The sequence below is a fragment of the Ictidomys tridecemlineatus genome, chromosome 3 (assembly GCF_052094955.1).
Source record: "Ictidomys tridecemlineatus isolate mIctTri1 chromosome 3, mIctTri1.hap1, whole genome shotgun sequence".
Classification (NCBI taxonomy): domain Eukaryota; kingdom Metazoa; phylum Chordata; class Mammalia; order Rodentia; family Sciuridae; genus Ictidomys; species Ictidomys tridecemlineatus.
In genome coordinates, this window is record NC_135479.1 from 62,452,306 (window position 1) to 62,738,181 (window position 285,876).

At 45.2% G+C, this 285,876-nt stretch overlaps 9 protein-coding genes and 1 pseudogene across 18 annotated transcripts in view; 3 read left to right on the forward strand and 7 right to left on the reverse strand.

Annotated features, from left to right (window-relative positions):
* Nucleotides 1–47,317: 47,317 nt before the first annotated feature.
* On the reverse strand, nt 47,318–84,405 carry LOC144376199 (uncharacterized). The gene is made up of 6 exons (XM_078043002.1): nt 84,266–84,405; nt 75,104–75,273; nt 68,557–68,612; nt 48,412–48,533; nt 48,101–48,195; nt 47,318–47,851 (listed from the first exon to the last, which is right to left on the reverse strand). The coding sequence occupies exons 2-6, from the start codon at nt 75,117–75,119 to the stop codon at nt 47,607–47,609; spliced, it is 534 nt and encodes a 177-aa protein (XP_077899128.1). The 5' UTR covers nt 75,120–75,273; nt 84,266–84,405; the 3' UTR covers nt 47,318–47,606.
* On the reverse strand, nt 78,202–79,312 carry LOC101968871 (RING finger protein 141 pseudogene; annotated as a pseudogene).
* A 23,558-nt stretch (nt 84,406–107,963) lies between the features above and the next one.
* On the reverse strand, nt 107,964–159,061 carry Smcr8 (SMCR8-C9orf72 complex subunit). Of its 2 annotated transcripts, XM_078043008.1 has the most exons (3): nt 156,089–159,061; nt 153,706–153,997; nt 107,964–110,895 (listed from the first exon to the last, which is right to left on the reverse strand). In XM_078043008.1, the coding sequence occupies exons 1-3, from the start codon at nt 158,446–158,448 to the stop codon at nt 110,854–110,856; spliced, it is 2,694 nt and encodes an 897-aa protein (XP_077899134.1). In that variant the 5' UTR covers nt 158,449–159,061; the 3' UTR covers nt 107,964–110,853. The 2 variants fall into 2 exon arrangements, with proteins under 2 accessions (XP_077899134.1, XP_005339525.2); XM_005339468.4 differs by lacking the exon at nt 107,964–110,895 and having other exon boundaries at nt 149,190–153,997; nt 156,089–159,059.
* On the forward strand, nt 120,126–149,376 carry Shmt1 (serine hydroxymethyltransferase 1). 2 transcript variants are annotated; one of them, XM_005339470.5, is made up of 12 exons: nt 120,126–120,222; nt 125,925–126,039; nt 129,146–129,291; nt 131,695–131,810; nt 132,140–132,300; nt 139,473–139,554; nt 140,042–140,254; nt 141,844–141,960; nt 143,553–143,675; nt 146,409–146,525; nt 147,697–147,807; nt 148,151–149,376. In XM_005339470.5, exons 2-12 carry the CDS (start codon nt 125,944–125,946, stop codon nt 148,321–148,323), a joined length of 1,455 nt encoding a protein of 484 aa, XP_005339527.1. In that variant the 5' UTR covers nt 120,126–120,222; nt 125,925–125,943; the 3' UTR covers nt 148,324–149,376. The 2 variants fall into 2 exon arrangements, with proteins under 2 accessions (XP_005339527.1, XP_005339526.1); XM_005339469.5 differs by having other exon boundaries at nt 120,150–120,306.
* Top3a (DNA topoisomerase III alpha) lies at nt 158,986–188,393 on the forward strand. 2 transcript variants are annotated; one of them, XM_005339466.5, is made up of 19 exons: nt 158,986–159,617; nt 161,710–161,769; nt 162,969–163,042; nt 163,619–163,694; nt 164,521–164,629; nt 166,454–166,597; nt 166,711–166,881; nt 167,670–167,770; nt 169,413–169,487; nt 170,965–171,047; nt 171,522–171,729; nt 174,739–174,924; nt 175,047–175,176; nt 177,762–177,875; nt 177,982–178,147; nt 181,550–181,693; nt 184,299–184,421; nt 185,451–186,163; nt 187,678–188,393. In XM_005339466.5, exons 1-19 carry the CDS (start codon nt 159,438–159,440, stop codon nt 187,854–187,856), a joined length of 3,036 nt encoding a protein of 1,011 aa, XP_005339523.1. In that variant the 5' UTR covers nt 158,986–159,437; the 3' UTR covers nt 187,857–188,393. The 2 variants fall into 2 exon arrangements, with proteins under 2 accessions (XP_005339523.1, XP_077899133.1); XM_078043007.1 differs by lacking the exon at nt 161,710–161,769.
* Nucleotides 188,394–194,380: 5,987 nt separating this feature from the next.
* Mief2 (mitochondrial elongation factor 2) lies at nt 194,381–199,654 on the reverse strand. 5 transcript variants are annotated; one of them, XM_013364816.4, is made up of 5 exons: nt 199,515–199,651; nt 198,052–198,132; nt 197,639–197,792; nt 197,293–197,455; nt 194,381–196,518 (listed from the first exon to the last, which is right to left on the reverse strand). In XM_013364816.4, exons 3-5 carry the CDS (start codon nt 197,783–197,785, stop codon nt 195,464–195,466), a joined length of 1,365 nt encoding a protein of 454 aa, XP_013220270.2. In that variant the 5' UTR covers nt 197,786–197,792; nt 198,052–198,132; nt 199,515–199,651; the 3' UTR covers nt 194,381–195,463. The 5 variants fall into 5 exon arrangements, with proteins under 5 accessions (XP_013220270.2, XP_040125567.2, XP_005339522.2 ...); XM_040269633.2 differs by lacking the exon at nt 199,515–199,651 and adding an exon at nt 198,934–199,063 and having other exon boundaries at nt 198,052–198,251; XM_005339465.5 differs by lacking the exon at nt 199,515–199,651 and adding an exon at nt 198,934–198,986.
* Nucleotides 199,655–200,018: 364 nt separating this feature from the next.
* Nucleotides 200,019–212,682, forward strand: Flii (FLII actin remodeling protein). Its single transcript, XM_078043003.1, has 30 exons — nt 200,019–200,158; nt 201,672–201,782; nt 202,090–202,161; nt 202,703–202,783; nt 203,118–203,203; nt 203,296–203,457; nt 203,704–203,807; nt 204,222–204,397; nt 204,482–204,639; nt 205,056–205,140; nt 205,416–205,563; nt 205,673–205,809; nt 206,531–206,743; nt 206,912–207,091; nt 207,789–207,871; nt 207,990–208,064; nt 208,324–208,407; nt 208,496–208,667; nt 209,592–209,696; nt 209,775–209,966; nt 210,217–210,405; nt 210,499–210,638; nt 210,724–210,964; nt 211,100–211,254; nt 211,334–211,394; nt 211,481–211,609; nt 211,690–211,796; nt 211,878–211,983; nt 212,119–212,184; nt 212,264–212,682. The coding sequence occupies exons 1-30, from the start codon at nt 200,096–200,098 to the stop codon at nt 212,396–212,398; spliced, it is 3,816 nt and encodes a 1,271-aa protein (XP_077899129.1). The 5' UTR covers nt 200,019–200,095; the 3' UTR covers nt 212,399–212,682.
* Llgl1 (LLGL scribble cell polarity complex component 1) lies at nt 212,642–230,816 on the reverse strand. Of its 3 annotated transcripts, none has more exons than XM_078043005.1 (22): nt 230,640–230,815; nt 226,669–226,766; nt 224,483–224,564; nt 224,255–224,385; nt 223,109–223,267; nt 222,871–223,033; nt 222,656–222,791; nt 222,399–222,453; nt 222,107–222,261; nt 221,812–222,035; nt 221,568–221,635; nt 220,361–220,514; nt 220,186–220,290; nt 218,879–219,171; nt 218,430–218,577; nt 218,074–218,227; nt 215,907–216,199; nt 215,173–215,437; nt 214,893–215,007; nt 214,629–214,732; nt 214,274–214,394; nt 212,642–214,188 (listed from the first exon to the last, which is right to left on the reverse strand). In XM_078043005.1, exons 1-22 carry the CDS (start codon nt 230,718–230,720, stop codon nt 214,113–214,115), a joined length of 3,180 nt encoding a protein of 1,059 aa, XP_077899131.1. In that variant the 5' UTR covers nt 230,721–230,815; the 3' UTR covers nt 212,642–214,112. The 3 variants fall into 3 exon arrangements, with proteins under 3 accessions (XP_077899131.1, XP_077899130.1, XP_077899132.1); XM_078043004.1 differs by having other exon boundaries at nt 215,907–216,202; XM_078043006.1 differs by lacking the exon at nt 214,274–214,394 and having other exon boundaries at nt 212,642–214,247; nt 215,907–216,202; nt 230,640–230,816.
* An 11,962-nt stretch (nt 230,817–242,778) lies between these two features.
* Alkbh5 (alkB homolog 5, RNA demethylase) lies at nt 242,779–267,867 on the reverse strand. The gene is made up of 4 exons (XM_005339463.5): nt 266,221–267,867; nt 257,249–257,329; nt 245,331–245,486; nt 242,779–244,481 (listed from the first exon to the last, which is right to left on the reverse strand). The coding sequence occupies exons 1-4, from the start codon at nt 266,988–266,990 to the stop codon at nt 244,304–244,306; spliced, it is 1,185 nt and encodes a 394-aa protein (XP_005339520.1). The 5' UTR covers nt 266,991–267,867; the 3' UTR covers nt 242,779–244,303.
* Nucleotides 267,868–271,950: 4,083 nt separating this feature from the next.
* The window catches only part of Myo15a (myosin XVA), a 55,876-nt gene continuing 41,950 nt past the window's right edge, over nt 271,951–285,876 (reverse strand). Inside the window, exons 56-64 of the mRNA XM_078041105.1 lie at nt 285,852–285,876; nt 285,512–285,589; nt 284,804–284,900; nt 282,644–282,804; nt 281,908–282,041; nt 280,408–280,541; nt 279,678–279,811; nt 277,268–277,408; nt 271,951–273,629 (exon numbers count right to left, since the gene is read on the reverse strand). The exon at nt 285,852–285,876 is cut by the window's right edge and continues 70 nt beyond it. Of these exons, the coding sequence (XP_077897231.1) occupies nt 273,528–273,629; nt 277,268–277,408; nt 279,678–279,811; nt 280,408–280,541; nt 281,908–282,041; nt 282,644–282,804; nt 284,804–284,900; nt 285,512–285,589; nt 285,852–285,876 (1,006 nt within the window). The 3' untranslated portion in view covers nt 271,951–273,527. The remainder of the gene's footprint in view (nt 273,630–277,267; nt 277,409–279,677; nt 279,812–280,407; nt 280,542–281,907; nt 282,042–282,643; nt 282,805–284,803; nt 284,901–285,511; nt 285,590–285,851) is intronic.

Here is a 285,876-nt window from a genome sequence, read left to right on the forward strand (position 1 = left end):
ACATCCTCCTGGTTCCTTCTGGATCACTGTCCAGCAGCAGAGTCAACAGCCAGGTCCCCATGCCAGGCCCACATGAGCAACACGGAGGCCACTGATTCCCACATCTGCTGGAGTATCTAGAAACCACTGAGGCAGAGCCCGAAGGTGAGGAAGATGGGGGCCTGAGACTGGGTGATGGACTAGACCTGGCCAACTAGTGCAGACCCTCCAGAAGCTAGTGCCAGTTTCTGAGCTGTATCTTGAACCTGCTCCCATCTCACAGTGACCCTTCCCCTCCCTTGACATTTTATTCCTTTTCCTTTTTATTTGACTAGTTTCTTTTCATTTTATCATTAATTTTTTTAAAAAATTTAACATTTTACTCACTTTGAAATGCTTAGTTCAGTGCCATGAAGTCCATTTTCAATGTCAAGCAGCCATCACCCCTGTCTAGGTCCACAGCCATTTACTCATCCTCTACCCATAAGCAGTCCCTCTCCCTTCCCCTCCTCTGGTCCTGGGTGATCATTCATCCTTCTGTCCCTGTGAGATGCCTATTCTGAATTTTTCACATCAGTGCACTAAGATTTCTATTGGCCACATACTATTGAGGAATTGGGTACATTTTTGTTCTGTTAGAAGTGGAAAAACCAGATATGTCAAAGTTATATAAAAAGTAAAGCCCTACAGTAAATGCTTTGATAACATTGGGGGGGAACTGCCTTTCTGTGACATAAGTGTCATATGCCACAAAGGAAATGACTACTGCTCCTAGGGATACCCAAACCTCCTGAGTCAATTTTCCTTCTAGGACAAAACACAAACTCCTGCAATTCAAAACAAAATCACCACATTGGTTAGAAAATGTCAGAGACATTCAATCTCCCAGTGAACCCATACAAAATACATGATACTGAGGTGGCATTTGCCTCCTTCAGACTGACTTGTTGAAGACCAGAACTAGTGAAAATTTGGAGGCAGAAATTCTGGTAGATTCCCTGGGAGATGTGGCCATGGACACAGAACTCTTTGTCAACAACCATCAAAATTCTAAAAGTGTGTACCTTTGCCTAGCATGGCTAATGCCAGGGACTAATTCCACCCATGGAGCTGTAGCATTTTCCAAAATGTGTTTGAAAGACTCCTTCATAGCACAGTTGGAACAGCAAGAAATTGGAGTCCTCACTAACATCCATGTGGAGGCTTTTGGTGGAAAAATCTGCTGCAGAGATGCTGTGCACCTGCTGAGGTGGTTCTGTCTGTGCCCACAGGAAAAGGAGTCAAGGAATCTGTTACCTGGAAAAAAAAAAAGATGCATTCATGATGTCTGTACCTAGGTCACCATTTTTCTATGGTGTAAACAGCCACAGAAACATATGTAAATGCACCTGTGCAGGAAAATGTGAGACAGACTGAAAGGGCCACAGAGAGACTCATGACAGGGACCCTGAGTGATCTGCCCAGTCATCAATGATGCTCTCATGGGCAAAAAGTGGGGAATTTTTTATTTCTTAATAAATTGATAAATAATTTTATAATAAAATAATATTTAATTATATAAAACTCCATTCATTAAATTTTATCTCTTTCCAGTCACACGCATAGTAAGTTCTGAGGTTTCATTGTTAAGGGCATTTACTCAAAAAACAGTAACATTTTTTAGGAGTAAACTGCAGGTCTGTATTGGTGTTGCACACCTGTGATCCCAACACTACAAAGGCTGAGGCAGGAGGATAGTTGGCTCAGGACCAGCCCCAGCACAGTAGCTAGTCCAAAAGCAACTCAGTGAGACCCTGACTCAAAATTACAAAGAAAATGTGCTGGCAATTTGGCTTTTGGTACAGTACTCCTGGGTTAAATCAGCACCAAAAAACAAAATAATACAAAACAAACTAAAAATGTGCAGAATTCAACATGCATTAAGAATATGAAAGACAGTCTTCTTATCATGAAACAATGCACTCCCCATGAAATATTCATCCTTCCTATCCTCTTCATCCTATGCAGGTCTGTACATCCTTTATTATTATAAAAATAACAATAACATGACAATATATAACATTATAATGTTATAATAGTAGTAAATTGTACATGTTTTAGTATATCGGCCACAGTCTTCACACCTGAAGTCTCTCTGTGGAGTTGAAGACTTCATGGGGAAGGCAGGGCTGGCAGCACCAAAGGGCACTAAGCTAAGAGTAGATCATGTAGTATTGGAGGCCATCATGGTCACTGGCAAGAAACCAAGGGACAGGGAATGACTGGACCAGCCCCCTTGAGGAAGCACTTCCAAACTCATTTTATGAGCAAGGAATTATGAGATGCCAAAGCATCTTAAAATTTCATGCAAGGGCTGGGGATGTGGCTCAAATGGTAGCGCACTCACCTGGCATGCGCGAGGCACTGGGTTCGATCCTCTGCACCACATAAAAATTATGTCCACCTAAAAAAAACAAAAAATAAATATTAAAAAATAGTCTTTAAAAAATTTCATGCAAACTGAAAAAAATATGCCAAAAATATTTTGTATGCTTACATCTACATGAAATCCTCAGAATATGTCAATTGAAAGAGATAGAAAGTAGATGAAAATTTGCCTATGCATTGGAATTTGAGGATAGGGATTAATAGGTAAAAGGTGTCTTTTAGACACACCTACCATGACTGAATCATGAAAAAAAGAGAACAGGTGTAAAGACTAATAATGAACAAAGACAATTAATAAACAAAAACCTCTCCAAAAAGAAAAGTCCAGAATCAGACAGGTTTACTAATGAATTCTATCAAGCACTTAAGGAAGAATTAATAACAATACTTTTTTAAACCTTAGAGAAATTGAACTGGAGTAAGCACTTCCAAACTCATTTTATGAGCAATGAATTATAAGATGCTAAAGCCAAATGCAGATAGTATAAAACAATAGCAATACCTACATGCCAATATCTGTCATCTCCTTAGACATAAATATACTTAACAAAATACAAGGAAACCAATTCACAGCACATTCAAAGAATCACACACTAGGATTGTGTGGGATTTACACCAGGGATGCAAGAATGATTCAAAACACACAAATAATTCATGTGATAAACCATGCTGAGAAGATAAAAGATAAAATCATAAAATCATATTATCTCAATAGGTGTAGAAAAATGATTCTGAAAAGATTCAACATTCTTGCATGATGGATGTCCTCCAAAAATTTGGCAAAAATGAAATGGACTACAAGGCAACAAAGGTCATATGGCACCTACCATATCAAACAAGTGAAAAATGAAAGAAGTACCTACAGATCAGGGCCAAGGTGAGGGTGCCTACACTTCAGCAACTTCTTCTCCAAATAGTGCTGGATGTCCCAGCAGGAGGAGTCAGTCAGAAAAAAAGAAATGACAGGCATCCAAATCAAAAAGAAGAAGGAAGAGTTGTCTCTGTTGGCAGATGATAATTCCTATTCATAGAAAATGCTACCGTCTCCACTAAAAACTGTTAGGACTAATTTACAAGTGTAGTCAAGGTTCAGGAGACAGAATTCACCTTCAAAAATCACATCAATCTTAACATCAGCTAAATTTACAATAGCCAAGCTATGGAACCAACCTAGCTGCCCCTCAACAGATGAACGGATAAAGAAAATGTGGTCTTAAACACAGTAGATATTCCTCAGCCATAAAGAGGAATGAATTATGGCAACTGCTGGTAAGTGGATGGAACTAAAGAATGTTTCATGAAGTGAAATAAGTCAATCCCAAAAAATCAAGGCCAAATGTTCTCTCTGATATTTAGATGCTAAGCCACATGGAGTGGGGCAGATAAGAAGAACGAAGTTCATTCAATTAGACAAAAGGGAAGAAAGGGAAAGGAAGAAAAATGGAAATAGGAAAGCCAGTGCAATGAAGTAGGCATAACTTTCCTCTCCTTATACACGAACACACACCAGTGTAGCTCCACATCATGTACAACCAAGAGGAAAGAATCCTAATTAGAATAAGTTATGCTTCGTGTATGTATGATATCTCAAAATATACTCTACTGTCATTTATACCTAAAAAGAACAAATTTCTTAAAAAACTAAGGGCAGCCCACTGGGGCAGAAAGCAGGGAGTAGGCAATGCCAGAACTGTCCCAGGAAGGTCGGCCTGCTGGGAAGGGTGTGGCAAAGTGCACACCGCCATGAGTTAGGCACCAGCCACCAGGCAGCAGGAATGCCCAGCCCACCTAACCCAGGCAAATCCCACCTGAGGTGCTGCCTGGCCCCATCCAGCTGGAGACCCCTCCACCCGCTAGCCTATGCTCCTGTGTTGGGCAGAGCCAAACAGGCCAGAACATACCAGGACGTGCTTTAGTTAACACTGCTGATCAGCCTGGGTTTGATCAGTAGTTGAAAATGCTGATCTGCCTAGGTTTGAGCAGCCCCATCCTGAATAACAAAAAACAAGTACACCCTCATAACTCAAGAAATATGCACTCAAAAAAATGGAAACATTTCTTTCTTTGCCACAATCGCCTAGATGTCAATTAGCACAGAAGCAGAAAATCATACACATTTTAGCTTAGGCATTTGTCACACTTAGCTAATGTGCTCCTTTCTTAACACACCAGCATCTCATGAATATTCCTCTGTGTGTCCTGATGTTTTTCTAACATATGTATGACATACAAAAAAATGAGTAGAAACATACACAACACATTGCGGCTTGTCATGGTTCTGAAAAGGGGTCTAGTAGGTGATGTCTTCTCCTCATGGTGGTCTGTGGATGCCACTATGGACAGTGCCAAGGTTACAATAAGTGTCCCCAAAGGCCCAAGGGTTTTAACCCTATCAGCCTGAGGTATTATCTGGACTTGGTGGAATCACTACCAGGGAGTCCTTACTGGAAACAAATCAGTAGAAGTGTTCAAAAGAAGGGAATATTGTGACTCCTGCCTTTCTCTTTTGCTTCCTGGCTATCATTACGTCAGCAGCTTCCTCTGTCCTTGTTCCTGCCATGATGGACTACAAAATCCTCAGGGCCAACTGAACATGGACTGAGACCTCTGAAATCATGAATCAAAACAACTTTATTTCTTGGTAAAGAGACGTATCTCAGGTATTTCTAACAGTCATGAAAAACTGACAAACAAAGCCAATAATACCAATGGCTCAGCAGATTCGGGGGGGGGGGGCAAAACAAATGGGGCATTATCACACTTTTCTGAATCTTCTGTTCCCACTCAAGGGTGAGGGGGACAATCCCTCCAACACAGCTCCTCAGTCAACTCCATTCCATCTCCTAACTGATATCAACGTTAATAATGTGCAACAGGCATGTGACCACAATGTTCCTTGCTCATACAACAATGTGCTGCCAGTTTTTGACACAATGTCATAAATACCCTTGAACTTACTGTTGTTTTTATTTCTATCTAAGAGTTTCTGGGATACTTGCATTTTTCATTTTCCTGATGCTGCCACATGGCTTTCCACCAAGGGTGGTCCTATCAGCCTGTCCTGGGTACACATGGCCTGATGGGTGCACGGTACTGTCTGGCATGTCTTTAATCACCCTCTTGCCCATGCACGCTCTGGATCTGTACTTAGGTCTCCTTTCTCATGTGTCATCTCCTATGTGTCCGTGACTTCCCTCTTCCTTTATAAGGAAAGTGCAACTAGTGAAGAGATCGAGTTTTTGCTATTTAAGATAACCCATGGTGGAATTGCTCACCTTTCTTCCATAATTGTAAATATACACACATCTTGGTTTCCCAGCTCAATAATTTGTTTAGGTCTTTATCAGTTACTTCCTCCCAGTTTCCTTTGGTACTTAAACATGTAGGTCCAGCTATTTTGTCTTGCTATTTCAATATGGAATTTACATGGGTTTAATTTCTCCACTAATTACAGTTTTGTTATGTCCCAAGAGTTTGAAAATGAAGGGCTTTTCTTTTCAGAGCTTTCACAACAGATTTCAAAACTGCCTAGTCAGTCCTCTTTAATCCAAGTGTATTTAAAACATGTATTTCTTGAATTCTAAATGATAACTTACTGGTCATGTTATTATTTATTACTAATCTTATCAGACCTTGATAAAAATATGTCTTTTTCCACTATTCTGTGTATTGGTTAAGGTTTTTCTTGTGGTCAAATACATAATTAACTTTTGCAGTGATTCCATGGACATACAAATAACATATTGTTTTCTATTTATATGAGCAACAACCTACATACTAAATCCAAGATATTATTCTCTTTACTTCATCTAATTTTGATAGAGACATATTGAAGCCACTCCCTGTCAATGTGTTTTTATTGAGCTGCCTGCCATTTCTAGCAGCGTTGGCTTTGGGAATTTGGCCATCATCTGGCTTACTCCAGGCAGGCTCCTCGCTGCTTTATTTCTGCTGCAACTTTGCTTTCCATCACGGTATCACACCACATGTTGGACCTGTAGAGTCCACCTGTCTGATGGTAATATTGCCCATCCTGCCTTGATTTAATTTATAACTCTCTGCAAACTTAATTACTGCCAGCCCTACTTCACCATGACGGTTCATGTGCATTTTTTGTAAAAGAAACTATAGCGAGCATTTTTTTAATATTTATTTTTTAGGTGTAGATGGACACAACACAATACCTTTATTTTTATGTGGTGCTGAGGATCGAACCCGGGCCCAGCCCATGCTAGGCGAGTTCTCCACTTCTGAGCCACAATCCCAGCCCTGAGCATTTGTTTTTACATAGCAAAGGAAGATATTCTTTCCATTTTCCTTTTGCTTAATGGCACCTCACACTCACTTTGGGGATCCACTCCTCCCCTGACATCCATGCAGTGAAGAGAGGCTAATTACACTTTCTGACTCTGGGGAGATGAGACAAAAGGATCTCACATTTGAAGAAGGATGGGAGACCCAGCATGTGGTGTGTGGCACTGTCTCCATGCCTGTGCCAATGGTAGCACATACATGCTAGGAACACAAGGCCAGGCTGCACCAAGCAGGGCACTCCTGCACTTACCCTGGGAAGACGGTAACATGGGACCATGAAGCACTGCCCTGCCCAACCCTGCCCAGATTGGGGAACTATGCAGTATATACCAGAAGGGCCTGTGTTAGTTCCCCTCTGACCCTTCAGTGGACATCTGGGAAATTGAGGCCCAGTGTCATGCAGGGACTGGCCCAGAGAACAGGACCAGGACAGACTCCAGAGGAAAAGGAAGGGTCCTGACTTCCAAGATCAGGACACAGTCATCTCCCATGGGGTTTAGAAAAAGAACTTCCATGATCCTGGGGACACCTACCTGTCTTTGCCATGAGACAGTATTTCTTTTCAGCCTCCCAACAGGTACAAACACAGAGATGCATACACGAGGAGATCCTGGGCCTAGTCATTTACCAGGAAGGAGAAAGATAAGAGGGAAAGGAAGGAGAACAAAGGAAGGCTAGGACATATTAAAAGGGCAAAATACCTAGCCTCTTGGTTTACCAGGATACCAGCTATGGCCCACTTCCCCCTCCGGAGAGAAGTCTATGTTACCCCTTTTTAAATAGACCCTGCTTCATATGTTTGCCTCAGCTTGCTTCTCTAATGTTCAAACTTCAACATGTGGGGAAGTAAGACTCATCACCAATAACCAGCAGTATCACTTCCATACAGAATAAGGAGAGAATTTTAAAAGCCACAGAAGAAAGAAATTAGATCACATATAGGGGGAACCAATTAGGATCTCTGCAGATTTTTCAACTCAGACCCTCAAAGCCAGGAGATTCTGGAACATATACTAAGCTCTGAAAGAAAATGGATGCCAACAAAGAATCTTATATCTAGCAAAATTAAGCTTTAGACTTGATGACAAAATAAAAACCTTCCATGATAAGCAAAAGATAAAAGAACTTACAACTAGAAAGCCTGCACTACAGAACATCCTCAGCAAAATATTCCAAGAGGAGGAAACAAAAAACAACAATGAAAATCAGCAAAGGGAGGTATTACACTAAAGGAAATACTAATCAAAGGAGAAATAAAGTCAGGGCTGGGGTTATGGCTCAGCAGTAGAGCACTCGCCTCGCCATGTGCAAGGCCCTGGGTTCAATCCTCAGCACCACATAAAAATAAATGAAAGTTACTGTGTACAACTACAAAAAAATAAATATTTTTTTAAAAAGGAGAAACAAAGTCTAGTTAAATACCAAAAATAAACAAATATGACTAGGAATACTAATCATGTCTCAATAATAACCCGGAATGTTAATGTATTAAACTCACCAATCAAAAGACATAGGCTGGCAGATCAGATTTTTAAAAAAGACCCTACAACATGCTGCCTTCAAGAGACTCATTTCATAGGAAAAGACATCCACAGACTGAAAGTAAAATATTGGGAAAAAAACATATCACTCACATGGACTGCAGAAACAAGCAAGGGTTTCCATCCTCATATCAAATAAAGTAGACTGTAAGCCAAAGTTAATCAAAGGGATAAAGAAGGACATTTCATATTGCTTAAGGAACCATACACCAAGGCATAACAATTACAAATATATATGTCCCAAACAATGGAGCATCTTCGCTCATCAAACAAACTCTTCTCAAATTCAAGAGTCAAAAAGACCACAACACAATAATCCTGGGTGACTTTAACACACCTCTTTCACCACTGGATAGATCTTCCAAACAATGCTAAACAAAGAAACTAAACTACTCAATAATACAATCAATAACTAGACTTAACAGATACATATAGAATATTTTATCCATCAATGAGAGAATACACTTTCTTCTCAGCAGCACATGGATCCTTTTTAAAACAGACCATATATTATGCCACAAAGCAACTCTGACTAAACACAAACAAATAGATACTACCCTGCATTCTATCAGATCATAATGGAATGAAATTAGAAATCAATGATAAAATCAAGAATAAAAGCTATTCCAACACCTGGAGACTAAATAATATACTACTGAATTAACAATGGGTTGCAAAAGACATCAAAGAGGAGATTAAAAGATTCTTAGAAGTAAATGAGAACACTAATACAACATATCAAAATCTCTGGAACACTATGAAGGCAGTACTAAGAGAAAATTTCATTGCATTGAGTTCATTCCTTAAAAGAAGAAAAAGTCAACAAATAAATGACCTAATAGTACATCTCAAAGCCTTAGAAAGAGAAGAACAAATTAACACACCAAAAGTAGTAAAAGATAGGAAATAATTAAAATCTAAGATGAAATTAAAACAAAAGAAACAACTAAAAAAATTGACAAAACAAAGTTGGTTCTTTGAAAAAAAATAAATAAAATTGATAAACCCTTAGCCATGCTAATGAAGAGAAGGAGAGAGAAAAACCCAAATTACTAATATCCATGATGAAAAAGGAAATATCACAATGAACACTACAGAAATTCAGAAGATAATTAAAAATTATTTTGAAAATTTGTACTCCAATAAAATAGATAATACTGAATGTATCAATAATTTTCTTGTGTCATATATTAGTCAGGATGAGCTACACAAGTTAAACAGATCAGTTTCAAGCAATGAAATAGAAGATGCCATCAGAAGCCTACCAACTAAGAAAAGCCCATGACCAGATGGATACACAGCAGAGTTCTTCAAGAACTTCAGAGAAGAAATAATACCAATATTGCTCAAAATATTTCATGAAATAAAAAAGAGGGAATACTTCCAATCTCGTTCTATGAGACCAATATCACCTTGATACAAAAACCAGGCAAAGACACAACAAAGAAAGAAAACTTCAGACCAATGTCTCTAATGAATATAGATGCAAAAAGTCTCAATAAAATTCTGGCAAAACAAAGACAGAAACATATCAAAAGATAGTGCACCACGATCAATTGGACTTCATCCCAGGGATACAAGGTTGGTTCAACAAACAGAAATCAATAAATTCATCACATCAATAGACTTAAAGATAAGAATCATATGATCATCTCATTGGATGCAGAAAAAGCATTTGACAAAATACAGAACCCTTTCATGTTCAAAACACTAGAAAAACTAGGGATAACAGGAACATATCTCAACATCATAAAAGCTATCTAGGCTAGGCCTAAGGTCAACATCATTCTATATGGAGAAAAATTGAAGGCATTCACTCTAAAAACTGGAACAAGACAGGGATGCCCTCTTTCACCACTTTTATTTAACACAGTTCCTGAAACTCTAACCAGAGCAAATAGACAAATGAAAGAAATTAAAGGGATACAGATAGGAAAAGAAGAACTCAAGTTATCACTATTTGCCGACAATATGATTCTATACCTTAGGAGATCCAAAAAACTCCACCAGAAAACTTCTAGAACTAATAAATGAATTCAGTAAAGTAGCAGGATATAAAATCAACACCCATAAATCAAAGGCATTTCTGTACATCACTGACAAATCCTCTGAAAGGGAAACAAGAAAAACTAGCACATTTACAATAGTCTCAAAAAATTTAAAATGCTTGGGAATCAACCTAACAAAATAGGTGAAAGATCTATACAATGAAAATTACAGGACACTAAAGAAAGAAATTAAATAAGACCTTAGAAGATGAAAAGATCTACCCTGTCCTTGGATAGGCAGAATTAACATTGTCAAAAGGTAGCGCGCTCGTCTGGCATGCGTGCGGCCCGGGTTCAATCCTCAGCACCACATACAAACAAAGATGTTGTGTCCGCCGAAAACTGAAAAATAAATATTAAAAAAAATTCTTCCCCCCCTCTCTCTCAAAAAAAAAATGACCAAGCTACAAAAAGCCCTATACAGATTTAATACAATTCCAATCAAAATCCCAATGACATTCCTCATAGAAACAGAAAAAGCAATCATGAAATTCATCTGGAAAAATAAGAGACCCAGAATAGCCAAAGCAATCCTTAGCAGAAGAGTGAAGCAGGTGGCATCACTATACCAGACCTTAAACTATAGTACAGAGCAATAGTAACAAAAACAGCATGATTTTGGCACCAAAATAAACTTGTTGACCAATGGTACAGAATAGAGGACACAGAGATAAACCACATGAATATAGTTATCTCATGTTAGACAAATGTGCCAAAAACATATTTTGGAGAAAGGATAGCCTCTTCAACAAATGGTGCTGGAAAAACTGGAAATCCATATGCAACAAATGAAATTAAGCCTCTATCTCTCACCGTACACAAAAATCAACTAAAAATGAATCAAGAATCTAGGAATTAAGCCAGAAATCCTGTATCTAATAGAAGAAACAGTAGGCCCTAATCTCCATCATGTCTAATTGGGCCCCAACTTCCTTAATAAGACTCCTATAGTGCAAGAATTAAAATCAAGAACCAATAAATGGGATGAATTCAAACTAAAAAGTTTCTTCTCAGCAAAAGAAACAATCAGTGAGGTGAATAGAGAGCCTACAGAATGGGAGAAAATTTTCACCCTTCACACTTCAGATAGAGCACTAATCTCTAGGGTATATAAAGAACTCAGAAAGCTAAACACCGAAAAAAACAAATAACCCAATCAATAAATGGGCCAAGGACCTGAACAGACACTTCTCAGAAGAGGATATACAATCAATCAACAAATATATGGAAAAATGTTCATCATCTCTAGCAATTAGAGAAATGCAAATCAAAACTACTCTAAAGATTTCACCTCACTCCAGTCAGAATGGCAATTATCAAGAATACAAGCAACAAGATGTGGGGGAAAAGGCACACTCATACACTGCTGGTGGGACTGCAAAATGGTGCAGCCAATATGGAAAGCAGTATGGAGATTCCTTGGAAAACTGGGAATGGAACCACCATTTGACCCAGCTATCCCACTTTGGTCTATACCCAAAGGAATTAAAATATACTACGGAGGCCTGGGGATGTGGCTCAAGCGGTAGCGTGCTCACCTGGAATGCTCAGGGCACTGGGTTCGATCCTCAGCACCACATAAAAATAAAAAAATAAATAAACATGTTGAGTCCACTGAAAACTAAAAAATAAATATAAAAAATCTCCCTCCCTCCCTCCCTCCCTCCCTCCCTCCCTCTCTCTCTCTCTCTCTCTCTCTCTCTCTCTCTCTCTCTCTCTCTCTTTAAAAAAAACATACTACAGAAACACAGTCATATCAATGTTTATAGCAGCACAATTCACAATAGCTAAATTGTGGAGCCAACTTAGATGTCCTTCAGTAGATGAATGGATTAAAAAAAAAGTTTCTATATACACAATGGAACATATACACCATAAAAGAGAATAGAGCCATGGCATTTGCAGGTAAATGGATGGAGTTAAAGAAGATAATGCTAAGTGAAGTTAACCAATCCTAAAAAACCAAATGCCGAATGTTTTCTCTAATATAAGGAGGCTGATTCATAGTGGGGTAGGGAGGGGGAGCATGGGAGGAATAGAAGAACTCTAGATAGAGCAAAGGGATGAGAGAGAAGGGAAGCAGTCTGGGGTTAGAAATGAGATGGACATCATTATCCAAAGTACATATATGAAAATATGAAAGATGTGAATATATTTTGTATATAACTAGAGATATGAAAAACTATGCTCTATATGTGTAACATGAATTGTAATGAATTCCACTGTCATATATAACAAATTAAAATTTAAAAAAAAAATTTTAAGTGTCAGCATCATATCCCTATGTTATAATCTATGGAAATTGGAACTATTACAAAACCCACCAGGCTTTAGAAGCTACCCCAGATAATAAACAGAATGCTATTAATTGTACTTTTTAAACAGGCTCGGCTACATGACAGCCTTAAGTGGGAGTTACCTTTCTGACTTGAAACAAGTAAATCAGCCTTTACACTTGAACAGTAAGAGCTGTGCTAGGCTCAGCATAGGACCTGTACAGGAAATGACACATTCATTCATTTGACCCAAACAACTCAGAACTCAGGAACAAAATGTATGTACACTATAATAGAAAAGAGAAATGAGATCTAGTATCAAAACATTTGTGATCAGCTGCAAGGGAATAATTGGATAAATCTCTATAAGACAACTTCTTCATCAGACAATGTCACAGGAAGAAATAAAGAAAACATGAGGGGACTATTTTAGATTAGAAGAGACTAAAGATATATAAAACACATCACTTAAACTAAGAGTCCTGATGTGTGGTGGGTATGACAGCTGTTTGGGATGGTGGTGTAGCTCAGTGGTAGAGAACATGCTAGCAGATATGAGACCCTGAGCTCCATCCCCAGCACCAGATTCTTTAGGAAAACTGTGGAAATCTGAATATAGAATGATATTACATGATTAAAGGATTACCGTTAATTTCTTAAATGTGACAAAGATATTGTATTTATACAGGAGAAAGAATTTATTCTCAGGAGATTTGTAGTCACAAATCTAGCACCAAGTGTCTCAATGTCTACAATTTACCTTCAAATGATTCCACAAGTACATATTCAGATGGCAAAATGTTAACTGTTGACTCTATGTTGTAGATATACATATGGGTGGGTACTTAGGGTACCATCTTTTTCAACGTTCATGATACAAAAAATGGTACCCTAACACATGTTTATGTGTTTGAAATTTTTTATTAAAAATGTTGGAAAAGGAAAAAAAATGTTGAAAACGGCTGGGGTGTAAGTCAGTGATAGTGTACTTGCCTGGCATATGTGAGGTCCTAGGGTTTATCCCCAGCACTGCATCAAATAAATAAATATCAGAATTTAATTTAGAAATGGGGAAGTTTAGAGATGAAAAACCTTACTCAAGGCTACATGGCTTCTCAGTAGCAGGCAGAACTTGATCTTGGGCTGATTTTTAGGAGTTGTTAGTATACAGTACTAGCTGCACAAACTGCCTCAACTTACACAGAAAATGACTTGCCACCCTGCTTTATTCCACATATGGTCAGCAGGACTAGACAAATATCCTGATTTGGAAAAATGTCTATTGCAAAGACTCCTTGTTTAGAAAACAATTCATATCGAGTGCTAAAGAAAGAATCCTTATTTCAACTCTTAGAATTTACCCCAAGGAAAGAAGGACAAAACTTTACGCTTAATGAGGGAAACTGCAAGATTTTTTTTTTTAAAGAGCAGAAATTCCGGCCATATGCAAGGGTTCCTCAGTTGGGTAATCAAGTACAATTGAGACTATACATTCGATAAAATAAATGTTCAATACTAAATATTTTTTAATGCTTAGGAATAAGGCAGAACTGAATAATAAAGGTACATACCAGGGGAGAGAATGAATGTGGACAAGAAAGGTATTGGGGGAATCAATAATATGGGTAAATTATTCAATTAATTAGTTTTAATTAGGTATATATGACAGCAGAATGCATTTTAATTCATTGTATACAACTGTTGCAAACCTCTTTATTTCTCTGATTGCATTTGCGTATTTAAATTCTTAAAAAAATAATTAGAGATCATACTTCCTATTGCCCCAAAGTCCCTCTCCACATTTCCATATGCCTTACACACCTTAATCACCCAACTTGAGCCAACATTAAAAGTAGAAAACTAAATATACAATATCGGGGATAAAACATTTTAAAGTAGAAGAGTAGTTTGGAAAGCTCATCTCGGTGCTCCCTCAACCTCCGCGGGGTTGAAGACGGAGTGGAATAAAACCACGTCCACGACTAGCAAGGCCAAGCAAATTAAAACTCAGGGCTGCGGGTACATTAGGGATGGGAGATGAGATCCCCTGCTGGCTGGGGACCTGCTCTCTGAAGGGCTCTGCCTCAGGTCTCACAATCAGAAATCGCCCCCCACAAGGCGCCTAGAGGGGGCGGGGGACCCCGGGGCCACGCGGTAGGTCCTGTCCCCGCCAGCCCACTCGAGAAGGAAGGAGGGAGAGAGTGCGGGGCTCTCTGGAGGCGCGAGGCTGGAGTCTCCCTCGGTACCTGCAGCCTCCCCCGCGGGTCCCGGACCCTTCAAGCCGCGGCGCTCCCCGCCCCGTGCACCTGCCGGTAACGCCAGAGCCCGCCAACCCGCACCGCCACTCGACGCTGGCTCCCGCCCGCCTACCAGCCCCCGACTCCAGTCCCGACCCCAACTCACCCTCCGTTGTGGAAAGAAGAAGAAATAGCGGCTCTCCGGGGGCGGCGTCTCTAGGAGCAAAACCACGGATCCGCGCTCAAAAACCGCAACCACAGCGCCTGAGAGGCCAGGATGGCGCGGGGCGGGGCCAGAGGACGCACGTGGCTCGGGCTTGGGGCGTGGCCTACCCCGAGGGAGGAGGATCTTAGGGTCATAGGGGTGGGACCAGGGGGCGGGGATCAAGAACTACGATCTGGAGCTGGGACCAATGAGATGGCTGGCTTGATTTTGTGGGCGTGGCCCTCCCAAGGGAGAAGAGGCAGTGGGCGTGGCCAGAGTGGAGGGGCGTGGCGAAAGACAGGGCTATGCCTGTTTGACCCTGGGAGAAAGTTTCTCAAAGATTATGTGGGAAGTGAGAGTGGGGCTTGGAGTTATAGGTGTCTGAGTTCAAGTCTTTACTGCCCTGCAACCTCAAGCAAGCCACTTCATCTCTCTGACCCTCAGTTTCCTTCTGTGAAAAGCAGATGATCACAGGGCTAGGGATATAACTGAGTTGGTAGAGTGCTTGCCTTGCATGCTCAAGGCCCTGGGTTCAATCCCCAGCACTACAAAAAAAAAAAAAAGAGAGAGAGAAAGAAAAAAACAGATGATCTTATGATCTCATTTCATGGGATTGTTTAGAGGAATGAGATACTGGCAGAGCTCTCAGCAAGGTTCCTGGCATATCATAAATGCTAAGTTATTATCATTATTATTATTTGCTTTGCTGCCCTTTTCTTATTATTAAGAATCCATTGGGAATCCATTGCTTCAATTCTTTATAACTCAAGTATGTTTATTCTTTATCATATGTATATAAAAGAATCATAACAAATATATACATAGCACTTACCAGGTCCTCTTTAAAGGTTTTGCATATATTTGCAGCAATTTCTTCATGATTAAAGTGTCTGGTAACTGAGACACTGACATTATTTACTTTTCCAATAACAGAGTAATGGATGAATTTTAACTCCAGAGGCCCTGTAAAACTTCTGCATGTAGCTAATCCCCACACAACATTACCTCTCCAATTCTACTTTGAATTTTTCACAACAGTATGACATGAAATCATTCATTGTAGGTAGCACGGGCAACTGGAGGTAGCTGGTCTTTATAATCCAACATCTTATTTTACAGACAAAGGATACAAGTATCTCAAATTATGGATTATAAATTCCGTGACAATTCATGGAATGTAGTTGTTTCAGATGTTTCCTTTGTCTGACTTTACTGAGACATGCCTCTTTGCAAGGTCTCTGAGCCCACTGATATATCTTCATGGCAAAACTGATTCTCTTTCAGAGAACCTTTGTTAGGCTTTCTTATTTTCTGTGCTCTGACAGAATTCTCTACACAGCCCTACCATCTGCAACAGGTGGTGTTGACTCCATCCTTCGCATGTTGACCTGTGATCAGAACTGGCCAATCAGAGAAGGTCTTCCTTCTACACTCACTATGTGTTCTCTCTCTCTCTCTCTCTCTCTCTCTCTCTCTCTCTCTCTCTCTCTCTCTCTCTCTCTCTCTCTCTCTCTCTCCTATTGGTTCTGCTGCTGTTGCCACCATTGTTGCTATTCTGTCAGGAAGAAAACTACCCAAAGAAGGTACTAAAGGAAAGCAGGCGATATAGGCCAGAACCAATGAGTTTTAGCTGAATCCTGAAGTCAATCAGTCCCTGGACTATTTAGTGATGGAATCCACCAAATCCCTCCCTTGCCTCCTCTGAAAGCAGTGTAGATTGGGTTTCTGCCATTTACAGAGTCTTTTTGACGTTCTTTCTTTGCTGACTCCAATGCTTGTCCTGCATCTTCCATTAACTCTGACTTCAACTTTATATCTCAGCCAACTATGTCTGCCAAGCCTTCTTTAAACCCACCCCTCACCAAATAAAACTATTTCTTCCTTGAACTTATCACAGTTGCTAATTAAGCTTTTACATTTTGAGTATCCCTTATCAGAAATATTTGGGATCAGAAGTGTTTTGGATTTCTGATTTTTTTCTTGGATTTTGGAATATTCACATGTATATAATTAAATATCTTGGATATGGGACAACTATAAACATAAAATGTGTTTGTTCCACATACACCTTATACACATATCCTGAAGATAATTTTACAAAACATTTAAAATATTTTTTGTACCAGGGATTAAACCCAGGAGTGCTTTACCATTGAGCCACACTCCAGCCCTTTTCATGTTTTGTTTTGAGACAGGGTCTCCCTAAGTTGTTTAGGGCTTAGCTAACATTTTAAACAATTCTGTGCATAAAGCAAATATCATTCCTAAAGATAATGGGGACAGTAAAACACCATGTTACTGAATATCTTCTCTCTGTTCCCCAAACCCTAGCCAAGTTAAGGGAATGATGAAAGCAAGCCCGGGCAGTAGATTATCTTGAAGGAAATTGGCTTTGTCTTGTGAACACCGGCAACTGGGGCAAGTTACTGTTATCTGTCAAAAGATATTTCTTGCATACATTCCAGAACAGTTGCTACTTGAACTGCTGCTTATACAGGTAATCAAAGTAAGCTAATTCTGGTGTCATTGCTTCTGCAGCCTAACACATAAAACTTCTCTCTATGTGGGGACTGGTACAGAACTGAAGTCACTGTGGAAAGTGTGTCACTCATCCGGCCAGTTTCCACTGGACAAAATGCTGTGAGGGAGAGGAGGCACTACTTGGTGAAGCACCTTGAGGGATGGAGGTGCTATTGGTCTGTCACTCCTGAACTCTTCTTGGAGCAGTTACTGATCTCTTGCAAGCTTTTGTCCATAAACCACGTCTCCCATGCCATTTCTTGGCACTTTCTTTGTCTTTGCTGCAACCTACTCCACTGCCCTTGCACAACTGGGCTGTGGATGAGACACAGGTGTGGAATATTCCACTCATGGCATTATGTCAGTGGCAAAACATTTCAGATTTTGGAGCAATTTGGGTTTCAGATTTTTGAATTAGGAATGTTCAACCTACATTTGGGCAATGATTTGGTAAATATCCCTAACCCAACCCTTAAAGACTGTAAGCACCACAATGGCAGGCTTTTTGCTTCTCTTGCTGTTTGATGGTACCCAGCAGTGTGCCTGGCACAAGTATGGTACTCAGGAAATGTCTGTTAAGTGAGTGCTCTTTGCTTGGTGGAAAGGAGATGAGCAGCAGCAAAGAATGATGCTGAGCTGGCTGCAGGTTATCACTGCTCAAAGGGGTCCACGGTGACGTGGCTTTTTTCTCATTGGTTCCTCTCCATGAAAGCACTAAGATGGTATTGTTTCCATTGATCTGTTATACCACATACGACTTCTTTATATTGCTTTCAATTCTCCAAAATTTCTGGAAATCTTTCATAGACTGATGTCAAATCTCCCTCCTCTTTATTCTTGGGATATAAGCCATAGGAGTGAGCCAAGAGGGATGTCCAGCCCAGATGACCCACAGGATGACTGCAACAGTGTGGGCCCTAAACAAGATCAGGTAAGTCCAGTCAAAGCCAAGAAAATTGAGAGGTAATTATAAAATTTTGTATTAAGGCACTGTTTGGGGGTTTTCTTTGTTATGTAAGAGGTAATAAGCAGGAAAGGAACAAGACCCCAATTTAAAGCCTGTGGGCAGTTGCATGCTGAAGCTATCTTTGGTTAATTTGTTGTTAATCTTGTTAATCCTTTGCCCAGTTGAGGGTTTGCAATGGGCTTATGCATAGAATGGAAATGCCCAGCCTGCCAGTGCACATCACTATCCACATTCAAGGGCAAATTGCTGCCTATAAAATATGAATCAAGATGCCCAAGTCAAAGACACTTTCCTTCAAGTCAAGAAGAAAGCAGGGCATGTTGTGCATGCCTATAATCCCACCTAGTCAAGAAGCTGAGGCAGTATTGGAGGTTTGAGCCCAGCCTGAGCAACACAGCCAAACACTATCTGAAAAACTAAACATAATAAAAATAATAAAGGGCTGAGTTATACGGCTTGGTGGTATAGCAGTTGCCTAGCCAGTAAGAAGCCCTGCGTTCAATCCCAGGTACTTGGGGAGGGGGCTGGTGGAAGGAAAAAAATCTTTGCTATAGTTTTTTTTTTATTTGTTCTAATTAGTTACACATAATAGTAGAATGCATATTTACACACACACACACACACACACACATATATATGGAGTATAACTTCTCTTTCCTCTGGTTGTATTGAATGTGGTGTAGAATCCCATGGGTCATGTAATCATATATGTACATAGGGTAATAAGGTCCAATTCATTCTACTATCCTTACTACACCTTTACCCCCTCCACTCCCTTCATTCCCTTCTGCCTAATCCACAGTACCTCTATTCTTCCCTAGCTCTGCCCCCTTATTGTAAATTACCATCCACTTATCAGAGAAAACAATTGGCCTTTGGTGTGGGAGGCCGTCATGTCATGTGACCAGCATTTTCCCCTCCTGATTGGTTGAGCACAGTCGGTCATCACCCCCCCCACACACACCCCATGATCTGGCTTCTCTTAAGTTGCTGAAGACAGTGGGTAGTAAAAATGCAGCCAAATGTGTCTTCATGCATCGGTATTGTGCCTTCATGCAGCCCCTTGGGTCAAGCTACGCTCACCTGTTCCTTTGTAATATAACCCCTTTGCCCTGTTTGGGATAGAATGTTCCATGGAAATGCCCTTTGTGTGTCCCCTTCTCTTACTCTGTCCTTGGGTGTGGCCTTCCTAGATGTCAGTCAACCTGCTGACAACAGACACCATGAATCTAGACTCAGCCCCTTGAAACCTGACCCCTTGCCTCATTTGAATGGCTTCTCCTCAATAAAAGGAGTCAGCGTGCTCCCCCACACACTCTCTCTCTCTCATTCTTCGGACCCTTAAGGTCAGAGGAGCCTTCACAACATCCCACAAAGAAAAAGGTATTTCTGTCTCTTGTGTGGTTATTTTGCACAACCCAGTTCCCCTGGAGTGACCCTGAGTGTTTTAGTCGCAAGCAATGCAGCACTTTGGTTTTTTTGGAATTGGTTTATTTTGCCTACCATGATATTCTCCAGCCCATCCATTTACCTGCTAATGCAATAATTTCATTTATCTTTAAGGCTGAGTAATACTCCATTGTGTTTAAATACTACATTTTCTTTATCTATTCCTCTGTTGAAGGGCATCTACGTTGGTTCCAAGTTTAGTTGTTGTGAATTGAGCTGCTTATAAACATTGATGTGGCTGTATCACTATAGTATGCTGATTTTAAGTCCTTTGGGTATAAACGGAGGAGGGATAGCTGGGTCAAATGGTGGTTCCATTCCAGGTTTTTTGAGGAATCCCCTTACTGCTTTCAATAGTGATTGCACCAATTTGCAGTCCCACCAGCAATGTATGAGTGTACCTTTTCCCCCACATCCTCGATAACACTTACTGTTGCTTGTATTCTTGATAATTGCCAATCTGGAGTGAGAAAAAAATCTTAGAGAAGTTTTGATTTGCATTTTTCTAATAGTTAGAGATGAACATTTTTTCAAATGTTTGTGGCTCAATTGTATTTCTTCTTCTGTGAAGTGTCTGTTCAGTTGTTTAGCCCATTTATTGATGGGTTTATTTGGGTTTTTTGGTGTTTTTGAGTTCTTTTATATCCTGGAGATTAGTGCTCTATCTGAGGTAAGTGGTAAAGATTTTCTCCCATTCTGTAGGCTCTCTCTTCACATTATTGATTGTTTCATTTGCTGAGAAGAAGCTTTTTAGTTTGATTCTATCCCATTTATTGATTTTTGATTGTACTACTTAGGCTTTAGGAATCTGGTTAAGGAAATCAGTTCCGAAGCCGACAATGGTGGAGATTTGTGGCTTAGGTAGTTTAAGTCCTGAGATGCCTTGATACACATTCCAGTGGAACCATCAAGCACCTGTGGGCCTTTGAGATCCAAGTTCAGAGGTGCATGGCTGGGGGTAGGAATGTGAGTGTCACCAACATTTACAAAGTCATAAAATCAGAAGAGAAGCTCAAGGGATGAGAGGAGACAGGAAAAGACAAATGAAAGTCTTAGGTGGAAGTCGGGCAAAGGGAAACCAGCAGAAGAAACAAGGAAGGCATGGGGAGGCCAGAGAAGGGTGTCCTGGAAGTGGTGTGCATTAAGTGTCTGAAGGGACAGGGGTGACCAGCTGCAGCAGATGCTGCTGAGGAGCCAAGAAATAGGACTGAGTGTTGACTGGTGCATTTAACTACTTAGAGCCCATCGACCCTGGTGAGAACAGTTTTGGGGTTGTTTGGGGGACCAGAGCTTCTTTGGAATGTGTTTGGGAGAGAATAAGAATGTCTGAGTCAGAGACAGTGAGGGTAGAGAACTATCCTGAGATGTTCAAAGGGTTGGGGCTTCAGAGAAGGTGGTTATGAGTTATCATATTTTTTTAAAAGAGAGAGAGAGAGAGAGAAAATTTATTTATTTATTTATTTATTAAATTTTTTTTTAGTTATCGGCGGACACAACATCTTTGTTTGTATGTGGTGTTGAGGATCGAACCCAAGCCGCTCGCATGCCAGGCGAGCACGCTACCGCGTGAGCCATATCCCCAGTCCATGAGTTGTCATTTTTAACGGAAGAAGGAGCTGAATATTTGCAAGCTGATAAGTATGAGCCAAAGGAGTATCACGGATGACAGTGTAAGCAGGGAGGGAGGATTGCTGGAACTGAGTCTTCTAAAAGGCAGGAGTGGGTGGGGAATTAGTGTGTAAGAGAGTTATGAGAAATCTCTTAGACCAGTTCTCGGTGAGAAGACGGCTTCCATGGAATCCTACCACCAGGTGCACCTGCACCCGGCATTCGGGCTATGCTCAGCCATTATTCAGAGAGGAACTTTGCACACCTGAAATACTCCAAAATTGACTCTAATCCCCATTGCCTCTTTCTTGCTGACAACACTGGTCTCAGTGAAAAAGAAACTAAAGTCATCAGTTGAGAGGAAATGTGGGAAGGACTCATGGAGATATGAGAAGAGAAGACATCACTGGTTTCTGCATCTTGCACCTTAAGTCTTGAAACATGGAGACAATAATGTTATTGTCTTGGTGTTGGGGATAGAACCCAGGGCCTCAAGCATGTGAAGCATGCTCTATTAGTGAGCTACACCCCCAGATCAGGAAGGAAATCTTTAGTCTCACACCCCTCAATGGGATTTTCTGTGCCTGGGTTACAGGGATGTGAACACCTCCATCGTGGAGCTCCTGATTATGGTGTACGCATGTAAGACCTCTTGTGCCAAGAGCATCATCGGCGTGATCCCCTACTTTCCTTACAGCAAACAGTGCAAGATGAGGAAGAGGCTCCATCATCTAAATTCTTGGCCTCCATGATGTGCAAAGCTGGTAAGAAAGGCAGATCCTTGACAACTGACTGGGAGCCTGGGGGGCTTATTTTTACAGAAATCATTTCAAAGCATTCTCTTAAGCAAATGAGAATGCTGAACAGAGGGAAAACAGTGATGCTGCTTTTAAACCCCGCTAGTTTGTGCAGTCCATCCTTCTCCACAAGAGAGATGTGCACGACCCCCAGTGATACCTGAAACAGTGAGTGCTAGTAAACTCTGTAGGTGCACTGCAGTACTGGGGCAGCAGATCTCACAACTGAGATGGCTACTAAGTGACTTCAGGCGGATAATATACGTAGCATAGATACACTGGATAATGGGATGATGTACCTCCTACATAGGACACAGCAGGGTATCATGAGATTTCATAGTGCTACTCAGAATGATGTGCACTTTAAAATTTATTAATTGTTTATTGGAATTTTCCATATAATCTTTTTGGACCATGGGTAACTAAAATGACACAAAGCAAGCTACAGGGAAGGGATAGAATTGGGGGACTAGTAAAATGAGAAATTCTGCAGAGAATTCTGTTTCCAACTCCCTAACCATGGAGGTAATGAGAATGACTTTTGTTTTCATTTTTTCCTAAACACTTTGTTAAAATTTATATTGAAATGACATTTTACTATCACATTAAAGTTGTTTTGAAGTCATTCTGAACCTGCTAGTAGAACCATCCCAGTAGTTACATCTGTTCACATGATCTGCCTCCATCCCATACCACTGCCTCCTTCCATGCAGGGAACTACTGTCGACCTACTGTCTTGGATCTCCTGTCCTTTTTCCTTTAATTTCCTTTTTAGGTACATTCAATTCATATATTTAATGCTCAATTATATATGTGTGTTTACATTTTTAACTTGCCAAGGAAAAAACTGTGATCTTTTGAGTGTTTCACTTGGTGTTATATAGTAAGAAGTATGTACAAAATATATTTCTATGTTTTTCTCCTTTATTAATTCTAATTTTGTGTGTGTGTGAGAGCGCGCGCGCGCGCACGCATGTTTTTTTGCTGGGAATCCCTTTATTTTGTTAATGTACTGGGTAAATCTGACTTGTATAATTTTATTAGTCACATTTGTTATTCTTTGAGCACTTTTGTGGCTTTTAATTTAAGAAGACTTTTAAATTTTGGTTTATATTGTACTTAGCTATTTTGTTTTAGGAACTATTTGTTTTGCATGAATTATTTCTCACTTAGTAACTTTTCCAAATAACTGCCATTTACTATACTTAAAAGACAACAGTTTACAGATCTCAGGAGCTTTTTTCTGGTAAGAATTGAGGGCCTCCCTACACTCCAAGTTATCCAAGCTGGTCATGATCCTCCTACCTCTATCAGTTTAGGCACTTTGTAGTGAAAATGACTCAAGAACTTTGGAAAGAGAAAAATCTACAGTATCTGCTTATGTAATTTCATGTGATACACATAAAAAATTAAAATGCCAATTCAGAAGATAATATAATATCTTTTTCTTTCTGTTTCCTCCATTTTTAATTATTTGTTTATTTATTGGAAGAAAGGATCTTGCTATGTTGCCCAGGTTGGTCTCCAACCCTGAGCTCAAACAAGTAATCTTTCTCATCCTCCTGGGTAACTGTGACCACAGGTGTGCACCACCATCCTTGGCTATGACTTTTCTGTTTTTTGCTTTCTTTCTTTTGCAGCCTTATATATAACATACTCAGAAAACGCCTGGGCTTAGTCATCTCAGGTTTTTTTCTTACGCTGGTTTATTACTATCATTTAACCAGCTACTGAGTTTCTCATTTAGACCATAATGACTTCTTCCTCCTAAATTTCTTGTTCTTTTTCATTACAACTGTTCCTCCTTTATCTGCATGATTTCCTTTCATAACCTCAGAAGAGAGTGTACCACTGTGTACCACACTAATTTGATTAGAGTCCTTTTATTTGTTTTATTTATTATTTCTTTGGTTGTCATATCTTACTGGGGTGGGTTTTTGCTATTTGATAATGTTTGATGAGACAAGGAAATACATGAGACCGTTTCAAAAGAATTTCGTAAAAATAAAGAAGTGTCTAAATGAAAATATGTTCTGCTGCCTTCCTGCTTAGGAGCACCGGATGAGGTAGGCTTTCCTGTTTTTCCGTGTATCCTTCTTTGAATCAGTTTTTTGTTTGTTTGCAAAGTTTCTCATATAGTAGGCATCATACATTGTGCTAGGTATTAGTTCTATTGATATTAAAATTGATGGGTGTAATTGTGAGGAAAAACAACAGTGGAAGCCAGGCACGGTGTGTTACCTGCTGTAATCCCAGCAACTTCGGAGACAGAGATAGGAGGATCACAAATTCATGACCAGCATGGGTAACTTAGTGAGACCCTGTCTCAAAATTAAAAATGAATAGCGCTGGGATTAACTCAATGGTAAAACTCCTCTGAGTTCAATCTCCAGTATTATTTTTTTTAAAGTGGGGGGAATATGCTTGAAGGAAATAACATAATATAATGAAATGATTAAATTTTAAGAATGTAATTTAACAATTCTGTCAAGTTTAAGTCAGAAACAAATTTCAGCTCAGCTTCAAAATAGTTTATCTTCCATGTGCTCAGACCTTGAAAGTGGGTACATCTTTGACTCTAATCATCACTAGCACTTATTACTTCAGTTTTCAACATTAAAAGATTCTAGGTCGGGTACCATGATACATGCCCGTAAACCCAGCAATTTGGGAGACTGAGGCAGGAGGATTCCAAGTTCTAGTTCATCTTGGTGACTTAGTGAGAACTGTTTCAAAATACAAAATTGAAAAAGTGGCTGGGGACAGATCAGTGGTACAGCACTCAGGAACCCTTACCCTCTCTCCTCCAAAGAAAACGATTCCAAAGCAGCAGCTGATACTTTAATTGGATGTGTTTGTTTGCTTTTTATTTTAGGGCTTTTATAAAAGTAGTACAAGGATGATTGCCCTTTCAGAAATTTGTTTCTTTAGCATGTGGAAGCCACAACATGTTGAAATAGTCATTTGTGTACCATACTAATTTGGAATTTGACAGTTAACTTGGATTTGAATTGGGTGACTCTCCTCATTATACTGTGAAATTGCATGTAACTGGAATCATGAGAGGATTTTCTGTTGACTTTGTAGAACCATCTTTGTATCAGTTATTTGTTCACATTAGAGATGTGAGCTAATCACTGATTATCCTATTTTTTTCTTAAAAGGAATTTGTGTGTCTCACACCTTAGTAATACTTTCTTCCTAGTTAAGCATTCCTTCCATTTCCAAAGGAGACTTTTGTTTTGAACTTCTCTTTTTGCAAAACTTCCAAGGAATCAGAGGACAGTTCTGAGTCTTGGAGCATTCCTCTTCACTGACTGTCAGCAGGACCTTTTAGAGACATGGTGGTAATCCTCCACCTCTTGTCTATCACATACCCCAGATCATAGGGATGCAGTCATTGTGGCCAAGTCTCCATCCCCAGCTAAGAGGTAGGTGGGATCTCATACCTGTCCTTGGTCCTGCTTCTGAGGATAGTTCTGATCAAGTCCCAGGAGTTCCCAGTCAGATGTTGGTGGTACCCCTGGAATCCCTTCTTGCTCTTCCATGTACTGATTTTAAGATTGTCCTGCCAACTCTTATTTATTTTCAGTTTATTTCCCCTCCCCTCCTCATTGCAGCCAGTGACTGCCAGTCATATTTCTTTAGAAAAGCCATCCATATCTGGGGAATATTAATTAGCACCTCCTTCCCTGCCAGATGGGCAAGCACTTGTGGGTCTTTAAATCTGCCAGTTAAAATACTGGTGAAGGGGCTGAGGATGTGGCTCAAGCTGCAGGCGCTCGCCTGGCATGTGTGCGGCCCGGGTTCAATCCTCAACATCACATACAAACAGAGATGCTGTGTCCACCGATAACCAAAAAATAAATATTAAAATTCTCTCTCTCCCTCTCTCACTCTCTCTTTAAAAATAAAATAAAATAAAATACCGGTGAATATACCTTGTGGTTGTTTGCTGCCTCTTATTCAAAGAACTAAGTCACTTATTAACAGAAATGTATCCAGTTGTACATATTAAAAGGTAACATTTTAAGAAACTGAAGCTCCCTGAGCCATACAAAGAGGGCAGCTCCGAGTCTGTACAGTGAGTTACGTTTAGCGTGAATTAACTGCTGAGTCAGGGATAGAGTACTTCAAATTGGACTTTGGATGACAGAATTTCATATGGCATTGTTTTCTATAGAAGCCAGTCCATTGGAGAGAGAAGGAACAAAAGCACAGGTAGGAAAAAAGGCTTTTTTTCCTTAAAAATAGGTCTTCTAAAATGATTTTTCAGTTGTTTACCTTATCTCTGTGGATCATTTTTTAAAATATTTTTATTTTTTTAATAGTTACTGGACACAATACCTTTTATTTATTTATTTTTATGTGGTGCTGAGGATCAAACCCAGGGCCTCGAACATGCTAGGCAAGTGCTTTACTGCTGAGTCACAACCCCCTCCCCTCTGTGGATCATTTTCAAGTCCTGTGATATGAAAAAAAGCATAAAGTACCTCCACACTGGACCCAGGTTCTATTAATATCGAAGAATGAGGGCAATGGCCTATAGTGAGATATGATTTTATAAATCTTGCAAATAAGTTGTTGGATATTATCAATTAAACCTGACAATGTGTATGCTTAGTATATTAAGTACAATAAGTTGGTCTTGGGACAGGTGCCCTGGAAGCCTTCCCTGGGCTTTCTCTAACTGCTTTCTTCTCATAGAGGTTGTCACTATCCTGAAAAGTGTCCATTTTTGTCCTCACTATTCTTTACAGTCTGTGGTGAGAATGTATTTCCTAGTGCTTTATTTTTGTTTGGCTTATTTGTGATATTACCATAAATGATTTCTCTGTGTACTCTTGTTCAGCAGTGTTATTGAGATTAACCTGCTAAATGACATGATGCTGGATGTTATTATTTTTCACTGTTGTATGAGTTTCCCTGGTGTAACTGTTATGCATCTCATTTATCTGTTCTCAGGCATTGAATATAGAGGGTTTTTTTTAAAAAAAAATTCCAAATAACACTGCTTTAAGCAAGGTGATTGTAGGTTTGAGGGAAACCCTAACAACTCAAGAGACATCCTCAGGAACTGACAAGACCCTATCTCAAAATTCAAAAGGAAAATGATGAGGGGTATAGTTCAGTGGTAAAGTGCCTTGGGTTCAACCATCAGTATCTAAACAATAAAAATTTAAAAAATAAAAAACTTAGATCTGTGTGGCATTTACTTTATTAAGGAAATTTCCAAAATTATGTGACCTAAGAGAAAAGAGACTGCACTGATTTGAAAAATGCAGACTAGGCATATCACAGGGCTGGAATGATCAGGGGTTGCTGGGGACTAAGGGACCAGGGGAGAGGGAGTGGTTATGAATACTTAATTCAGGAAAATGTTCTGGAACAACATAGTGGTGACTAGTGCAGAGTTTTGAGAATATACTCAATGCCAATAAACTGAATCTTTTAAAAATGAATGAATTTTTTTCCAAAAAGCTAAATTTAACAAAATATATACATAAAATAAGAAGAAGCAAAGAAGCAATGGCAGGGCAGGGTAAGGGCAGCTCTGGGGTGGGAACAGTTATAAAGGTGTGCTTCACGGGTGTTGCTGGCTGACGGGGGCCTCTAGGAGCTGTTGGTCCATTACCTCCATGTGCAGCCAGTTTGATGAGAGTCTTGAGAAACCAGGAGACATGGAAATCAGGGGCTGCCTGCATCCCAGATGTTTGTAATGTGAGTTTTATATATATATATAAAATCATGGCATATGCAAACAGGGGATAATTAGATCTCTTCCTTTTCTATTTGGACACCATTTCTTTTATTCTCACCTCTTTGTGTGACCAATACTTCTAATAGTATATTGAACAACAGTGTTGTCTTGTTTCCTGATCTTACAGGAAATGATTTCAGCTCTTCTCCATTCAGTGTGATGTTGTTTGAGGTCTGTCACCCATTGCCTTAATTTTGTTGAGGCACATTTCTTCGGTTTCTAATTTTTGAAGGTTTTCATTATAAAGGGATATAGAATTTTACCCAATGGTTTTTCTGTAATGATTTAAATGGAGTTGTGATTTTTAGTTTGGATTCCTTTACTGCAGCAAATACCTTTATGTACTTACACACATTGAAACATCGTTGCCTCCTTAGGATGAATCTCATTTGATGGTGGTGAATGATCTCTTTGGTGTGCTATTGGATTAGGTTCGGTAGCATTTTGTTGAATAATTATGCATCTGTGCTCATCAAGTATATTAGGTCTGTTATAATTTTGTTTTGTTTTGTTTTGTTTTTGCTTTTGTAGTGACTCTGCATGCCTATGGCATCAGAATAGTTCTGTGCTCATGGGTTTGGAAGGATTCCCTCTTCAGTATTTTAGAAGAATTTGAGAAGAATTGGTAAATTGGTGCTCTTTGTTTCAGTTTTCTGGGGTTTTTGCACAAAGCAAAGGTAGTTATTCACAGTAGGAGAAAGACAAAGTCTTCAATTTGACCCTCAGACTTCCACAGAGAACTTCAGGGGCATCTCAGGATAGAATGACAGTTCATTCTCCAAGGGTGACCCTTCTTTTTCTGTGTCCATTGGAATAGAAATGCTAAAATTCACCAAGATCATGTCTTACTCTGTACTTTCTTTGTCTGATAATGACTGTAAAAAACAAACAACAGATGGCCAAGTGTGGTGATGCATGCCTGTAATCCCAACAATTTAGGAGGCTGAAGCAGGAGGATCTCAAGTTCCAGTCCAATTTGGACAATTTAGTGAGTCTCTGTCTCAAAATAAAAAATAAAGGGCTTGGGCTGTAACTCAGTGGTAGAATATCCCTGGGTGCAATTTCCACTACCACAAACCACCCCTCCAAAACAAAAATGAAGCTAGACATGGTGACACTGCCTATAGTCCCAGCACTTGAGAGGTTGAGGAAGGAGGATCACTCCAGTCCAGCAACATAGAAAGATCCGATCTATATAGAGAGATACATATTATATATGTATATACCTATGTCTGTATGTATGTATGAACACACACACATATATATGGCTTACACTGCTTCAAAAGAGTTGAGAAAAGTAATCACTGCACATGTAAATCCAGCATTTATAACAATAAATTTCCCATACGGGTGGAGCATCTCTAACTTAAAATATGAAACCCAAATGTCCCAGATCTGAAGCTTCTTGTGTACCAACATGACATCCAAAAAGTTTCCAAGGTCTCACCATATGATGCCCAGCACTGCTCTAGGACTCTGCACTGTCCCCACTAGAAAGAAGGCACTATCAGAGGCAGTTCCTAGACCTTGGACTTCCTAAAATCCCAAACTATAAAAATAAGTTGCTCTATTTACAAATACTCAGTCTTAGCAATTCAGCTATACAAACAGAAAACAGACAAAGAAAGTTGGAGATAGAAGAAGTAAAGTAGATGGCCAATAGACAAAAGGCAACTCATGTCCCTTATATCAGCAACATAGGAATAATCAGAATTTAAAATAAAAAAAAATACGTACCATTTATAATAGCACCTCCAAAACTGAAGTACTTAAACACAAATCTAATAATTTATGCATCCAGATTAAATGGTTGACAGAAAACACAAGAAACATTTTTTAAAAAGTTTCAAAGGGACTGGGGATATAGTTCATTGGTAGAGCCTAGAATGCATTAGGACCTGCCTTCCAACCCAGCATCACCAAAAAAAAAAAAAAAAAAAAAATTCAAATACTGAACCAGTAAAGTCTATGCAATATTCCAAAATCTGAAAAAAAAAAACTCTGAAATCTGAAACACTTTGGGTCCCAAGAATTTCATATGAGACACTCAGCCTGCACCACAAGTTCCCTTTCACTTCTCAGCCACTCTGATACAGATCATAGCCACAGTCATCTTCTGTGGCAAGCCTCAAAGGACGCTGATCTTAGTCAGGGTTGGATGATACTCCTTATTAGCCTGGCCTGCTGTTCTAGAAGCTCCCGAAGACTGTTAAATGCAACCCTGAATATACCTGCTCCAGGAACAGCAGTGGTATCACAGGCTAGAAATCATACAAGAGCTATGCAGGAGGGCAGGAGTGGAAGAGCACAGACTCCACAATTGGGAAGCCTGTTTTCTTTCTTTCTTTCTTTCTTTCTTTCTTTCTTTCTTTCTTTCCTTCCTTCCTTCCTTCCTTCCTTCTTTCCTTCTTTCCTTCCTTCCTTCCTTCCTTCCTTCCTTCGTTCCTTCCTTCCTTCCTTCCTTCTTTCTTTCTTTCACCAGGGATTGAACCCAAGGGTGCTTAACCACCAAGCCACATCCCCAGCCCATTTTTATATTTTATTAGAGACAGGGTCTATATGAGTTTCTTAGGGCCTCACAAAGTTGCTGAGGCTGGGTTTGAACTTGCAGTCCTCCTGCCTCAGCCTCCTGAGTCACTGGGATTACAGGTGTGTGCCACTCCATCCAGCTGGGAAGCCATTTTATGAAGTTTACATGTTGTTTAGATTCTACACCGATTCAGTACTTCACATCACTATGTCAGAAACAGGACTTGGAAGACACTTACCTCTGTCTGGCCTGGGTACCCCTCAGAGTATTTGTTATTTAAGCAAGAGCCCAGGGCCTCTAAAACTGCTCGGCTGGCGAAATTCTCCAAGGCGATCAGCTCCAATCCAAACCTCTGCCAATTACTTTCCTTCTAAATGATGTTGTAAACCTTATGAAAAGAAAACAGATGCTGGACACTTGGACATTTTGGTTTAAAATTTTGCTCTGATCAAAGTCTTAATCTCCTAAAGAGAAAAGATACTATTATAGATTCATATTTTCTCAGAAGTCAACTATAACCCAAATAAGCAAATTATGAAGACTCCTGTAACAATTTAAGGGATAGAACCAATCTTCCTTAAAGGCTTTAGCATCATCTGGGAAAGGATTAATAATAAAATGAATGAAGAAAACAAAATGATTTAGGAGAAACTTATCTTTACATACCCTACCTAATTTTTAGTTCTACGCCATCCTGTTATTTTTATCCCTACATTTCACCAAGTTTCTCCCTCCCTGAACTTCATTCTTGTCTCCTCTTCCTTAAAGGAAAAGATGTTTCAGCAACTGACTGCATTCTATTAAGCTGTGAAACTGTAGTTAAGTGCACTAATTCTTCCACCAGTTCAACTGTACTATTTCTTTGTCTTTTTTTTTTTTCCTTCCAGTACCAAGGATTGGAGTAGGGGCACTAAACCACTTAACCACACCCCCAGTCCTATTTTGCATTTTATTTAGAGACAGAGCCTCCCTGAGTTGCTTAGTGCCTCACTGTTGCTGAGGCTGTCTTTGAACTCTTGATCCTCCTGCTTCAGACTCCCAAGCATCTGGGATTACAGGCATGTGCCATTGCATGCAGCTCAACTGTACTATTGAACCCCATCAATGAGTTTTTCATCTCAGCTATTATACTTTTTAAGTCCAGAATTTCTACTTGGTTCTTTCTAATGATTTATCTCTCTTTGACAAATTATCTTTATTTGATGTAAAACAATAACTAGGATTTAAGAAAATAAGAAATAGTTTACTCTGAGCCAAATGTGAGTGGCTAAGATCTGGGAACATAGGTTCAAGTTATTTTAATAAGCTACTCTAAAATGGAAGAAGTTACATGAACTATTTTTACACTGCTGGGGATCAAACCCAGGACTTTGCACATGCCAAGCAAGTACTCTACTACTGAGCTACACCCCTAGACCTCACGTGAACTTTTAAAGCACCAAAGAAAGAAATCAATACATCCAACAAATATATTGGTGTGAGTATTAAATAGGTAGGAAAATCTATAGGTTTCAGATGCTATAGCATCCTTAGCTTTAGGGTTGGTGGAAGGTAGAGATCTGTTAAGCTAAACAATACATTATGAGTTGTTAAAAAAGTAAGTAGACATTTTTCTAAAGATAGATTAAGATAACTTTGACTCCAGACCTGCAGCTTCCATGTTTCCACCATCAGAATTTTCTACCCTACTGAGATCAGGCAGTGGGGTCTTTAATATAAATGTGGCTTCTTGAGAGAACTTCAACTTCACATTTTATTAATGATCTTTATGTGATGAACCATTATTCTATGCTTTCCTTTACACGTTTAATCATGGCTTTCTTAAGTTCTTTAATCATTTATTTATTTTTATTTTTTAGGTGTTGATGAACTTTTTAAAAATAATTTATTTATACATGCAGTGCTGAGAATCGAACCCAGGGCCTCGCACATGTTAAGCAAGTGCTCTACCACTGAGCCACAACCCCAGCCCTAAACATATTTATAAAACCTTTGAAATTCTGACCTATGAAATTTGACATCTGGTCCTCTGAGACAATTTCTGTTGCCCAGTTGCCTTCAGTGTTTGGGTTATTCTTTCCTGCTTCTTTGCATGGCTTGGAATTTGGGGGGTTTTTTGTGGTTTTTTTTTTTTTTTTTGGAAAATAGACATTATGTGTAATACACTGAAGTAACCCTAGGTACTGGTCACCTATCCTCTTGCAGGGCTTACTATTGTTGGCCATTTTTTAAAATTATTTAGTGAATGATGGATTATTTTAGGGAAGTCTGTTCCCCATCATCCCCTTGCAGTGTGAAGCCACTGATGCTGATTCTTGGGATGGGGGTGGAAGACTTCCTTATAGTTGCCTTGGGAGTGGTTTTGGAAGATTGCTCTCTGGTCTCTTTCCCTGAGCAGTTATAGAAATGGAGCTCAACCAATTGCTGGCTTATTGCTCTGTTGTTTTCAACAATGGACTGTGGCATATATTGTTTCACTCTCTGATCCAATCAAATTTAAAGGGCTAACTCTTATGGTAAGCACTTGAGGTTTGTTCTGCCCAGGAGTGATCCTCTTAGATGTCTCTTCCAGCTATGTAGCAGTCCTTCAATTTATCTATATCTCCAATAAATCTGTCAATCTCTTCCCAATTGACTTTCACCACAACCTTCACTGTTTTTTGAGATTATATTTGAATCTCTCTCCATTGCAAATGAAGGTAGATCCTTTGGAGAAAGATTTGGACCTCTGTCTTCTATAGCTTGCCTCTTTCCATGGGCAAAATCCCTGATTCCCAGCTGTCCTGGGGGCAGAGACAATGGGTATTACTGACTGAGTGACACTTCCACTTTAAGAGTTTAGTGCTGGGTGGAGGGGAACACAGCCCTGGGTCTCCTCCCCTCTGCCAGCATGGAAACACAGCTCCAGGAGCCAAGACAAGGTCAGTCAGGCCCAGTACTCTCAGTGGTGCTGTGCCTAAGGTAGAGCTTTGCTCTCACCAGTGGGGACTGGGTGGAGGAAAGGAGGCCCTACCTACTGCACTCAGCCACAACTTAGCCTCAGAAACTGGTAGTTGAAGACATGATGAGAAATTCAGAATTTCTGCTTTTCTGAGAAGACAGCCCTCTGACTGGGAGGTGGGGGAAAGAGAGTCAGTCCTGTGTTCTTGGTTGTGCCAGCCTGGGGTTCAAGGGCTTAGGAAAATATTACAGATCTTCCCCGTCCACATGTCTGTGTGACCTTCAGGCACCCTTGATGGGACATCTAAAGAATGCTGACTTCTTGGTGGGTTTGATTCACTCATGAGAACTCAGAATCATTCACTCAAGACTATCACTCTCAAGGGATCTGGCCTGTCCTTGAGGGGATCTAGGTCAGCAGGCTGTTAGAATGAACCTTTGTCCTAACTTGTATTTAAGGAAGAGCTCACCAGGAATAAGACTTTGGACTCTCCCCCATAAACAGGAGGCTCTGCCTGGGACTTCCCTGTGGGGACCCTGAAAAGCTGCCCTGGGACTCCCCAGCTCGTGACTTCAGGTGCTGGTGTTTTCTCTGGTAATTGATGTATTTTCTTCTCTTTCTCTCCCACCTTTCACTTTTGCTTTTGCTTTCATGTGACTACTAAAACAAACACTATCTTATATAAGAGAGTCTCTTTATCGTCTATCAGAACCGACCTGCCAAATTCAGCAGCTGCACTCATATGTCACATCTTAATGTTACTGGGGTCAAATTTCTGTCTCTCTGAGCTGCCAAGAGGGAGTGTTACTGAGTCCTGGGGCAAAAGCCCTGGCTCTAGGGGTCCCAACAGATCAGCCCCAATCCCCTATTTCAATATACCTAGCAAAGAAATGAGCAGTGCAGGAGGGCAAGAAAGGAGCTTTAATTAACGTGGTCATCATACTGGGAAGCACAACAATAGGGGTACAGTGACCAAAGACCCTTCTTCAAGGGGCTGATAGAAACTTTAAAAGTTTTGTAGAAAAAAAGATAAGCTTGCATGGCTGGGGAGTTTGCAAAGCTGGCAGAGTAGGACATCTGGTCAAGCCATGGTCTTGTTGGTCATTATGTCAGGGCTCCTTCTGTGGAGCTCTGGGAAGGTCATCATTTCATAAGGAGGCAATTTGGTTCCCACGTGAGATGGTTGCTCCTGCTTACAGGGTCAACTTCAGTCCCATCAGGAGGGGATTGCACCTTGTTAGAGCCGGTAATCTTGTCATGGGATGTTTTGCAAGACTCACTGTTGACACTGGACATGGGAATATTGACTTAGTGACTGTAGAAATGAAAACAGGTGAATGATCACACGGGCAAGGCTCTTATTATGGCTTCTGTTTGTGAAGGGAGACAGAGCATGGACCATTCTGGCTCCCAGAATAAAGGGAGGGAGTCCCTTTGATTCATGTAAAAGGGCTTTTTGCAAGAGGGCTAAGCTTTAGGAATGCTAATTGCTTTCAAAGGTGTGTTTTCTTTAACTCTGAGGAAAGCTGGTCATCCTCGAGCCAAATGTCAATTTTTCATATTGATGCCACAACCTGGATAAATATTTATCTCTGCCTTCTGACAACAATGAACTGCTGTAGCTGTTAAGATCACACATGGAAGAGATCAAAAATCATAGCAAGTAGCAAATCAAGAGCCCTGGGAATGTGTCCTTTTGGTGGCTCCTTAACAGTTTTTATCCTTGATGTTGTTTGTCCTTGGGGAGTCATGGCAAGAACATCCTGGCCCCAGTGATGCCCAGGGCTCTGAAGCTGATACGGTTGTTTGTGGAAATGGATAAGGCACATACCAAGCTTTCAATAACTAACAAGCCACAAGTTAATGAAGGAGAGAAAAACTCACACTATCTTTTTTTATATGTTGATGGACCTTTATTTTATTCCTTTATTTATATGTGGTGCTGAGAATTGAACCCAGTGCCTCACACATGCTAGGCAAGTGCTGAGCCCCAGCCCCAGCCCCTACACTCTCTTTTAATGGCTGTTGAGCCTTGAGTTAAGGTCCAGGAGTGCATTTGTCCCTACAGTGGTCTCTGTCTTACTGTTCTTTGAGTGTAGTTTCAGTTCCTTGTCATGAAGATGCTTATCAATTGGACCTGTGGTTTCTAGAATCCAATGCAACTGCAGAAGAAAGAGGCTCAGGAGTAAAAACACTAAAGAGTCAAATGGAATCAGAGAGGGACAAAATGGAGCTGGTTAGGTCACTGTCTGGGCCCTCTTCTGGAGGAGGACACGTTTTGGATCAAATATCGCAAACTCTCATTTTTCTTGCTGTATTTAGTGGATTTTCTTGAATAAATATTTTTTCATTTGCTGCATGCCTTTAGGATCATGTTCAGGGACTAATTTCTTCACAAAACCATTTTCACCAGTTTCCTTTGGGAGCAGATCCCCTGAGCTATTCAGATGGTCACGTCAGAAGTAGAACACAGGGCAGAAGAGTCTTAGATGCATTCCTTTGTGTGAAAGGGAGTTGGACACAAAATGTTGTATTCAAAATGTTAAATCTGGATGGCATACTCAAAAAAGCAAAACCATGGAGATTAAAAAAAAACAATAAGTAGGTACCAGGAACTGGGAGTGGGAAAAGGGTTTGACTATGAAGGGGCAGCAGGAGGGAATTCTGGGGTTGCTGGAACTTTTCTGCATGGCACTTCAGTGTGAGGAGAGGACTCCATAATTTTGCTATGGACTGAAATGTGTCCCCCACAATTCATATGTTGAAGCCCCAACTTCTAATGTGAGTGTATTTGGAGATAGGGTCTATAAGGTAATTGACATTAAATGAGGTTATGAGGGGAGACCCTAATCCTATAGGACTAGTGTTCTCCTAAGAAGAGGAAGAAGCACCAAAGTGCTCTCTCCATGTGTATTGAACACATGGGAACTGAGAGAAGGCAACTGGCTAAACTTAAACCAGGATGAGGGTCCTCACCAGAAACCAACCCTGATGGCACATTGATAATGGACTTCTGGACCCTGGGGTTGTGACAAAATAAATTTCTGTTATTTAACCTACCCAGTGTGTGTGTGGAATTGTACTATAACACCTGAGCAGACCAATACACATTTATCAAAACCCACAGAACTGTGCATGACAAAGAGCAAACTTCATGAATGCAAATTTTAAACTACTGGCCAGGCTGTGGGGCAATGCAAAATAAATTTTTGTATTTATTTTTTTAGTTGTAGTTGGACACAATATCTTTATTTTATTTATTTTTATGTGGTGCTGAGGATCGAACTCAGGGCCTCACATATGCTAGGCGAGCGCTCTACCGCTGAGCCACAATCCCAGCCCCGCAAAATACAATTTAGATGGTGACAAACAAACATATCTATATTTCAAATGAATCACACAATCAAGGTGAAAGGAATGAAAGTTATAACTTCATTAAGTTATTTTGTTAAAAGAATATGTAATTTCCTAATTAAATTGGAAAATAAAGAATTGCTAATGTTTGCAAAAAGAACTATGTTAATGCAGTACTCTGTTGGTAAATTTGTTTCTCACAGGGTCATAGGTCAGGAATTTCAAAACTGTTTTAGATGTGTCCCAGGGTTGAGCAAATTGACTGTAGAGAGTCAGAGCCAGACTCGTCACTGTTACAGAGGGAAGACTAGAATGAACCCTATGGTGCTTAAAACCCAGGTGTGTGTGTGTGTGTGTGTGTGTGTGTGTGTGTGTGTGTGTGTGTGTGTGTGTACATACACAGGGAGTAAACACAGATATATTCCTTATCACTGACAACTGACGGGAGAGATGCTCCAGCAGCGATGAGTACACCTGGTGCCCACACCCTGCGTCCTTGGATCTGAATCAGGTAAAATACAAACTGATTTTGGTGTTCCAAAAGTAAGGAAGTTTTATATATATATATATATATAAAAGGGTATGTATAAAGGCTAGAACTCAAACTGAAAGAGTTCGGAACAATTAGAGCAATGAAACAATGGCAGAATTGGTTTATAACCCAGAGAGTAGAATAAATGCCCTTGAGTCTCTGGTGATATAACAAAATAACTTAATGAAGTTATAACTCTCCCTTTAGGAAGAATTCCAATTAATGAATAAAGAAGGAATAAAGAAAATAGAAATACCACTGTTATGGTTTGGATATAAGGTGTCCCCCCAAAGTCTTCCGAGTTAATGCAGGAATGCTCAGAGTTGTAGTGACTGGATTGTGAGAGCTGAAAACTGACCGGTCCATCCTAGTTTGAACGGACTGACCAGGGGGTCACTGGAGCCAGGTGGAACACAGCTGGAGGAAGTGGGTCACTGGGGATGTGCCCTGGCAAGGGTTCATTTTCCCTGTGGCCCCTCTTCTCTCTCTCTGGGGTCTCCCTTGAAGAAAATGAAAAGACTAACAATAGAATGAGAGAAAATATTTTCAATACCTAATCTAATAAATGAGTTGTATCTTAGAAGACTTAAAGATCTTCTATAACTCAAAAACAAGAAAGGAAAAACAATTCAATAAGAAAACAGGCCTGGGGCTGGGCAGTGGCTCAGTGCAGAGCATTGCCTAGCATGTGTGAGGCACAAATAAAGGTCCACTGACAACTAAAAAATAAAAAATGTTTAAAAAAAAGAAAATAGGCAAATGAGTTAAGAAGTCATTTCTCCAAATAATGGATAGAAATAGCCAAAAGCACATGAAAAGAAGCTCAGCATCATTGGTCATCATGATACTGAGTTTGGTCTTTCTTCCTGGTGCCAATACAGACAATGAGAAGGTTTTGTTTTTTTTGAGGGGGGGGATACCAAGGATTGAACTCGGGGGCACTCGACCCCTGAGCAACATCCCCAGCCCTGTTTTGTATTTTATTTAGAGGCAGGGTCTCACTGAGTTGCTTAGCGCCTCACCTTTGCCGAGGCTGGCTTTGGACTTGCAATCCCAGTGGCTCGAGAAGCTGAGACAGGTGATTTCCTTGGAATACATACTCAGATGGGGAAATTCTAGGACAAAGAAAAGGAACAGTGATACAACTCTTGTTAAATAATATCAGTTGCTCTAGAAATGATGACCTGACTAACCATCCCTTCTATAATATTTCTTTTCTTTTCTGTCTGCCGACAACTGATATATTTTTAATTTTTTCATGCCTACTCATCTAGTAGGTGCCAAATGTCTTTTTCTGCTATTCCTTAGTGCATCTCTTCAAAGTGAGTATTTTGATTTGCAGATGAAGAACATCAGAAAGTTCAAAGCTCTTGAAGTCACAGGGCCAAAAGGCAGATGACAGCTAAGTGGCAGACCATTCCTTCAGTTTCTATGAGCCCAGGGGCTTGCAAACTGTGATTACTTGTATCATTTCAGGAATTAAAACAAAAAGCAAAAAACCATAGATCCAAATTAAACCCCAGAGGCAAGGAGTCCTGGATGATGGTGGCAGTGGTTGTACTGCACTTGAATATCCCTGGATTCTATCACAAAAACATGGAGAGAGCCAGGCAAGGTGTGTGCATCTGTAGTCCCAGCTACTCAAGAGGTTGAGGTGGGAGCATTGCTTGAGCCCAGCAGTTTGAGACCAGCCTAATTAACATAATGAGACTCCCTAAACAAACAAACAAAAAACCCATCCACCCATCCATTCATCCATCCATCCCAGAAAATGCAATTAGGGTAGCATACCGTCTCCCACAGACTAGATCTACAAGGAAACCAGATGGCAAGGACCCAAGTATGTAAAGCTCAAGAATGCAGTGGTGTCCCTGTGAGCGTTTCCTGAGAAATCTACCAGAATCTTTTCCAAGGATTAAATATGGCCCCAATTTTTTTGAAATTGCTCCCATCCAGTAGTTATGCTATCTTTTCTTAAATCTTGGTGGGCCCCTTAGAAGACCAAGGAAGTGATAACGAGCCCATTTCTAAGAACAGCGTTAAACACCTTGCGGTTTTCAGTATCTTTTACAAAGCTCATTCTGAAAAAAAGATAACTACCAAGGTCAGGTGTCAGGCCACCCTCAAAAAGCCCAAGCTGGTCACCTGGAAAGGCTGTATGGACATAGATCTAGGCTTGACCATCTCCAGTAGTTTCAGCCATCCCAGGCCAGGAGTGCCAAGGTAAGCCAAGTCAGGTAGCCACAGCCAGCATCTGATGGCAATTGCACTGGAGGACCCGCAGGAGAGCCACCCAGCTGCGTTCAGTCAACTCACAGCACCATGACACTAAGTCATGGCTTGTGCCTATAAATTGGCATGTCCACTCCCAACCTGGTGCTGGGGACTGGACCCAGGGCCTAATGACTGCTAGGAAAGTGTGTCACTGAGCTACACACCCAGCCCCTGCCTCCAAGTTTGGAAAGGCTTGTTACATAGCAGTAGGTAACCAGATCCACCTTGCTGCAGGAAGTGTGGTGTTAGAATTGGCAGCATCAGCATCACCTGGGAGACTGTTAGAAATTCACATGCTCAGGGCCTGGGCTGGATCTTCAGAATCAGAATGCACACTACAATTTGACCCTCAAGTCATTGTTCTAGGAAATATGCTCAGATAATGAAAATGATAGGGACACTTTGGCGGTAGGTCTGGTGACAGTCCCAACAAAGAGGAGAGGACGGGGCCCTGCTCCCTGTGTGCCTCGTGTTCTTCTATGTCTCCCATATGCCTTAAATACAACAAGCACTCTGTCCCTTATACCTCTGCACCCTCTTCTGGGAGTATTCTTCCCCCCAATATCCCAGGGTCTCATCTTTGTCAAATCTGTGTTTAAAATGAACAATCTCCCTGAGGTCTCCCCTATTTAAAAATTCACTAGAACACAGAAAGCGCCCAATAAATATTGTTTCACATTAATTTTATTATTATAGTTGGTTTTGTTGAAGGCACTCTATTGTTTGGCACCTGAGTACTTCCTGGTTGCTACATTTGGGTTGACAGATTTTGTTATTTTAAAAATTGAGATATAACTCATACATCACAATTTGAAAGCATATAATTCAATGAATTTTATTAGAGTCATCCCTTGGTATCCACAAGGGATGGGTTTTGCCCCATGTATACCAAAGTCCAAGAATGCTCAAGTTCTTTATATAAGTTGGTGTTTTTTCTACACACATTGTCCAGTATACTTTAAACCACCTTTAGAATACTTATAATACCTAATATAGTATAAATGATGTATAAATATTTCTTATACTGTATTGTGTAAGGAATAATGACAAGAAAAAGGTCTATACATATTTAGTGCAGATACCACCATGAAAGGCCTACTATATGGTACACATCAGCAAAAATATAACCTTTTTCCCAAATATTTTTGATACAGGGTTGGTTGAAATGGTGAATGTGAAAACTATGGAAACAGAGGGATGATTGTAATTTGTTATAGCAGCCAAAGGAAATTAATAGAAGTGGCTTAAGCAAGACAGAAATTTATATCGTTTTCACATAAAAATGTGAATGTGGGTAGTCCTGGTCTTCTCTGATATTTCCATAGACAGCCAGGATTCAGAATAAATTCACTTTTTTTTTGGTAGGGGGTACTGGGAATTGAACTCAGGGGCAGTCAACCACTGAGCCACATCCCCAGCCCTATTTTGTATTTTATTTAGAGACAGGGTCTCACTGAGTTGCTTAGCACCTCACTTTTGCTGAGGCTGGCTTTGAACTCAAGATCCTCTTACCTCAGCCTACCAAGCCTCTGGGATTCCAGACGTGCACCACCGTGGTGGCTTAATTTCACTTTTTTCCTCTCTCCTATCTGTAGGGTGTGGCCCTGCTCTCCTGCTCCAACACAGCATCCCATTTATAAGTAACAGAATGAACAAAAAGGAAGAAAGGACAAAGGATATTTGTGAGCTCTCTCTAGAGTCATTGCCTAGAAATTGTCATTTGACACTTTTCTTTAATCCTACCTGGTCGCCTCTTCACAAGGGAAACTGGGAATTGGACATTATTATAGTCTCTATCCAGGTGCCCACATGACTTGCTAAAAATCAGAGGATTCAAGATGGAGAGAATGGATTATCAGGGTTATTATTAATATTATTATATATAAATATTATAAATATAATATTATTATATTTTCTTCTTATAATACACCGGTGTATATATTTGGATGGACCTGCGCATGGAAGAGGGCCCAGACTGCCAGCATCTTATACAATTCCCCCTCTTCCTCTTGTAAAGTTTTTCGTATGAGAGTTTTTATTTGATTTATTCCTGTGTAAACACATCTGCATGAGCAGATCACCACACAAAGCACTGCACACAGTTAAAGCCTACAATTTGGCAAGCATTCACCTGTGTGCACACCTGTAAGATCATCACCACCATCAGGACAGTGAATGCTATAATTTGAATCTGAAATGTTCCCCAAAGCGCCATTTAGAGGCTTGGTTCCCACCTATGGCACAATTAGGTGGTGGGACCTTTAGGAATTGGAGCCTAGGGGCAAATGGTTTGATCTCCTAACTCCTCTTGCCAGGATAAGCTGCCTCACCACAGCCCTAAAAGCAAAGGGTCCACTCAGCTATGGATTGAAACCTCCACACCTGCAAGCCACAATAAACTTTTCCTCTTTATATGTTGATTATCTCAGGTAGTTTGCTGCAGTAATGGAAAGCTGACCATCAAAGTGAACATATGCATTCATCATCTTGACATGTACTGGTCCTCTGCAGTCACTTTCTGCCTGCTATTCCTACTCCCTCTAACCCAAGCAATAACTCATCTGCTTTCTGTCTCTATCTTAATTAGTTTGCATTCTCTACAGTTTTTTAAAAAATAGATGTTACTATAAGGTATATACTCTTTTGTGTCTAGCCTCTTTCAACATAATAATTTTCAGATTTGTCTATGGTATTCTTGTGTCCACCGTTCATCCTCGCATGGCAGTGTATAGATACTTTATGGTTTGTTCCAACCTTCATCTGCTAATGGACATCTGCATTGTTTCCAAGTCTTCTGGAATTATTAGAAACACATTCATATGTACATTCCTCCAAAAGTCACTTTATGGACTTACAGTTTTACTGAACTTGGTTTAGATTATGTGATAGCTTATATCCAAATTAAAAAAAAAAAAACAGTGCTGGGGATTGAATTCAGGACTTGTGTGGGTGTGAGGAAATTGCTCCACCACTGAGCTACATCCCCACCCCGGTATCTTTCCCTGTATATCCAACTTGTAAAGACATTTTCATTCTGTTTTCCAAAGTGGTCAAATCACTTTACACTCTCACCTGTAAAGTTTTTATTTCATAATGTGTGAGATTTCTAGTTTCTCCAGTTGGGATTTCTACTTTCTGCTCTTAGGTTTTCAGCCTTTTATTTGTTTTTGTAAAATCATAATAAATAAAGGCTGTTTGCATTACATAAAACTAATGAAGCTTGCACTGATCTTTTAAAATGTGAAATAAAAGCTTAAAATCACCTATAATCATATCACCCAAGTTATTTTTTTCAGAAAATATCAGACATGTGCACAAAACTGCAAACACCTGACTTTAGGAGATACCATTAAAAACAAATACTCTACTGTTGGGCCAATGGGTGCTGGGGGTGGAACCCACGGCCTTATGTGTGCTAAGCAAGTGCTCTCCCACAGTCACACCCCCAGTCCCTGGGTTGTTTCTGTTTTTAAATAAACATTTTCATTTATAAGCATAAAAATAACAGATCCTGTGTACCTTTTACTCATTTTTGCCCAGAGGTAATAGCTTGAAAAATTATAGTTCAATATTACCAAGGATGACACTGATAGTCAGGATACAGAGCATCTTCATCTCTGCAGACAGCCCACACCTTGTCCTTTAAAGCCACACCATGTTTTTATCCTGTCCCCACCCTCCATTTCTCCCATTTCTATGATTTTATCATTTTATGAATTTTACATAGATCAAATAGACCCTCCAGTATGTATTCTTTTGTGATTGTTTTTTTTTTAATTCATTCAGGACAATTTTCCTTAGACTCATACAGGTCATTGCATGTATCTGCTTTTATTCCTCTTTACTGCTGAACGGTTTTCCGTGTTATGGATGTAGCACAGTTTGGGTGTACAGTCATCTAGAAATGGACATTTGGGTTGATTCCAGTTTGGGCTCTTACAAATAACAAAGCTAGAAAAGATTGAATATAAGGGTATTTTTGAGAGGTGTGAATATTAATATCCTCATGGCTCTGCATAAATTCTCAGACATACACTTGATTCATCAAATAATATTTTGTTTTTTAAAAAGGCTACTATCCTGTTTTCCACAGTGGCTATGCTATTTCAAATTCCTACCAGCAACATGTGAGTGAACCAGCTTCTCTGCCTCTTTACAGCTTTTGGTGTGGTGACTATTTTTTATGTTAATAGCTGTGCAGTGATATTTCATTGTGGTTTAAGTTGAACTCTGTGTGTTGTCTTCAAGGCAACTGTCTGTTGACTTAATTTATTTTCCATACCTTAATTTACATGTTAACAGCCTAGAAAAATAATTATGATCTAAACCCAAGTTAAATGAAGGAAGGAAATAACACAGATTAAAGATGAGGATAAGTGAGAGAACAAAAAATACTGTAGATAGAATTTCCATAAAATCTAAAGTTGTTTCTTTGAAAAGATCATCAAAACTAACAAAACATCACCTAGAGAGATCAAGAAAAAAAAAAGGAAGATTCTTGGTTTTAATTCTTGTGCTATAGGACTCTTATTAAGGATGTTGGGGCCTAATCCCACGTGATGGAATTAGGGCCTACTTTTTCCCTTTATTTTTTTAAAAATTATTTTTTTAGTTGTAGTTGGACACAATATCTTTATTTTATCTATTTATTTTTATGTTGTGCTGAGGATCAAACCCAGGGCCTCACACGCACTAGGCAAGTGCTCTACTGCTGAGCCAAACCCCAGCTCCCCTATTTTTTCTTCTGTTAGAGGCAGAGTCTCTGGTTTTTTTAGTCCTAGGTTCTTGATCCACTTTGAGTTGAGTTTTTTGTATGGTGAAAGATAGGAGTTTAATTTCATTTTGTTGCATATGGATTTCTAGTTTTCCCAGCACCATTTGTTGAAGAGGCTATCTTTTTTCCAATGCATGTTTTTGGCAACTTTGTCTAATATAATTGTAATTTTGTGGGTTACTCTCTGTGTCCTCTATTTGTACCATTGGTCTGCCAGTCTGTTTTGATGTCAATACCATTCTGGTTTTGTTACTGTAGTATAGTTTTAAGGTCTGGTATGCCACCTGCTTCACTCTTCCTGCTAAGGATTGCTTTAGCTATTCTGGGTCTTTTATTTTTCCAGATGAATTTCATGATTGCTTTTTCTATTATGAGGAATGCCATTGGGATTTTGATTGGAATTGCATTAAATTTGTAAAGGGCCTTTGGTAGTATGGTCATTTTGACAATATTAATTCTGTGTATCCAAGAGCAAGGTAGATCTTTCCATCTCCTAAAGTCTTCTTTGATTTCTTTCTTTAGGGTTCTTTAGTTTTCATTGTATAGATCTTTCACCTCTTTTGTTAAATTGATTCCCAAGTTTTGTTTTTTTTTAGGATATTGAAAATGGGGTAGTTTTTCTCAATTCCCTCTCAGAGGATTTGGCACTGATATACAGAAATGCCTTTGATTTATGGGTGTTGATTTTATATCCTGCTATTTTCCTGAATTCATTTACTAGTTCTAGAAGTTTTCTGGTGGAATTTTTTGGTAAAAAGAATCAATAAATGGGATGGATTCAAACTAACAAGTTTCTTCTCAGCAAAAGAAACAATCTGTGAGGTGAACAGACAGCCTACATGCTGGGAGCAAATCTTTTCCCCTCACACATCAGATAGAGCACTAATCTCTAGGGTATATAAAGAACTCAAAAAGCTAAGCACCGAAAAAACCAAATAACCCAATCAGTAAATGGGCCAAGGACCTGAACAAACACTTCTCAGGAGAGGACAAATATATGAAAAAAATGTTAATCTTTCATGTCTAGCAATTAGAGAAATGCAAATCAAAACTATTTCATCTCACTCCAGTCAGAATGGCAATTATCAAGAATACAAGCAACAATATAGACTCCAAAGGCACAGCCCCCACTGACCCACCTCCTCCATTCACACCTTACCAGTCCATAGTGTCCCTAGGTTTAACCCCCATCATACACACACACACACACACACACACACACCTGACAGGTGACTAATTTACTAATTGGGTTAAGGCAATCTTAACCCCATCAGTTTACCTCTAAACCTTCTTGCATTGTCTCACACATGAGCTTTTGGGGGAACACCTAATAACAAATATTTTATCCGTCTAGGCTTTGTTGTTGTTTTTTTCAGCCTGGGTTTTAAAGGAACACTTTGCCGGTTATGGTTGGTCTTTATAAGTATCTATCTTCTTTTTGGTTTTCCACTAGAAGCCAGTATTTCCTTTGTGACTTCTGACTCTTCAGTCACAGAAAAACATTTTCAACTTCAATGTAATGAAAGTATTTTCTAAGGAGCTTTACTTTTTTACATATAAACATAGGCCTGCTGCAGGTAGTGCATACTTGTATCCCAGTGACTCGGGAGAATGAGGCAGGACAATTGCCAATTGGAGGCTGGTTTCCCCAACTTAGGGAGAGCCTCAACAACTTGGTGAGAGTTCATATAAAAATTAGAAAGAAAAAGGACAGGGGATGTGGTTCAGTGGTAAAGCACCCCTGGGTTCAATCCCTAGTACAAATAAATAAATAAATAAACAAAAAATCAAATAATGAAAAATAAAACCTTTTAGACCAATATGGAATCTACCATTCAAAGAAAATTCAAACTTAAACAGTCCCTTCCAATATTATGTGGCCAAACAGAAGTCACCCTGCACTGATGTGAAAAAAACCCAGTAGAGGCAAATCAAAGGGAGAGAATAATGAGTGTTCCTTGGAGACTAGCAGGAGAAAGAGGGGGAAGGAGTGGGTGTAGGTACCAGATACAGGACAATGGGATGCACTTGAAGCCAATAAGCTGAATGTTTTTAAAAAAACAACCTTAAATTATGAAATAAATTAGTTGTAAAAAAAATAAATACATAAAATGAAAAGGAGAAAAAAAGAGAAGGGGGAAAGGGAGCTCTGGGGTGGGAGCAGGTGCATTGGGCCCTCAGTGGGTGGCGCTGGCTGTGGGGCCACTAGGAGCCACAGGCCTGAAGCTGCTGTTGAAGGTCTTTCTGACCCTGGTGCTCTCTCAGGTGGCAGAGGTGGTAATGGAAGTTGAGCTGGGGTTTCTTACCTTTTCCTGTATCTTAACTTACATATCCTTACAATCTAGTCTGAGTATGTATGTTTCTATGTGCTTTATTAATTTGTTTGACTTGTTGTTGATATTACATAAATGACATCTCTGCATACTCTTTTGTTCAGCACTGGGTGGAGATTTACTTGCCTAATGACAAGGAGGTAGACATTGTTGTATTCCCTGCTGGATGGCATTGCCTGGTGCAGCTGTTACACAGATGATTTATTTGTTCTCCAAGCTTTGAACATATAGGTTTTTTTCTATTTCCAAATTACACTGCCTTGAGCAAAAGGGTTCAAGTTTGAGGCCAGCCTCAGTAATTGAGGAGACCCTGTCTCAAAATGAAAAAGGAAAATGACTATGGATGTAGCTCATTGGTAAAGTACTCCTGGGTTCAACCCCCAGCATACACACACACAAAAAAAAAAAAAGAAAAGAAAAGAAAAGAAAGAAAGAAAACTTAGACCTGTATGGCATTTACCGTTCTAAAGAAACTTTATTAAATAGTCTCTTTCCACATTATGTGCCCCAGGAGAAATGAGACTGCGCTGGTTTGAAAAATGCAGACTAGGCATATCACGGGACTAGAAAGCTGAAGGGTTGTTGGAGACTAGCAGGAGGGTGGGGAGGGAGTGGTTCGATATCCACCAAATTCAGGAAAATGTTCTGGAACGACATAGTGGTGACTAGTGCACAGTTTAGAGAATACCCTTAATGCCAATTAACTGAATCTTTTCAAAAACAAATAGAATGTTTCATTTTAAAAGAAGCAAAGCATACATAAAACATAAAAACATAAAATAAAAAGAAGGAAGAAAAGAAAAGCAGGGGCAAGGAATGGAGGCTCTGGATTGGTCTTGGTAAGAGGTGCTGCCTGAGGGTCCAGCAGGAGTTCTTGGCCAGGATCTGCCATTGCAGGCCTTTCCAGGTCCAGCTCTCTCTCAGGTGGTGGAGGTGGTGGAATTTGAGCTGAAGTGTCCCCAAGCACCGGAGGTGGCCCTGCAGCTGCAAGAGGAATAAAGGTCAAGAAACTGTCCATGTTCCTTCCAAGGGACAAAATATTTCCCACTGCCTTTCACACGGTTCCACACACAAACCCAACCCTGGCAGTGTCCCCAGAATGCATGCAGACAGTGACAGCTCTGCTTCTCATTGTGCCTGCCTCACCCCACCCCAGTTTCTGGAAGGAAAGCTCTGCATCTCAAGCCCCATCCCACTCCTACATACTCATACCCCCACCTCAGTCCTCCTCACCTTCAGCCTCTTCCTCCATGGGCTCTGGGTTTTCTGTCAAGTCTGGGACATGGTGGCCTTGGTCCTCCATTTCAGCACCTGTGACCATGACCTGGCTGTGGACATTACCAAGTGGGCAGTGAAGCAAATGAGGGAGTGAGGAGACCACCCAGGAAGGAAGGGGGCAGCAGTATGAGAGGCCTGGCCTTTCCTCCATGAGGTCAGTGTTCTTGGCACCCCACAGTTCAGAGGAGAGGGCTGAGACTGAGAGGCACAGGGTCAGTATCAGGACTCACAGCTATATGTGACCCTGTCACCCTGGGTGGGCTTACCTTTCTGACATTAGGTCCATCTCCTGTTGGATGGAAAAACTGGAGATAGTAGACAGGGAAGCGGGGGTATCAGAGATGAAGGCTGTCTCCAGGGTCTCCACCAGGCTCCTCGGGGAATGTGCCTGGAACACACATAACATGCTAGTGTCATCCACCTCTGAAACCACCTGTGCCTCAGGGATATCGACAAAATAGACATCTGAGGTTCTTGTGGTGGTAAACATGCTGGCACCCGTGCCCCAGGCCCTGCCCAAAATAGGTGCAGCCACGGAGTACCAAACCTGGAGCCTCCCCTGCAGCAGGCAGCTGGCCAGCAGCGGTGGCGGCAGCACAGGGCCCGGCTACCGCGGTGGCGCAGCTGTAGGGACCGCGTCACCAGGCATCTCCTGGGGTCAGCAGCGGGTGTCCGCAGTCACGTGGTCCGGGGTGGCGGTATCTTCTGTGGCTGCAGCAAGTGGTTGCTGGGTGGGGGGTGGAAGATCCAGGATGCGACATCAGAGTGGAGCAGAGGGCGCAGCACGCAGCCGGGTGCTGATTGGACAGGAGGTCTCGGCTCCTCGGCGCAGTCACCGCGGAGGTACTGGAGGTTTCCATGGCCGGGAGACCTCTGGGCACCGGCAGCGGCGTCTGTGCCGAGTCCTCTATTTCTGTTCTGATATTTCGTCTAGTTGTTCCACAAGTTTTTTTTTTCCACTCTTTTTTTTTTAAACTAACAATTTGTCATGTATGATAGCAGAATGAGTACGGTTCACATCTCTGGTTGTGGAGAAGGTAGGGTCACACCTTGTGTCTTCATGCTGTTTCACCAATCATTGAGAGCTGGGGTATTCACGACTCCAGCCCTTATTTTAGAAGGGTCTTAAGTCAACAATTTAACTTTACACATTAAGGAACTCAAAAAGAGAAAGTAAACTAAACCCAAAACCAGGAGGAAGAATGAATGTAGTGAAAGTTAAAGCAGAGGTAAAACAATTAGAGAATTAAAACTCCTGTCAGTAGGATCAAAAGTTGACAAGGTGTTTGCTAGCCTGTTAGGAGAAAGAGTGAGCATTACTCCCAACCTTACCAATATAGAAAGGGTGATAAGACCAAACTGTGAATGGTGTGCAAGAAATTAGAGAACCTAGGTGAAACAGACGAGAATGTGAGGAGACAACCTACAGTATGGGTGAAAATACTGCAAATCATATTTCTCAGGGTCTAGTATTCGGAGACATTGAAAACTCATAACAAGAGACAAATAACTAAAAGTGGAAAACGACTGTAGTGGTCATTTTGGAAACAAGATATACAATGGCCAACAACACATGAAAGGATGTTCAGTAACATAAGTTAGTATAGAAATGCTCATCAAATCACAATGAAATATCACCTCTCACCCAATAAGATGAATGTAATTTTAAAAAATAAAAACCATAAGATAACTAGTGTTGGCATGGATGTGGAGAAATCAGAACCCTCATACATTAGCTAGGAGAGTTGTAAAACGCTGTGTGTGTGTGTGTGTGTATGTGTGTGTGTGTGTGTATAATATATATACTGCTCATTCAGCAATAAAAGAGAATAAAATCATGGCATTTTCAGGTAAATGAATGGCATTCAAAAGATAATGCTAGGTGAAGTTAGCCAATCAAAAAAAAAAATGCCGAATGTTTTCTCTGCTATAAGGAGGCTGACTCATAGTGGGGTAAGAAGGGGGAGCATAGCAGCACTAAAAAAATAACAAGATCATGGCATTTGCAGAGAAATGGATGGCATTAGAGCAGATTATGCTAAGTTAAGTTAGCCAATCCCTAAAAAACAAATGCTGACTGTCTTCTCTGTTATAAGGAGGGGGGGGCGTGACTCAAAATGGGATATGGAGGAAGAGCATGAGAAGATTACCTCTAGATAGGGAAGAGAGGTGGGAGGGAAAGGGAGAAGGAGAATTGCACGGAAGATGGAAGGAGACCCTCATCATTATACAGAATACATGTAGGATGATGTGAGGGGGGAAAAAAAGAAAAAAGAAATGTGTCACATTAGATTGGGTAGAGAGAAGTTATGGGAGGGGAGGGGAGGAGAAGGGGGGATAGGAAGGGCAGCAGAATAAAACAGACACTAGTATTGCTGTATGTATATAGGTAACTATATGACCAATGTGATTCTGCAACCTGTACAATCAGAAAAATTAAAAATTATACCCCATTTGATTCAAATGTATGATATGTCAAGGTCATTGTATTGTCATGTTTAACTAATTAAAAAATCAAATAAAAATAAAAAAGAAGGGGGAACATGGGAGGAATAGATGAATTCTAGATAAGGAAGATGGGTAGGAGGGGAAGGGAGGAGGCAGGGAATTAGCAAGGATGGTAGAATGTGATGGACATCATTATCCAAAGTATATGTATGAAGACACTAATTGGGTGTCAACCTACTTTATATACAGAGATATTACAAGAATTGTAATGCATCCCGCTGTTGTATATTTTAAAAAAATAAAATCAATTAAATAAATAAAATACATGTTTGTTTTTTTTAAAAAAAAAAAAAAAGCTGCTCAGACAATCTTGCATGAATTTTCCTGGCAACACTTTTCACAATAGCCGAAAGATGGAAACACTGCAGATCACCATAAATTGATGAATGGTTGAACTAAACATTTACACAATGGAATATTATTCAGCTCAATAAGGAAGACATTCGTATAGATGCTACAAAATGGATGAACCCAGAAAACATTATGTTCAGAAAACAGAAGCCAGACAAAAAAGACCATATATCGACTGATTTCATTTATATGAAATATTGAGAATAGGCAAATCCATAGAAAGAGAAACAAGACTAGTGAGTATCAGAGGCTGGGCATGGGGAGTGGAATGACAGGTTTTGGGGTGTGTGTGTTTTTTTTTTTTTTTTGATGGTTTGTTTGGTACAAGGGATTGAACCCAGGGGCGCTTAACCCCTGCACCATATCCCTAACGCTTTTTTAATATTTTATTTTGCGACAGAGTTTTTCTCAGTTGCTTAGGGCCTTGCTAAGTTCTTGAGGCTGGCTTGGAACTCATAATCCTCCTGCCTCAGTCTCCCAAGCCACTGGGATTAAAGGCACACACCCAGCTGGGAATGACAAATAATAGGCACAAGGATTCCATTTGGGGTGGCAAGAATGTTCTTGACTAGATGATGGTGATGGTTTTATAATTCAATGATGCCATTGAATTGTAAACATTAAAATGGACAGATAGTAGGATATATAAAGAACTCAAAAAAAAACCTAACACCAAAAGAAAAAAAAAACAATCAATAAATGGACTAAGGAGCTGAAAAGATACTTCTCAGAAGAAGAAATAGAATTGATCAACAAATATATGAAAAACTATCCAACATCTCTGGCTGTTAGAGAAATGCAAATCAAAATGACTCTTAAGATTTCATCTCACTCCAGTCATGAGAGGATGGCCTTAGACCTGAGCCTAAGCAACTCATTTTAAAAACTCCAGTTTGAAACCTGCAGTCACACCAGGCAACACCCACAGAGCCCTCCAGTATGGCCTCAGACAAGTTACTTCCCCTCACCCTGATAAACAGGGTGAAGCCCCTGGCAGGCTGAAGATCAGGGTGGAGACCAGACCAGGTGTTTCTGACCCCAGGGTAAATGATGTCATGAAGAAATCCAGTGATAGCTGATAAGGATTAAAAGGGGGATTTAAAGCCCCCAAAATTTAGTATAAATAATTAAGCAAATGAATAGGGATTCAGCCAGCCAAAACAAGAATACACTTGAGCCAGAGAGCCTGATGAAGGCCTGACATCCTATCACTTGTCATCATTTCCTGAGCCTCTGGGTGATCCTCATTGCTCTCAAACTCTACCGCCTCGTCTGGACCTTGTTGAGAGCTGCAACTTCTCCCTACGACCCTCTCCTCAACGGGTTGTCCACTCCACATCAGGAAAAGCCTGCCTTGGTTCCAGATCTGATCACTGTGGTCTGAGTGAGTGCACATGTGTTGAACATAAGGCCTAAGGCTTAAGACTTTTGAACTTAGCATGCAGAGGGAATGTCTGTCATTAGCCTGTCATGATTAAGTGTGTTTTGCAGTGTTTAGAATTAATCTAGAATTATTTGCTGTGAATTAATTAATCTAGAATTGTTTGCTGTGAATTGATTATGTCTATTGCAGTGCCTAGCATTAAGGATTGTTGTTTTCTTGATTAAGAGCTACAGAGTGAAACTGTATTGAGTAATTTGAGTGAGTAAAGCATTGAAAGGGGCAAAAGCATGTAGACATTCTTTATTTCTCCCCTCGACTGCATATGTTGCAATTTTGCCCCCTCATGACAAGTCAGAATGGCAGTTATCAATAATACAAGCAACAATAAGTGTTGGTGAGGCTGTGGGGAAAAGGGCACACTCATACATTGCTGATGGGACTGCAAATTGGTACAACCAATCTGGAAAGCAGTTTGGAAATTCCTTAGAAAACTTGTAATGGAACCACCATTTGACCTAGCTATCCCACTCCTCAGTCTATATCCTAAAGACTTAAAAACAGCATCTACAGTGCCACAGCCACTTCAGTGTTTACAGCAACACAATTCACAATTGCTCAACTGTGAAAGCAACCTAGATACCCTTCAATAGATGAATGGATAAAGAAACTGGTACATATACACAATGGAATATTACTCAGCATTAAAAGAGAATAAAATTTGCAGGTAAATGGATAGAGTTGGAGACTATCATGCTAAGTGAATTAAGCCAATCCCAAAAGACCAAAGGCCGAATTTTCTCTCTGATAAGTGGATGCTGACCCAAAAAGGGGGATTGGGGGGCATGGGGAGAATGGAGGAACATTTGGGCAAAGGGGGGTGGAAGAAAGGCAAGAGGACATGGGGGTAAGGAAAGATGGTAGAATGAGATGAATATCATTACCCAAGGTACAATATGGCGGCACATGTGGTGCGACTCTACATCATGTACAACCAGAAAAAAAGAAAAGTTGTGCTCCATTTGTGTACAGTGAATCGAAATGCATTCTGCTCTCATGTGTAACTAATTAGAACAAATTTTTAAAAATGGACAGATAGTGAAGTCTACATGTGCTTTTTACATTAATAAATCTAAGACCTGAAGGTGAGGAATCCTCAGGCATGAGGGGGTCTCTGAAGATCCCACCTCAGTCCCAAAGAGTGGAACTGCGGATGACAGCACTGAGAACCACTGTGGTGCTGGGGGCCTCCTGTCCTCTGGTGTAAGCCACTTTGGAGTTTGTTTTGAGCTCTGGCCCCCAATCCTCCTGGTGAGTCACATTTTGCCCAATGACTCTGTCTCCCCATTGTCTGGCACCAGGAGGGAGAGCTGTCCATAGAGGTGGATGACCCCCACATACACTCTGTGTGGTACAGGCAGGCATAATGGAGAACCTGAGGGACGCCCTGGAGCCTGATGTTCTGAGTGGCCACTCCTACCCCTACCAAAACCCCTCCTTCACCAGCACCCACTGGACTTTCACCTTCACACAACAGGCCCTCATGTTCAAAACATGAGCCCCACTTTCCAGGCACAGTGTGACATGGCCACCTACACTCTGGGTCCTGGGAATGTCCCTGCACCTCTCGAATCCTCAGTCTGCTCTCTGAACATGGGGTGCCTAGATGGTCAATTCTCAGGGTTGTTGAGGACTTAGTGTGATTTCCATGGAAAGTGCTTACCAGGTCTTGACCCCATGGGAAGATCTGCTGGAGGGGCTGTGCCTGTTCCCCTTATTGTCCTCCCCCATCAGGGAACCTTTTCCCTTACCCCTCACTCACCCCCTTATTGGGTTAAGCTGCTTTCTTCATTGTAAAGGACGTTCAAGGTTCACTCTATGAGCTTCTCAGTGTACCCCAAACTGGATTCCCTGGGGGCTGGCAGAGGGATTCAGGACCACTCAAGACATCTCAGAAGTAGGTGATGGCATCCCAACCTTTAAAGAATACACGTAAAGCCACACTATGTGCAGACACTTTTGGAGGCACTGACCATGATCCAATGAAGAGAACAGGGAGTGACCCTGCCCTCTTAGACTACTCCAGGTCACACAGTCACACCAAATATCAGGGTAAAGTTTAGACATTAGAGCAGCTGCGATGTCCTCCTCTGGATAGTCATGCACATCAGTGGGACAAACTGACCCAGATGAGGTAAAGAGAGAACTGGACGGCATGTTGGTATAAGCTCTTTAGCTTAGGGAAGGCTGGCAAGATGGACTCCCATCCTTCCTTCCTCTATTAGATTTTACTGGAGCACCAGCCCTGTGACAGTGAGTGCAATGCACGCAGTGGATACCACCTCACTCTCATCATGGAGTTGACAAGCCACTGGGGAGGGAGCAGAGAGAAAGTGTATCAATGCTCCCTGAAAAAGAGTCAGATGGTCAGTGTTGATCAAAGACTCTCCCATTGGGATTTCTGCCCATTCTTGGTTACCAGAGCTGTCTGTGGACCAGGGGTGCCATACTGGGGTGGACACAGGGTGGGACTGGCCTCTAAAAGGCTCGGGCCAGAGGCCCAGAATTGCAGCCATGCAGGGCTGCCTGGCAGGGCAGTGTGGAGGAAAGGCCGGGCCTCTCATGCTGCTGCCACCCACGTTCCCCTAGGCTCATGTCCATACAACAGGACATCAGCCAAAAAAGTGTCCAAGGTACATCCTGGGCACCCAGTGTCATTTCCTGTCCTCTCAGGGTAGAATCCTGTGACACAGGGTTTGTATGAGGTCGGGGGAGCAGAAGGTCACAAGGGGAAGAAACACCCTGAATGGAGGATAGCAGGGGCTGGGGCTCCCGGCCAGCTAAAAGGCACTGTCTCCCATCTGTGGGGACTCCTGGAATAAGCAAAACCCAAGAGGGGACATTTTTAAGGATTGTCATTCCTCATATTTGGCTCATGGAGTACCTTTCCAAGAAGTTTGTATAACAAAGAAAAAATGATATTCAAAGGTGAGGTACAGCATAATGTGAACCACTCTGTTCCTGTCAGATGGGGCTTGGGGGATTAGGTCTCGTCTGTTTTTGTTTCATTCTAAAATGCAGGATGAGTCTGTGAAGCCTTGGGCAGGGCCATGGCCTATCTTGGGCTTTACCCTGATTCAGCCTCGCGTGTACCTTGGCCAGATTTCCAAAGTGTGTTCACCACATTCTTTTCTCCAAGTCCCGTTTCTAGAGGTCAGTAGCAGGTGAGCCACAGATCACAGCGGTGAGCACGCAATGCCCTCCCCACCAAAATTTCACTTTCTCTTCTGTCCACACCATGTGCACAGGTGCCATGGCTCCACTGAGGCAGCAGCCACGACCTTCAGGCTGGGGCTTTCTATGGGGAACCCCATTGCCAAGGGGTTCTGTTCTCACGTTAATAGCAAAGGAGGCCAGGACCAGTGAGCAGTGCCAAAAACCTCCCCCTTGAGGTCACCTGGAAGCCTCTTCCTCTGCTGTTTAACAGATATTTGCTGGGCATCTGCTCTGTGCCACACCATGGGGCACCGTATCCGGTTACTTTCCACCTTCCACTACACCACAGACTCTGGGCCTCCTGCTACTTGATGTTTCCTGACAGCCCTGCCCACTTGCAGGCTGGAATTTGGGTGTCCTGGTCTCTCACTTACTGAGAGGAAGAAACAAGGTCCCCATCATAGCCTACAAACTTCTGAGGACATGTTCTGCCCTCTCCCTCCCTCCACCTGGATCAGCCTGCAGCATATACCCCTGCAGGTGGTTCTGCTCAATGTCATGGCACATGATGCCACCCTGATCACTGTTTCCTTTTTTTTAATATGTATTTTTTAGTTGTAGTTGGACACAATACCTTTATTTTGTGTATTTGTTTTTATGTGGTGCTGAGGATTGAACCCAGGGCCTCGCACATGCTAGGCGAGTGCTCTAACCGCTGAGCCACATCCCAGCCCCTCCTTTTTCTTTATCCCTCTGAGGTGCTATTCATCTACAGTGATATCATATGACAACAATCCACATGATAGTGGTTCCACAACATTATAATGTGGTTGAGAAATTCCTGCCACCTGGCGACAACGTGGCAGTTGTAACATTATAGTACAATACCTTACTCAAATGTCTGTGATGCTGCTGGTGTAAGCAGTTGTCTGAAGTTTTGTTGTATGTGTACAAACCTGCAACTATGTGCAATGAATGATACTTGATGATGGTAATGGCTATGTTACTCTGCATGTACTTACAGTATTTTATCAGCATTTTAGAGTGAATTACTTCCACTTGTATACTTTCCTGTGAAGAGCATGTGTGTGACAGCAGCTGCCACTTCATACATCATGTGTTTACTGTGTCTTTTGATCATATCATTTGTCCTTATGAGGACTTAACCATCATTGCTTCACTCACTGTGGCCCTGGGAACAGTAGGCCATACCATGTGTGGACCACACAGTGCAGGCATGTAGTGGATGAGACCACCTGGTTAGTGTGAGTGTGTTCTATGGTGCTCACATGATGATGGAACTGCCTAAGGATGGCTCTCAGAACACATGGTGTTATTAAATGACACATGGTTGTACTTATTTTGTTTGCTACCTAACTTCCCATTGCTGGTCCCCACCAACTAGAATGTGATTTGTTCACTGCTAGAACTCCTAGCACCTGGAATAAGGTTGGCACACAGCAGGTACTCAATAAATATTTATTAAATGGTGCAACAAACAAAAAAATTCAAAATAGAGTGAAAACTGTAGTGATAGGGGTATACGTGGGATATAGAGTGACTCAGAAGAGGGTCCTGTGTGATGCACATCTGAGATGAGACAGAAGAATTCAGTCAAGTGACAGCAAGAGGCTTTAAAATAGAAACAGAAACAGAGTAGGCATCCACAATGAATAGATTGTCATTCTAGAATTAACTCTTTCCATTCTATTTAAAGACAGGAAGGCAGGAGAGACTTGGAAAAGGCAGGACTACTTGGTAGGCAGTCACAGAGGTGGCAGCCCAGGCCTCATTCCTGATCTGAGGCAGCCAGGCCAGCTGCAAGAGTCTGGCTTGGAGCTCAGGTCACTGGCACGAGAATCAGGAGTCAGAAGGAGATTCAGGTACCAAGCTGCACTGAGGCTGAACAGACAGTCCTAACTTAACAACGGTTCCAAAGAGGATGATGTGGGCTTTAGGATGATGTAAAAGAGATACACACATTCAATTTGGAGCTTGTCCTGGGCTGGTGAAATGTGGTAAGATTATTGCTGTCTCCATACTGGGCAGTGTCAGTGAGCCATAGCTCCCAGTCAGCCATGATCCTGAGAAAAGACAACCTTCACTCTGCAGTGTACTGTGTTGCTGAGCTGGGATATGTGGGAGGTTAGGGGTGTTCAATAAATTTCTGACTCAAAATGTTTTCATTTCATTGTTCTTTTGTCTTTTTATTTTAAAATTATTTGTTTATTCTAATTTGTTGTACATGACAGAAGGATGCATTTCAATTCATAGTACACATATAGAGCACAATTTTGCATGTCTCTGGTTGTACACAAAGTAGAGTCACACCATTCGTGTCTTCATACATGTACTTAGGATAACGATGTCCATCTCACTCCATCATCTTTCCTACCCTCTTATCCCTTCTCTTTCCCCCCTCCCCTTTGCTCTATCAAAAGTTCCTCCATTCCTCCCATGCTCTGCCCCCCCTCCATTACGGATTAGCATCCACATATAGAGAAAACATTCAGCCTTTGGATTTTTGGGATTGGTTTACTTCATTTAGCATGATATTCTCCAACTCCATCCATTTACTTGAAGATGTCATGATTTTATTCTCTTTTAATGCTGAGTAATATTCCATTGTGTATATATACCAGTTTCTTTAGCCATTCATCTATTGAAGGGCATCTAGGTTGTTTTCCACATTCTTGTGCTGCTAAATCGGGGCCTAATCCAACTTAATGAAGACTTGGGCCTACTTTTTCTTATGTTAGGTGCAGAGTCTCTGGTCTAATTCATAGGTCCTTGATCCACTTTGAGTTTTGGGACCCTGGCTGCACCCAGGCCTGTCAAGGGATGTGGGGCCAGTGTTGGGATTGGCTGTGTACACACATAAAAAGTCACGGGGCTAGGGGAGAGCCAACAGAGGGACAAACGTGGGCTTATCTGGAGGACAGGTTAGACCAGGGGCCCCAAGAAATAGCCTCCCTTCCTTGAGGATCCAAATAGAACTTGGAATCCATTAACCAGGCACCCACATTCCAGCAACAGCCTCCTCATTTGGTGAAATATTTTGGATGTGAAAGCGTGTTTTTTTGCTTCCCCTGTGGAGGCTGAGTCTTTAGAAGGCTATGCCACCAGAGCTCTCCCTATGGCTGCATGGCCCCTTCCCTAGGCCCCATATACACTGGTCACCCTGAGAAAGGAACTTTTGGAAACGACTGCAATGTTGCTTCAGATTCTGCTCCCTGTCCCCCGCTGGTGGTACTCCTCCAAGTGGCCCTCCTGCAAGTGGGAGGAGTAGCTTAAGGTCCACATCTGATAGCCCTGGTGAGGTACATCCAGGAGAGACCATCACTGTGAGTAGCCCACCACCTTGCTCCTCAGTATGGGGGAACAGGGACCTGAGGCAAGAGCAGGTGGTGGAAGACTGTGAGCCTCGTGTCCTGTCATGTTCACCCCAGGGCAGGGCTAAAGGTGGGGAATAAAAGTGTCCAGGGTACATCCTGGGCACCCAGTGTCATTTCCTGTCCTCTCAGGGTAGAATCCTGTGAACAGAGTCTGTATGAGGTCTGGGGAGCAGAAGGTCACAGGGAAGAACACCCTGAATGAAGGCCAGCAGGGGCTGGGGCTCCAGGCCAGCTACCAGGCACTGTCTTCCATGTTTTCCACAGTTTATCCTCCACAAGGGCTGGAGCTGCAGCTTCAGCTCCATTTCAACAGAGGATCCAGGGACAAGTACCACTCAGGGTAAGTGTGGGACAGGGGGGACTCTACTGGCAGGGGACAGAGCAGAATAAAAGTGAATAAGAGCAAAGACACCACCAGGACCACCTTCCTGGTAGGGATGGGAGATGGAGGGGCAGAGTCCCCACCATGAGGAATCTGAGCAACAAATCCTCACCCATCCTCCCCACCCTCTCTGCCTGCTTCATTCTTGGACTCATCCAAGGTCACTGTTCCCATATTTGTGACAACAACAGAACAGCAACATGGACATTATTTCATTTTAATTCTCTGATGATTTGTACTCTGCCATCCAACTGACTATAACTTATACACCCAAGTGTCCCGGTGACAATGGCCTGACGGTCCTTCCACACACTCTCCAAGTCTTACACAGCATCAGGATTACTAGGGCTGCGTTTAGCTGAAACATAATGCCAATTGGTCATGCCAATTGGTCCATTTCTCTGGTACTTGGGTCTCAAGGAACACAGACTGTGAAAGCAGGAGCTGGGCCCCCAGGACCTCACCACCTTCCAGGGGGACCCAGGTTCCACAGCCATTCAGCCTTTCAGGGCTGTGGGACCTGGAGCTCATTCCTTCCTGGGGCCATTTCAACAGCACCACAGAGAATGATGTCCTGGGTGTCCTCACACAGGGACCCTCCTGTGTGGGATGAGCCTGTTTTCCCATCTCCAGAAGGTGATGTGCTGGTGGGACTCAGGGGATAAGCTCCTAATGCACAGAGCTGCCACCTCTGCTCAGCTAACACACTGGCCTGAAGCTGCTGTGTTTCTAACTATCCCCTCAGCAATTCCACTGTGAACTCTGCCAGCCATTGCTCTGCTGGGGCTCTCCTGTCCCTCTGTGGGACAAGCCCCTATGAGCTTTGGCTATTGCACTGGACTCCATCCCCAGACACTTCTGGTGGTCAGTTTGGCACTGACTCTGTTTCCTCAATGTCCCAACCAAGAAGGTGGCTACAGAGGGGATGATACTGGCACTGGATATGTGTTCCAGGCGTACTCCCTGGGGGACCTGGAGGACTCCCTGGAGCCCATCTTCTTCTATGACTCATCCTCTTCCGCCTCAACAGCTGTACCCAATGTTGGGAAGGTAAACCCTGCCCAGGGTGACAGGGTCACATACAGCTGTGAGTCCTGGAACTGGCCCTGGGCCTCTCTGAGCTTCAGCCCTCTCCTCTGAACTGTGCAGTGCCAAGATCACTGACCTCATGGTAGGAAAGGCCAGGCCTCTCATACTGCTGCCCCCATCCCTCCTCCCTCTCTCACTTGCATTTGCCTCACTACCCACTTGGAAATGTCCACAGCCAGGTCACTATCACAGGCCCCGAGGTGGAGGACCAAGGACACCAGGTCCCAGCCTTGACAGAAAACCTGGAGCCAATGGAGGAACAGGCCGAAGGTGAGGAGGACTGAGGTGGGGTTATGAGTATGTCAGAATGGGACAGGGATGGACAAGCAGAGCATACTGCACAGGAACTGGGGCGGGGCAGGAACAACCAGAGGCAGAGCTGTCATTGTCTGTGTGCATTCTGGGAATACTGCCCGTTGTTGGGTTTGTGCGTGGAATTGTATGAAAGGCAGTAGGGAATATTCTGTCCCTGGACCTAACATGGATAGTCTGTGGACCTTTACTCCTCTAGCCGCTCTGGTGCTTGTGGAAGCTCCAGTTCGAGGTCCACCACCTCCACCATCTGATAGAGAATTGGAGCTGGACGAACCTGCAGTGGACAATCAAGGCCAACACCCCCTGCTGGCCCTTCAGTCAGCACTGCATCTAGAGAGGAACCCAGAGCCTCTGTTTATTCATCTTTATTGTATGTGTTTATTATTTTAGTATTATTTAAAATTAAAGATTCTTTTCATTGTTAAAAGACTCAGTCATCTGCCATCAAGTGCCTTCTCTAAACTGTGCACTAGTCACCACCATGTAGTTCCAGAACATTTTCTGGAATTTGGTATCCATGACCACTGCCTCCCCTTCCTTCCACTAGTCCCCAGCAACCCCTTAGCTTCTAGTCCTGAGATATGCCGAGTCTGCATTTTTCAAACCAGTGCAGTCTGATTTCTTCTGGGCTGCATAACATTGGAAGGGATTAATTATGTTTCCTCAGAAGGGCAAATGTCATACAAAATTTTGTTTTTATTCTTATTTCTTTGTTCCTAGGCTTGAACCAGAGGCATTTTACAACTGAGCTACATCCATGGTCTTGTTTCTTTTTCATTTTGAGACAGGCTCTTGCTCCATTGCTGAGCTTGGCCTAAACTTAAATCTTTTAAAACTTAAAGCAGTGTTATTTGGAAACAGAAAATAAAAAATAAAAGAACTCTTAAGTTCAATGGCTGGAGAAAAGAAAAATTCACTTTGTAACAGGGAATTCACTTTGTAACATCCCGCAGGAAAAAATAACAATGTCCAGGTCCATGTCATCAGGCAGGTGAGTCTCAACACCAGTGCCGAACAGAAGAGTACACAGAGAATCCTTTATGGTAATACCAACAACAAGCCAAGCAGAATAACAAAGCACTTAGAAACATACATACAGTAGTCTGCACAGATACATAAGTTAGGATAAAGGAAAAGATAAGAAACCCCAGCTCCACTTCCATTACCATCTCCACCACCTGAGAGAGAACCAGGTCAGAACCACCTTCAACAGCAGCTTCAGGCCTGTGGCTCCTAGTGGCCCCACCTCTGCACCACTCACTGAGCTCTCCCTTGCACCTGTTTCCACCCCAGAGCTGCCCTTCCCCTCTCCTCCTTTTTTTTCCCTTTTTGAATTTTTATTAAAACTAGGTCACTTTAAAATTTTAAATTATATTTCTTAAAAACATCCAGCTTATTGGCTTTAATTGCACCCCTTGTCCTGTATCTGGTACCCATACCCACTCCCTCCTCTTCTCCTTCCTGTTAGTCTCCAGGGAACAGTCATTATTCTCTCCCTGAGATTTGCTTCTTCTGGGTTTTTCACAACACTGCAGTCCAACTTCTGTTTGATTACATAATATTGGTAGGGACCATTTAAGCTTGAATTTTCTTTGAATGGTATATCCCATAAAGATCTAAGATTTTTAGTTTTTATTTTCTTTTTTCTCCTTACTGCAACCTCTACACTTCTAAATGATCTACAAGTTGTATTAGCTCTATTTCCAAATCATATGAACACCCTGTGTTCAGGGTGTCTCTATAGAGAACCTCATTTGATAAAGGACACATTAATGATGTAATGTCTCTATTCTTTGGCCTCTCTACTGCCACCACCTTCAGATTTTTGGTTTTGCATTTTTATTTTTGTTTGTTTAATTAATACTAGGGAATGAACCCAGGGCAACTACACCACATCCCCAGGCCTTTTTATTTTTGAGACGAAGTCTCACTAAGTTCCTGAGGATCTCCCTAAGTTGGGGAATCTGGCCTCCAAGTTTGAATCCTCCTTTCTCAGCCTCCTGAGTCCTTTGGATATTGTTATGTGCCACCCATCCAGAAGGTCTCAGTTTATATGCAAAAAGTATACCTTGGAAAACGCTTTCATAACATTGAAAGTAATTTTTTCTGACTGAAGGGTCAGAAGTCAAAAAGGAAATAAATGACTGACTCCTGATGGAAAAGCCTTCTTCTATGACTCCCCTTCTTCTATGTCCACCATCTTGAGTTTCTCCACCCAACAGGAGATGGACCTATTGTTGAGAAGGTAAGCCTGCCCAGGGTGACAGGGTCACCTAGCTGTAAGTCCTGGAACTGGCCCTGTACCTCTCTGAGCCTCAGTCTGTTCCTCTGAACAGTGGGGTGCCAAGAACACTGACCTCGTGGTACAAAAGGCCAGGCCTCTCATGCGACAGTCTCCCTTCCTTTTAGGGTGGTATCTTCACTCCTTGCACTCACTTCAAAATCTACCTGGTAACATCCACAGCCAAGTCAGTGTGACAAGCCCCCATACGGAGAACGAAGGCCACCAGGTCAGGGCCTTGATAGAAAACCCAGAGCAAATGGAAGAGGCGAAGATGAGAAGGTCTGGGATGGGGGGCTGAGACAGGGCTGAACCTGCAGAGCAGTTCTACCAGAAACGCGGCAGGGCAGGAACAATGAGAAGCAGAGCTAGTGTTGTCTGCATGCATTCTGGGGACACTTCCAAGGGTGGGTTCCTGTGTGGAGCTCTGTGAAAGGCAGTGGGAAGTATTTTGTCCCTGGAAGGAACAGGGATAGTTTCTTGACCTTTATTTCTCTTGCAGCTGCAGGGCCACCTCCAGTGCTTGTGAAGAGGGCTGCTTCACTTCCAGCATCTCCACCACCTGAGAGACAGCTGGAGCTGGAAACACCTCAATGGTAGCTCCAGGCCAGCAGCTTCTAGGGGCCCCTCAGCCAGCAACACACATGGAGCACACCTTTACAACTGTTCCCACCCCAGAGCTACACTTACCCTGCCCTGCCGATTCTTGTTTCCTTTTTATTTTATGTATTTCTATTTTGTTAAAATTGGTTTATTTTAAAATTGAAGATTTTATTCATTTTAAAAAGATTGAGTTTATTGGCATTAAGTACATTCTCAAAACTCTGCACTAATCACCACTATGTTGCTCAGGAACATTTGTCTATATTGGGTATCCATAACCACTCCCTCTCCCTCCCTCCCCCTAATCTGTGGCAATCCCTCATCATTCTAGTCCTGTGATATGCCTAGTCTGCACTTTTCTTTTTTTAATTTTTTTTTAGTTGTTGATGGACCTTTATTTATTTATGTGCGGTGCTGGGAATCAAACCCAGTGCCTCACACATGCTAAGCAAGCGCTTCACCACTGAGCCACAACCCCAGCCCTAGTCTGCACTTTTCAAATCAGTGCAGCCTCATTTCTCTTTGGTCACATAATGTTGGAAGGGACTAATGAAGTTTCCTTGTAGGGTAAATGCCACACAGGTCTAAGTTTATTATATTTTTATTTTATTGTTTTGGTACTGGTGATTGAATCCAGGGGCATTTTACCACTGGGCTACATCCCTCGTCCTTTTCCTTTTGAATTTTGAGACAGGGTCTTGGTCAGTTTCTGAGGATCTCTCTGAATTCTAGGGCTGCCCTCAAACTATAATCATCTTGCTTAAAGAAGCATTATTTGGAAATTTTTTTTAAAACCCTCTATATTCAATGCCTGGAGAACAGATAAATCAGGTGTGTAACAGTCGCACCAGGGAAGATCATACAACAGTGAAAAATAATAATGTCCACCTCCATGTCATTGAGCAGGTAAATCTCAACAACACTGCTGAACAAGAGTACCCAGAGAAATCATTTGTGATAATATCAACAAGAAGCCAAGCAAAATAATAAAGCACTAAGAAACATGTTTTCAACGTAGACTACAAAGAACAATGAAGACAAGAACGGACAATTCTCAGGCTAATGACAACCTCCATGTGAAGAAGGAGGCTAGAGAAAGCCCAGGGAAGGCGTCCAGGGCACCTAGCCACATGGCTCTCTCAAGTGGTGCAGTGAGTTCACAGGTGCTCACTCTTGTCTTTAAGTCAACAGGCAACAGGTATACTCTTTGTGCACATTGGACTTATGAAGTGAGACACAATCTGTGATTTCTAGGAGGTGACTGTGTGTGTGCGTGTGTGAGAGAGAGAGAGAGAACAACTGATGGTGGGAGTGAAACCCAGGGCCTCCTGAATGCTAAATATACATTCTGCCCCTGAGCTACATCCCAGGCCTCTGATGTGTTTTTAAACAGTAATCAACTTTGTACCCTACATAACTTGTTCAACAATTTGCTATATTATCACCAACAAACAGCTGCACAACATTTAGCTAAGAAGTTAACCATTCTTTCAATAAACAAACAATACCATTTTTACAGTTTGTGGGCCAACTAAAGCATTTAACGCAAGGTACTAACTCATGTGAGACTTACCTGGCTACAATATCTTCCCCAGGCCTTTGATATGTGCAAAATTAATAAATAAGTCAACAGCATCACAATGGTATATACCACAATTAATAATAATAGAAGAGGTCTCCACACCACAGTGATGGCACTCCTTCCTCCAGCACTGGCAATGACTGTGACTGGTGACTTTGCTTTAGGAATCAGCCCCAGTCAATAAAATACACACACCAAAGTTTCTACAGTACAAAGGAAAACAGAGCTTTAAGAAATTAATGTCTCATGATTAAGAACTCCCAACACACTAGGAAGAGAAGGGATTTTCTTCAATCTCATAAAAGGTGACTAGGAAAACCCGTAGTTAACAGGACCCTCAAAATTGGAAGACCAAAAACTGTCCCTGAAGAGCAAGAACAACAAAAGGACACCCCCTCAAATCACTGCCCCTCAGCACTAAACTGTCTATGCTGGCCAAAGCAGCTGGGCAAGACAGAGAACAAGAAGAATCCAAATCAGAAAGGAGGAAGTAGGGCTCTATTAGCAAATGATATGATCCTACATACAGAAAATTCCAAAGAATCCCCTGAAACACCACCAAAGCTACCACAGAAAGTCAGCAAGGTTTCCGAGTACCCGATCAACACACAAAAATCAATAGTCTCTTCTATATACCATCAATGGACAAATCTGAATGGAAATTAAGAAAAGAATCCCATCTGCACCAGACTTCAAAAGAATAAAAATACCTAGGAATAAATTTAACGAAGTGGGAGAAAAACTGGCAGTCACAGGGCTGAGATGGGGGGGTGGTGAAACTATAAAACATGGCTGAAATAAAGTAAGGAAATTTTTTTCTATTACAAGTGTTAGTTTTGTAGATTTCTCCCTAGATAGACTTTAACAGCTTTTCACAAATTTTTTTGTGCTTTGTTTGCATTTTCATTCAATTTTGAACACCTTCTGATTTCCTTTTTGAATTCTTCTTTAACACATGGGTTATCTAGGAGGGTGTGGTTTAGTTCCTACAGACTCCAGACTTACACTATTGAAATTATTCTTAATTCCAGTGTAGCCACAGAACTTATTCTGTAAAACTTGAATCATTATTAGTGTGAGCCTTATTTTATGTCCCAGAATATACTCTTGTGTCCTCACAAAAAATGGATCTTCTCCTGTCAGAGAATGGAGTGTTCTAAACTATGAAGGAGGGCCCCCTTGTGGACATTCAAGTCCTCTGCAACCTCAGTGCTTTTCTTCTTCTATTCACTACTGTCAGAGGAATAATGGATTCACTGATGATCATCTGGACATATCAATTTCTCCTTGCAGTGATCAAGATCTGCTTCGTATATTCTCACTTCATAATGTTTAGAATTTTCACAAATTCTTAAACAATTGAGCCCTCTGACATTATGAAAAGACCTTCCTTGTTCCCACAATATTCTTTGCTCTATTGGTTTGTTATCTATGTAGCCAACTCCAGCTCTCCTTTAAAGAACTAGTCTTTCCATGGTACATCATTTTCTACCTTTTTCTTCTTAACCTATGCCCTCCTCCTCATTGCCTTGTGCCTTGCTTCATTAGGTTTCTGGCCAGAGCATGTCACCTCAACCACTGGCCTGACTCTGCAGCAGAATACTGGGTTTCACTGTGTCTTCCAACACCAGCACCCAGTGTGCAGCAAACGTTCAAGTCTTAAGGAAACAATTTCTCCCAGTTTTGGTTTCCCAACACTAAAAATTAAAACAACCTCTTATCTAACAGCTCACAAGAATAGCTAAAAACACACAAGAAAAAAATGGGGATTGTATTGACTCTCATCAGTACTATGTACACTAGACACATAACAGTGCATAACACTATAAACGCATTAAATGCTAGTGAATGGGAACCTTCAAAACGATTACTCTCAGCCCTCTGTACCCACAACTTCCACATCCATAGATTCAAGGGGCTAAAAATATTTGGGGGAAAAGAATTACATCTGTACTGAACATGTAGATTCCTTTTGTCATCTATCAGTATAGCAACAATAATACATACATTACATTACATAGATTGTATTAAGTATCATATGTGTGTAATTTTGACATACTTGAAAGAACACAAGAAGATGTGCATAGGTCATATGCAAATACTATCCCATTTTAATAAGGGAATTGAGCATATGTAAATTTTGGTATTTAAAGGGGGTCCTGGGACTAATCCCCTGCAGATGCCAAGGGACAATAATATATTTTGTGTTTCATCTTAATTTTTAAAAAGCATGAAAATCAGAGAAAATTAAATAGAAATTAAAGCAGCCTTTGAACAAATGTTTAGAAAAACTGTTTGAAATGTTTATATTCTAAAATGCAACTTAATCAAATGGACAAGCGACCCAATGATAAAGCTTACAGAAGGCACATGGGGTGGAGACACAAGCTTGTCTGTGGTTGGTATGCCATAAGAATGGGTTTGCATAACAGTTTTGTTCCAAGACTAACTTATTTTACTTAATATACTAAGTATACACCCTGTCAGGCTTAATTGGTAACATCAAACAACTTCCTGCAAGATTTACAAAATCATGGCTTACTATGGACATTCTCCTCATTCTTTAATATTAACAGTTCCTGGGCCCAGTGTGGAGGTACTTTATGCCTTCTTTCATGCCACAGGACTCAACAATGACTCACAGAGATAAGGTATTCAATTGGGAAATCATTTTAGAAGACCTATTTTAAGGAAAAAAGCCTTTATTCGTACCTTCCCTCTCCAATGGACTGGCTTCTCTAGAAAATAATGCCACATGAAATTCTGTCATCCAAAATCCAATTTTAAGTACTCTATCCCTGACTCATCAGTTACTTAAGGCTAAAACTCAATGTACAGACTCAGGGCTGCCCACTCTGTATAGCTCAGAGAGCTTCAGTTTCTTAAAATGTTACCTTTAATTATGTACAAATAAGTGGCCTCTCAACTAGATACATATCTATTAACAAATCACTTAGTTCTTTCAATAAGAGGCAACAAACAACCACAAGGTATATTAACCAGTATTTTAACTGGCAGATTTAAAGACCTACAAGTGCTTGCCCATCTGGAAGGGAAGGAGGTGCTAATTAGTATTCCCCAGACCTGGATGGCTTTGGTCAAGAAATATGACTGGCAGTCACAGGGCTGAGACAGGGGTGGTAAAGAAACTGAAAATAAATAGAGTTGGCAGGACAATCTTAAAATCAATACATGGAAGAGAAAGAAGGAATTCTGGGGGTATCCTTGACATCTGGTTGGAAATCCTGGGAGTTGATCAGAAACATCCTTAAAAGCAAAACCAAGGACAGGTATGAGGTCCCACCTACCTCTTGGCTGAGGCTGGAGACTTGGCCACGATGACTGCATTCCTGTAATCTGGGATCTGTGATAGACAAGAGGTTGGGGATTACCACCATGTCTCTAAGAGGTCATGCTGACAGTCAGTGAAAAACAATGCTCCAAAACTCAAAAACTGTCCTCTGATTCCTTGGACATTTTGCAAAAAGAGAAGTTCAAAACAAAAGTCTCCTTTGGAAATGGAATGCCTACCTAGGAAGAAAGTATTATTAAGGTGTGAGACACACAGATTCCTTTTCAGGAAAAAAAAAAACAGTATAATCAGTGATCAGCTCACATCTCTATGCCCACAAATAACTGATACAAAGATGCTTCTATAAAGTCAACAGAAAATCCTCTCATAATTCCTAATTACATGCAGTTTCACAGGACAAGGGAGAGAGTCACCCATTTCAAACCCAACTTAACTGTCAAATTCCAAATTAGTGTGGTCCAGAGATAAAGAGTCAAAACATTATGGTTACCACATGCTGGACTGAAAGGACAACCAGCCCTGTACTATTTTTAAAAAGAGATCTAAAACTAAAAGCAAACAAAACCAATTAAAGTATCAGCTGCTGCTTTAGAATCTTTTTTATTTGTGGGGCGGTGCTGGGATCTTGAGTGGTGTATTACTGAATGATGTCCCCCGGCCCATTTTTCTGTTTTGTATTGTGAAACAGGCTAAGTTGCCAAGGTTGACCTAGAACTTGCAATTCTCCTGCCTTAGGCTCCCAAATTGTTGGGTTCACAGGCATGTACCACGGTACCCAACCTAGAATCATTTTAAGGTTGAAAACTAAAGTAATAAGTGCTAGTCATGATTAGAGTCAAAGATGTACCATTTTCAAGGTCTAAGTGCTCAGAAGAGAAACTGTTTTGAAGCTGAGCTGGAATTTGTTCCTGACTTCAACTTGGCAGAATTGTCAAACTACATTCATAAAATTTAACCATTTCATTAAATTATGTTCTTTCATTGATATATACTCCCCCACCTCTGCTCGTTTTTTTTGTTTTGTTTTGTTGGTACTACTGCCGATTGAACCCAGAGGAGCTTTACTGTTGATTAACACAAATTACTGTTGTGTTAATCCCAGCCCTTTTCATTTTTAATTTTGAGACAGGGTCTCTCTAAATTGCCCAAGCTGGTCATGAATTTGTGATCCTCTTATCTCTGTCTCCAAAGTTGCTGGGATTACAGCAAGTACCACATGTGCCTGGCTTCCATTGTTGTTTTCCTCACAATTACAGCAGTCAATTTTAATATCAATAGAACTAATATCTAGCACAATGTATGATGCCTACCATATGAGAAACGTTGCAAATGAACAAAAACTTGATTTGGGTCGGGTTCAAGGCTCAGAGGTAGAGCACTCGCCTACCATGTATGAGGCACTTTCGATCCTCAGCATCACATAAAAATAAAATAAAGATACTGTGAAACTTGATTCACATAAGGATACACAGGTGCAACTGTCATAAGCACATGGATCAGTGCATCTACAGAAAGCCTAACTCATGCCGTGCTCTCAGCGAGGAAGGCAAAAAAAGACATTTTCACTTTACGAACTTCTTTATTTTTCTGCAATTCTTTTCTCATGTATTTCCTTATCTCATCAAACATCATCAAATAGCAAAAACCCACCCCAGAGAAGATAGGAAAACCAAAGAAACCATTAGTAAGACAAATAAAAGAACTCTAACGAAAACAGGCCTATTGTCTCTTCCAAGGTTATGAAAAGAAATCATACAGATAAAGGAAAAACAGTTGTAATGAAAAGGAACAAGAAATCTAGGAGGAAGAAGTCATTATGGTCTAAACTTGGTAGCTGGTTAAATGGTAGAAATAAACTAGCTAAAGAAAAAAACCAGAGATGACTGAGCCAAGGCATTTTCTGAGTATTTTATATGTAAGAGTGCAAAAGAAAGCAAACAAAAAAAAAGTCAGAGCCAGGGATAGTAGTGCACACCTGTGGTCCCAGTTACCCAGGAAGGAGGATGAGGCAAGAAGATTACTTGTCTGAGCCTAGCAGTTTGAGACCATCCTGGGAAACATAGCAAGATCCCATCTCCAAAATAAATAAATAAACAAATAAAATAAAATGAGAGAAAAGAAGAAATTATAGTTTATATTATTCTCTGAATTGGCATTTTAAATTTTTTATATATAACATGAAATTAAATAAACAGATATTGTAGATTTTTCTCTTTCCAATATTCTTGAGTCATTTTCACTATAAGGGCCTAAACTGATAGTTGGAGTGTAGGGAAGTCTAAATTCTAACCAGAAAAAAAGCTCCTGAGATCTATAAACTGCTGTCTTTTAAGTATAATAAACGGGCATTATTTGGAAAAGTTACTGAAGCGAGAAATACTTCACAGGAGACAAACAGTTTCTAAATCAAAATAGCTAAGTACAATATAAACCAAAACTTAAAAGGCTTCTTAAAAAAAGTCACAAAAGTGCTCTTATGTCAAAGAATAACAAATATGACTAATAAAATTACACAAGTCAGATTTACCCAGTAATGCAAGGGTGATTCAACATGAGAAAAATAAATGTAATACACAACATTATAAAATAAAGGGATTCCCAGCAAAAACACAACACACACACACACAAACAAACAAACAAACACACAAAATACTAGAATTAATAAAGGGGGGGAAACGTACAATTATTTCCAAACAGAAAAAGTACTTGACAAATCCAATACCTTCTCATGACAGAAAGACTCAGAAAACCAGGGAATGAAGAACATTTCCCAATATGATAAAGGATCTTTATGAAAAACCCATAGCCAACATCAGATTTAATGGTGAAAGAGGGAAAGCTTTTGCCCTTAAATTCAGGTCTGAAGCAAGGATGACACTTTCACTACTTGTGTTTAACACTGAAAGTTCTACTCAGAACTATCAGGCATGAAAAAAATTCACATTGGAAAGGAAGAGGTCAAACTAATTCCATTTGAAAGTGACCTGTTCTTATACACTGGAAACATTAAGAATACAAACACACACAAACCTACAACAAACTACTACAGCTAGAAAATAATATTGCATAATTGTGGGGGTACAAGAGCAATATGCAAATATCAGTAGTGTTCCTATATTCCACCAATGAACACTCCAACAAACAAAATTCTATTTACAGTAATATCCAAAAAAAATAACACACTTAGAAATAAACTTAGCTTAGGCTAGACAGTGAAAGACTTGTACACTGAAAAAATTAACATCTAAATACATGGAAAGACTAAATAGTAAGAAGGCAATACTGTCTAAGGTGACCCACAGATTTAATACAATCCCTATCAAAATTCCAAAAACCTTTTTTTCATATACAGAAAAGCTAATTCTTAAATTTATATGGAGTTGCAAGCTTCAAAGAGCCAAAAAATCTTGGAAAAGAACAAAACTGGAGAACTCATGATTCCCAATTTGATTTAAAACTGACAGAAGTCTTGGCAAAAGATAACATACAGACCAACTCAAAAATCCAGAGGCAGACCAAACATGTATCTATGGTCAATTGGCTTTTTGATCACAAGGTACTAACACTATTCAGTGGGAGAGAATAATCTTTAATAAATGGTGCTGGACAATTAGATATCCACATAAAGAGAATGAGGTTGGACCCCTACCTCAATACATAATTCAACGAATAACTCAAACTGTATTAGACCTACACGGAAGAGCTAGAACTATGAGATGTTCAGAAAACAGGGACAAACCTTCATGACCTTGGATTTGACAGTAATTTTTTTTAGATATGACAACAAAAACATAAGTAACAGCAGAACCTGGACACACGACTATAGTCCCAGTACTGGGGAGGTCAAGGCAGAGGATCAATTGCTTGATTCTAGGAAGTTGAGACCACCAGTATAAGCAGCATAGTGAAGCTTCATCTCAAAAAACAAACACAAAAAGGGTTTAATCCTAGCATTGGGGAAAAAGAGAAAGAAACAGGTCAAAGGGCTGGAGTTGTGGCTCCGAGGTAGAGTGCTTGCCTAGCATGTGTGAGGCACTGGGCTCGATTCTGAGCACCATATATAATTAAATAAAATGAATGAATATCCATTGACAACTAAAAAGAAATAGATCAATAAAAAATAGCTACATTAATTTTATCAAAATTATAACTTTTGTGCATCAAAGAACAAATCAACAAAATGAGACAATCTGCAAACTTGGGGAAATATTTGAAAATCATCTACCCAATAGAGTCTGGAATTCAGTATCTATCTATCCACCTACCTCCTACCTATCTGTATCTGTTGGGAGGGGGGTGTTTTCCTGTGACACTAATAAGGCAACTCAATTAAAAAATGGGCAAAGGATTCCAACAGACATTTATCCAAAGAAGATATACAAAGGGTCTATATTCAATATCATTAGTTGTTAGGAAATGCAAATCAAAATCAGAATGAGATAACTCTTCACACTCACCAGGATGGCTGTAACCAAAAATTACCAGAGAATAAGTGTTGGTAAGAATGTTGAGAAACCAGAACCATCACACACTTCTAGCTAAGTGAAAGAAGCCCTAAAAAAGAATAAATTCTATTAATTTCATTTGTATAGAATCTCTAAAACAGGCAAATCCCTGGAGACAGGAAGCAGATTAGTGGTTGCCAGGCAACGGGGGCAGAGGGGTGGGAGGGTTGGAGAGTCATTACTTAATGGGTTCAGGGTGTTCTGGGGTGATGAAGAAGTTGTGGAACTAGACACAGACAGTGGCTGGTCAACACTGTGAATGAACTAAATGCTACTGAATTTTTATGTTTAAATGGTTGATTTTATGTTGTGTGAATTTCACTTTGTGACACAAATACTTAATAAGTTTGCTTCCAACCTTCCCCAAACACAACTAAAAGATAGATAAGTTACAAACTGACAAATCTAAGTGAAACAAATACCAACAAATCATCTCAGTAAGAACCACACAAATGAAATCACTATCGAACAGACAGAAAGGACATAACACATTTTCAATGAAGATGAAGAATATTTGAAGATATGTTCAACTTCACTAGTCATCAGATCCATCCATCAAAGTGATAGGATACCATATCACAGGCATTCAACTGACCAGAATTTTAAAATTTGGTAGCATAAGCATTGACTCAGGGTATCAATCTCATTATTAGTGGGAATATAAATTGATCTAACTGCTCTGGAAAAATTAAACATCCACAAACCATGCAATTTTGCAATTTTACTAATATATATACTGGCTTGTGTACCACTGGAGATATAATGAATGTATTCACAGAAGAGCTATTATGATAGGGAAAGCCAACAAACAATTCATATGAATACAAGATGAAGAAGCTGAGATATAGCTACACAAAGAGCACTTCTCAGTAGTCAAATGGATAATTGCAAGTACAATAACAGGGAATGAAGAACAGGGATGAGTTCCAGTTGTGTACATACTTCTTACTACATAACACCAAGTGAAACACTCAAAAGATTACAGTTTTTTCTTAGTGCCTGTCACAGTGTTGTCAAGGAGAGATGCTGCTGAGGTCCCTGGGGTTTTACTTTTGTCTTCTTTGGTCTGGTACACTGGAAAATGAATTCTAACGTGTTTGTGTTAAATGTAGTGATATGGGGATTTTTAACTTCCTTCTCTTTGTGCAAATGCTCTGTGATATACCTTATAAGCATGCACATACAGACATATATGAGTGTTTGCATACATACAAACACTCATTCACAATGAAAACTATGTAGCACATTTAGAAACAAGAGAACATACTGAGGATGCTACCTGAGAAAGCATAACACAAAACAATACATATAGTTACAAAATATGCCTCTCTATCCTGGAAACAGAAGAGGCTAAAATACAAAAAGTTGCTGTGTTAGAGAAATAGGAGGGTTCAGAATGACTATTATCTTTCAAAACAACTTCAGTGGGATTGTAAACTGTCATTTCAATATAAATTTGAAAAAAGTGTTTAGGAAAAAATAAAAACAAAAGTCATTCTCATTACCCACATGTTGAGGGAGTTGGATACAAAATTCTCTGCAGAATTTCTCAATATGCTAATTCCCCAATTCCACCCTTTACCTGTGGCTTTGCTTTGTGTGATTTTAGTTACCCATGGTTCAAAAAGATTATATGGAAATTCCAAAAATAAACAATTAATAAATTTTAAACTGCACATCATTCTGAGTAGCACTATGAAATCTCATGATATCCTGTTTTGTCCTTCTAAGGAGGTACATCATACCATTATCCAGTGTATCTATGCTATCTATGTTATCCACCTGAAGTCACTTAGTAGCCATCTCAGTTGTGAGATCTGCTGTCCAAGTACTGCAGTGCGCCAACAGAATTTAGTAGCACTCACTGTTTCAGGTATCACTGGGGGTCATGCACATCTCTCTTGTGGAGAAGGATGGACTGCACTATTTTTCCTCTGTTCAGCATTCTCATTTGCTTAAGAGAATGCTTTGAAATTTTTTCTGTAAAAATAAAACTCCCAAGTTCCCAAATAGTTGTCAATGATCTGCCTTTCTTACCAGCTTTGCATATCATGGAATCAAATAATTTAGAGATGATTGAGCCTCTTCCTCAATTTGCACCATTTGCTGTAAGGAAAGCAGGGAATCACGCCAATGATGCTCTTGGCACGAGAGGTCTTCCATTGTACACCATAATCAGGAGCTCCACGATGAAGGTGTTCACATCCCTGTAATCCAGGCACAGAAAATCCCATTGAGAGGTGTAACACTTAAGATTTCCCTCCTGACCTGGGGGTATAGCTCACTAGTAGAGCATGCTTAACATGCTTGAGGCCCCGGGTTCCATCCCCAACACCAAAATAATAACATTATTGTCTCCATGTTCCAAGATTAAGGTGCAAGTTGCAGAAACCAGTGATGTCTTCTCTTCTCATGTCTCCATGAGCCCTCCCCACATTTCCTCTCAATTGATGACTCTAGTTTCTTCCCCCACCCCCCGCGAGATCACTAATGTTCAGCAGGAAAGAGGCAATGGGGATTAGAGTCAATTTTGGAGTATCTCTGGTATGCAGAGTTCCTCTCTAACTAATGGCACAACACAGGCCGAATGCAGGGTGCAGATGCACCTGGTGGTAGGCTCCCATGGAAGCTGTCTTCTGACATAGTAGTGGTCTCAGAGATTTCTCAAAAATCTCTTACACACTACTCCCCACCCACTCCTGGCTCCAGCAATCCTCCCTCCCTGCTTGCACCATCATCTGTCACACTCCCCTGCTCATACTCATCAGCTTGAAAATATTCAGGTCCTTCTTCCATTAAAAATAATGATTCATAACCACCTTCTCTGAAGCCCCAACTCTTTGCTCCCCTTTGCAGTACATCTCAGGATAGGTGTCTACCCTCACTGTCTCTGACTCAGACATTCTCATTTTCTCCCAAACACATTCCAAAGAAGCTTTAGTCCCCAAAACTCTTCTTGTGATAATAGAAGCAAATGTGACTCCATTTTAGGGCTGGGGATGTGGCTCAAGCAGTAGCACGCTTGCCTGGTATGCGTGCAACCCGGGTTGGATCCTCAGCACCACATACCAACAAAGATGTTGTGTCCACCAAAAACTAAAAAAAATAAATAAATATTAAAATTCAAAAAAAAATATATCAAGTCACTGTTTAATAGTTCCTTTAAAGGTGACCCTGGGGGATAAAATCATTGGCTATACCCGGAGAGATCAAAAACCTGGAAAGCAACATTGCTCTTTTCCAGAAATGTTTTAAAATTAAGACACTCCGAATTAAACTCAGTCTAATGCAAAATGACAATTAAAATTTTAGATCTGGAAAACATCTCAGAGGATCACTTATCCTAAGGTTTTCAGATAACAAACGTTCCATGTAATAAGAGGAATCAATGGAGAAGATTTAGAAACCTGCAAATTTGACTGGAATTTTAAAATTTTTTTGATTTAAAAAAGAAAAACAACTCTCATGGTACAAATTTGTTACCAAATTTTAGTATATGTATTACCAATGCATTACTATGTGTTTTCATTGGTTAACCTAATGTTTAGTAATTGTAGTACATAAAGTTTATATAAGGAAATTTATATTAATGAAAAAAAGAAAATAAGAAATATAGTGGGCTAGAATGTGTGCATGCATATGTATATAAGGGTTCTAAGATTTTTTACTTGAAAAAAAGGATTCCACTGCTGAAGTAGTAGTATGAAAACCACAGATAAAAACCTGTTTCTAAAATAGGAAACTACCAACAAGAGTAAGAGACTTTCTCAAGGTTACACAATCATCCAAGTGCATCTCCATGTTGATGTGATAGAGCTTCCAGTATTCTGCTTGCATAAATACCCAATAGTGAGTGTTTAGCTATTTGGTAATTAGCTGATCCTATCAGGAGTCAAGTTATTAGCCAGATATTTTTCCTTGAAATGGATTTTATTTTATTTGCATGTCCTTTTTTTTTTTTTTTTTTTTTTTTGGTACTGGGGATTAAACTGAGGAGTGCTTTACCATTGAGCTACCTCCCCAATTCCTCTTACTGAGACAGGGTCTCACTAAATTGCTGAGGCTGGTCTTGAACTTGCAATCCTTCTACCTCAGCCTTCAGAGTCACTGAGATTACAATTGTGGACCACCATGCCCAGCCCTATTAAAATCTTAACGTTCAAAAATTTCTGTCATCAATAGGTAGCAACTTAAATTTTTGGTACTTAGAAAAACAGAAATATTTGTAACTTGTTAATAATAGGTCAAAATTTGCATGGAATGTTAAAATATTTTTTAAAGGAGACTTCAAGCCCTAGTTTTACTATATGATGAAATATTGTTAAAATTCATACTTCTTAAGCAAAAATCTAAAGAAATGGTTGAGGTGCTAATGAAGACCATAATTTCATCATTATTATATTCTTTGGGAGATTTTCAAAGGAAATACAGTGAAGCAGTAAGAAAGCCAAATTATCTTCTAGTTTTCTGAGATGTTTTATGTAAATATGGTGAAAAAGCCTCATCCTATTTCCTTATTTCTTAATCTAAGAAAATCAGGGACTATGAAACCCAGAGAGATGCCTTCAAGTTAAAATAAAAGCACTATAAATGAACACTGAATGACTTATTATAATTTAGAAGTACAAAATTTAGTATTTGTGATGAAGAAAAATTTCCTTCTGAAACTTCCCAAATGCATGAGCATTATAAATTAGATCAGTTATCTAGCTTTGGGAATGCATTTCCAAGACAGCCAAGAAGGTTCTCCAGCAGAAATTAATTTATAAGGCAAAGCCACAACTTTATAGTCCTTAACTAAACTGTATCATATAACAAAAAAATGGATTTTTAAGTAAAAAATAAAAAATACATAGTTCCAAAACACACTGAAGTTATATAAAGTTATGAAATAATTGTGGAGCACTTCAAGTAAAATTGTAAAAGGAGCAATAATTCACCACAAGGGGCCATAATAAATACTCCTTAGATTCCAGCAGAAAAACGTTTTAAGTAGTAACATGCACTTTGATGTAGTCTACATTTTTAGTCATTTAAAAATTTCTCTCAGATGGCTACAACTTTTCAACATTCAAAGTTTATAAACCTAACAAAAAAGATTCCAGAATACTCATGCCTTGAAAAATTGTACTGCCAAAAGGCCTCCGGAAATATTGCTGTTATCTGCTAGCAAAGGATTCAAGAGCAATTAGTTCTAATACACATTAGAACAGTTAAATAATAGGGAAGTATGATCTACAATAGTAGCAAATTTTAGTTTACCAAAATGGAAGACATGGGAAGTTTATTTAAAAAAATGGGACATATTGTCACAATAGTAAAAATAAGAGGGTGGGAAAAATTGCTTTTTCTGTATCGTTGCCACAATATCCCTTCATTTGTCCTCCATGACCACTATGTATTTGTAGCCCACAATAGCAAAGGAAGATCTCCCCCATGGAAGGTCATGGCCTAAGGGGCTGGCCTGCTTCATCAGCCATGTTAAGAATACAGTTAGCCATATCATCTTCAGTAGGTCCATCTGACACCACCCAAGATTCGTTTGCTCCAGTCATCTGCAGGCAACAAATAGGGCAATTCCTGTGTCAATCACTCCATTTATCAATACACTTCTGACAAAAGCTGTGAGCACAAGGCAGGATGAGGTCAGCCAGCCCATACATACAGATACAACACTCCTCCTCATCGGTCAGCTGCTTCACCCTTCCCATCCAAAGACTAGCCTGACATGATGTTACAGAAGATGAGTTCTCATCAGCTTCTTCAGAGGTGGAGCTCTGAGCCAACACTCCTACTGCTTGACTTGTGATGTCCTTATAAAGCTGAATAAACTGGTATAAATTCATGATCCGTGATGCTTCCACAATGCTAGTGCTTTTGTTAATCTTGGTACAGACCACGCATACAACCACTTTCCAAAAGGCAGAAGAATCAGACCCAGGTTGTACCTCAAAGAGAAGATGTTTTTCCTGGCCAGAAGCCACTTTAGCAGTTACATCATTTAGTTCAGCTACTCTCCCAAGAAATTCTTCATAAGTTAAGGAGCTACTTTCTCGAACCAATATGACGTGTTTTGCTACTTTTTCTAGTAACTTGTTAATAACCAACTGTGTCTGATCCGAAATTTGCTGTCCCATGATGAAATGATGTCTCTTAGAATCCAGAAAGTGTTGCTTCACATAGTTTCCAAGTTCAAGGCATCGCTCTCCAGGCGTGAGCGACGACGCCACCTCGGCCCCGGGCTCAGACCAGCAGGCTGCGGCTCGGCAGCCGACCGGGTCACACCTCCAGAGCTCTCTTCTTTTCAAGATGGTTTTTGCATCTCACCACTGCCTCTACATCTGGGTGATGTCACCACGTTAGATGACCATGGCCTGCCCCTCGTGGAATATCCCTGAAGTCCATGCTCCATGCAGAGAAACCTGCCCTTCAAGTGAAGTTAGACTGTGCAGGCCTCTGCTCAAGACCATGAGACAGCCTCCTCTTCTGCCCATGGCCAAAGCCCAAGACCTCACAGTGGCTCCCATGCTCCTTTATTATGATCCACCCCTTCCTTCCCTTGGCTTCATGGCCCCTTCTCAGCCCAGTCACACTCTATTCTGGTCAGTCCTCCTACTGCTGCTCATTGCCACAGAATGCCTGGTTCTAGGTGGTTCTGCCAGGCTCACTCCCACCCCTCCTGTAGTGCTTTGTTTCAACATCACTTTTACCACAAGGCTTACTCTGTCTGCCCCTATACCCTCTATCATCCCTTCTGATTTCTTGCCATACCATTTTATTTTTTTCCATAATGCTTATCACTTCAATATATTGGATAACTTATTTATCACATTCTCTGTAAATCTCCCTCCACTAGAATATTAACCCCACAAAACAAGGATCTTTACCTGTATCAACCATTAAGGTACCTCACACACCAGTAATGTGAACTCACACATTACAGACATTCAACAAATATTGGTTCATGAGTGAATGGAAACACAGACCAATGGTTGAGTTGGTTTCTGTTATTATCAAATGACAAGTCTGATATCTAGTGAATTAAAACATACTTTCACAGACTGGGGCTGTAGTTCAGTGGCAGAGCACTTGCCTAGCATGTGTGAGGCACTGGGTTCCATCCTTAGCACCACATAAAATAAACAAATAAAATAAAGACATTTAAAAAAACATACTTTCACCAAAGCATTCTGTGCAGAAGGACAAGTAGAGGAACTGACAGTGAGTACAAAGTCACTCTAAGATCCAGAACTAGGAGCAACAAGGAATAGGGCTTCCACCACTCAACTCAAATGATGAAACTTGCTTGAATCACAGGAAAACTTCAGTTAATGGACTTTTCTTCATTTAAAATTTGTCTTATACTTCTAGTAACTGCCACTGGAGTCTGTACTAAAATGAAGTAAGGGGCTGGGGCTGCAGCTCAGGGGTACAGTGCTCTCCTACAATGCATGAGACTAAAATGCAAGACTCTAAAAAAATCAATCAATAGATATAAATGAGGTGGAGGCTATATCTGCCACCAGCAAATCTCCATGTGATTTCAGAAAGAAAACGATGACATCCAGGCTTGTCATAACCTGGATGAGACTGAGGACCTGACTTAATACAAACTGTGGCACTCATAGGACAATGTAAAGCAGAGGTAGAAAGAAGATTTGGGGATACTTAGTAGTCTTGACTGGGGGAATAAGAAGCTGACAAAAGGCAGGGACAGATGACAACAGTTTTTAAATAAACAAAAATATGCAAAGGACAAGAAATGGAAGTACTTGAAAATGGGAAGGATTAACACATTCACCCTTCTCAAGTCCTGAATTCTAATTCAACTGGAACTTCAGCTCCCACTTCTCTCTTGGACAATCCACACTGCCTCTAGTATTTATCTAACAAAGACCCAAATTGTCTCTGAGGAGACAGAGAGCTGCAGACACTCAGGAGCCAGAGGAGCCTGAGCCGTCTATGCCTGCACTTTCCCTCCCTGATGCTGCATTGGGGTACAGGACAGGCAAGTCCTCCACTAGCACCCTGGCACAGGACAGGCCTGGAAAGAGGAGAGTGGCACAGGATACCAAGACTTGGTGCCCTCATGCTCAGCTCTACTGGGGACCATGAAGGTCCCTGCAGAAGAGGAAGTAAGGGCACCTGATAAAGGCCAGCCACAGCCACTCTCTCACTTTCTCATAGCACATACACTCTCCCTGGTTTGGGAAGCAATGACATTTCCTTGCCACTCCTCTTTCTGGAGCAGATAAGAGTTTTGTGACATCATCCTGAGGAAGCAAAAATCAGGACAGAGATATTAAAAGTCTAGGTGAAAGTATGTGTGTTCCAAAACTAAATTCTTGGGAAATTTGGCTTTTCTTCCCTTTCTTTGCCGTTTATCATATTTATTTTGTGTGTGTGTGTGTGTGTGTATGTGTATCTGTATCTATTACTAAATTTGGTAGATAGCAATTTTCAGACTCTAAGCTAAAAAATGATGCACTACCCAAACTGATTTCTAGATGTTAAAAAATGTTGTGAGGCCTCAGTTCCTGTGTTAAAAAGCAGGAACTCAGGGCTGGGGTTGTAGCTTAGTGGAAGAGTGCTTGCCTAGCATGGGTTCGATTCCACATATAAGTAAATAAAGTTCTATCAACAACTAAACAAAATTTTTTAAAGAGAGAGAGAAACTCAGAAAATGTGGCATTAAGAAGTGGTTACAATTTAGGGCTTATATCCCATCTTAGCAGGGGAAGGGGAAGACGACAAAGGACTCTTAAAAGAAATGACTTTTAGGAAAGATAAGCAGTCCCTCTAGAGAACAGATGGGGATAGGATACAGTTTTGTGACAATTAGTATGAATTCTTATCTTGGTGAGATTTCTTCTGTAGCCTCAAGACAGAAGTCAACCTCCATGGTTGGAACTCCCAAATTTTAGGAAAGACATTTATGACATGTGAATTCTTTTGTGAAGTTTTGCTTTTATGCAGATAAGGAGAATTGAGAAAAAGTCTTCCTCATTTATTTACTATTTCTCAAATGTCCTCAGATCAAAATAATCCCTATCCCATTGTGGGATATCTTCTATCCCTTATAGGGACAGGACTGGGTAGGACTAATGATGGCAGCTTCAAGCTGGAGGGACCTGCCACTCTCTGGCCACCTATAGCCCACTCTGCCTGGCCAAAGCTGAGACATTTGGGGCCCCTGCTCCTTATCAGAGTTTGGAATGGATAACCTGGAGCCATCCCACCTCTCCCCTCCCACCTAGGACAGTGTGGTTGCTACAGGCTACCCCAGGGGGGCCTCATTCTAGGGCAACTGAGCTCGAATGGGGGACTACTATTGGGCTGGGAAGCCTAGGATTGAAGGACTAGCCAGGGACTTAAAAGAAAAAGGAAAAAACAATCATTCTGAGTGGAAAATTTCTATTCAGAGAGGTATCTAGGGACATCTGGGGACAAATGCACAGTAGAAAGCAGGTCTTCATGTGATCATCCTTTCTTCCACAATGGCACTTCATTCAGAATGGCACAGAAACCCTCATTACACTGAATTCTCTACACCCAGCTTACACATTGCTGACCTCCACAATTTCTAGAACATATGTGTGTCAAATGTTACACTAGGTTGGGATATATGCTCTTTCAGTATAGTCTTTAATCTTCTTAGCTCCTTTACCTTATAAGTGGGGACCATGTTTAAATTATCTGCAATAAAGTCTTTAAGAAAATTCCCTTCCTATAGCCTGTTTTGTTTGTTTTTTGTTTGTTTGTTTTTTGAGAAGCTAGAGTAGAAATGCTTCCCTGCAGGCCTTACACAATCCTGACTATGGACTATTAGGAACTTCATGGATTCTGTCATCATTAAGAGTGTCTATTCTAACACTTGATCTGAACTTTTATGACAACCCATTGAAGCAGGTAGGAGAATTAAGCCCAATTTAGAAATGGAGGAAGTTTACAGATGAACAATCTTACTGAAGGTTGCTTGGCACCTCAGCAACAGACAGAATCTGGTCTTGGCTTGATTTCTAGGAACTGGTAGTATACAACACTAGTTGTACATCCCTGCTGAATTCCACATACAGTGAGCAGAAATGGACAAATATCCAAATTTTGAAAAATGACTATTGCAAGCATGCCTTGTTTAGAAGATACTTCTTATCAAATGCTAAAAAAGGAATACAGAACTTTGATGCCGTATTTCCAACTCTTGGAATTTACCCCAAGGAAACAAGGACAAAACTCTATGCTTAGTGATGGTAACTGCAAGATTTCTTTTTTAAAGAGCAGAAATTCTGGATATACATGGGAAGGTTCCACACTGGGGTCATCAAGTAAAATTGAGACTATACACTCAACATAATAAATATTCAATACTATATAAGCAAAGCTGGGTAACAAAGGTACAGACCGGGGCAGGGAAAGAATAAGGCCAAGAAAGGTATTCTTTTGCGGGGGTGGGAGGGGGAAGGTCAATAATGTATGTAAATAATTTTTATTTGGGTACTTAAATTCTTTTTAAAAAATTACAGATCATGCTTCCTAATGCCCCAAAGTCCCATTCCACATTTCCATATTCGTTTACACACTCTAATCACCAAAATTGAGCAAACATTAAAATTAAAAAATAAATCCTTATCATCAATATACAATATTCGGGGGGTAAAACGTTTTAAAGTACAATAGTAGCTAAGCAAGCACATCCCTCAACCTCTGCGGGGTTGAGTATGGAGTGGAATAAAACCACTCTTTTGTAGGTAAACCTCCGCGACTAGCAAGACCAAGCAAATTAAAACTCAGGGCTGCGGGTACATTAGGGATGGGAGATGAGATCCCCGGCTGGCTGGGGACCTGCTCTCTGAAGGGCTCTGCCTCAGGTCCCACAATCAGGAATTGCCCCCCACAAGGCGCCTAGAGGGGGCGGGGGACCCCAGGGCCACGCGGTAGGTCCTGTCCCCGCCAGCCCACTCGAGAAGAAAGGAGGGAGAGAGTGCGGGGCTCCCTGGAGGCGCGACGCTGGAGTCTCCCTCGGTACCTGCAACCTCCCCCGCGGGACCCGGACCCTTCAAGCCGCCGCGCTCCCCGCCCCGTGCACCTGCCGGTAACGCCAGAGCCCGCCAACCCGCACCGCCCCTCGACGCTGGCTCCCGCCCGCCTGCCTACCTGCCCCTGACCCCAGCCCCGGCCCCGGCCCCAGCCCCAACTCACCCTCCGCTGTGGGAGGAAGAAACCGCGGATCCCCAGGGGGCGTCCCTCGGACCAAATCGGTGGCTCCACTCCCAAAACCGCCTCCGCAGAACTTGAGAGGCCCGGATTTCGCGGGGCGGGGCCAGAGGACGCACGTGGCTCGGACTTGGGGCGTGGCCTACCCGAGGGGGAGGAGCGGATCTGAGGGTCCAGTCGGTCGGGGTGGGACCAGGTAGCGGGACTCTTGGGGAAGGAAATGGGAACAAGAGCCGAGACCTCACTCCGGGCGGCCGTGGCGCTCCCAGTGGCCCAGCACCCGGCCTGGTTGATGAGGAGGATCTGCAAGGCCTGGCCAGTGCGGAGCCCGCCGGCCTCGCTAACAGGTCAAGGGCCGGGCGGGGTGCGGCTCCCCCACCCGCCAGCCCAGCGCCTGTCGTTCTCTCCAGCCGCGCGGTTAAACGTCCCAGGGCCCTGGGCTCCGCGGGCGTCCGACCCCCGCCGCTGGGGAAACCAGGAGTAAGTGGAGCTGATAAGAATTGTAATGCATCCCGCTGTTAAATATATTTAAAACACACACACACCGGTGGACAAAGTGGTGCTGCACCGGCCCTTCTATCTGGCGATTGAAGAGTTCCTGTGTCTGACAGGCCATCACCTCATCTGTCCTCTCCTCATGTCAACGCGGAGCAGCTGTGACTCCTCACAGCTCCTCCTTTCAAACATCCACGCTGTCAACAAGCGAATTGTTGGATCTCTGGGTACCATCATCATAAAACATGAAGATTTCCAATTATTTAGTTGCATAGTCCTGGAATGGAGAAAATGTTTAAATATAGCCAGTTCCACTGAGGCATTATGTACCTTGGACTCTGATGTACCTTTCTTCTACGGGTCCACGTTTGAGGTGATACAAAGGGCTGGCATTCCTTCCTTCCTTCCTGAGCAAGAGTGTGAACTCTACTCTTCAGCTACCAGTGAGTGAAGGCTAAGCTATGGCAATAAAGAATTTGCTGTCTGCCCTTGTTATCCACCAGTTGTCATAGTGCCCAAATCCATTGATGATGAAACTTACAAAGGTAGCTACATTTCGACATGCAGGGTACTTTCCAGTACTCAGCTTTCTCATTTTTAAAAATTGAATGGTAATTATGTGAAATGGTTAGCCACTCACTAGCACAAATGGGGGAAGATGCAACGAAGAGGAGGTGATGGTTCATGCTACCTTCAGGGCAGAAAGCATGGCTACATCATTGATATTCGAAGTCTAAATGTGACTCAGCAAGCAAGAGCCAAAGGAGGCCTTCCCCCTTGCTGTCTATATCTCCATGTTGTATGAAATGTCTTCGTTTTGAAAAAGAAAAAACAGCCTTACTTTTTGATAGATCCTCAGAATTCTTTGTGTTGGTTTGGGCAGCTGACCTTTTGTTTTCCCTTATTTTTGTCTCAAGTCTACATATGAAAAAAGAGCCCTTTTCTTCTCAACTAATGGGATGATAAGGAGAACCATCTGGAGATTTCTTTGGTAGTTCTTTAGAAGCAACTTCCACTGCTTATGCTGATCAGCTTCAGGGCTTCCACGGTGGAAACTTGGAAGGGAATTGTTGTTAGGCTTGGTCATGGGAAACTTGTGAGCCATAATTGACACCTGTCTTCTGATAAATACTTGATGTGTGAGCCAGAGACAGTAATAGCCTAGTATTTCCAGTTTCTTTTTCTTTCTCCTTTGAGACAGCAGTCATCACTGTTTTGACAAGTTTATAGGTTTTATTTGGGGGAGGGTGCAGCATATTGAACTCAGGGGCATTCAACCCCTGAGCCACATCCCAAGCCCTATTTTGTATTTCATTTAGAGATAGGGTCTTGCTGAGTTGCTTACTGCCTCACTTTTGCTGAGGCTGGCTGGCTTTGAACTCATCATCCTCCTGCCTCTGCCTCCTCAGCCAATGGAATTACAGACATGTTTGTGTTTTAATGTTAACTTATAAATAGGAATTAACCAAACCTCAAATCTGTTTTCAAGTTGTAAAAAAATAAACTTTGGTCTCAGTGCACTTTCAAAAGGGTTATTTAATAATGTAAATATTATAGTTTCCCCTACTCAAAAACCCTGTGAAGAACACGTACATTGAGTTGGGGTCATAGCTTAGTGGTAGAGTGTTTGCCTAGCATGTCTGAGGCACTGGGTTCAATTCTCAACACCACATATAAATAAATTAATTAAATAAATAAAGGTCCATTGACAACTAAAAGAAAAAAAAATTAAAGAACAAGTGTATTGTCACTATAGTTTGAACACTGTTTCTAGCAATACTATTAAGTTACCTCCCTCAGGTGAGGAGAATAAATAACAATGGATATACCCATGAAAAAATACTTGTTAAGCATTAGGTCTGGATGAATGTGGCTTTAAAAACTTTAATGAAAAGGTTAGTGACAGGGGCTGGGGTTGTGGCTCAGTGGTAGAGCGCTTGCCTAGCACGTGCGAGGCCCTGGGTTCGATCCTCAGCACCACATAAAAATAAATAAAGGTATGGCGTCCAACTACAATTTAAAAAAATAAATATTTAAAAATAATTAATATCTTTAAAAAAAAGGTTAGTGACAGAGTTAGTAAGCAGGCAGATGCCTTATAGGAGCAAATTGCAATCAAGTGAGAGGGAATCAGTTTGTGTATAACAGTGTATAACATCTCTGTTATAACAGAGATGATAACAGTCATGTCTGTTCTTTTCTAGCAAAGGTTGGTTTACAGTTGGGGAATGTTTCCTAAAGCAGGTCCCCCCAAAGACCATTTTCAAAAATATGAAGGACCACAACCCTTTTTCCACAACACAAAGGATCCTGAGATTTAAGCTAATAATTTTTTGAAAATCAGAAGAATATAATTACTTCGTTTTATAAGAAACCTTCTGGTAATTATTTGATTAAAAGTTTTGTTTTTAACATTAAATGGGAAGAAAAGCAGAAATAATTAAATCCATGCCTTTAAATAACTCAAAAATAATATTTTATTGATGAGTTATAATATATGAGTTATAATAACTCATATATTAACATATATGAGTTATAATAATTCATAAATATATTTTATTTATAAGAAAAATTATGCTATCAAAGCAGAATTTTAAAGTGATTTTTGAGCAAACTTGCAAGGATAATGATAGTAATTGAAAATCCCATGGAGAGAATTTTAAAATGTTCCTTTGAACTTTGAGGCCTGATTAGAGGTAGGGTCTCATTGCCTTTCTTTTTAAAGATGAAGCCTGGTATTTGGACCATGCTCTTGATATATTTGAATGTGACTTTTGGATGTTAGTGCACTGTTATATCATCTGGCAAATGTTTCTATAAAGTATGCTTTGCTAAAACCTCACAGTACTGTTAAGGTACAGATTCCCATACTGTGAACCTGTCTCTCTACATATATAGTCTGAGGGGGAAATTCTGAATGTATGTAAGTCTATGTAACACTTTGATATTATTTTTCATGTTCACCAAGTAGTAAGTTCATGTATGTCCTTCAACTGGACTCAGTCACCTTCAGTTGGCTTGTTTGTCAAGCTTGGTTTACTGATTCATTGACAAAAAACAGTCTTGGGCTGGGGATGTGGCTCAAGCGGTAGCGCGCTCGACTGGCATGCATGCGGCCCGGATTTGATCCTCAGCACCACATACAAACAAAGATGTTGTGTCCACCAAAAACTAAAATAAAATAAATATTAAAAATTCTCTCTCTCTCTCTCTCTCTCTCTCTCTCTCTCTCTCTCTCTCTCAAAAAAAAAAGAAAAAGAAACAGTCTTGTCAATGTGGCACTGTTCTTGGTGTGTAATATTTGTGTGTGGTGTTCTCCCTCTGCCTGAGAGGAGTATAGCACAGATGCTGGTCTTAAATTTCTATAGACAATGGTAATAAAAATATTAATATGTTCAAAGGCTGAAAAAAATTAAAATAATAAAAACAATAATAGTTGAGTTATAGCTCAGTGGTACAGCGCTTACCTAGCAAGTATGAAGCCCTGGGTTCAATCCCAAGTACTGGGCAGGGATGAGGGGAATGGAAGGAAAAGAATCTTTGCTACAGTTTAATAGAAATTGTTCATGGTGTTGAGGGACAGAATGATTCTTCTCTTTCAAATGATTGTTGAAATGAAGGAAACAGGGACATGACTGTCAAACACTAGGACCAGGTTCCATATCCTCTCTCCTCTCCATTGCAGAAATGACCTCCTATAGATACCATTGCTTCTCCGAGCTTTCAGTTTCCTCACCTGAAAAATGGTCACTCATGTTGGTGACATAGAAAGTTTGGTCCCAGTGCCTGAAGTAAAACCAATAATAAGGAGGTTTTGAGAATAATGAAAAAGTTTTATTGCTTTGTTAGCAAAGGAGATACAGTGGATTCCTGTCCCAGAGGCTGTGATTCTAACTGCCAGGGGGAGCAACTGGCTTTTTTTTTTTTTTTTTATTGTTGGTCGTTCAAAACCTTACACAGTTCTTAATACATCATATTTCTCAGTTTGATTCAAGCGGGTTATGAACTCCCAACTTTACCCCGTATACAGATTGCTGTATCACATCAGTTACCCTTCCATTGATTGACATATTGCCTTTCTAGTGTCTGATGTATTCTGCTGTCAGTCCTATTCTCTACTATCCCCGCTCCCCTCCCCTCCCCTCCCCTTTTCTCTCTCTACCCCTTCTACTGTAAATCATTTAGCAACTGGCTTTTAAAAAGGGGATACAAAAGCTAAAATGCAGCTGTGCCCTATCAGGATTCATAACTTATTTGGAGCCCTGAGAGAGAGCTGCTTCTCAGACCCACTTGTACAAGTTCTGAGGTCTGGAGTCCTTCATTCCTGTGGTCATTGAGCTGAAGAACAAATAACTCTGCCTAGGACAGGAAGAAGGTTAATCTTGCTTCCTTCCCTCTGCACCCATTTCCTCATCTGTAAAATGGGAATGCTAACAGCTTCTACCTAATGGGTAGTTGTAGTGACCAGGTGAGTTATTAACCAGCACACAGATGACAACCACTATTAGCTATACTTAGGAGCTATTGTGGTATGAATGGATCATGGTTCTGTTAAACCAACCCCTAATTATGGGCACTTTTTACTATTGTATACAATCTCTATCTGTACCATTGCCCAATTATTGGCTCATGTCAAATGGCTAGCCCTGTGCTTACTTGAAAGGTGACGCCCTTTCGACATTTTGTTTCCCAGAAGTATATACTGATTTACATTCTCACCAGGAAGGTAGAAAACCATGTGTGTCCCTCACCCTCACCAACACCAGGCACTCTCCATGTTTTAACTTGGCAGAGTGCATGGTCAATGTTTCCTGGACTTTAAAAATCACTTGTCCAAATCAAGCTGCCTGTAGCTGTGCTGGCCATCCTGCTGCTTGAACTCCATCTCTATTCATTCACTCAACACATGTTGATTGAGAACTTCCCATATGTCAGGCCCAATGCCAGCAGGAAACAGACAAAATACTTCCTTCATAAGGTGGCCACAGTAGATGAGGCATTTCATGTCAAGTGTTCAGCAAGGTCCTGCTTTTAATACCCAGTAATCTATGACTACAGTATTTTCAAGTAAGTTTGTTTTCATTTTCTAAATATATTACATAGTATTATTATCATCACATGTGGCATTCATCATCATTACACATAATAATATATATTACATATTGTCATTACCATTTTTAAGCTATAGACCTTAGAAGTCACTTTTCCTCTCTGACCCTCAGTTTCCTCATCTATGAGGAATAGGCTAATACTCCTACCTCCAGGCACTATTGAGAGGATGGAATGGAGCCATGTATTCATGGTACCTGGCAACAAACCAAACCACAGTGAAGTTGAGATGGGCCACACACAGCCCCCTGTGGCAGCCTTCTACTGACAGACTCAGTGAACATCTGGGCCTTTGTAGGAATTATTCTCACTGCAGCTATTCTCCTTGCACTGTTGGCCATACTGTGCAGAACCACAGCAGCAGCCCACCTGCTAGGACTTTGTTTCCATAACTGGAAAGTGACTAGTCAAAGGTGAGGATTCCCCATGCAGCACCCCAATTCAATTCTGTGGGGTCTCTCCCTGCTGGAGTCCAGCATCACAGCAAATGCTCCCCTCTCCCAAACCATATTTCTCTGGCTTGGTTACTCTAAGTCCATCATCCTGAGCTGGAGTCCTTTGGACCTACTGATCTGCTCCTTCACCTACTCTGCCACTGTCCTAAGTGGAGAGCCCTTTGTTACCACCCTTCAGGCCATTTTTCCTTCCTCCTTCATTGGAAGTTACTCCCAGAGAAGCCAAGGAATGAGGCCTTGACTTTGCTTCTTAGGACCTCCAAGGAGTAGATTCAGGAAATTTCACTACTCATTCACATTTTGTATTTGCTTGAGATAGTAGCAAAGAAAAAGATAGGTAAATCATTATATAGTCTGTAATCCATTCCTTGTTTCATCTGTTGAAGCAATGTGCTGTGGCAGAATCCCTCCAGCTTCAGTAAATGGCGACTTGGCGCCCTCTAGCTGCCGTAGGGTGGCAACACAATATGGCTATGCGCCTCTGCAAGTGATCCAGTACCTTCTACTGGCTGCCTGATGACTCACTGCCATTGAATTTGACCCTGAAGGGATAGAGATGAAGATGCTCTGTATCCTGACTGTATCTGTGTCATCCTTGGTAATATTGAACTATAATTTTTCAAGATATTACCTCTGGGTAAAAATGAGTAAAAGGTACACAGGATCTGTTATTTTTACGTTTATAAATGAAAATGTTTATTTAAAAACAGAAACAACCCAGGGACTGGGGGTGTGACTGTGGGAGAGCACTTGCTTAGCACACATAAGGCCGTGGGTTCCATCCTCAGCACCCATTGGCCCAACAGTAGAGTATTTGTTTTTAATAGTATCTCCTAAAGTCAGGTGTTTGCAGTTTTGTGCACATGTCTGATATTTTTTGAAAAATAATTAGGGTATTATGATTATAGGTGATTTTAAGCTTTTATTTCACATTTTAAAAGATCAGTGCAAGCTTCATTAGTTTTATGTAATGCAAACAGCCTTTATTTATTGTGATTCAGCAAAAACAAATAAAAGGCTGAAAACCTAAGAGCAGAAAGTAGGAATCCCAACTGGAAGAACTAGAAATCTCACACATTATGAAATAAAATCTTTACAGGTGGGAATGTAAAGTGATTTGACCACTTTGGAAAACATTGAAAATGTCTTTACAAGTTGGATATACAGGGAAAGATACCAGGGTGGGGATGTAGCTCAATGTTGGAACAATTTCCTCACACCCACACAAGTCCTGAATTCAATCCCCAGCACTGTTTTTTTTTTTAAAAGTTGGATATAAGCTATCACATAATGTAAACCAAGTGCAATAAAACTGTAAGTCCATAAAGTGACTTTTGGAGGAAGGTACATACGAACATGTTTCTAGTAATTCCTGAAGACTTGGAAACAATGCAGATGTCCATTAGCAGATGAAGCTCAGAACAAACCATAAACCATATCTACACACTGCCATGTGAGGATGAACGGTGGACACAAGAATACCATAGACAAATCTGAAAATTATTATGTTGAAAGAGGCTAGACACAATAGAGGCTAGACACATTTATTTTTTTAAAAATTGTAGAGAATGCAAACTAATCAAGAGAGTGACAGAAAGCAGATGAGTGACTGCTTGGATTAGAGGGAGTAGGAATAGCAGGCAGAAAGTGACTGCAGAGGACCAGTACATGTCAAGATGATGAATGCATATGTTCACTTTGATGGTCAGCTTTCCATTACTGCAGCAAACTACCTGAGATAATCAACATATAAAGAGGAAAAGTTTATTGTGGCTTGCAGGTGTGGAGGTTTCAATTCATAGCTGAGTGGACCCTTTGCTTTTAGGGCTGTGGTGAGGCAGCTTATCCTGGCAAGAGGAGTTAGGAGATCAAACCATTTGCCCCTAGGCCCCAATTCCTAAAGGTCCCATCACCTAATTGAGCTATAGGTAGGAACCAAGCCTGTAAATGACCCTTTGGGGAACATTTCAGATTCAAATTATAGCATTCACTGTCCTGATGGTGGTGATGATCTTACAGGTGTGCACACATGTGAATGCTTGCCAAGTTGTAGGCTTTAAGTGTGTGCAGTGCTTTGTGTGGCGATCTGCTCATGCAGATGTGTTTACATAGGAATTCATAAAATAAAAACTCTTATACGAAAAACTTTACAAGAGGAAGAGGGGGAATTGTATAAGATGCTGGCAGTCTGGGCCCTCTTCCATGCCCAGGTCCAAGCTTGGGAAGAGGGACAAACACTGCCGGGCCCTCTGCAGTTTCAGCTCCCTCCACGTGTGTGTCATCCTCAATGAAAAGGAGCACAGTGAAACACTGGGCAGGCCCACCTGTCCAGCCAGTCACCCTAGGCCTTCTGGAAAGCACCTGTCCAGCTCAGCACCGCTGGCTCTCCTTCATAAGCATTGCCCAATAAATCTTACGTAAAGATATGAACTTCAGGGGCTGGGGCTGTAGCTCAGTGGTAGAGCACTTGCCTAGCATACAGGAGGCATTGAGTTGGATCCTCAGCACCACATAAAAATAAACAAAATAAAGGCATTCTGTTCATCTATAACTATAATTTTTTAATTATTTAAAAAAGAAGATATATCTCATCCATCTCCAGGTGTCTTCTTGGGTGTCTCAGCAACCTATCCTGCTGCCCTAGCACAACAGGGCCTCCCAAAACTTCAGATCCTTCTTCACCAGAGTGTGTGCTCCGAGGCATTCTGTAAAGTACATGTGACTGGGGACCTGTGCTTTTTTTATATTTATTTTTTTAGTTTTAGGTGGACACAATATCTTTATTTTGTTTTTATGTGGTGCTGAGAATCAAACCCAGTGCCTCATGTATGCTAAGCAAGCGTGCTATCACTTAAGCCACATCCCCAGCCCCACAACTGTGCTTTTATAACGAAGCCTAACATGACTTATCAGAGCAAAGGAAAGTGCACTGCAGCCCCAGAGGCCAGCTGCGGTGCTCCAGGTGGTATTAGGACTGATGACATTTCCACTTCTCTCCCTTATCCATAAAGGTGGACTGTGTTAGCCTGGGTCCTGGTGATGCAGAATCCAGCAGAGGCTGCATGAGGCCACCCATCCTCAAGCTCTCACAGCAAGTGTGGAGTGTGAATGTCTGCCTGAATTAGTCAGTTTTCTGTTGCTCTAAGATAATATGTGAGCACTGTCAATCTCACACACACAAGTCCCTGAATTCAATCCAAAGCACTGCCATTCGAGGATGAACTGTATAATCTGTTTAACTCACAGTTTGGGAGGCTGAGAGCCCAAGATTGGACAGCCCCATCTGTTTGGCCTCTTGTGAAGTCCTCCCGCAGGCAGCATTGCAGGGTTGGAGCATGTTGCATAAGAGATCACAGGACAAGATAGGAAGCTGCCAGAGCTAGGCTTGCTCTTTTTATAAGAACCTGTTCTCTGGAAACTAGTGAGTCTCCCACAATACCTACATTAATCTGTGCCCCCAATAACCTAACCACCTTCTACAAGGTGCCAACTCTTAAAGATCCCAGCACATCTCAATGATCACCATGCTGTGGGCCAAGATTCCAGCACAGAAACTTTTGGTGAGGATGGGCAGAGGAATGAAGTTGCCACACCAGTCTACTAAAAGACTCGTGGCACTGATAAGCCAATTTACTCCAACAGTTTTGTTTCCAAGTTTTCTTTGAAACATACAGAAAAAAAAAAAAAAGCAAAGCTACAAAAAATGTTTTCTTTTTCAGATCCCAGCAGAACGGTGTGGAGAAACACTCTTGGAAGCTCCGTTTTTCTTGAGTTCCATGCCCTGTCTCCAGAGCTGACCAGGTTCCTGGGAGCAATAATGACACACAGAACTGTAGTCAGGCTCAGAACCAGGGGTACAGGGCAGGAAGAGGTCTCGGGGCGACCTGGGGCTCCCAGCCTGCTGCCAGTTTCCCTCAGGCAGCCTCAGGCAGGCAGAGGAGGGGCTTCTGCCCAAACCAGCTGCAGCCCCTCACGCCCTGAACCCAGGGCAGGAGATAAAGACAAGGCACCCACAGGGAGGACAGGACAGGAGCCTGTGGGCAGAAAAGCCTGCTCTCTATAGGCTCTGCAGACACAGGTCTCTGCTGTGGTGACAGCTGGGAAATTGCACAGGCACCTTGACTCCTTCAAGCCCACTAACTAGGGATCCTGGGAATCCAGTAAACCTGCCCTTTGTTGGTCCACAGGCAAAGAACTGGGATCACTACATATGAACCTGTACTCTCCAACACGGCACATTATTTGGATGGAGGACTTCTTATAATACACCGTCTTTACTACCCTGTAATTCATTTCCAAATAAAGAAATGGTCACCTGCTCAGTAGATTTCCAAAAAACCCATAAATTTTACACAAACATAGTACCAAGGAGCTAATGAAATCTATGAAATGTTAGAACAATGTTTGGGATCACTCGAGTCAGTTTTCCTCTCAAAACTCAAATATGGTCAGGGTTGGGAGTTCAAGTGTGAACTCAGCAGGGGAAGAGGCAGGGAGGAACTGGACCAGACCCTGCCCTGCAAGCTGGTGGAGGAAACGAGAACACCTCTGCACACAGGGAGGTGAGGATTGTAGAAATCAGCACAGGGCATCCCAGGACAGCAGAAAGGGACCTATTTTGGACTGAGAGAAGAAAAAATACAAGGGAAATTTCACTGAGGAAGGAAGACAAAGTGAGCCTGGAAGGAGGATTGGAAATATGTCCACCTACAAGGAGAAGATGAGGACACACAGAGGGGAGATGGTTAATTTTAGTGTCTGTGTGGCTGGATGAAGGAATACCTAGAGAAGTGGGAAAGCGTATCTGTGGGTGTGTGTCCTCAAGGATGCTTCCAGAGGAGATGGCCTGTGAGTCAAAGTGGAAGAGGTGGGGAAGTCCACCCTCCATGTGGGTGGGCACCTGACAATTGACTGGGGAAGTTCCATACTCCACGTGGAACCATGCAATTGACTGGGGGCCCAGACAGAGCAGAAACAGAGAAAAGTGTTTTTGTCTCTCTGCTGGAGCCGAACACTCTCCTCCTGCAGCCTTGGACATCAGAACTCTCTGGTTTTGGGATCCCAGGATTACACCAGCAGAACCACAGGCTCTCAGGCCTTCACCTCAGTCTGAGAATTACATCACTGTCTTCCCTGGTTTTAAGACCTTTGGACTTGGACTGAGCCATACTACCAGCATCCCAGGGTTTCCAGCCCAAGACAGCTTGTCACAGGACACTGTGCCTCCAAAAATCACATGAGCCAATTCCACCAAAAAAAATCCCCTCTTTTCTCTCTCTCTCTCTCTCTCTCTCTCTCTCTCTCTCTCTCTCTCTCTCTCTCTCTCTCTCTCTCCTTCTTCCCACTCTACCTATCTATCCATCTATCCATACCATCAGTTCTGTCTCTGATTTATACAAAAAGAAATAGCCTTGGGCTGAGGATGTGGTTCAGTGTTAAACACCCCTGAGTTAAAACCCCAGTACCAAAATAAATAAATAAATAACTTACACTGGTACAGAAATGTGTGCATGTATGGTCATGGAAGTGATTTAAAATACCCCATTTCTTTTCAGCAATACAGAAACCAGCCAAAAATTCTTTCATGAAAAAGCAAGAAAATGAAAGCGTATAAGGGCAGTTCCATCTACCCAGGCACCCCAGAGTCGGGACAGTTACAATGTTTCCCTGGGATCCTTGCACAGGAACCCCATTTTTACAAATCTTTTCACCCCACCCCAACCCTTATCAAATTCTGTAGGCCTTGTCTCTCAGCTTGTGCCCAAATTAATCCTCTTTGCTTTAGGTCGAGCTACAGGGTGCTTCACAGGCCCTGGGATTTCCTCAAAGGGCAATAGAGGGCCAAGCATCTATGTGAATGTCCCATACCTGTGTGGAGGCCCAGGCAGAGGCAGCTTTCAGACTGTGACAAGGCACTTGACACTCAGCAGGTAGTAAACCCAGGTTGGTGGAGGGACAGACATACATACATTCCATGAAAGCTGTGAGGGCTCCAGCAGCAGCCATGTGCATGGCACCCAGGAGAGAAACTCCCACCTGCACCATGTGCAGGTCCAAGACAGCCCCAGCTGGAGCAAAAGAGGAGGATGAAGAAGAACAGGGGCAGCCCCCAACTAAGCAGCTGACGCCCAATTTTCTTTCCTTGGACCTGGACCACTGTAGTGGCCTCTTCCCTCTAACAGTTTCCCCAATTTTCTATTTTCTTTCCTTGGAAAATGGATTCCTTCAGGATGCTCTACCAATGACATAAATCAATCTCTCTCTCTCTCTCTCTCTCTCTCTCTCTCTCTCTCACTCTCTCAATCCCACTCTTTCTCACTCTCACTCTCTCTATCTCATTCTCTCTAACATTCTCACTCTGTCTCTCACTCTCTCTCTAACACTCTCACCCTCTCTCTCATTCTCTCTCTCACTCCCTCTCACTCTCTCACTCTCTCTCACTCTCCCTCGCCCTCATACTCTCTCTCTCACTCCCTCTCACTCTCTCACTATCTCACTCTCTCTCACTCCCTCTAACTCTCTCTCACTCTCTCTCACTCTCACTCTCCCTCTCCCTCACGCTCTCTCTCACTCTCTCTCACTTTCTCTCTCACACTCTTTCTCTCTCTCATTCTCTCTTCACTCTCACTCCCTCACTCTCTCTATCTCCCTCTCACTCACTCTCTCTCTCATTATCTCTCACTCTCTCTCTCTCACTCTTACTCCCTCTCTCTCTCACTCTCTCTCTCAGTCCCTCTCACTCTCTCACTCTCTCACTCCCTCTCACTCTCACTCTCTCACACTCTCTCTCACTCTCTCTCTCACTCTCTCATTCTCTCTCTCAGTCTGTCTCTCACTATCTCTCACTCTCTCACTCTCACTCTCTCTTACTCTCTCTCTCTCTCTCATTCTCTCTCACTCTCTCACTCTCACTGCCACCCTCTCTCCATATATATAGTTGTGTATGGACTCACTGCCTTTATTTGTTTTCATGTTGTGCTACAATCTTACCCAGTGTCTCACACTTGGGAGTCAAGTGCTCTACCACTGAGGCACAATTCCGGCCAACATTACACTTCATACTAATAAACCTCTGTCTTGACCACTAACCTGGGCCAGAGACTTTCCTCCCTTTTCTTTCCACTTAACCACTTTCTCAGGAGTCATCATTCAAGTCCTGACCATACGATATTCCAGGAAGAGGAGAGCAGCCTCTGACCTCCAGCAGCTGGCCTGGGTCTACTCCAAAGTGGCCTCAATTTAACTAATTACATCTTCCAAGACATCATTTCCAAATCAGGTCATATTTTGGAATTCCAGGTGGACTTGAGACTTTGGCGGATGCTTGCCAAACCTGTACCAGTGTTCACCAGGAGATTGCTGGACAATACCCCCTGCAGTTCCCCACGCTCTGAGCTGGTGCTCACCCTGGGGCCTGCTGCCACCTTTGTGTAACAGTCACTTTGATAACCTGGGAGTGCTGAGGGGGGAAGGATGGAGTGGGAGATTCTCGGAGGTCTGTTAATCATGTCTGCTGTTCACAATGGTCTCCTGGGTGTTTGGACTGGGATTTTTCCTAGAATTGTCTTCCCTTTCTAGACCAGCTTTCTGGAGAGGGCCAGGCCCTGACACAGCAAACTACTACATTTCAGTTTTCTTCTCCTTTTCATTTCAATTTTTTTTTTTTTTTTTTTTTGGTATTGGAGATGGAAGCCAGGGCCTGTGCACAGTAGGCAAGTGATCTACCATCAAGCTACACCCCCTACACACACATTCAGTTGATGTGTGTATTTATTTTTTGTTTATCACACTTTTTATCTTATTTATTTATTTATGTTGGAGATTGAGCCCAGCGTCCACACCTGCAAATCATATGTTCTACCACAGAGCTACAACCTCAGAACCACAAACATTGTTTCTATAAATACATGAATAATACATGGTGAATTTTATAAAATTTTAGAAGGATTTTTTTCCTTTTCATTTCAAGCATTTTAAAATATACCAGTAATGCACAGTAATCTGTTTTGTTTTGTTTGTATACTGGGGACCAAATCCAAGGCTTTGTGCATACTAGGTAAGTGCTGCACCACTGAGCTACATCCCCAGCCACTGCCTGGTGATTTTTTTAAAGCATTTTTAAATGTGAAAAATGAAGACAAGCCCGAGGAGGGTTAGGGACATGGCTTAATGGTAACATGCTTTCCTAGCATTAGCCTGGCCCTGGGTTGAATCTCCACCATTGCCAAAAAAAAAAAAAAAAAAAAAATTGAGCCCAAGAAAATAGCACAACCATGACAATCCATTCTTTCTGTCTTAAATCTCTGATTTTTAGCAAGTCATGTGGGCACCTGGATAGAGACTATATTGTTCATTTCCCAGTTTCCCTTGTGATGGGGTGACCCAGTAGGATTTTTTTAAAAAAGTGTCAAATGACAATTTCTAGGCAAAGACTCTAGAGAGAGCTCATAGATATCCTTTGTCCTTTCTTCCTTTTCATTCATTCTGTTACTTATAAATGGGATGCTTTGTTGGAGCAGGAGAGCAAGGCCACACCCTACACACCCTACAGATAGGAGAGAGGAAAAATGCTAAATTAAGCCACCACGGTGGTGCACATCTGGAATCCCAGAGGCTTGGGAGGCTGAGGCAGGAGGATCGCTAGTTCAATGCCAGGCTCAGCAAAAGCGAGGTGCTAAGCAACTCGGTGAGATCTTGTCTCTAAATAAAATACAAAATAGGGCTGGGGATGTGGCTCAGTGGTTGAGTGCCCCTAAGTTCAATCCCCAGTACCCCCCACACACACCAAAAAAGGTGAAATTACTCTGAATCCTGGCTGTCTATGGAAATATCAGACAATACTGGGACTACCCATATTCAGATTTTTATGTGAAAATGATATAAATTTCTGTCTTGCTTAAACCACTTGCATTAGTTTCCTTTGGCTGCTATAACAAATTACAGACATCCCTCTGTATCCACAGTTTTCACATCCACCATTTCAACCAACCCTGTATCAAAAATATTTGGGAAAAAGGTTATATTTTTGCTGATATGTGCTATATAGTAGGCCTTTGATGGTAGTGTCTGCACTAAATATGTATAGACCTTTTTCTTGTTATTATTCCTTACACAATACAGTATAGGAAATATTTATACATCATTTATACTATATTAAGTATTATAAGTATTCTAAAGATGGTTTACAGTACATAGAACAATGAGTGTAGAAAATATGCAAATACTACACCAACTTATAAAAAGAACTTGAGCATTCTTGGACTTTGGTATACATGGGGAAAAACCCATCCCTTGTGGATACCAAGGGATGACTCTACTAAAATTCACTGAATTATATGCTTTCAAATTGTGATGTATGAATTTTTAAAATAACAAAATCTGTCATCCCAAATGTAGCACCAGGAAGTACTCAGGTCCCAAACAACAGAGTGCCTTCAATAAAACTCACTATAATAATAAAATTAATGTGAACCGATATTTACTGAGCACTTTCTGGGTTCTAGTGAATTTTTAAATAGGGGAGACCTCAGGGAGATTGTTCGTTTTTAACACAGATTTGACAAAGATGAGACCCTGGGATATTGGGGGGAAGAATACTCCAAGAAGAGGGTACAGAGGTATAAGGGACAGAATTATGTTGTATTTAAGGCATATGGGAGACATAGAAGAACACGAGGCACACAGGGAGCAGGGCTTAGTCTTCTCTTTGCTGGGACTGTCGCCAGTCCTACTGCCAAAGTGTCCCCATCATTTTCATTATCTGACCATATTTCCTAGAACAATGACTTGAGGCTCAAGTTGTAGTGTGCATTCTGATTCTGAAGATCCAGCCCAGGCCCTGAGCATATGAATTTCTAACAGTCTCCCAGGTGATGCTGATGCTGCCAATTCTAACACCACACTTCCTGCAGCAAGGTGGATCTGGTTACCTACTGCTATGTAACAAGCCTTTCCAAATTTGGAGGCAGGGGCTGGGTGTGTAGTTCAGTGACACACTTTCCTAGCAGTCATTAGGCCCTGGGTCCAGTCCCCTGCACCAGATTGGGAGTGGACATGCCAATTTATAGGCACAAGCCATGACTTAGTGTCATAGTGCTGTGAGTTGACTGAACGCAGCTGGGTGGCTCTCCTGCGGGGCCTCCAGTGCAATTGCCATCAGATGCTGGCTGTGGCTACCTGACTTGGCTTACCTTGGCACTCCTGGCCTGGGATGGCTGAAACTACTGGAGATGGTCAAGCCTAGATCTATGTCCATGCAGCCTTTCCAGGTGACCAGCTTGGGCTTCCTCAGGGTGGCCTGACACCTGACATTGGTAGTTATCTTTTTTCAGAATGAGCTTTGTAAAAGATAGTGAAAACCGCAAGGTGTTTAATGCTGAGCCCAGAAATGGGCACGTTATCACTTTCTTGGTCTTTTAAGGGGCCTACCAAGATTTAAGAAAAGATAGCATAACTACTGGATGGGAGCAATTTCAAAAAAAATTGGGGCCATATTTAATCCTTGAGAAATATTCTCATAGATTTCTCTCAGAAAAGGCTCATGGGGACACCACTGCATTCTTGAGCTTTACCTACTTGGGAGCTTACCATCTGGTTTCCTTGTAGATCTAGTGTGTGGAAGACAGTATGCTACCCTAGTTGCATTTTCTGGGATGGATGGATGAATGGATGGGTAGATGGGTTTTTTGTTTGTTTAGGGAGTCTCATTATGTTAACTAGGCTGGTCTCAAACTGCTGGGCTCAAGCAATACTCCCACCTCAACCTCTTGAGTAGCTGGGACTACAGATGCACATCACCTTGCCTGGCTCTCTCCATGTTTTTATGATAGAATCCAGGGATATTCAAGTGCAGTACAACCACTGCCACCATCATCCAGGACTCCTTGCCTCTGGGGTTTAATTTGGATCTATGGTTTTTTGCTTTTTGTTTTAATTCCTGAAGTGATACAAGTAATCACAGTTTGCAAGCCTCTGGGCTCTAGAAACTGAAGGAATGGCCTGTCACTTAGCTGTCATGTGCCTTTTAGCCTTGTGGCTTCAAGAGTTTTGAACTTTATGATGTTCTTCATCTGCAAATCAAAATACTCACTTCGAAGAGATGCACTAAGAATAGCAGACAAAGACATTTAGCACATACTAGATGAGTAGGCATGAAAAAAATAAAAATAAATCAAATATTATAGATGGGATGGTTGGCCATGTCATTTTTCTAGAGCAATTGATATTATTTAACAAGAGTTGTATCACTGTTCCTTTTCTTTCCCATCTGAGAATAAATTTCAAGGAAACCGTTTCCAAGGGAAAAAAATGCAACTTTTCTGCAGCTGTTTTGAATAGTGCTATTCATGAGTGAGGTGATTGGAAGTAAAACAATGAGCTCAACAAAAAGTTAGCAGGGAAGAGATGGAGACAGTGGCAAAAATGGAGGTGTAGAAGATTCAGAGTCAGTTTCTTCACTGAAGCAGTCATTAAACTGTCAAAACCAGACAGAATCAACTCTTTTCTCCTTTTCAATGCTGGGGATTGAACCCAGGGCTTCAGGCAAGTGTTCTACCCCTGAGCCACATCCTCAGCCTTAGAGTCAACTATTTTTGGAACTCTGGAATCTAATCAAGAGTTTCCAGCAACCAGGGAAGTGCATAAAGATGAACAACTTCCAAATCTCAGTTAAGAAGGCCTTTTGGTGTTTTTCCTCCCCACCTGACACCCCTCCATTCCCCAGTATGATGGTGACTGCAGGGATGACAGCCCAGTGTTCCTGGTATGACTTGCCAGTGCCAAAGGTCAGTATAAACTTTGTTCTTAAAAACTACTTGCACAAGCTGAGGACATGGCTTAATGGTAAAGCACTTGCCTAGCATGTTTGAAGCCCTGAGTTGTATCTCCAGCACTGCAGAAAATATGTGCTTGTGTGTTTTGTGGTACTGGGGTTGAACACATCCACTGTTTTTGCATTTTGAATAATCTGGCAGCCCCCTGAGGTCCCTGTGCAGGGCTTGTCTTTGATTTGCTCCCCTTGGATTCCTTTAGCTTACTAGTCAGCATCTGTTGAAAGCATCTAAGACAGCACTTGTGCAGCATCTGAGGCAAGAACAGCAGCCAGGAAAAGCAGCAGACAGACAGAGAAGCAGCAGACAGACTGAAGAGCCAGAGAAGGAAGAGACAGAGGAGAAAAAAAGTTGGGGGCAATTTCTCCACCACACACATCAGGGGATATAGAGTAAAACCCGCTTGCCCAGGGCCAGATGAACACTCCAAAGGAACTGGGAGAATCTTTGGCTTGTATCCTTGAGCTCCACCCAAACAGAAGGTGAAGGCTAACCCAGATGTTTAGGCAAATAACTAAATCAGGAATGAAAATAATGACCACTGAACACTGATCCATAAATAAATAGGAGAATATTATGCACAGCTGCATGCCAACAAACCAGACAAACTAGATCAAATGGGAAAATCCTTGAAACACACAAAACTAACAAAACTGACTCAAAAAGAAGAAGAAAATCTGAACAGACCTATAAAAATGAAAGAGATGAAGTCCAAAATCAAAAACCTCCCAACAAAGAAAAGTTTAGAACCAGAGGGCTTCACGGGAGAATTGTACCCAATATTTAAGCTTTTCAAACTCTTCAAAAAAAAAAAAGGGGGGGTCAGCAGAGGAGGGTATACTTCCGAACTAGTTTTATGAAATCAATGTCAACATGACACCAAAGCCAATCAGAGACATGAAAAGGAAAGAAAACTACAGGTCAACAGTCCTTATGAATATAAATGTAAAAGTCCTGGGGAAATTCCTAGCAAATTAAACCCTACATCACATTAAAGGATTATACACCAGGACCAAGAGGAATTTATCCCAGGAATTCAAGGGTGATCCAGCATAAGGAAATCAATGTAATACATGGCATTAGTAGAACAGAGTGGGCAAAACATCTCAATTAGCAAAGAAAAAGATCAATAGGGAAAATTTTTTACAAAATCTAATACAATTTCAGGATTTAAAAATATATATATGTATATATATGTGTATATATATATATATATATAGAGAGAGAGAGAGAGAGAGAGAGAGAGAGAGAGAGAGAGAAATCTAGGAATGGAAGGGAATTTCCTCAATATGATAAAGGTTATTTAAGAAAAACCCACATTTTTAGGAGCAAATTTTCATTTTAGGAGCAAATTTTCATTTTAGGAGCAAATTCTGGCACATACTTGGATAAATGGATCATTGACTTTGGATATTAAAGTGACCTATTTGTTTAAACATATTAACAACTAATTACTAAATTAGTTGCACACGTCATTAGCAGATAGGTCCTTGGTGTTTGATAATTAAAAGCACCAAATTTCCAAAGTGTTTCCTGATGAATTTTAATGAAAAAATTCTAAAGTATTATTATATTAAAATGACCATTTCACTCAATGTTTTTGGTATCCCTCACTTACAGAAAAAAAAAAAAGAAAAAAAGAAAAACCCACAGCTACTCAAATGTTAAAGACCAAAAGTTTCCCCCTTAAGATCAGGACAAGACACAAACGTCCACTTTCACCACTGTTATTCAATGTCATACTAGGGAGAGCATTTAAGTAACTAAAATAAATAAGAAGCACCAAATTGGAAAAGAATTAAATCTATCTCTATTTGCAGATGGTATGTCACATTAAGAAAATCTCAAAGAACCCACAAAAAATTACTACAGCTAATAAACAAAATCACAAAAGTTGCCGGGCACAAAACCAACTCACAAAAATCAGTTGTAATTGTATTATAGAAAATAATTCTATTTACAACTGTATCCTGAAAAATAATATTCCTTCTCCTAAAATTCCTAGGAATATAATTACTCATAAAGAGAACCTTTTACACTGAATATTGCTGAAATAAATTAGAGTTAAATAAATAGGAAGACATCCAATGTCATGGACTGGAAGACACTATATTTGAACCCAGGGCCTCATGCACACTAAGCAGGTGCTCTACCACTGAGCTACACCCCTGACCCAGAGACAACCTTGAGGGACGTCATGCTGGGGATCAAACCCGAGATGCTTGATGATGCTTGAGCTACATCCCCCAGGCCTGTTTTTATTTTGAGATGGGGTCTCACAATTGTTGCTGAGGCTGACCTTGAACTTGCAATGCTCCTGCAATCCTCTCACATAGCTGGGATTACAGGTGTGCAGAAGTGAGGAAGGAGGAAATTGTAGTGTCATTTGGCAACATTGGAATATGAATAGTAGATTAGATTTTTAATTATGTCACTGTGCTGTAGTTTGTAAGAAATTTTCTCTCTTCTTTATTTTCATTTTTGTTTTTGTGCTGAATATTCAGCTCAGGGCCTTACACTTGCAAGGCACACACTCTATCACTGAGCTATCCCCCAGCTCTGAGAAGGTTTTCATGAAATGTGCTGAGCATTTAGAGGCAAAGGGTTTGATAAAAACAATGATTTATATATATATAAATATATAAAAACAGGCACACATATAACATGCATATAACACATATATAACAGACATAACAATCATATATATGTGCAGTAAAGCTAATGGGGTGAAATATTAGCAATAGCAGTATATAGTTAAGAAAAAGGATATAAAAATATTCCTTGTACTATTCTTATTCTTGCAACTTTTCTGTAAATTTGGAATTATTTACAAATAAAATATCTTAAAAGATTTGTGTGTACTGATAAAGTTTTAGTCATAGATTCCATTGTTCAACTAAATAAGGATGTAGGACATTCTGTGCCAGGTATGTGCCCCAGTAACCCACTTCCACATCATATGCTGGGAATTCCCCTGGACAGGTCTAGGCTGTGCCTTCAATGAATGGCATATGCTAGCAGAAGTTATATGACCTGTAGCAGACCTCAGTATTTCATGTGAGTTATGGTACGCATGTGGCCCTTAGTTTGGTTTTGTCTTACTGTATTTCTCCCATCCAACCTCTCTGAGCAAGAAGCTAGTCATTATCCTCTGCAGTTCACAGGCTTTGGGCTGCTGGGCTGAAAAAGGCACTTAAAAGTCTTCTTGATCTTTTTTTTAATATTTATTTTTTAGTTGTAGTTGGGCACAATACCTTTATTTTATTTATTTATTTTAATGTGGTGCTGAGGATCGAACCCTACCACTCGCATGTGGTAGGTGAGTGCTCTACCACTGAGCCACAACCCCAGCCCAGTCTTCTCAATCTTTAAAAAAAAATTCTAACATGGACCATTTAAGGTGATGACAGTTGAGGTGAGTAAGGGGGAGAAACCAAAGCTTTCTTGAGATGGTCACAAGAGACAAAAGATCAGGTTTACATTTTCTACTGTCAGAAAAGAAAAAAACTCAAAAACTAGTAGCATATGATAGACAAATTAATTTCGAGAGACATTCCCAGGACAAGTCTTGGATTTTGACCCTCCTCCCATCAAAACGGTAAAATTGAGGCTGGGCACAGTACCACATGCCTGCAATCCCAGTGGCTCGGGAGGCTGAGGCAGGAGGATCACAAGTCCAAAGCCAGCCTCAGCAAAGGTGAGACGCTAAGCAACTCAGTGAGACTCTGACTCTAAATAAAATACAAAACAGGACTAGGGGTGTGGCTCAGTGGTTGAGTGCCCCTGAGTTTAATCCTTGGTATTCCCCCCCCCAAAAAAAAAACTTTTCATTGTCTATATTGGCACCAGTAACAAGGACCAAATTTTCAGTATCATGATGACCAACGATGCTGAACATCTTTTCAAGTGCTTTTGCTATTTCTATACATTCTTTGGAGAAATGACTGCTTAAATCATTTGCCTATTTTTCTTTTTTTAACATTTTTTATTTTTATTTTTATTTTTTTAATTGTTATTGGACCTTTATTTGTGCCTTACTCATGCTAGGCAATGCTCTGCCACTGAGCCACAAGCCCAGTCCCTGGCCTATTTTCTAATTGAATTGGTTTTCCTTTTTTGTTTTTGAGTTATAAAAGATAAACTTTAAGTCTTCTAAAATACAAATTATTTATAAGATTAAGTAATGAAAATATTTTCTCTCATTCTGTGGTTGGTCTTTTCATTTTCTTCAAGGGAGACCCCAGAGAGAGAGAAGAAGGGGCTACAGGGAAAATTAACCCATGCCAGGGTACATCCCCAGTGACCCACTTCCTCCAGCCATGTTCCACCTGGCTCCAGTGACGCCCTGGTCATTCCGTTCAAACTAGGATGGACCGGTCAGTTTTCAGCTCTCACAATCCAGTCACTTCAACTCTGAGCATTCCTGCATTAACTCGGAAGATTTGGGGGTGACACCTTATATTGATAAACTCAGCGTAATTCCCTCTTCAGATTGAGAGCCATCTCACCACAAAGGCATTAAAAGTTAATTTTGGCTTTACTATAAAATACTGCGATATCTAAACTTGCTTGGAATGCCTGCCAGTGCCTTGAACTCACCCATGCCTGGCTTTCCCTGACCAGATAACAATCCTCTCTGGAACTTTAGTAGCGCCTCATAAATTCTGGCTCTTCCTGGCCAGATAATGACCCTCTCTGAAACTTTAATGGAACCTCATAAGTTCTGATGTGGGGATCTAATTTACTCCCTAAGTGCTGAACCAGTTAAATTTATTAACTAGCCTTTGCGTTATACTTGTCAAAATTCTGTTATCTAGAAGTTCTCAAGACACCCGCCCCCCGTTTTTGTAACTTTCTGTGCTATAAAGCTGAACTCCTGGAGAGCTGCGGGCTGTCTTCTGTTCCCACGGGTTTCAGGAGAGACAGCCCAGCCGGTTGGAATTACAAGCTTGCTTTAATTTGATTCCAGTTGGAGTCGGTGATCTTTTCTTTGCGTCGCGGTTTAACAATATCCAAACCAAAACAGTGGTATTTCTATTTTCTTGATTCCTTCTTTATTTATTAATTGTAATTCTTCTGAAAGGGAGGGTTACAAATCATTAAGTTGTTTTGTTATTATCACCATAGACTCAAGGGCATTTATTTTATGGTTTGGGTTACAAACCAATTCTATCATTGTTTCATTGCTCTAATCGTTCTGAACTCTTTCAGTTTGAGTTCTAGTCTTTAAACGTACCCTTTTTAATTTAATTTTTTTTTTAGCACTTCCTTACTTTGGGCACCACAAGATGCTCCAAGATCAGTTTGTATTTCACCCGATTCAGATCCAAGAACGAAGGCTCTGGGCACCAGGTGTACTCATCGATGCTGGAGCATCTCTCCCGTCAGTTGTCAGTGCTAAGGAATATATCTGTTTACTCCCTGTGTATGTACACACACACACACACACACACACCTGGATGTATACTGTTTTAAGCACCATAGGGTTCATTCTAGTCTTCTCTCTTTCCTTACTGGTAGCTTCCCTCTGTAACAGTGACAAGTCTGGCTCTGACTCTCTATAATCAATTTGCTCAACCCTGGGACACATCTAAAACAGTTTTGAAATTCCTGACCTGACCCTCTGAGAAACAAATTTACCAACAGAGTACTACTTTTATATAGTTCTTTTTGCAAACATTAGCAATTCTTTGTTTTTGGATTTAATTAGGTCAGTTACGTATTCATTCCTTTCACCTTGATCATGTGATTCATTTGAAATATAGATATGTTTGTTTGTCACCATCTAAATTATAATTTGCATACCTTGGCCAGTATTATAAAATTTGCATTCATGAAGTTTGCTCTTTGTCATGCACAGTTCTGTCGGTTTTGATAAATGTGTATTGGTCTGCTCAGGTGTACGATACCACACACACTGGGTAGGTTAAATAACAGAAATTTATTTTGTCACAACTCCAGGTCCAGAAGTCCAAGATCAATATGCCATCAGGGTTGGTTTCTGGAGAGGATCCTCATCCTCGTTTTTTTTGTTTTGTTTTGTTTTTAATTTTTTTACTTGTAGTTGGATATAATACCTTTGTTTTATTTATTTATTATTATGTGGTGCTGAGGATCGAACCCAGGGCCTTGCACATGCTAGGCAAGCGCTCTACCACTGAGCTACAACCCCAGCCCCCCCTCATCCTGGTTTAAGGATAGGAGTTGCCTTCTCTCAGTTCCCATGTGTTCAATACACATGGAGAGAGCACTTTGGTGCTTCTTCCTCTTCTTACAAGAACACTAGTCCTATAGGATTAGGGTCCCCCCCATAACCTCATTTAATGTCAATTACCTTATAGACCCTATCTCCAAATACACCCACAGTAGAAGTTGGGGCTTCAACATATGAATTGTGGGGGACACATTTCAGTCCATAGCAAAATTATGGAGTCCTCTCCTCACACTGAAATGCCATGCAGAAAAGTTCCAGCAACCCCAGAATTCCCTCCTGCTGCCCCTTCATAGTCAAACCCTTTTCCCACTCCCAGTTCCTGGTACCTACTTATTATTATTTTTTTAATCTCCATGGTTTTGCTTTTTTGAGTATGCCATCCAGATTTAGAATCTTAAATACAACATTTTGTGTCCAACTCCCTTTCACACAAAGGAATGCATCTAAGACTCTTCTGCCCTGTGTTCTACTTCTGACGTGACCATCTGAATAGCTCAGGGGATCTGCTCCCAAGGGAAACTGGTGAAAATGATTTTGTGAAGAAATTAGTCTCTGAACATGATCCTAAAGGCATGCAGCAAATGAAGAAATATTTATTCAAGAAAATCCAGTAAATACAGCAAGAAAAATGAGAGTTTGTGATATTTAATCCAAAATGTGTCCTCCTCCAGAATAGGACCCAGCCACTGATCTAACCAACTCCATTTTGTCCCTGATTCCATTTGCCTCATCAGTGTTTTTTTTCTCGTGAGCTACTTTCTTCTGCAGTTGCACTGGATTGTAGAAATCACAGGTCCAAATGGTAAGCATCTTTGTGAAAAGGAATTGAAACTACACTCAAAGAATAGTAAGACAGAGACCACCGTAGGGACAAATGCACTCCTGGACCTTAACTCACGGCTCAACAGCCATTAAAAGAGAGTGTTGGGGCTGGGGCTGGGCTCGTCACTTGCCTAGCATGTGTGAGGCACTGGGTTCAATTCTCAGCACCACATATAAATAAAGGAATAAAATGAAGGTCCATCAACATATAAAAAAAGATAGTGTAAGTTCTCTCTTTGCTCTCCTACATTAACTTGTAGCTTGTTAATTATTGAAAGCTTGGTATGTGCCTTACCCATTCCCCACAAACAACCATATCAGCTTCAGAGCCCTGGGCATCACTGGGGCCAGGATGTTCTTGCCATGACTCCCCAAGGACAAACAAGGTAAAGGATAAAAACTGTTAAGGAGCCACCAAAAGGACACATTCCCAGGGCCCTTAACTGGCTACTTGCCATGATTTCTGTTCCCTTCCATGTGTGATCTTAACAGCTACAGCAGTTCATTGTTGTCAGAAGGCAGAGATAAATATTTATACAGGATGTGGCATCAATATGAAAAACTAACATTTGGCTCCTGGATAACTCTTGCTTTCCTCAGAGTTAAAGGGCCCTCACAGAAAAGAAAACACACCTTTGAAAGCTACCTAAAGCCAATTAGCATTCTTAAAGCTTAGCTCCCTTGCAAAAAGACCTTTCACATGAATCAAAGGGACTCCCTCCCTTTATTCTGGGAGCCAGAATGGTCCATGCTCTGTCTCCCTTCACAAACAGAAGCCATAATAAGAGCCTTGCCCGTGTGATCATTCACCTGTTTTCATTTCTACAGTCACTAAGTCAATATTCCCATGTCCAGTGTCAACAGTGAGTCTTACAGAACATTCCCTGACAAGATTACCGGCTCTAACAAGGTGCAATCCCCTCCTGATGGGACTGAAGTTGACCCAGTAAGCAGGAGCAACCATCTCACAGTGGGAACCAAATTGCCTCCTTATGAAATGATGACCTTCCCAGAGCTCCACAGAACCAGCCCTGACATAATGACCAACAGGACCATGGCTTGACCAGATGTCTACTCTGCCAGCTTTGCAAACTCCCCAGCCATGCAAGCTTGTTTTTTTTTTTTTTTCTACAAAACTTTTAAAGTTTCTATCAGCCCCTTGAAGAAGGGTCTTTGGTCACTGTACCCCTGTGTCTGTTCTTCCCAGTATGATGACCACGTTAATTAAAGCTCCTTTCTTGCCCTCCTGCACTGCTCATTTCTTTGCTAGGTATATTGAAATAGGGGATTGGGGCTGATCTGTTGGGACCCCTAGAGCCAGGGCTTTTGCCCCAGGACTCAGTAACACTCCCTCTTGGCAGCTCAGAGAGACAGAAATTTGACCCCAGTAACATTAAGATGTGACATATGAGTGCAGCTGCTGAATTTGGCAGGTCGGTTCTGAGAGACGATAAAGAGACTCTCTTTATATAAGATAGTGTTTGTTTTAGTAGTCACATGAAAGCAAAAGCAAAAGTGAAAGGTGGGAGAGAAAGAGAAGAAAATACATCACTTACCAGAGAAAACACCAGCACCTGAAGTCAGGAGCTGGGGAGTCCCAGGGCAGCTTTTCAAGGTCCCCACAGGGAAGTCCCAGGCAGAGCGTCCTGTTCATGGGGGAGAGTCCAAAGTCTTACTCCTGGTGAGCTCTTCCTTAAATACAAGTTAGGACAAAGGTTCATTCTAACAGCCTGCTGACCTAGATCCCCTCAAGGACACTTTGTCCCCTCAAGGACGGGCCAGATCCTTAGAGAGTGACAGTCTTAAGTGAGTGATTCTGAGTTCTCATGAGTGAACCAAACCCACCAAGAAGTCAGCATTCTTTAGGTGTCCCATCAAGGGTGTGCGAAGGTCACACAGACACGCGGCAGGGAAGATCTGTAATACTTTCCTAAGCCCTTGAACCCCAGGCTGGCACAACCAAGAACACAGGACTGACTCTCTTTCCCCCCACCTCCCAGTCAGAGGGCTGTCTTCTCAGGAAAGCAGAAATTCTGAGTTTCTCATCTTGTCTTCAACTACCAGTTTCTGAGGCTAAGTTGTGGCTGAGTGCAGAAGGTAGGGCCTCCTTTCCTCCACCCCGTCCCCACTGGTGAGAGCAAGGCTCTACCTGAGGCACAGCACCACTGAGAGTACTGGGCCTGACTGACCTTGCCTTGGCTCCTGGAGCTGAGAAAGAGAGAAAAGAGATTAAAAAAATTTTTAAAGAAATAATGGTGGGGCTGGGGGATGTGGCTCAAGCGGTAGCGAGCTCGTCTGGCAAGCAGGTGGCCCACATACAAACAAAGATGTTGTGTCCGCCGAAAACTAAAAAAAAAAATAAATATTAAAAAAATTCTCTCTTTCAAAAAAAAAAAAAAAGAAATAATGGCTGACACAAATTTATGTTAATAAATGATAACAGGGCTGGGGATGTGGCTCAAGCGGTAGCGTGCTCGCCTGGCATGCGTGCGGCCCGGGTTCGATCCTCAGCTCCACATACAAACAAAGATGTTGTGTCCGCCGAGAACTAAAAAATAAATATTAAAAAAATTCTCTCTCTCTCTCTCTCTCTCTCTCTCTCTCTCTCTTTAAAAAAAATAAAAAATAAATAAATGATAACAGATAAAATGGACAAATTCCTAGAAACACACACACTATAATTGATTCAAGAAACAGATACTGTGAGTAGAACTATAAGAGCAAGAAAAAAAACAATTAAAGGTGAAATACTTGATACATTTATTGTCTGCCAGGACAGAAAATAATAAATTTTCTTTGTTCTTGTGTTTACAGTTACAAAAAATATTTTAACTTTTATACTTATTAAACTAACACTTTAAACATATAAAATATAATATATGGTAGTGTTTTATAAAATGTATTAATCACTTTTTTTCACTATAATGAAATATCTGAGGCTGGGTAACTTTATTTAAAAAGAAGCTTATTTAGCTCACAGTTCATGGAGTTTAAGAGCATGGCACTAGCAACTCCTCAGCTCTGGTGAGGGCCCCTCAGCTGCACCACATCCTAGCTGATGACTTCACTGAGGGGATGTGTGTGAGAGGAGAAATCACACGGTGAGATAGGAAGTCCTAGAGAGAGGAAGGGCCAAGTTTGCTCTTTTATAACAACCAATGTTCTGGCTCTTTTTTAAACTCCTTCTAGCCAGGGTCCCACAAGAAGTACATCAGTTCCTTCTGAGTGCTGCACCCTCAGTGACCTAATTAATTCACACTAATCTCCAGACATTCCAGCTCACAATACTCTATGGATGAGGTGATCCAGCAGTAAAACATTCAAGTTCAATTTGAATGATTACTACAACTTGTTTCACGTGATTCCTATCTAAAGTGTCCCTCTTCCCTCTCCTCCATTACACACTCCAGCATCCACTACCCACTGTATAAGTTTCTTGTTGCTGCTGTAACAAAATTTTTCCATGGTCTTGGTGGCTTAAAGCAATGCAAACTTTTTTTTTTTTTTTTTAACTTCTTAAGGTCAGAAATCCCAGTGGTCTCAATGGACTAAAATTGAAGTGTGGACAAGGCAGTGTTCATGCTGAAGGTTCTAGGGAAGGATCCATTTTCTTGCCCTAAACAGCTTCTAGAAGATGTTTACATTACTTAGCTTTGGGTCCCTTCCTCCTTCTTCAAAGCCAGCAAAGGGGAGTAGAGCCATAGCCTTGCCTTCCCCTTTCACTTTTAAGACCTGCATGATTACATTGAGCCTACCCAGTAAGCTCCCTATTTGAAGGCCAGTTGATTAGCAAAACTAGTCCAGTTACAACTTAATTCCGCTTAGCATGTGAAATAACATATTCACAGATATTCACAGAGTCCAGGGATTAGGATCTGCACATGATCAGGAACCTTTTATCCCCCCTACCATACCTGCATACACTGATTTTACTTTCCTTGGATGAAAGAATGAAAGCTAGTGTATAATAGGCATTGAAAACATTTGTCCTTATGGACACTGCTAGCTTTTCTTTCTTTTTTTTTTTTTTTAAACAAAGTACAGATAGCATAAACAAAATAAGATTACATGTCCATAATCAGCAACTCAGGAAGCTGAGACAGGAGGATTGCAAGTGTGAAGTCAACCTCAGCAACTTAGTAAGATCCTGTCTCAAAATAAAAAATAGAAAGTCTGGAGATGGAGCTCAGTGGTAGAGCGCTCCTGGTTTCAGTTCCCAGTATTCCCCCACACACACACACACACATACACACACACTCACAGTGAGCCACAAGGATGGCAGAGGAAATGGATTTACCCATGTAGTAGAGGATGTTCGCTCCAAAATTAGGTTTCAGTCAGTTTGTCAACTAAATCCTTCAGAGCTTTCCTCTGTCTTGATTCATGTGGGACATGGATGAATGTATTATTATTTATGAATGTATGTTTTTATTTTGCAGTACTGGAGATTGAACTATGGGCCTGGTGCATGCTAGACAAGTGCTCTGCTACCGAGTTATACCCCAACCCCATCAGACATTTTTAACCCATCCAGACCAACGAAAGCTATTTAAGGACACAAACCTCCATTTCATAAAATATGACACCAGGGATCCCTTATCAAGACAATAACTATAGGACAGTGTCTCCAAGAGTTTGTTTGTTTGTTTGCAGTACTGGGGATGGAACTCAGGGCCTCAAACATGCTAGGCATGTGCTCTACCACTAAGCTACACACACACACACAGAGACAAAAAATAAATGGCCATCCCAATGTTGTCCACATCCTAATCTCTGGAACCTGTGAATATATTACTTCTCATGCAAAGGGGAATTAGGTTGCAAACAGAATGGTTTTGCTAATCAACAAATTATATACTTTAAATATATATAGATATATATAGAGAGATATAGAGAGAGATATATATCAGTGGTACCCCATTAAGGCTGTTTTATTATAATGGGCAAAAGATCTGAACAGATATTCTCCAAAGAAGATATACAGATGGCAAATAAATATATGGAAAGATGTTCAGCATCATAGATTAGTAGGATGATATAAGTGAAAATCATAGTTCATTAATTTTTGTTAATTTTTCTGAAGAAACTTCCTTTTATTTAATCGAGCTCTCTTCTTGCTGTACTTTCCTCTACATAACTACAATTGAAAACACTGTTAAACATCTGAACACCTTTGCCTGCCACTTCTGTCATTTTTGCATCTCTTTCTATCCACTAATATTTTTTCTTAGTTACGGGTGAGTCTCCTCTGCGTGTCGACTAATTTGATTAGACACAGGACATTGTCGATACCATTTATTGAGTAATTGGACTTTGCTATCTTCCTATTTATTTCGTCATTTATTTATCAAGAAACTGGGTCTTGCTATGTTACTCAAGCTAGCCCTGAACTCCTGGCTGAAGAGATCCTCCTGTCTCAACGTGATTGACAGCTGAAACTACAAACACATGCCACCGTGCCCAGCTTTGCTATCTTACTTTCTTAAAGTTTATACAGCTTTATTAAACATTTCAAACAGCTGTGCAGTAAACACACCAGAAATAAAATCCTGATGTTTTTAGATGTTTCACAAGTGTGGCCTTCCAGTCCCATTGCCCAGATGGACTGCCTCCAGTTCTGTCCTCTACCTGGCCCACTCCCTTCCCTCCTCAGGTGAGAGACAGGGATGGTTCTGACTAGAAGGACAACCATGCTGATCCCCACTGGGCAGGGGCCAGGAGCTAGTCTCATTTGCCAACACTTGTTACTGAAGTGCTGAGAATAAAAAAGCAAGTGCCAGTCACAGAGTCTTCCTATGTGTTCTTCATAATGTACAGTGTACACCTGCAAGAACGAAGAAGCTCCTGGCGGGAGGATGATGGCTGATGCTTCCCTGGGTCTTGTCTGAACCACCTTGGAGTCCAGTGTGCTGGTCCCTCTGCAATTCCCATGCTAAGTAAAAATCCTACTAAAGCTAGCCACCGCTGAACCTCAAAATCAGAACACCTTCCGTAAAGCTTCTTTAAAAGGAATATACAAATGTATATGAACACACACACACACACACACACACACACACACACACACACACACACACCCCAAAATATCCAAACACCTCTCAAGGAGATCAGGCTGCTATGAAACACACAAGAATGTTCCTGTTCACTCAGCAGGGGGCTGCTACATCTACTTGAGCACATCATACTTCCATCCTGCAGAGCATGCACAGGGGAACACAGGAGTATCCTTCTTTTGACTCTGAGAAAGGCAGGAAAAAAGATAAAGGATGTGAGGCTGGGCTGGAGAGTGGGAACCCAGACCTGCAGGTGAAAGGGGACTGCAGGATCTGAAACCCCAGTGCTTTATAACCTATGCCAATACATTCCCTCCTGTCCTCTGCTTTCTTGGAAAGCTACCAGGGCAGTTGTTTGTGCCCACAAAGCCGGGGGCCAATGCCAATTCTGGAAGTGGGGAATCTGAGCCACTGTACAGGAAAGTTTCCCCTGCAGCTATAGCAGATGAGAAGCAGAAGCTTCCAGGAAAACCAATGCACAAATGGTGCAAGGTTTCCACTCCAGGAGGAAGCTGAGCAGGTAGAGTGGCTTCACAGGGTGGGGTTGAGGAGGAACCGGCAGCAGCCAATGGAGGCAATGCATGATCTCTGCCCAGCAGGACCTTCACCCAGCACCGCTGGCGCAGGCGGCTGCCCTCCGCTTTCTTCAACCCTCTCTCCAGGAGTTGAGCCGCTGTGCTCTCTGGCTGTTGCCTGGGATCACCAAGGCAGCAGGTACCCTGGGAGCCGGGTGCCACTGCCAACCATCACATCCTACCTCATCCTGCCCCTACCTCAGCTTTCCACCAACCCCGCAGAACTTTACTATCTTAAATTGTTTGAACTTTGTTCAAAAAGGCAGTTACTTGTGAATCTGATCCCTTTGAGGCTTAAATTTTTATTCGAAATTAATATGGATTCACAGGCAATTGCAAAGAGAGGAGAACAAAATCCTGTGTATCCTTCATTCAGTTCCCCACATGGTTACAGCTTCCAAAACTGGAAAACAATATCAAAAGAGAAAACCCACATTGATAAAATGTGTATATAGCTACATGCCTTATCACATGTGTAGATTCATGTAGCCGCCACCACGATCAAGATGCAAAACTCTTTCATGAAGATCTGGGCTCTTACCCCAGAGAAATAAGAGAAAGATCTCTCCCCTTTAGTTATCTCTTTCCTCTCTACAATTTTACCCCTACCCTACACTATCCATAACTTCTGGCAATGAATAATTTGTTCTAAATGTCTATAATTATTTCAAAAATGTCATGTAAATGGAATCATATGATACATAGCCTTTTGATACTGTCCTTTTCATGCAGTATAATGCCCTTGCAATGCATCCATGGTATTTTCTTTATCAATAATTCATTTCTTTATATTGCTGACTAGTATTCCATATACGGACGTACCACAGTTTTAACTATTCACCAATTGAAGAAAATTTTGATTCTTTCCAGTTGTTTATTTGACAAATAAAGCTGTTGTGACCATCTGTATAAAGATTATGTGCACAGTTTTCATTTCTCTGGGATAAGAGTCCAGGAATGTAGCTATGGAAAGTATGTTTAGTTTGTTCTATCATTGATAACTATTTATCAGTGGTTGTAGCATTTTTCATTACTATCAGCAATGTATGACACCCCGACACACCAAGTTCTATCAGATCCTTGTTAGCACTTGATATGGACAGGATTTTTTTTGTTTTTTTGGTCATTATAATGGGCATATAATGATTTTTATTATGATTTCATTTTCATTCTGCTAATAGCTAGTGATGTTGAACATCTTTTCATGTGCTCATTTGATAAAGCTTTGTCAGTAAAATGTCTTTTGCCATTTCTAATTGGTTTGTCTGGTTTTTAACTGTCAAACTTCCACCCCTCTCCCCAGTACTGGGGATTGAATCAGGGTGCTTTACCATTAAGCTATATCCCTACCCCTTTTTATTTCTTTTAACTTTGACACAAGGTCTTGCTAAGTTGCCCAGGCTGGCCTCAAACTTGTGATCCTCCTGCCTCAAACGGCTGAGTGGCTGAGATTACAGGTGTGCATCACCACACCTGGATTTACTGTTGAATTTTGAGAGTGCTTTATGTATTCTGGGTGTGACTCTTTTGTCAGATATGTGGTTTGCAAATAATTCTCCTGATCTGTAACTTATTTGTCTATGTATTTATTTTTGTTTGTACTGGTGATTATACTGAGCCACACCTTGAGCCCCTGTAGCTAATCTTTTCATACTCTTAACTGTGTCTCTGTAGAGCATAACCTTTAATTTTGAAAAAGTACAACGTGTTGTTGTTTCATTTTGTTCTGTTTTTTCTTTTAAGGATTATACTTCTGTTGTCATGTTTAAAAACACTAAACACTAGGTCCTGGTATTTTCTCCAATCGTTTCTTCAAAAAGTTTTATTAAAAAAATATAATTAAGTCTGTGCTTTAATTTTCATGTCATTGTGAAGTTTAAGTAAAAATTCACTTTTTGCCTATGAATACCCAATTACTCCATTTGTTGAAAAGACCACATTCCTCCATTGATTTCCATCTTTGTCAAAAATTGCTCACCTAGCATGCATGGGTTCGATCCTCAGCACCACATAAAAATAAAATAAAGATATTGTATCCACCTAAAACTAAATATATATATATATGTATGTATGTATGTATATATATATTGTATTTGTGTATGTTTATTCCTGTGTTCTCTATTCAGTATAATTGATCTGTGTATCCATTCTGAGCTATATAAGAAGTCATAAAATTGAACAGGGTGGTTCTTTCCACTTTATTCTTCTTTTTTCAATATTCTCTTAGCTCTTCCAATTCCTCTACCTTTCTTGATTTTCAAATAATTTTTTCTATATCTACAACAATATTACTAAGAATTTTGATAAGTATTGTGTTAAATCTGTGTATGCATTTAGGATGAATTATCATCTTTACTAATTTGAGTCTTTAGATCCATTTATATGTTATGTCTCTTCATTTATGTTAATTTTTTTGTTTCTTTCTCTCTCTCTTAATATCACACATGCTAGGTAAGCACTCTACCACTGAGCTATCTCCTCAACCCATTTTTACTTTTTTATTTTGAAATAGTTTCACAAAGTTGCCCAGGTTGGCCATGAAATTAGGATCCTCCTGCCTCAGCCTCCTCAGTAGCTGGAATTATAGGCATGTGCCACTATGCCCATAGATACTTGATTTCTGTCATCAGTGTCTTATAGCTGCATCAACTGGCATAAAATATAACTCTTTATTTAGCCTATTAATGACATCAATTGTATTGGATTACATCAATTGGTTTTCACATACTGAATCAATCTTACATCTATAGAATTAACTCCATTTTGTCATGGCGTACAGTTCTGTTTATATACTGATTCACTATTATTATTTCGGTGTGAGAATTCAATCGAGGGCTTCACACATGCTGAGCATGCCTCTACCACTGAGCCACATCCCAGTCCCTTTTGATATGTTCAATATGCTAATATTCAGCTAAGAATATTTGGCTATAGGTTTCTTTTTATAATCTTGGTACTATCTTTATCTACTTTTGTTATCAAGGTATTATGGGCCCCATAAAAAGAGTATTAAAAAATTCCAATTTTTCTTGATGAGAAAAAAAGTGGTGGCCAGTAGCGTTATGAAGGCTTATTATGTAGACATTGATATAGAATAGTGTTGATTCTTCTTGAAGTGTTTATTTAAAATCTCCCTTAAAACCATCTGGACCTGGAGATTTCTCCTCCTGGAGTTTTCAAATTCTGGATTTAGTTTCTTTAATAATTATTGGGTTTGTCAAGAACTGCCTACTTAATATTGAATGAGGTTGTGATAATGTGTGCTTTGTGGGAGAACAGATTCACTTCATGTCAGTTCTCAAATACATGTGTAGAGTTGCCCTTTGTTATTCTTTCACATTTGCAGGATTTGTAGGGATATTTCCTATTTCACTCCTGATGTCTGTAATCTGCTTTTTCTCTTATCTTCCCAATGTCCGCCTTTGTCAATCTTACCAAAAAGTTTTCCAGTTTTGACTTTTCAGCTAACTTGCTTTGGGATTTATTGGTATTCCTCTATTGTTCTTCTATTTTCAAGCTCATTGATTTCTGTTTTTAACTTGTTTTATTATTTCCTTACTCTCGGTTTACAGACTTTTTCCCCTAGTTTCTTAAAGTAGGAGCTTAAATTGTTCATTTGACTTTCCCTTTTTTTTGCGGGGGCGGGTACTGGGGTTGAACTCGGGGGCACTCAACCACTGAGCCACATCCCCAGCCCTATTTTATATTTTATTTAGAGACCGGGTCTCACTGAACTGCTTAGCGCCTCACTTTTGCTGAGGCTGGCTTTGAACTCGTAGTGATCCTCCTGCCTCAGCCTCGATAACAGGCAAGTGCCACCGCGCCCAGCAAGCAATTATTCTTAACAAGATCGAATATTTATTGTTATCTTCTCAGTGTTTTAGTCTGTTAATCCTTCCAAAAGCAGTGCCTGGTCTAGGACCCCACTCTTCAGTCGGTTGGAAGGAACCACGTTTGACCTGCTTAAATGAGCACTTCACTGACTGAAAAAGTTAAATATAAGTAACAAAATTCACCCATAACTCCACAGCCCAAGAGGCCCCCCCAGGGGGACTGTGGCAGGATCTTCGCTGTCTTTCGGTAAATCCCCGCTGCTTCCCCAGCAGCCGGCCACCGAAGGCTGAAGGTGCTCAGACTCCCGGCCTCAAAGTGAGCAGCTGCACCAGGAGGCTGCTGGCCAAACCGGCGGAGCTGACCCCGCCCATCGCTTCAGTGCAGCCAATAGCGTCGGGGAGGAGGGGGCGCTGGCTCTGATTTGGCGCCCCCTGGGGTGGGGGCGGGGCCTGACGGGGGCGGGGCCTGACGGGGGCGGTGCACTCAGCCTCTGCGCGCCAAGTTCGGGTTGAAAGCGGACGCCGCGGGTCACGTGGCTGGCGCGCGGCTGAGCGCAGGTAGGTGGGTGTCCAGTTGTGGTGCGGTCGGCGGCGGCGGCGTGGGACTGAGGCGTAGCCATACACGTGCTGGGCTGCGTTCTGGTAGGTGGGCTCCCTCGGGTCCTAGGTCCTTGGCGCCCAGGCGCTGTGCTACCCAATTTCCCGCCACGCGCTTCCCCAGCCTCTGGGAAACCGAAATAACCAGGAGAGGTGCAGGTTGGCGCCTAGGCGGAGGGGTCCGAAGGCCGTCAGCCGCAGCTCTGGGTCCTGGGCACCTGGATGTAGCGCGGGTGGTGGCCAGTAGCGTTACGAAGGCTTATTGTGGGCATAATTAACCGCCCAGTGCTGAGCGCTTTTCTTACACGAGTACTGTCGGGGTTTTTTTTCTTTTAATATTTTATTTTTTAGTTATAGTTGGACACAGTCTCGTTATTTTAATTCTTTATTTTTATGTGGTGCTGAGGATCGAACCCAGGGCCTCGCACGTGCTAGGCGAGGGCTCCGCCGCTGAGCCACAACCCCAGCCCCAGTACTGTTCGTTTTGAAGACAACTCCTTACCTCGTCCTCACTGCAAGTCAGTGGTAGTAGCGTTTTCCCATTTTGCGGATGAGGAGGGTGAGTCTGGGGGAGAGGAGCTGGGCAAAATGGCAGAACCCAGAATCAAACCCGGATTGGTTTTCAAAGCTGGTTCCTCACTGCTGTCCGCTTTGGCGTGCTCCCAGATCTCTGTTGCCTACAGTCTGCCACCCTCTGTTTTAGGAGACAGGCATTGCACTGTAGGATTCTTGGCCCCGTGCCTGTACTTTGGGGTTCTGAAATTTAAGTGACCCTTGGTCGACTGAAGCTAGCACACTTGAAGCCTTGAATCAGGCAGTTTATTGGACCGGAAACACTAGTTGTGGAATCAGATTTTGAATTTCTTACTTGAGGGGACTTGTAAGGACTTGTGGGTGATTGTGTTTTTGTCTAGTGCTGTGCTCTGGGAAAAGACTTTGGAACTAAAGATAAGCCAGAGTTAAGATTCTGACTCTTCTGATTATATAACCTTAGGCAAGTTAGCTCTCTGACCCTTGGTGTTCTCTGCTTTCCAGAGAACACACAGAAGTTGTTTTTTTGTTTCTTGGCTTTGTTTTGGTTTTTTGTTTGTTTTCCTGGGAAGAAATGAATCTAGGGCTTTATTCTGCAATATAGAGAAAACCACTTTGCATGCCTGCCCCAGAACCCTGGACATAAACTGTTATGACTCAGGAACGGGCCAGCAGTACCCCTTGTGGCCCCAATGTGGGGTTCTGAAGACAGATCAGAGCCTGGAAATTCTGAGCTTTCTTCCCTGAAGCACACCCACGTATCATTATTTAGAGAATTCGATTTTATGTCAGTGGCAAAAATTATACTAAAAATTTATCACTAAACTAACGTTTAATTTTTTCCCCTCTTAGATTTCTTTGCTAAATATCTTCACTGTCCTGATGACTTCTGCTTCTTATTTTCTTGATGCACACTGTGTCCTTATCTTTCTTTAAACTTTCTGCACACCTCTTGTTACTCTCTGCTCAGATTCACTCTCCAGTCTAGTTGTTCAACAAGGCAGTTAGTTCCTTTAGCTAATCCCTGGCTGGATACTCTTGTGTGGCAACATTCCAGGTAAGATTCAAAGGCATAGGAAGACTGATCTCTTTGTAAGTGTCTTCACTTACTAGGTCTTTTTCCCTGTGGTTGTGAGGCTCATGGCACACAATGAATGGCAGTGCAGCTGTTGTGAGCCATATTAGACTGGGGTGCTCAGCAGATGTTACACTGGTAATGGTAATTAAGAAGATCCTAAAATCCTCAGTTTTGGGGGGGGCGGGGGGTGTTAACCCAGGATTGATCTCAGGGGTATTCAACCACTGAGCCACATCCCCAGCCCTATTTTGTATTTAGAGTCAAGGTCTTGCTGAGTTGCTTAGTGCCTTGCTTTTTTGCTGAGGCTGGCTTTGAAGTCATGATCCTCCTGGCTCAACTTCCTGAGCTTTGGGTTTACAGGTGTGCACCACCAGGCCCGGCTCCCGGGATTTTTTAATAACAATAATCACTGATGCTTTTTGAGTATTTACTCTGTGCCTGGCATTGTTCAGATTGCCTTTTGCCTGATGTTTCATTTAACTCACAACCAGCTTCTGAGCATCATTATCCTTGTGTTAGATGTGAAAATACTGAGACACAGGTATCAGTTACTGAGGGTGCTTATTAAGACATGGCAGAGTAGGATTTGAACCCAGAATCTGTGCCATTACTACAGCCTTTCTTGTAGTGAGCTTCAGCAGACATCTCCTTACGTGTGGCCCTTCACTGCTGAATCCAGGTGTCCAACTTGTGACACATCCCCCTGGGTTTTACTAGTTGTTAATTTAAGATTTCACAAATGGATTGGGCAGGGCTGGGAATGTGGCTCAGGCGGTAGCATGCTTGTCTGGCATGCGTGCGGCCCGGGTTCGATCCCCAGCACCACATGCCAACAAAGATGTTGTGTCTGCCGAGAACTAAGAAATAAATATTAAAAAAAAAAAATTTTTTTTCTCTCTTCTCCCCCTCTGTCACTCTCTTTAAAAAAAAAAAAATGGATTGGGCAATAACTTGAGACCAAAGTTTTTAGGAAATGGTTTGAGGCCATTTAAGCTGAAAATACATAACATCAAGGTAAAAATCTGTTTTCCTGTTCTTGCTTTGGTCCTTAGGCCTTTGAATCTAATTTTCTGTGGACACTGCTTTGTTCCTCAGGCTTCGGTCACAGGACCCTGATTACTAACCTAAAGGTCTGACATACTGATCCTTAGCAAGTCCTACTTCTTCCTGTCTTAGGGCTTTACACTAAGCATTTGCACTGCCTTTATTGCTCTCTTACCTCAAATCTCATATGCTTGGCTCCTTTCCACTGTTCTAATTTTAGCTCAGCACTTTCTATGCCACAGTCTTAAAATTGCTCACACCCATTTGTTGTCCTCATAAGTATCATCACTATCTGTAACTATTTTGTGTATTTCTTGTTTTCTTCTTTATGATCTATTACCCATTGAGCAGGGACTGTTTGATTAACTTCTGTATTCTTAGCACATAACTGAACATGGGACATAGGAGCAACTCAGTAAATATTTGTTAAATGAATTAATTCAGTGTAGGCTGATAGCTGTGAAATAGAGTGTTCAGATATCAAAAGCTTATTTAGAATCAAACATATGATCTAGCAATTCCACTTTGGGGTATATACCCTACAAAACTACAAAACAAAGACTTGAACAGGTATTTGCACTCACAATAGCCAAAAAGTAGAACCAACCCACATGTCGCACAAGAAATGAATGGATAAACAAAACATGGTAAATGCATACAGTGGAATATTATTTCAGCCTTGAAAAGGAAGGAAATTCTGATACATATATGGGCAAATCTTGAAGACGGACGTTATGCAAAGTGAAGTAAGCTGGACACAAAAGGCCAAATCCCAGATGATTCCACTGCTGTGAGGTACCTAGGATAATCAGATTTCATGGAGACTGAATGGTGGTTTCAGGGGAGAGGAGGGATAGGGTAGTTAATGTTTAGTGAGTATAGTTTCAGCTTCGGCAAAGAAAGTTCTGGAAATGGGTGGTGATGAAGACTATTTAACAATGTGAAAGTACTTAATGCCACCAACTCTACACTTAAAAATGGTTAAAATGATAAATTTTACATTTTATTACCCAAAAAAAGTATGTTTTTCAGCCAACCCTCAGATCTTAGGAACAGATACTATGTTCCCTAAATATAGTATTAACTAAAAATGAGTTTTCCACTCTACATCTTAAAAAGTATATAGTTTCAGGACCTATCTCTTACTGTAATTAAGAATGCCCCAGGATAGTCCCCAAGAAAGAATAATAGATTGAGTTGGTGTAGTGTGTTCTTGGTTATCAAAAATATTCCTGTAGCTTTGGGATTTTGAATCGGTGAATATTCATGATGTGTGGAAAAGCATGATACACACTATGATCTCAATCACACAAAATGGGATGTTGTGGTACACAACCATACAAATGTAAAGTTGTGCTATAGTTGTGTACAATGAATCAAAATGCATTCTGCTGTCACATATACCTAAATAAAATAAATTAATTTTTAAAAAAGCAAAAAACAAAAAAAAGGATGTTGTGTATGTATGTCCACAATCTAAAGGGACATGTCCAACTAAACTGCTTGTGTACACATTTTAATGTTTAAAAAAAAAACAAAGCTATTAAAAAATGCCCCAGGATATAAAGGTTTAACTGAAATGAGACTAAAAATCTTGAACCCCATTTGAATAAAAAATTCAGACCTTTTTCATATTTCAGAAAAAAAGCTTATTTAGGACTCAAGGAGATAGTATAGGTCTAAAAGGGATATGTACTAAATACTGCTGGAAGGGTGGGAGTGAGTATTTAATCCTATATGGTAATAAGAACAAGCTAGAAAACTCCAGGTGGGAGGGTGATGAGAGCAGGAGCAGACTGCTAGAGTGTGGGGACACACTGCGGCTCTCACCCAGACTAGGAAATAAGTGGTTCAGAATTACTATCTTAGATCAGAAAATAGATGGTTTGTGTGGGCAAAATGGCAACAAGTTGTTGTGCTGAAGTAGAATCTGGGAGTCCATGGGTGAAGGTCAATCCAGCACAGTGTTTGCCCCAGGAGAACTGAATTGAATGTGTTTTCCCAAATGATTACAGGTCTGACCCTCCAGAGGGGAGGTTTCCAAATGCAATTTAGTTCTTTGAAGGTTAAGAAATATTCTGTGTTGCTGGCTACCTTTGAATCCTTTTTAACTTTGAATAGTTAATATTTAAAAGAAATTTTGTTCTTTGGGATTCTAAGACCAGAAGATTGGCTTTTTTTTTAATATTTATTTTTCAGTTATAGGTGAACACGATGTCTTTATTTTACTTTAAATAGTGCTGAGGATCGAACCCAGTGCCTCACATGTGCTAGAAAAGCACTCTACCTCTTGAGCCACAACCCCAGCCCCACTAGTGAAATATTTTAAATCAACATTTGTTGTTTCATTTGTTTGATCATTTGGCAAATATTTTCTCTTTCTTTTTTTTTTTTTAAATCCATTTTAGGGATTGAATCCATTTTAGGGCTTTGTATATGCTAAGCAAGCACTGGACCTCTGAGCTACATCCCCAACCCAAATATTCCTTCTTCGTGCATTGCTGTTCTGGGCTGTGGGTGATTTAAAAAGAAAAACACTGAGCACTCACTTTGACTTGAAGGAACTTGGTTTAGTCAGAGGTGAACTGTACTATAATATGAACAGTGAGGCAGCCATGCTGGTTCACTGTAGGTGAAGGCTTCCCAGGAAGAGGGTTTAGGTGGGGGGAGTTGGAGAAAGAAGGGTCTGGTCCATAGTTTTAAACGAACAGCAGGGCTGTTGTGGGTTGTGGCTCAGCAGTAGAGCCCATGCCTAGCACATTAGAGGCTCTGAATTCAATCCTCAGCATCACATAAAAATAAACAAATAAAATCAAGAAATTGTGTCTAACTTACAAGAAAAAGGAACTGTGGTTTTGCAATAGATTGTGCTTGTGTATACCAAGCAGTTCTGAGGGAAAGGCTAAAAAAGTATGTCAGCACTTTAGCAACTGGAGGGAACTTACAGATTGTGATGAGCTTTGCCTCAGTTTAATATTTAAGGTCACATACACTTTTCCTGTTTTTCTAGGCAACTTGGAACCAATACAATGGCAACTCCAGTCAATGGGACCCACTGGGATCCTGCTGTGTGGTCTTCCCATGATAAGATGCTGGTGCAGCCCCTCAAGGACAGTGACATTGAGGTGAGATTTGTGAGGTCTTCAGCTTATTTTTACATCAGGTGTTTAAATCTTTTCCTCTCCCTATCCCTCTAACCACCATGATGGATAGATTTTTTTTTTTAAGTTATAAGTGAACACAATATCTTTATTTTTTTATTTTTATGTAGTGCTGAGGATCGAACCCGGTACCTCACACATGGTAGGCGAGCGCTTTACCTCTGAGCCACAACCCCAGCCCTAACCACCATGATGGACAGATCTTACACACTCTAGGCCCAGCCCTTAAATCTCTGGTTCTAATCATGAATTAATTTATGGACAGCCTTGCAAATATTATAAGAGTATCAGATTGTGGGGCTGGAGTACAGTTCAGTGGTAGAGTGTTTGCTAGTGGTAGGGTTAAGGCAGTAGTTTGCTAGTGGTAGAGCATTTGTGCTAGGCCTTGGATTTGATCCCAGCACCACACATATGAAAAAGACTGCGAAATTGAAATTGAGTGGCTTGAAAAAGGTTAAAAGTCCTTTGAGGCTAAATTTAGCTGTTTCTTAGTTTCTGCAAAGTGTAGAGCATCATGCTGGATGTTCTGGAGGAAGGTGGGGAAAGATTATAGAGATTGAACCTTTCTTTTTATATATATATATAATTTTTTTTTTTTTTTTTTTTTTTTTGGTTGTCAATGGATCTTTTATTTATTTGTATGCGGAGCTGAGGATCGAACCCAGGGCCTTACACATGCCAGGCAAACGCTCTACTACTGAGCCACAATCCCAGCCCCTGAACCTTTCTTTACAGTGCACAGAGAGCATATCTATTTAGATGTCCAAAAGCATCTTTTTAAAATTTTTATAACAATGTTTGTTTGTCGTGGTACCAGGGATTGGAGCTAGAACTTCCTTGTGTCCTACCTCTGAGTTATGTTCTCAACCTTTTTTTTTTCTTTTTTAATTTTGAGATGGTGTTACCAAGGCTGGCTTCAAACTTGGAATCCTGCCTTAGACTGTCCATGTAGCTGGGATTACAAGTGTGCATCACTGTGCCCAGCCCCCAATTTAATTTTTTTTTTAATTTATATATGACAGGAGAATATATAATTCTTATTACATATATAGAGCACAATTTTTCATATCTCTGGTTGTACACAAAATATATTCACACCAATTCGTGTCTTCATATCTGTACTTTGGATAGTAATTATCATCACATTCCACCATCATTTGGAATGATGCCCTTCCTCCCCTTCCTCTCCATTCCCTCTGCCCTATCTAGAGTTTGTCTATTCCTCCCATGCTCCCTCTCCCTATCTCACTATGAATCAACCTCCTTAAATCAAAGTAAACATTTGGCATTTGGTTTTTTGGGATTGGCTGACTTCACTTAGCATTATCTTCTCTAACTCCATCCATTTACCTGCAAATACCATGATTTTTTTCTCTTTTATTGCTGAGTAATATTCCATTGCGTGTATATGCCAAATTTTTTAATCCATTCATCTACTGAAGGGTATCTAGGTTGGGCATCTAGATTTAGTTTGAGTCCATCCCATTTATTGATTCTAGATTTTAATTCTTGCGCCATAGGAGTCTTATTAAGGAATTTGGGACCTAATCCCACATGATGGAGATTAGGGCCTACTTTTTCTTTTATTAGACACAGGGTCTCTGGTTTTATTCCTAAGTCCTTGATCCATTTTGAGTTGAATTTTGTGCATGGTGAGAGATAGGGGTTTAGTTTCATTTTGTCGCATATGGATTTCCAGTTTTCCCAGCACCATTTGTTGAAGAGGCTATCTTTTCTCCAATGCATGTTTTTGGTACCTTTGTCTAATACAAGTTAATTGTAATTTTGAGGGTTAGTCTCTGTGTTCCCTATTCTGTACCATTGGTCTACCAGTCTATTTTGGTGCCAAAACTATTCTGTTTTTGTTACTGTAGTATAGTTTAAGGTCTGGTATTGGGATGCCACCTGCTTCATTCTTCCTGCTAAGGATTGCTTTAGCTATTCTGGGTCTCTTATTTTTCCAGATGAATTTCATGATTGCTTTTTTCTATTTCTATGAGGAATGTCATCTGTATAGGGCTTTTGGAAGTATGGTCATTTTGATAATATTAATTCTGCCTATCTAAGAACAAGGTAGATCTTTCCATCTTCTAAGGTCTTCTTTAATTTCTCTCTTTAGTGTCCTGTAATTTTCATTGTATAGATCCTTCACCTCTTTTGTTGATTCCCAAGTATTTTTTTTTTTTTTGAGGCTATTGAAAATGGGGTAGTTTTTCCTCATTTCCCTTTCTGAAGATTTGTCATTGATATACAGAAATGCCTTTGATTTCCCAACTCAAATTTTCAAGTATGGTTTCTATTGGATGTATATCATTTTCCCACCATCATAAAGTGAAAAATATATTAAATCTGTATTTGTAAAATTTTCCCCCAAAAAGAACCAATCAGCCATCACCCTAATCCTCCCCAAACTTCCCAGCCCTAGGCAACCATTAATCTACTCTCTATCTCTCTGGATTTGCTGAAGCATCTTGTTGGTAAAGAAGAAGAGCAGGGAATGAAGTTCAGGGAGGGAGAAACTTGGTGGAAAGCAGGGATAAAAATAACAGGATGGTGTAGAATTAAAAATTAGGTGGGATGTGTAAAGATAATTTTCTTGCCAGAGCTGTGACACATGCCTGTAAATCCCAGCAGTTTGAGAGATTGAGACAGGAGGATCACAAGTTCAAAGCTAGCCTCAGCAAAAACAAGGTGCTAAGCAATTCAGTTGAGACCCTGTCTCTAAATAAAATACAAAATAGGACTGGAGATATGGCTCAGTGGTCAAGTGCCCTGAGTTCAATCTCTGATACCAAAAAGAAAACCATAATTTTCTCTTAAATCATTTTGTTTTTCTTTATTCATTTTATTATTAATTCTTTCCTGGATGCTAAAGTCTTTAAGGAAGACATGTTCTCTCCCATAAGTGTTATGTGAGTTTTCATAATCTGCTTATTTGGGTTAAAGTCGATTTCTGAGAGCAAATATGAATCTGTAATAGTATCTTTTCTCTTTAGGAGATACGGCTTTGATTGGAGCAAAATTTTAAACCAAATGTCCACCTGTCCAGCATCTGTTTTCTTTTCATAAGGTTTACAACATCATTAAGAAGGAAAGTAACCGGCAGAGGTTTGGATTGGAGCTGATCGCCTCGGAGAATTTCGCCAGCCGAGCAGTTTTAGAGGCCCTGGGCTCTTGCTTAAATAACAAATACTCTGAGGGGTACCCAGGCCAGAGGTAAGTGAGTGTCTTCCAAGTCCTGTTTCTGACATAGTGATTTGAAGTACTAAATCGGTGTAAAATGTAAACTTCATAAAATGGCTTCCCAGCTGGATGGAGTGGCACACCCCTGTAATCCCAGTGACTCAGGAGGCTGAGGCAGGAGGACTGCAAGTTCAAACCCAGCCTCAGCAACTTAGTGAGGCCCTAAGGAACTCATATAGACCCTGTCTCTAATAAAATATAAAAACAGGCTGGGGATGTGGCTCAGTGTTTAAGCACCCCTGGTACCAAAGAAAACAGGCTTCCCAATTGTGGAGTCTGTGCTCTTCCACTCCTGCCCTCCTGCATAGCTCTTGTATGATTTCTAGCCTGTGATACCACTGCTGTTCCTGGAGCAGGTATATTCAGGTTTACATTTAACAGTCTCGTTGGTAGCTTTCTAGAATAGCAGGCCAGGCTAATAAGGAGTATCATCCAACCCTGACTGAGAAAAGATCAGTGTCCTTTGAGGGATGTCACAAAAAATGACTGTTACTCTCATCTGTATCAGAGTGGCTGAGAAATGAAATGGAACTGATAGTGCAGGCTGAGTGTCTCATCTGAAATGCTTAGGACCAAGAGTGCTTCAGATTTCAGAGTTTTTCAGATTTTGGAATATTTGTATAGACTATACTGGTTAAGTATTCTAAATGTTCCAAAATTTGAAACTTTTTGTGATGCTGGGTTGCAAGATAGGTAAGTTCTAATGCATTCTAGGCTCTACCAATGAATTATATACCCCACTCCCTTTGAAACTTTTTTTTTAAATGTTCCTTGTGATTTCTTCCATCCATGTTCAAAGTTTGAAAACTTACTGCATAAATTATTAGATTTGTGCTTAAGTACTTCAGTTTTGGAGGTGCTATTGTAAATGGTTTGTATTTTTTATTTTAAATCCTGATTATTCCTGTGTCGTTGATATACGGGACATGAGTTGCCTTTTGTCTATTGGCTATCTACTATATCTCTTCTATCTCCAACTTTGTCTGTTTTCTGTTTGTATAGCTGAATTGCTGAGACTGAATATTTGTAAATAGAGTAACTTATTTTTATAGTTTTGGAGTTTAGGAAGTTCACGGTCTGGGAACTGCCTCTGGTGAGTGCCTTCTTTCTAGTGGGGACAGTGCAAAGTCCCAGAGCAGTGCTGGGCATCACATGGTGAGACCTTGGTATACAAGAAGCTTCAGATTTGGGAGCATTTGGGTTTCATATTTTAAGTTAGAGATGCTCAACCTGTATAAATTTATTGTTATAAATGTTGGATTTAGGGGCTGGGAATGTGGCTCAAGCGGTAGCACACTCACCTGGCATGTGTGCGGCCTGGGTTCGATCCTCAACACCTCATACAAACAAAGATGCTGTGTCCGCCGAAAACTAAAGAATAAATATTAAAATTCTCTCTCTCTCTCTCTTTAAAAAAAATAAAATAAAATAAAGGCTCCATGTGGGCCTCATGACTATAAAAAATAAATAAATAAATAAATGTTGGATTTACATGTGCAGTGATTACTTTTCTCAACTCTTTTGAACCAGTGTAAGCCATATATGTGTGTGTGTGTTCATACATACATATAGACATAGGTTTGTGTGTATATATGAAATATATATATTTTTTATATATATATATATATATATATATTTATTTATATATATATTTATTTATTTTGAGATTGGACCTTTCTATGTTGCTGGACTTCAGGGATCTTCCTTCCTCAACCTCCCAAGTGTTGGGACTTTAGACAGTGCCACCATATCTAGCTTCATTTGGGCGGGGGGGTTGTGGTACTGGAAATTGTACCCAGGGATATTCTACCACTGAGTTACAGCCCAAGCCCTTTGTTTTTTATTTTGAGACAGAGACTCACTAAGTTGTCCAAATTGGACTAGAACTTGAGATCCTCCTGCTTTAGCCTCCTAAGTTGTTGGGATTACAGGCATGCATCACCTCGCCTCCCCATCTGTTGTTTGTCTTTTACAGTCATTATCAGACAAAGAAAGTACAGAATAAGACATGATCTTGGTGAATTTTAGCATTTGTATTCCAATGGTCACAGGAAAAGAAGGGTCACCCTTGGAGAATGAACTGTCATTCTATCCTGAGATGCCCCTGAAATTCTCTATAGAAGTCTGAGGGTCAAATTGAAGGCTTTGTCTTTCTCCTACTGTGAATAACTACCTCTGCCTTGAGCTTTGGTAGATTTACTGAGTAACAACTTATATATCTCATTGGATCCTCCTACAACCTCATAGGACAACATGGGGAGCTGAGACTTGCTCACTCCCCTCCACTGTATTCTTCCCACTCCTGAGCTTTGGCCTCTGCTGGAAGCAAAGGTCAGGGCCCACAGTGGATGTGGGGCTCCTGCTTCTCTCCCACAGGTATTATGGCGGGACTGAGTTTATTGATGAACTGGAAACACTCTGTCAGAAGCGGGCTCTGCAGGCCTATCACCTGGACCCACAGTGCTGGGGGGTCAACGTCCAGCCTTATTCAGGTGATGATCACATCTAGATTGTCCCATGCAGCCCCTCCAGGCCAGGCCCCCAGACTGATGTTTACAAAAGGAGTCCTAAGTAAGAAATGAGCCAAAGAGACAGGTGTGTGCATCCTTCTTCACTGCCTTGGGCTCCCACCTCTGCACTCCCACTTCTCTTACTCTCAAGGAGACTGGTACAGGGTTAAGTGGGGATCGCTTGGGGATCGGGGAGGTCATATTGGTGGCCACATGTGTTCTCAGCCACTCCTGGATAATCATCTAGTATCCAAGCTCCTGGATGCCACTCAGGAAGAAATACTCACATCTTTTCTGGCCTCCTGTTTCAGGCTCCCCTGCAAACTTTGCAGTGTACACGGCCCTCGTGGAGCCCCATGGGCGCATCATGGGTCTGGACCTGCCTGATGGGGGCCACCTGACCCATGGGTTCATGACAGACAAGAAGAAAATCTCTGCTACATCCATCTTCTTTGAATCTATGCCCTATAAGGTAAGAGATAATCTGTCTTTCCGTTCCCGTTCATTGGAAACCTCCAGTATCTGACTGTTCTTGTCAGTTTAAGTAGTTCTGTTCCTGTGACACTTCAGGAAACCCTACCTTGTCCCATTTTCATTTTTCTGCCCTGGAGGACTCCTCAGGCTCCCGGGGCCCACTGGGGACAGCTGGCATAGATGTTTTTGTTTTGTTTGTTTGCCATGTTAAGCAAAGAAAACACAGAATTTGATGTGGTGCTACGATACCATGGAGGGAGGGAGGGAGGGGAATAGGCAACAGCTGAGGAGGGTTCAGATGCAGCCAGGTGGTGGCCACCCCAGAACTAGGGGAACAGCACCTAGAGTAACAGCTCCTAGCAACCAGGTTAGCAGCAGCTCTACTCTCACCAAGAAACAATCCCACCTGGTTCCCCTGTGGGCCAGCAGCTGCAACAAGGATTGCACTGTCCCTAACTCTAGCCCCAGTACCATTGACAATGGCCACAGACCTCCACAGCCTAGCTAAACCCAGCCACTACCTACTCAGGGTTCCAGCCCATTCCTGCAGCCATCACTGCCCACTTTGCACAGACCTGTCCTCAACCGGCATCAGCCATGTGCCCAGAAAAGGAACCAGTACCCTCAGAACCAGTGCCCAGCCCTGCCTCTGGGGTTTGTGGGGCAGATCTTTAATGGGAGCTGCATCTGTATAAATACGCAAGTTTAAAAAATGCAAATAGGAGGTGGGGGCTCAAGTGAGACAGTGCTTTGTCTATAATAACACTAAGGGTGATGGATAGAAAAGAATAATGAGCATTGTCTTTGTTGCCTGGTGTTGTGATTCTTTCTGGTGCCTAGGAGCCTTTCTTTGTGTGTGTCTTATTGTCAAATAGTGCCATTTCTGGTTGTTTTCTACTTGCTACCAGGAGAAAAAAGTCTTTAAACTTGCTAAATATTGGAGGTGTAATTTTCTTCTTTCAAGATCAAGCCAGTATTCCACATGGACATCCCATGTTGTTTGTGGTGTCCTGTTGGTTGTCTCTGTTTGCTCAGAAAACACAGGTGTGTGTGTGTGTGTGTGTGTGTGTGTGTGTGTGTGTGTGTGTGTGTGTGCATGCAAGTGACTGTTTGTTTTATGGAAAGCCTAAGTGTTTCCAGTCAAAGATCTTCTCAGTGGCCCAGACCAGCCTTGAGGCCAGATTTTTAAACATGACAACAGTTATTAAAAAAAACACTTTTGTATTTGGATTTAGGACATAAAAGCCAGTTTTCTACAGTTTCTTTTGCTATTGAAAGAGTTGTGGTAGAAATACCAGGATAGTAGCACTTACCCATAGTCTAGCCACATGGGAGACTAGTTTTTTTCATAAAAATTTTCCCACTGATAGATGCCTCAGCCTTCTGTGTTTTCTTTTGACCTGTGTCATTTATTTACACTGATTTCCCCCCCCCCCATAGTTATGGTTTAATGTAATCGTTATTCAAATAGGAAAAATAATTTTAAAGACCTTATTTTACTGGTGCTCACTATCAGGGGCTGCCTTTTTCAGATGCTGGCATAATAACTGAAGATATCTTTTAAAAAAAATGAAGTACATAATTTTAGAATGGGATCTTTAAAGTTGTTACGACTCAAAGTCAAAGTTGTTTCCTTCCATTTTAACAAAACTGAATAACCTGTGGTTGTCTAGTTATAATTCAAAGACCGACATTGATCAGAAGAAGTCAATGAATAAAAGAATCTTCATTCTTCCCCTCGCCCAAAGAAAGTCCAGTTTCTACTCTTTCTTTTGCTATTGCAAAAGCTGTGGCAGAAACCCTAGGATAGTGGCACTTACCCATAGTCCTGGCCACATGAGAGACAGAGGCAAGAGGATCGATTGAACCCAGAAGTTTCAGTACAGCCTGGTCAACATAGTAAGACTCCATATCCAAAAAAAAAGATTGTTTCAGAGAGTAATTATTGACTTGTTTTCTGGAGCCTTCTGGAGTCTTCTTGAGGCCTTGGGTAGCTTCTTGCTTTTCTCTATTCCTGAAGAATTTATTCTGGGCATTAGGAAATGAAGTCTTGTGTTCCAGTTCCCTCTGGCCATCCCCATCTTTGACATGCACTCTGTAGGCTGCAGCTCCCTGGGCATAATGGGAGCCTACCCTGTGGCTGGCCTGCCAGAGTGTGGAAAGGCAGGGCCCAGGACCCCTGCTGAGGCGAACCACACACAGGAGGCACAGCACATCTGGAGGGTGCTGTGAGTGGCACCCTCAAGTCCTCAGTTACTAGGGAGAAGACAGGCCTGATTGGCCTATCAGCAGCCACACATGCTGTGCCTCTTCTGTAGGTGTTCTGGGGTGGCTTTCCTGCTCAGCCTTTCCCTGGACCACCTGCCTCTGTCTTCAGCCCTTAACCCTGCACCACGGGACTCTGCAATTGCCTAATACAGGCCAGAATTCATTTCTTGGTGGAAGAACAGCAACACTGAGTTCTAGCCCACTTCTGCATGGTCTCCTCCTGTCTTCCTCTATCACTGGAATCCCTCCCATTCCTTGTTCCTGCAAGACTGAGGGGGTCTCTCTTCCTAGCCACCAGCCTCTGCACTGCCCTCACCCCACTGCAGTTTGTTATAAATGCCTGTGAATGCTCCAGGAGCATTAAAAAACACAAACAACAACAACAACAACAACAAAAAAAACCAGTAAGATCCCAAAGTGAAAAGCTTTAAAAAACCTCCAACATTTAAAAAGAAAAACATGGAAGGATAGACCACCAATAGATTTTTTTTGGTAATTATGGCTTTAAAGAAAAGTTATAGGGGCTGGGTGTGTATCTCAGTGGCAGGGCACTTGCCTTCCATGTGTGAGACCCTGGATTCAATCAAGCACTCAAAAAAAAATTTTTTTTTTTTTTTAATTATTGAGATGGAATGCATTCTGTTGCCCAGCCTGGGCTCAAGTGATCTTTCTGTCTCAGGACCCTGAGTAGCTGGGACTATAGATGTGTGCCACCACACCTGACCATGTCCACTTTTTTTACTGCGTGTCAGTTAGGATAAGTTTCATTGGGACAATGGATTCTTTATTCAGTTCAGAAAAACTACATGCTTAAAACCAAAATGGTCTTTTAACCTGACTCCTAGATGCTGTCTCCTCAGTGCCTAGAACTTTGCATGCAAGCCTCTGTAATTGTGCTGGATTGTAAGAGCTTCATCTGGGGATGACTATCAAACCTGGAACCTTTCACTCCAGGTGTGCTGGTAGTTTTTAGTAGGTCCCAGTAATTGAGAGGAAGGAAGGCTCAGGTTGGGGGCTGCAGACCATGAAGTTTCCCTTGGTACCTCCTCCCCACATCCCAGACCTGGGGGTTTGCTCTGCAGTAATCACCTTTCAATATGTTTACCTCTCCTTTGCCCATATGTTTGAACTAAGATATGTGCTTAAAAAGATACATTTTGGTCTGGGGATATAGTTCAGTGGTAGAGCACTTGCCGCCTAGCATGCATGAGGTCCTGAATTCAATCTTCAGTACCACAAAAACAAAACAAAACAAAAGAAACAATTTTGTGATGCTGGACTTTGAACTGAAAATAGGCTGTTTTATGTTTCACATTTAGTTCTATACTTAACATATCCATCTCCTTCAGTACTTTTCATTTATTCCTCATAGTCAGCTATGTAACCCTTGACCAACATGTCCCTATTCCTCCCCCCAGCCTTTGAAAGCCACCATTCTCTCTGCTTCTTAGATTCCATATATAAGTGAGATCATGAAGGTTTTGTCTTTCTGTACCTGGCTTATTTTACCTAGCTTGGTGTCCTCGAGGTTCATCCATGGTACCACAAGGGGAAGAACTCCCTTCTTTTTAAGGTGGATGGCCTTCCACTTCCCATTTTCCTCATTCATTTGTTGGTGGGCAGTGGGTTGCTTCCATGTCTTGGCCATAGTGAACAGTGCCATGGTGAATATGGGAGTACAGATGTCATTTCGGCAAACTGATTTCCGAGTTCTTAGGATGTCCACACAGAAGTGGGGATCGCTAGATCTGAAATTTATTTCTGTGTATTATTTGAGGTAACAGAGAATCTTTTGTTTTCCATGTGGATACCCAGTTGGTCTAGAGCCATTTATTGAAAAAGCCATTCTTTCTCTACCGGACTTTCCTGTGGCCACTGATATTGCCCAGATATCCTACATCGCATGGAGTTCTGTTCTGGGGTGCTCTTCCTTCCATCAATCAGATTGTCTGCCATTCCACAAATATTGCCTTAATTACTAGCATTTTAAAATGCCTCTTGGCCTGGGGTTGTGACTCAGTGGTACAGTGCTCACCTAGCATGTGCAAGGCCCTGGGTTCGGTCCTCAGCACCAAATAAAAATAAATAAATAAATAAAATAAAGGTATTTTGTCCAACTGCAACTAAAAATAAATAAAGAAATATTTAGGATGACTCTCAATAATGTTCTTGTTGTGAAGCTTTCACTGCACCTTGGTCCTCTCAAGTTAGGAACACAGGTTGATGAAGGAAAACAGATTTATTCAAAGCCATTCTTGAGGAAGACAGGAAACCTTTTCTGTTTAAAAAATCTCCATCTTCTGGGGCTCAGGGGCATGAACAGGTTTTTGTTGTTGTTGCTGCTTGTTTTTGTTGTTTTGGGGGTGGTGGTGTCAGTAGTGAAAATTGAACCCAGGGACACTCTCCTCCCAAGTTACATCCCCAACCCTTTTTATTTTATTTTAAGGCAGGGTCTTACTAATTTATAGTTGCCTTGAACTTTTAATCCTCCTGCCCTAGCCTCCCACCCAGCTTCTTGTTTTCTTGTGTTACCAGTGATTGAACCCAATGGCATTTTACCCACTGACCTACATCCCCAGCCTTTATTTTTAATTTTGAGACAGGTTCTAAGTTAAGTTGCCTTACCTGCCTTGAACTTGCAATCCTTCTTAGTTGGCTTCCTGAATTGCTGGGATTATAAGTGTAGCCAATGCACCTGTCACCCAAACAGCTTTTACGAGAGGGAAAAGAGGGCAAGACCAGGTAGGAAAGACTTGGTCATTCATCTCATTTCACTAAAATGCAGGAGACAAGTTTGTGGGAAAACAAGTGTCATTCAAAGCTGGCTTTGTGGAGGTAGATCAGGACATTTTCTTTCTCAAAGCTCCATCTTCCAGGAATCCAGGGATACAGAGAGCTTTCATAAGAGGACAGAGAGCATATTGGGACCAAAGGCAGAAAATATGTATTTATATAGATTTAGCTAGACTGTGTTAATCGGAAGCTTGTCACAGTCTCAGCACACCCTCCCTCATGACAGAGGGAGAGGAGAGGGAGGCCCTTCTGAATCAAAAACAATTTAGAGCTTTTAATTTCTTCCTTTCTTTTTGTTTTTAAGAATTATGGGGCTAGGGATGACTCAAGTGGTAGCACGCTCTCCTGGCATGCATGAGACACTGGGTTCGATCCTTAACACCACATAAAAATAAAATAAAGAATTAACAATACAGCTTATTAGTACTGAATTGTAATTTAGTGGAAATACAACTTAGTCAAGACTGTATTTTGAATATTCACAGAAAATTTCATGTCATGTTGTACACAAAGTAGAGTCATATTCTTCGTGTCTTCTTACATGTACTTAGGGTAATGAAGACCCTCACATTCCACCATCTTTCCTACTCCTACACCCCCCTCCCTTCACTTTTCCCCTTTTCCCTGTCTAGAGTTCATTTAGGGCTCTGTTACAGGGGGAAAGTGGGACCAAAGGTAGGAAATCCACCTTTTGCCTCAGTCTCAGTCTCTGTTGCCACCTTATCATATCAGAAGGAACATCAGCCTCCTGGAGGAGAGATAGAGCAAGTAAATATAAGAAAACATCTTCCAAGGGAATTGATAGAAATAGTTTTTATTTTTAAAAAGTCTTTGAATTGCTCTGCTGCCATCTCAGACACCTTGTGTTACTTAATTTATGGTTTTTGAGACATAATAACTTTATTAATTTCATTTTTATTGATTATATGTGCTTATGTAATTGAGTTTTGGTTTTGGTTGGATGCGGGGTTGTAGTGGGGTTGCACAAAGCCCTTTGTGCCTGCTAAGCATGAGTTCTATCACTGAACTATACTCGGCATGATTTTTGCCTTTTGATGCAATATCCAGTGACTTTGTAAGTTAACTTATTCATTGTAATAGTTTGCCTCTGGGCTTCTGGGTTTTTGGGGTGCCCAATCATGCTGCTATGAGAATATCAGTTTTCCTAATATTCATGGCTTTTATTTTGTTTTCTTATCTCATGGTGATACTGAAAACTTGGTCCTTGTCCCCAGTGCAGATACAATAATGAGGGCAAGGTATTAAGAAAAAGGAAAAAAAAGTTGTATTAATTTGCTAGCAAATGATAAAGGCCACAGACTCATGTTCCAGGGAGGCTGCAATTCTAACTGCCACGGGAACAGAACTCTTTTTAAAAGGAGACTACAAGAGCTAGGCTTCAGGTGTGTCTATCAGGAATCATAATTCATATCCAGATGGCTGCCTTGAGAACCATTTCTTAGATCCACTGTTACCAAACTCCCAAGTATGGATTTTTTTAATCCTGTGGCCAGTGGTCTGAAGGATGCAATAAACACAGGCTAGGACAGGAAGAATGTTGCTTCCCCAGCAACTAGGGGAGGGAAGATGGAAAGAGGAAGGAGAAAAGATGAACACGTTAGTCTTTCAATAAGCCAGCAGTGGTCAGGCAGCAAGGTTTATGTCAGGTATAAAGTGTACCCTGTTACATGGAAGGTCCTCTTGGTCCTTGGAACAGAAATTGTTAGGCAGGTTTTTTGTTGTATTTGCTTTGTCTCGTGCCTGAAAATCACCATGTTTTGGACTGTGCATCATGTGTGAAGGCTATTTCTTGTATATTTTTCTTTCTACAGGGGCTTTGGGGTTCCTCCTTCTCAAAGGATAGCACCCCAGGGCCGGGATTCGCTTTTCTCCCGAGGCCTCTCAGGTCATCCTTGGTTATGTGAGCCATACGTGGTTGTCTAAACTCCTTGTGCAGGCTGAATACACCTGTGCCCTGCACAAGGATCAAGGGGATCAAGGCCTAGTTTGGTACATGGCTCCTGTTGTCATGGTGGGTGGAAAGGTGGCGGGCATGGTTGGTTGACCAGAGGAAGCAGGTGAGCCTATGTGTCCCTGACGCCCCCACAGGTGTACCCAGACAGTGGCTACATCAACTACGACCAGCTGGAGGAAAATGCCCGCCTCTTCCACCCGAAGCTGATCATCGCAGGTGAGGAGTGGAGCGAACAGCGGCCTTATTCATAGGCAGCGCCCATGCCTGTTACAGAGGGTATGAACAACAGCTCCATCCTGCCTTAGCTCACTGCTAGTTTCTGCCTTGGATGGCTAAGCTTCTTGGCTCCAAGTATATTTTTTTCTTTAAGGACAGGTTTGTATTTCCCACCATTAGTACTCAGTGGAATAAGATCTGAGGCTGTACTAAGAGAAACATTTAGAAATGTTAATCCCTCTGACTCACTGGCCTTCACAATTACAGGCCATCTCAACCACCATTACCTTGAAAACGGAGGTCACAGAGGTTACCTTTAGCACAAAGGTGTTTTGGGAGGGCACTCTCCATTTGTGTCTTCAAGAGATTTTAGGGGAGAAATCTTCAGGCTTTGATATCTTCACATCCAGAGGCCATTTGTAGATTTGCACTGAGGCTAACTTGGCTGCCCTCAGGCATCTTTACTCTATTGTCATCCTTGTCTCAGGAACTAGCTGCTATTCTCGAAACCTGGACTACGAACGTTTGCGGAAGATTGCAGACGAGAGTGGGGCATATCTCATGGCAGACATGGCACACATCAGCGGGCTAGTGGCAGCTGGCGTGGTGCCATCCCCTTTTGAACACTGCCATGTGGTGACCACCACCACCCACAAGACCCTGAGAGGCTGCCGTGCCGGCATGATCTTTTACAGGAAAGGTGAGCTTCTGACTTTTGGGTAGATGGGTATTGGGTGACATTTTTGCTGTTGGGGTTCAGGTTTGGTTGAGGAAGCTAAAAAAAAAACTGGAAATTCTTGAAAATATTATGATGCAGTCCCTTAAAAAGCTACTTAGGAAAGAGCAGTGACAGGCTTTATGAAGAGGACTTACAAGGAAGTCCTGAGCAAGAATTGTAGCCCCATTCCTGTGCATGCAAGTGCTAGGAAAACAGGAAGGGGATCAGCAACTGCTGTGTGTTGGAATGATGCAGGCTTTCGGTGCATGAACTTTAATGCACATTTCACCATTTTAGTGGGGAATTTCTCTTTCCAGTACCTTATAGCCCATCTCTAAGCCTGTGTGCCCCTTATTTTTAGATTCCCATACCTGGGAAACCACTTGAGCGGTCAGGGCCTTGGTTAGCGATCCTGTGATGACATCTGTGCCCCAGCCTCACATCAGCAGAGAAACCCGCCCTGGATAGCTGCATTATTCTTACTCCTGGGCAGGGCCTCCTCGCCTTGCCCCAGCTAGGACTTGACCCAACGAGGTGCCCATGCAGTTTCCCAGCACTCTGTTGTCCCTGTGCTCCATTGAGGTCCTTCTTCAGTGGGGTTGATGCTTTTGAGTCAGGTGACCTGTCCCACCTGACTTGGAGGCCTTTTATTTCTGCCATTGTATGTTAATGTGATTCATTAGACCCTCTGCTGGCTGACAGGAGCCAGAGGACCAAAGCAAACCCTGGCTCTCCCACACACAGTGGTCCCAGGCTGCCCGTGCAGCTTCTTGGTGCTTCATTTCTTCACTTCTGGAGTGGGGACTGGAGTAATAGCACCTGCCTCACTGGACTGCTACTCAGGAGATTAAATGAGTTTACACAAAGTGCTCAGAGCAGTTCTTGGCTCCCAGGATATTCCAAATAGGAATATTTGGATGTGGCTCAGTGGTAGAGTGTTTGCCTGGCATGCATGAGGCCCTGGGTTCTATCCCTATGAGCAGCAAAAAGAAAAAGCAACTTCCTTAGAGGTGTTAGTATTATTTATTTTTAAGTAATAATTTATTAAGTTATTACTGTGTGAATATTTTCTCAGAAAGAAACCTTTCCCATGCGTAGCCATCTGAGCATTATATCTGTTAAGTCGCCTTCCTAGTCATCTTTAAAGAAATGCCAAAGGCATGTGCTTTGTTACAGTCTCGGGAGGGAAATTTCTGTTCCTTTCCACTTTAAGGCTTCATTATAGTCAGGTGTTATGAAGAAAAGAAGCCATCATAGGTGACAGGTGTAGAGTGGAGGTGCTGAAGCTAGGGTGCCAGTCAGTGACCCATCCTGTTTCCAAAAAATCCCAGCAACTCAGGAGGCTGAGGTAGGAGGATCTCAAGTTCGTGGCCAGCCTCAGCAACTTGGTGAGGTCCTTCTCAAAATTAAAAATGCTGAGGATGTAGTTCAGTGGTTCAATCCAAAAAAAAAAAAAAAGGGAGGGGCAGCAGCAAGGCAGCCTGGTGCTTACTATACCATAAACAATGTAGGTTTGAGAAGATGGAGGGGTCAGCTTATAGAACTGCATTTTGATGGTATTTTTTACCCAGGAGTGCGCAGTGTGGATCCCAAGACAGGCAAAGAGATTTTGTACAACCTGGAGTCGCTCATCAATTCCGCTGTGTTCCCAGGCCTGCAGGGAGGTCCCCACAACCATGCCATTGCTGGTAAAGTATCACCAAGCCTACCCCAGAGCCCTTGGGTGGCACCATCAGCCATGAAGACCTCCCATTTGCTCCAATGGTCATCCCATGGTCTCTAATTCCCACCTCACCTGTCCTCCAAAAGTGTGAGCCAGGACTTCCACTGGGGAGGGGACTTGGGGGATCATCTCTGTCCAGAAGATGCTAACACAGAAGAAAAGGTGGACCACTGGGATTGGTACAAGATGAGGACAGGAAGGAAGTGGTGTCTGCTCCACTCATGGCCATCCTCCAGTGAAACTGGGTCAGGCCAGAGCCCCCTTTGAGAAACAACAGAGAAGAACTCAGACAGAAGAGGGCTCAGCAAAGGCTGAGGAAGAGTAGAATCCAAGCCCTGCCTGTCAAGGCACCTGTGTCTGACCCGCACACCTGGGGCCACACTGATAACTCCTGTGTTGATTCTGTGACTGCCCAGCAGGGTCTCACTGATATATTTCTTCTATTTGGACAAGTGACCAAGGACGTCTGTGATGGCCTGAGTTATCCCACTGTTCTCTTATAACAAGACGATTAGTGGAACTTGGGCCAAGGAGCTCAGGATGAGATGTGGCTTCTCAGTTAAGGAGAAGTGCCATTGTTTTCAAGGAGGAGACCTAAGAAAGCAGCCAGTGGTGGAATCTTAGTCCTAAGGGCATGGCAGGCATTGGGAGCCTAAGGGGAGTTTTCAAGTCCTCTGTTTGCACCTGCTTCCTCAGTCTCCCAGTTCCTTCCACTCAGGAATGCTGGGCTCACCTAGTGCCCAGCCACTGTTCTCACAAACCCTGATGGGAGACTCAATGGCAGGACTCAGGTGCATGGATTTTGTGTGATCCTGCATTTTTTTTCTGTGTCCATCTAGTAAAGGAGCCCTCTGCCCTGAACGCAGGTGCCAGATGAGTCTGGATGGCACACTGTAAAGCAGGGCTGTCCCTTCCATCCAGGCATGACCTGAGCAATCAGCCTAACTTGTGTCTGCCCAACTTTTTAGGCAGCTGAATGATGATTTTCATACATCAAGCTTATAAAGAACTATGAAATCCATCTTGTTTTTAAAAGCTTTTACTTGGTAATCTATTAGCACTGAATCCCCATGCCTAGAGAAAGTTTACCTCAAAAGCAGTTGTTCAGAGAAAGGTTTCCTCAGTGAGGTCTGCAGTAATCATAGAGTTAAAGATATGGGGCTGGGGGTGTAGCTAGGTGGTAGAGCACTTGTCTAGCATACATAAGGCCCTAGGTTCAATCCTCAGAACCACAAAAAAGAAATATATCACTGGGCACTGTAGTGCATGCCTGCAATCTCAGCTACTTGGGAGACTGAGGAAACAGGTTTGCAACTTAGCAACACCCTATCTCAAGACAAAAAAAGTCTAGTATATAGCTCAGTGGTAGAGCACCCCTGGATTCAATCCCCAGTATCAGAAAAAGAAGAAGTTTTATATTATTTGACACTAAAATGTAATCCCCACAACCTTGGTTGGAATTGCAAAGCAAGGCAGCATCAGGAGAAACAGGGCTGCTTTCGATTCATCATCTTTCAATTCTTTCTTGCCTTCCTGACCCACCATCTCCCTAACCAGGGGTTGCGGTGGCCCTGAAGCAAGCTATGACTACAGAATTCAAGATCTATCAGCTGCAGGTGCTGGCCAACTGCAGGGCTCTGGGTGAGGCCCTCACGGAGCTGGGCTACAATATAGTCACAGGTACAAATACCACATGATGTTGGGCAGGCCTACTCTCCTCATGGGTGATCAGAATGTGGCCTACAGGGTGGCGGCTCTGGGCGCTGCAGGGCCTCCTTTGTGTCCTCCTCTTCCCCCCCCCCCACCCCGTTCTTTTTGCCTTACCAGCTGCCCTGTCAGATCTGCCACACATGACAACAGAAGCCGCTACTTAATACCCAAAGTGAGGAATAGGTGTCCTCAGAATAGCTCTATGGGGCAGTACCTAAAGCTCACCTGAGAGGTTGGGCTGCAGCCAACACACTCCTGTAGGTGGCAGAGCCAGGACTTGAAATTGGCAGGACCCAGTACCCCTCTCTACATTGTCTTGCTCTGAGGTCAGGGCATATCAGGCTCTCCCTGCTGGGAGGGAGACCCTGATTGGCTGCATTTTCCTGAAGAGTTGGCTTGCTAGAGACTTGTTTCCTTTTAATACAAACCTTCTGGATCTGGTTGACCATGAGTGAGGTGGATTTCCAGATGAGGACCCCATGGGTTGCCACCCATGTCACTGATACTGCGGATTTCTCCAGGAAGGACAGCATTTTCCTCAAATCAATGTCAGTTGCCATGAGGAAAGGTGGCTTTTTTATACACAGGGCTGCCCTGTTTGTAGCAATGGTGGTCCAGAAATGTGGGGTCATGGCATCTGTAGGCTTAGGGGCTTTCTCCCTGTACCCTATCCTTCACTATCTACAGAGATCCCAGTCCCATGGTTTAAGGAGTGGTGCTCCCACCAAACAGTCCATTAGTGGCAGATTTGGCAGGGGCTGGGTGAGCTCCACCTTAGCCCTGGGCAATACCCATCCATCACTATCTACTTGGCTTCTTTTCCTATTTCATCCTTCACATCTTCAAGATATTGAAAATCCAATATCCAATGGGAATAGAAATCCCCATGTGGACTGTGACCTTCAAGGTCCCTTAGTTTCTTAAACCTGGTTGTGCACACAAATCCCCTGGGGATCCTGGTAAAACACAGCTTTGACACAGCAGGTCTGTGGTGAGGGCTGCATTTGTAGCCATTCTAGCTCCCAAGTGGCACTGGTTGGGGAACTGCCATGGGAGTTGCAAGGAGTTAGGTCCTGTTCATTTTAGCCACAGGAAAGCCCTGGTGTCAGCAGTCTCATCCACCTTCCTACACGCCAGGCCTGCCCTGTCCCTGGTGACATCATCTTTGTTCATTCTACCGTTTGAGATGTGGTATAGACATGGAAGCAGATGATGACTGTGAATATCTACATTGTGCATGGCACCACGCCAAGCATTATGATTAGTGTCTTGTTTAAACCTCATGACAGCCTTTTGAATTATTAGTCTTTTTATACAAATGGGCATTAGTCTTTTTATACAAATGGGCATTTGAGGTTCCAAAATGTTGAACTGCCTGACAGAAGCCACATTGCCAGTCAATGGACTCAGCCACAGGGCTCCAAAGCTAAGCTGTTGACTTAGCTCCCCTGCATCTTTGAAATCATCCCTGCAACATAGCCAGGCCGAGGTGAGAATTCTCTTATGTCCCAAATCCATGCCTGGCTTAATGAAAGTTCAAAGTGGAAAGATCCAGAGGCTCTGAAGAGTTTCTGGACCTTTGGTCAGGTCCAGACAGCTCTGTTGGATACTCTCAAGATAGCAAATACCTGAGGTGATAAGTCTATAAAGAGAAAACATTTCTTTTGGCTCATAGTTTTGGAGGTTTCTCATCCTACAATCAGCCTCGTTGCTTCTGAGTCTATGGTAAAGTAGCATATCATGGCAGGACTGTGGGTGGAACAAAACCTCACTTCCTGACCAGGCAGCAAAACAGAGAAGAGGAAGGAGCTGTGGTCCACTGTTCCCTTCCCCCACCCCTTAAAGGTTCTATCCCCCAAAAGCATCACATGCAGACCAAGTCTGTGCCACGTGGACTTTTGGGGGACACTTAAGGTTTCTGTATTACTTCGATAATATAGGTTGAGTATCCCTAATCCAAAATCAAATTTCGTGAACATGACAGGGTACCTAAAATATTTTGGATTTTGAACTTTTAGGATAGGGATGCTCAAAGAGGAAAGTCTAGCAAATTATCCAAAATGTGAAAAACTCCAAAATCTGAAATGTATCAAGCATTCACCAGGGTTTGGAATAAAATGAACAAGAGGCTAGCAGAGTCTTAACACCAAATATGTACGTAGTAAGTATGGTGGTTTCCCCACCTGGGCAGTAAATTGAAACCCCTACCCACCACTCTCTAGTGCTTTCTTAGAGGAGCTTGTAAGATTGGTGTCAGAGAGGCTCTAGTGTGGCTCAGTGGTAGAGTCCCTGCCACGCATGATCTATCCCCAGCATGGCAAAAAAATCAGAGTCATTTAGGAAATTTACAAGTTATTTGTCAGAAGCCACAAACACATGGACCCAGGGAAACTCCAACCCATTGCTGACCCCTGTTGTGTTGTGTCATGTCATGGGTGTTGGTAGTCTGAGCCACAAAAGCCACTAGATGTTCTACCTGGCAGCCTCACATTGGTCCTCTGTATGATACCCCTGTTTACACAGGTTCTGTCCCCTTATCAGTTCCTACGCCTGGGGCATCTTTTCTTGTGGGCAGTTGATACTCCTGGTGGGTGCCTACTTCCCAACCTCCTCAGCCTTGGTCTCCTCCACCGGCTGCCCAGTTTCCTTCACTTGGCCTACAATGCACCTCTTATATTCCATCATGTCCAAATCTGTTTCTAGGGGGTTCTGACAACCATTTGATCCTCCTGGATCTCCGTTCTAAGGGTACAGATGGTGGAAGGGCTGAGAAGGTGCTAGAAGCTTGTTCCATTGCATGCAACAAGAACACCTGCCCAGGTGAGGCTCCTCTTTGGTCTTCTTTCCACACACCTCTGTCTATATTTCTTCCAGCCTGTAATTTTTTAATAATTTTTTAGTTGTAGTTGGACACAATACCTTCATTTTCTTTATTTTTATGTGGTGCTGAGGATCGAACCCAGGGCCTCACAACCACTAGGCAAGCAATCTACTGCGGAGCCACAACCCCAGCCCAGCAGCCCATTGTTTTCTAATGAAAGTATTTCAGACCTCAGATGACTGGGGAATAAATAGGGTCCATGCTAATGGGGAGATAATCCTGGGCTTCTTCCCATATATTCTTTTGGGTTTGGTTCTTGCCCTGCGGTGGTAGAAAGAGAAAGGCTGATGTAGAGCCCTCAGCATGGTACAGCCTTTGATGAGAGATAGGACTTTTTGGAAACAGGCAGCATTTCTCAATGTATTAATAAAATGGTAACATATCTCAAACCTAGACAGATGTTGACCTTTTTAGGAGCAAGGGCCACAGCACAGAAGACTACTTTGCAGATCGCCAGAATAGAACAGCCAAAATATGATCCCACCTCCTTGTGTCTTTGGTAGCACACTAGTTTTTTGTGTATTTTTTTATTGGTTTATTTTTACTTACTTTTTATTGTTGTTGTTGATGATGATGATGTTTTAGTACTGGGGATTGAACCCAAGGGCACTCTACCACTGAATACCACCAACCCTTTTTCATTTTGAGACAAGGTCTTCCTAAGTTGCTAAGTCTGGCCTAAAAAATTGTGATCCTCCTGCCTCAGCCTCCCAAGTTGCTGGGATTACAGTTGTGTGCCACCACACCCAGCTTTTACTGCTAGTTTTTGAATCAGCTATACTCTTCACAGCTCTATTCTTTTTGCTAGACCAAGCCAAGATCCTCAAGCCAATTCTTTTTGCCCACATGTCCTTTTAAAATGCAAGCCACCAGCTGTATTTGAAATAACCTGTCCTGAAAATGACCTAGTTGAGGCAGGAGAGTCACAAGTTCAAAGCCAGCCTTGGCAACTTAGCCAGACTCAAATTTTTAAAAAGGGCTGGGAATGTGGCTGTGGCAGTGCACTTGCCTAACATGCATGAGGCCTTGGATTCAGCCCATGGCACTGCATAAAATAAATGCACAGTGCTCTAAGTGTAGCTTAGGGACAGAGCCCTGTTTGTCTTGTAGGTGACAAAAGTGCACTGCGGCCTAGCGGATTGCGCTTCGGAACCCCAGCACTGACATCCCGAGGACTCTTGGAAAAAGACTTTCAAAAAGTAGCACACTTTATCCACAGAGGTAAGAGAAAGATTTGGTGTGTCTGCCACATTCTCCTATATGTGAAGTTTCTAACTGTGCTGAAACCCCGCTATTCACGATGTCTATGTCAAGACCAAGCTGGGGATCAGGGGGCAGCAAAATCACTCTACCACATCTTATTTGAGAGGTCTGTAAATGTATGCTGCTCAGGGATGTCACACACAAGACTCACCTCTGAGGGGAACATTAATACCTATAAAGTTTGGTCACTCCCAGCTTGGGGACATTGCGGCAGTGTGCTTTGGACTTCCAACTGTCCTTCCTTTTGGGGTGGCTAGGGTGGGATGGGCCCACAAGTGAGTCACTATGTCTTATGGCCCAGGGATAGAGCTGACTCTGCAGATTCAGAGCAACCTGGGCTCAAAGGCCTCCCTGAAGGAATTCAAGGAGAAGCTGGTAGGAGATGAGAAGCACCAGAAGGCTGTGCAGGCCCTCCGGGAGGAAGTGGAGAGCTTTGCTTCTCTCTTCCCTCTGCCTGGCCTGCCTGATTTCTGAAGTTGTCATCCTACTCCATGCATTTGACCTGGCGCCGCCACCGCACACCAGAAGGGCAGGCAGGAGCACTGCCCAGGGAGTCACCTGCCTGAGGACCCAGTCCCTCAAGAGAGATGATGGAGGTGCCCCACAAGGGACCCCTCTCTGCCCTTTTGAGGGCATTTCTTTTGGACTTTTCTTGTTTTCACAAATTGAAATTTATTTAAGTCTGATTGTTAGTAATTCTTAGGTTCTTAAGTAATTTAAATTTGAACCTCCGATTTTCAACAGTTGTATTTAATTCTAGAAAAAGAAATACTGTATAGCCCTTTAGCCTTAATCATTTAGACAGTAGTATAGGAGAAAGCTATTAGAAAGATTCCAGTATTTTCCTCTGCATTCTCTAAGTTGCTGGGCTCTCCCCGAACTTGCTGTGACAGGTTAAGAAATACCCCAGTTCACAGCTTATAAATGCTGCCCACTCTTCCTGTTTTGTTGCCCAATGGGATTGTTGCCAAAGGAGCACTGAATTGTGACCATTACAACTGGAGAGGGCAATTCTGAAGCTTCTGCTGTGTATTTTAAATTACAAGTTAGACAAGTATATACAAGGGTACCCAGTACAGTGGGAGCATTTGCTGTCAGCACCTCAAAATCTGTTGTAAAAGGGCTGGGGGTATAGCTCACTTGTAGAGCATGTTCTTAGCATGCATGAAGCCCCGTGTTTGATCCCCAGCATCAAAAATAAGTGTTGTACAAACAATCTGTTCCACCTTCTATCCAGAGAAGGGCCCAGTCCCTTCTTGGTATGGGAGTCAGCCAGGGGCCAGAGGCTTTCCTGCTCCACCCAAGAAAACCAACTCCCTCCTATAATCAGGAACTCAATGTCACCTTCCCAAAGAATCTTTATTTTTCACATAGCTGAAATGCAAACTATAGATGACCATTTTAATAAGCACAATCGAAATTTTAACCACAGAATGTCTACAAGAATTACAGCTTTAAAAAATACAACCAATTTTTATATTTCAAAAATAATCTGAACTCAAATAAATTAATTTCTTAAAAAGTCTACTCCTCATACTATTTGTTTGGCATTTACTCTGGTTAAACTCTTGTGCAGTAAAACACCTGTGAGATGCTGTCAGTGCATCAGTCCTACTCCAACTCCAGCCACTGTGACAACTGCAGCTTGTGGGGTTGGGATACACATTCACAGATACCACAGGAACATGCAGTAGTAAAATAGCTTTTTAGAAAATAACAAGAGTTCATCACAGATTATGCTTCTAGCTGCAATCTTAAAAATGGCATTTATCTCCATTCAACCTGTGGCTCCAGCCTGGATACATCTCCCTGGGGTCCTGTCTTGCAGATGATGCTCCTTATGGCCTAGGATATAGTCTGTTGGTATTTCTTCCACTATGTATAGGGACAACTACAGTGTTATTCATGGGTATAGGTGACAAATCAGTCCCCATCCCTCTGCCTTTGATTTAGGAGCTAAAGACATCCCCTAAGACCCTATGTGACACCTCCATTTCGGAGCTGAGAAGTTCCTCCTGGAAGCTGAGCTCCATCCCAGAGGTTAACATGCTGCTGAGTGCTCATTCCCCATCCCAACATCCCCATCCCCTCCTGCCACCTCTTTCCCAAAGCTTTCACAAACCTTATAAGGCTCAGAGGTCAAAGGAGGGGCTCAGGAAAGCTTAGCGTGCCCTGCCTTATCAGCTGAGATTGACTTCACTTTTTCAACCAGAAGTAGAAATTTGATGCTTTTCCATTTTATTTACAGTCTATTAATGCTAAATGTCTTCTAAAGATTCCAGTTGTCACTTCCAATCATGGTATTAGGACAAAGACAGAGCCTGCCAGTTTGCTTCAAAGCACAAGCCAAAGTACATGTGATCTCTCTAGGGAAGCAGAAAGTACAGGAGCCCAGGAGAGGCCTGCTTGCCTGCTCTGAGGGTCAGTTCCCCCACTGACCTTGTACATGTAATGACTCATCCCTATATACCAAGTTGGCACTACCAGCTGTGCAGGGAAGGTACAATATGGCAGCACAAGACACTGGCTCACATGCATAGTTCAGGTTGTGGTGTAGGGCATGTGTTCAGCACTAGTCAGTATGCATGCAAGATGTCCAGGGAGTAGAGGTTGCTCTCTACCTCCACACCACATGGCTCAACTGCAATAGCCCTGAGAACTAGAGTGGAATCTACTACTGGCTTTCCTAGGATATTGAAATGGGACTTATTGTGTGGGGCTGAAATCTATAGTTTGCTCCAGCAACTGATCTGAAATATGTTAGATATGTCTGAAATAATTAGTCTGTTTCCAAATTCAGGAACAATGTAATTTCAGTCATTGTTGTACATTATATAAGGAAGAGTTACAAGGTTACAAGTTTCACTGAAGTAGCAAGATTCCTAGGGAAATAATCATCTGCTGTAGAAGACTATGAGCTCATCTCTATAATGGAGCTTCTGAAAGTCGGTAGTGTATTAACTGGCAGTCTGATCAGGTGGTTCTTAACCAGGACTGCTTTAAAAATTGTGAGGAGGGAAATATTGGGTTAGAGGTCCAGTTGAAACAAACCTCAGACAATTAGTTTCAGTACCAGAGCCCTCAAAGCAATAGTTGGGATTAAAGTAATAAGGGGCACTAATGTCACTTCCTTTTGGGGAAGTGTTGTTTTTTAATGTTGTATGAGGAATACTTCAGATGAAAACTCTTGAAGAGATCCTATTACAAAGGTTTTCCATACCCTTGAGGTGTGTAGATGGGAAACTTCATGAAGATTGATTCTTCTGAAGTGGAAGGGCTAGAGATTGGCAGAGCATTGGTATTAAATGCCTCTGCCCAAGCTATGACTCAGTGTCAGCAACACTTTCAAGATCCTTCTAAAAGGAAGCACACTTTGTATCAAATAAGCCTTTGAAACCACTAGGTGGAAAAGCTAATTTTTAACCAAAACATAAATTGGGAGTTCAAACATTAGTCAGTGAAGCCATAATGAAGAACCACTTTAAAGAAGAGGTATCCCTTTTTGCCATTTCTGTGGCTGTGGCTGCCCTGGGCCATTTGCTCCACTAACTCCCCACCAGTCTCTTGCCTTTTACTTCTCTGAGACGCCCTTGAGGCTGAGTGCCAAGCAGATACTCCCCAAAGGGACTGCCACTTAGGACCTCTCAGTGCATGACTTTAGCTTCCAGAAAGCCAAGTGTGGCTGTTCAGCATCTACCTGAAGCTCATCTTCCATCTTTATCAGTTCCCCTAGCAAGCACAGTGTTAGTCATGAAGTTTCTGTGCTGGTGTGACACATAGGAAAGCAATGGCAATGGTATCAGTGATAGTTTCCCACCTGGTCATTTGGACTCCACAGACCTTCCCTCCCTTAAAGATAAAATATCAAAGTTGTGTCCTTGGAGGCAGGAGAAGATAACACTTAGCCACTCAGAAATCAAAGTATATCTGGAACATGACAGGGAAGCAAGAACAGGTCGAGGGAGCCCACAAGAAGAAAGTCAACAGATGTTCCAGGCAGAAGCTGCCAAGGCATCCTGGTGACTTCTGTGAACATATGTGCTGAACACAAGGACAAAGAGATTCAACAGGATACAGGCAGAACCATCTGCCACAAAAGGTTTTCGATTACAACCTCAGAAGCAAAATTACACCCGGTGTCAGGAATGGGGACCTTGACTGAAAGCTAGTGGCCAGAGTCAACAGGCCACATCTTTGTGCCAATGACAGACAAGGAAAGTGATGTGACACAGACTTTGGTCACTCAGCTTCCACTAGCAGTCTCTGCCCCTCAGTAAGAAGTAGAGCTACCCTCCCTCCATGAGAAACCTTGATGGTGGCACAGGATGACAGAGCAACCAGGACCCCAGAGATGCACACACAGAGCTGACTCAGGTCCAGTTTACTGCAATTTTCAGGAAAAAAAAATTAAAAGAAGCAATACCCAGAGTTTTCCCCTCTAAGGAAAACACTTTTAAAAAAATATGACATTTTCAAGGTTGTGAGACCCCTTGTGTCTGCACACCAGTGGCACCGGAGGAAGAAGCCCTAGGGAGGCTGTGCTGATTGCCATTAGTGGGACAGCAACCAGAGGGTATCTCCTTCCCAGTCTCAAATGCCTTCCTTGAAGGGGGACTCACATGGGGATTATCATGAGCTGTGGGGACAGATGCACGCAGCTTTCCAAAAGATAGGTCTATAAGGAGAGCCACATGGGCGCTGGTCCAGGAAGACCCTCCCATTTCAATTCCAGCTGGCCAGGATGACCACCCACACTACCCAGCTGAACAGAACCCTGGTGTGACCCAGTCCAGAAAACCCCATGAGAGGTAGTAAAGTGGTTGCAAAGGCTTGCCGTGGGTGGCTACTGGAGTGTACCTCTACCAAGTCTCAGCCTGTCTGCAGAGCTTCCTAAGGGAGACAGTATTCCTGTACTCTGGCTGGGAAGAGCCAGTGGGAGGCCCAGGAGAGCTGTGGGCAACTCGTCTCTTGCACAGTGCTCATGGCCTCATGGCCCTATGGCCTATTTCATCTGAAGTTCCCAGGACAATCCTCATGCTGGCTGTGGTCTTCTGGTTCCTGCTTCACATCTGGGCCTAGTGATGACCACGAGCAGTGATCTCTAGGGACCATTTACAGGCGTTGTTTTCTTCCCTGGCAGAAGTGAGGGCAAAACCAAGGGGCTGCTCATGTCCTCTGGGGCATTTCCAATCCCTGGCTAGCCAGAGCTTTCTCCCTCCAATCTTCATTTATGGGTCTTCTCTGGGATGATGGGCTCCAAGAGGCCTGACAGAGGGCCACAGTAAGGGTCTCAATGAGGCAGTAGATGTTCTCTTGTTCAGTTTTCCACCAAATCATCAGTTAGCAGGATGCTTTCTAGCCAATTTTGCCATCCCAGAGTCCAGTATTGATGAATAGCCAGTGTTTACACCTCTTCCCATCAAGGACACCCCCTATCTGGGCACCACTGACCAGGGAGCTGTGAACACCTGTCACTGATCTTCCATGTGCCTTCAGAGCCAGGTTCCCACCTCTACCCAGCCCATCTCACAAACTGCCCAGAGCCACATGGGAACCACAACTGTCACCTCCATTTCCTTCATTGACACCACCAGAGGGCTCAACAGTCCAGCTTGGGCAACCATCCGGTCACGCCAATCCCTCCCCTTCCATACCCTGAGTCACAGGTCTTGGTCACAGTGGCTGGGACCAACTTCAGATTTTATACAAAAAGCTGGGGACATAGTCAAACCTGAGCATGGGGTGACTGGACCCAGGAGACTCCTGCATATAGTGCAGCTTTAGCAGCTCAGCCAGGTACTGGACCACCCTGACATCTTCATTCACCAGGCCCAGGTTCAGCCTTAGGAAGCTCACCTGGCGGCTGGCAACCAGCTCTTCCGTCTCCTTGTCATGGGCAGGCAGGTGCAGGTGGTGGCAGAAGGTGTAGAGAAAGGCCTTGGAGCACAGCTGGGTGAGCATGCTCTGGACGTGCAGATAATAAGTGCTGCCCCGCTTGATCTGAGTGCGATGGTCTGCCAAGCGGGGCACCAGAGTGCCCCTGTACAGGGGGCAGCGCAGGGTTTTGTTGTCCAGATCCAGGATGCTTGTGTAGCGGCTATAGCGGCTCAGGGCATGGAGGGTACCCGCACTGCCAGGGGAGGCCACTCTGAAACAAACAAGTCAAGGTAAGGAGGAAGGGCAGGGATTAGGAAGATGGAGGGGCAGATGCTATGATTGTGGGGCTTGCTGTCTCCAGGATAATTCCCACCCAGCCAGCATACACTGTCTCCTGGAAAGCAAATCTGATCATCAGGCTCTTCAAAGGGGTCCTCACTAACCTCATAACCAAGTTCAAATACCTTGGCTTGTTTATAAGGCCCTGTGAAGTCTGATTCCTGATGGCTTCTGAATCCTCTTCTAGTACTTACCTGAAGGGACTTTCCTATAACAGGCCAAGCCTTTTGTGGGGCTTCAAAAATACCCTTCCTGTTTGCCTTGCTTACAATGCCCTTCTCTCTGCTTGGGTTTGACTCATGCCTATTTAAATCATATTCTTCCCTCCCTGAGCTGCTCTATGTTCCTCTGCTTCTGTGACTCTGGGACCAGGGTCCTTACCCTGAACGCTTCTCTATGAGGTCGAGATAACAGTTCCTAACTGTTATATTCCTTGTTGGGTCACTGCAGTGACAAAATGAGCCATGTTAGTATGGTGACTAGCCCACAGTCAGTGCTTCTGTCATCATCATTGCTACTCTGAGCCCAGCACTAACCAACTTGGCAACTGCTGTTTACTCACCTCCCCACTTCACAAGGAGCACTGCTATCCTAGAGATCTAAGACTGTACTGATTTGGTGTCATCCCTCACATCATAGTGAGGAACGTGATGTATACTACAGGAGGGAAGGAGTGGCTCACCTTGTAATCTTGGCACTAGGCAGAATCTGGCATTTAGTTGTCCTCATAAATATTTGGCAAATGGCCATTCAGTGATCCAACCCTCTTATTTTTCTTAGAATGGAGGAGTGACCCCAAAATGAATGGGCCAGTATAGGATGGCCCCAGAATTCAGACTTGAGACTCCCTCTTCTCCTCCAGGAGGCAAATATACTGCCTACAGGCCAGCAACCTTGCCTAGCACCCTCACCCCATCTCTCACAAATCACTGCCAACCTTTCGAACTTGGCCAGCCTGGCCCTCAGAACCCCTTCACAAGGCACTCCAGCCTTTTACCATTCTGGGCCACCCTGATCCAGATGAGTCATCATGTGTTGACAGATTGATGAGCTATGAGCTTCCCCTCTTGTGTCTTTTAGATTCTCTACCTCTGACAAGTTAAAAGTTGGGATGAGAAGAGTGAATTGGAGAACAGAAGGAGGGGTGTGGGGGGATACTGACCCATCATTCCATAAGTATCAGCAACCAGAAGCCATCCAGGAAGGGCTTTCTTTTCAGGGACTGGATGGTTTCCCTGGGAGGCCCTAGAATGGCTCATTCAGAGCCGTGCCTGGTCTCTTACTTGGTCTTCCTGACCCAGTGAGTAGCCAACCCACCCTCCTGTTCACTCAAGCCAAAGACCCAGATCCTTCTCAAAGCACCATCCCCTCACTTCCTATGTGTCACTAAGTTGCTTCTTTGGTCTTCTCAGAACACAGGGAACATCCCATTTATCTCCCTGAATGCCAGTGCTCTGGTCACCTGTCTTCTCTCCTGAATATGAATTCTTCCAGAGCATTGTCTTGCTCAGGTACCTTCAGCTTGTCCCCAAAACCTGCTGGCACAGCCTGGAGTGGATTCTCCACAAGTGATTTAAGTCAAGAAGTGGCACTTGCTATAATACCACCGTCACCACCCCAATAGTCTAATGCAACAAGGGTCAGAGTGAGGTCCATAACTTCTACTCCTGGGGCAAATAAAAAGGGGACTCGGGAGGTGGTGACCCATGTAAAGTCTGTGTTCTTACTGCAGACCAAGAATCTTTAGGATAAAGCCTAGGAATCCGTGACTTTAAAAAATCTTCCCAAATAATTCTGACACAGCAGGGGGGCAGATGGGTTGGCAACCACTTAGGAAGTATGACCCCTCCCCCAACCCAAGAGGAAAGGAAACAGAAGTCAGAGAATAATGACTTGCCAAAGCAACACTATCAGTTGGTGTTGGGCCCTGTCTAGAAACCAAGTTTCCTAGATCTGTCCATGACATCAACCTGCCTTATCTCAAACTGACCAGGGCCTTTCCCCACCACCTGGAGCCAATTACCTCTGCAGGCCAATAAGTTTCCACTTCTGAAAATCCATAATGTGCAAAGGGGAGGAGACCCAGTGCTTCACAGGTTTGGCATAGCGGCCGTAGTTGGGGACAAAGATAGATAGTGCCGTCACAAGCTTCCTGACTATAGTCTCGTCTTCCCCAAGGACCACTAGTGTCCTCCCACTGAGCAGGGAGTAGATGGCTGGGTGGGCAAAAGGGTACTGGCGGATGAATTTTAAGGCGTTCTGGCCAGCCCGCTTTTTATGCCTCTCAGAAGATGGGCCAACAGGATGAGCAAAAGAGGGAGTCCTGTCCGAGCTGGTAGAGGCCACACTGCTTACATAGCTGGTGGTATCTGAATAGTTGTCCAGGCTGGTCTTACTGACATCCCGGCTAGCCAGCAGATAGCTTGGGTCCAGCTCATAAGCTGGGAATGTTTCACAACTGTTGTCTCGGGAAGAAGGGTTGGTGTTTTCCACGGCAAAGTCCACATGGAATCCTTCATCCTTTTGCCGGTAGCGCTGTGGGGGGATGCTCACCACACCATCCTCATCAGAGAAAGTATGGGCTGGAGTGGGGAGTGGCACCAGCTGACCATCACTCTCTTTCCCAATACAGCAAGAAGAGTCTATTTGGGATGGGGTATTTTCCAAGCTGCCCTCTCCAGCCTCACCCAGCTCTGGTGGACTGATGCTTGCTTGGAAATGAATGGCCCCCTCATTATCTGCATAGGATTCTTCTTCGTTAATGGCACTTGGGTAGCTGGCCTTAAAGTCATCAGGGATGAGGGCTTCAGAAGGACAGGTGCTCAGAACTTCAATACTGTCCTCACTGATGGTCCTGTGGCTAACTGCTTTGCTCCGGACCACCTGGGGGCTCAATGGTACCGTGAGGCTGCCCTGGCTGTCAGATTTAGACAGCACACAGGTGGACTTCTCCGTGCCCAAAACCTCAATGCTTTCACCACTGCTGATACTCCCTTTCATATCCATATCCAGGTAGTCTAGGTTTTCCTGGGGGTCAAAACTGCTTGGCTCTGTCACCTCTACTTCTTTGTATTCCTCATCTCCAAGTTCCTGTTCCATCTTTATCAACACAGACTCCACACTGGACTTGTAAGAACCAACACTAATTAACACTTTAGGAATTGGGCATTCTTCCAAAGGTCTGGAAAGCAGCTTGTCTTGTCTGGGCTGAGAAAGTACACTCTCTTGTTTCTCCGCCACCCTGTCATCAACCTCTACAAAGTCTTCAAAGAGGAAGTTTGTTATGTGCTGCTGTTTTAGAAGTGCTCTATCAATCTGACTAGTCAGGAGGTAGCACAGGTCTCCTCTGAACATGTGCTCAATGTGGCTGAGCTGGGCCAGGGTCTGGGTAAAAAACTCAGTGTCACAGAGTTCCTCCAAGGTCTTCAACTTCTTGTCAAAACACTTAGTGGACTTTGCCTTGATGAGTTTGGGGATGTAAGCTGGTCGGCAGGCATAAAGGTCTGTGTCAGCAGACTCATCAGGATTAGAGGTAGCAGATGCCTGGTTGGCCTGATCCTGGGAGTGTTGTATCTCACCAGAAGACAAATCAGACCCCTTCACCTTCCTATGAGGGTATGAGCGGATCTGCTTCAGCAGGTCTTGATGTTCAATGATGGACTTCTCCACACTGGCCAGTTCATTGGCTTTCTCAATGGCCTGAGATGAATAAAAGCCTTTGTCATTGGCTTTCTTCTGGATCTCTGTTTCTGTGTGCAGCACTGTCCTAGTGTAATCCAAGTCTTTCAGTTTTTTTTCAAGTTCTCCAGCAAATGCCTTCCTGTTGCCCGTCTTTAAGCATTCCGATGCTTTGGAAAATTCAGCTGAAAGCTCCTGGAACTGCTGCATAATTTTATGCTGGTCTGCCGAGATATAAGCCATGCAAAAAGGCCTCACAAAGCCACGGGCCTCCAGGTCATACAGAGTAAGGTGGTGCACATACGCAAAGGCTCCTTCCTTGGAGTCTCCCAACACCACCTTGGAGTCCTCCACAAAGTTTAGCTTAGGGTAGGCAGAACCTGGAGGATGGCCCACGAAGGAAGCCTGATAATCCACAGACATGATCCGCAAGGAAAAGTAATTGAGATCAAAAGTGCCAAAAACTTTGGTGTCATTAGGGATGGTCAACAAGGGTTGGGGTCCCACCTGCTCAGAGAACTCGGAAATAAGGATGAAATCCCTCGAGAACTTGGCCCCGGACAGTTTTGACCATGGGTTGGCCCCCTGGCTGGCGAAAGGGAAGAGTGGCACTGAATACTCCTCCGGCAGGGCCGGCTCATTATAAGGCTCTTCTTCGTATTCGTCTTCTTTGGTGAAGGCCACCACGTCAGGGGCGCTGATCATATTTCCTGATAAATGGAGAGAACATTGAGAGGAAGTGGGAAGCAATGCAGGGTTAATCAAGGCGACGAAGCCAGGGAAGCGCGGTCCTTGCTGCCTCCTTTGAGCCCCCAGGGGTCCTAGGCTGCCTCACACACGCGACAGCTGGAACTTCCGCAACTCCCTCAGAGAGGTAGCTCCTCCAGAGCCCTCCAAGTCCTCAAGAACATCAAAGGCCCAAGTGATCAAGGAGGCTGCTTGCTCGCCTCTTCCTCCGCCCAGCGCGGCCAGCCAAGGCACCTGCAGCGAGGTCACCAGCACTCCCCCGAACACGCTGCGACAGCAACAGCCCCAGCCCCGGATCGGGTACCCAACACGGGCTACGGGCCGCCGCAGGAGTCAGCCAGGGTTGCCGCCCCCACGGCCAGAGGGCAGAAACCGTCGCGGCTTCTTGGACGCCACAACCCGGAGCCAGCTATTGCGGTGCCGCCATCTTGGTATCACATGACTCGCGGTCATCGGTATTGCGTGACCCGGAAGCGCCCGTGCCGAGGTCTCAGCTAGAGAGAAAAAGCTCGTTAGAGGCCGAGCGCTTTGGACGGGACTATCCAGCGGGCAGCTTCTCCCAACGATGAGTCCTATTACCAACCACTGTCCTGAACAAAGGGAAAGTGAGGCAGTGTGGGGACCCAGAGAGGGGGGCGGAAAAAATCTTGAACGCTAGTGCAGGGCAGTCTGGGAGTTGTAGTTCGTGACCGCTGTAGGACGCGCGCCTGGCGGAAGCACTCCAGAAAGGCGGGCGGAAGTAGGACCCTGATGTCCGGGGATCGTTGTTGAGGAGGCAGCGGCCGGGAGAAAGCCCATTGACAGCTTTCCGAAGGCCTGCGAGTTGACTGGTCGAAAGCGGGGTCGGCTCCTAGAGATTCTAGTTCTCTTGCGGTGGGCGGTACCGGCTTCCCCGACATGCTCGGGCAACCGCGGAGTGGGATCGACTGCGGGCGCGGGGCCTAGGGATGATCTTCCCAGTCACCCGATACGTGTTCCGTTGGCTGCGACAGTCTACATGCCGTGACTTGTCCCGCTCCGCCATGGAAGTTGCCTTCCGAGGCGTGCGGAAAGTCCTCTGTGTGGCCGAGAAAAATGACGCGGCCAAGGGTATCGCGGACCTGCTGTCCAACGGTCGCATGAGGCGGGTAAGAGAGCGCTCTGAGTAGGCTGGGCCCCTGGAGGGAAGCCCACCGAGCGGACCGCGTAGTGGGCGTTCGTAACCAAGAGGAAGGCGACTTCTCCCCCTCAGTCTTTGCCGTCTCTCGTCCAGACCACTGCCGAGGCCGCTTGTCTGCCCTCCCAAGCCCTAGATTCTCCTCCGACCGACGTGCGGTTTTAAATGCAGTTAGAGTGAGCCCCGCATTTGCTCGAAAACCTTTGATCTATGCCCACAACAGCTTTCCCAAACTTGACCAATTCTCCGAAACTCCTGGGATACAGGATCTGGAGTCGTTCTAGGGAAATCTGTATTTTAATATTTTTCCCTTCAGATTCCGAAGTTCAGTGCAGTTGGAAACTCCTAATCATACACCTTAACTTTTGAAATTCAAGTCTTGGCTGATGGCTCCCCAGTCTTCCTCTGCTACAACTTCTGCAGTCCCTTTGATTTTTTTTTCCTTCTCTAATCGCACCTTGATGGGGCTGCACTGTGAGATCTGGGGATTGGAAGTGAAGTCAATCTTGTTCCTACTCCTACAGATGAAGGCCATTTGTTCCTTCATCCTTCAACATCTTTGCTATTTCAAAGCCATACAACTGCACCAAGAAACATGGCCAAATCATAAACTCCTCTATCAAAATTTAAGTCCCTCAAAGGCAGGAATTGTGTTATTCAGTGCACACTGACCATGGAGCAGGCTCTGTTTTAGGAATAAATGAATAGGACCTGCCTACTATTGTTAAGGATGTATTATAGGACAGATGGAAAACAGACTGCTGGGGCCTAGGAATAGGGCTCAATAGTAGAGCACTAGCCTAACATGCTTAAAGTTCTGGGTTTATTCCCCAACACTTCAAAAAAAAAAAAAAAGACTACTGGAATCTACTAGAGATGAAGCAAAGAAAGGAATAGTAGAGAGAATGCCTGGGAAAGACTTCACAAAAGAGGTTACATTTCCCAGTCCTCAGGTGACCTTTCTCTTCTGTTCAGTGCTGGTAGAAGAACTTTGAATGCCAGTTGGGAAGGTGGGAACTACTCAGAGAGGGTCTTGCTTATCCACACTTGCAGCAACAGAGGTGCTTCATAGGTTGGATTTTGGTTGCAGCTTGTGGTGTCATTGAATTTCAGAGCCAGGGGAAATAAAGAAATAACTTTATTCAAGAATAAATTGAAAAAAAAAGAGTTAATTGAGGGGCTGGGGGTTATGGCTCAGCGGTAGAGTCCTTGCCTAGCATGTGTGAGGCACTGGGTTCGATCCTCAGCACCACATAAAATAAATAAAGATCCATTGACAACTAAGAAAAATTGTTTTGAGATTCAGAAATGTGAATGACTTGGTTGTGGTCACTAGTTTATTGGTGCACTGTTATGATCTTGAAATCACAAAGATATTAGGGGAGGGAAGAATAAAAAAATGTTCAAGAGACTTTGTCTGAATGAGAGCACTTAATGCCATTAATTTGTCTTGTGACCTTGGACAAGTCCTTTCTCATCTATGAGAAGATGTTATATTAGCTGACCTCAAGCTTACTTTCCAGAATAAAAATTCTATGGATTCTAGCCTAACACAGTGGCACACATCTATAATCCCAGCAACTCAGGATAGCAATACCCTGTCTCGGAAAAAAAAAAAAAAAAGCTATTAGTAATTTAGCCCAGGGGTTGGGGATTTAGCTTAGTGGCAGAGTGCACTTGAAGTCCTGAGTTCAGTCCTGGGGGGCGGGGGGTAATTTAGCCTAGTTTTTAATCAACAGGAAATTTTGTTGCTTTTTTTTTAATTTGTTTATTTTAGGGGAGTACCAGGAATTGAACTCAGGGGCACTCAACAATTAAGCCATATCTGCAGCCCTATTTTGTATTTTATTTAGAGACAGGGTCTCACTGACTTGCTTAACGCCTCATTTTTGCTGAGGTAGGCTTTTTGAACTCACCATCCTCCTACCCCAACCTTCCAAGCCACTGGGATTACAAGCATGTACCACTACATCCACTTATTTGAGTTTTGCTTGATCCTTATGCTTATGATCATTTGTTTTTTAATGTGGTTTATAGTTTTTACTTATTTTTTGTTTTTATAGAGAGAAGGACTTTCTAAATTCAACAAGATCTATGAATTTGACTATCATCTTTATGGACAGGTAGGTGCTAAATATTTTTGTCATAAAGCTGAGGTGTGTTTCAAGTCCATGTGCCATTTTGGTGTATATTCTTTGGGTTTTCAGCCATGGCTATACTATACATCCTCCCTAATTGTTTATTTTTAATCAGTGAAGAAGAATTAGCCTGACCATATGTAAAATATGTCACCATCTTAAGAATAATTTTTTTAGCTGAATGCAGTGGCACATGCCTATAATCCTAGCTACTTGGGAGACTGAGGTGGGAGGATTACAAGTATGAGGCTAGCCTTAGCAGTTTAGCAAGACCCTATTTCAAAATAAAAAATGAAAAAAGATAAGGATATAGTTTAGTGGTAGAGTGCCCCTGGGTTCAATCCCTACTACTACATCATGTGTGTGTGTGTGTGTGTGTGTGTCTGTGTGTTTCTTTTAAGGGTGTGGTAGTGCATACTTGTAATCCCAGCTACTCAGGAGGCTGAGATGGAAGGATTGCAAATTGAAGGGCAGCCTGGGTAGTTCAGTGAAACCCTGTCTCAAAACAGAATGAAAAACAGGGCTGGAGATGTAGCTCAGTGTTCAGAGTCCTGGGTTCAATCCCCAGTACCACCAAAAAAAAGAATTAAATTTTGTTACCTAAGGGTTCCTGGTTAAAGGTGATAATTTTATAACTTATAAAGAAGTTGCTTTAATAGCATATGGTCCCTTCTTATCTGTTTTATAAGAAGCTAATAAATGAGGAGTTTTTGTTTTTTTGTTTGTGTATATGTAGTACTAAGGATTGAACCCAGGGCCTCATGCATTGAACCCAGGGCCTCAAGCAAGCACCCTGCCACTGAGTAACAAAACTTTAAATGATACAAAAGGTGTTATGATACTAGAATTAGAGTGGTGATTATCTTACTATGGTTTTGATTTGAAGAGTTATTGTATATGTTTGTTTCTTTCCAGTCAACTGTTTTTTAGTTTGGGATTTGGGGGCTTTGTTTTGTTTGTTTTGTTTGCAATGCTGGGGATTGAACCCAGGGCCTTGTTCATGCTAGGCAAGCCCTCTACCTCTGAGCTACATCCCCAGCCCTGCCAGTCAATGTGTTTTTTTTTTTTTATTTTTGCTTTTGTTTTGTTTGTGTTTTCTTTAATAGAAGTTCCTTCTTTTGATTTGAACTGTATGGCAAAATGTTAAGTACAAAAAGATTAATTTGAATTTTGTTATCATTCAGAGTGTTACCATGGTGATGACTTCGGTTTCTGGGCATTTACTAGCTCATGATTTCCAGATGCAGTTTCGAAAATGGTCAGTATAATTTCTAGGGGAAGTACTTTCTGATTATTACTGTAAATTGTTAAAAAAAAAAAAAAAAGGAATTTTGAGGTATGTTGGTGTTACCATGTAACTTATAATACTAAAGTGACCTGGAATTATCTGATTCAGGGTAAATGTTTATCTTTAGAATAAATAACCACTCTTAGGTGTTCCCCCAAAACAGACCCTCTCATGCAGTCATTGGACTGCATTTATCCTGTTGCACATATACATGAAAGGGTTCCAAAATATCTCATCAGCTCATCTTTGTGGGAGAGTGAACAGTGGTCTGTGCAGAGATACAGCTTTGCTTTTAACTCGAGCCCCCCCCCCAAGATGGAGTCTTCTATGTTTCCCAAAATGGTCTCAAACTCTTGGGCTCAAGTGATTCTCTTACCTTAGCCTCCCAAGTAGCTATAATTATAGTACACACCACCATGCCATGCTTCTCTGAGCCATTTTGGGGGTCCACCAGTGAGCCCATTGGAGTGGTACATTCTTATGAGAGTAAAGGACTCTACCATTAGTGCTGAGGTAAGACTCCTTGTGCTTTTGTTTGTTTTCCAGGCAAAGCTGCAACCCCCTAGTCCTCTTTGAAGCTGAAATTGAAAAGTACTGCCCAGAGAATTTTATAGACATCAAGGTAGGGACTTTTAGAAGACATGTGGCAAAAAAAGTTGGAACTACCACGAGTGGATTACACAATCATTTCTGTTTTTTTTTTTTTATGTTATTTATTTATTTTTTTAGTTGTTGATGGACCTTTATTTTATTTATTTATATGCAGTGTGAGAATAGAGCCCAGGGCCTCACACATGCTAGGCAAGCACTGTATCACTGAGCCACAACTCCAGCCCCCATTTCTGTATTCTTAATGCATTTGAATTTGGATGTAAGGTTTTGCTCCAAACTCCATATCATGATTTAAAAAGTTATTTATTTCTACCCATTGTATAAATGAAACCTTTTTAACTAAGCACCCAAAGGATGAAGTAAGCTTTTTATGAATATTAGGTGTTTAGAGTAAGTATTGTTGAATTATTAATTCCAGTGTTCGTCCCAGCCCTAGGGACTAAAGAGGCTACAAAGTATAAGTCATTTAGCAGTGATTGTCAGTTCACCACTAACTGAGAAACCTTAGATGAAAATCAAGTTAATTTTTCTTAATCAGCATATAATTAGAACCACTAGAGATAGAAGTGTGCATTAGAGCTAAGTTGTAGGTATTATTGTATTTGGTGAAGTTCAACTAAACCCTTGGTTTTCTAGAAACTCATTTATGAGTCTGGAGGATAGTACTGGTGAATACCATCAGTAGCTTTGGTTTGAGCAGTTTTCTGTGACCACTCATAAAGGGTGGCACACTCCCAAGAACAGCACTGATCCTCAGTCAGTTCTCTTTAGTGTAGAAGTATCAAGTAATTGCTCTAGATTCTGCTCTTACTGCTCTTTCCCCCTGTTAACTTTAGAAAACTCTAGAACGAGAAACACGGCAGTGTCAGGCCTTAGTGATCTGGACTGACTGTGACAGAGAAGGTGAAAACATTGGGTTTGAGATTATCCATGTGTGCAAGGCTGGTAAGTCTGCTGCTATTGAGGTTCTCTGCTGGGGGACTCCCAAATAGAGAATTCTTCTATATCTCCATACAAGTGGGCCATATTCTTTTGCATATATTTTCTCCTCCCAAAGCAATGGGAATTACACCAGCTGTATTCCTTGAGCAAGTCACTGAATCTTCAGCTTCCTCATATGCAGTGTCAGGGCAATCTGACATGCTTCCTAGGATTGCTGTAAGAATGAGTCAGCAAATAGGGTATTATATTCCTTTTGTGTGTGTGTGTGTGTGTGTGTGTGTGTGTGTGTGTGTGTGTGTGTATGTGTGTATATCAGGGATTGAACTCAGGGGTACTTGACCACTGAGCCACATCCCTAGCCCTATTGTATTTTATTTAGTGACAGGATCTCACTGAGTTGCTGAGCACCTCACTTTTGCTGAGGCTGGCTTTTTTTTTTTTTTTTAAAGAGAGAGTGAGAGAGGAGAGAGAGAGAGAGAATTTTTAATATTTATTTTTTAGTTCTCGGCGGACACGACATCTTTGTTGGTATGTGGTGCTGAGGATCGAACCCAGGCTGCACGCATGCCAGGCGAGTGCGCTACCGCTTGAGCCACATCCCCAGCCCCTGAGGCTGGCTTTTTTAACTCACGAACCTCCTGCCTCAGCCTCTTAAGGTTCAAGGATTACAGGCTTGTATTTCTTAAAATTGTATATTGAATTTGTGCCAAAGAATGCATTTACCATAATTAAAGTACAAAGAAATCCTAAAAACATTCTGCTTTTGTAATCTCCCATATTCTTTGTACAATGCCTGAGTATTCATTGTTAGATTGGAATGTGGCTCAATGGTAGAGCACTTGCCTACTGTATGGTATTCCATTCCCAGCATATGAATGAATGAATGGATGAATGTTGGCATGAATTTGAATGGCTGTAACAGAGTTAATATTTCCACTTAAAGGAAGTGTTGAGCAACTCATTCTCATTCTGTGGCTCAGAGGTTGAGGTTGCTACTTTCCCTAAGTGATTTTGTGTCAAAAGCTCTGATGGAGTGGCACACACCTATAATCCCAGTAACTTGGGAGGCTGAAGATCACTAGTTCAAAGCCAGCCTCATCAGATTAGTGAGGCATTTATGAATCCAGCAAGACCCTGTCTCTAAAAAAGGGCTGGGTATGTGGCTTAGTGGTTAAGGGCCCCTGGGTTCAATCCCCAATACCAAAAAAAAAAAAAAAGGTCTGGTGGCTTCTGGAAATTTAAATACATTAACTTTCAAGGGACAAAGTATATTTCCTATGTTCTTTTCTGAAGGGACATGAAATTCCCCCCACAGGACCCTTTGATTGACAGTGTTTTTCTTTTCTCTACAGACCTAAAGAGCAAGTAAAAGTAAAGTCTTAAAAGCCCCACCTAGAGAATTTTAGTTAAAATTGACCGTGCTCTTTTTTCTGGCAGTACTCCAGTTTCAGGTTATAATGATGTTTCCCTTTTCTGTTGGGGAGGGGGCAGGGATTGAACCCAGGTGCATTTAACCACTGAACCACATCCCCAACCCTTTGGGACAGGGTCTTGCTAAGTTGCTGAGGTTGACTTTGAACTCCCAATCCTCCTGCCTCAGCCTCCGAAGTCCCTGGGGTGATAGGCCTGCCCAACCATACCTACCTAGCATGTTTCCCTCTTTGACTTTGAATTCCCTCTTACTAATTTAAACTAATATGTGAAGTGGACTCCTTACAACTTCTTGAACAGGTTTGCCTTTCAAGAAAGTGGTTTAGGAAAAGTGAGCCCTTTGCAATGAGTGCAGTATAATTTGATTTTGACCTTGGTGACCCTTGTGTTGTGCAGTGAAGCCTGGTCTACAAGTGTTGAGAGCCCGTTTTTCTGAGATCACGCCACGTGCTGTCAGGACAGCCTGTGAAAACCTGACTGAGCCTGATCAAAGAATCAGTGATGCTGTGGATGTGAGGCAGGAGCTGGACCTAAGGATTGGTGAGGAGCCATGGACTCTTCCATGTTGAGGCACACTAGTATTGGGTCATAGATCCAAAATTATCTCATCATCCATCACTTCCTCTTTCATCCCATCTGCTCTCACTGTCCAGGAGCTGCCTTCACTAGATTCCAGACCCTGCGGCTTCAGAAGATTTTTCCTGAGGTGCTGGCAGAGCAGCTCATTAGCTATGGCAGCTGCCAGTTCCCGACACTGGGGTTCGTGGTAGAAAGGTTCAAAGCCATTCAGGCTTTTGTGCCAGAAATCTTCCACAGGATTAAAGGTAAAGTTGAGCGGTTATTGTTTATAGTATGAAACCTACAAGCCCAGGGATAACAGGAAAGTGCTAATAACATTAAGTGGGAGGGTTTGTTTTTTAAGCCTTGCTGCCTTCACCTTGCCCCATTACAGTATTCAGAATCCACTGGTTTCCTTAGTTATCCAGAACTCTTCCTTATTTATTTTATTTTATTTTTTAGTTAATTTTTTTATTAATATATGACAGCAGAATGCATTACAATTCTTATTACACATATAGAGCACAATTTTTTATATCTCTGGCTGTATACAATGAATATTCACATTAATTCATGTCTTCATACATGTACTTTGGATAACAATATCCATCATATTCCACCATCATTTCTAACCCCTTGGCCCCTCCCTTGCCCTCCCACCCCTCTGCCCTATCTAGAGTTCATCTATTCTTCCCATGCTCCCCCTCCCTACTCCACTATGAGTCAGCCTCCTTAGAAAAACATTCAGCGTTTGGTTTTTTGGAGATTGGCTAACTTTAGTTAGCATATCTTCTTTAACTCCATCCATTTACCTGCAAATGCCATTTTATTCTCTTTTATTGCCAAGTAATATTCCATTGTGTATAAATGCCACATTTTTTAATCCATTCATCTAATGAAGGGCATCTAGGGTGGTTCCACAGTTTAGCTATTGTGAATTGCAGAACTCTTCCCTATTTGATCTTCCTTTGATTTGTACTGTGATACACCTTTTTCTGTCTGTCATATTACCGTGTTTTCTCTGAGACAGCCTTTCTATTTATCTTCCAAATAGTAACTCATGATCACAAAGATGGTACCGTAGAATTCAACTGGAAAAGACATCGTCTGTTTAATCACACAGCTTGTCTTGTCCTCTATCAGTTATGTATGGAGGTAAGGAGTCCCATGAGAGTTTAATGATCTAAGAAACATTCTGCACACTTCCTCAGCCATACCCTCCTGTTGGCAGCAGTGAACCTGTTCCATTCTTCCCCTGAATTGTATTGGCTTTAAGTTCGCATCTCTAGGTATCATCACTTTTTGAAGCCAGCAAGACCAGAACCCCAGGAAATAGCACTAAAAATGTACAAGGGGAATATCTGCAGAACTTTTAGATAAAATTAGAAATTTTGAGGGCCGGGCACCGTAGTACATGCCTGTAATCCTAGCCGCTCGGGAGGCTGAGACAAGAGGATTGCAGGTTTAAAGCCAACCTTAGCAAAAGCAAGGTGTTAAGCAACTCACTGAGACCCTGTTTCTAAATAAAATACAAAAAAAAATAGTGCTGGGATGTGGCTCAGTGGTTGAGTGCCCCTGAGTTCAATTCCCAGTACCAAAAAAAAAAAAAAAAAAAAAATTAGAAATTTTGAGATGTATACAACTAAAATCCCTCCCTGACACATGGTTGGCAGAGACTATTCTAGATGAAGTGATCTTGAAAGGCCTCTCTAAGAAGTGACATTTGAAGAGGAAAAATGTGTCTCATAGGAAAAGGAGCACTTGCAAAGTATCACAATCAACTCATGTCCCATGCCAGTCATGATAGAACTGAGACACCAGTTTCACATTCCTGCTCCTCAGAAGTATTGTCCACTATGTGATGTCACTTCCCATAGGTCAGCACCTCTTTGCACAGTTTAACCCACAGCCTGCACACAGTGATGCCTAAGTGAAATGCAGATATATCTATGTTTAATAAACATAGATTTAATAAACTTAGTTTAATAAACTTCTGGCAAGTTTATTAATACTTTGATAAAGGGAATGATAACTATTAAGCACTTGAATGTACCACTTCATTAAATGTTATTTTGCTCAATCCTAATAATATTGTGAAAATAGTATGTCATCCCAGTTTGTATTACAGAGAAGGAAGCTAGAGAAATTGAAGTGAGTTGCTCATGGACACACTATATTTATTGAATGGCAGAGCACTAGCCATTAGATTGGATCCCAGTATGTCTATTGCACCTTCATAAAATGTTGTGCAGAAATACTTGACATGTGATATACTTTGAGCCCCTTAAAAAGAGCAGCTGTCCCCAGTCTATTGGGAGGAAGAAACTTGGGTTGTGATCTATAAATATCTTCATTAGTAAATCACTTCAGCTGAGTTCCTTATATTTTATATTGGAAATGTGAATTTGGTTTTTCATTTTATTGCTTCTATTGTCTGGTTTTTCTTATTTCTAATTCTATATTATCCTGAATTTTTTTTAAAAAAGTAATATTATGCATAGGTAGGTATAAAACTGAACTTGGGAGATGAATAGACTGGTATTTTGTCATCTTTGAAGTAGGCACCTTAAGGCTTGTAAAATTGCTGTTCAGAATCTTGGTTTGAGTAGGAAGTGGATGATGGTGTCCACCACACTGTCAAATATGATTGACATTAAATGGAGGCGTCTCTTAAGCTGTGGCTGAGCCCTCTGCTGGCAGTCACCATGATCTGGAATGGTAGGAAGGGGCTGTCACAAACAGGCTGCAGGTGACACACCTCTAGGTTAATGTGGTCTTTGTTCTCCTGGCTTTCTAGGATCCCCTGGCAACTGTGGTGGAGATCAGGTCTAAGCCAAAGAGCAAGTGGAGGCCTCAAGCATTGGACACTGTGGTATGTTACAGACTATTCCAGGCACTGGAGAACAGTCATTTTATATTGTTGGGACTGAGATTCTGCATGGGCAGTGGAAGGACGATCACTTGGGGAAGACGTGGGCTTTCTTCACCTGGGCTTTTTGTTTTTAAAGTTAATAAATACAGTATAACTCCATTATATGAGTTTGGAGAAACAGAAAGAAAATGACAAATGACCCATACTCTTGCCATCCTTATGTAGTCAGTGACATAATTTTGATGTCTTCTCTTGTTGTGGTGGTTTTTAGCACTTGGGATTGAACCAGGGGTGATAAAACACTGAGCCACATACCCAGCCACTTTTTTTTTTTTTTTTTAAAGAGAGAGTGAGAGAGGAGAGAGAGAGAGAGAATTTTTAATATTTATTTTTTAGTTCTTGGTGGACACAACATCTTTGTTGGTATGTGGTGCTGAGGATCGAACCCGGGCCACACGCATGCCAGGCGAGCGCGCTACCACTTGAGCCACATCCCCAGCCCACCCAGCCACTTTTTATTTTTTATTTTGAGATAGGGCCTCACTGATTGCTGAGGCTGGCTTTGAATTTGTGATCCTCCTGCCTCAACCTCCAGAGCCACTGGGATTACAGGTGTGCCCCACCATACCCTGCTCTTCTTATTCTTTATGTGTATATTTTTATAGTGTTATAATGGAGTAGTTTGTTTTGGGGTTTTGTTTATTTTTCCACATAAGACAAGCATTTGCTAGGCAAGCACTCTACCACTGAACTATACTCAGTATGTGTTTTATTCCTGGCTGTTTATATGTGCTTTGACTTAGCAGCAGCATTGTCAGGGTATCACATAGGGAAAAGAACAGCTGGTTATTCCCAAGGAGGCATTAAAGGATGCTTTTTATCCTCCAGGACAATTTCCTGGGACTCAAATGGTAGTTTCTGTTTTTTTTTTTTAAGAGAGAGAGAGAGAGAGAGAATGTGTGTGTGTGTGAGAGAGAGAGAGAGAGAGAATTTTTTAATATTTATTTTTAAGTTTTCGGCGGACACAACATCTTTGTATGTGGTGCTGAGGATCGAACCCGGGCTGCACGCATGCCAGGCGAGCGCACTACCGCTTGAGCCACATCCCCAGCCCCTCAAATGGTAGTTTCCAAAGTATGATTCTCAGACTGCTATACATTAGCAACAGTTTGTTAGACTGTTGGTTAAAAATGCAGATTTCAGCCTCTATCATAGCCTACTTTTATCACATTTCCTGGTGGTTAGGCCTTTGAATCTTCTACCTCCCCTGGAAAGTCTCATGATCACACATCAGAGAACTACTAGCTGGGATCTGTCTGGAAGTCTCAGAAATCTTCTTTGGGCACAGTCTTTCTCTCTCAGCGTGATGGCAATAGCTGGAGTTGCAGGAGCCAGACCTGCCTAAAGATGAAACATGCAGTCATGGCAGGGCCTGACACACATTATACTTTAACGTGCCTATTGACCCTCTTAACAGGAGCTGGAGAAGCTGGCTTCTCGCAAGTTGAAAATAAATGCTAAGGAAACCATGAGGATTGCTGAAAAGCTCTACACTCAAGGGTAAATATTCTATATTTGACAATAGAATTTGGTGCATCTTTATCAACATGGAATATTTTAGAAATATAGCTTACTGTTTAGATATCACTCTGACAGAAAAAGCATTTTAATATAAGAACCAAAAAATAAATTGAAATCTCTTTTTGTTTTGGTCAGACTGACCAGCCCTAAGAGGCCAGTGAAGTCCCCCAGGCCATAAGACTGTTGCAGAGTCCTGGGCCTTTATCCTGCCTTATATTGTCCCTTTAGAGTCTCCTTTGGCATCTCAAAATGATTTAGCAAGAAAGATTACTGCTTTTCCACCCTGAATGGGGATCCCACTCTGACCTTTGTTCAGCATAGGTCACCTAAGTGCTCTCCAGTTGAACTGGCTGTATTAGATCAGTGATTGCAGGTGTGTTCTGGGACTTGGAGTTGTTACAGACCATTGAAGAGTTTAGTAATTTCTTTTTCATTTGTTTACTTTTCTTTTAGGTACATCAGCTATCCCCGAACAGAAACAAATATTTTCCCCAAAGACCTAAACTTGATGGCACTGGTGGAACAGCAGACTCCAGATCCACACTGGGGGGCCTTTGCTCAGAGCATTCTCGAGCGGGGTGGCCCCACCCCACGCAACGGAAACAAGTCTGATCAAGCTCACCCTCCCATCCATCCCACCAAGTACACCAGCAACTTGCAGGTTTGTTTCCCTGAGTGTGCGACCTACTGAAACTCAGAGACAGGTGCTGAGGATCAAAGTATGATTCAAGTTTGTTCTCCAGGCTCTGACTTTGGAAAATAAGTGATGTTGAACTATCTATTTCATTTCAAAAAAGAGAAGGCAGTGTTAGACACAGTCTTGTTCCTGGCTTTCACAAAAGACCACCCCCCACCCCACTGGCCCCCCTATGGTAGGCTCCATTCTCCATCAGCTCTGTTGCTTTTTCACTAGTCCCTCATATGGACGCATATATGGCAGCCTACCTTTCCCCATGCCCTGGCATAGCCTCCATACCCCTACTAGTCTCCTGACCTTGCTGGTCCCTTATTACCTAGAAAAAGCCTTAACCATCTTCCAAGACTGGACCTGTTTCCATAGCCTTTCAGAACCTTTCCTACCACTGCTTACTGCAGTCTCTCCAACATTTCACACTCAACCTCTCTCTGCTCAGCCATTCAGGGATTCAGTCATTTCCTCAGCTGGGGAGTAATCACTATGCAGGCCACAACTATGAAGGATTATTTGGCATCTGCCACTAAGTAAACTTTGTATTTTTTCATTCTTTGTTTTGGCCGTACTGGGGGTTGAAACCAGGACCTCATGCCTACCAGGCAAATGCTCTGCTGCTGAGGTTCTTCCCCTCTCCTTTTTATTTTATATTTTGAGATAGGGTCTTGCTAAGCTACCCAGTCTGGTCTTGAACTTATAATCCCCATGCCTCAGCCTCCTGGGTTGCTAGTATATACATGTGCACCACCATACCTGGCTGGTCTTTTTTCTTTCTAACTTTTTTTTTTTTTTTTAAATATGTTTTTAGTTGTTGATGGACTTTATAGTCTTTATTTTTATGTGGTGCTAAAGATTGAGCCCAGTGCCTCATGCATGCTAAGCAAGCACGCTACCACTGAGCCACAACCCCAGTCCCTCTTTCTTTTAATATTTATTTTTTAGTTGTAGTTGAACAGTACCTTTATTTTATTTATTTATTTATTTATTTATATGTGGTGCTGAGGATCAAGCCCAGGGCCTCACACATGCTGGACGAGCGCTCTACAACTAAGCCACAACCCCAACCCCTACCTGTTCTTTTTTTTCCAGTTTAAAAAGCACCTTTGCAAAGCCCTGGCACCACAAAATAAAAGTACCACATGTTTATTTTAGACACTTTAGCAAACACAGAAGATAAGAAAGAAGAAAAGAATTATCTATAATCCTGCCCTCTACTCAGAACCTGATTTTTCAATACATATATATAATATAATAATAAAAGTATAATCTCATATAGTTTTATTTATTTATTTTTTTTTAAATATTTATTTTTTTTTTAGTTTTCAGCGGACACAACATCTTTTTTTGTATGTGGTGCTGAGGATTGAACCTGGGCCGCACGCATGCCAGGCAAGCGTGCTACCGCTTGAGCCACATCCCCAGCCCTCATATAGCTTTATAAAAACTTCTTAGGGGCTGGGGTTTAAAGGTATTGTGTCCATCTACTACAAAAATATTTTTTAAAAATTTTAGTAATATATTATGAGCATTCCTCATATGCTGCAGTATTTAAAGTGTAATATATAAGCTGGACATGGTGGCACACACCGTAATCTATCTGCTGAGAAGACAGGCAGGAGGATTGAAAGTTTGAAGTCAACCTGAGCAATTTAGGGAGACCCTGTCTCGAAATAAATTGAAAATGGCTGGGTCCAGGCACAATGGCACACACCTATAATCTCAGCTACTCAGGAGGCTGAGGCTGGAGGAACATATGTTGAGAGGCCAATCTCAGGAACTTAGCAAGGCCCTTAGCAACTTACGTGAGACCCTATCTCAAATAAAGGGCTGGGGATGGGGCTATGTGGTTTCACACCTTGGGCTCAGTCCCCAGTACAAAAAAATAAAACACTGGAGATGTAGTAAGTGGTAGAGTATTTGCCTAGAATTTGCAAGGTTCTAGGTTCAATACCCAGAATAAGTACATAGATAGATAGGTAGCTAGATAGATATAGATAGATAGGTATTACACAAATGACCCATAATTTATTTTGCCAAATCTGTATGTAAGATTTAAGTTTCCAGGCTCAGAGTTGTAGCTCAGTGGCAGAGCACTTGCCTCACACATGTGAAGCACTGGATTCAATCCTCAGCACAACTTAAAAATAAATAAATAAATAAAGGTATTATGTTCATCTATGACTAAAAAAAAAAATTTAAAAAGATTTTAAGTTTTAACTTTTTGATATTTATACATAAATATTTGTGTGGATCTCAATTATTTCCTTATGAAAGGATGAATGAATTTTGGGGGGCAGGTACAAAATGTTGAACCCAGGGGTGCTTTACCACTGATTTATATCTCCACAGCCCCCTTTTTAAATTTTATTTTGAGACAGGGTCTCACTGAGTTACTGAGGCTGGCATGAATTTGAGATCTTCCTTCCTTAGCCCCCAAGTCACTATGTGTACCACCATGCCTGACTCCTCTGAATGAATTCTTAGAAGGTGAATTGTTACATATAAATACAAATATCTCATGAGTATTTGTATGTAACCTGAGATTTAGCCTCACTAGGAACTTAGCAAGTTCCTTGCTTACCTGACTGATGCAAATTCACCCTAACAAACGATTGCTTGAAAGGAAGCATGAAGCTGGCCTCCAGCAGTCAACTGTAGTGTTACTCTGTGATTCTTATCTTCAGGGAACCCTTATTAATTTCCTAGGCTTTTGTCTTATTTTTGTTTCTGTTGAATCTACATCAGAAATCCCCATCCTGGGCCTGGGGAAATAATGACTACCCTTGCTTGCCTTTTGCCTGATAGGGTTGTGAGGTTTATCAGGCAAAAACCATCAGCTCCCCAAGGACCTGCCTAGCCTCACATTGATGTAGGGACTGAAGAGCGTATGGCTGACAGTGGCATAAACCAGGTTGAAATTATTGATGATGATGCTATCCTTGAGGTACTGGTTCTCGAGAGATTCTTCTTTTTCTTCAGGGAGATGAACGGCGACTATATGAGTTCATCGTCCGTCATTTTCTAGCCTGCTGTTCCCAAGATGCTCAGGGGCAAGAGACTACTGTGGAGATTGACATTGCTCAGGAACGCTTTGTGGCCCATGGTCTCATGATTCTGGCCCGAAACTACCTGGATGTGTATCCCTATGATCACTGGAGTGACAAGGTGATATAGAGGTGGGCTCCAGGGAGAGGGAGGACAGTCAAACTCCAGACCTATGCTGGTTGATAGAGCAGGACCAGACTGAGTATGTGTGATCTGATCTCTGTGCCTGCTGCTCTCTCTAGCTCCTCCCTGTCTATGAGCAAGGCTCTCGCTTCCAGCCCAGCACTGTGGAAATGGTGGATGGGGAGACCAGCCCACCACAACTGCTCACTGAGGCTGACCTTATCGCCCTCATGGAGAAGCATGGCATTGGTCAGTAACTCACCTGGGGATCTTGTAGCTCTCAGGCACTTACTGTATATGCAGCTCCAAGTCTACTCTCAGCACAGGTGCTACCTCTATATCCCCATTTAATAGTTAAAGCTAGGCCTAGAGAGATTAATAATGTTCCTAAGGTCACCAAATTCCACAGCCAATGTGCTTTTAATGAATTTTAGTTTAGTTCGATTGTTTTGCAGTGCTAGAGTTAGAACCCACAGCCTCTTGCATACTAGGCAAGGGCTCTACTAGAGACACATCCCTACCCTTCAGCCATTGCTTTTAAAAACCCTACACTGCACCACATGTGTAGTGATCTAGATGTTTCCCATGGCTCAAGGCTGATCAGGGAGCACCCATTAGCCTATGTGGGGATTTGGAGTTTTTTTGGTTAAGAACAACAAATAAGTTATCAACAATTAAAATGATAAGTTCATCCTCAAAATCTATATCTTCATTCTTTGAAATATCAGACCTGGCAGCCATCACCCTGAAACTAGTGTGAGTGGCAGGCACTAGAGACACAAAGAAAATTAAAACCTAATCTTTCCCTTTTAAGAATTCAGTGTGGGGCTGGAGTTGTGGCTCAGTGGTAGAGCATTTGCCTGTCATGTGTAAGCACCACATATAAATTAAAAAAATAAAAAGATCCATTGACAACTAAAAAATATTTAAAAAAAAAAATAGTCTACCAGAAAATAAACCAAATCCAGCAAAATGTGATGGGTTCTACAGGAGCAGGCAGGGAAAGGGGGCTAGCATTTGAGCTGGATCAGAAAACCACATAGTGACACTTCCTCATTAATGAAGGCAAATCCAGCCTAGGCAAAGCCTGAGGAAGGACAGGAAAACTCATGCCTGCTATGGCTGGGAGTGTGTAAGGTGAGAGGTTGGAGGAGATGAGAATGAAGAATGATTTGAGCCAATTTTGCCAGGCCCTGTGTGTCCAGCTGAGGGTCTTGAATTTTAGCACATGGTAAGCAGCTAAGATTTCTAAATAAGGGAACCACATAGACTCAAGATCTTAGCACATAATTTTAAGAGGTTTATTGAGACATAATTTATATATTATATAATTTGTCCCATTTAAAATGTACAGCTCAGTGCTGAGGGTGTAGCTCAGTGATAGAATACTTACCTAGCATATGTGAGGCTCTGGGTTTGATCCCCAGCACAGCAAATATAAAATGTGAAACTCAGTGTTTTAGTATATTCACAATGTAGTACAGCTATCACTACAGGTTAAAACATTTCATCTCCTCAAAAAGAAACCCATTTTCTTTAGCAGTCACTCCCTATTCCTCCTTCCTTCTAGCTCCCCCCATCCCTAGGCAATCCCTAATCTTTTTGACTCAATAAGTTTGCCTATTTTAGACCTTTCGTGTAAGTGGAGTCATACAATGTGTGGCCTTTTGTAACAAACTTATTTATATCCTCAAGGTTCGTGTGTTGTAGCATGTCAGAACTTGTCTTTTTTATTACTCCATTGTATAGATAGACCGTATTTATCTGTCAATTGATAAGACACTTGGGTTCTTAAAACTGTTCTACTGTTATGAACTATGTTACAGATAGTCACATTACAAGTTTTTATGTAGACGTGTGTTTTCCACTTTCTTGGGTATACAACTAAGAGTGAGATTGCTGCACCACTTTTTGAGGAACCACCAAACTATTTTCTGAATGTAAAATGGTTGCACCATTTTACATTCCCACCAGCAGTGCATGAGGGTTCCAGTTTCTTCATATCCTTGCCAACAGTTGCTATCTGTCTTTCTGATTATGCTGTAGTTAAGGAGTATGAAGTGGTATTTCACCGAGGTTTTATTATTTCCCTATTAGCAGAGCTACTTTTTTGTTGGTTGATTGGTTGGTTGATTGGTTGGTTGGTACTGGGGATTGAACCCAGAGGCTTTATCACTGAGCTACATCACCAGCCCTTTTTGTTTCTGTTTTATTTTGAGACAGGGTATCACTATTGGGATCCTCTTGTCTCAGCCTCTTGAGTCACTGGGATTACAGGTGTTCATGACCAGAGCTACATTTTAAAAGAGCCCTTTGGCCACAGCTTAGAATGGGTTGGGTAAAGGTTAGGGGAGAGACTAAAAATAGGGAGATGACAGTGTTGCAGTATTGTAGCCATGATCCTGACCCAGGAAGAGTAGAAATTAAAGGAGTAGTTGTAACAAGATGCAGTAGCACATACCTGTAATCCCAATAGGAGACTCACAGGTTCAAAACAAACCTCAGCAACTTAGCAAGACCATTTAAAAATAAAACTTAAAAAGGGCTGGGGGTGTAACTCAGTGGTAGAGCACTTAACTAACATATGTAATGCCCCGGATCCAATCCTTAGTACCAAAATTTAAAGCTGGAGTTGGCAGCTTTGATGAATGATGGGGTGGAAGGGAGCAGGAAAGCAATGTTCCACTGTGATTTCTAGTGTAAGCCAGATATGAATGGAGCTATCTTACCTGCATAGGCCATCCATGTATATAATGGATCCCAGGGTGATTGAGGTTCCCACAGACACTATGCAATTGTGTCTAATGTCTCTGAGTAACTGAAATGGCTTCCAGGTACTGATGCAACTCACGCAGAGCACATTGAGACCATCAAAGCTCGGATGTATGTTGGGCTCACCTCAGACAAGCGGTTTCTCCCAGGGCACCTGGGCATGGGACTTGTGGAAGGTAAGAGAGACAGAAGCTTGCAGTGAGTAGGAGGGGGACCACATTGCCCAAATCCCTGCAGTTGCCTGTCTTACAGGACCTCACAGAGTACTGCTCTTTCCCATAGGTTACGATTCTATGGGCTATGAAATGTCCAAGCCAGACCTCCGGGCCGAGCTGGAAGCTGATCTAAAGCTGATCTGTGAGGGAAAGAAGGACAAATTTGTGGTTCTAAGGCAGCAGGTGCAGAAATACAAGCAGGTTTTCATTGAAGCAGTGGCTAAGGCAAAGAAGTGAGTACAGACCCTGCCTTCCAGCCCAAAAGGTCCTATAGCTCCCAAGCCATGGCCATATCATCTACCTCTGAGAAGTGGAAGTTCATAGAGACAGTTCAGCAGAAACAAGATGATGTAGTTAACTCCTGACCCTTGCTTTTTGGCATGCTAACCATGGTTCATCTTTACCAGTGGCCTTTTCACCTATGGAAAAGTGGAAGTGACTATATAGGCTCTACCCCTTTTGTTTTTACTTTTTTTTAAAGAGAGAGGGAGAGAGAGAGAATTTTAATATTTATTTTTCAGTTATTGGCAGACACAACATCTTTGTTTGTATGTGGTGCTGAGGATCGAACTCAGGCCGCACGTACGCCGGGCAAGCGCACTACCGCTTGAGCCACATCCCCAGCCCTCTACCCCTTTTGTTTTCCTCCTCTGGGTTTAGTTTATTCCTTTCTATAGAGTTTTGTCAGTATAGAAACAATTATTCTGGACTGTTGGTTTAGAAATGCCATTATCTTTTTTTTCTTTTTTTTTTTTTTTTGCAGCCACCTCAAAAAAGTTACACTTACTGTTTTTTAATTTATTTTTTTTTTAATTTTTTTTTATTGTTGGTTGTTCAAAACATTACATAGTTCTTGATATATCATATTTCACACTTTGATTCAAGTGGGTTATGAACTCCCATTTTTACCCCGTATACAGATTGCAGAATCACATCAGTTACACTTCCATTGATTTACATATTGCCATACTAGTGTCTGTTGTATTCTGCTGCCTTTCCTATCCTCTACTATCCCCCCTCCCCTCCCCTCCCCTCTTCTCTCTCTACCCCCTCTACTATAATTCATTTCTCCCCCTTGTATTATTTTTCCCTTTCCCCTCACTTCCTCTTGTATGTAATTTTGTATAACCCTGAGGGTCTCCTTCCATTTCCATGCATTTTCCCTTCTCTCTCCCTTTCCCTCCCATCTCTCATCCCTGTTTAATGTTAATCTTCTTCTCATGCTCTTTGTCCCTACTCTGTTCTTAGTTACTCTCCTTATATCAAAGAAGACATTTGGCATTTGTTTTTTAGGGATTGGCTAGCTTCACTTAGCATAATCTCTCTAATGCCATCCATTTCCCTCCAAATTCTATGATTTTGTCATTTTTTAATGCAGAGTAATACTCCATTGTGTATAAATGCCACATTTTTTAATCCATTCGTCTATTGAAGGGCATCTAGGTTGGTTCCACAGTCTTGCTATTGTGAATTGTGCTGCTATGAACATCAATGTAGCAGTGTCCCTGTAGAAATGCCATTATCTTGATATTAAATTTTTTGAGGGGAGGGGAATACTGGGGATTGAACCCACGGGTACTTTACCACTGAGCCTCCTCCTCCTCCTCCTCCTCCTCCTCCTCCTCCTCCTCCTCCTCCTCCTCCTCCTCATACAGGGTCTAATTAAGTTGCTGAGACTGGCTTCAAACATGCCATCCTCTTGCCTCGGCCTCCTGATTTGCTGGGATTATAGGCATGCAACACTGCACCCAGCTTGATGTTAAATCTTGAATTAGGTAGCACCATCTTTCAAATCAGAAAATCCAAGAGCTAGTGTATGACCCATTTTTTTTTTCCTGTGGAGCATTTGAAGGTAGCCACTCAGTAAGCAGCATGTGTGTTTTGTTAGAAATAACATGTTTTCGAGCCAGGAACAGTGGCACACGCCTATAATCCCAGCCACATTAGAGGCTGAGATGGGAGGATCTTGAGTTCAAAGCCAGCCTTAGCAAAAGCGAGGTGTCCTATCTCTAAATAAAATACAAAATAGGACTGGGGATGTGGCTCAGTGGACAAGTGCCCCTGAGTTCAATTCCTGGTACAAAAAAAGAGAGAATTAAGGGGATGGCGATATAGCTCAGTGGGTAGAGTGCTTGCCTCCCATGCACAAGGCCTTGGATTTAATCCCCAGCACCATAAAAACAAAAACAACAAAAAAAGAATTAACATGTTTTCAAAACAAAAAAGAAATAACATGTTTCTACCTTTGATAATATAATTTATATAAAATATATATAATTTTATATAACGTATAATTATATACAACACATAACTATTAATATATAATATTGTGTGTATGTATATATATATATATATTTAAAGTTTTGTTTTTTTTTAAATCTCCAAAATGATGTGTCTTTGTTTGCTAATTAGATGAGTGATGGGAGGGTGTGTATTGATGAACTACAGGATGGAGGCTGGTTGTCAGGAAACCAAATGTTGGATAATTGGAACTTTGAGCTCCACCCCACCATACACACATTTGCAGAAAAGGGGTTGAGGGTTGAGTTGATCACCAGTGGCAAATGATTTATCAATCTTGCCTAAGTAAGGAAACCTTCATAAAAACCTAGAAGCAGAGCTGGGGTCATAGTTCATTTATTGAGTATTTGCCTACTATGCTTCAGGTCCTGGGTTTGAACCCCAATACCACAAAACATACATGCACACACATGGGCCTCCTAGAGCTTACAGTAGCTAAATGTGGGAGAGGATGGCGTACCTAGAGAAAGTATAGATGTTCTACTCGCTTTCCCCTTCCCACATGCCTTACCCTATGCATCTCTTCCACATGGCTATTCATCTGAGTTCTGTAAGCTGACGTAAAAAATTAAACTTGAGGAGTGGGTCATGGGAAGCCCAGTTTATAGCCAGTTGGTCAGAAGCATAGTTCACAATCTGGAATTTGCAACTGGCATCTCAAGTTGGGACAGTCCTGGGGACTGAGCCATCAACCTTGAGAGTCTGACACTAACTCCGAGGAGATAGTGCCAGAATTGAATTCAATTAGAGGATACCCAGTGGTGTCTGCTGGACAATTGGTGTATGTGGGAAATACTATTACCACACGCTTTTTGCATGTATGGTAGGCAATGACAATTTTGGAATTTTTTTTTAATCCTTCATATCACTCTCATACCAGTTTTGAAAAGAGATGCACAAATTAGCATTAATTGCAGACAGATATTTCTGGTGTTTGTGTTTGGACTCAGTATAGTTTTTTTCATGTGTCTGCTGAGATCCTTCCTGGAGTCATGAGCTAGGCCAGTGGAGAGCTCAGTCCCCTCTCTGCCTGCTGCTCAGGCCTGTGGTCCTGACCAGCTGGTTCCAGGCTTATATATGTTCTTTAATTAATTTGTTTATTTATAATTTTTATTTTTTAGTTGTAGGTGGACACAATATCTTCATTTTATTTTATTTATTTATTTTGGTGGTGTTAAGGATTGAACCCAGTGCCTCACGTATGCGAGGCAAGCGCTCAATCACTGAGCTACAACCCCAGCCCCTCACATATATATGTTCTTGACATATAAAAGAGTGTTGTAAATTTCTTTGCATCGATTGATGGCCACTGTATGTGTTTGCCTTTTCTTCAGATTGGACGAGGCCTTGTCCCAATACTTTGGGGAAGGGGCAGAAGTGGCCCAGCAAGAAGAGATCTACCCAACCATGCCAGAGCCCATCCAGAAGTGCCCACAGTGCAACAGGGACATGGTCCTCAAGACTAAGAAGAGTGGCGGGTTAGTGCCAACTTTTGCTTTCACCTCTGCTTGCGCAGTACCTGCTGTGTTAGCCCCCTAGTACCGAAAGGCCTTGTCAGTTCATGCCCTTGTCATTATTTAAAGACAGATCTGTTATTGGCAGACTCTGGGCAAGGTGTTATAGCTAGCAGGATAGCAGGGTGTGATGTGGGGTGTGAAGTACTGTAGGAAGTCAGAGTAGTTGGTCCCTATAAATAAGACATTATTTACCCAAAGTCTGGCGAATGGTGGAACATGAGCTTCACATCCAGATGGGTCTCAGTTCAAGTCTCACTTCTGTCACATATAATCTGTATAACCCAAAACAAGTTATTTGACTGCCTTGATTCCTAATTTGTTTTTCCATAAAATAAGAACAGTAATACCTATTTAACAAAGCTGAGTTATTGTGAGGATTTGAAAAGAGTGAAGACATGTTATCCAATACATGGTAAATGCTGAACAAATAGTTTCCCTTGTGTAGTTGTTGTTTTGTTGTTGTTTTGTTTTGTTTTAGTTTGTAGATGGACATCATACCTTATTTTTATTTATTTTTTTATGTGGTGCTGAGGCTTGAACCTCACACATGTCCTACCACTGAGCCACAACCCCAGCTCTCTTCTTGCCTAATTTTAGTTCTGAATTGGGCCTAAAACCTCAGCTCCCTTTTTATTTCAATGTAGTTGATCAGAGTGGGTTCAGTTGCCCAGTCTGGCCCATTTTCCCAAGCCAGCAGCTGGCCACTGCAGGAAGTTCATGGTGAAAGAAGTGAAAAACAGGCAGTCATGCTTTGCCCTGCACCGTCCCTCTGCCTGATGTGATACAGGGTGCTCTGCAGACATCATCTCATTGAGTCTTCATAAAGGCCCACAAAGCAGATGTTTTAAAGAGTACAAACTCTAGAACTTGGCCAGCTGAGGGGCTGGTTCTGAGTAGGGTAGCTATAGTGAGTACTAAAGGCAGAATTTGATCCCAGTTCCCCACTTCCTTTCTTCACTCTGCCCTGCTCACCTGGGTCTGTAGCACTGTGTGAATGAGGAAGGTGGTTTCCCCTGACCCTTCTCAGCCCAGCAGCCAAAGACCTGGCTAGCCTAGTGACAAGAAAGGCACCCTGGCTCTCAGCAGCCAGATGCCTGTGGCCAGAGCCAGAAGTGGGTGGCAGGGCTTGTGTGTCCACAAACACAGAGGTCAGTGCCACTCAAGGTTTAACCAGCACCTGAGCATAGAGTTTAGTGCTTGATAAATCCTACTGGTAGTTTTTTCTTTGTCACCAGTAGGTAGTTGGATTCATAATCATTAAAATATAAAGGAAAAAAAATTTACCAGGATTCTTTCTTTATTTTTATGTGGTGCTGAGGATCAAACCCAGTGCCTCACACATACCAGGCAAGTGCTCTACCACTGAGCCACAACCCCAGCCCCCCCAGCATTCTTGGTGGAATGCTTGTCAGAATCACCCAGGGAAATCTGGAGATTATCTCAACATTTTATCCTATAATTCCCATTTCTGAGTTTGTGAATTTTTCATTTAAATAACTGGACTTTAGAGTTGGTTTTCTGCTGGTCACATCCAGACACTCTCTAAGGAATTGAGTAAATCACATGCATGGTGCTGAGTCAGACCCTCAATTTCATGACTAGAAGGTATCAAGAAATGTCCAGGAAAAATAAGCGGCATAGTTTTGGAGAGAAAAGGCTCTTTCCTGAGACAGGTGGGTTACCAGGCTCCCACTCACTCCATGTGTGTCCCTGGTCAGGTTTCCAGATCATCCCGAGTCTCCATTTACTCACAGGCAAACTGAGGTGCTCAGAACACCATTTTGGGTTGTCATGAGGAAGAAACAAGAATGTGGGACTTCCCAGTACAGGGCATTTGGTATACAGTGTGACCTTGGTTAGTGGTAGATTTTTAAATAGAAAGCAGAGTCAATAATAGCTGCTTCATGTTTTAGGGACAAAGGCAGGCTTGATTTTCTAAACCATTTCATGTCAGTGACTCTGCATTCACTTAAGTGTCCTTCAGAAAAATGAAGTGTTGTGAGCCAGCTGTGGTCTGTGTATGTGAGCTGTGAGCATTTGAGCACAGGAGAGGACTGGATTGACATTGCTGCTCTGACTGGGCTGTGCGATGTATGTGTCCTTTTTGCTCACTCTGCCTTTGATCCCACACAGCACCTGAGATGGGTGTGGCTTTCCAAGATGTCAGTCAAATCTGCTGACTGCAAGACATTACCAAGCAACCCCCTGAAACCCAAGCCCTTGCCTTATTTGGGTTGAATCTTCTCGAATGTCTTTCCCTCCAATAAATGGGATGGTTTGAAGTGTGCTCTCTCTCTCTCTCTCTCTTGCCTGCCTCTTTTGCCTCCCTTGTGGGAGCTGGGGCAAAAGAGCCGTCACTGAACCATAAGAAAAAGTTACTTTCAGTGTCTGTGTGATTATTTAGTGCCAGCCCAATTCACCTGGAGTGACCCTGACTGATTTAATTGTGTTGTGGCAGTGAAGGTCCTCTTAAGTCAACTGAAGAAGAGTTTCCTTGTAGATGGTGATAGCTCACATACACTTTCTGTATTCCTATGGTTTGACCCTAGCCATCATTTCTCCACAGGTTCTACCTCAGCTGCACGGGTTTCCCAGAGTGTCGATCAGCTATATGGTTTCCTGACTCTGTGCTAGAGGCTAGCAGAGACGGGAGTGTATGTTCAGTTTGTCAGCCACCCCCTGTGTACAGGTAAGTCAGATGCCTCTCAAGGAGTGTGCACAGGACTACCTTTCCCTTCCTCCTATGGGAACCCAAATGGAAGCATCCAGGGAATGCTTGCCCAGGCATTGCTGTGCTTCAGCTGTGCTCAGCAGCAGCCCAGGCAGTCAGACTATGGATGTGATAAAACCCTAGGTCTGCTGGGTTTGATGGAAGCCTGGTCTATGGATAAGCCTTTCCCTTCTCCTTCAGCAACCACAGAGGCACCTTTCCAGACATCACTATAGCATTAGGTCCAGGAAATTATTCACATGTTAAATGAGGTATCTAGGCTCCTTCACAAAGCCCAGAGCCCTAGTGCAGTCTTTATCAAACCTGTTGGCCAGTGGACCCCTCATACTCTAGGAACTCATTAAGGAGCCCAGAAAGCTTTTGTTGTGGGTAATGTTTTCAACATATACCATATTTGAAATTAAAATGGAGAAATCTTTTGAAATACAGCAAATGCATTTCTTACTGACATAAATTTTAAAAGTGATTTTAGGACAAAATACCTCCTTTCCAAAGCAGAAATGGAATAATAATACTAATGAAGAGAATTCTTTGCATTTTTGCAAGACTAGATTCCCATCTCTGCCACAACAGCCACAGCTAAATTATTGCATGTGTTGTCACATCTGAAAAATCTAAGTGGGCACACATGGAAGAATGGGAGCAAATTATACACAACTTCTTAGCATTATTATTGTTTCACCTCACCTTGAAATGGTAAACCCTTAGGGGCCCTGGAACCATACTTTGAGAACCACTGGTATAGAGAAATGGAACCTTTGAGAGGTGTCTTTACACTTGATGATTAACTGAAGGTCTTTGGTTTCATCTGCACTATTTCCCACTCTGCACTCCTGTGAAGACTGGAAGTGACTTGTGCCTTCCATGGGCTTCTGAGGGCATGAGAGGTGATGATAAAAGGCCTGTGGCCAGAGTACCCTCTGGATCAAGGGGAAGATGCTGGCACCTGGGTATCGATGTTTTTTTCTCATCTTCTGGCATCAACAGGTTGAAGTTAAAGTTCAAGCGTGGCAGTCTTCCCCCAACCATGCCCCTTGAGTTTGTTGGCTGTATTGGTGGATGTGATGAAACCCTAAAGGAGATCATGGGCCTGAGATTTTCACGGGGGCCCCCCAGAGCTAGCCAGCCTGCCAGCCAGCCCTCTGGCTACCTGCAGGCTAGCCAGTCCCTGAACAGGATGGACACCAGCCAGCACAGCCAGCCACAGCCTCCTGCCAGCAGACAGACTAGAACCTCAAAGGCTCTGATCCAGACTCTCCCACCACCTGCAGCAACAGTTGAAAACAACTCCATTACCTGCAACTGCGGCCAAGAAGCTGTGCTGCTCACTGTCCGAAAGGAGGGCCCCAATCGAGGCCGGCAATTCTATAAATGCAGCAGCAACAGCTGCAACTTCTTCCTGTGGGCTGACAGCAGCCATCTTGGAGAAGGAGAGGCTCCTACCTCTAGTTCAAGGCCCCCAGGCAGCTCACTGGGACACCCACCAGGCTCATTGGGTGGGTTCAGCAGACCCGGCAGTGGCAGTGGCAGTGGCAGCAGTGGCAACACATCCTGCCTATGCAACCAGCCTGCTGTCACACGGACTGTGCAAAAGGATGGACCCAACAAAGGACGCCAGTTCCATACATGTGCCAAGCCAAGAGAACAGCAATGTGGCTTCTTTCAGTGGACTGATGAGAATGTGGCCCCAGGGGAGGCAGGTAAGGGATGCAGGTTTCTGCTTGGGTTTCCACAGTGGTCTCCACTTCAGAGACAGAAGGAATCAGGGCAGTGTAGTGGCGGGATCCATAGCGGGTGCCCAGCTACCTTGTCCCATCACTTGCAGCAAGGTGATGAACCACAGCCTGCATTCCAAATTAAAGGTAGCTCAAATTGAATAGCTCACTGTGCCCGGCACTGTGGTGAATATACTTTCTGCAGGAGGCCTCTTTCAGTTTCAGCAGCAAACATGATGTCAGTTTGACCAATGAGGAAAGTGAGGCCCAGACCAATAAAGTAGCTTTTTTCACTTCACACTGTAACAGCCCAAGTTAGGAATGTAAGCCCCTTCTCCTTATAGCAAGATCATTAGCATCAGCCTCATTTCTTCAGATGAGCATATTAACCCTGGTGATGTCTGGGAACCTACCCAGGATCATGCAGCTTATTCCAGCATCCCAGAAAATGGGTATCATGAGATCTGACGCCCAGGTATTGGATCATAGTGGATGGTGTATGGAGGGCATTTCAAATAGTAACTGCCACTCTTAATTATCTATCTGAGAATGACCCAAAGGCCAAGTGGGAGCTTTGGAGTATACAGATCTGATTTCCAAATCCAGCTACTTAACCTCAAATGACTAAGCCACTCCACCACAGGTTCCTTTATAAGATGGCCCAGGTCTACTTTCATAGAGTTCCTGGTTGATAAAGGAGTGGAATTGGATTCAGACTATGAGGATTAAACTCATGTCACCATATCAGGAAGAATCCAGGAGGCAGGGTAAAAAGCAGAGGACTTGGAGTCACTCACAACTGGCGTTTGAGGGGCTTGGAGACAGCCATCCTATTTCCAAACTCATATTAAAGTAACTACAAAGAAATGGCCTTGCACACATTTCAGACTTGGGCAGGGCCACAGAAAGTGACATCTGACCTGCAGGTAAGATAGGGAGTAGGCTGCTGGTCATAGGCTCCTTTCCCATTATTTGCCTGGGTTTCTGCCTCTGTAAAAAGGGCCTAATGAAAGTGACACTCTTGCCCTCTTATTAGAACAGTGAGCACTTCCCCCACTCCACCACAGTGCTAGGTTGGAACCCAGTGCTTTAGATAGGCAAGGCAAGTGTTTTACCAGGGAGCTATACCCCAGCTTCTGAATTTAGGGTTCTAGAGAGGTGTATCAGGAAATAGAAAGCAACATCATATCTTTTTTTTTTCCTTAATATTTTTCAGTTGTAGATGGACACAGTACCTTTATGTATCTATCTTTATATGGTGCTGAGGATTGAACCCAGGGCTCACACATGCTAGGCAAATGCCCTACAACTGAGCTATAGCCCCAGCCCAACAATGTCATATCTTAACATTATGGAGCTGTTCTTCATAGAGCATGGGGAGTCTGACCCATGGAGTGTACCTATGTAAACGTTGGGATAACCCCAACCTAATGCTTGCTATTTCTTGCCACTTCAGAGTGTCTGTTCTAAATACAGCCTTCCATTAACTCTTCCCACAGGGACTTTTGCAGCACTACCCTGGCCAAGAGGCAGAGGAAGAACGCAGGGATCAGAGGCTAGGAGCAGAAGACCCCGAGCTGGCTCCTCAGACACAGAGTCCACGGCAAAGAGACCCCGGAAATGCAGTCTTTGCCATCAGCCAGGACACACCCGGCCTTTCTGTCCTCAGAACAGATGAGGGCAGGGCAGGGTAAGAGAGCAACTTTCTCAGACCAGGGACCAGGTTAACTAGAATAGTTAACTGTTCACAGTCCTTGAAACAGGAGTGATGGGTTTTAGAGTTGGGTTTTATGTGAAGAAGCAAAAGGTCAGACCACTCTCAAGAAGACTGGCTCTGCTAGACCATAGGCCTCTACCCAGAACTCAGGAATGCACACAGCCATTGTGAAGAAGTCAGGCAGCTGTCCCAGGACCCCCAAGAACTGTCACTGCTAGCAAAGGATGGCAAAGCTGGCAGCAGAGGACATAACCAATGACATCTGTGTGTTCCCCACTATGGCCTAATGTGCTGCAGAGCTGCCTTTGCCTGAGTGAGGAACTGCACTCCTGACTCAAGCCCTGGCCAACTGGACAGGCTTCTGTCTGCAGCCATTCCAGGAAGGAGGTTGTAATGCCAGGAAGTGGCCCTCCTATTACCATTATTTCTCCAGAAGCTTCATTTCTGCTTCATCTAGAATTCAGGATATCATGTGCCTTAATAAAGAATTCAACCCCACTTACTCTGACTGCTGACAGTACAGCAGAGTATCTGGTGACAATCCTAAGAGTGACAGCACAAGCACAAGCACCATCCGGTGCCAGAAACAGCTCTCAACCTGCCACTGCCCCTGGTGGCCATCAACAAGCCCAGCCTTTCCTCCCTACCACTATGTGGTAAGAACTGACCCCAACTTCTGCCCTCCCCCCCAACTTTGTCCCTTGGAGCAGAGGTGCCAACCCAAGATTCAGAGCACTAATTTTCCATTTTCCACACTTGCCAGGAATGGCCTCATTCCTTGTTGGCCACCACAAACACTCATGAATGATACATAGCCAAATTGGCTCCGATTTGTCTTTTTGTACCAGGGAACCCAGGGGTGCTTAACTACTGAGCCATATCTCCAGCCCTTTTTGTATTTTATTTAGAGACAGGGTCTCTAAATAAAAGGCCTCAGCCTCCCAAGCCATTGGGATTACAGGTGTGTGCCACCATGCCTGGCTTGGCTCTGGGTATAGTTTAGAAGAGAAGCAGAAATGGGATGTGAGTTACCCAGTCAGTGAAGAAACTGATATTCTTCTCAGGACTTGGGACTTCTGGCTTTGCACCTTGGCTGGGCATTAGGGTCAAGGGTTTCTACAAGTGCAGGTTTCTGACCTTGTTTTCTAGAACATCTCAGCCTGCAGGTATGGGTTGTGGCCTGTTTTCGTGGTTATTTTTCTACCCCAGACTCTGGCAATCACCCACCTTACTGATTATCTCTGTGGGTTTACCAATTCTAATGTTCCATATAAATAGAGTGATAAGTATGACCTGCATCTGACTTCTTTCACTTGGCATAATGTTTTGAGGTTTATCCATATTGTAACATGGATCAGTACCTTTTTTTTTTTTTTTTTTTATAGTTGACTATATTAGTCCCCATGGATAAGGGGACTGAAAGTTTGAGTAGTACCAAATTTTATATACATATACTATGTGGAATTTTTTGTTGTTGTTTTTTGTGGTGCTGGGGATTAAACCCAGGGCCTTGTGCATGTGAGGCACGTACTCTACTGGGGCTATAGCCCCAGCCCAACTATTTGGGTTTTACTTTTGTGGTACTGGGGATGGAACCCATGGTCTTGTACATGCTAGACAGGTGCTATACCTCTGAGTTACAAACCCAGCCCTATACTTTGTTTTTTCATATGAATACATAGCTACAATAAAGTTTGTAAGTTAGACACAATAATATTCAAAAAAATTTATTGAGCTGGGCACAGTGGCACATACCTCTAATCCCAGTGGCTCTGGAGGTTGAGGCAGGAAGATCACAAGTTCAAAGCCATCCTTAGCAACTCAGTGAGACCCTGTCTCAAAATAAATAATAGGCTGGGGATGTGGCTCAGTAGTTAAGCACCTCTGAGTTCAATCCCTGGAACAAAAAATAATAACAACATTGAGATGGGGGTATGAAGTGGCATCTCATTGCACTTACGATTTGCATTTCACCAGTGGAATTGACCATCCTTCCATGTGTTTACTGGCCATTGTATATATTCTTTGGAGTTTTTGTATAGTACTGGAAGTGGAACCCAGAATTTTATACATGCTAGGCAAGCATTCTGCCACCAAGCTACATCCCCATTTTTCCCCTTTGGAGAAATACTGGAAGGTCCTGTTTTGGAAAAACCCAGTGTATGAGAACCAGCCACCAAAAGCAGAAGGTGCTGAAAGACCACAGACAAAGGCTGACAAATCCAGGCTTGCACAAAGTATAATTTATTAGGAACTTAGGAAAAAAGCATGTTAAGATATATGGTAGCAGCAAAACCCCAAAGCAGAAAGAAGCAGGGGACATTATATACCTGGGTTTTTCAAAAACAACATATCCACCATCAATTAAGAAACAATCCCAGTATCAGTGGCCAGTATGCCACACTCAGCTAACTGTGTCCCGCAGGGTTTGAGATGAGTGCCAAGGTCACTTGGTACGCAACATGATGATTATGACCAAGATCATAACCATGTGATCTTGTCAAGATAATTCCTCATAAGTCCTTTACCACAACAGGTGGCTGGGGCCTTTCACATGCTGGGCAAAAAATGTTCTACTGCTGAGCTATGCCTCCAGCCCTATTTGTCTACTCAGGTCCTGGCTCCTCTCATCTGTGATGGGGTGTTCTTGTTCAACATGAAGTTCTTTGGTGGAGTATTACATTTGGGCCCAATCACAGTGAAAACTTAACAATAAATCCTGTTAAGGAGTTTCCATGTCTCAGTGGCACGCTCAGAGTAGCAGTCTTCAGTGCAACCAGAAACTTGTCCTGTCCCCTTCCCCTCCAGGAGGATTGAAAGATTCTTTTTTCTGTTTGAAATATTCTTATCCTTGTACTGAACATTATTTCCTATTTGCATTTTATATAACAAAGATCAAGGAGAAGAAAATGACCTCCTCACTGGGCCCCACCAAGAAAAGTGAGGCAGCAGAAATGTGGGAGGTTGAAACCACTGTGTGTGAAACCCTCCCTGATGGCAATAGCCAGGGAGGGTTTCACACACAGTGGTTTCAACCTCCCATTTTTCTACTGGGCAGCTTCTTCAGTCCCTTTATGGAGGGAAATCTTGGCTCCCATAAGTTAAGTCTCTTCCCCCTGCCAAGCAGCTGATATTGCCTTGAAACTTAGTCTCTGACCTCATGTCTCCATCTCAGAGCTCCAACAGCTTACATGATTGGTTCCCTGCCATCTCCTGGAAAAGAGGAAGCCTGACTCTGTATACACAGCCTTTGGTGACCCACCACACAGACAGCTGAGAAAACAAGGGCAAACAAACCCCACAAGTGTAGTGATCAAAGCAATTACCTATCCCTGGTATGTGCTGATGATCTTGGAGCAGCTGGAATTAAAAATAAGTGGTGCCCAGCAGGACTGGGGCATGTAACTTTGCCAGGTAAAGACCATACTGTCCTCTGCAGTAAATTCACCTGCCATTCCTCTCATGTCTGTTGTAGCCAAATTCAAATGCTCAGATTCTACTGTACTGTTTAGCAGCCAGGTTTTCTGGATTAGAATCTTGCTCACCGCTTCCTGTTAGCCATTCATATCAGGGTCAGACTGCACCCACCCTTACCTCAGACGCCAGTGTCTATGCTAGGAGGTGGTGTTCCATCTAGCGTGCACTAGACCTGAAAAGTTCTTTCCAAAACCCGTGCAAGCCAGGGAGTCTGTGTTTCTGCCCTTCCTGCTAACTGGGCTCTTGTTCTCTCCAGATGAGCAGTGCAGAGAGGATCTACAGTAGGTCACCAAAGTCCTGAGTGTTGCCCTTCAGTACATGCTGGGCCTTCAGTCCATGGTGACCTTTTTAGTCTGCATTTTTCAGATTACAAAGGAAAAGTATAGTCAAAAAAATGGAAATGGTACAAACATACACCAGTCTGAAGGCTCCTGTGGTTGTTTTTTGTTGTTTTTTATTTGGCAGACTGGGTACTGGGAATCAAACCTAGGGATTCATGCACACTAGGAAAGCACTCTACCACTGAGCTATATCCCCACCCTGAAGGTCTTGTTTTACAAATAAACAGGTAAAAAGTATGGTGCAGTTCCCTCTTGACTCCCAGGCTGGCACCCCTTCCTGGAGAAGATGCACATGTGCCCTGGAGCTCCTTCAGGCTTGGGGGCAACAAATCTCAGAGACAAGCTCAAGGCCAGCTAAATCTCCAGGTGAAGGCTGGATTGAAGCAAGTCCTGTTTGGACTGAAAAATCAGGCATACACCTCTAAATCACCCCCCTTCTCACCCCATACCCCCACCCCAGCCAGCCCTTTTTATTTTAAGACAGGGTCTTGCTAAATTGCCAAGGTTGGCCTTGAACTTGCAATCCTTCTGCCTTAGCCTTCTGAGTAGTTGGGATTACAGGTATGCACCACTGGACACAGCTCAAAATTTTTAAAAGACTGGGGTGTAATTCAGTGGTAAAGTGCTTAGGTGGCATGTGCAAGACTTTGGGTTCCATCCCTGGTACTGCAAAAAATGAAGTCCTGGTTTAGCTTTTGGAATGTTCCCCAAAGGTTCACATGTTGAAGGCCTGGCCCCCAATGCAGTGATGTTGAGAGATGGGGCATTTGGGAAGTGATGGGATCATGAGGGTTCTGTCCTCATGTCCTCATGTGATTGAGGCAGGAGGATCACAAGTTTGAGGTCGGCCTGGGCGGCTTAGTGAGATCCCTTTGAAAATTTCTGAAAAGGGCTGAAGTGTAGCTCAGTGGCAGAGCACCTGGGTTCAATCCCCATCATGTATAAATAAATGAACCAAGTAAACAAATTAACTGAGCTCACTTCACAGACAGCTCCCTCTGGCCTTCTCCAGAGTCCAGGGTGATCTTATGACCCAGTGGACTCACCAGGCAGCTGGGAAGGCTCTCTGCTTTAGTTTAGTGGCATTAGTGGAAAGAAGGAAACCCTGCAAGGCCCAATAAGCTCCCCTGCTGGGGCAGTTTACCTTGTGCCACGTATAAGATGAGCACTGCCCACCTCAGATAGTCCTCACAGCTGCCCAGGAAGTAGGTCATAGAGAAGAGGATGGGGGCACAGACTCTGCCCTCAGCTGCTTCCTTGCTAACCCTCCACCACCAGTGAAACTCCTCAAGACTAGAGTGCAGCTCCCAAACCAAGCAATTTGAATAAACCTTGGCTGAGGCAGTCTCCCACCACCCAGAGGCAGACACTACCATCCTACATCCTACACCATCCCATGACAGCTGGAAGGGGAGGCTCTCCACAGGAAATAGAACTTCACAGGAAGGACATCAGGATGTGACTGGCATATCTGAAGGAAAGTGTCCAGGCCTCATTTGTCATCTGGTAACTGGAACCAAGCCTCATGTTAGCTCCTGAGGGATGCTGAGATGCCTGGCTTGACAGCTGCTTGACCCCACATTTTGGGGACTTCAGGAAAGGCAAGGGAGGTGGAGCAAACAGTTCTCTCAAGACTGATGGGCATGCAGCAGCCCCACTGATCCAGGAAAGCAGAGGAACACCAGAGGGCCCAGCAGCTCAGCCTTAGGGGAAGAAATGAGCCCTGACTGGTTGGTTCCTATTACAAAGCAAGACTGGGGGGGGGGGCTGGGGATGTGGCTCAAGCGGTAGCGCGCTTGCCTGACATGCGTGTGGCCTGGGTTCGATCCTCAGCACCACATACAAAGATGTTGCGTCCACCAAATACTAAAAAAAATAAATAAAATTTAAAAAATTCTCTTTCTTTAAAAAAAAAAAAAGCAAGACTGGGCACCAAGGCACACTCAGTATTCTCCCTCCACAGGATCCATAAGGGCTGAATGTTTATGTGGTGGCAATTTGTATGCTGAACTCCTCCCTGGGATGTGATGGCATTAGTGGGGCCTTTGGGAGGTGACTAGGTCATGAGGGAACAGCCCTGTGATTGGACTTAAGGTCCTTATAGAGACCTTGAAGCTATCTCATCTTTCTGCCATGTGAAGACACATCTAGAAGGTGATATCTGTGAACCAGGATATGGGCCCTCACTACACACAAAATCTGTTGGTGTTCTGATCTCAGGTTTTCCAGCCTCCAAAATGAGAAATAGATTTCTGTTATTCATAAACCATCTATACAGTCTACGATATTTTGTTATTGCAACCAAAAAGGGCTAAAACACTTTTTTTTTTTTTTTTTGGTACTGGGGATTTAACCCAGGGGTGCTTAACCACTGAGCCACATCATCAGCCCTTTTTTATTTTTGATGAGATAGGATATCACTGGGTTCTGAGGTTGGCCTTGAACTTGTGATCCTCCTGCCTTAGCCTCTCAATCACTACCCAGTAATCCTACTGGTATATACCACCATGCCCAGCAAGACACTACTTTCGAAAACAAATTCTTTCACCTCCAAGTTGATTTCAAGTCCTCTTGCCAAGCTGCCGGGATAAACCACCAGACTTAAGAGCTCTGAACAGCCACCCATGAAAGTGCTAGACCCCTTTCCCAGCAAGGATCGCACACACATGAGAATTTTTTCTTTTTATTCTTGCTCACATTCTTCAAGGCAGAGCTTTGCTTCAGCCCAAAGGACACCAAAGACAGGAGGGGCCCCTGGGAGGGGAGGCAGTTTCCCTCTTCCAGCCCCTACTACCTTGGCCAGGCTACAAGGTCAGAATCTGCTGAGAGTTCATTTTGGCACACTGAAGAGGCCAAGTCAGCACACAGGCCTCTGGGAAAGGCGTGTCCTCTGCTTTCCAGTGGCGCCCAGGAGCAGCTATTGAGGCACAGCCTTGGCCTTGGGCCTCTGCTGCCTTAGGAGAAAACTCACCTAGCTGGAGGGTATCAAATGGGCAGCATCTCACTCTAGAGCTGGAGAATTCAACAACAAAAAAAAACAGAAGACAGCAGGAAAACACCAACCTTCAAGAGCCAAAGGCTGGCCTCTAACCAGGTTCAGTAGTGAACACCTGTCATCCCACTGCTGGGAAGGCTGAGGCAGGAGAACCCCAAGTTCAAAGCCAGCCTCAGCAACTTATCAGGCCTTAAGCAACTTAGCAAGACCCTGTGTCAAAAAATAAAAAGGGCTGGGGATGTGGCTCAGCGCCTCTGGATTCAATTCCTGGTACCAAAAAATAAAAACAAAATGCTGGCCTCCAGGATACCAGGTAACTCCAGCACCCAGGGAGGAAACAAACACATGATACTTAGATGCCTCCAGGATGCCTGGCACAGGCGCCTAAAAAACGTACTAAATTTCTGTCTTGGCAGAAAAATGGAACTGGTTGGGATGGAGAAGACACATTCTCAGTGGATTCGCTGCTGGTGATAGGGTCTGACCCCAAGGTCCTAGGTCACCCCAAAGGTCTGAGGGACATCTGAGTGAGTGGTTGCAGCCCAGTCACACTCAGGTGACAGTTACCTAAGCTCTCTGGGCTCAGTGACCCCAGGGACCATAGCCCAGGAATATGTCCATCCTGTGGGCCTAGGTAGTATACTCTCCTGTGTTCTGGCTAAAAACAAACAAAAAAACACTGCAATTTCCTGGGAGTGAGATGGATACTGATCACCAATATCAGAAAACATGCTGGCTGCCCGGTCCTCCCCCATCTAAAGCAGCCCCTCAGGTGCCTGTAGACCACTGTAGAGTGCATAACCAATGCTATCAATCTCCTCCTCCCGCAAACTACCTAAGAGGTTCACACTGGGGTTGAAGTGGCAGGGCAGGCTGGCCTGCTCCAGGCTGCTGATGAGCAACTCCAGGGCCTGCAGAAAGTGCTCCCCCAGGGCCTCCTCGGCCCAGTCCACTTCCTCTTCCCCCAGACGAAGAACCACCTGGGTCAGGTGGCTCCGGCCCAGTTGCCCCAGGGCTGGATGGCCACGGCACACACCACACAGTAGCAGCAGCAGCCTCCGGCGAGTGCCAGTATCCTGATCATCCAGGGCCTGCAACCTGGCAGCCTCTGCTGGATACAGGTCCTGAAGCCAAAGATTCCCAGCCAGGCCCTCCAGGGGCCAGGCCAGGAGGAGGTGGTTGTCAGAATGGGCCCCCGTGACTGCCACAAGCACAGCCACAGTGAGCTCCAGGCGCTCATGCTGCACCTCCAGCAGCAGCTCCTCCGAGGCCACGCTGGGCCGGATCAGGCATCCGAGCAGGCTACCAATGGCTGGCCAGTTGACGGAGGCAACCAGGGCCTTGCGGAGCAACTCCAGCAGGACACGAGAGGAGAGGTAGCCACCTACCAGGAAGCGGTCCCAGGGGCTGCTCCCCCGGGGGTGAAACTCAAGCTGAGTCCTGCGCACTGCCCAGCAGCGAGGGTCCCTGGCCACAGTGTCCACGCCAGGTACCAGAATCCACAGGCCTGGCTCCAGCAGCACTGGGGTCAGCAGGCGCACATGCTCAGCAGCCCCTGCCTGCAGCCCATCATAGAGTGGACCACCAGGCACAAGTGGCCCAAAGGGCAGTTCCGGGAACTTGTTCCGCAGGTAGGCCTGTAGCTCCAGGGCAATGTCACCGGCCAGCTGTTTGGCCAAAGCCACATGAGCTGCTGGGATAACCACATGTTCCCGCTCAAATGCCAGCAACTTCTCCTGGAACGTCAGACACAGTGGTACTGGGGAGCCGAGTTGAGGTGGCTTCTGAAGCTCAGTATCTGTGGGACCTTCTGCAGAGTGAAGGGACCAGGGGAACATGTAAGAACCCCGCCACAATGAGTTAAAAGAATTCTACCTCATTATTGGCTGTGTGACAGCCCTGGGCCTTGTTCCTCACCTGTAATGTCCACCTGAGAATACCAGGTCTAGGTCCTCAGGACTATGAATACTCGATGACAAAGTTGCCCTGGCCCAGAATCCCAACACCCTGGCCCTACAGCTAAAAGAACTCCATGCAGAGTGAGGAAGACAGGTCCTGCCCCTCTTGAGCCTCAGTTTCCTCATCTGAGGCTCCCCACCATCACAGAAGCATGGTAGCAAACTCAGGAAGGAATGAGGACAAAAAACATATGATGCCAAGCAGGAGGATCAAGAGTTCAAAGCCAGTCTCAGCAAAATCGAGGTGCTGAGCAACTCTGTGAGACCCTGTCTCTAAATAGAATACAAAATAGGAGAGGGGATGTGGCTCAGTGGTCAAGTGCCCCCCCCTAAAAAAAATCCACAACGGTATGATCAGGGAGTCATTCAGTGGTATGCATTTGCTTACCAAGTGCAAGGACCTAGGTTTGATCTCCAGCATCACAAAACATAACACAAAACAACAACAAAAAGCCCCACAAAACCAAGATCCCCATTAAACATTAGAAGCCCATAGCCTAGAAAGAACAGGAATTTGCATAGGACTGCAAAGTCACTCAGGGGAACAGCCTGCACTGCATCTCCCAAAGGTGACCACCAAAGGAAAACTTACCCACATCAGAAGGGAAGGGGTGCATGCAGCTCACCTGGGGCAGAGGGCAAGGGGGCTGGGAGCGACACAGGCTGGCTGAGGGAAGCAGGTGGGGGCCGGGGCTGTTGGTGTGGTGTGGCCTTGAGCAGGTTTAGTTCCTTCCAGCTGTCCCCCTTAGCATCATCTTCATCCCTAGGGCTAGTGGCCCTGTCAATGAGCTGTAGGCAGAGTGACACAAAGCAGAAGTCTAGGGAGTCATGGCAAAGCTTGGGGTTGCCCTGGATTCCAATGTCAGCCTTAGGGAGTGCCACTGCCCCTCCTGGGGCCTGAAGCACTGTGTGACCCCAGCCCTGTCATCCTCCTCTGGAAGTCTCAGGCAGTCCCACTCAGCCAGGCCTTACCCGCTTCACTGCCAGGGTAGCAATGCCCAGCACAGCAGCCCCGCCCACACCTAGCACCAGGCGGGCATTGGCCAGGAGGAAGTCCACAGCGCTGCCCAGGGCCTCGTCCCCACGATGCTTTCCCCTCTTCTGGGAGAACTCTGCCATGATCTGCCTGCAAGAGAGGCATGGGGCAGTTGAGGCTGAAGCCACCTGTAGATGGGTACGTGCAAGTCAGGTCTGAAGGATCCACCCTTAGGCAATAAGAAAGAGACACAGATCCCAAATAGAGGGGCAGGTGCCCTGGGGTAACAGTGTCAAGCCCACGAGGGAGCCACAATGCCCTGGGAGAGAGGATTCTGTGGGACTTGGGCCAGTGTTGCAGGTGGAGGGACCAAGCAGTAGAGAAGGTGAGCCAGGGCCTGTTTGCTTACCAGTGAACTGGCACAGGCAGCGGTGAAGTGAGCAGCCGGAAGTGAGCAGCCCTGAAGTGTGTGACCAGGTAGGGCCAGGCACTTGAGAAGCAGAAGCAGAACTCTCTCAAGGACCAGTCCACCAAGTCATGAGGTCACAGCCTACTGGGGCACCAAGGACTTCTGACCTCCCAGATGGACTTTGGGTGCCTGTGGCCCAGCTGCCAGGTGACAAGATGCCTGGAATGGCTGAAGCCTGAAGCACTGTGTGACTCAGCCCTGGACACCTGCCCACTTACCCCACACTATAAATAAGACCCAGCTCTGGGGCCCGGTGAGGTCACAGGGTAACCAGGTGACCCACCACGACCCCACAGCCGGTTTCTAGTTCCCCATTCAAGCCTTGGGAATCAACACTGCCACCCACAGCAGGACCAGTAATTCACTGCAAACTGTAAAAGCGTTTTAATTCCAACACTTATCTAAACTGGGACTCGGCCTGCAGGGTCGCACAGGCCCCAGCCGGAGCCTTCCAATTCGGGAAGTAGGGAGGGCGCGGGGAGTTAAAAATAACCCACTCTGAGCAGCCAGGCCCAAAAGCCGCCAGTCCTCCCGGTTGGCAAACCCTCCAGTCCTGGGCTAGGGCTGAGCAGGTCACGTAGCTGCCCACAGTGGGGCTTGTTACGGCCCCACTCAAAAGTGAGGTCGCTGAGACCCTGGAAACCCAGTGCGGCACCCAAAAAACGGGAAGGGCAGAGCTCGAACTCAGACCTTGGGGCCCAAAGTCCTCCCTCCCTTCCCAGCCGTGACCGCGGGCCACGCCCCCGTTCGGTGTTTGGGACGCGCGCGCCACGCCCGAAGCTGGAGGACCCCAGAGACCGCCCCATTACGCTCCGGGGGTACCTGCGTCTCGGAGTCAGCGCACCCACCGGAGGACACAGCGGGTTCGCGGGGCCCTGATGGCCAGACCTGCCTGAGAATGGAAGGTGGAGGACCCGGGAACCGAACGCCGAGGCCCCAGGCGGCCGCTGACCCCGGAGGCACGCAGACGAGCAGGCCTTCCCTCCAATCGGAGAGCCGGACTGCAGCGCACACGTTCCAAAATACTGCGCGGCTCAGCCAATGACTGGCCAGCCACGCCCCCTCAGGGACGGGACTCTCCAGCGAAGTCCGGATTTAAAGGTGCAGAGCAGCATTCCGAGCCCACAACGGGGCGGTTGTGTCCTCCCGGGCAGACAGACCTCACCTCGCCTAAAGACCCACATTCTCCCACCTCGTTATTACCTATTGGGCCGCGGGGCGCACAGTGTGGCGAAAGCGCCAACCCCTGCCCACTGCTCCGTGAGAGCTTCTGTGGGCTTTTCTTCCCCCAGGTCTGTTTTCTCTCCGGTAAAACCGGGATCTGAGACGCCACCACCCCCCTCAAAGCCCTGTGAAGGACAGCTGTGCGGAGAACAGCTGTGGCCCACAGACTCGGCACTTACCGGGTGCGGATTCGAAAGCCATAAACAGCATGGACCAGGAGGGACGCTTCTTTTTACAGAACACGAAGCAAACCAGTAAATAAGCAGAGGGGAAAGTGTTGACACTCAGCGGCGACAACGACAACCTGCCACGAGCACTGAGTGCCTTCTGTCTGCGGAGAGCTACCCGTGCCTTCGCTTCTGGCAACAACTTTAGGAAACAGTCAACTGATGAGGAAATTACGGCCAGAAGCAGAAGCCCGAGGACTCCGATGCCCTAGTACCACCTGTCTGTGAGGCCGAGCCTAACTGGGACTTTAACTGGGACCTTCCCGGGTCCGGAACCTCTCCCAGAGTCCAGGTCAACGACGCCCAGGGCCAGCCTCCAACTCGAACACCAGGAGGCCTCTCCGGGACCCGAGGAGACGGAGACTGAGGCCTCGGGGGAGCTGAAGCCACCCCACCCCGCGCGCGGAGCGGAGCGGCCCGGGCGCGCAGACTCCCGGCGCCGCAGGGTTAAGGGGCGGGGCCGGCGCTAGCCCAGCCCGCGGCTCTCGGGGCCGCCCCTGCTCCCTCCCGGCGCCCAGCAGAGAGGCGCCGCCATGGAGGCCACCGGGGTGCTGCCGTTCGTGCGCGGCGTGGACCTCAGCGGCAACGACTTCAAGGTGAGCCCAGCCCAGCCTCGTCGGGCGGCGGCCGAGCCTCCCCACGGGCCTTTTCTCGCGCGGGGGCCCCGCCGCTCTCCGCTTCCTGTCTCGCCGCCCAGACCCGCGGCGGGGCGGGTGGGGCTCCGGCGGTCGCCCCGGTAGCGCCTGGCCCCGAGGACCCCCCCCCCGGCGCTCGCCCCGGCGGACCGAGGGGGGCCCCGCTGGAGCTGCGACTCCACGCGCCGTTCTCCGCCCGGGCGGGAGCGTGGCCTGGCGGTCGGCGATCCCGGCTCCCGCCCTTCCGAGGTGACACGCCCGAGCCAGGCCCGGACTCTGCCGGCCAGCCGAGCTGCCAGGGCTGCCCAGGGGCGGGTGTGGAGCCAGCTCTTCGCTACCCTCCCCGCCACCATCATCCTGTGTGGTCTTGGGCAAGTCACTTCCCCTCTCGGTGCCTGGGTTTTCTCATCTGCTCATGGGGCTTCAATGTAGCCTTTTGGACCTCTGGACGAGGCTGGATCTCTTGGTACCGAGAGCGTCAGGCAGCTGGGAGAGGTACTGGGTGGTGTAGTCCGAACTGACCGGCCCCAGGCGCCCTCAAGCCAATTGGTGGGGAAGAGAGGCGGTTCTAGGCTGTCAAGAAAGAGGTGGAAGGTGTCAGGGCCAGAGGGGAGGCGGAGAAGAAGGTGGCGGCAGAGCTGTTCTGAATGCTGGTGCTCCAGGAGGTGGTGGGTAGCTACTGGCTGGGACTGGGGAGGAGGCAGGCAGGCTCTTCCTGCCATTACCTGTAGGTGCACACACCTTTGACCCCATGCATAGGTGACCACATCACTTTTCTCTGATCCATCCCTACTGTCCTGACCTGGGGTCTCCACGTGTCTCCTGTGGACTGGGAGAATCTGAGTCACCAGGCAAGAATATGGCTGCAGGGGGAAGGGACCCAGCAGCCAAAGGCACTAAAGGCATAAGCCACCCAGACTCTGTGCACAAAGGGCAGAAGCTGATGAGGTGGGCATTGGAATATGGCGAGTGATTGAACACAAAAGGTAATACCTGTGCAGGGTGAGGAGGTGGACCCTCAGCTGCAGTGTTGGTTTGGACCTTGCCAGGAATGGGTCCTGTGCTGATGGCAGGGTGGGAGCCTAGTGGGGACTTCACAGAGGCTCGGGAAAAACCCCCCTCCAGGCAGTCCAATGAGAGCCCGGACTCCAGGCAAAGGAATGCGAGCAGAGCTGACCACAAAGTGGGATGCTGGGCATCACCCCAGATAAGACAGTCTTGTCCAGCCTTCCTGGGTCTCAGAGTTGAGCAGGAGAGGCAGGCTGACACTTTGTCTTTTATTAGTTTAATTTTATGGGTGAAAAAAATTGAGGCACAGAGTGAAAGTGACTTGTCCAGGGTTTCACAGCTGATGGGCTGGCTCTGTTGCTCCCTGAAGACTTCCATGGGCAGTGGGAGCCACAGAATGTGGTGGAGCATAGGCACTCCTTTCCCAGACCATCCTCACCGTGAAATCCAACCTCCCCACACACAGGGTGGCTACTTCCCTGAGAATGTCAAGGCCATGACCAGCCTGCGATGGCTGAAGTTAAACCGCACAGGCCTCTGCTACCTGCCAGAAGAGCTGGCTGCCCTACAGAAGCTGGTAAGGGGCCTTGGGCAGGCAGGGAGGTATTTTGGGGCTGGGGCTGGGCCAGGTGGGCTAAGCCTATGGAGCTGACAAAGACATAGAGGAAGGACACGCAGAGCTGTGAGCAAAGCTGGCAGGCAGGAGTGAGCCCTCCGTCCCAGAAGGTGAACAGGAAGAGGCCTGGTCTATAAGGGGAGGGAGGCTGAAGAAGTGGATTGGCTGGTGGTGGCTTCTCCTGAATGGTGCAGAGCTGTGGAGACAGATAGGAATTCTGGACCCCCTACCCACCCTGCTGAGCCTTTGCTCCCCTGTCCTGGCCCAGGAGCACTTGTCTGTGAGCCACAACAACCTGACTACACTTCATGGGGAGCTGTCCAGCCTGCCTTCACTGCGGGTGAGTACTGGCCAGGAGGCCTTCAGGCTGGGGTTAGGGACCCAGAGTCTGGCCAGAAGCTGGTAGAGAGCCCCTAAATTTAATCACCAGTACTGGGAAGAAAAAGGGGCAGGGGGATTGTTTGATCAGAAAATGTTTCCTGTTACACATAGTGGTGCATGCCTGTAATCTAGTGACTCGGGATGCCAAGACAGGAGGATCGCAAGTTCAAGACCAGCCTCAGCAACTTAGCAAGGCCCTAAGCAACTTAATGAGACCCTGTCTCAAAAAAATAAGTTCAGTGGTAAAGCACCCCTGATTTAGATCCCCAGTACAAAAAGAAAAGAAAGAAAAGTTCTCCTGAAGGCCCCAGAGGATTGGACTTTTAGGTTTGAATAGGAGTTCACCAGGAGGCTAGGAAAAAGCCCATCAACAAAGACCAGAGGTAGGAGAGCACTCAGGTCTACCCTCTGGTGGTCTTCCCAAGGAGGCATCCCGTCCTGACCCTCTGCTCCTCCTGGGTAGGGAAACCAGGAATCAGACTCTCACCATTTCTCCCTAGGCCATTGTAGCTCGAGCCAATAGCCTGAAGAATTCTGGAGTCCCTGACGACATCTTCAAGTTGGATGACCTCTCAGTCCTGGTCAGTGGTTACCCACCTGTCTGGCCCTTAGGCTGGCCCAACCCCCAACCATTCCAGTCACCCTTCATGACCAGTCCTTGGGGGGCCGTCACTATCTAATTTTACAGATAAAGAAACTGAGGCCTAGAATGGGCAGCACCTTGCCTGAGGTCACTGGTGGCGTCAGATCCCTAATCCTCACCCCCTTCCTGCCAGGATCCTACTGTTTCCCTTTGTCCCTGAGCCACTTCCCCACCATCCACTCCCTGCTTAGTGTCCTACCTAATCCCTGAGAATGGCAGAGGCTTGGCAGGGTGGGAACACCCCTGACCTGGGCCTTGTCCCTTCTGCCCAGGACTTGAGCTACAATCAGCTGACTGAGTGCCCACGGGAGCTGGAGAATGCCAAGAACATGCTGGTGCTCAATCTCAGCCATAACAGGTGCTGACTAGGTGTAGTCAGAGTGTCTGGGGGGCTGGGGCTGCACTCTGGAGCTAACTCAGGCGGCCCTGCCTCTTTCCCACCCACCGCAGTATCGACACTATCCCCAACCAGCTCTTCATCAACCTCACGGACCTGCTGTACCTAGACCTTAGTGAGAATCGTCTGGAGAGCCTGCCACCCCAGATGCGCCGCCTGGTGCACCTGCAGACACTGGTGCTCAATGGGAACCCATTGCTGCATGCACAGCTCCGGTGAGCACCTACACCAGTCATACCCCCGCTCCCAGGAGCCCCGGCCCTACGCTCTGGGTAGGCTGGCACCCTCAAGCTGGGCCTGTCCTTCCCGAGGGTCCTGATCTACCTCTTGGTCTTGTCTTTCTGTCTGCCTCACCACACAGCTGCCACTGGCCTGGTGCCTGTCCCTCCAATCTCCCATCACCACCCAAACCCCCTGTGTGGGCCCTTCCCCTTCCCTGACATTTCATGTTTCCCTGGCAGGCAGCTCCCAGCCATGACCGCCCTGCAGACCCTGCACTTGCGGAACACACAACGCACCCAGAGCAACCTCCCCACCAGCCTGGAGGGCCTGAGCCACCTTGCAGGTTGGCACCTCCCTGGGCATCCCTCTGCACTCGCTTTCTTCCTGATGGACTATGTGGGTTCAGCCTGCTCCTCCAGCCATAGCCCACAGTTAGGGTGTGTGTGTGTGTGTGTGTGTGTGTGTGTGTGTGTGTGGTGCTGGGATAGAACCTAGGGTCCCATTCATTCAAGGCAGTGCCCTACCAATGAGCTACTCACCCCCAGCCGTTACATTGTTTCTGTCTTTATCATGAGACTGTTAATGGCATCAAATCATGAGCACTGAATGTATGCCTAGACCCACCCTACATGGAGTTTCTCCAAATGGAGAAGCTGCAGCTCAGCCTGGTGGTGGTGGAGCTGGTATTTATAATAGGGCTGGCAGTGCCCAGTGCCTGCTGTGGGGGCCCTGACTCGTGTTCCTCCTCACACTCCAGATGTGGACCTGTCATGCAATGACCTGACCCGGGTGCCCGAGTGCCTGTACACTCTCCCCAGCCTGCGCCGCCTCAACCTCAGCAGCAACCAGATCACAGAGCTGTCCCTGTGCATTGACCAGTGGGTACATGTGGAGACCTTGAACCTGTCCCGCAACCAGCTCACCTCACTGCCCGTGAGTCCTGGACCTTGGCCGGTGGGGTGGAGGGAGGCTGCTGGGCTCAGCCCTGACCACTACCCCTGCTCCGCTCCCCCGCAGTCAGCCATCTGCAAGCTGACCAAGCTGAAGAAGTTGTATCTCAACTCCAACAAGCTGGACTTCGATGGGCTGCCCTCGGGCATTGGCAAGCTGACTGGCCTGGAGGAGTTCATGGCTGCCAACAACAACCTAGAGCTGATTCCCGAAAGCCTCTGCAGGTGCTGGGGCAGGGCTGGGCAGGAGGGGCCCTCAGCACAGAGGGCCCTGGAATCATAGCCAGAACCAGTCCCGTTGTCTTTATGAGTCACAGGAAATGGAGATGGGTCAGTTTGCCTCTGTGGCTGAAGACCCTGGGGTCCCATGCTAGCCATTCCCAATTTGGGTTCCCCAGAGGACCCCTTGGGAAGACGCTATCAGGGTGGAGGCCAGAAGGGTTCCAGTGCCAGGTGAATTTGGGATTCAGTGCTGCTTCCATCCCCTCCTGGAGGTTACAGTGCCCACTAGTGGGGTTTCCTGGCTCTAAGAAGTTCTTCAGGCAAAGGATGGAGGACAGCCCTCCAGTTCCTCTGGCCCTCCCTGCTGCCCCTCCCCACTTGTCATTTCCCTGAGGTCCCCACTGGCCCTGTCCTTACAGGTGCCCAAAGCTGAGGAAACTCATCCTGAACAAGAACCGCCTGGTGACGCTCCCAGAGGCCATCCACTTCCTGACGGAGATTGAGGTCAGGCAGGCTGGGCCAGTGCTGGGGCGGGGGGTGGTCCTGAGAAGAGACGGCGCTGGCGGGTTCACCCTGGAGGGGAGGCTCCTGGTGGGGGCAGCGCCTGCATGCTGGGGGAGGTGAGCCCCAGCATTCCTAGTGCCCTCCACAGCCAGCCACAGAGGCAGCCAGGATGGACGCCCTGGTCCTGGCCCCTGCAGACAAGCAGCAGAAGCCAGGCTCTGTGTGGCTGGGAAGGGGACCTGGACCAGCGCCAGCTCTGCTCCTCCCTGCTGCAGGTCCTGGATGTGCGGGACAACCCCAGCCTGGTCATGCCACCTAAGCCTGCTGACCCCGCTGCTGAGTGGTACAACATCGATTTCTCGCTGCAAAATCAGCTGCGGCTGGCAGGTGCCTCCCCTGCCACAGTGGCTGCCGCAGCAGCTGGTACGTTAGGGGACATCTGGCTTGGGATGCCTTTCTGGACATGGAGGATGGGGTTGGATGCCCAAGGGGGCAGGTCCCGTAGGGCTCAGCTGCACACCCTTTCCCCAAGCTGGGAGTGGGCCCAAGGACCCCCTGGCTCGCAAGATGCGGCTGCGGAGGCGAAAGGACTCGGCCCAGGACGACCAGGCCAAGCAGGTGCTGAAGGGCATGTCAGATGTGGCCCAGGAGAAGAACAAGAAACAGGAGGTGAGCTGAGACGGGACAGGCACAGTGCGCCTTGCTACCAAGGCAGGGGCATGGCTCCTGAGAGACCAAAGCCGACACCTAGAGATGAGATGGGAGACATGAGGGTCACTGAAAAGTGCTTATGAGGAAGATCCAGTGGTGATGGGCTTGACAGGGGCTTCTCCAGAAAGTCCTGGGCAGCTGGCTGGACAGGTGCGCTTCTGTTTCCCACAGTGCCTCAGTGCTTCACCCGAAAACAGCGTCTCCGTCCCCTGCTGCACTCTGTCCAGTGGCAGCTGGACGAGCACATCCCTCTCACAGTGCCCTGATCCACACCGGTTACTGCAGTGGAGGGGTTATAGGTCAGGGTACAAAGCAGCATCTGCTTACCTTGCTTGTCCCAGGGTATGACCAGCACACCAGGGAACTAGGCACGTGGGTGAGAAAGCAGCTCTCTGCAAATAACACTGACTTATCCTAGCGTATGTGAGAAGAGTCATTGTCCTTCAGGATGACATTTATCTGGACTTTGCAGCCCAGACTCACTCTCATCAATGCCTTAACTTGACTGGGTTCTCAAGAATAGAGGGGCACTTTAGGGACATGGTATTTAACTGTCCTCCTCTTCTCCAAGAATGACGCAGGACACTGGGCAGATGGAATGTCCCGCGCAAAGGCCCTGGGGTGGGTAGCAAGTAGTGGCTTTGCAGAGTCAAGCCATGTACTCTGACTGTGCCTCCAGGAGAGTGTGGACGCTAGGGCCCCCGGAGGGAAGGTGCGGCGCTGGGACCAGGGCCTGGAGAAGCCGCGCCTCGACTACTCAGAGTTCTTCACGGAGGATGTGGGCCAGCTGCCAGGCTTGACCATCTGGCAGATTGAGAACTTTGTGCCAGTGCTGGTGGAGGAAGCCTTTCATGGCAAGTTCTATGAGGCTGACTGCTACATTGTACTCAAGGTGAGGCTGACCCCCTGGGGTCCATGTGGCCTCCAATCTCCTAATCACAGTCCCTACCTGCACCTAGGTCCTGAGAGCTGGGAGGTGGGCAGGCCAGGTGCAGGCAGGGTGATGGAGGGAAGCCAGGCTGGGCCCCAGGAAGCTCATGGCTAGTGCCTTGTCTCGCAGACCTTCCTGGACGACAGCGGCTCCCTGAACTGGGAGATCTACTACTGGATCGGCGGGGAGGCCACGCTGGACAAGAAGGCCTGCTCTGCCATCCACGCCGTCAACCTGCGCAACTACCTGGGTGCTGAGTGCCGCACCGTGAGGGAGGAAATGGGCGACGAGAGTGAGGAGTTCCTGCAGGTACCAGCCAGGCAGGGCGGGAATCTGGGGTGCCAAGGGAGCTGGCCCAGAGGCAGGCAGGGGGCACTGCTGGACTGGGGCAGGGAGCTGAAGCCAAAGACGCTGGGCTTGAGGGACCCCAGGGAGCTGGATGCAGAAGCAAGGAGGAGGTCTGGGGAGACCAAAGGCCGCCAGAACCTGGGTTGGTGGAAGTGGGGCGGGGTCAGTGGTTGAGGGGAGGGTGGCAGGCAGGGTGGAGGCTGGGAGGCCAATAGGCCGGCACAGGGGTGGGAACCAGGTCCAAGGATCGGGGCCAAGAGAGGTGGGAGCTGTTGGGGGACAGGACCACAGGCTGGGTGCCAGGGAGGTGGGGCCAAGCCCAGCCTGGAATACAGCACAGAGCCAGGTCAGCAAGGTGCCCCACCAGGTTGTCCGTAGGCACGCCACATCTTACCCAAGTTCACTAAGGTTTGCACTCCTCTGTGAACCACCTGTGCACACCCCTCGACATGTTGCCCCCACCTTTACAACATGGGTGGACACATTCATGTCACTGGATGTCCCTACGCCCCAGTATGTGTGTGTTTATGAGCAAAGACTATTTTTGCTCCTTAACATCATCAGGGATTGGTAGCACCTGAGTCACTGCACCCAGCCTGGCAGGGGGTGGTTGGGGAGGGGACAACCTGGTGAAGAACCCATGGCCTCACACACACAGGTGTTTGACAATGACATCTCCTACATTGAGGGTGGAACAGCCAGTGGCTTCTACACTGTGGAGGACACATACTATGTCACCAGGTGAGGGGGTGGGAGTGTGGCACTGGCCTGCACTCTGCCAGGAAGGGTTGGATGGAAATGTGTTGGGTGTAAATCGGCCCCTTGGTCCACACTGAGCCACTCTCATCCTGGTCCTCAGGATGTACCGTGTGTATGGGAAAAAGAACATCAAGTTGGAGCCTGTTCCCCTCAAGGGAGCCTCCCTGGATCCAAGGTGAGACCCCATGATATGAGGTGGAGGTTTTGACCATCAGCCTCCTCTCTGCCTACAGGGTGCAGGTTGGGACCTCCTGAAAGAGGGGGCCCTCTAGCAGCACCCTTTTAACGCCTGTCCCACAGAGCTTGGCAGAAGGGCCCGTGAGGCCCTCTGACAAAGGGGAGCTTATAGCCCGTAATGATGGATTGTTTCTGGTGGAATCTGGGGTATGGGACAGTCATTGTCCCCATGCCCCATCATAGCTCCTCCTTTCAAGGTTTGTGTTCCTGCTGGACCGAGGGCTGGACATCTATGTGTGGCGGGGGGCCCAGGCCACACTGAGTAACACCACCAAGGCCAGGTATGAAGGTATTGTGATTTTGTGCAAAGGAAAAGTATCATCTGAGAAGGGGTGTGGTCTCACTGAGGGCTTTGCATCTTGTTCTCAGGCTCTTTGCAGAGAAAATTAACAAGAATGAGCGGAAAGGGAAGGCAGAGATCACGCTGCTGGTGCAGGGCGAGGAACCCCCAGAGTTCTGGGAGGCCGTGGGTGGGGAGCCCTCTGAGATCAAGAAGCATGTGCCTGACAACTTCTGGCCACCCCAGCCCAAGCTGTACAAGGTAAACCATGGTGTTGGGGTACGGTGTTAGCCTGATGTCACTAGCCAGCTGGGGTCTGGGGACAGGCCAGCAGCACTGTGGTGGCTGTGGAATTTGACCAGAGGAGGAGGCCCCCCTCTGGAGTCTGGCTCTAAGAACAACAGCATGCATGTTACTAAAGGAACCTGGGCCTGGAGGGGGAGACATAGAGCCTGGTACCAGGCTCCCAACTTTAATTTTGTATGTGACAGGAAACTGGGGTTCTTGTGAGCAGGAAAGAGTCAAGAAAATTAGCAACAGTAAGGATCTGGAAAGGGCAGACAAGGAAAGCACCATTAAAAGCCTTGCCGGAGTTGGGCACAGTGGCACACACCTGTGATCCCAGCAATTTGGGAGGCTGAAACAGGGGGATTGTAAGTTCAAAGCCAGCCTGGGGATTTAGTAAGACCCTGTCTCAAAATAAAAAATTAAAATTAGAGAAAGGTTTGGGGAGATAGTTCAAAAATAATAATAGGGGCTGGGGCTGGGGCTCAGTAGAAGAGCACCTGCCTAACATGTGTGAGGCACTGGGTTCAATTTTCAGCACCACATATAAATAAGTGAATAAAGGCCCATCAACATCTAAAAAAATCTTTTTAAATTATAATAATAATAAATTTTTAAAAATAGAAATAAAAGCCCTTCTACTGGCTGAGGATATAGTTCAGTAGTAGAGAGCCTGGCAAGACCGGGTTTCCATCCCCAGTACTACAAAAAAAATAAATAAAAAGCCCTTCCACAGAGTATCCTTAAAAAGACTTTGGGGTAGAGAAGGAAAAAACAGGTCTCAAGAGGAACGGATGTGGCTTGAGCAAAGGAGGCTAGACTCCAAATCAGAAGGCTGTTATGGGTGGGGCTGATGTCCCGGACCCAGTCTTTGCCATGCCCATCTCTTCCTCCTGCCAGGTGGGCCTGGGCCTGGGCTACCTGGAGCTGCCGCAGATCAACTACAAGCTCTCTGTGGAACATAAGAAGCGGCCCAAAGTGGAGCTGATGCCTGGGATGCGGCTGGTGAGGTGCACAGAACCGGGTACGGGTCTGGGATCTCTTCCAGGTGGCAGATATTTACCTCCAGCCTCTGATCTCCAGCTGCAGAGTCTGCTGGACACACGCTGCGTGTACATCCTGGACTGTTGGTCCGACGTGTTCATCTGGCTTGGCCGCAAGTCCCCACGCCTAGTGCGTGCTGCTGCACTCAAGCTGGGCCAGGAACTGTGTGGGATGCTGCACCGACCACGCCACGCCACGGTCAGCCGCAGCCTCGAGGGTACCGAGGCGCAGGTGTGCTCCGGGATCCAGAGGCCAGCTTCCCTCCATCTGTGTACCCCAGGGTTCCCTGGCCCCTCTGTGGTTGGTTGCTCTGCTAACCTGCAGAACGGGTCCAAACCTTTTTGTGGAACCACCTCTTCTACAAACTGCCCCTACTAGTTGTGTTTCTTAGACTCCACCTTCCCTGACCCCAGCCCTTGGGCCCCAACCTTCGAACCCTAAGATTAACTCTGCTGGACCCCTACCCGCTGCTCTCCCTTAGGTGTTCAAGGCCAAGTTCAAGAACTGGGACGACGTGTTGACGGTGGACTACACGCGCAACGCAGAGGCTGTCCTCCAGGGCCCCGGGCTCTCTGGGAAGGTGAAGCGTGACGCGGAGAAGAAAGACCAGATGAAGGCGGACCTCACCGCGCTCTTCCTGCCCAGGCAGCCGCCGATGGCATTGGCCGAGGTGGGTGGGGCCTGGGTGCTGGGCGGGGCCGAGGTGGGGCCGGGGAGGGGCCAAGTGAGTTAGGCCCGTGGGGGCACGTACTGCCACCTGCAGGCGGAACAGCTCATGGAGGAATGGAACGAAGACCTTGATGGCATGGAGGGCTTCGTGCTGGAGGGCAAGAAATTTGCAAGGCTGCCAGAGGAGGAGTTCGGCCACTTCTACACGCAGGACTGCTACGTTTTCCTCTGCAGGTGCCACCAAAGCACGCCTCCCTCTCTTGTCTTCCTCTGGGACTGGGGGGTTCCAGCCCCTGTTCACTGACCTCTAACCCCACAGGTACTGGGTACCCGTGGAGTACGAGGAGGAGGAGAAGGAAGGCAAGGAGGATGGAAAGGCCGGGGCAGAGGGCAAAGAAGGCGAGGACGCAGCGGTGGAGGCCGAGGAGAAGCAGCCCGAGGAGGACTTCCAGTGCATCGTTTACTTCTGGCAGGGTCGGGAAGCCTCCAACATGGGCTGGCTCACTTTCACCTTCAGTCTGCAGAAGAAGTTTGAGAGCCTCTTCCCTGGCAAGCTGGAGGTATACCCAGCTGTGCTCGGGGCTGTGTTCCCATGATCTTGGAAGGAAGGGGAGTGGGACCCAGTCCAAGGGAGGCTTGGGGTCCAGGGGCAGGTGGGATCTAGGGAGCTGCCCCTGATTCTTCCACATCCTCAGGTCGTACGAATGACGCAGCAGCAGGAGAACCCCAAGTTCCTGTCCCATTTCAAGAGAAAGTTTATCATCCACCGGGGCAAGAGAAAGGTGGCCCAGGGCACCCTGCAACCAAGCCTCTACCAGATCCGAACCAACGGCAGTGCCCTCTGCACCCGGTGCCTGACGGGGTGGGCAGTGGTTGGCAGGAGTCGGGGAGCAAGCCCTGTCTCTTTACTGACACCCCTCCTCACCCAGGTGCATCCAGATCAACACTGACTCCAGCCTCCTCAACTCCGAGTTCTGCTTCATCCTCAAGGTGAGATGTGGGTGTGAGCCAGGACCACAGAGCAAGATGGCAGATGGGGTGTTGGTCATGACCCAAAGCCCCTGTATACTCCACAGGTTCCCTTTGAGAGTGAGGACAACCAAGGCATTGTGTATGCTTGGGTGGGAAGGGCATCAGACCCTGATGAAGCCAAACTGGCAGAAGACATTCTGAACACCATGTTTGACGCCTCCTACAGCAAACAGGTGAGGTGGGGGTAGGTGGGCAGGTAAGCCAGGTGGGTAGGTGAGCATGTGGGCTTTGGGCTGAACTGACCCTCCCACAGGTTATCAATGAAGGCGAAGAACCTGAGAACTTCTTTTGGGTCGGAATAGGGGCACAGAAGCCCTATGACGATGACGCTGAGTACATGAAGCACACACGGCTCTTCCGGTAGGGCCCTGTCCACCCCCCCAGCTTCCTTCTTAGTCCTGACCCTGTTGCATGTGACCTTGGCCTCATTTTGACCCCTAGGTGCTCCAATGAGAAGGGCTACTTTGCAGTGACTGAGAAATGCTCTGACTTTTGTCAAGATGACCTGGCAGATGATGACATCATGCTGCTAGACAATGGCCAAGAGGTGAGACACCACCCCCATCTCACTGACCCTGCCTGTTAGAGGAGGAGCCCCTCCATTTGGAAATAGGAATTACAGAATCACAAGAGGCACATTCCCACTCACCTGTGTGACCACCTTGCCTGTTGTCCCTGCCAGGTCTACATGTGGGTAGGGACCCAGACAAGCCAAGTGGAGATTAAACTGAGTCTGAAGGCCTGCCAGGTGAGTGGGGACAGATGCACAGGGCAGGTCTTGGGGTCTGGGAAGACTTCCTGTAGCCACTGTTCTCCTTCCTTCCCAGGTGTACATCCAGCACATGAGCTCCAAAGAGCACGAGCGGCCCCGCCACCTGCGCCTGGTCCGCAAGGGCAACGAGCAGCATGCCTTTACCCGCTGTTTCCATGCCTGGAGCACCTTTCGCCAGCCCCTGGCCTAAGCAGTGGCTTTTAGGCCTCAGGCCCTTGACAAGAGGTGCCTCCATCCACCAGCTGCTCACTGAAAGTGTGCACAGGTGACAGCCCTGCTTTATTACTCACCAGTGCCCCAGCACCCAGCAGCACTCAGCCCCAGGCCACACCATTGGCAGAGTGGAGGATGTTCTAGGAACCAGCTGTCAGGCTCAGTGTGAAGCCTGCCCCATCCCCACCCCGGGCCAGGGATACGGCAAATGCTGTTGCCCTTTAAGAGATATTAAATGCTTTTATTTTCAATATTAAAAAATCAGTATTTTTAATATTAAAACAGCGCTAACTTTAAAAAAAATGACAAGAAAAAAAAAACCCCAAGGTACAATCTACAGGGAAACCCATCCTAACCAGCCTCCGAACACACACACACACCCTGACTGGGCCTCAGCTCTGGGTGCCAGTGTCTGTCTCTCTCTCTCACACACACACATACACACACACACACAGAGAGGCTGGGACAGGGTAGCCCAGGAGCAAGTACCAAAATAGTTTTAGAAAGGACTGTCCAGCCCAGCCTAGGCATTAGAAAAATACTCTTTGCAAAGGGGAAAGGATGGTGCATGGAGGGGGAAGTGGTCCAGCCGCCCCGCCCACCTGCTGTGTCCCTGTCCCCACATCAGCAGCCCTAGAGCAGCCAACTGCTTTTAAGATGATTCAGACATCCTGGGCCCAGAGATTCCAGGCTGCCCGGTACCTTCACTTTGGGCTGTGGCCACTCCAAGGCCCAGCATTGTCGGGGACAGGACAGCAAGTCCCACTGGGCCAACAGGTTAGCAAGTAGGGTCTATGTTAAGAGGCTTGGGATCCAGGACCCCAACTTCAGAGCAGAGTAGGCAGTGGCTGGGACAGTGCTGGCCTTTCTGAGTCTGAAGGCCTGTCAGGTGAGTGGGGATAGATGGACAGGGCAGGCCTTGGGGTCTGGGAAGACCTCCTGTGGCCACTGTTCTCTTTCCTTCCCAGGTGTACATCCTGTACAGGAGCAACAGAGGGGGCTCTGGGAGCAGACGGCCTGCCCAAGGCAGCCCAGCAGTTGGACCAGGTTACATAGGTGCCCCTACTCAGCCTCCTGTCTAGGACAGCAGGAAGGGTCCTTTAATGACAGTCTGAGGTGGATTTGCTGAGGCGCTAGCTGGATATCCAAGTGCTGGCCACATGTGACCTGCTCAAGCCAGGATGGGGTACTGCTGACCCCAGGACCAAAGAGAGAATAGGCAGCATCTATGCCCAGTGCTGCAGGGTGGACAGGGGCACTAGGGACTAAGTAGGTCACACAGATCTAGGGGCCTGAGGTAAGCAGAGGCAAGCGAGACCTTTCGCTGGGCCCAGTGTTTTGGGCTGATCCAGCAAGACTCACCCATGGACCCTGGTGACTTCCTGGGAGAAGGGCTGGCCAAACAGGCCCCAAATCTCTACCATTGCACCTCCTAGTGGTTAGTCCTGGTCCTGCTCCAGACACGCTCATGACCTCTAAGGGCCAACAGCCGGGCCTCTAACTATGAAGACAGTGCTGGTGTGTGGCTCCTGAACTGGTGGGACATCCTGTGAGAGGCGACCAGGCTCCGGGAGCCCCGTCACTGCAGGGGCTGCTGTGGAGCCCGCTGCAAGCCCAGGACAGGGACCCCCAGAAGGTGGCACTGCTGACTGGTGAGAATCAGGTGGGCCTGGGCCCTGCCCTGCCGCGCCTCATTTGATCAGGATGGTGCAGGTGGGGGCCTCATCTTCTGTCAGGTTCCTCAGGTTCCTTTCTGATTCCTCAGAGCTGGGAAGGGTGATGATCAGAAGGGTCAGGGAGGAGCCTCTGTGGCCCTAAGAAGGGGGCTGGAGAGACAGGGAGCTGGCCTCACCCCAGAAAATCCTTCACATCCTCCACCGTGACATCCCCCGTTGTGTCCAGAGTGGTGTCGGCACTGGTGGCTGAGTCGATGGACATGGGGGAGAGAGTGGACTCAGGTAGCTCTGGGGTGTCTGCGGGAGGAAGTAATCAGCCCCTGCCAGGACCTCTCTACACCCTCTCCACAGGGAACAGACTCTTTAATTAATGCAACCTACAGGGGATGTCGCCTCGACAGGCACACACCCACCCAGCCCTGCCCAGCTTCCAGCCCTGGGTCAGCTGTCCCCTCCCGCTCGCAGAAGCCTGCCTACAGACAGCACCACCCTTCTCTAGGAGTGACGGGTCCCCTTTCATGCCCCACTCACCAGCTCCCTTGAGGGTAGGATCAGGACTTCCATCACGACTCTGTGGAGCCAGGATGATGCTTGGGTTCCCATTAGCCTGGCTCAGCTTGGGTGACTCTTGGACCCTAGGGCACAGATGGGGTCGTGATATGGACCACGGCAATGCTGCATACCTGCCTTCCTGCCCGAGCCTGAGGCCTTACACCAGCCAGGACAGTTCCCAGAGTTGGGTGAGACCTGGCTCTGGTCTAAAGGCACCCTGCCAGGGGCTGCCTCCCCATATACCTGGCCCGGGTGGCATCACGGGGCCAGCTGATGTCCAGAGAGCAAAGAGGCTCTGTGATGTTGCGGGCACTCAGGGAGAAGCGTTCAAATTCTGATGGTGAGATCAGGTAAAAGCCTGTGTGGAGGAGAGAGGAGGGAGTGCGCTTAGGAGCCGTGATGAGTCCCAGCCTTCTACAGGTTCCCTGCTCCAGTCTGTGCTGGCAGGCCTTCAGGCTGACCATTCCCAGGTAGTCCCCTTGACCCACTCAGGTCCCTTTTCTTCCTGGCCACTCTGGCTCACCTTGGCCATGGCGCGTGAAGACACATGAGGCAATGCCGCTGATGTCCTCCTTCCGGATGCAGGAGTACTGCACCTGGGGCCGCAGGCCAGGCACCGAAAACACGTGCACATCACCCAGGTTTGTGAGGCAGGCCAGGCAGGTCTCGGCATAGTCCTCACAGGCCACACTGGCAAATGTGGCCAGAGCCACCTTGCGTACACGACAGCCCTCGTGGGCTGTCAGCTTGAACTTCGTCTTGGCACTCACCTTAGGCAGTGTGAACACCTGGTGGCAGATGGCCAGTGAGCAGGGCCTGGCCCAGTCCTCAGACCCCTTACTCACTCATGGTTGCAGACCACCAGCCCCCAGCTCACCCCAAAGGCCTCAGCTGGCCACACTGCCACCCTGCTTAGCCAGCCACCCCCTCCTCCTGCAGACCCAACCTGGGCTTCACTGTGTCCAGAAACCTCTGGCCTCCTTTAGTGGCCACATTGACCACATCAACTCCTAAAGCTCTGTCTGGTATCCCTACCAAATCATAAACTCCTGGGACTGGACTCATGGGGTCTCCACCATGCCTAGAGCCTTGTGGTGAACAGGTTGTGGGGGGAGCTCAGCAGGTCTGGGCATCAAGATTCCACAGGGGCTGGCTTGGGGCACTGTGATGGGGCAGGATTTGGAAGGTCTCAGCAGGCAGAGGATGGAGGTAGGGATGGGGCTCTACAGGAGAGTCTCCACAGCTCCAGCAGCTCACCTTGAATTGTTCCTCAGAGGCGATGAGCACAGCATGCCCACCCTGCATATCAGGTGCCTGTGCCAGGTCCCGAGAGGCCTCGTAGGGCTCAGGCAGTGGGCGACCACGCCCATCCAGCACAGCGATGGCCACCACAGGTGCCCGATGCATCAGCTGCACCTCCTTGCCCAGCACAGCCTCCACTGCCCGTTCAGGCCGCTTCTCACCACCTGCCACAGCAGCAGGCACCTCCAGCGCATAAGCAAACACGGAGCCCGAGTTCGTGCCTGCCCACATGGTGGGCCCATGGTGGGCTGCTGCAGGGCACAGACACAGTGAGGAAGGCACTCCCTGCGGGTCCTTCCCCACCTCTCCTGCACCTCCTGTCCCTTACCTCCCCAGGTAACCTCAACCTAACCACTGCGTGGCCTGAGAGGCCAGCTCTGCAGCTGACTCAAGTCTCAGCCCTGGATGTAGCCCTTGTGCAGAGGCACAAGCTACTTAAGAGCACCTGCATGAGGACTTCAGTGGCCCCCAAACTACACCCTGATCTTGCCAACCCTTCTTGCTGTACTCTCCTTCCTGTCACTCATGCCCCAAGCCCCACAAGCCATCTCCCCCTACTACCCATAACTGATTCTATCCACACACACTATAGTTATCAGGCTCACCCTGCAGATGCACACTGGCCCTCCTCTCCCTATGTAGCTTGTTCCCCACATTGTGACCAAAGGGTGCCTTTACCAAAGAATCCTGGGCCTGGGAAGAAATGAACCAGGGCTCTCACCCAGGACCCCATCCCCTGCTGCCATGTGTGAACTGAGTGGAGAATCGGAGCCACACAAGGCAGGGGTCAGGGCAAGCACGGACATCTGCCACTCTGCATCCTTGAGAACCGAGGCACCAGAGCAACAGCCACCGGGAGCCCAGCCCCAGGTGAAAAGTCCCAGCAATGAAGCATGTGAGCTGCAAGGCAGGAGCCCAGAGCAGGACGTGGAACAGTCAAACCCCAAGGCTGTATCAGCCACGTCCAATGGGAAACCTACTGGACAAAGATCCTCCAAAATTAAATGATATCAGAAAGAGGAGACCCAACCTGAACATGAACTGAGACTTGGGAATAGCCTGGGTTCCATGGGACATGAATGGGCAGCAGGGTTGTGCCTGGGTTTCTGTTTAAAAACTTCAGCAAGATTCAACAGCAGCGTGGGGTAGCATAAAACAGAAGTACACACCTGCTGATGGTGGGTGAGGTGCATGGGATGATGTACTCCCATTTTTGTGTTTGAAATTTACTGTTATACATTGTAAAGATCAAAGAACAAACCAATATACCCAGGACCTTACAGGGGCTCCAAGCCACCCAGACAAAGCCATGTCCTCAGCACACTGGCATGGTGGCCAATATAGAGCAATCTGAGCCTCTCCCTTCTCTGCCCTCACTCAACTCACCCTAGCCCTGTGGCTCCATGGCTCCTACCCACAGTCGTAGGCCCTTGGCATCAGCCTGTCCCTCACTGGATCTCAGACCATGGGCTCCCTTTTCTTTTTTTTCTTCCCAACAGTGGGGACAGAACCCAGGGGCCCTCTACCACCGAGCTGCATCCTCTGTCCTTTTTAAATTTTGAGACAAGGTCTCACAAAGTTGCCCAGGCTGGCCTCCAACTTGCAATCCCACTCCTCCTCCTCACTTGCTAGGATAAGAGGTGCTGGCTGCTTCTTTTTGGGGACCAGGGAGGGGTGTACTAGGGATTGAACCCAGGGGCCTCAACCACTGAGCCATATTCCCAGTCCTTTTTTATATTTTATTTGGAAACAGGGTCTTGATGAGTTGCTTAGGTCCTCACTAAACTGCTGAGGCTGGCTTTGAATTCGCAGTCCTCCTGCCTCAGCCTCCTAATCTGTTGGGATTACAGGTGTCCACCACCACTCCCAGCAGTTACCCTTCTTGCTCAAGTCTGCGGGGTCTGCCCAGATCACTAGCAATACCTCACCATCAGCCCCAGCTGGCAGGTGGGGCTGTATGGTAGCCAGGGTGTCCCCATCACCAGTGCAGCCCCGCACAGTGGATGTTCAGTGATACTCTCCGATGTCCTGGAAGGCCTGGTCCCACTGCTTCCCCCCACCCGTTTCCTAGATAAACAACTGAAGCCAGCCTCTCCAATCCCCAACCCAGCACTGGCCTCACCATCTCGAAGGAATGTGTCAGCAAAGTAGAGGCAGCGCACGACACCAGAGAGGGAATCATCAGCAGAGCGGGGCTCGATGCGGCGCTGCACAGGTGTCATCTCAACATCATGGGGACAGGCCTGTTCGGCCAGCTGTGCATTGGCCTCCTGCAACTAGAAGGAGCAGGGGCTCCTGAACGTGGTCTCCCTGATTCCCAGCTGCTCTCATTCTGCTTGCCTGACATTGATCATCACCCATCCTCCACATTTCTAGCCCACTCCACTCGTGCAGGGGGCTGCGCAGGGAGCACAGTGAGTGCAAGAACCCCGGGGCTCCGGGCCAGAGGACAGCTCCCAGGCAGCCCACCCCACTCACCTTGCTGTTGGCATTAGCCACACGCTTCTTGCCTGAGACACGGCTCTTGCGGATACGCCGGAAAGACTGGCGCAGTGACTTCTTAAGGGACTTCACCCGGGACAGTGGCCCCTCCATGGCCAGGGAGTCATTGGGATGAAGAGTACACCTGGGGACAGATAGGAGCCAGTCATGCAAGGAGCAGCCATTCCTGCTGGCCCCAAGGCCAGCACTGCAGACCCCAGCTCAGGAGGTCAAAGCCCCTCTGGCACTGCCTTGTGGTCCCAACAGCTGCTGGTGCTTAGGGTGTCCCTCAGAGCTGCCAGTGATTTCTCACAGGGACACAGAGGTTCCCAGGACTTTTAAAACCAGCCTGCTTTGGCCATACCAAACTTCAGAAAGGGGGACTCAGACCCAGATCTCATCTCACTGGGACTCCAGCCGCCCGTCCACCTGACCTCCCCACACACCTGGCCAGCACTGGGCTCTTGCGCTGGTAGTCAAAGAGGCCAAAACCGTGGCTGGTGCCAAAGGCTACAAGGCTCCATTCGGCGTGGAGTGTGACGGCAGTGACAGCAGCAGGCGGCAGGCACTGTACTAGCACACGGGGCTGGAAGCCAGCAGGCCAAGGCAGTGGCCCTGTACGTGGGCTCAGCCGCTCGTGGCCCTTCCACGTGAAGCCTTCTCGATCCTGGAGGAGGTCTATACTGGCCACACTAACTGCCTGCTCTGTCGGCACATCGCTGAGCTCGAGCACCAGCACCTAAGCCCCAGCCAGGGCAGGGAGGAATCAGTACAGAGCAGGGTGCCCCTGGCCCCACCCCAGCCTGCAGCCTCAGGATAAGTACTCTTTTTTTTTTTGTACAGGGGATTGAACCCAAAGGTGCTAACCACAGAGCAACATCCCAGCCCTTTTTAAAAAAAAAAAATTTTTTTTGACAGGGTCTCACTAGGTTACTGAGGTTGACTTTGAACTTATAATGCTCCTGACTCAGCCTCCTGAGTGGCTGGGATTAAGGTGTGCACCACCAAACCCAGCAGGATAAGTACTCTTTGAATGCTTCCTATACACCAAAGCCCTCACTGAGCATCAAGGAACATAGTGGACACCAAAACTAACTGATACCTTCTTTTTTTTTTTTTTTTTAGAATTTTTAATATTTATTTTTTAGTTTTCGGCGGACACAACATCTTTGTTTGTATGTGGTGCTGAGGATCGAACCCGGGCCGCACACATGCCAGGCGAGCGCGCTACCACTTGAGCCACATCCCCAGCCCCTAACTGATACCTTACCTCACAGATGATTCAATCTTACCTGAGCCTATCTTTCATTTAGCAATAAGCACACATTAAGCACCTTCTGTATACTGTGCAAATACTAAGGATATGGCACTGACCAAGTCCCACTGGTCCGTCTCTCTTAGAATGAAGTGCCCTCCCTTTTCCCCAAGTCTCTGTCTCATGGAATAAGCTCATACTGAGTACCTTCTGTATACTGTGTAAGTGCCAGAGGCATAGCATTGCCTGAGATCCACTGGTCCTTGAGCTCCCAGGGTTCATTTGACTCTCACATTCCTGCTCCCAGACCTAAACCTCCATGGTTTCCTACCAGAGCCTCACTCAAGGCACCCAGTGACAGATCCCACTTGGTACCTGTCCTCATTCCAGCCAGCCCCAGCTAGGCCCCATTCCCACCCACTACCAGACTCTTCATTTCAGGCCCACCTCTTCTAGGAAGCTCCCCTGTCATGCCCAACTTGGGGACATCAGCCTTACCTGGCCTGCCGTGCCAGCCACCACCATCTGAGCTGTGTACTTGCAGAGCGCAACCTTCTGCACACCAAGCCGGGGATCATCACTGTAGGGGTCAAAGCAGCCCACCTGAGGGGACAGGAGGGAATGAAGACACTGGGCAGAGCCAGGACAGGCTCCATGAGGGGAGGAGCCTCACCTTACGGAAGGGTGGCCAGTCGTCCTCAGCAGCCTGGCCTAGGCTGTCGGTATGTTCACAGTCTGTCTGGAAGAGGCCAGCTGTGCTCAGCTTGTACAGCGGCCGCAGCGCCACACCAGATGCATCCCAGAACCGCACAGTGCCATCCTCGTGGCTAAAGGGAGGGCAGATGTCAGGACCATCCCTGGGAGGCCTGCACACCCCTTCTTCCAAGAGTCCATCAGCTATTCACTGAGCACCTACTGCATATACCAAATACAGGTTGAAAGCATGGGATACACATTAAGCTTCTATCAGATAAGGCAAACAGGTACTTGGTAAATGTAGGCCAAGCTACTTCTATCACATGAACCTGGGCCCTTTGAACAGGGTGGGAAGGTGTGGTAACGATGACCATGAAGACCAGGAGATGGCGGAGGGCAAAATGTAAGAATAGAAGACTAGGTCAATTCTTTCCGATTGGAGTTACCCAGCAATCAGAAAGGACACAGTGACCAGGAGCCAGGCAGTCACAGAACAGAGTACAGGGAAGCCCAGGAGAGACCAGCTGAGGCCCAAGGTAACCACATAAGCAGAACAGCAGTAAGACTGGGGAGGCAAGAAGGAAGCAGGCAGGGGCTGGGGGAGGAGCAGACAAATCTAGGGCACAGCTTCAGGACACGCTGTAGAGCCCAAGTGAGGTCCCTGGGGGGTAGGGGAGCCCAGAGTCAGGGCATGACGTGTGTGTAGACAGGGCTGGAGCCCGAAAAACACAGTAAATTCTTAAGCTATGGAAGGCTTGCTGCTGTTGGAGGTTGGAGGGTTCCACCACAGGCAGGAGGAAAGGGCAGGACAGGAAGTAAGGCCTGAGTCACCAGGCACGTCAGTGCCCGCCAGGCCCAGGTCAGGCTCTGTAGCACCTGCCTTGGGCAACTTGGCGTGGGCCGGCCCAGATTTTCCGGTCCCAAGGCAGGCAGGCCAGGTGGGTGGAGCCTTGGGGTTTGCTGGAGCTGAGTTCCAGGCCAAAGGCAGAGTAGGGTGGAGCCCTGAGCCAGGATCTAGGGAGGCTTCATCCAATCCACCCCAGGCAAGGGGGGACAACCTGGGTCTGCTACAGCCAGCACTGAGTCACCTGGCATCTCAGTTCCTGCAGGATCTGGGATGGGCAAGGGGCATGCCAGGCCTGGTGGATACAGGATTTTGCTCAATGCACATCCCTAACACCTACCCAGTCAGCAGCAGCCCTCGCTGTGATGGCTCCTGGGCCAGGTTCCGGCCCCCAGTAATGGGCCAGCTCTAGGAAAGGACAGTAAAGATGTGAATACAAGGTCAGGTCCAAAGACACCTTCCCCTCCCCCTGGGCATACAATTCAGCATTTCCCCACATCCCCACCTTCAGGCCTGGGCCCAGCACTCCAACAGGAACACACTCCCTCCATAACACCTCACCTACAGGACACCTGGGCACCCACCGAGGCACTGGAGATGAGCTGGGGGCTCTGCTGCTCGCCAGCACTCACGATGCGGGCCCACAGCTTGGCAGGGACATTAGCGACATGAGCAGAGCAGGTGATGGCCGATGAGTGCAACGGGGCCAGGTAAGGGGCAGGCACAGATGGCCAGCCAGGTGTCTGCAGGTCAAGCACCACCAGTTCCTCTTCCAGAAGCACAGCCAGAGCCTGTGGGTCGTCGAATTCTGTGGGATAGAGCAGGGTGAGCTCAGTCACAGGCAGTGTTTGGTGGGGTTGGGAAAGGTAGGGCACACACCATCCTCAGGCCGTGTGCTGTGCACTGTGAAGAAGTCAATGATGCGGGAGGTGAAGTCCAACGTCACCAGCGTCTCAGCTCGCAGCACACTCACACAGTGGCGGTCACCATAGCTGGCGCGGGGCATACCACCACTGAAGATGATGAAGTGGCCCCTGCAAGGAAGGTCATGTGAACTAGAGGCCTTGGAACACACACTGCACAACCCAGCAAGGGCTTCACCTGGTGACCCAGAGCCCACCCTTCCCCCAAGCCAGGTGCAACCCCCCACCCACACACTCCCTCAACATACCCCGATTCACAGTTCCGCCACAGAATCTTGTTGATGGCCTTGCAGGGAAAGGGGCCTGGGGGGTTGGGACAGTGTCAGACCTCCCATTCCTGGTCTACCTTGAAGCTTCCTCCTGCCTCTCCCCAGGGGAAAGCAACATCACCCCAACCATCCCCCCAGGGGGTCTCCCTTTGCAGATCTGGCTGGTTACTGCCCCCCACCAAGGCCAAGTGGCCCTCTAGATGCCACCCTCTGCCTCAGGCCTCCCCAGCACTCACCATAGGGAATAGTGGCTATGGAGGGCTGTAGAGTTGGGGAGCCGCCAGTGTCCATGGGCCAGATGGCATAGCTGCCATCACTGTGCGAACTGATGATGGTACCACTGTTGCGCCCCCAACAAAGACTCTCCAACTGCTGTAATGGAGGCAGACAGGCATGAGCCTGTGGGTGTGTGCATGGGCCCAGACTAACAGAGGGCAAGCCTCACCCCTACCTGGTTCCCCAGGAAGATGTGGTCAACACACTGTGCAGCCTGGTTCCAGATGACCAGCAGGCCCCGGCTGTAGCCAATAAGAATCTTGGTGGGGTCCCGAAGGTGTCCCTGGAGTGACTCCACAGGGCCCAGAGCCTTTCCACAGCGGTAGTCGTCTGGCACACTACAGAAGGAGCCCCAGTGAATTGGGAGAAGTTTCCAGTCAGAGTGGGTGCTGGGCAGCCTGCCTATGGCTCACCTGCGCAGAACCTCATCTGGGCTGAGGGTCTGCCTCTCAAGCAGTGTCAGGGTAGTGACATCCAGGAAGTAGATGCTACCTCCCTCAGTGCCCAGAGCTGCCGTGTTGCCAGCGGCCATCAGCAGAACCACTGTGATACGGGTGAGGCTGGACGGGGTGCTGTAGAGGATAAGGGTAAGGGAGTGAGCCCAACCATTTGCTGAAGAGGATGTGGAGAGGGCTGGGACTTACTGCCACTCCTACCCAGTCCCTATGCGCTCACCAGGGCCTTCTTACAGAGCAGGATGGCACCTCAGGAAGGCGACACTGCAGTGTAATTAGCCTGCTCAATTATTCATCAGGCAGGAAGAGGGATAAAAATAGGTTTCCCAAGTCTCTGAGAACTCCTGGCTCCTCCCACCACTAGGAAGCAAACTCAGGCACGGGGGCATCGCCCCAATGATGACCAGGAGCTCCAGCTCCAGGACTAACACAGCATCCTGATCCCCACCCAGAAATCCTTTTACCAGCTCTCTGGATGCCTCCTGACTTTGAAGAAGCGCCAAATGGCCCTTACCTGCAGAGGCGAGGGCTGCCCAAAAACCAGCCCGTGGGTCAGGAATCCTCCACTCTAGCCATTATGGGCAGGGACGGGGAGGGAGAGGGCCAGGACCATTGTGTTATATCTGGAGCATCCTGCCAACACCTACTATACCTGTGGGATCCTCCTGCCCCCAATCCTGTTTGTTCACCCATGCACACAATGGCTTATCCCCTACTCCCAACTCAAGGGATCAGGGGACCTCTGTTTGTCTGAAACCCTTTTCCAAGCCCCAGAAACCCCCAACACCACAGGAGTGCAGTGTCACACCACAGGCCCATGAAGTTTGACATATAACACAGTATCTCCTGGGGCTCATGGTCACCAAAGATTCCCAGTCAGTAGCACAAACCCTGCCTGCTTGCCTCAAACTCCACCAGAACCTCCCATCTAATTTGAGAAGTCCAGAGCACAACTTAGCCAAGCAGGGTCCTCCCAGGGCCAGACTCAAACATAGCCCCCACCCCAAAGAACAGCCCTTCTGGCATGCCCGTCTCTCCACACCTTGGCACAGTTAGCTCCCAGGCCTCCCCAGGATATTCCCCTGCTCAGGGGTCCTCCAGTACCTGGCACCATCAAAGCCAGGCCGGCTGGGCAGCTGGAAACTGAGTGCCTCCTCCAGGTGGGCACAGCCATTATGATGGACGATTTCCCAGAGATGCAGACTGCTGTCATCTAGCAGGGTTAGGAGGCGACCCTGCAGGGTGCAAGCAGAGACCAAAATTGGGTTGGCCTAGAGAAATGGGAGGGCAAGGGAACCACAAGGAGCTGGCTGATAGGGAGCAGAAGCTCACCTGACCGGGCAGGAAGTGCATCTGAGTGACAGTGGCCGCATCCCGGTGCAGGCCCGTGAATTCCACACCGGGTGCACCATAGCTGAGGGTGACTGGTCAAGGACAGAATCATGCAGGCAGGCACAGGCCAGAAAACCTTATGCACAAGCCGCCTTCTCCAGGATAATTTTCATGGGTTTTGCCTGAGACCTACCTACCGGAGGTTCCAAGACCCAGTGAGGCCCCCTTCCTTGAAGAAGCTTCAATCCTGCATTCCCAAGGTTTTCCTAGGCTCAGAGGCTCCATGCAGCTGCTGCAAGTCAGTATTGCTTTGGGGTCTTAATTTCCTCATCTGTAAAAATGGGCTAGTGGCACCTTTCAGGGCAGCTGCAAATCAAGTGAGAATAAAATCTCGCCCAGCATGCTTGGTCCAGACCTGGCACACAGCTGGGGTTCTGCTCTATTTCAACCTCAAATATTTGTATGTGCCTATGAAGGCCGAGAGCCTGGTGGGTTGGGATCTTGCAGGCCAGAGACACAAGGTCAGGCCCAAACAGGGAAGCCCAGAGCAGAGTCCAGGCTGCCTTTTACCACAGCTTCAGGCCCATCGCCAGCTCTGGGCAAAGAAATCCACTTCCCTCCAGGGCAAGTGGCCAACAGCCCCCACTGCACAAGAGCAGAGACCCCAGACTGCCCATTTTACAGATGAGCACACGGACACACGTGAAATGCTTGAAATGCCCCATGTCAGTGCCTAGAGTCCCAATAACTCTAGGGTTGATGGTGGGTGAATGGCAAGGCCTGAGAGGGCTCAAGAGAGAGGGTTTAGGGAAGGGTCAGCAGTGTTGCCCCAGTGACAAGGCAGGAGCCGTTGCCTGGAGCTTGAGCTGGGATTCTCTGCAGGAGCCTGGCTGGGACAGAGAAGAGGACAAAAGAGGGAGCAAGAGCAGCTGGGCGGGAAGCAGGGTCGCCAAGGAGATGGAGACTGCCCTGCAGGGGGAGGGGCAGCTTCTAAGACCACAGTTGGCCCTCTCCAGCCTCAGTTTCCTGACCCCAGGAAACTCCAGGCTACAGTGATTTAGAAGGAGGGAAGCAAAGGAGAATCCCTGGGCCTGGCCTCCTCTGAAGCTCATGTCATCATCTGTATTTCAGGTTCACTGTGACCATGAGGAGCCAATGCACAAGAGATCAGCCACAGGAGAGAGAGCTCCAGAGCTAACAGCAAAGCCTATACAGGTGCTATGAGATATGGTGAAAGCCCGTGGGACACGGAGAAAGAGACCACAATAGGTGTGGGCAGCAGGCAAAGGCTCTTGAGAAAGCAGGGGGCATCTCAGCCCAGCCACACTTCATAGAGCCAGCAAATAGCTCATAAAGGCCCAGATACTTCCCTACTTGGCCAGTTCCCAGCCTGGGGGTGAGGAGACCCCCCCACACCCTCCCCCTTCTAGGCACTGGCTTATTTTCTGCCGGCCAATGTCTACCATCAGGGTACTGAGACCCAGAGCACCACCTACAGAGGGGCAGTCACGGGCACCCTCACAAAGCAGCCGCTGGCCAGACTTATACCTCAGTTTCCTGAAGAGCAGTTGGGGTGGGATTCTGTAGGGCAGGCAAGGAGGCAGTCAGCTGCCTGCCACTACCCCCCCCCACCCTGGCCTGCAAGGAAAATGCCCGCTTTGTACAGCTCACATGGCCCATTGTGCACCCGCCAGGATCCAGGTGGGGGCCGTGCTATGCTCACCATGCCCAGCCTGGCACTGCCCCTCCCCTCTTGGCTGGACACATGTCTTCAAATTCAAACACACGTGTGCACCCACTCAACAGACCCTCTCCCCAGCCCATCCACCACCTTCAATGCGATCATGGCCCAGACTCCTGCTCTGTTCTCCCCAGTCACAGTTGCTGGGATGATGGCAGGGTCGCCTAGGAAACTGGCTGGCTCAAAAGCAGCAAGGGACAGCTGTGGCCACTGCAAACCAACCCCTCCCATCGCCATACACTCAGTCTACCAGCAAAAGTCACCATAGTCTCCAGGAAGAGTTGTCCCAGGCCTGTCAGGCATACAGACAGTACCAACCTGCTCCAATATCCCAGAACCCACTGGGGCCTCCACAAAGTACCTGCCAAGGCTGGAACCCCAGTCACAGGGATATGCATACAGGTGGTCCTGAACAGGCCCTGAACACCACAGCTGCAAAGGATACATTTTGACAGCTCCAGACCTGGTGCCAATTGCCATAATGCGAAGTTCAGGGTCGAAGGCCAGGGCGCTGGGCTGGTTGGGGAAGCCATGCTCCACAGTCTGTAGGGAAGAAGAGGGCTGCTGGGGTGTACACATCCTGAAGCCCACCCCAAGGCAGCTTCCAGACTCTGCTGCTGCTACACGAGGATCAAGAGCCAGGTCCTTCTACTTTCTGTACCTCCAGTACACAGGAAAGTGGCTGAGTCCCCAGGCTCTACCATGACCTTGCTGTATGCATGGCACATGTAGGCCCCCTCTTTGCCAAGCCTCTGTTCCCCTCAATGCCCATGTTGACACACTGTGCACAAGATTCTAGCAACAGAGAACAAGGCTCAAAGAAGCACAGGAATTAAAAAGACCCTACCTGCCCCATGGGGATTCTGCACCCCTTCTTAGAGGCACAAACTGAAGCTGGTGAGGTGCTATACTGCCAGGGGTCCCATATGAAGTCCGTGGCACTCCCCAAACACAGATCCTACATGGTGGTCAGAGGTCAAGTTCAACACCCAGGACATCTAGGCAAAGGCTTCTCACTCCCTCCAAACTCAGGAAGACTGAGGCCCTGTCAGCTTTCTGTCCAAATCCTGAGGGTGTCACCCCACACGCCCACCTGGAAATAGCCAGGCAACATGAGTACCAGTCCCATCAATGCTGGGGAGGACTTTAAGGCAACTTGTATACTGTCCCAGTGTTAATGGCACTGCTAGCCACCCAGTGCTCAGCTCCCTGTAGGGCCAATCCCAACACAGTGCAGCCCCTTCCCCACCCACCAGGCTCCCATGCATGTTCTTTCCTTTGGCCAAGCTATGCTTCTCTCCATTTGCCTACCCCAACCTCAAGAGCTCTCACTCAGCCCCCAAAGCCTAGCTGGGAGGGCCTCCCCAGGGAACCAGCACACCTGGGCCCCAGCCCCATTCTGAATACCACTCTGGGATGCCCAATGTGGGCCACCACCTCAGGAAGACACATTCCTAAGACACCCCATTCCTAGCCTGCCTGTCACCCCAGCCTCAGCCCATCCACGAGGGAACTGAGCCCTCTGGGCAGCTGGCTTGGCTACAGCCTGGCTATCAGCTGTCATAATACTCACCAAGCCCATTTCCCAATGGCACTGGAGCCCACCCAAGGGCTAAGTTGCCCATTTGATTAGAGAGTCCTCTGGCATGCCCTTGCTGGACCTGATCTTTGTCTAGCCAGTCCCAGGTTACAGCCTAGCAATCAGCAGTCAGGTACATACGATATCTGCTTCAAAAATTCCCACAGTTTTGAGTTTTCTCGTTTAAGAAGAGAGGAGAATAGGTCACTTGTCTATTATTTTCATCCTTCATACCCCACGTCCAATCCATTCCTGAGCTCCGTTAGCTCAGCTTCAACACGCACACAGTGGTCACCCTTCCCACATTCTACAGCCCCTATCTGCCCCAGGCCTCAGACCACACCTGCCTGGACTAGCACTCATTGCAGGCTGTTTCCCACCCCCACAAAGAAGCCAGAAGATGCCTGTGAAAATCATCTCCTTGTTCCTTCTCTGCACAAGACCTTCCAGGGGTTCCCAGCTCACCCAAAGTCAAAGTCAAGTCCTCATCACCTCATTCCCCTCTGTAAGCTTCTCCCAGCTACCTGACTCCTGGTCCAATACCCTTTTGCTTTCCTCCAGTTCACTAGGTTCATTCCTTCCTGAGTCTTTGCATCTACTGTCCCTCAGCACTGAACAGGCTTCATGCAGCCCTCCCATGACAGGCTCCTTCCCATCACTCAGAGGCCTCCCTAAATGTCCATGGCTGCAGAAGCATCCTGGTCTACACTTCCCACAGTCTCCCCCTGCTTTATTTTACCACAGCACTGGTCATGGTATGAACTGTTACCTACTTAACTTTTTTCTTTTGGTTTTCTTTCCAGTGAGTGCATGAGCCCCAAGCGAAAAGACATTTGTCTCTCTTGGTCTCCACTGTGTTCCCAACAAAAAGAAGTAGGGACCCAGTATTAAACCGACATGAAACACATTCCACAGTCAACTTGTGAGTTGGGCCGAGATCTGAATCCAAGACCCAGAGTCCAAAGTTCATGTTCATCCAAACTAATAAGCTCCCCCAAACTCACAAATCTGGGGCCTGTTCCCTTACGGATCACCTATCACCCCCTTTGGTAATCATACCCCTTCCCTAAGACCACTCTCTCCCACCACTGCTGCCCACTTAGAATAAGGGCTTCACCTCACCTCCTGAAAGCCTAGGGCTAACTAGTGTGAGCTGAGTCTGAGTCTCACTCTATCAGTCTCAGGTTCTTATTGCACACCCCAATTTACCAACTGCGAGAGTGACATTTAGCCCAGTACCTGTCCCCCCTTTCCTGGAAGGTCTATTATCCTCCCACCCTCACAGCCACCCCAGCACAGAAAAGAAGGGGTGGGATCTGGGGGCCCCTCAGCACCAGTCTCTCTCCTCTCTTGGATCACTGATAGGTCTCAGTCACCAAGTCTGAGGATCCTGGGCAGCCCCATCACCACTACCTAGGATCTCAGCAGGTAAAACTTCGAGCCCTAAGACATCCCAGAATTTCCAGGGTGACAAATCTCCTGGTGGCAAGTCTCTTCCAGGCAACCCTGGGAACCTGGCCTGGCTCAGGATCATAGCAGCCCCTCCAAAACCCCTTCCCCTAAGGCTAAAGCCCAATCTTACTATGGAGGAAATCAAGGGAGACAAAGTGGCCCAGCTTGCTCTGTGACTTCAGACAAGTCCTCACTTCCCCACTGAATCCCAATTTTCACCCTCAGTGTGTGATGGAGATAACAAATCTAATTCCAAACAGCAGAGAGAAGGCTTTATGGTAAAACTGAGGTACAAACCACCCCCAACCACCCAGGAGGAATTAGCAAGAGGCAGGCTGGGGCCTCACCCTATTTACCTTCTATCAGTGTAGGGGTGTCAGGAGATTGAGGACTTTCCCAGGGCCCCTTCTATCCCACCCAGAGAAAGAAAGACCAGTCCTCCACTTTCCCTCCCAAGTTCTACAAAGTGACAGGATAGCCCATGTGGCACAGGGAGCCAGAGCCCACTGCCAGTGAACCCATTTCATAGCTGATTAGACCAAGGCACCACAATTTTAAGTGCAGTTGGGTACACAGTCCAGCACGTCATTCGGATTCACTCAGCCCCGGGTAAGGCAGAGCAGAGCCTCAGGAGGTGGGGGAAGGGAGGGGAAGGCTCCGAAGGGATTTCCCAGCCCCACCCCCCACTTTGGCCTCCACCCCTCACCTCTCCTGCTGGCCCGGGTGCGAAAGCAAAACAAAACCCGGCCCTGGCTTGTCCAAGGGCCAAGCAGGGGACATCAAAAGAGAGAGAGAGAGAGAGAGAGAGAGAGAGAGAGAGAGAGAGAGAGAGAGAGGAGATCAGAAGTACAGTAAGAGATTCAGAGACCCCTACAGAGACGGAGAGCGACATTCAGGGAGAGACAGGCAAAGACTCAGAGACGCAGAGAGAGAAGGAAGGAAAGGAGACGCCGAAGGATACAGGGAAAGAGAAGAGGGACAGAGGGTCAGAGGCAGAGACGCCTCCTCCCCCAACACACAGGCACAGACTGAGGGTGACGGTCATAGACGGAGATGGAGGGTCAGAGACCTACAGAGATGCAAAGAGTGGCACTGAGACAGAAAGACCCGGAGACCTGCCCAGCCAGAGCCGTGCAGGGCCAGGGCGGTGAGGCCCACGGAGAGCTGAAAAGACGGCACCAAAGTCGCCGAGACCCAGACCCACGCGAGTCCGAGCGCGAAGGCGAGGACGCGAGGAACAGGGCCCGCCGAGGGGCTCCGGGCCCGGCCCCGCCGCGCGCCAGTCGGCCGCCCCTTCCCCCCGGGCCCGACGTGGCTCCGGCCCCCGGTCCCCGGCCCGGGCCCCCGACCCGCCCCCTCCCGCTCCGGCCCGGGCGCCACAGCACCTTGTGGAAGGCGAAGAGTTCCTGCTTGAGCTTTTCGCGCTGCGGATCGGCGCCTTGCCGCCGGAACCGAAACTTCATCATCTTGCGCCCGGCTGCCGGCGCCGCGCCCGCCGCCGCCACCCGCAGGATGCGCCGCGCAGCCCCGCCGGTCCTGAGGTGCGGGCGGGGCGCCAGGCGGCCGGGGCGCGGGCGCGCGGGGCGGGACCTGCACGGGGTGGGGGGGTGGGTCGCGGGACAAGAAGGACGTCCAGCTCGACCAATGAGCGCTCCAATCGTGCCATCCGCCCCGCCCCTGCCGGCCAGACAATGGGGGAGAACTGGGCCCCCGGGCTCGGCCAGGCTCGCTAAGGGACGCTCGTTGCGCATGCGCTTTCGCGTGGGGCCTGCTGGGACTTGTAGTCCGGTAGCCGGGTCTCCAGCGTGGGCGACCCGGGATGCAGTTTGGAGGGGTCCGGTGCCTGTTCCTGGGCTTGGAGGAGGCTCTATCCAACGAACGAGCAACGTGCACCTTCACATAATGGGACAACCCTGCCCCGAGAGTCAGGTGAGCTCTGACTGGAACAGCTCTTTAGCCCCCGTGAGCGCGTACACATCAATGCTACTGGCCGGATGATTGCCAAGTTTACATTTTTTCAGTTTCGCGGAGCGCTACTTTATTCCCCAGTGAATCAGAGCACCTCACAGTACCATGCTTTTGCCTTGGCTGTGTGATCAGTCCGGAATTCCTTCCTCAGCCTCTGGGGAACTCCTATCCATCCTTCAGGACCCAATGCAAAAGGCTCCCTTGGCACAAACACAAAGGATTCTTATGAGTGGCATCAGCTAAAGAAAGAGACAAGAACCCGGCAAGAGGTGGCGTTCAGGAGTGTCCTGAGATTGGATCTGGGTTTTTCTGAGATGGAGGGAGGTCCTTCCCTCCAAAGGGAGTCGGGTTTGAATAAAACTGAAGACCTCCCCAATCTCTGACTATCCCCATCCACCCAGGCCTCCTTTTTTCATCTGGACCGTGGCCTCCAGGCATAACCTTCCAGGCTGAGAATGAGCTGCCCCGGGTCTGTGCTGAGATAGGTCTCAGAATTTTAGGTGGGGCAGGTGGGCGAGGCCCCAACCTCCGAGCTGGGAGCAGGGGGAGGGGCTGACCTCTGACCCTGAGGCTGTTGCCCAGCAACAGGGACCTGGCTGCCCACTTCCACCCACACTTAGCCTTGCTCAGCCCATTTTGGAAATTGGGACCGGGAGCTGGAAAGAAACAAAGTTGATACCAACAAAGCTTTCAAGTGCCTACTGTGTGGTAGGCACTGCTCAAAATCCTTTCCTGGGGCCTGGGGATGTGGTTCAGTGGGACAGTGCTTGCCTAGCATGCTGGGGGCCCTGGGTTCCATCCTCAGCACCAGAGGTGGGGGGGACCCGTTTCCTGGTTTCCACCAATTTAATGCTCTTTAACAATTATATGAAATAAGAAAATTATACCATCCCAATTTCACAGATGAGGAAGCTGAGACAGATGAGCCAAGGCAAGGGGTCTCTAGTTGTGGACAGAGCTGACTGGATTGAAGAAAATCAGACTGCTTCTGGCCAATGCCCACCACTCCTTGCCCAACTCAGAAGCCTGGGTTCTGGCCCCTGCCCTGCTACTGAGCCTCCCCAGTGTACCAGAGCACCTCACACCACCATGCTTTTGCCTTGGCTGTATGGTGTGTCTGGAATTCCTTCCTCAGCCTCTGAGGAACTCGTATTCCTCCTTCAGGACCCAATGCAAAAGGCTCCCCTGGCACAAACACAAGTGACATCAGCCTTTAAAACACTCATTCTTACGAGTGTTACAAAGTTAATTCATATCATCACCATCATCTAGAAGGTATGCCATTTGGAGCAGGTTACAGTTAGGCACTTTTTGCCTCAGTTTCCCCCAAAATGCTGCTAATCCTAGTATTTACCTCAAGGTGTTGTTGTAAAGATTAAATGAATTAATACTTGTCAAATCCTTAGAACATGCGAGGCAAATAGGAGGAGCCATGTATGTGTTAACTGTTATCATGGTTACTGTTAATTGTTTGATCCCCCCTTTTTTTTTTAAAGAGAGAGAGAGAGAATTTTAATATTTATTCTTTAGTTCTCGGCGGACACAACATCTTTGTTGGTATGTGGTGCTGAGGATCCAACCCGGGCCGCACGCATGCCAGGCAAGCGCACTACCGCTTGAGCTACATCCCCAGCCCTGATCCCCTTTTTTTAACTCTAGGCAAGTCCTGACCCTTCCTTTGGCTCCATTTTGAAGTGGAACTTGGGCTAGATATGGTGGTATATAACCTGTAATCCCAGCAACTCAGGAGGCAGAGGCTGGAGGATCATAAGGCCAGCCTGAGCAACTTAGTGAGACTCTGCCTCAAAATTAAAAGGGCTGGGAATGTAGCTCAGTGGTAGAACACCCCCAGGTTTAATCCCCAAAACTGGGGAGTGGGGGACGAATCCCCCTTCTTGTCAACAGTGCAGATTCTAGGTCCCCAAAATGTGAATACCAGTGGAGTGGAGGCTTAGAATCTGGATTTTTAAACTGACCCCTTTTCTAGGTAACTCTGAAGCGAACTTGGCCCCAATCTGATCATGTTAAGGGGCAAGGAGTTAAGTAGGTATACTGAGATAAAAACAGGTAAATTGAGCTAGATAGGTGGCCCAGCCTGCCCATACAGCTGGGCAGGGCTCAGGGATGGCATAGGGCAGGAAAAGGCTGGGGCATGAATATCTGTACCCTCACCCAGGGGAGCCCAGGCCCATTACTACAGAAGCCTAAGGGGATAGGGACAGATATCTAGGACAAGTCAGCTCCTTACTCAGGGGAGCCCAGGCAAGTACCTGAATACAGGGTCCTCCTCCATCTAAGGTGCTTCCATGCCTCTCTTGGGAATACAGGAGGTAGGAGGGTGCTCAGATCCATGGGAAGGGACAGTTGATCCCTGCTCCAGCTTCTTCAGCCAGGCAAGGGGCTACAGCCTTCTCTGCATTTCCTGAGTAGGGTGACCACGCTCCCATGTCCAGGTCTCCAGCCCAGCTCTGAGATGGGACCTAGATTTCAATTCCCAAGACATCTTATAAGCTAGGTAACTTTAGCTGAGCCACTAATCCACTCTGAGCCTCATTTTTCTCATCTATAAAATGTAGTAAGGACTAAATGAAGTAATCGAAAACAAGATGTGAACATAGACCCAGGCAAGGTCTGTACCTTGTGAGCCAGCTGGTTTTAGAACTCTCAATCCAGGGATAGATGACTTCCCCCCTTCTTAAACATACCTCGTGGATTCTTACCTCAGGATCTTTGCATTGGCCTTGAACATTCTATTCCCAGGCCTCCACTTAATCAAACTCCTCAAAACCTTCTTGGTTTTAATAAATGACACCTCTCTGATCTATCTTTGATTTAAAAAGGCAGATTTAGCCAGGCCCAGGAGCACGCACTTGTAGTCCCATTTACTTGGAAGGCTACGTCGGGAGGATCCCTGAAGTTCAGGAATTAAAGGCCAGCCTGGGCAACAAAAGGAGACTACCATCTCAAAAATATTGAGCCAGGCATGGTGGCGTTGGCATGCACTTGTAATCTCTGCAACTCAGGAGGATGAGGCCAGAGTATCGAAAGTTTGAGGCCAGCCTCAGTAAGTTAGTGAGACCCTGTCTTAAAAAATAAGGGAAAGAAGGGGCTGGGGATGTGGCTCAAGTGGTAGCGCGCTTGCCTAGCATGCACAAGGTACTGGTTTCAGTCCCCAGCACCACAGAAACAAAACAAAATAAATAAGTAAATGAAAAAGGGCTGGATGTGTATGTAGATCATACCACTGAGCACCCCGGGGTTCAATCCCAGTACTAGAAAACAAACAAATAAATAATAAATGTAAAAACAGGGCTAGGGGGCTGGGGTTGTAGCTCAGTGGTAGAGTGCTTGCCTTGCATGCACAAGACCTTGGGTTCGAGCCTCAGCACCACATAAAAAGAAATAAATAAAAATAAAGATATTGTGTCCATTTGCAACTAAAAAAAATATATTAAAAAAAAAAACAGGGCTAGGAATGTAGTTCAGTGATGAGCACACCACAAAAAAAAATAAATAAAAAGGGAAAACAGGGCTTAGTGGTAAAGCGCCTCTGGGTTCAATCCCAATACCCCAGTACTACAACCAAAAAAAAGGAAGCAATAGCAGGCCCACTCCTAAGGCCCTCGCCTGCTGGCTTCCCACTCACCATCTATCTGGAGTCTTTGTGTGTTTGTCTCCCCTTGCCTGAGAAGGAGCTCCCTGAAGATTGGGTTGGGTTTGGTTGGGTTTGACAGGCAAGCCCTCAAACACTGAGGTGTGGGTGGGGTTTTGTTTTGGTTTTGTGGGGGGGGGGTGTTACATTTAGGAGCACTTTACACCTGAGCTGCATCTCCAGCCTATCCCCCACCCCGCCGCCTTTTTTTTTTTTTGTAGATGGAGACCATACCTTTACGTGTTATTTATTTATTTTTATGTGGTACTGAGGATCGAACCCAGTGCCTCATGTGTGCAAGGCAAGTGCCCTACCACTGAACGACAGCCCCAGCCCTTTTTATTTTTATTTTGAGACAGGGTCTTCATAATTGCTGATGCTGCCCTTAAACTTGCGATCCTCCTGCCTTCGCCTCCAAAGTATCTGGAATCCCAAAAAACAGATTTAAAAAAAAAAAAAAAAAAGATCTGAAATAGATGCTGTGGCATGTGCCTTTGTCCCAGCTGCTCAAGAGGCCGAGACAGGAGGATTACTTGAGCCCAAGAGTTCCAGGACAACCTGGTGAGACCACTCAAAAACAAAATAACCTGAAGCAAATATGACAACACGTTAACGTGAACTTCTCTCTTATTTTAAGTCTTTTTCGGTGTATTTGAAATACATCACTACAAAATGCAGAACAGGCTGGAGTTGTAGCTCAGTGGTGGAGCATGTGCCTGGCGTGTGAGATGGTTCCATTCCAGCAGCACACACACACAAACCCCCCCCACACACACACACACAGTAATACACAAACAACAATCACAGTTTAGGAATCAAATCCATGGGAAGTGGTGGTTGATAGGATGTGGGTGGGCAGGTAGATATCTAGGGGTGTTTGTGACCCAGGCTGGCATGCACTGAGTGTGTCCTCAGAGACAGAGGCCCCAGAAAATGCTGTGTGCCTCATCCCCTTCGATCCTTGTAGGTACAAGGACAACCCCACTTTATAGACAGCAGTTGGAAGCTGAGGTCGTTTGGTTACTTCCCTGCAGAGGAAAGGGGAAGAGAAGGGGTGATTCCAGGGAGTGTCAAGTGGGGGAATCCCAAGCGGCAGCTGAGCTGGGGCTGGGAGGGAGGACTTCTCTGGCTGGAGGAGGCAGGCCTGCCTTTCAGGAGCTGGCTCAGATCCCAGCCCAGGCCAGTGACCCTGCTGAGCCGCCCAAACCACACACACACACAGCTTCTTCCTGGTGGCTGGGGGTGGGGGGTGGGGGACTGTAGGCCCAAGGATTCCTGGAGTGGAGTCTCAGGCTAGAGAGTGGGGCAGGGCAGGCAGGAGAGAGATGAGAGAGAAGGGGAGTCAGAGGGCTGACCGGCTGGCTGGCCAGCCCAGGCCAGGGGCAGGAGTGAGTAGCTTGTTTTGTGGGGTATGCAGAAGGAAGCTGGCCTCAGGCCCAGAGGAGAGGGAGCAGTAGATTCTAGTATTTCTCAATCCAGAGGGTGAACAGTGTTCTGTACCCCAGTGAGAGAAAGAGCAGATGGTAGGTGGGGTATGGAGGCAGCCCCAGTCTGAAACAGGCTCTGGGATGGGTCCTGACCAAATTTCGAAGATAGACAACACAGGGCTACAAAGCCCCTTCTCCTCAGGTGGGGCTGGTGACCTGACACTGGCCATGAGCTGGAATCCTGGGGACTTGGGGACACCTGCCTCAGAAGCTCCGGGAGCTTGGCCACAGGCCTATTGGAAGGAAGGAAGGCTCTGTTTTTTTCCTTTCTGTGACCCTCCTCTTTTTTTTTTTTTTTTCCTTTTTTGTACTGGGGATGTAACCTAGGGCTTCCTGCATGATAGGACATGGCTCTGAACCACATCCCTGGCCCTGTTTATTTTATTTAAAATTTTTATTTTGAGGGACTGGGGATGTGGCTCAAGTGGTAGAGCACTCGCCTAGCATGCGTAAGGCACTGGATTCGATCCTCAGAACCACATAAAAATAAAAAAGATATTGTGACCACCTAAAACTAAAAAAAATAAATATTAAAAAAAAAATAATAAAATTTTTATTTTGAAACAGGGTTTTACTAAGTTGTCTGGGAGGGCCTGGAACTTGCCATTCTCCTGCCACAGCCTCTCAAATCGATGGGGTTACAGGTGTGCTCCACTTCAACCAACTGTGGCCCCAAGTTCTAATGTTGTCTCCCTCGGCCACTTCACTTTTCTGGGCCTCAGTTTTCTCATCTGAAAAAATGGGGGATAATATTGATTGCTACCATTTATTAACCCTAAATACTTGGTCCGTGCCAGACACTGTCGTCGTTTCTTCAGTCCTGTCCCCATTTTATTCAGGAAGAAACTGAAGGTTAAGTCATTTGCCCGAGTCACACAGCTAGTAGACTCCGAATTTGATTGGTCCTAAGTGAGGTCTGAGAGGTTGTGGTAAGAATTCAATGAGACAATAAGTAAAAGGGCCTCGTGCACAGTGAGGAAAGGGAAAGGGTGGAAGTGAGGTCCCAGTCTCCAAGCCTGACATGGAAACATTGTGACCACACAGTGGCCTCTCGCTGTTGAAGGAAGCCAGTGGTCTGGGGAAGCCCAGGAATATCTGGGAGGAGGGCCAGCAAAGGTAGCTTCCAGCAGAGCTTCCTGAGGCAGAGGCCACTGACTGGCATGTGAAAGGTGCATAAGGGTTCCCCAAGGAGCTGGGGCCAAGAGAGATGTGTGAGACCCAGGCTGGGAGCTCTGCTGCCCACAGCTCTGCCCTCTGGTCTGGGGGTTACCTGATGTTTGGGCCTCTGCTTGCCCCTCAGGTTTCAGTGGCCCTGCACACCTGGCCTGAGGATCCTGGATGAGCAGGGCAGAAGCAGCAGGGAACCTGAGTTCTTGCCTCTGGATAACGTGTAGCAGGTTCTGGGGGACTTAGGTTCCCCATCTAGACCAAAAGATAGTCATCCCTTGGCCTTCACAGTGAGGCCCCATGACTCAGGCTTTGCTGCCACGCTGTGAGCACAAGGGGAACTGCAGCAATGAGCATCTGATACCTAGCAGGGGGAACCCCAACTTTGACATAGTCCAAAGGCTTCAACACACCTCCACCACACAGACCTGAGGTCCCAACTCCCATATTCCACACCTTAGTCCCTCACCAACGCAGTGGCTTTTGTATTGATTTTGACTGTCCTCAACACAGCAGCCTGAAGGATCCTAAGTCTGCGTATCATCCCTTCTCTGTTCAGAAGCCCAGTGGTATGCCGGCGCTACTTGCAAGACTCAATTGGCAAATTTTTGTTGAACCAGGTGCTATGGCACACACCTATAATCCCAACTATTTGGAAGCCTGAGGCAGGAAGATCCCAAGTTTGAAGCCATCCTGGGCAACTCAACAAGCTCAATCTCACAATAATGTGGTTCAGTGGTACAGCAACCCTGGGTTCAATCCCCAATTTAAAAAAAAAAAAATGTGTGAGTCAGCTGTTAAATGGTCATTATTGAAAACTAGGGGCTGGGGACATAGCTCAGCAGCAGTGAGATTGCTGGGCATGTGCCAGGCTCCAAGTTCAATCCTCAGCACTGCAGGAGCAGGGAGGGAAAAATTAGATGATATAAAATTGAAATTATTTTAAAAATTAAGGAGCCAGATATAGTGGCACAGGCCTATAATCCCAGCTTCTCAAAAGGCTGAGGCAAGTTTTCTACTATGAGCCTTTAAATGAAAAATTTAAAGGCTCATATAGTAGAATACCCCCAGGTCAATCCTTAGTTCTATAAAATAAAAGAAAAACTTACAGAACTAATATTTAAAACCAAATATTTCCTACTTATTTTATATTTACTATTATCTATGCTGTATTTATTATTTTTTGTAGTGCTTGGGATTGAACCAAGGGCCTCATGCACACCTAGAAAGCACGCTCCCACTGACTACCCCGCTAGCCCTAAGTCTTATTTATTTATATACTTATTTTTAATAATGGGGAGAGAACCCAAGGAGCTATATGCCTGGTCCTTTTTTTTTTTTTTTTTTGGTAAATTTGAGACAGGGTCTTGCTAAATTGCTCAGACTGGCCTTGAACTTGCAATTCTTCTGGTCCAAGAGTCACTGGGATTATAGGTGTGTGCCACTATGTCCAACTCTATCAGCTTTTTAATTTTTGCAGTTCTGGTAATTGAACCCAGCAGCACTTTACCACTGATCTACATCCCAGCTATTAATTTATTTATTTAGGTACCAGAGATTGAACCCAGGGGCACCTAAACACTGAGCCACATCCCCAGCCCCTTTTTTATATTTTATGTAGAGAGGGTCTCACTGAGTTGCTTAGGGCCTTGCTAAATTGCTGAGGCTGGCCTTGAACTCAAGATCCTCCTGCCTTAGCCTCTGAAACTGCTGAGATTACAAATGCGTGCCATCATGCCCTGCCCAGTCCTTTATTTTTAACTTTGAATTAGGGTCTCACTAAGCTGCCCAGGATGGACTCCAAGTTGTGATTCTTCTTCCTTAGCCTTTCAAGTTGATTATAGGTTGTGCCACTCCACCCAATTCTACTTCTTTAGTGTTTTGGGTTTTTTTATTTGCAATAAGCAGAGATAGAAAAATACCTATGCTGCCAGGCATGGTGGTGCACACCTATTATCCCAGTTTCTTGGGAAGTTGAGGCAGGAGGACTGCAAGTTTGAGGCCAGCCTCAGCACCTTTAGTGAGACCCTGTCTCAAAATAAAAAATAAAGGACTGGGTTGTGGCTCAGCGTTAGAGCCCTTGCCTAGCACGTGCGCAGCGCTGGGTTTAGTCCTCAGCACCACATAAAAATAAATAAATAAAATAAAAGTATTGTGTCCAATTACAACTAAAACAAAATTTTTAAAAATAAATAAATAATAAAAAGGGACTGAGGGTGTAGCTCAGTAGTTACATACTCTTGGGTTCAATCCCCAGAACCAAAACAAAAGAAAGAAAAATGTCTATGCTTTTTACTTATATCCATTTGGTCTGTATGCTGCAAGCGATGTGTAACAGTGTGCTACTGCACAGCTCTTCACAATTCTGTGTTCAGGAACCTTATGTTGAAACCAGCCAAGATGAGGATATTTACACCATGGAAACGAAAACACCACAAATTAGGTTTGATTCATTGTTGATTTTCTAGACCAGTGCCATCCAATAGAATTATAATGCAAGCCACATATAATTTAAAATTCCAGGGGTTGGTGGTGTATGTAGCTCAGTGGTAGAGTGCATGCATGCATGAGGCCCATGAGGTCCTAGGCTGCATTTGCAGCATCACCAAAAAAAAGAAAAAGAAAAAAAAAATCAAAACAGAAACAAAAACAGGTGAAATTAATTTAAATAGTATATTTTATTTAACCCAGTATGTTCAAAATAGTATCATTTCAACATGTAACCAATATAAAGTTATCAGTGATATATTTTACATTGTTTTTCATCCTAACTTCAAATTCTGGTGTTTATTTTACACTTAAAGCACATCTCAATTCAAACTAGCCACATTTCAAGTGCTTGATAAGAGTCCAGTGGCTACCATATTGGACAGCACAAATCTAGTTTTGAGAAAGCCATGGAAAAAATATTAATGATTTAGATTAAATTTAAAAGTAGTGCTGAGATTGAGATTTCAATCCAACTAGCATAATTTCTTGAGGAACTAGTAGGTCATATATCAGTTTTTATGATAATCAATTCATGAGGAAAAGAGCAACGTGGTAAGCACAGTGGCCACCAAAGCTATCAGGTTATCATCCCTGGAACCTGTAAATGTTACCTCATGAAGAAAAAGGGTGAGTGGGGAGGCTGAGACAGGAGAATCCCAAGTTTGAGGCCAGCCTCAGCAACTTAGGGAGACCCTGTCTAAAAAAACAAAACCAAAAGGGTTCGGGGTTCAATACCCAGTACCACCAAAAAGAAAAAGAAAGGGTGAGGGGCTGCGGGTATAGAATTCAGTATAGCTCAGTATAGAACACTTTTGTGCACAAGGACCTGGATTCCATCCCCAACACCATAAAAAGAAAAAGTCTTTGAGGATGTGATTTAAAAGATTATTTTGGTATCCTTCTATCCAATCAAAAACATCCCTAGTAAAAGGGGCAGAGAGATGTGGCACACAGTAGATGCCATGTGACCAGAGAGGCAGAGCAACAAGTTGCAACTACAAGTGAAGGAATGCTTACAGCCACCAGCAGTTTAAGGGACAGGTTTCCCACTAGAGCCTCTTAAGTCAAGGTGTGGACAGGGCTCAAGGACAAGTGATTCTGGATTTCTGACCTCCAAAAGTGAGAATAAATTCGTTCTTGTAAGCCACCAAATTTGTGATAGTTTTGGCAGCCATAAAAAAACAAACACAAGCAGATAAGCTGCATCTTCCTCATACTGTGGTTGAATTATAAGCATAGGCAGATGATTAACACCAGAATTCAGCAAAAGAGCCTAAAAACTTTTGTGAAACAACTGGCTATATGGAATTTACAACAAAATACTATGTATTTACAATTTATGTGCTACACTTCTGTTTATGATACCCTTACATATGTATGTGACATTATGTCCCAGGTCTGTCATATGTCCAACACTGTGCTCAGCACAGTTGAGTCAATATTTCTGCATAACATGACCTTGGGTCAGTCCTTGACTGCCTTGAATCTGTTTCCCTCTCCTCACAAAAGGGTTAGAGGAATGGGATGGGTCCTACACGGACAGGACTGATGTCCCTGCTGTTGGAAAAATTATGTGAGACCAGGCTGGGGGTGGGGACTGAGGGAGGCTAAGCACCTTGCCTGGTGCCCCAGGAGGTGGAGAGAACTGGATTCAGGGTCAGCTGTTGGGCTCAGGGTAACTGCTCAGGACGATCACCTCACAGATGGAGCCCACAGGGCTACCATGTAGGTAGTGACTAAAGCCAGAGAGGCAGTAGGAACTCTGGTGGTAAGAACCCCTTGTGTTCCTCAGTCTTATAGGGGGAAGGGCTTCTTTTCCTAGGGGTGGGGAAACCTCTGACTGAGGCCCCCATCCCGTTAGGGGCTTAGGCATGGGTAGGGAAAAACCACTCTTGCCACATGCAGTCTGGATGGCTGGTAGGTCACTTCTCTCTGGGTTCCCATATATCCTCTCCAGGGCACCCAGGATCCTGTGTCCAGCTCAGTGCTGCCCCTGCAGGTCCATCTGGCCAGGACCACACAGAGGCCCTAGTCCCAATTTTCAGACCAAACCCTGGCCAGCCACTTGCACCATCTATAGACTCTCTTCTAAATGGGCAATTAAGTGGCTTGTCCAGGTTCCCACAGCAGGAATTTGGCCAAGCAGACTGGCTCTGAGTGCTGAACAGTGTGATATAGACTCCAGACTGAAGCTCTTGGCCAGGCCCTGGGAGTTAGGTCAGGGATTCAGATGGACTAAAGCCTCTGGGCCCAGCCTCACCCCACCAAAAAAATACCTCCTTCATGCCTGTATCCTATGTACTCCCATACTCTGAGAGCAACTGAGAGAGACCAGGAGAGTTTTGCTCACTGTTGGGGTTCTAGTGAGGACTTGTCTGGTGTGGTGGGAACTAAGTCTTTACTGAGCAAGACCACTTTCATATCCTCTACAAAAGCCAGCTTCTCCCTGCCTTGGTTCAGGCTGTTTCCCCTCACTGGCATGTAGTCCTTCCACTACCACATGCAGAGAGAAGGTGCGGCCCCTGCATACCTACACCCCATAGTTATGAAGGCCATCCTCCTTGGAATAGGCAGAAGGACAGACAAGGCCACCTACAGCCTTCAGGAGGCCTGGTGTCAACATGGCCGTCTCCTCTGGGGCTCTGAGGGGCCATGAGCTCCACTTCCCCAACCTCTGTTTAAAGTTAAGAAGATAAAGGGATTAAGGAGGCACCAAAGGCAAGCTTTCTCTTACGACAGCATCAGACAATTGTTTCAAAATATATTAGATTTGGTTTTTATTGTAGAGCACACATATCAGGGCAAAGTGCTGCACACACAACTACAAATCATTTTTTTGGGAAAAAAGCTGTAAAAAAAATAAAACTGCAACTGCTTTAGTTACGCAGTCCTGACTTGAGGAATCCACGCTGGCAAAGGAGTTCTGGCTCCTGAGAGGGGCTTCTTGATGGTGGCTGCCCACATTTCTGAGGCCCCAGGCCTGGACCTCTATACATAAAGCCCCCTGGAGTTGTGGTGGCCCAGTTGCCGAGAGGGCCTCTGCTTTTGGCAGGCCCAGGTCCTGGCCTGGCTGGCAAGAAGACATTCCTAATGAATTTAGATCAGCAAAACCTTGCAGCCTTCCAGAATCTGAGTGGGTAGAAAGCGCCAAAGACTTCACTTTTTTTTTCTTCTTTTATTATTATTATTATTTTTTTTTTTTTTTTTTTTTTTTAAAGAAGCCCCTTCCCCAGCTCCCATGCCCCTGAAGCAGAGAAGGCACCAACCCAGTCTGCAGGCCTGAGCTCTGGCCTTGGATGCACACTGTAGGTGAATAGAGGGAGTGGGCACCTTCCTAGAGGGATGATATGGAGAGGAGGCCCAGGGTGGCCAATGGAGGAGAAAGGAAAGCCAAGAGACCAAAGGAAAAATAAAAACTCAAAAAAGAAAACAAAAACCCTACCACACACCACAATGATTTCCCATACCCCAAATGCTAGACTTGGAAGGACACCAGTCCCTCTAGCTAGAAACAATTCCTAAAACTGACCCAACATGGCAAGTCTAACTTTCCATATAATCCCACGCAAATGCTTGAAAGGAGCAACCCAACAAAGAGGCAGGCATACTCTTGGCAAGAGACCTCAGGACCACTGTACTAGCCTCCGAGAAAAGTGTGGAGGAAACCTGGAGGGCTCGGCAATAGCCTTAGGGTGACAGGGGCTGGCAATGTTTGGGCTCCGCCCCCAGCCAACCTGAACCACGCTGCTGAGGGAGGAAGAAAGGGTGTTTACAGGAGCTTCCAGAGCCTGGACAGCAAGTGAGGGGTGGAGCAGCAGCCCCCCCACAGAGCTGGCAAGGCTCTAAGAGACCTCAACCAAGTGTGGACATCAGTGGAGGAAAAGGGTGGGCAAGAGACTGAACTTTGTTCAGAGCACTGCAAAGATTTATATTTAAAGCAAAAATGAGAATTTCTTAACCATAACATTTTGTTGCTTTTAAATAAACCCAGCCTAACTCAGCCCCACTTGAAGATAACTGCCTCCCCCCGCCCACACCTCTACTGGCTACTCCAGCGTGAGTCTCTGTCCCCTACAGACACCAACAACCTTTTCATCCAGGAGGAAAGCCAAGAACATGAAAACCCAAGTCTTGGCCAATTCTGTTTTTCAGCCTTAACGGGCAACAAACCAAGGAAAAAATATATATATATAAGATCAAAAACAAAAAATGAAACCCTCAAAACAAAAGGAGGGGCAGCTACATGAGGATCAGCCAGAGTTCCCAGGAGGACGGTGGACAGGCCTCAGTGCCTCCGCATCTTCACCTTTCGGGCGGGGCTGCCTGTCGCCTCTGAGCAGTCCTCTGAGGACTCGTAGGACTTGCGCCAGTAGTTCTCAGAGCTGAAGCTGCCCCTTCGCCGGTGGGTGGGCATCAGCACTGAGCGCCGGTTCTCTTCCTTGTCCATCTCCAGGATCCGCGGCCTGCAAAGAAAAGAGGGAGGGCTATTATCTGAGAGGCTAGCAAGACGGGGGTCTGGCCTCATCACCTCTGTGCCTGGTTCTCTGTCCTTAGGTTGGGGCCCTCCAATTCAGTGGTTCTCAGTGAAGGGTATTTCTGGCAGAATCACTGGTACTGGTGGTTCCTGGTCATTAAGTGTCAGTGGCACACTTTATCTTTGGGCTATCTCCCAGTCACCCTATGAGATCTGCTGGGCAGGAGGAAGCCTTCCCTACCCTGGTCTCTAGAGCCTATATGGTCCTGCTGTCCACTCTACTTCCCAACTCTTCCTGCTGCCTGTCCCTACAACACCACCTTCTCTGTTTACTAGTTCCTTAACCCACCAAGATCTTTTCTGCCTCACAGCATTAGCCCACACGGTTGTTCTTGCCTAGAATGCCCTTCCTACATAGCTCCCCCATTCTGGTCTTATCTTAAACAGTATCCCATCAGAAACCCTAATTCTTCTCAAATAGATCCTTGGTTCACTTCTACATGCCAAAATTCCCTGCTAACACCTAAATATAAACCCACAAGGGTGTGTTTCCAGGTGGGACTGAACAATGAGGTCATGGGAAGCATATAACATACTTGCATTTGTCAGAGTCTCTGCCCAATCCCTTCCCTCTGAGGGTATAGGCAGCTGGCCAGGAGTTAGGCAGAAATACTACCCATGCTACTCTCCCAGAGAAACCAGACATATGGCTTTGAAAGGTCAGGCAATCTCAGGCTCCTAACCAGCCTACCCACCCTAGGCTTCTCCACCATCATAGTCTAGAGCTAGTTCATGGGGTTACTTTACTGGCCTTTGTTGAGGATCCTAGGCTGAGTACCTGTGGGCAGCGTCAGGGTCTGCCTTGCGGTGAGACCGCTTGGGTTTCAGAGGGGGGTCCCTGTTGTTTCCTGAAAGGCGATCTGAAGCATAGCTGGGTGGTAATGCAGAGCTGCTCAGGGACTTTGTTTCCAATCGGGGTGCATCTAATCTCGTCCTGCAAAGGAAACACACATGTCACGACTGGGTCTCTGATGAGGGCACATGCCTAATCAGTCCAGTTCTTTCTTGCCAGGCCAAGTGGAGACCAGCTAGGCCTGTCTATAAGCCAGCAGTCTCTGCTCTGTGATTTAGTATCTTCATGGTCCAACTAAGGACTGGTGTAGCTGACCTCCAACTGACCAACCTCAAGCTCAGGCCTAGGAGAAAAGAATGGGAACACTCCTGTTTGGAGACTTCCAATGACAGGGAACTGTTGTCCCAGAGGTTAAACCCTAGAGCTCTTTCTCAACTGCACAAAGCAACTCTACCTCCCTCCATTTGGACCCAAAAGTGTTCAAGATGCATCCATTTTACCTGCTAAAAGAATGAGGTCCACTGGTGGGCACCACACACTTCAACAGGTGCCTTCATCCCTGCCTGAAATACTACTACAGAAAGGATCCCTGCTCCAGGCCTGTGGAGGGACTGGAGGGAAATGGAACCAGACTTAACTTTCTCACTGTAGCGACAGGGACACAGGCTGAGTGGCAAAGCTAAGGTGAGGGGGAGCCCAGGCACACTTTATGATCATGAGTTTGGTTTTAGTGCTACCATAGCCACCTGGCAGCTTCTGCTCATCCCAGGATGCTAACCAAATAGAAAACAGAAGGCAATGTTCCCAACCAGCACTGAGTGTAAGTCTCAAGGAACATACTACCTAGTAAAGGCAAAATATGCAAGTACAGATGAAAAAGAGTAGGCATGGAAGAGCTGGGCAGAGATATGCTCAGGGCAGTGATCTGAGTCCTTTTATAAAGCCAGACCAGGAGGAAGCTGGCCTAGGAAACCTCCAAGAAGCCCCAAGGCTTCTTATGCGGTACAGAGAAGGCTGGAAAGTTAACCAGACTGGAACAAGGGGTAGAAAAGGGGCCCCAGGTAGCCGAGGTGAGACTTAAGCCTAACAGGAGCCATTCTGATCCTGGGAAGGGATCACTCTCCTGAGTTTGGCAGAGGTGGCTCCTACCTCCCAGCTGGGAACCAACATTCTGATGCTCTCAGGCCCAAACTGATGGGCAGGTAGGGCAGCTACCTTTGTCTTTGGCTTTTACTTCGCAGAACGAGAGGACAGAGGGGTCCAGCTCAATGGCTGGCATACCAGTCTTAGCCTCCACTCTGGGAGGCTCCAGGCTCAGGGAACCAGGATCTAGTCCAAGAAAAAAGAAGACCCCTTTCTAGTACTGCCCCTCAGAGTTCAGGTTAGTTATTATCCTTTGAGCCTTAGTTTCTCCACCTGAGCACAGGAAGGAGAAACAGGACTGCCTTTAAGTCTCTGTTCAGTTCTGAGGGCCTAGGAATTAGACAAGTAGCCTGGCTTCCTTCAAGGCTAGGTTCTTTAGGTAGTAGTGGTAGAATCACCTGAGCCCCAAGGCCCTTGCAGACCCCATACCCCTGAGCTGAGCAGTCCAGACTGTAGAGATCAGATGTGACACGAGCCACAAAGTTTGCGTTGGAGGGCTCCAAGAATCTATAGCCTTAGAAGAAAGTGCCTCCTCTGACCATACAAGTGATAAGGACCCTGTGTTCAGGGTGAGAAGGCCCCAGGTAGCTCCCAAAGCCCCCACAACACTCTGGAGCAGTCTGAAGTTACTTCCTCAGGGGAGTGTGTATGGCAAGAGCCGCCACCAAGATGAGAGCCTGTGCTCAGCTTGACCCAGGTTATTCTGTGAAGTATCCTGCCACAAACTGAGGCCTGGCATGGGCCCCAGGCCTCCTGAGCTTCCTTCTTGGGGAAGCTTGTCTGGGCAGGCAAGGTGAGGGTGATGAACTCTTCCCATGGGTCTAGGACTTCTAGAGAGGCTGGGGAGAAAGGTAAGAGTCTGGACAGAGAAACCAGGAGCACCAGCTACTCCCTTTGCTTTCCTGGCTGCCTAAAACAGGAGAATGCATTGTCTCCCAATTCCCCACAATGGGACAGCCTTACTGCCATTATGAGACAGCTCCAAAGAAGGGATAATCAGAGTCAACCTTACCAGAAACCCATCTTTTTTTTTTTTTTTTTGGATACCAGGGATTGAACCCAGAGGCACTCGGCCACTGATCCACATCCCCAGCCCTATTTATTTAGAGACAGGGTCTGAGTTACCTAATGCCTCACAGTTACTGAGGCTGGCTTTGAACTCCCGCTCCTCCTATCTCAGCCTCCGCAGCTGCTGGGATTATAGGCAAGCGCCACCATGCCCAGCAGAAACACAGCCTTCTATATTCACTTCACTGTAGGGATAGTTGAGCTGAGACCCAAAGGGCTCTGGCACATATACTAGGAATGTTACAAGATATCTCCTAACGGTTGCAGAAGCTCCTGTCCTTCCCCCACTTATGCAATGCCATCAAGCTGTAAGAAACCAGACCAGAGCTAGATCCCTAGCCCATTATAAAAAGTTTGAAGGAGCTTAACTTCAGAACATGCCCCTCATAAAAGGCAACCAACTCCTTTGAAGCAGGCAAGTCCCTTGGGATTTAACAGAGCGCCATGAAATTTGGAATCACAAGGTACTGCAAATTTTGAGCAATAAGTTTGAGTATAAAGTCTGGACTTGGACCTCCTCAATAGGTGGCAATAGGAATAAAGACCTGCTTTACAGATCTGATCCAAGTATGTGAGGTGAGGATCAGCTTGCTGACCACTACATCCCAAGGGATCACTGCAGCATCAAGAGTGCAACAGCATGTGAGCTGAGGGGAAGAGAAAGATAAATTCTGTCCCAGGTGCTCCTCTCTTCCTTTAGCACTCATGTAAACCCCCATAGAAGCTACTGGGAGTGAGAAACAATGCTAAATCAGAGCAGGTCACTGTCCTAAGTCACATAGCTACTACCTCACAATAACCTCCAAAGCACAGGTGGGCTCTTCTACTGCAGCAGAGCCGTGTGGGGGCAGTGCCATCATTTCTGGGAGATGGGTATCATCATGCACCCAGACCATAATGACCCTGGTGGAAGGGTGGCTCCGTGGCTCAATAATGACTATTTTTCCCAACTTCTGGCTCTACTTTTACTAGGAAACCTGGCTTTCCAATGAGACGAGGAAGTGCAAAAGGTCTGTTGAGAAACCTGACCCCTACATAGGACCAAGTTCAAGCACCTTTAAGCATCAGAATCCCACAAAGTCCAGCACCTTCATGTCTCCTGCAGTGGTCCCCACCCATTTTCTACTAACTTCCCTCCAAGATCATGCTTCTGATTACTACCCATTTATCAGTTGTGCTCTCTCCATAGAGCACTACTGATATATGCAGTGGTTTGCTATGGTCAGAAGAGCCTAAAAACATATGAAGGGTTATCACCTAAAAAGGGGACTCCAAATATATGGTCCAGGGCTCACAGTAAACATCTCCTATATAAAGGCCTGCAACAGGAGACTCTCCAAATCATTCAGTCTGGTTATCACAACAGCATACCACACATACACACCCTCCTCAAGACCCCAGAAGCCAGGAGGGCTCCATGGGTGCCAGCCACACAATAGGACCAGCATCAAAGGTACCTAGAAATCCCCCCAGCTCAAGTCTGGTAAGGTATCTGTTTTCCTCCAAGACCCCAGGAGTCCAGAAACCAAGTCTGCTTTTTCCACCCGTGCCACTCAACTCCATATCTCTGGGTTCCCTCTACTCCATGTGCCTCTGCTCAAACTATATACCTTCACTCAGCACATCCTTTCTCATGCCTTACCGTCATGATCAGAAGGGAGGTTTAGTGGGGAAGGACGTAGAAGTCCATCTAGCATTTGTAAATTTAGCACTGAGAACATAGGGCTTAGGTAAGAACACATCTGGAGAGAAAATAGCTAAGCCAGGCGTCTAAGCTCATCACCTCTCTGATGGTCTGCCTCTATATTCCCCTGATGTTACAGACATGGGCAGGATGCCAAATGGGCAAGGTATATATATCTGGATACATACTGGACCAGGAAACAAATGAGAGCTAAACTTTGCCACAGAATGTAAGAGTCATGGAGAGGAGCAATATCATTCCCTGAAGGTGGCAGGGGTCTCTGTGGGTAAAATGCCTCAGACCTAGCCAGGTTCAGGGAAACCAATACCTGGCCACTCCTCCACATTCTGCTGAGGGAGGAGCTTAGAATACACCTTCCATACCCACTCTCTGCTCACCCACACCCCAGCCTCACATTCTGGCTGCTCTGCTTTGGTTATGTTGGGGTGTCTTCTCCTGACCCCTGAATTCTTTGGCTCCAGTGGTCAAATAAGCCATTGAGTTCAGCCTCCTATAGTCTATCACATATGAATTGCTCTCCCCACAGCTCATGTGCTTTAATGGCCTCCCAGTGCCCTTCATATTTCTCCACGTGCATGCAGTCTTTTCTTACATCGTATGAAGGCCTCCACCCCAACCACCACTCTGCTCCAGAGTAATGGAGTGTCAGAGTTACTGCACTACAAGTCTTTGAGAAGCAACTCTTTTTTTTTTTCCCCCCCCTGGTGGGGTTGGAACCCCCAACCTCATGCATGCTAGGCAAGTGCTCTACCACTGAGCCACATCTCCTGCTCAAAGAACATCTTTTCTGACTGAACTACCTTTGCCCTTGAACACCTGTTCTTGGCCCTTCAACCACCTACAGGTATGCTCCTCTGGAAAAACTAGCCTCTGGTGAGCAGTTCAATGTCTGCCTTCTCCCCAAGACAAAAGATAAAACCCCACACTAATCATACTCCTAGCACTAGTGATCTGAAGCTGCTGTTTCCAGCTTCAGATCACTCTGAGCTGAGTCCTATTTGACCAAAAGCAAAGAAGAAAACTATTTACATTGTCTTGAGCCACTTTACTTGGTTAATGGGAAAGTGCCAACCATGTAAAAACAAAGTTTTTTGTTTTTATTTTTGTGGCACTGGGAACCAAACCCAAGAATATTCTACCTCTAACCTTCATTCCCAACAGTTTTAAAATCTTTTTTTTTCCCCCCAGTACCGGGAACAGAACCCAGGGGCACTCTTAACACAGACCTGTACCCCTAGTCCTTTATTATAGGCAAATGCAACATAGTGTTGGGGCCTCCTAAAGATCACGTAGAAAATCCTGAGAGCCCACAAGTCATCTCCTGAGAATCAGACAGTAATCAAAAGCCTTCCATATTCACTCTGCATCTGAACTACTCCCCTTTATTCCCTACTTCCCTGCCTTCTTTCTAGCCTCTGAGCTCGTTTCTGCCTAGCCAGAAGGTTCTAGCTTAGGAGACAGATCTTACCAAGCCTGCCCTGACCCTCCCTTGACTGATGTGCTGTAACTTTTTGCCCATTTTGTTTATGGTGGGTTCCATAGGGAATACATTGTTTTCTACCAGTGCTCAGTTTTGTGTTATAATAGCAATGTAAACATAAGAACAACCAAGAACACATTAAGTTTCCAAGGAAGCAATAAAGTTTCCTGTGGTGCCTAATTCAGGCAACTTGTGTACAATAGATATCTGATATTTCCAAGTCCAAAATCCCTGTTCAAAGATCATTTCAAAGAGCTCATTTCCTGTCTGATCCCTTTCTAAATACAGTTCACACCTCTTACTCTCAGGATTAATGTATGGATCTTGGCAGCTAGCAAAATCCTCCAGGAGGAACACCCAAGTCATGCCAGGAAATCATGGAAACATTGGGACACCCTCTGGTCCCCCCCAAACTGCTTCACCCCAGAAGTTGTTAAGCCTCTTGGCCATCTAGCCCATGCTTTAAAACTTTAACCACAGTAACAAAAAGGTCAGGTCCAGTTTACCTACTGATGGTACCAATGATTACACCAAGGAAAGATGCATGTTAGGCAGCTTGTCCTAGGTGAACTGGGAGAGAGGAACATTCAGGGATGTTGACAGATACTAAAGACCTCAAGGAGCTGAACAGCCTGTAGTTGCTACCTCACCCTACTCTCTGTAGATTCCCCTAGATACTTAAAACACTCTCAGTCAGCTATTCACTGAGAAGAGGCAAGAAAATGCTTCAACATTTGAGCTCCAGTTTATTAAATTCAAAGCATCTACTTTGATGAGACACTGGGAAAGAAGGGCAGGACCTGTGATGCTCCAATGTGCAAAACACCATGTGAATACAAGACCTACCACCAGAAGATCCAGGTTACAGATCTCAACTCAGCGATTTACTGAATGTGAAACATCATAACACTAAACGGCAGGCTACAGGTGTCACTCCTGGAGAAGCTCTCAAAAGGTCACTTTCAGCCTCCCAGGGAGATGACCCAGCACCATACATGTCAAAGGAGCAACATTTTATTTAACCAGAAAGCACTCAGTAGCCACCCATATGACTCCTTCTAGGAGGCCCTTAGAAAGACCTTGCCAGCTATGACCTGAGCTGATGTCAGGGTCCCCAGACCCTCCCTCAGCAGTCTTTATTTTTTGCAGGGGCAGGGAGGCCATGGGGGACAGAGCTGCAGGTGATGGAATCCGGGGCCTCGCACATGCTAAGCATGCACTCTACAGAGCTATATGCCCATCACAACTTGTGCAATTTTTACCTGAACTTAGGAGAAGGCAGGACTGGCTCTCCACTCTCTGCCTATCAGAAGCCAGGCTCAATGCACACTCTAGCCACAGGAACATGACCTCCCCAGAAGATGTCAAATCAGCCAGGTACCTCCAGACTACCTTGTGATGATTTCTGGGCAGTGCCTGGATGCCCAAGTGAAAATATTCTCCTTTTCAACTTGTCACAGCTGTCGTATTCCAAGACAAGCCCCTACAGCTACTCTGGAGCTGCTTCTCTCCACTTGAATCATTCTTCTCATACTGAAGGATTCCTCCTCTGGGCTGGGCCACATACTAGGAACCAGATAAACAGGGATCTCCCTGCTCCCACAGAAAATGAATTTGGAAATTCACCATGCCAAATGTAAGAGCTGACAGTCTAAACAGTTTATGCTGAGAGGGCTACAGCTGTATGTATGATGCTTCCTGCGTGTCAACAACTGACCCTTGAAGGATGGTTAGGTTAATCAACTTTCATTATCTCCATGTTGGTCATTTGGGGAGGTGGTTATGGATCAGAAGATGAATATATTAGATCAGAAGGCATTGCCAACAGAAGCCACAATGCCACAGAACCCAGGAACAAGTCTATGGACTGTCCTGGGAGTTGCAAGTATCAATCCCCAGAAACTAGGCTGTAGCTTGGATTTTATTCTACAAGCAACAGAGACACCTGTACCTCTCCTTAGGCCTCTTGGTTGGTTCTCTATAGTTGGGCATTTCCACAGCTCAACTGCCTGGAAAGCTGGGGATATCCTCCCACTTGTCTCCACCCTCTTCTCACCAAAGCCCAGTCCCTGGATAGCTCTTTGGCCAACTCAAGTCAAAAGGTCAAAGAACCTCAGTCACTCAAAATAGCCATTTCTAATGTCAGACCACTTTGCCCAGCTGGCAAAGAGTTTCCAGGGGAGCTGATTTAATAGTGCAGACCCTTAGCTATGCTGAGAAGCATTTGACTCAGCTGTCCTAGCCAGCCAGATATGGAAACCACCATTCAAGAAGAAGGAAGTATCTGGAAGACTGACAAGATGCTCCAAAGATTTACCCAGGAGTCAGGTGCGATGGTACACGCCTGTAATCCCAGCAACTCGGGAGGCTGAGGCAAGAGGATTGCAAGTTCAAAGACAGCCTCAGCAACTTAGCAAGGCCCTAAGCAACTCAGCAAGAAAAAAAAAAAAAAATTCCCAGGAAAAGCTATTATGAGAGATTGGGAGGGAACACCTGGGAGTTACTGCTCTGATTCTACATAACCCCAGGAGTTCCCTTCCAGGTTCATGGCCTAGGCAGGCCACCCATTCCTGCTGCAGGTAAAGCCTGAGAATGACAGAGAAGCTGAAAAGAAGGTGCTCTCTGGATTCTGGTTTGGTTCTGGATTTTGATTTGTGCTGGGAATCACAGGAAAACAAAATAGAAAGGTAATTTAAAAAACACTTTTATTTGGGCTGTGGTTGTGGTTCAGTAACAGAGTGCTTGCCTCACACAAGTGAGGTACTGGATTCAATCCTCAGTACCACATAAAAATAAACAAAATAAAGATATTAGGGGCTGGGGATGTGGCTCAAGTGGTAGCGTGCTCGCCTGGCATGCGTGCGGCCTGGGTTCGATCCTCAGCACCACATACAATAAAGATGTTGTGTCTGCCAAAAACTAAAAAATAAATAAATATTAAAATTCTAAAAAAAAAAAAAAAACCCTCTGATCAATTTTGGGATTATTCTTAAGCTAGAGAAGAGAGGTTGCCAACCATTAAGTCACACAAGTGTCTGAAGTTTCCAAATGTGCCTGGTGCTCTGCCTACACCACAGAACTATCCCACCTAGGTCTGGGTCATATCCACACTACTGACAATAATACAGAAGTCAGTTTCAGCTTGACAAAGTGCAGAGCCATGCTGATGACTCCTTTATCACCTTATTCTGGAGTTCTGCAACCAAAAGACAGAATACCAAAGTTATTGACTGAAGTTAAAAAGATGGCAACTCTTTGGGCTAGGGTCACAGCTTAGTGGTAGAACATTTGCCTAGCATGTGTGAGGCACTGGATTCGATCCTCAACACCATATAAAAATAAAAACAAAGGTGTTGTGTCCCTCTACAACTTAGAAAAAGATGGCAAACTCTTATAAGCCCATCAATTTGGGGCTGAGCACAAGCTTAAATTTGCCTCAGCAACTTAGGGAGACCCTAGATGTAGCACCCCTGGGCTTAGTAAGACAAACCAACAATTTCCAGCAGCCAAAGCTGGAATAATTGAACATAAATACCCCAACTCTATGCTGATGTAAACAAATAGATTTTAAAAAAAAAAAGTGTGTGTGTGTGGGGGGGGTGTTGGAATATAGTCAGATCTCCTATGCAGAAGAAATACAAATAACTCATGAGGCTACTTCTCTCCTGCCTCAAGAAGGTAAGGCTAAATCTTCACTTTTGGGATTTTTGTTTTGTTTTTTGGTTCTGAGAATGAACCCACAGTCTAGTACATGCTAGGCAAGTGTTCTACCACTGAGCCACACCTTTAGCCCTTTTGTTTGTTGGTACTGGGAACTGAACCCAGGGGCACTTTATCACTAAGCTACATCCCCAGCCCTTTTTGAGAAAGGGTCTCACGAAGTTGCTTAGAACCTTACTAAATAGCTAAGGCTGGCCTCAAACTTGAGATCCTCCTGTTTCAGTCTCCCAAGCTGCTATGATTATTTGTATGCACCATCACACCCAGCATCTTATTTTTAAGAGATCAATCTAGCTATGTTGCCCAGGTTGGCCTTGAATTCCTGAATTCAAGTGATGGGTCCTCCTGGGCTGAAATACTTGTGCACATCACAGTGCCTGGCCTCACTACTTCATGTAGACTGTATATGGATGGAGGAGAAGCAGTAATTTTTATAGTTGAAAAACTGAGGGCTGGGGATGTAGCTCAAGCGGTAGCGCACTCGCCTGCGTGCGGCCCGGGTTTGATTCTTAGCACCACATACAAAGATGTTGTGTCTGCCGAAAACTCAAAAATAAATATTAAAAAAAAAGAAAAACTGACAAACATTGCAGATGACTAGATGTTCAAGATCAGCAGTGCCAAATTATTTTAACAGAATATACCCTTAGCATATGGTAAAACTAGCACTTTATTTCTGTGGTCTTCCTCCCAGAAAACATAACTCTAGACCAACCTTAAAAATGTGTGTGTGTCGGGGGAGGACAAATACCAATTGAGGGATACTCTATAAAATGTTTTGGTTTAATCAATCAATGTCATCAAAAATAAGGCCTAAATCAGGCTGGGCGCGATGGCGCATGCCTGTAATCCCAATGGCTTGGAAGGCTGAGACTAGGGGAATCATGAATTCAAAGCCAGCCTCAGCAATGGCAAGGCACTAAGAAACTCAGTGAGACCCCGTCTCTAAATAAAATACAAAATAGGGCTGGGAATATGGCCGAGTGCCCCCGAATTCAGTCCCCAGTACCCCACCATCCGCCAAAAAAAAAAAAAAAAAAAAAATCAGACACAATGGGACAAGCCTATAATCCCAGGTACTAAGGAAGCTGAGGATTCCAAGTTCAAGGCCAGCCTCAGCAACTTGGTGAGACCCTAAATAAAAAATAAAAAGGGCTGGAGATGCAGTTGAGTGGTAGAGTGCCTCTGGGCTCAATACCCAGTACCAAAAAAAGAATAAAACAAGTCTGAGAAAAGATCACAACCAAGAAGAGGTTAAGGTGATATGATAAATATAATGTGGAAAATATCTTAGAACGGGGGGGGGGGGGAATAGGGGGAAAAAAATAAGAAAAGTCACTTGTTTATTTTCTTTTTCATGGTGCTCATGAGAGAATCCAGGCCCTTGCACATGCTTAAGCAAACGATCTACTACTAAGCTACATCCTAACCACTAATGGTTTCTTGATAATAACAAACGTACCAAACAGATGTACTAAGGAGCTTGGTTTGTGGCTCAGGCGCTTGCCTAGCGTATGTGAGGCACTAGGTTCAATCCTCAACACCACATAAAATAAAAGTATTGTGTCCAACTAAAACAAATACACACACATTTTTGGTGGTGCTGGGGATTGAACCCCAAGGCCTTGTGCATGCAAGGCAAGCACTCTACCAACTGAGCTAAGTCCCTAGCACCAAAACAAAAATATTTTTTAAAAATAGAAGAAATGGAATACAGGGTACTAAAAAACTGTGTACAACCACAATTTTCTATAAATCTAAAACTGTTCTAAAAAAATAAAGTTTATTTAAATTTTGAAGAAAAAAGTTGGCAGGCTTTCCACCTCCTGAACAAACCCAAGTCTACATAGTGGTCTTGCTCTGCTTACCGACGTTTATGGGAGTCTGGGCAATCCCTGATCCTCTCTGGAACTCCATTCAAAAGAAGGCTTGTCTTTCTCTGATCCAATGTTTGTGTGGCTGTGGCTGCTGACAAATCTGTCTGCTCATCACAAGGACCAAAAAGAAAAAGCTATAGCCAGACTTGGTGGTGCACACCTGTAATTACACTCGGTAGGGAGGCTAAGGCAGGAGGATCTCAAGTTTGATGCCATCCTCAACAGCTTAGTGAGAGAGACCCTCAGAACTTAGGAAGATTCTGCCTAAAAATAAAAAAAGGGCTGGGGAACATAGCTCAGTGGTCAAGTGCCCCTGGGTTCATTACTCAGTATGAAAAATGACCACAACCACCAAAAAAACCCTGGAGAGGCCAGGTTTACTGACTTTAATCAGTACATCCATCCCTGAATCCTCTTAACAGAGTGGAGACTGCTACAGCTATGAGCCAGTTGAATACTGCATTCGAACCTTACACTGTCTCCTTACTCCCTGCTCCTCCCAGAGTGAAAACCCAGACATTTTTTAAGCAGGCTTCTAAAGTACAGTCCTAAAAATAATCACAGAGCACACATGTGACAAATCAGAACCAAAGAGGTGAGAGGAGGAGGTTGGGAGTGGGGTGGGGTGGGGTTTGGAAAAGTGTTCCCCAAATCTTGTCTCAAGATTGTGCCCATAAATACTGGGCAGCATGTGATTTTTGTTCAGTCCTAAAGTCCAAAGAAAGAACTTCATTTTCTGATGAAAAAGCAAAACAGCTTTATCCTCACAGAATGCAAACAAAAAGTAAGAGATCATAACAGCTTTCTGCCCTCCCAGTTTCTCTGTTCCATGCCACTGGTGTAAGGATTTCTCAGGAAATCCAGACAGGTCCACAGGTGGCGCAGAAGACACCAAACATAGGGTACTTACTTCCTGAGGATGATGACCGCTCGGCGCTCCTTGATGTCCTGAGGCCTTATGCAGTGAGTGATTTCGTCAGCAGCATATCCACTGGAAAGAAACATAGTATAAGGTACCATGAAGAGTGGAAAACCAAAACACCTGGGAGACCAGAATACAGCTCATGTATTATGGCTGCCCCCTGCCTGTTATTTGCAAGGTTCAAGGATCTACATATGTGGAAGGGAAATACCACATTCCAGGAAGCTTTTGCTGAAAAATTATTCAAGGAAAAACCTGACTTGAGGCAAAGGACACCCACTGGCCTCTTAAGAGAGGCCAGGCAGGACTCTCTCCCCACAGGCCAGGAACTTTTTTTTTTTTTTTAAAGAACCCTTAAGGCAGGAGATGTAGCTCAGTGGAAGAATGTTTGCTTGGCCATGTATGAAGTCCTGGTTTCATTCCCAGCTCTGCAAAACTAAAATAAGAAAAGAACCTTCAAGAGAATGCACCTTTAGAGGCTCTGAAGAACTGGAGTAACTCAGGAAAGTCCTCGATGAGGACACAAAGAGCTATCCCCTCCTTATTCTTCCTCCCTTTCCCTCACCCCACAGCACAATGAAGGAAGCCAACGCAGCTGCTGACACACTGAGTCACCAGGGAGAACTAGGACTGCCACATTCCAAAAGAGAATTTGTCTACTTGGAAAAAAGCTTTCAAAAGCCTCCTTTGGGGGGATCCACAATTTTGAAGACAGCTGTGTTTGGGATATTTTAAGAATTTCCATCACATTCAAATTTCTATTTATTTTCAACAAGTTATAAGATTTTTAAAACTGCTTACAGACCAATGAATGTGGGTAGATGACTGTCTTCTTTTCAGTTAGCATTTTTTCCCCTCTGAAATTCTAGCAACTCCAATTCCTAAGCCCCTCATATGCTCTCACTGGGAGCATAGCAGCCAAGAGACATCCCAAACCCAAGTCTTCCAATGAGCTGTGGCAGATCTACCTAGACAAACACTCGCCCAACCACAGGCCTGGTGGGAAGTTTTGCAGTCTCAGCTTCCCCACCTGCTCAGGAAATTTCTGGCTGCCCTGGACCACAAACCTTCCTCAGGGTTGATCACCTCCTTCTCAAGGGCAGCAATACAGACACAAGTTTAATTGTCAGAAATGTCATAGGCTTGGGAAGGATTCCTTGAAGTGACCAGGCTGGCCCAACTATGGATAAGAATTGGATGCAAGAATCAGTAAAAATAAAGTAAGGTTGATTCAGGCTTTGCCCCCTACAAAGTATACCTCTTATCTGTACATCTGATTTGAGACAGTGCTGGTGGCAGAAGAAAATTCATTTGGAAAAAATTTTTTTTTAATTTTTTTTTATACCTTCATTTAAAAAAAAAAAATGTGATGCTGAGGATTGAACCCATGCCTCACGCATGCTAGAACCACAGTCACTAGAAAATATTATTTTCAAAAAACGTTAGTATGTTAAAGGAATAATTCTGAATTACTTCAGAAAAAGAACCTGCAGACTTTAACTAGAGCACTGATCAAAGAACCCTTTCTCAATAACTATTAATATGTCATCCCACTGTTAAGAAGTGCCATATCCAAAATTGTGGAATCCCCCAAAGGTGTTAGGGAGTTGAAGGGACATGGGTTCAAATCAGAACTTTGTCATCTACTACCTACTTGACTTAGTTAAGTTACATACTGAATCTAAATCTCAGTTTCTTAATCTGTAGTAAGGAGAACAGTAGGTTCTTGGGCATTCATTGTTAAGCTTTATAACTTAGGTATTCATTGTCAAACTACAAAATTGTACTTACTTTCAGCACTGGGGATTGAACCCAGAGGCATTTTACCACTGAGCTACATTTTATATATTTTGAAATGGGAATCTAACTAAATTGCCTAGGCTGGCCTCAAATGAGTAGCTGGGATTACTAGCATGCACTACCACCTGGTAAGACTAAAAAATTTTAAGCAGCAGCCATCACCTTTTCCCTTCCAGGCAGAAGCACAGGGTTCTAGGTTCTAGGTATCTAGGCTGATACCTCTGGGAGGGGGTGGTGAGAGGCCACACATTCAGGGTTTTGAGAATTAAGTTCCTAGGGCCTTACCATTTGCTAATCATTGCCCAAGGGTCCTGGGAAGGGAGGGGAGCAGAGCCTTGGGGTCAGCATCTGCCAAGAAGATATGAGCTGGGATCACCTTGCAGGGATCTCTCTATAGGGAGAGACCTCCTAGGCCCTATTCCAGGGATAGAAGTTAAAGGTCTTATCCCACATTTTTATCACTCTCACAGTGGTGAGATCTGGGTTGTAAGATACTTCCATATAATCTACACATAGTACTTCTCAGGAGTCCATAGGTACATTTCTAAGGCTTAAATCTGCAGTGCTAGCTACAAGCAATGTTTCCTGCTGTTAACAAGTTCTATTAGTCTGTTTGACTTTGACTACAGTCATGACCTAGGGCTCTAGCTTCTAATCTCTAACAAGGAACCACTACTCTTAATGTAATTCTGGAGCAAATCCAGATGTTTGTCAAAGCTTGATTGCCTCCATGCTTCCAGGCCCATCCTCTAAGGGCCTCTAGAACAAACAATAAGCTATGCCAGGCTCTTGCCCTGAGCCCAGGCCTCAGAACTAATGTGCTGATACAGGTCTCCCTTGGCATGGACCCCACCTGGAGGGCTCATTAGCACTGGTCTTCTAGAACTTCCTGGCAGCTGTTGACAGTCCACTGACAATTCTTCAAAGTATTGGGCTCAAGTGGGAACTCAAAGTTCTGACCAAAAGAAGCTCTCCTGGCCAAACTTCAGCAGCAAGTGCCCAGCAGAGACTACAAGAGTATAATTTACTGCTAGGAACCTACTTGCTACAAGAGAAAATGTTTGAAAGTCCCAGTCTGCCAGCTTGAAACTTAATATGCCATGGATCCAGCCCTAACCTTGGCATGAAGAAAAGTTCCAGTGCCTCCTGCTCCTTTGTTTTCACAGGGAAATGAGAGGAGGAAATACCTTGTGCAGTCCAGCTTGCTTACTCTCTCCCCTAACTGGGCCCTGACCCCAGCAGCAATTAGTATGCAAGAAGTATCAAGAGTAATAAGGCCTAGCTAGGTGTGGTAGCACACCCCCATACACCCCCAGCAATTTGAGGCAGAGGCAAGAGGATCCAAGTTCAAGGTCATCCTCTGCAACTCAGTGAGACCTTCAGCAAAACTTAAAAAAAGCTATGGATATAGCTCAATGGAAAGTACCCCTTGATTCAATCCTTAGTATCCAAAACACAAAAGGGTAACAGGATCTATCTCTGTCACCTACTAGACCTTAGAGTGATTCTTAAGGAAGGTGACACATCTACCTGCTCTGGGAAGCTTTCCCTGAGCTCCCGCAAGCAGGGTTACTCCCAAAACCTCAACCACACCCTCCTAGGACTTTTTACTACATTTGGCCTATGGAGATTGTGTCTTCCCTACAAGACAGAGCCTTCTAAGGCCTTATTCAACTCTGTACACAATGGGCCAAAAATGAAATGCATACTAAGCCAAACTTTTCCTACCACTTTTGGAGTCTCAGTTCCTATATCTGTAAAATAGAGATGAGATGCAAGAATGAGGAATCTAAAAATCTAGAATTAACTATGCAGACCTCTGGCGACAGCTTTGGAGATCAAGTTGTTAAGGCACATTTCCAAGATGCCCACCATACCTTGTCTACTCCATGCCCTCTCAGCCTACACCAGAACAGATTAGAGATGGAGGGACTGGCCAAGATGACAGAGTCTAGAGACAGCCTCCCTCTGGCTGGGGCTACCTATCTTAGACAGCCCCATCACTGGGAGGCTCACAAGACCGGGAAGCTTAGGTTTCTGGAGGAGAGCAGGTAGGAAACCTGGACACAGAAGCAGAACTGTGAGCTCAGACTCAAGTTATTTACCAGATCTGAGTGTCCAGGAAGATACATGGCTTAACTTTCAGATAAGTCTGGGGACTTTTTTTTTTTTTTTTTTTTTTTGAGAGAGAAAATTTTTTAATATTTATTTTTTAGTTCTCGGCAGACACAACATCTTTGTTTGTATGTGGTGCTGAGGCTCGAACCCGGGCCGCACGCATGCCAGGCGAGCGCGCTACCGCTTGAGCCACATCCCCAGCCCCAAGTCTGGGGACTTTTTGAATCCAGAGGAAAAAGGTCAATCTGCTGTTTCCCAATTTGATAGAATCTGAACACAGAAGGCAGCTCATCTCCTGAGACACCTTTAGTTAAACTTCAAGTAATCAGCAGTGGGGACAGAAAAGTCAATCTTCTTTGGTGACTCTGGCATCACTGGCTCCACTTTGCAAAAGAAAACTGAGGCCCACAAAGGTTAAGTCATTTACCCAAAGTCAAACAGCTAAAGTGATAGTTTTGGAATTGCCACCAAGTTTGCCAAAAAATTTTTTGCTTTTGTTTTTGTTTGGGGTGGTGGTGAGGGGAGAGTTTAGGTAGCAAGCATAGAAAGAAAAAGGCCCATCTGTGTTTCCTGCTAACAAAGTCTAGTCTGTCCTGGGGTCCTTGCTGGCATCACCAAAGGACACATGCCCTGGAAAAGTCTGCAAAGATAAGCCCCTGCCCCCCAGAGAGCCAGCACAGTATCTCAGTAAAGGCTATATGCCAAGTGCCAGTCCAAAATTGCCAGCCAGCCCTAAACAAATTTTTTTTTCCCAGCCCTAAAATTTTTTTATGTCCTATTTATTCTCTGCTTGGTCTAGGCTTCAACATTAGCTTCCTCTCCTTTGCTGCCCTCTGCCTGTGTGTGTGTATATGTGTGTATACACAACTGGGGATGGGACTCAGGGTGTTGCACATGTTAGGCAAAAGAGATCTACCACTGAAATGCATCCCCAGACCTTTTTTTTTTTTTGAGACAGGTTTCACAACATTGCCCAGGCTGGCCTCAAAACTGCAATTGCAATTGCCTATCTCAGCCTGGGATGATATGTGTAAGTCACCATACATACCAATATTCCCTGCCTTCTCATCAGGTCCAGCAGCTGCAAGGATAGCCAATCTCAATGGCCAGGAGTCCATCTTGAGAACATATAGCCCTGACCTCATCTTGCCGTTTCTCCCACTCCCATGGCAACAGAAGATTCCACATGAGATGTGGCCCAGGACCTATCTGCCCTACTTTCCCAACTATTTTAAGCCAGAAAGCTAAATTTTGCTTTCAACCAGCAGAACAAGATTAGCTCTTAGCCCAAAATGGACAGGGGTGCTCACTCTACCCAATACCAACTGTTAAGTACAGGAGGCAAAGGCTGAGCTCAACAGTCCACCCCTGGCTGAGCAAAACAAGTCATTTCCAGACCCGTGGCCACGGCCTGGGTCTCTGGGCATGAAGCCACCACACATATATCATGCTGCTGTGAATAAAGGTAGAAGCATGTAAGCAATTAGTCTTGAGGTTATTATTCTAATTAATCCAATTGGACCTGTTTTAATCTGCCCCATTCACCTTATAGGAATAGGCAACAGAATACAGGATGAGTTATTTATTTAGGTAAGAGAATAAAAAGGATGGCCACCCAGACCCCACCAAGGAGGACACAAAAACAAAACAAACAAAAAAAACAATGACCAGTTGGGTTTAGAAAGGAGTATAATAAAACACTTCCAAGAAGGGTCTGAGGTCTTCCTTTAAGTGCCCAGGTTTAAACACTGCTGAGTCAATGTTTGCCACACCAACATCCACTTTGAACACTATTAAATATAAAAACTTCATTCCTGCCACGTTGTCTTGGACAATCACAAACACCATTGCAAATGACAACCCAAGTCTCAGGTGACAAATGCTTCAATCCCTCTGCATATGCAGAACACCTGTTTTGTCAGACCCTTCCTTCTGATCTGCAGCTTTACTGCATATCACTGCCTGGATTGAGACTCCTACCAGGAAGTGAGAGAAAGCACCACCTCTCTTACTAGCTTACATGCAAGATTTGATGAAGGCACTATAAACAGGCAGGTGTTCATCCATCTGCATACCAAGTAAGCCGAGTTTTAAATGAGTCGGTGGTAGATGATTTAAATTAGTGGAAGCATCCAAAATTTTAGGGTAGTGGCTTTCAACTGGAGATGAGTCTACTCCCCAACTCTCACCCTCAGGGAATTTGGTGGTATCTGAAGACATTTTTGGAAGTCATAAAAAGTGCTCTGGCGGGGCTGGAGTTATAGCTCAGCAGTACAGCACTTGCCTCGCACATGTGAGGCACCAGGTTCGATCCTCAGCACCACATAAATAAAGACTTTATTCACACACACACACACACACACACGCATGCACATACATATATATAAAGTGCTACTGGCATCTAGCACAAGGAGGCCAGGTACACTGTATAATTTCTACAATATGTTGCCAGCCCTCACAACAACGAATCAGCAAAGCTGGGCTTAGTGGTGCTTGCCTATAATCCCAGGAACTGAGGAGGCTGAGGTAGGAGGATCTCTTGCTGGAGACAAGACTGGGCAAGTACGTGATATCTTGTCTCAGGAAAAAAAAAAGGGGGGCAGGTGAGAGTCCTGGGGGATGTAGAGCACCCCTGAATTCAATCCCCAGGGCCACTACCAAAAATAAAGAATTAACAAGCCCTGAATAGCAGCAGTAGCACTGTTAAGAGGTTCACCAAGAGGCTGAGCTTCACCAAGGCATCAGCTACCAGTCTCTAATGAATTACATCTGCCTCACAGCAGCACCTACCCCTCCCCTTACCTATGGTCACACCCTGCTACTGCTGCCAAACCTTCTGCTGTTGTATGCTTCCCCAATCCTGTTTTGCGTGGCTAATTTGTAGTCCCAAAACTTCATGAGTCTCAAAAACTTCCAAGTTGCAGCTTACTTCCCCCCCAAAACTCCCAACACTATGGAGCTTATAATAAGATGACCCTTAGGCACACTCCTGCAATTACCGGCCTGGGCTGTGACTATCACCTAGTCTGAGGTGTTCACTGAGTTTGAACTACATGAAAGTTATGACATGTTTCAGGATCCACCAAATCTCTAGCCCCTTCCTCACCAAGAAAGCAGAAGGCTCATTAAATTGTTGTATATGAAAGTAAGCATGCATTCAAGTGTCCAAACTGTGCCAAAATCTGTACTTAACACTAAATCATCACATTTAATTCTAAAAGGCTTCAGAAGTTGGCATCATCCCCACTTTGTGGATAAGAAAGCCAGGTCTGAGCCCGCCCACAAGATCCCAAAGCAAATGAGGAGAGTTGGATTCAAAGCCTGGGGCAGTACTTTTCAGGACGTGGCTGGCCCTCCCACACTAACTCTACAGCTAAGTCTGAATCCAGGAAGGGTTGGAAGAGACTGGAAAAGCTTTAAAACTTTACTAAAGAAAAGATGGAATTTTCCTGATGATGCAATCTGGTTTCGGATCACTAACAGACCTGCATATTAAGAAATTAAAACTTCAAAAAAAAAAAAAAAAAAAAAAAGAAAAAACCCTAAAATTTCTACTCCTCAATCCAGGAGTATGCATTTGTTTGGGGGTTAAGTATCTCAAAGTCACAAAATGCCTTGGATCTCCTCATTAAGCAGTCAATTACTGATGGGCCTCCTGAAAACAACCCTAATGGTCTATGACTATGTAGAAAATTAATATCTCATTAAGAGACCAAGTAGTCTTTGTATGAGCTCTTTTAGCACTGAGAGCTCTTCCCAGAAATCAGAGCCCCAACCTGCCTTCTATAACAAGCCCCCAGGGAGGACCTAACCCTGGAAATCCCATCTTAAAAGGCATCCATCTGGAAACATCACCCAGACCTGAGATGCTCAGAAGTCCAAAAGACAAGAAAACATCTGACAGCTAAGTGGTTCTCTAGGATCCAAAGTACTGCTTATGTTACCAATGCCTTCCCAGATTTTCCCATCAGGAGGTGCTGGGCATCTCAAGACTCTGCTGCCATCCTCAATAATCAAAGGAGGCTCAGCTGTTCAACTGAAATGACAGATGACCTGCTCTTTTGATATTAAGAGGGCTCCTGGGACCCTGCTTCTCCCCATAACTGTGGCCTATGGCGTCAACTGCACTTCAAAGGTTAAGCTGCTCACAACAAAATCCTAGTTTGTCCTGATCCTGTACCTGGTGGTAGTCAAGCTATACACTAGAACTCCTAAGAGGTTTTGAAGATTACTGAAGTACATTACTAGATTTACCTTTTCCAGGATTGGAAGGAGGTAGCTTTTCACTTCACATAGACAATAGAAGTGTTCTGGTAGACAATTTTCCCTGGGGCCAGGAAACCAAGTCAATTTTCAGTTTGTGAAATCTACTGCTCACAAACTATAAATACCTGGTCAAGAGCCCAGGTGTACTTTATAAGGTCCCAGTAACTGGCAGCACGTTCTTAACAAAGGACCAATGGGCTTATCCATAACTAAGAAGAAAGAATTGAGTGTGGTGTATTTTATTTCTGGCCCAACCATTGAATTATTAGACTCCAGGGAAGTCATTCCCCCTCTAGGGAATGGAGAAACTCTGTCAATTAAATACTCTCAGGGGCCCTCTGCCTGTATTTTTCTGTTAAGGAATCCACTAATTTTTTTTTTTCCTTTAAGAAAACCAAGAACAACAACAGAGCAGGAATGACTTTGATAGTTCAACTTTTTTTTTTTAAACACTGCTTTGGAAATGGAGATGGAGATATGCTTAAAATCTCATAAGGAAAACAGACTCCTAATATCTTAGCCTTCTGGAAAGACATTCTGGACTAATTCTCAGTTAAGCCCGTGGTCACGAGAAAGCTAGCTACAGGTGCAGAATTCGACATTGGTTCCTGAGCCCTGTTTGCTCGCTACACAAACCCCTTCCCCTACTCCCTACAACCTGAAGGATGGGTGAGAACCGTTTAAAGGACGGGCTCCTATTGGCCGCTGCTTTCTGAACCCGGGTGGGTAGTTAAGGCAGCGGGTGCAAGGCCGCCCCCTCCTCCCAGGTGGGTTACCTGAGCACAGTCACGCTCCCCCTGCGCACTGGCAGGGAAAGCACAGGTTCTGACACCCGGATAGGCTTGAACTGGAACTTGCAGCCGAAGCACAGCGCGGAGTCGCTAAAGAAGGACACGGATACGATGGGGCGCTCAAAGATGTGGATAGGGTCCACGTGAGACACGATACAGCCGCCGGGCTGGTAGTCGTTGATGACGGCGCTGTTGACGAAGCCCTCGGGGATGACGCGGTGCTCCACCAGCTTCTGTATCACCAGCTGGTGCACCCACTCGGGGATCTCGTCCACGTCGCCCGGCGGATAGAGGCGCTCCTGACCCGGCCCACGCTTCTGCAGCTGGGCGCCGTACGTGTATCCCTCGCCGAAGAAGTACTTGTTGCGCAGCGGGGCCCGGTCCACCGTGTGCTCGTTGTACAGGCCCTTCTCGGCGCGGGACACCACCTCATCGATGCGGGCCTCAATCTTGGCGCACTCATCCTGGCTGAAGAGGCGCATCTGGCGGATGCCGCTCTTCACCTTGCGCGCCTCCTCCTCCTTCTGCAGCTGCTGCTCCTCGTAGTCGCTGCGCTCCGGGTCAGAATCCTCTTGATATTTGCGCTTGGTCCCGGACATTGGGTAAGGCTCTGCGGCGGCGGCCGCGGCGGCCGCGGCGGCTACAGCGGCGGCGGCTGCGGCCGCGGCTTCCCGGCTGCCCGCCTTATAGTTGTCCCGGGACGTCATGGACTTGAGCTTCTCACGCAGGTCTGTGTAGCCGCTGGCGGCCGCCATGGCCCCCGCGACGCTACTCTAGGGTCCTCCGGGGCGGGCGGGGCGGCCAGGCATGGCTCTTGGGGGACGCGCCCCGGTGCCCCCGGAAGGAACAGGGTCCTCAGTGCCGGACCCCCATGCGTTGCCTCAGGACCCAGCGGGGGGCGTCTAGGGGCCAGGAGCGGGGTCGGAACTCAGTAGCGGCAGGTCATGCAGCGGTGGCGACAACGGGGCTTCCTCCTCCTCCTCCACGTCCCGGGGGGCAGGGGCGCCAGAAGCGCCTCATGCCGTGGAGGGCTGCCGCGTAGGCTCGGCCCGACTCCCAGCCAGACCCTCAGACGCCCGGCCCGGCCCGCACTTTAAAGCTCTCCTCACGACGTCACGGGCCGCCCGCCCGACGTCCGCCAGCGCCGCTCCTTAGCGGGCTTCTCGGCGCGCACGCGCAGTATTGCCGGCCACCGCGGCTCCTCGCGCTAGGGGCATGCGCGTGCGTGCGGGCCCGGTCGGCGGAGGTGCTGGCGCAAGCGCACACAGGGGCCGCTCGTCGTCCGCCGCCCCTCCCCCACTCTCTGAAGGGCTTCGAGAGAGCACTCTCAAACAGCGACCTTCCTTCACGCCGCGCCGCCTCCCAGACCCACGGGCTCCCTCAGCCGGGGTGCGCTCACGCTGTCAACACTGTTGCTATGCCGCGTCATGGCATTGTCCGAATGTCCGTAAAGGCCTCAATCCCCAGCGCGCAATCACCGGAGAACCGCCACAACCTACACCGCCCCGTTACCGCCCCCTTTGGCGCTTCCACTTTTTTAATTGGGCCGCCGGCCACGCGCCGGGCGGGCCCAGACTGGAGTTTTCACTAGTCGGTTGGTAATCATGCCTGTCAATCAGGGAGTCTCCTTGGCTACTGCGTCCATCTCTTAATTAGCTGCGAGGAGGGCGGCGAGGACCCCTAAAGGGGCGAATGGATGGCTAAATAAGTGCCTGAATGGAGACCTCACCGGAGCAAAGCTCTCAGGACCCCTAAGGAACTTCTGAAACAGACGGCCGCTTCCCAAACTGCAGGACCGAGAACCTTGGGCTCCAGCTCTGAACCCAGATGGCCACGGCCGCAGAAGCTAGACGCGCATTGTCGAGGGCACCTCCCCCACCGCGGCCGCCGCTGCCCGGAGTGGACGTTCCCCGAGTCACGTCCCGGTGGTGGCGAGTGCATGCGCGGCTGGGACGCGCCCGGGTGGCGTCGCTCCTCTTTGGCACTGGCGATGCGAGGGGGGGTAGCGGGGAGAGGAAACCCTCTTCCGCTGAGGGGGGGAAACATCTAAGTGGACCAGTAGGCGAACTGAGGCTGAACTGTGGACGTTTACTAGACACAATTCGAAAGTTTGGAAGCCGAGGGCACGGTCTGTCCAGGCGAAGGCGTGGCCCTGCGATGATGGGCTGGGCGGCTCCAACAAATAGGGATTTCTGCTCGAAAACCTGCTGTGGCTCCCCAGGATAAGGTTCATTCAGCCTCTTTGCTTGGCACTTCCGGCCTGGTCTCCGCTGCCCTCTTTCCACACACTGGGCCACAGCCCTGCCCTTTCCCGGCCAGGTCTACAAACATAACCCCGTCCCTCCTCCTGGTCTTTGCCCAGTCTGTTTAGGCCACCTGGAATGTCAGTTCCCTCCACCCGTGTCCTTCGTTTTGATTAAGGGAAACTCTGTCTACCAGCCTTCTCTGATTCTGGTCTGCAAAATGAAGGTAAACACAATTCATTTTACCTCGCGAGGGTGAAATGAATCCACGTAATGAATCCAAGAAGCAGAGGGGAATTGCTGATTTTGAGGCAAGGCCTCAAAAGTTTTCCCATCTATAAACTGAGGGACCCATCAGCCTTGTTGGAAAATGGGGATGCTTGTGTAGTTACTTGGCAAGGTCAGGCCAGGCCAGCAGGGCCTGTAGAAGGGGAAGCTGGGACCCTAGCCACCCTCCCTTCCAAGTAGCAGCAGCAGCCCAGGTGAAAGGGGAAATGGGGGTGGGTGGGTGTGGCTGGGACTCAAGTGCTAGCACGTGTGAGGCACTGGGTTCGATCCTCAGCACCACATTAAAAAAAAATACAAGTATTGTGTCCACCTAAAACTAAAATAAACAAATAAATATTAAAGAAAAAAAGGGGAAATGGGGCAGACAGGAATCCTAGGGTAAGTCTGGCTCCTGCCTGTTTTGGTGCAGCCTAGTGGGTGCAGGTAGTGATGGTGTTGGTAGGAAGACAGCTGTAGGTCTTGAGAAAGTGGCCAAGGGCAAGGCCAGGTGGCCTGGACTCAGGACCCCCTCCTGCCTGAACCATTCGATGTGAACACCTGGGCAAAGCCCTCACCTACATGATGGGCAGTTGGGCTGGGAGGGTTGAGGTCCTTCAGAAGCCCACTGCCCTTGAATGTCTAAACTGCCTTTCACACCTGCTTGATGGGGAGCTTACCACCAGCCATTCCCAGAAAGCCTTCCTAGAGATTTCCCTCAGGGATCCCAGCCCTACCAAATGAGAATGGCCTCTTCTCTAGATTGAGACATTTCCTCCCATCCCAGAAGTTGCATCCAAAGTTGCCATTTGTTTCTTTTTCACTGTGCTCTTGAGCCAGGCCCCTCCCTTCTCTGAGCCTCGGTCAGGAACAGCATGGATTCTGGAGCTAGGATGGCTTGGGTTTGAACCTTCCCTGAGACACATACTGGCTTTGTGACCTTTCACCCCTCTGCATGAGTTTCCTCTTGTACATCAGTGGTCATGATGATGTCTGTCACACTGGAGTATTTTCAGGGTGAAATATGATAGCATACATACAGGACCTGGCACATAGTTTTAAAAGCTGCTTTTATTAAGTTTTTACTATGTCCACCCCTAGAGGGGCAGTTGCAGAACTGCAGAGCTGAATTTGCTACTGTCATGGGATATTCATGAGAAAAGCTTGCTTACAAGGACATAGGAAGACTTAGGAAAATAAATTTTACATGAATAATTAAAAAAAAAAAAAAAGGAAAGAAAACTATGTCCACTCCAGACATCCCTTTGCATCCTGTTCTGGGCACAATAATGACCACTTAGAGCTGGGCATGATGGCACATGCCTGTAATTCCAGCAGCTCAGCAGGCTGAGGCAGGAGGATCATTGAGTTCAAAGCTAGCCTCAGCAACTCAGTGAAACCCTGTCTCAAAATATAAGAAAGGGCTAAGGATGTGGCTCAGTGGTTGAGTCCCCTGGGTTCAATCCAGTACCAAAAAATAATGATGACTACTTAGGAAGTACTTACCCTCAAGCCATTTGCTGGCACTTACAGTTTATAAAGAAGAAAGCAGAGTCTTGGGCCAGGAATCCTGGGTTCTGGTCTCCTGTGCTGTGGATTTCCTCACATCAATCTGGAATTCCTATCTCTGTGTGTCTTGGCCCAGATATGGAACCCAGTGGATGGGAGCACTTGGGGTTTGACTCTCCTATCACCCAGGGTTCTTCTGGTACTCTGCCTTATGGGGATTGTGACCTTCTTGTGGGAGGGCTCGACTTTGCTGACGCCACTACAGATTCAGTAGAACAGCTATTACCACATGGAGCTTGTGCCTCAATGCACAGGGTCCTAAAATCCAAAACCCTGAGTCTAATTATCCAGTGCTATGTAACAAACACCCCCGAATTTGCACCTCAATCATTTATTTAGCTCACAAAATTAAAGTCTGGACTTAGCCACTTAGCTCAAAAAAATAAAAAGGGCTGGGGATACAGCTCAGTGGGAGAGCTCCAATCCTCAGATTAGCAAAACAAAAAGGTGTACTCTGACCAGAGTTTAGCCAGGAGGATTTCCTCTCAGTTTCCACTCTCCTACTTCTGAGTAGCCTCTGTTGCACTTATGTTCATAAACATAAAAGTTTGCTTCTGTTTTTGTTTTTTGCCACTTCATTCCTCCCAGAGCCTCATATTTTAGCTTGACTGGAGAAAGGTTTGAGGGCAAAAGTTATTAGTGATCCTACAACATTTTGAGAAATGGGGGAGTAGAGGGGCTGCTTCGCACTGGATCCCAGTACGTTCTGTTGTGGGGTCACCATACTGAGCAAACTCCAGGGCTGAGCACAAAACCCAGAGGACAACCAGGTAAACCATTTGAAGGCCTAAGCCCTACAACAGGGGTTAACTTGATTAATAGCATATTTTCTGGCCTCTTCCCTGTTTCCTTCATCTCAGCATCTGCTGCCGGTGGAACACCAACCCCAGGCAGTGGTGCAAAGTGGAACAGTCCTGGGCATCTGTGTCAAGGGCTATTGTCTGATCCTCTGCATGCTGAGATGGTCCAATTGGTCCCTCAGCCCTGCCAGCTGGACCTCCTCTGTTGCTCCCAAGTTATCACCTTCTTCCCATCCCTGCCACTTCTACCAGGATCCATGCCACAGAGCTTCCCAGACTCCCTTGCACCTGTAGCAGCCTCTTTCTCTGGTCTCCTTGCCTCCTCCAGTCATTCCCTTCCTAGAACTTTTTTTTTTTTTTACTTTTACTTTACTGGAAATTGAATCCTGGGGTGTTCCACCACAGAGCTACACTCCCAGTCCTTATTTTTAAAATTTGAGATGGGATCTCACTAAGTTGCCCAGGCTGATCTCGAATTTGCAATCCTCCTTCCTGAACCTCCAGAGTCAGAATTACATGTGTGCACCACCACACCTGGCTGGAAAATCTTTTTCAAAATACCATCTGGGCACCCCATTCTCTACTGGAAAACCTTCCAGGGCTCCTCATGGGTCTTGGGATGAAATCCTAAATTCATAATACAGCCTGAAGGACTGTACCCAATCTACCCTGCCAGCTTCTTCAGTCTCAGGGTTTGGCACTAATAATGTCCATCATAGTGCCCCTGCATGAGCCAGTCCCTTCCCTCATCACCTGGCTAGCACCTACTCATAGGTCTTGTCCTGATTGTAGTTATTTCTTTTTTTTTTTTTTTTAAAGAGAGTGAGAGAGGAGAGAGAGAATTTTTAATATTTATTTTTTAGTTCTCGGCGGACACAACATCTTTTTTGGTATGTGGTGCTGAGGATCGAACCCGGAGACATTTCTAATGCCTGGCATATGCCTGGTACACAGTAGGTACTTAATAATTAGTGAATGGCTGAATGAGCAAATTTATCCTTTCTCTGATGCCATCCATGACTCCTAGAACTATGTCCCTACCTAACTATCCTCCTCCCATTCCTGAGCCTACTTCTCCCCTTTCTGAGGTTCCCAAAGCACCAGTACTTTCTGTCCACATTCATTCATTTTTTTCAGGGGTGTGGTAAGAGCAGATATCTCTACTAGAAGTGCTGCCCAAAGGCAATAAGCCAGAGGTAACTCATAGCTCAAGTGATCCTCCTGCCTCAGCCTTCTGGGCAGCTAGGACTATAGGCATGTACCGCCATCCAGCTACAAGTAATTTTTAAGTGCCTATTCTTTATTATAGGTTCCAGGGGATGGATATAGCAGGGAACAAATACAGTTTTCTCTGTTTGGAATATTTGTCCCTCTTCCTTCCAGTTATTCTTTTTTTTTTTTTTTTTTGGTACTGGGGATTGAACCCAGGGGTGCTTAACCACTGAGCAACATCCCCAGCCCTTTTTTTATATCTTATTTGGAGATAGGTTCTCACTAAGTTGCTTAGGAACTTGCTGAGACTGATTTTGAACTCTTGATCCTCCTGCCTCAGTCTCCCTACCTGCTGGGATTGCAGGCATGTGCCACCACGCCCAGCACCTCTTCTTAACAAACTCCTACTCTTCTGTCAAAACCCAACCCTAACACATCATTCCCTGGAAAGTGCTTTTCCAAATTCTCCCTCTCCACTACATCACTTGTGAACCTTGTGTGGCTCATCTAGTGACAGGGTCCTAGGCTTGGGGCTACCCAAGAGGTGCAGAATGGGGAGATAGGGTCTGTGAAGAGAGATAAGAGTAGATATCTCTGCTAGAAATGCTGCTCACAGGCATGTAAGCCAGACGCAAAGCTATGCTTTCAACTCTAGCCTCCTCCCTCAAGCTTGTTTTCTAATTCCTTAGCAACTCTGTGGAGGAAACAGCTACCAGGCACGCCTTTTATTTGCACAGAAACGACCAAGGTCACAAATCCAGGCTGAGGCAGTGCAAGGTGGGGCCATCTGAGGAGGATGTGTAGAGGGCTGGGATGTAGAGCTGGAACAGATTCAAATATCAAACCAAAGGCAACCACATCTAGGCCACTGGAGAGGGCCTTCCTTGCCATAGGTGGGAACCAGAAGCAGGGTCTGCAGCAGGCACATGGCAGGAGGCTGCATGGTTTTGCCTTCTACTTCACTGCGGCCAGCCTTCGAAAGTTCCTCCTGCTAGCTGATCCAAGTCTGCATGCTGTACTTCTGTCCCAACTCTGGATCAGTCTTCATGGGTTCTTGGGGACTTAAGTCGCTCCTCCTGTCTCCCTTGATCTCCCCCCGCCCCAAGGTTCTGGGGAAATCACTGGTCCAGAGAGGTCCAGTGGCTCCTCTGAGGCCACGTGGCAAGTCTTCTGATGGAAGGCAGCTGGAGAGCTGGGGGCCGAGTTAGAGCAGGGTGATTTCACTGGGGGGCAGTGTGAGTCGCTTCTCTCGGGCACTGAGCAGGTTCTCCACGTGCACGGCTACCACTCGACACAGCTCCAGACCCTGCAGGGGACACAGCGAGAGTCCTGCGTCCACTAACCCTTTCCCAGCTTGGTGTGGGACATGCATAACAGATGTGGTTTGGAAAGAGGTGGAGACCACCATCTGCAATAGGGACCCTCATCCCCACCTCCCCGGGTGCTTGGAAGTGGCTGGAAGATGGAGTGAAGGGCTGTGGGTTATAAGAGCCGAGCAAGTAGGGGAAAAGATACGTCTGGTGATGCTGCTGTGTGTGATCTGCATGACCAGGGATGCTTGCTTCACCTCTCTGAGCCTCTCAGAGCCTCACCTATAATAAGGTCTCTGTTCTTTTTGGGGGGCAATACTTAGAATTAAACTCAGGGGGACTTTACCACTGAGTTACATCCCCAAACCCCTTTCTATTTCTTTTCTTTTTTCTTTCTTTCTTTCTTTTTTTTTTTTTTGGTTACTGGGGATTGAATCCAGGGGCACTTAACCACCGAGCCACATCCCCAGCCCTTTTTAATATTTTACTTAGAGACAGGGTCTTGCTGAGATGCTCAGGGCCGCGCTAAGTTGCTGAGGCTGTCTTTGAATTTTCCATCCGCCTGCCTTAGCCTCCTGTGTTGTTGGGATTACAGACGTGCACCACCACACCTGGTGAAGGTCTCATATACCAGGGCCTTCCTCACAAGCAGTGGTTAGGGAATCAAATCAATGAAATTTTATTTCACATAAATCCTTTACATTTAAAAAAATATTGGTCCAAGGGGCTGAGGGGTAGCTCAGTGTTACAGCGCTTGCCTAGCATGTACCAGATCTCAGGTTCCATTCCTAGTACCACACCCTTCTGGTCAATAAATGGGAACAGTTTCTAATAATGGGTTGCCATGGTTACCCCTGGCACCCCAGCCTAGAACAAACGATGACCTAGACTCAGGTCTCCCAAGTGGAACAGGGCAGGAGATGGCACGAGGGAATTGTGGAAAATTGACCTGGGAGTGAGGTGCACAGACCAAAGCCAATATGAAAAGCCCACCCCACCCTGCCCTAGGATTCCTAGAGTGATAGGAGCTGAGAGTGATAAAATAATAGCAGCACTTACTAAGTGTAGACTGTGCCAGGCCTTGTCTAGAGAGCTTTCTATTTAATCCCTGAAGTATCCACCTCCCTTGCTTTTTTTTTTTTTTTTTTTTTTTTTTTTTTTTGCATTACAGGGTCTCCTGCATCCTAGACAGGCAAGCACTCTACAACGGAGCTATATCCCCAGCCCTTTCTATTTTTTATTTTGAGACAGGATCTTGCTAAGTTGCAGAAGCTTGCCTCAACCTTGCAACCTTCCTGCCTTAGCCCCCTGAATTTCTGGGATTACAGGAGCTTGCCACCATACTGGGCTCCTGCAGTGTCCCTAAGGGGCAGTATTTAGAATTAAACCCAGGGACACTTTACCACAGAGCTACATGCTCAACCCCCTTTTTATTTATTTCTTTGTTGTTTTTTTTTTTTTTTGTTTTCTTTTGTTTTTTGGTTACTGGGGATTGAACTCAGGGGCGCTTAACCACTGAGTCACATCCCCAGCCCTTTTAAACATTTTATTTAGAAACAGGGTCTCGCTGAGATGCTCAGGGCCATGTGTTCAAGTGCAGGCCTAAAGCTGTGGAATTGCTCATTCCCAGACTTCATAGTTGGTATGTGATAAGATTTAAACTTGGATGGTAAGAGGCCCAAAGTCACCCTGAAGTGCTCTCTGCCAAGGCTATCTGTGATCACCGCACCCTGGAGGCCACCCCAGCTAATGAAATGAGTGTGTGCAAGATGGGAGTCCTCCCCTGTAGTCAGTCTTTTGCCTGCCCACATGCTGCTGTGTTCTAGGCTTTGCTGGAACTGTAGCCCAGCTGGACAGGTATGGAAACTGGGGTTCAAAGATAAACAGGACTGTCTTGAGATGCCCTCATGCTGCTTGTCAAAGGTAGGTGGGATGGGGACCAGGTCTGTTGGCTGCACACAGAAATCACCTACTCCTTGGAGCCTTTACCTCCTGTGTAGTTTGGGTCCTCTGCACATGCTCCTAGTACTGCTTATGACCTCCGGAGAGATTCCTTCATATCTGAGATTCCAGGGTCTGTGAGGGCTACTACAGGGGTCTCAGTCACATCAGTATTCTCAGGGCTCATATAGAAACTGCTATACAGAGATGCTCAATGATTATGTGTTGAATGAATGAATGAATGAACCCCCCACATGTACAGGAGGGAGGCAGAAGTAGCAGCTTCCTTGCAGGGAGGGCTACAAGGAAATGGAGAAGCCAAAAAGGTCTTCAGCCAGCCAGCCAACCAGCCAACAAACATGCATTGAGCATCTACTATACGTTAGACACTGTGCTGTGGACACAGTGTGAAGGAGACAGCCTTAGCTCTGTCCCCCTAGAGCTTGTATCTTGGAGAGCGAGATAGACAATAAGTAAACAAATACCTAACTGATCTGTAAGCCATCATGAGGGCTAATGAAGTAGAGGTGGTAATTCATCACAGAGGGTCAGGGAAATCTTCTAAGAAGAGGGGCTCTTTGTGCTGAAACCTGAGCAAAGGGAAGGAAGGAGCCCTAGGACAAATAAGGAAATAGCATTCTTGGTAGAGGGAACAGTGAGTGCAAAGGGCCTGGGGCAGAGAGTGGGAAGGAAACATATACAGGTGGTCTGGGGAGGAGATGGTAGAAAAGGAGCCAAAGAAAAGGTGCTGGGGCAGGAACGAGGAGACAGAAGGACACAACAGCATAGAGGGCAGGTTCTGGGAAGCAATGCAGGCCCAGAGGCCAAGGCTGTCAGAGGGAGGCTCAGAGTGACCCTGGGAACAGATAGAGCATGGGAGGGGGACGGGGAGCCTGGTCCTGAGTCACAGATCTCCAAGGGGGTTTTGTGCTGTTCCTGTTCCTCAGAGGCAGGGCTGGTACAGTGGAAGCCCCTCTCTCGTTCCTGGGAAATCAGCCCCTTCAAGATAGGCCTGTCGTAGAGGTTGACATTGGACCAAGATCTCCACGGGGGATGTGGCAGGCTCCATCTCCAGCTCTGCCCCTTCTCTGAGCCTCCATCCTGTCTCTCTGGTAGAGTGGAAACTCTGGTCGTGCCCTGAGGGCTGTGGAACTTGGACAGGAGCCTAGAAGTCACCCATGCCTTTTTAAGAAGCAGCCACAGTTGAGAAGGCCCAGGGCAGACAGGCCTCCATTTCCCTATCACAGGGGAGCCCCCTTTCTCCAACCACCATCCTGGGTCCCGTGATTCAGCTTCCATGCCTCGGCCTGGGTCAGCTTCCTCAAACCTCCCATGACCCTGACCATTCACCAAACTCCTATGGCTCCCTCGTACCCTCAGAAACAAGACCCTGATTTTTTGCTTAATATTTGAAGAACTCCAAGAAGTCCCTTTCCCTGGATCTATCTCCCCAGTGCCCCACCAAACTCTTCACCTTTCTGCAGAAGCCTGAGTCCTATTCCATGATCCCACTACTGAGCTGCTTCCCCGGAAGACCACCAAAATGACCTGCAGTTCTGTTCCCTGAGCTGGGCCGGATGCTACTTTGGCCATGGCCAGGACCTAAACCTGTCCTGGAGAGAAGAACCTGGTGAGTGGAACACAAGAGTGAGAGCCTGTGTCACAGAGCCTGGCCAGTGGGGGCTGGACCCACCTGCTCCAGCTGCAGCTGCATGGTACGCTGGGCCGCCACATCCCCCAACGCAATCTCCACATAGGGGTAGCTGGAGTTGGCTGTGGGCCGCTGGGTCCGTGTAGACTGGATCTCCTTCAGGGGGAATTTCACAATCAGCTCCTGGGAGTGCAGGAGGAAGACAGGAACAGTTTCAATCACTGTTATCACCTCCCCTGCAAATCAGATCAGTGGAACAGAGGAGGCCCCAGTCCAAGTGTTGGATCCCTAGTGATTTACTGTGCAACCTCAAGCACATCACTATTCTTCTCTGGACCTTGGTTTCCTCACCTGTGAAACTAAATCAATAAATTAGCAAAAGATGCATCTGCTGGCACTGTTCAAAAAATGCTGGGGATATGGGATGTCGTGGATGCTGTTGGTGCCCTGACCTTCACGTCAAAGCTGCTTTCATGAACATCTGTATCCTTTTGTTCTGGGGCTTGATTTCTGGCCCAAGAAACAAAGGGAACAAAATTCAGGGAAAGGTACAGTGATGGAGACTTAATGCAGCAGGAGGAAGCCCTGGACTAATGATTGACAGGGAGTGGTAAGTAACAAGGGCTCCCCCGAGCTGGACCGACTTCCAGTTACCCTCCAGTTACCCACATTGGCAATTCGTGTGGTAACAGGGCCTTTATTGTCTCCACCCCTTCCCTGCCCTAATTCCACCCTCCAGTGTTCCTAGAATCTCCTCCAAATAAGCCACCTGCCTTGGAATCCTCATCTCACACTCTATTTCTAGGAGCAAGCCTAAGAAAGGGGCTCTCAGGGTCTATTTGTGATGGGCTGCACTCTGACCTCTGCAAATACCCTGTAAAGCCCAAATACCTTGAATGTGACTCTGTTTAGGGAAAGGGACTTTAAAATGGTGATTAAGGGTCTGGGGAGGTACTTCAGTGGCAGAGTGTTTGCCTAGGATGTGCAAAACCCTGAATCCCATCCCCAGTACTACCAAAAAAAAAAAAATGAAGTTGTTGTTATGGTTGGATCTGGAATGTCCCCCAAAGGCTCTTGTATCAAAGGTTTGGTTCCCAATACAGCAAAGATCAAAGGTGGCGCTTTTGGTAAATTGGATCAAGAAGGCTCTGACCTCATCAGCAGATTAATCCATTGACAGCTGAATGGACTACCAGGAGGTGGTGGAAACTGCAGGAGGTGGGAATGCGTGGAAAGGAATGGATCCCTAAGGATGTGGCCTTGGGGACTACATCTCTTCCCCAGTCCTTGCTCTCATTCTGCTTCCTGACTGCCACACTTTCCTCTGCCATGCTCTTCCATTATGATGTCCTCCTCATCAGGACCAAAGTAATGGAGCCAACTGACCATGGACTGAGAACTCTGAAACTATAAGCCAAAATAAATATTTCTTTTTTTAAGTTGTTTTTTTTTCCAGATATTTTGTTACAGCAATGAAAAACTGACTAACCAGAGGTGAGAAAGTTAAAATAAGGCTATTAGGGTGAGTCCCAACCCATTATTGTTTTTTTTCTTCTTTTTTTTTGGTACCAGGAGTTCAACTCAGGGGCACTCAACCACCGAGCCACATCTCCAGCCATAGTTTATATTTTAATTAAAGACAGGGTCTCACTGAATTACTTAGTACCTCATCATTGCTGAGGCTGGCTTTGAACTCATGATCCTCCTGCCTCAGCCTCCTGAGCCACTTTGATTACAGGCATGCAACACCATGAATGGTCTCCTTATAAGAAGAGGAAATCTGAGGGCTGGGGATGTGGCTCAGTGGTAGAGCAAGTTTGCACAAGGCCCTGGGTCTGATCCCTAGCACCACAAAATAACAACAAAAGAATAAATCTGATCCCAGTTCTCTGGAGGCTGAGGCAGAAAGATCACAAGTTCAAGGCCTGCCTTCACAATTTAGTGAGATCTGGTCACAAAACAAAACAGAAAGGATTACTCAGTAGTAAAGTGTTAAAAAAAAAAGCGGGAAGAGAGAAACTCTAGATACAGAGACACTGGGAATGTGCACACACTGAGGAAAGGCCATGTGGATACACAGCCATCTGTAGGACAAGGAAGAGACTAGACTGGCAGACACCTTGATCTTAGATACACTTGATTTCAGCCTCTGCACATGGCAGAGCGACCCCCTCAGCCTGTGGTGTGTTGTTAAGGCAGCCTGAGCAAGCCTTAGAGTGTGTCACCTCACCCCCCTTCACCTCCACTCTCTGGAGTGGATTCTGCTATTACTCCCATTTTCCAGATGGGAAGCAGGGCTCTGAGAGGAGGAGAGGATGGCTGGAGGTCATGCAGACGGGAAATGGTGGAGCTGGGCTCCCACAGCTGGCAATCTTGGCTCCCGGGGTGGATGGGGGACCGGAAGACAGAGGCGGTGGGAGAAGATGGGCAGAGCCAGGCAGAGGCCACTTACATGGGTCTCGATACTGAGGAAGTTCAGGCCATTATGGTTGACGGCAAGGATGCAGGGGGCTGGCACAGAAACATTGCTGCAGCTCTGGATGAAGAAGAAGGAGGAGCCAAACATAGGAAAGGCACTGAGCAGGCCTGCAGTGGGGGAGAGCGGGTGTTACCATGTGAGGCCAGGCCCATCCATGACAGCCCTGCCCCTGAACTGCATGGCTGGCCTGAAGAACATCCTTACTTCCTTCTGTCACCTCTCTGGCCTCTTCCTCTATCCCTTCTTCCTCACTTCCCACAGTCCCACTCCAATGATGTCTTTGAGAAAAAAAAAGGTCTCCTTTTGCCAGATGCGGTGGCACATGCCTGTAATCCCAGCTACTTTGGAGGCTGAAGCATGAAGATCACAACTTTGAGGCCAGCCTCAGCAATTTAGCAAATGAGACCCTGTCTCAAAATAAAAAAATAAAAAGGGCTAGGGATTGTGGTTCAGTAACCCTGGGTTCAATCCCTAGTACCAAAGGGGAGAAAAAAAAAGTCTCTCCCAACTGCTTGCGAGGCTGAGGCAGGAGGATCACCAGTTCAAAAAAAAAAAAGTCTCCTCTCCCAATAGGTAGGTAGCTCACCTGCCACTGAAAAGCCTTTGTGCAAAAGGAAAAACTATGTCTCCCCCTCCTCCCGAATCCCCCCTTAGTAAAGCCCCTCATGACAATACCCCCCAGTTCTGTATCCCCAGCTCTTACCCAAGAACTGGGCACGGGCCTGGTGGGGGCTGAGTGCCTGTGTCTGTGGCCGGTGCTGGCTGACCAGGTTGAGCCAGGCAGAGCCAGCTGTGGTGTGGTACAGCTGAGCCGGGATGTACTCCTGGACCTCCCGCCTGCGTGTGGAGGGGACAACTGCCCTGAGCACCTGCCACTTAATCTCCATTGCGCGGCAGGTGTGATGCAAAGTGGACATGAGTGTTATGTGTCCCTGGGATACTAAACGCTGGGGAGAGTAGAAGGGGAAGATAGGAGTGCAAGGACTCCCGTGGTGCCTTGGTACACGGCAGGTGGGTGGCCCCGCCAGGGCTGGTACCACCAAGATCCCTGCTTGCAGAAGAGGAAACTGAGGCTCTTAGAAGTCCACAGAGCAGTCCAAGGCCACACAGCAACCGTGAACTAGTATGTGTGGTGGGGAGACTTGAACCCACGGCAGGTTCATCCTTTGTAGCTCCCGTCCCCAAAGAGGAGTCCAAGCCAGAGAGGTTTGGGGAGACACAGGGGTGGGGGAGATATAAGAGAGGGCAAAGCAACCACCAAGGGGCTGGTCAGAGCAGGAGGCAGAGGAATGCTGGGCCTCTAGGCTGAGTCTCCAAGGACTATCAGGCCTGTCCACCCTACTTCTTTCTTCAGTCCTCTTCTGTGTGTCACATGATGGTTCCCTCAAGGCAGGCTCTTTGCCTCTTGGCACATGTGAAAATATCAACATCAGCCCCAGTCCATCCCAGCTGCCCTGGGCTGCAGACAGGGCAAGATTGGGAGAAAGTCAGGGGAGCCCTCTCTCCTTGGGAGCTCCCACCCCTGGGAACTCCCACTACTTGGTAACATCTGGCCTTCTTTGCACTGCTGTGATAAGAACCTCGCATCTGGACCTAGCATCCCCAGATTTAACCATTCCTGGTTCCTTCACCTACTAGCTGGCTAAGCCTCAGTAAGCCACATAGTCTCTCCGGGCCTCAGCTTTCTCATCTGTGATCACAGCAACTCAGGAGACTAAGGCAGGAGGGTCACAAGTTTGACACCAACCTTGGTGACTTAGCGAGATCCTCAGACTGTCTCAATATAAAAAGTAAAAAGGTCTAGGAATGTAGCTCAGTGGTAGAGTACCCCTGGGTTCAATCCCAAAAAGAAAAAAAGAAAAGAAAAGCTCAGTGGTAGAGTACCCCTGGGTTCAATCCCCCCCCAAAAAAAAAGAAGAAAAGAAAAAGGAAAGAATAGTTGTAAAAGAAGCTAAGACAATACATATGCAGAGAATATTTTTTTATCACTAAATTAGCTCTGAGTTATTAATGTCAGCTGTTCCAGCATCGATGGTGAGCCAGAGAACTTTGGCCCCAGGGCCAGGACAGCCTCTTCTCAGATAGCCTTACTGTACAAGAGAGGATCCTGGGTGCCCGAGATGGGCAACTCTGAGGAAGGTGGGGTGCCCTGAGGGTGCCAGGGTGCCTGTCTGCTCTGGCTGATAGACAGGCAGGTGCTTACACACTGGGTAGGTAGAAGTGGTCCTTGGCACGGTGTTGCAGTGAAGCTAGTTTGGACACCTGCTGCAGCTGTTGCTCCATGGGCCGGCTGGCTGGCACGCTGCTGAAGAGGCCCTTCAGGTAGTCAGGAAGGACCTGTGGGGAGCAGATGCATGAGGGGCTGCCAGGCAGGTGCACACCCAGGTGTTCACCTACAAGGAGTCTGGAGACAGGCAGTTATCATTCCAGCCTTATCCACCACTGGTTTTTGATGAATGATGACAGAGGCATTTGAGGGGGAGCTCTGAGAATGGTGTCCTTGGAGCTTATGAGGGAGTCCCCACAATGAGGTAAGAAGAGTGTGGGCTAGTAAAGGCAGAGTATCCACAATGTGATGCACACACATGTCCGTCAGATCCATGCTTCTCAAAACTGAGCATGCTCCAGAGTCTCTGGGAAGCTTGCAAAAACACAAGGCAGGGCTGAACCCCTGAGATTCTAGTCAGATAGATCTGCATCAGAGATCCTATTTCCATTCCACTACTCAAGATGGGAAGGAAGCTGGAGTACCAGACTGTGCAGGGCAGGGCTTCAACAGCGACACCATGTGGCCACAAACGCTAAGTGTTTGTATTTTGTACATGGGATTGCATTAGCATTGACACCAGTTCTGCAAAAACAGGCTGCGGCCTCTAACCTCACAGACTCTCTGAAGCCCACAAGGTCCCTGAGCCACAGAGGGGCCCATGTGTGCTGACCTGGTTGTAGTGCATGGTCACATACAGCTCATTCTCAAACTTGAGTGGCTGATCCCAGAGCACACGCCGGAACCAAAGCATGTAGCCGCCATCTACCTGTTCCATCTCCGAGGCCACATCCAGGATATAGGCACGGCGGCTGAGAGGGCACACATGCTGGCCTGAAGAGAGCAGGGAGGCAGGGCTGGGTGGGGGCACACTTGTACACGTGTGTAACTGTATGGAGCAAGGGCACAGACTCCAACCTATCATTCAGGTGAGATGTCCCCTCCGTTAAGCCACCTCCCCTCGCTGGGACACACTTTCTTCATTAAAGGGGAGTATATTTATACAATAGGGTGCCCTGTGTTTCACCGAAACACTGATGACCAAAGAGAGGAATAACTCCAATTCGAAGGTACAAATTACATTCCATTTCTCCCAGGGAAAGGGCCTGAAGATCACCTTAGAGGGTGGCCTGCCTGGGTCTGGGAAAACACCCTGGGTTATGCTTAAAGAAATCCCAGGCACTTTCCAGAGGAAGTTGGGGACAAGGACATGCACAACAGGACTCAGCCCATGAACACCAGAGGGTATCTTTCTGAAGACGGTCCTCAGGAAAGACCCTCGTGGTATAAGTGGGAGATGGGAAGGCCTGGGGTCTAAGCCTAGAAAAGAAACGTGAGTTTTTTTCCCCCTGAATGGACATTTATTTTTAGCAAAGATGAGGGGTCTGACATGATAAGAGTCCAGAATCCTCAGGTCAAACTGCCTGGGTTCAAATCCCCACTGTGTGACCTTGGATAAATCACCGAACTTCTATGGTTGGCTGATAATGGTCCCTATCCTATGACATCTTCATAGTAAAAGGGACTTTGCAGACATGATTAAGTTTAAGGGTCTCAAGAAGGGGGGGATTATCCGGCTGTGTCCAATGTAAGCACAAGGTCCTTCCTAGAGGAGGGTCAGAGTCATAGAAGGAGAAGTGAGGATGGACTCAGAGGTTGGTGGCCAGGACAGAGAACAATGTGAATACTCTACACTGCTGGCTTTGGAGTTAGAAGAGGCCATGAGTTAAGGAATGTGGTTTCCTCGAGAAGCTGGAAAATATAAGAAAATGAATGGTCCCCTAGAGTTTCCAGAAGGAACACAGCCCTGACTGCGCTCTCGATTCAGGACTTTTCAGAACCGAAAGATAACAAATCTGTGTTGCTGTGAGCCACTGAGTTTTGCTCACTTGTTACAACAGTCACAGGAAACTAATACAGCCTCCCTCAGCCTCATTTCCCCCTTTGCAAATGGCTTGTTGGGGGGGGGGATAAAAGAATTTATAGCTGGGTGCTGGGGAGCATGCCTGTAATCCTAGCTACTCAGGAGGCTGAAGCAGGAGGATCATGAGTTTGAGGTCAGCCTGGGCAACTTAGCAAGACATTCTCAAAATAAAAAATAAAAAGGGATGGCATATTGCTCAGTGGTAGGGTGCCCTGATTCAATCTCTAGAATTTGGTGGGGTGGGGGGAGAGAATTTTATAGCATTAGGAGGTTTGGGGTTACTGGTTACTGGTAGAGAGCTTGTCTAGCATGCACTAGGCCCTGGGTTTTATCCCTAGTACTGAAAAAATTAAAAAAAAAAAAAGATTTTTTGGCCTTAAATGCTTTGAATTGTGCATGGGACATAGTATCTGCCATCCCCTCCTCCTATTGGCAGGGGTAGGGAACATGGTTCAGGACCAAGCATGCAGCATATGGAAGGGGTTTAGGGTTGCATGAAAGTCTCCTAAGGGTCCTAGGGCCTGGGAGGAGCCTCCTATTGCAAGAAGCAAGAATAAATTCTTGCACCTTTAGGCTCCTTCCCAGAATAAAAGCTCCCTGAGGGTTGGATCTTCATGCTCCCCGGCACCCAGCTATAAGGTCCCAAGGGGCAATGAGAAGACTCAAGAGAGGTCCCTGCACTCCATGAACCCCCAATCTTATAGCAGGGAGAGACAAACTTAGGCAAAACAAAGCCCAGTGGGCCAGATGAAGGGCTGGGGGTGTTCAGAACACACACAGGTCCTTCCAAACTTAGGGGAGAAAGTGGCCCCAGACCCTGGGCTTTCAAGGCTGGGTGGAGGGTCCCACGTGGGTAAAGGCCTAGCAATGGGGAAGAGTCTAGCATGCTCAGTTCTCTTGGCCACTCACCTCGATTGGTGACAACAAAGATCACATACTCATTGAAGGCTTCCGGGCGTGTCAGGGCCATCTCAGAACAGATCTCCTCCACCACGTCCAGGGCCACCTGGGGCAGGGCAGGGACACTGAGACTGTGCTATCTGGGCCTGACCTCTGTCCTCCCAGCTCCACCCAGGCCCCAGAAGCTGAGCAGATTTCCTTAGTCTCTCTGCACAGAGATGCAGGATCCTTTGAGGTCTCTGAGGAACATCATCATGCAGGGAGTGAACTCAGTTTTGGGAGTCTGAGACACTTAGGTTCAATTTTTGCCTTTGTCCTTTATTTACAGTATGACCCTGAGCTGGAAGCTCAGTTTGTTCTGACAAATACAGTCATCATTTAATGTCCATAGGGAATGGGCTCCAGGACCCCAACAGACACTACAATCCAAGGATGCTCAAGTTTCTTCTATAAAAGGGCACGGTATTTGCATCCACCCTATTCATATCCTCTTGTATATTTTAAATCAATTCTAGATTACTTATAATACCCCCAAAGATGCAAATGCATATAAAATAGTTGTCATATTGTCTAGGGAATAATGGCAAGAAAAAAGTCTGGACCTGTGAGGGACTCAGTACCCTTGGGGGCTCACTCCACACACACGTACACACACCCAGGGACTTGGCTGTCCCTGACCTTCTAGCACCTGTTTACCAGAGACAATCCCGCACTTACAGTGCACGTTTTGATTTTGAGATGCCGTTCAAGCCCTCCGGGAAGAAGGAAGAGCTGTCTCTTGGAACTGCGGCCTGCCTGGTGGTGGGGGTGGTAAGCAAGAGAAGGATAAGAAGCTAGGCCCTGGGATCTGGGATAATGCTTGTTCTCTGCCATGGGAATCCCCAGGCCAGGAGGTCTGAGGCATGAATGTATAGGAAGCCTTGTGCACCTGGACTTAACAGGGCTCATTTGCGCACCCTGGCGCATTTGCACCCAACAGAAGAGACTCTGGGCCGGGTTCCTGCCTCCTATTCATCATGACTGCCTCCCCTATTCTCGGCCCCTGCCCCAGGCTCACCAACATGGCCCGAAGCTCCATGCTG

Excerpts from the sequence above, each read along its gene's own strand:
- LOC144376199 (XM_078043002.1), bottom strand. Across the intron at positions 48,534-68,556 it reads TCTCCAGCCTCAGCCAAGAG|GCACATTCCCCGAGGAGCCT; the intron begins GTAGGTGGGACC and ends TGTGTGTTCCAG. Across the intron at positions 47,852-48,100 it reads CATGGAGGAAGAGGCTGAAG|CTGCAGGGCCACCTCCGGTG; the intron begins GTGAGGAGGACT and ends TTCCTCTTGCAG.
- Shmt1 (XM_005339470.5), top strand. The coding sequence starts at position 125,944 with ATGGCAACTCCAGTCAATGGGACCCACTGGGATCCTGCTGTGTGGTCT. Across the intron at positions 131,811-132,139 it reads CAACGTCCAGCCTTATTCAG|GCTCCCCTGCAAACTTTGCA; the intron begins GTGATGATCACA and ends CTCCTGTTTCAG. Across the intron at positions 140,255-141,843 it reads CATGATCTTTTACAGGAAAG|GAGTGCGCAGTGTGGATCCC; the intron begins GTGAGCTTCTGA and ends TTTTTTACCCAG.
- Smcr8 (XM_005339468.4), bottom strand. The coding sequence starts at position 158,448 with ATGATCAGCGCCCCTGACGTGGTGGCCTTCACCAAAGAAGACGAATAC. Across the intron at positions 153,998-156,088 it reads AAACTTATTGGCCTGCAGAG|AGTGGCCTCCCCTGGCAGTG; the intron begins GTAATTGGCTCC and ends TGTTTGTTTCAG.
- Top3a (XM_005339466.5), top strand. The coding sequence starts at position 159,438 with ATGATCTTCCCAGTCACCCGATACGTGTTCCGTTGGCTGCGACAGTCT. Across the intron at positions 169,488-170,964 it reads CTCAAGCATTGGACACTGTG|GAGCTGGAGAAGCTGGCTTC; the intron begins GTATGTTACAGA and ends CCCTCTTAACAG. Across the intron at positions 171,730-174,738 it reads AGTACACCAGCAACTTGCAG|GGAGATGAACGGCGACTATA; the intron begins GTTTGTTTCCCT and ends CTTTTTCTTCAG.
- Mief2 (XM_013364817.4), bottom strand. The coding sequence starts at position 197,785 with ATGGCAGAGTTCTCCCAGAAGAGGGGAAAGCATCGTGGGGACGAGGCC. Across the intron at positions 197,456-197,638 it reads CTACCCTGGCAGTGAAGCGG|CTCATTGACAGGGCCACTAG; the intron begins GTAAGGCCTGGC and ends CTCTGCCTACAG. Across the intron at positions 196,519-197,292 it reads CCCCTTGCCCTCTGCCCCAG|AAGGTCCCACAGATACTGAG; the intron begins GTGAGCTGCATG and ends TTCACTCTGCAG.
- Flii (XM_078043003.1), top strand. The coding sequence starts at position 200,096 with ATGGAGGCCACCGGGGTGCTGCCGTTCGTGCGCGGCGTGGACCTCAGC. Across the intron at positions 200,159-201,671 it reads TCAGCGGCAACGACTTCAAG|GGTGGCTACTTCCCTGAGAA; the intron begins GTGAGCCCAGCC and ends CCCCACACACAG. Across the intron at positions 208,065-208,323 it reads GGAGCCTCCCTGGATCCAAG|GTTTGTGTTCCTGCTGGACC; the intron begins GTGAGACCCCAT and ends CCTCCTTTCAAG.
- Llgl1 (XM_078043004.1), bottom strand. The coding sequence starts at position 230,720 with ATGATGAAGTTTCGGTTCCGGCGGCAAGGCGCCGATCCGCAGCGCGAA. Across the intron at positions 224,386-224,482 it reads TGCACTTCCTGCCCGGTCAG|GGTCGCCTCCTAACCCTGCT; the intron begins GTGAGCTTCTGC and ends TGCACCCTGCAG. Across the intron at positions 218,578-218,878 it reads AAGAGCCCAGTGCTGGCCAG|GTGTACTCTTCATCCCAATG; the intron begins GTGTGTGGGGAG and ends ATCTGTCCCCAG.
- Alkbh5 (XM_005339463.5), bottom strand. The coding sequence starts at position 266,990 with ATGGCGGCCGCCAGCGGCTACACAGACCTGCGTGAGAAGCTCAAGTCC. Across the intron at positions 257,330-266,220 it reads GGGAGCGTGACTGTGCTCAG|TGGATATGCTGCTGACGAAA; the intron begins GTAACCCACCTG and ends GTTTCTTTCCAG. Across the intron at positions 244,482-245,330 it reads GACCCTGACGCTGCCCACAG|GCCGCGGATCCTGGAGATGG; the intron begins GTACTCAGCCTA and ends TTTTCTTTGCAG.